The sequence below is a fragment of the Nilaparvata lugens genome, chromosome X, assembly GCF_014356525.2.
Source record: "Nilaparvata lugens isolate BPH chromosome X, ASM1435652v1, whole genome shotgun sequence".
NCBI classification, from domain to species: Eukaryota; Metazoa; Arthropoda; class Insecta; order Hemiptera; family Delphacidae; genus Nilaparvata; species Nilaparvata lugens.
This window is the reverse complement of record NC_052518.1, coordinates 102339865-102583657: the sequence shown is the minus strand read 5'-3', so window position 1 is coordinate 102583657 and position 243793 is coordinate 102339865. Positions and strand designations below refer to the sequence as shown.

Below are 243793 nucleotides of genomic sequence, written 5' to 3'. Positions count from 1 at the left end.
TCCTAAGTCCTACTTGCCGGGCACCAGCTGTCCACCTGGGGTCCGGATCGGCTGCGGAGTTGTGGGAAAGGCTTTTCCACACCTTCCCAGATGTCCTTTCTCGCCTCGATGTCCCACTGGTGGCCTACCAATGGGGAGTCAGGTTTCGACCAAACCTGACGTGTTGTCGTTGGTCAAAACTGGCAACCCGTCGTCTAAACAGGTTAAATGTCGTTCAACACTCGCCCAAACGAGTGTAGAGCAGCGGAGTTCACTGTGTGAGAGGCTAATCGACTTTAGCCTCGACACAACTCCCGGTCGCTGAAGAAATCGGAGTTCACTTAGTACAAGGCGTACTGTGACGTTGCTAGCTGCTCGCTGCTTCCTTCTCACCTCTCTCGACCGCTCGACTTGGCTCTCCGAACTCGACTGCCTCCTGCTGGCCTTTCTCGAGCCTCCCTCAGTGACCGAGAGGGAGGGGAGAGAGGATGCGCAGCATCGCTGAGCGGTAGGCCAGTGGCTGGCTTGAACGTTGACCCCTCAGATTCTATGAAAGATAGCCGAGCGTCGAATAAATGAGCCCTAAATTCAATTCCTTTCTCTAGTTACGATATACATCGTGACACACTATAGTAGGCCCTACTCCCACTCCCTCTACACTAAATTTCAAAATTTGTATTTTTAGAGGAATCTTGTTCAGAAATAATTGTACTTCCACATCAAAGGCGTATGTGATTTTTAATCATTACGGTACTCTACACGGTAATACTCCAAGCTGTATAGATTGGAAGAAGTGAGTTTCCAGAATTTTTTAAAAAACTTTCTAAAATACACATTTTTTAAACCTGAAATCGTACAACCTTGTGCAACCACTTAATTTATTGTACACTCTATTTTCATTAATTTTGTGAGGAATGCTTTTCTCGAAAAACTCGAGGTTTTCGAAATTGAAAAAAGTCCCAAAATTTGGGAGTTTTTGTGGGGTTTTAGGGGTGAAGTCGCCCTATGGTGATTCAGCAAATTTTAGATTTGAATTCAGTGCCCCAAAATAAAATCGACGATAAAAATTATTTTGAGGCTGTTTCCTGGAAAATGACCATTTGACTGGACTGGACTAATAAATTGATGTTCCAAAGGTATTCTATAGTATAACTTGTTCGCTGCCAGCTCCAGTCGCAGTGCTCGGTAACTGTCATCACACAAGGAACGGAACGGGAAAAAACCGTTACTTACGCATGCGCATTACGGTGGCTTGTGTTGTGTTTTTACTCAAGTGGTGTAGTGGAGAAAAGTGCAGTGGAGAAGTGGGATCAATAATTGCAGAAAATTTGAGCTTGCAGATTGGAGTCAATTGCGTAATCAGAATTTGTAAGTACATCAACAACGGTTTAATTTTGTTTTTTTTTTTAATATAATTCAGTCAATAGATTATCAGCTTTTCCGGCTGCACTTTAGGCTCTACTCATACTACCATTTGCTCAATAAAGTTCTATATAATAAAGTACGAGGAAGTCAAAACATTTTAGGTTAGTAGAGTGGCGGAGACTGTCAGATTTTAACTAAATATCGGCTACATTTTTTCAGTGCATGTGATGCTGATGAGTTCAAGAATTTGTATAACGTGGTTTCATATTTACTCTCTATCCCTGCCACTTCAGCATTTGTGGAAATGGTTTTTTCGGTGATGAATAATAAGTGAAGAGATGAGACGAGCAAAGCATCTTTCAATCTCATAAGAAATTATGAACTAATGATTTATTTCAATATTTGAGTTATTTAGTTATTTACATTAGTTCATTATTTCAAATTATTTGAATGTTGATTGCAAAGACGCTTTGCAACTCTTCACCAGTAACAATTATTTATTGATGATGGCCAAAAGCAATAAGAAATAAGTTATATTTTCAAGAATAACTAATTTTATTAAATCTAAAATTCATTATTGAACTCATTTTGTATTCCATTATATTAATATATTGTATTTTAAATATCCATTCAAAATTACTTTTTTTGCATGGGCTACTTATAAAAGTTATTAAAAACATGAATCACCATTTATTTATTTTTCCAGGAGCACATTCAAGCTCTAAAATCAAAATATAATACTCAATAATCAGCCTTGTGGAGCACTTGATAGAAGAAAACCATAAATATATTAATATGAATGCTAATATGAAGATTTTAAACGTTGGAAGCAAAAGCAGTAAATTAAAATTAATGTAAAAGAAGATTTCATATCTACACTACAGCAAAATTAAATAGTAATAAACTAATAAATATCATTCAATTCGATTTAGATAATCCCATTTTTGATAAAATTATGCAAACCAAGAAATAGAACATAATATGGAGGATAGTCTTATATGTACATAAATTAGGTAAAAATGACATGTAGCCTACTTTATTTAAACCTAATGTACTATATTTTATGTACTATAAACCTAATGTACTATAACACTTTCTTGCTTTCTTTTTAAAATATCTCAATGTTATAAATAAATATCTTTATTTGCAATCGGGGCCACGCTCCATACAAAGTCACAATCATCATGATACAAACAGACAAAATACACAAACAATATGAAAACACAGATTATAATTACAAACAGGATAACAAAATTCATTCAATTGAGTGAAACGTCATGATTAAATTGCTGCGATTGTTAAAAGACTCACTGCCGGCTCAACCTGTTATGCTTAGTATCTCTGATCTTATTTTGAGCGCCTCTACTGTAAAATTATACACGGAATTTATTTTTTCTACACTCAAGTTGGATAGCAGTACCATTACTTTATCTGCGTCATTTACAATATTCTGAGTAAATTTGGCAGTGAATCGCCTCCTGATGTGGCAATACATGGGACATACTAATAAAAAATGTTCTACCGTCTCATCAGTTCTAAAGTTTCAGATTGGACAGTGCTCTTTGCAATTTATCCAAATACCCTTCCCTTCAACATACAGGTAAATACTCAGGTTGGAATAAACAACGAATCTTCGAAAAGGCCAATCAAAATTTGAACTGCTCACCTAAAATGAAATTTGGATTCAACTGTGTGTATCTGGGAGAGGATTGGGAATCGATGGCTCTACCTACATCTAAGTTGTACAGATTACCACAATATGCTTCTATAAGCTCCTCATAGCGTTGTTTCAAAACATTCACATCAATACTATGATTCGTCCACAAATTTTCTGCTGAGGCATTGAAAACCTGGTCTTTTAGTGAATTTACCCAATTGAATCTGAGCTTTGAATTATCAATTCCTCCCTGCGCTAATTCTGATACCATAATATCGTAGCACTTCCTAGGGTATCTACTATTTGGCATTTCCAGTATTCGAATCAACCATTTGACGGCTTTACAGAACACAATGAAAGCCAATTTGAACCTTCCTGACTCAATACGGATTGTCCAGACAGGAGTGCCGCCATTCAAGAAAAGTAAACATTTGAAAAATTGACATTGAATTTTTTCTATGGATTCTATGCTGAACATACCCCATATTTCAGTTATGTAATACTCCCGGTAATAAGACAGTCTCAAATAACTTTATTTTACTCTCCCATGTATTGCATTTCGCCTTAGCCAGAGCATATCTAATAGCTGCACCAATGCTCTTTGCCTTTGTACACATGGATGAGCAAAAATAATAGAATGTACCTGAACTGGAGAACTCAACCCCCAAGTATTCATACGTTTTTGCGATTTCTATTTTGTCATTGAGGTAGTAAAAAGGTAAAAACTTCCCTAATCTTCCTTTGTGGAAAGGTATCACCTTTGTCTTATCCGTATTTATTTTTAATTGTATGCTTTAACAGTAGGTCTCCAAGCACCGAAGTTTTCTACGCATGTCTGAAGGACTGTCAGCCAAAATTACAATGTCGTCCGCTTACTGGAGCATGAATACATCAAACTGGCCATTCATATTTACACCGTGTAAACCCTGATTCCTGAAATAATCCTCTATATCGCTTACATAGAGAGAGAAGAGCAGCGGACTGATGGAATCGCCCTGCAAAACACCCCTCTCCACAGGAATGATATTATCACCTACTTTTAATATTGCATGGCTATACAAATGATCGAGCAATCTGATAATTTTACTGCTAACTCCCATGCTTCCAAGCTTGTTGAAATAAGTAAACTCCTCATTTGTAGAGCTTTAATCAAATAAAATTGAACATGACTTTCTACTAGTAACGGATCAACAACATTTGATATTTATGAATGAATCCATGACAACGAAAACATATGGTTTATCATATCATTCTACCCGGCTAGATTTTCGTGTTATCTTAGGGGCAAGATGACGGAGCGACACAGTGGACTCTTGTCCATCAGGGCGACGAATGTGAGCATACTCTGGGTTTGCCTCAATCAGATTTCCTTTTGTCTTCATATACTGTGGTTTTATTTCAGAGCAAATTGCACAATTGGAGCAAATTTTCCTTACATCATCTACAGTGTAGGGGAGATTTTTCATTCTGAGCCAGTGGTAGAAACGAGTTACACCAGGGTGACAAAGTTCATCATGGTATTTTGCCAAAGCTGAGTTCAATGTTGAACAACCAGCTGTAATACATATACGAGAGAGTGCATCAGCTGGTGCATTTTCTTTTCCAGGTCTGTAGACTATGTTGAATTTGTATTCAGATAATTCTAGGCGCCACCTTTGTATCTTTTCATTTTTTATTTTTCTATTGTGTTGAGTGCCAAACATGAATGTGACTGATTTTTGGTCAGTGATCAAAGTGAATTGTTTTCGTAGTAAATAGTGTCTCCATTTTCTTATAGACTCCACAATGGCATAGGCTTCTTTCTCAACAGCTGAATGCCTGGTTTCACTTTGGGACAAAGTTCGTGAGAAAAAGGCTACTGGTCGAGAATTTTGTGTTAATGTTGCACCAATTGCAAAATCTGATGCATCTGTCTCAATTATGAATGGTACATTTTCATCAACAAAGAGCAGTACCGCGGAAGCAATTTCATTTTTCAACAATTCCAAAGTTTCCATCTGATCTTGAGATAGAGGGAATTTCTGTATGTGGACAAGGGGGTGAATCTTTTGAGAAAAGTTTTTAATCCATCGGGAGTAATGAGCCAGTAATCCCATGAGTCGTTTCATTTCTTTAGCATTTCTTGGGGGTGGAAAGTTCATGAGTGGTGCAAGGCGTTCTGGGTCAGGTTTAATTTCTCCATGTTTTATCTCATACCCAAGGAACTTCAATGATTTTTTTGAAAAGTTACATTTTTCTTCATTTATAGTCAAGCCATACAATTCAATTACTTGTTGAAATTTCTTAAGATTTCTGTCATGTTCTTCTTGATCTGAACCGCAAATGACAACATCATCCAAATAGGCAAAGCAGTCGTTCAAATTTTCTCTTTCTATAAGTCCGTTTATTGTACGTTGGAAGGCAGCTACTCCATTGGTTACTCCGAATGGTATTCGTTTGAACTGATAAAGTTTTCGGCCTACTTCAAAGGCAGTGTAATGTCGTTCATTCTCAAGAATCGGTATTTGATGGTAAGCTGACTTGAAATCTACAGTACTAAAAATGTTGTACTTGGCAATTGTGTTTACAAGATCTTCGATCAATGGGAGAGGGTATGCGTCTAAATTTGTGAATTTATTAATAGTCTGTGAATAGTCTATGACCATTCGTTTCTTCTGTCCATTGGTTACAATGAAAGGCTGGGCACGCCAACTGGACTGGCTTTCCTCAATTATTCCTTCTGTAAGGAGGCGATTGACCTCATTCTTCATGAATTCATAGTCATCTTGTTATTGGGTGGCAATCGGGAGTCAAGTCATTGAAAAGGGAACATGGTTTTATCATGGCCTCCACCAAGAGGCAATCTTTCAAGGGTGGTGTGGTTGTAGAATTATTATCTATTACAAGAGGCTGTTTATTACCATTGAATGCTAAACTTATTGTAGAGTGATTCATAAAAAAATCGTGACCAAGTATCACATTGCAACAGCATTCTTTTAATACCAAGAGTTTAATATTGTTGTATTCATTTCCTTTGTACACAATATTGCTATAAACACATGCTTTTGTAGCGGTGTTATGTTGAACAGATGCAAATCTTATAAAACAAGAATCTGATGCAGTTTTAAATTTATTTGTTTTTGCAAATTTTTCATCAATAAAACTGGCAACACTTCCGGCAATCATATTAATTCTGACAGGTTTTCTATGGAAGTATGCTACTGCCTTCCAAAATTCTTTTACATTTCTACAGTTGGAAAATCTATCTCTAATATTATTAATATTATATAATTTTCTTATTGTAAATGAATGTTTTGTAATCCTTTCTTTTGGTCAAATACGGTAGGAGGACATCATTAGAAAAGTTTCCTTTTTTAGCAGCTCGAAAAGCTTTACGGACACTCTTTTTAAATGTAATACATTCATAGTCAAACCATGGTTTATTTTTATTTATTCTGTAATGGGTATTCTTAACAAGGGTAAGTTGTTCAGCAGCTTTTTTTATAACGGACAACAGATAAGAATAGCCACAGTCAATTTCGGCTTCATCAATGTTTAACTCGGTATTAAAAGACAACATCAAGCTACTAAAAGCTGACTCCTTGTCTGATGACCAGATTAATTTTTTGAAGCCTACCCTGTCTGTATAAATTAGTTGTTTATTTTCAATAAAAAAGCTAGTTTCAATTTAATTGGCAAGTGATCAGATGAGAGAATAATCTCTTCAACCTTGATATCAGTTACAGTTTCAGTGAAAATACTTTTGACCCATATCATATCAATTGTACTCTTTCCTTGCATACTAACAAATGTGAATTCACCACATGAATCACTCCTGCTTCTACCATTAATAGTATTAAATAAATTACTTTCCATCATTTTCACTAACAATTTCCCTTGTCGATTTGTAACTTTATCCTTAGCCTGTCTAGTTGATAAGATATTATGTGTTTCAAATACGGTATTATCTATTGAATTATTTAGTTCTTCAATTCTACAGTTGAAGTTGTTGTTTTGGACTCTCCAATTGCATCGAAGCTCTCTCATCTCTGATAGATGTGGGGTATCTTACTTTACTCAAATCAAAATTCGTGGGCTGAACTGTTTTATTAACGACGTCATTTGTACCAGCTAAAATTACTACCATGTCATTCAGGTTAAAGTCCTTTGCAAGAACGTCAATGTCGCGTGTCACTTTGTTAAAATTGCATCCTGGCTTGGAGATTGCGGTTGCTTCAAACCCACTTCCCTTCACCTGCTCATTCAAGTCCCATCCAATGTCTCTCCCATGACTATCAGACACAATCAGTACTTGTTTTACATTCTTTTCCAAATTTTTTACCATTGATTTCTTCTTATAATCGTTTACCAACTTTTTATCTCATTTTTCTTCAACTTTATTGGCTGTGTGTTGTGATTTACTTTTAAGGCCCGACAAAATATCAAAATAGTTATCAATTGAAACGGTATTACTATCTAATGGTGTCCTATTGTGTTGAGTGTCGCCTGGAGAGTAAACGTTTCTGAAATGGGCAATATCAGCCTCTAACGTGCCATTTTTACCCCTTCTGCGTCAAGAGCCTCTATTGATGTTTGAAGCTGTCAATAGTGGAAATCAGCTCTATTGTTTCATGCTGCCAGTGCTCTCGTCCCTCCTGTAGTTCCCTCTCAAGTTCATCAACTCTACATTTAAGCACAATTATCTCTGTGTCCCTGTCCCTTGAGTCCTCAAAGCCCAACAAATCACTGCCAAGAGAAGATCGGGTGGTAGACAGAAACATATTATTATCCTTATCGACATCAGAATCCGCACTCATTATATTATCATTCGTGATGATGATCAATCAGTTGCAAATATGGATGTTGTAAAGTGATAAGACAGGAAAACAAAAGTCACAGGAGAGCTGTTGAACGATAACAGTCGTGAACGAAGTACAGAGTTTAATCAGATATCACCTCAAAAGATAAGAAAGACGCTGTCGCCGCTGCAACAGATGTATCGATAGTACACAGTCTATTGCCGCACTTTGTTCAAATTTTAGCGTCGGTAGTTGTCATAGAAACGCAACACGTGACCAGTCTATATATAAACAGTTGTAGGTGCCTGCTTTTGGACTGCCACCCACCCCACTCACTGTTATCTCACTATCTACTGTCTTAGATAAACAGATACATTATAGTCTTAAAGTACGGTAGGTCTCTTAACGAAAACAATACAACAAGCGGAAACTGGCAAAAAGAAAGATGGCTCGCATCTACGAAAGAACAGCGTCTATGTTTCACCTTCAGCAAGTCAAACCACTCACCAGCTCACGCAGTTCGAATACAAACAAAAGGTACCTCACAACTCAACTAAACCATACACCAATAACTCGTACGAATTTGCAATTAACCACTAGAAATTACTAAAAACACGGAGCAATTCACTCATGCAACCAGCAGAGGGCAGCTCAGTACTACCAACCCCATCTCAATGTTATAGTATCATAGTATCTTCAATCTTGTTTCTTCGGATTCCCTGTAAAATTATGCATAAGATTTGGTCAATTTAGTACCCACTGAAAATGATAAAAAATAGTCAAGAATGAAAATTGATAAGTAAGTTATGGAGTGTGCATTTTTATTTTTAGTTTAGGCCATCAAGTGACTGAACATAAATACATTATTTAGAATTTATTATTCTACAAAATATAAAAGTTCAAAGTACCTATTAATCTCCAAATAAACAAGTTAACCACTTTTTAAGCAAAAATTACACTTTTTTAAAAAATATTGTAGATACGAACTTGAAACTGGCTTTATTGGATTTCTCGTCAAAATTTACATATGACTCGACTATTATAAAACCTATTGAAGCCACAAAAAATAATAAAAATAAAAACTGAGAAAAAATTTCAACTTTCCTCCATATTTGTTCAGCTAATCCTTGGAAATCGACAACAATGTAATGGTTAAACTCGTCTTGACTTCCTCTATTGATATAATATGTAGGCCTAGGTCTCAATGCTGGATTCCGTGCCTATATTCTAATGTGTCCTCGTTTTTTCTCCTCTTTCATTAAAACATTTTGCATTTGTTCCAGTTACATAATGGACAACAAAGAAGTCTCAGATACAGACCAAATAATACCAAAACCTTCACAGCTAAGGTATTTAGAATATGTAGACAAATTTCCGCCAAACATTGAGGAATTTAAGCCTTTGATGTTGTTACAAGATGGGGAATTAGAAGACATCATTAATGAAGTTGATGACCGTAACAATATTGAAGAAATACTGAAAAGGGCCTATGTACTTGTGGCTTCAAAAATGAAAACTTTGGCTACAAAAAGTGACAGTGAAGTCCTCAAAAATCTATTATCGAACCGCCCTGAACTGAGGCGTATGAGAAATGAAGGTTTAATTAAGGACCTGCCACAATGGCTTCAGGAAAAAATAGATATATATTTGAAATTGTCTTCCGATGAAGACTCTCCCGATGAAAATTCTTCCGATGAGAAATCTCCCGATGAAAATTCTTCCGATGAGGACTCTCCCGATGAAAATTCTTCCGATGAGGACTCTCCCGATGAAAATTCTTCCAATGAGGACTCTCCCGATGAAAATTCTTCCGATGAGGATTCTCCCGATGAAAATCCTTCCGATGAAAATTCTTCCGATGAGGACTCTCCCGATGAAAATTCTTCCAATGAGGACTCTCCCGATGAAAATTCTTCCGATGAGAAATCTCCCGATGAAAATTCTCCCAATGAAAATTCTTCCGATGAGAAATCTCCTGATGAAAATTCTTCCGATGAGGACTCTCCCGATGATGATTCTTCCAATGAGGATTCTTCAGAAAGCGAAGATGAGATTTCTACCTTGTATAACAATTTACCGGGAGAAAAATATGTTATTGGCTTCAAAGATGATTGTTTTCGATTGCTGTCAGAATTCAGTAAATCGAAAAATCAAAATTTCGTAGATTTTGCTAAAGTATGGAGGAAAATGGGATTCTCCGCGATATCCATGTAAGTTTTTTACCTTTTATTCATTTTATATTATATAACTATGACTGACCTTGTTATGATGCCATACCTATAGTGACGTCCACGTTACAATGACTTGCAACATGTAGCTTTACAAGATTTTTTTGCATTCCTCCACAAAGCCTAAACGTCTGCGTGTGGAGGAGAGTGTTAGCCATAGACAACACAAGCAGTCACTACATAAAATAATTATAAATGAAAAGATAAGATTCAGAATATAATAATGGATTAAATACAAATTCAAATAATAGTAAAATAAGAAATAATACTTAATTAAGAAATAAAAGATAAAAAGAAAAATATTAGCCAAACTTTGGATTGATTTTATTTCTTGTGCAGTCCAATAAATCGCAGGGAATGAAGGAGGCTGTGAGTTCGCGTCATGTATACATTTTATAATGTAATGAATTGATAGAGGGAAAAAAATCAATATGACAAATCCTTTGATAGTTCTTGCTTTCTGATAGTTATCGAATATAATGTGAGTGGAGCAGAGCTTCGGCTGCCTCCCAGCCAATGTGATACAGCCACCTGTCCACACCCCTTCGGTAAACGGCTAGACTATACACCTCCGCCTCTCTTATTTCATTCGGCAAGTTTCTATATAAAATGTGACTTTAAAATATAGTATATAAAATACGGACTTCCTATGTGCTTAAAACTACCGTTTTAATACCAGTTAACAATTTCATGACAGAGTGACGTGTTTATTACAGCTGGTAAGTTCATAATATAATATATTATGCTAAATCATATTACCCCAACATGATCTTGAATCATGATGATCTTCCCGTTCTACGTTAGCCGCTCGGCCGACAATTTCGAAAACATAGGTCTGTAAAATGGATTAATATATAATTATTATTAGCCCCCCTATTAAAATTTCTGGTCAGAAACCATCCCCAATATTCACACAACATATTAAGTTTCATGCCGTTCTGTCAAGTAGTTTTCGAGTCTATAGGGAACAAACAAACACAAAAACAGACATTCATTTTTATTTAAAGAGATAATATTGATCCTTTGGGCGTTCAGGGAGAACAGATTTTATATATTTTTTATTTTATGATTTTATTTTCATAATGATTTTTTATAATCAATAATTTATGTGGGCTGGGAGCATTGGGGAGGATCACTGTTGAAAGATTTCTGGAAGCCTTATGGGGGGTGGGGAGGAGAGACATCTCTTCTCCATAGTGACTCACTGAGATGGGAGGATGCAGTTTAACAGTATACCATGAGTAGGCTGAAGCAAGTTTCTCTCTGTGAGGATGCCAGTCTAATGCCCGGTTTCTCAGTCGTTCCTTAAACTGTTAATCCATTCAATAACTCTATTGAATCGATAAACATGAGAAATGCGTTTCTAGAACGCTCCATAAACTTATTGAATCCATAAATCTCTCGATAAACTATTGTGCCAAAATTCAGCCTATAAATATTTATGGAATGGATCAATTTGTCAAATTTTTGGTTGCAATAAAAAAATTAAGTTACAAAAATTAAATTACAAATTAAAATTAGTGTAAATCACCAGTATTTTAAAAACAAAACAGAATCAAAGTTGCACTATATTTAGCATTGATAACCCTTATTTGGTGTCAGCCATGTTTGTTTTCAGCTTGGTTTGGAGACATCAGCCAAAAGATGTCAGTACCGTAGGAAATAACCTCACAACATGCAGCATGGAATAAACATCCAAGATTTGGTTGGTTACCATGGTTACCATAGTAACCATGTATAAAGTTTGTTTACGAAAGTGGCTGGTTTGGGATCATGCCATGTTGCCACATTCATTGAACAGATAAATCGTTACATAGCTATGGATTCTATAAAAATGTTTAAGAAACCAATAAAAATTTATTGAATACATAAAGTTATTGAATCAATAGCTATAGCGTTGTTTATTGAACGAAATAGTGCCAAAATGGCCTTCATCTTCAATCCATCGTAGGGGGACTTCAAAGTTTTCACCTCCCTCAAACCGATGATTTGAATAGAATTATTATATTCTTCTCTCACTGCATCCCATGCCATGCTCTCATCTTTTATCGAATTTTATCTGTCTTTTTATTCTCTATTACAGTTTTGTACTTTAGGCAAATTTATACTAATTGGTCTTTTTCGACCTCAGCAAAATTCTTGCCACGGTCTCGTTTCTCTGCTATAATAAATAATAACTTATGAAAAATGTCAATACTGTAGGAAATAACCTTCAACTTAAACTTCACAACAAACAGCAAGGAATAAAACAACCAAGATTTAGTTGGTTACGATGGCTACCATATAAAATTTGTTTACGAAAGTGGCCGGTTTGGAATCATGCCATGTTGCCAGATTCATTGAACAGATAAATCGTTCCATAGCTATGGATTCTATAAATATGTTTAAGGAACCAATGAAAATTTATTGAATCGATAAAGTTATTGAATCAATAGCTATAGCGTTGTTTATTGAACGACTGAGAAACCGGGCATTACTTGGGCAGTTTATTGATGTGCATTTACGCACATCTGTAGGAATTAAACTCCTACATGGCTGGGCTCTCAACCCAGCGATTGAGAGTCCCACATAATGTGAACTTAGCTTGATAGGTACATATCCTTGTGTAAATGTATTCCGCCGTTCTTTATGGATATACGAATGTTATTTATAGCAAATCCACCAAGTCATTTTATTTAATAACTAAGAATTAATAAGAGATGATTCATATACATGGATTGTATCATAAGTAAAAATTTAAATCTCAGTACCCTTTTAAATGATTTTGTCACATCATGTTTGGGACATTAATGCCATTTTCAAGTGACTTGAAAAAATAACACACACACTGGCAAAATAATTTAAAAGGGTACTGAGATTTATATTTTTATTTATATCAAAAGAAGACCTAAAGAAAAAAGACATTGGATTATCATCCATGTAAATATACATATTATTTCAAATGCCAAATATACAGCCCATACAATGCTATTTCATATTTATTTATTTATTAGAACAATACAATAGTCGGAAAAGAAAAACCATGCTATTGCCCAAAACTTCTTCAATTTCCTGATTTTGTCACAAATCGTCCAAATATTATGTAGGTTATGTTCACTTCAATTTCAACACCAAATCTTCAATCTGAAACTATGAATCAGAATAAAACACGAATTTCAAATTTAGATAGATTGATAATGAAACTTCCGTTAAAACAAAAACCAAACTTCAAATATTCACAAAATATAAAATAAAATCACTTAAATTTTGAGCTCGAAAATATCACTTTCACCATAGCTACAACAGCTGATACTTATTACCAATTAATATTTCCAATACCTCCATATAATAATCTAATTGTAATTGATTGGGTAATCATTAGAAATTGAAATTTGAATAGATATACTGTGTGATTTTTCAATTTTCCATAATGTTTTCTATCTTCTGTACTAGTTATCAATTCCTGTCTAATTATCCAAAATTTCATCATAATAGAATAGAATTTTATTTGTCATTCAATATTTACAAAAAATTCATCGACTTCGTCAAAATACATCTTTTTTAAATCATTATTATTCATTAATCAGTCTTAAAAATATAAAAATAAAATTAACAAATCATGTAAATCATAGATCACAAGTTACTCATTATATCATAAGAGAAATGGTACCCAGTTTATAAAAAAGAAATCATTTACTGTGTACAAACATTCATTAACTAATACATATGTAATTTTATTTTTAAAGTGAGTGAATGCTAGTAACTTTAAATTGTCTGGTGTGGAGTTATATAATTTTATTGACATGAAGTGCCAGTTTCTCTGAGATTTGGAATGGCTATATTGCGGAATTTTAAGTCTATGTCTCAAATCTTCGGGAAATAGTGGGTAACTAGTTCTGTATAAGCTATGATGAAATGTTTAACTTGATTTGTCAACTTTTGGTTTTCAGATTATATGATTTGCATGAAGAAGCAGGCTTAGAAGATCATGGGGAATTCTTGAATCACGCTGTACCGGAAATGTTTCTTATTGCAAAAACGTTCATGCTTCCTGAATATCCGAAGTCTTATAGGAAAGGTGCACTTTACCTGTTATATGCTCTGTATTACAAACAGCCAATAAATACGGACGACGCATTAGTTGAGTAAGTTACTCTCCTTTTATAATATTTTATTATAGTTGGAATCTCTAAACGGGTTGTGAAAATGTATATAGACTACAGATATCCCACTTCTTTCCCAACGGGTAGTCATTCAAAACTACATTCACTATATTTATTGTAACATTTCAAATTGATAGAATATTATTTTCATTTTCGAACAAATGAAATTTCCTGCGATGCTATTAGAGTAAATCAAGTTGTCCCTTAGATTTAATAAATGTCCTAGAAACCGGGCATTGGAAATTTATAAAATAGAGCTGAAATTAAAATACAGGTTGGGCAGAGCCGATTGACGTGTTTGGAAGGATTATAAGTAATGAACCGTTCAAATTGGAAAAAATCTTTAATGGGTTCAATTCAGTTTGAATATAGTTATTTTTTTGGAAATTTCATCAGTTAAATGGCGGCCATAAAGCAGCAATTCACTGATGTAGCGTATTTTTGAAGTTTAACGTATTTTGGCACATTGGTAAAGCTCTTCTCTGATTCGCTCCTTTAGTTCTTCCAAGGTGTGTGGGCGATCTTTGGAAACTTTTTTTTAGTTAATCTCATAGAAATTCAATTCTAGATGGCGGATGATTACTAAAAAACCATGTTTTTCACGGTTATCTCGAAAATGGCTCTAATGATTTTCTTCACATTTATACCATGGATAGCTATTTATAAGTCCTATCAGCTGATATGAGTTTTATTTCTGGGAAAATTGCAGCCCCGTAATATTCTTGAGCAAAATGGCGGATAATTACTAAGAAACCATGTTTTTTACGATTTTCTTAAAAATGACTTGACCATTTTTTTCAAATTCATACTCTGTGTAGTTATTTATCAGCTCTATCAACTGGCATGAGTCTTTTCCCTGGGAAACTAATGGGGGGTCCAACCCATCCTTGAGAAATTGACTTTGTAACCTCATTTTTGTGCATGAGGTAGGTAGGTAGAGCAGTTTTTAAAAAGAACACATAGTCGAGATATTTAATCTGTAGAACAGCTGTTTTGACGACTTTTAAAAAATCATCGAATTTCACAATTTACACAAAGGAAAAAGTACTCTGAAAACAGTTATAATATATACACATACAGTAGTCTAATCGTAGTTTCAAACATGTTGCCGCCAGTCGTCATAATGTTATTCCCCTAACCCAAATTATTCTCGTCCAAGAATGAAGCTTACAGTACAGTTCAATGAGCAAGGAAAGTTGTGTGAGTGTACCACATTTTTATGTTATAATTTTCATAACAATTATCTAATAATATTGAATATTTTTAGAACATATATATACGCATAAAACATTGTAATGGGCGTTTTTAGTTGCAGTGGACGGTTTTCCGTAAAATTCCAATTTGCATGTAACTCAATATTCCATTTATCAAAATCTTGTTTCAGTGGGCCTTTTGCGGTAACATTCGATTTGACTGAGTTCTGTCTCTTTCATCAAATACTTGATGGTGAAACAGAGGCAGGAAAAAAAGAACTACAACAAGTTTATGATCGAATGATGAACGATGGTGCCATCTCACCTATAATACCATTGCATGAAGTAAGTTTATATTTGATCTATTCTTAGTGTAGACACTAAGGGCCCGTTTCCGAGCTCGGGATTTGGCTAAGTCTTAGACTTTAAACAGCCGGAGTCAGAAAATTGGCTTTCCGAAACGGGGCGTAGTCGCAGTCATTGTCATAGTCACGTTTGAATTAAATTTCAAAAAACTAGAAAATTAAACACAAAATAAAATAAAGAGAGAATAGTGTAAAGTTTCAGCTATTTTGAATTATTTAGAAATGTTCAATTTCGTCAAGGAAAAACGTTTCAAATTATAGAAATGAGAAAATAAAAACTGCGACTACTGTAATAAAAACTGCGACTACGCCCCGTTTTGGAAAGCCAATTTTCTGACTCCGGCTGTTTAAAGTCTAGGACTTAGCCAAATCCCGAGCTCGGAAACCGGCCTTACAAGTACATAGAATGTAAAGTTGATTGCAAAATGGAATAAAATGAATGATTGACCCCACTTCTTCCCAAAGCTGAGATGCAAATGACCTTCGCTTAAATTCAAACTTCCCATTTTATATATAAAATTAGCAACATTTTTCTTCGTCAGAAAAACTTACTCAACTACAAAATAATATCCAACCATATAGACATATCCAGGGATATATTTTATGATAGGTAGTCAAAAGATAATTTATTTAACAATTGAATACATCAAGAGATTTTGAGAAGGGAAGAATAATAATTTTTCTTCTTTCTAATCGGCAGAAAAACGTTTGTCTCAAAAGATTTTCAACTTATTTATTTTCTATGTTTAGAAGTGCTTCGAACTCCTGTTGTAATACTATAGATACTAGTACTAGTCCATTTGAATTCCATTCAATTATTTTTAGTGAATGAATCTTTGAATTCAGTAATTTACTTTGTTCTAACTACTGAAATCTAGGCTGTAGGCACATGATTATTTGCTCTGGTCAATTGGTCAAACCAGTAACAAAAAACAGAAAACTGTTTTCTCAAAATGAACTGAACATTTTATTGGTACCTTCTACTTTCCTTCATGGCTCTTCCAATTTCGGTATGTTTTCCTACGACGAAAGTTAATTCTGCACTTTCTTCTTCTTCTTCTTCTTCTTCTTCTTCTTCTTCTTCTTCTTCTTTTTCTTTTCCCCTTCTGCCGCTACAGCGTAGGGGTCCCAGCCTCGGTCCACCTCTTTCACACCTCCCGGTCCTCAGCCATTCTCCTCATTTCCCTCATGGAACTCCCTCTCTCACGACCCAGACTTTCAAGATAACTCTCCCAATTCATTCTCGGTCTACCTTTGCTTCTTTTTCCCTCTCTCCTGGCCTCCACCGCTTGCTTTACTCCTCTATATTCCTCCATCCTGGTGACGTGTCCAAACCATTTGAGCTGCTTTTCCTTTACGTCCTCACTTAGCGCCTTCCTCCCTACCTCTTGTCTTACCCTTTCATTTCTCCATCTATCTCTTCTCGTTTTGCCCACCAATTTTCTCAAGAATCTCATTTTCTGCACTTCCAATGTTTGAATTGGGAGTCTGTGTATATTTTCTGTAATTTTTGATGAAATCTTGCATTCTTCCGTAATATATTTTATTTTAATCGATTTCCTGATTTTTAGAAATTCAATTGCGACGGTCTGACATTGCAGCTTCGATAGCTGGCTGGGTGTGTTTCTCATACATTACAATTTACATTTTTTAATACATTTTTCGATATAGCATCACTGAGTTTTGAACAGTTCTTTGTTTGGTGTTTACCTGCTAGTAGCGTGGCACTTCCCACAGTTACGTTTCCTACGAAACCAAAAATCAATCATGGCGTTTCCTACAAAGAACTATCTGTACTCAGCTTGTATCTGTTACTGTTATCTTTCCAGTAATGTAACTTACCGTTATTTGTATGGATTGTATTAGATGTGGTACAGTAACCGATAGGCTACTTCAAGACACAAGTAACCGTAACAGATACAAGTTGAGTACAGGTAGCAGTTCTTCGTGGAAACGCCGCGATTGAATTTTCGTACGTAGGAAACGCCACGCTTGAAATGGGATCGTAGAAAACGCCACCGTAGAAAGTGCCACGTAACCTACCTGCTCACTTAACAAATCTAGACTCTTTTTTAAAATATCTCTGTGTTTGCTTGGCATATTACTAAAACATTATGCACGGTATGTCCGACAGTCGTTTGAGACTAGCGTTTAAACGTTCAAAAACTGTAGTTGCAATAATGTAAAATCGGAAAGAAGCAGGATGTGAACATGACTTATGTGCTCATTCCTTTCCGATGGCACACTGGTCACATGACTTATGTGCTCATTCCTTTCCGATGGCACACTGGTCACATGACTTATGTGCTCATTCCTTTGCGATGGCACACTGGTCACATGACATGAGTCCGATCGTCAACAATTGAATATTCAAAAACGTAATACAACGCATGCGCATGTTGTAGATCACACTGTCAAATAATGCTATATTATTTCAGGTATAAATTTTCAAGTTAATTCAAATTACATACAATCGATAGTCAGCATAGTCAATTACAAATTAAGGTTATAATAATTTCACATACTGTGTGATAAAATTTCATTTTGCAAAGATTCTTCAGTAGAATAGAAATCTTTCACCTTTAGCCCGTCACCTAGGACTCTACTCACCTTTTTCGCTGGTAACTTTTTTACACTACTTGATAATTTATTGTACAACATAATTTGCTGATACCTATGGCTTCTAATAGATTTGTGTTGCCTAATCCTAGGTCTTACAAAGTGGTTTTTCCGCCTCGTGATTGGGTTGCAGGGTTTTCATCATACAAATCATGTTGTTCTTGACAAAAAGTAAACTACAAAAAAATTAACAAACATGGCATAGTCATTATTTTGTTCTCAGAGATTACATTTCTACAAGCTTCATTATAGCAACCAAATATTGTTCTCATTGCCATTTGCATGCTGCAGATCTCAAAGAAAAATAAGGATGTTTCAGGATAAAAGATATTTTCTCACAATTCGATGTAGGATAGTTCATGCTGAATAATGAATGACTAAAACTTTTTCAACTATATGTTCTTAAGCAATTTTTCAAGTATGTATTAGTATCTGATGTGTCATGTCTCCATTTTTTGTGTTTGTTTTGATTTTTGAATCATCAGGGTGCAACAGTGTAATTAATACAATCTACTCTTTTTTATATTTTCCAGCCAGCAGATTATGTTAATGAAAATGATTTGAGAGCGTGGTATTTCACAAGGTTGCTACAAGAACACGGTCAATCCGGTGACTTGAATAAGTCGATTGCTGACTATTTCTTTGACATTTGTCTGTTCATTAAGGATTTTGTGGGGCTCTCTTCTGGTATGTTTATATATTTCAAATTATTCTAGAGTGTTCAGATTAGGTCCTTTGTTTTTAATGTGTAAAAATGTTTAATTTGTGACTATGTCAGTGTAGGTGTCACCCACATAATAGAAAACAATCACACCTACATTATCGTAGACAAAACAATATTGCAGACCTGTTGTAACCTGTACACATTAATTGACTTCACGTATTATGTGGTCATTGTACATCGTGTGTACTTCACAATGTTTTTTTACTTTCCTTGCCCTATTACCATAGGTAAGGAAAGTATTGCTTTCCAAAAAAAATTTAAGGTACCCTAATTTCATGTTTTCTATACGTTTCAAGGTCCCCTGAGTCCAAAAACATGATTTTTGGGTGTTGGTCTGTGTGTGGGTGTGTGTGTGTGTCTGTGAACACGATACCTCCATTCCTAATTAACCGATTAACTTATAATTTTAAACTTAAGGTCCTTATACCATGAGGATCCGACAATAAGAAATTCAATAAAATGCAATTCAAAATGGCGGATAATGGCTAAAAAAACCATGTTTTTCACGGTTTTCTCGAAAACGGCTCTAACGATTTTCTTCAAATTTATACCCTAGATAGCTATTTATAAGCCCTATCAACTGACATTAGTCTCATTTCTGGGAAAATTGCAGGAGCTCCGTAATATTCTTGAGAAAAATGGCGGATAATTGCTAATAAACCATGTTTTTCACGATTTTCTCAAAAATGACTTGACCTATTTTTTTCAAATTCATACCCTGTATAGTTATTTATCAGCTCTATTAACTGGGATGAGTCTTTTCCCTGGGAAACTAACAGGGGGTCCACCCCATCCTTGAAAAAATTGACTTTGTAACCTCCTTCTTGTGCTTGAGGTAGGTAGGTAGAGCAGTTTATTCAAAAGAACACATGTCGATATTTTATTTGTAGAACAGCTGTTTTGACAACTTTTAAAAAATCCTCAAATTTCATAATTCAAACAAAGGAAAATGTACTCTGAACACAATCACAATAGTATAATCGTAGTTTTAATTATTTAGCCGCCTATCGGCATAATGTTATTCCCTAAATTATCCTCGTTAATGAGGCTTATAGATCAATGAGCAAGGAAATATTTTTTATATTAGGAAGCCACACAACGAATATAAAACCCAACTTCATACAGACATTTTGTATTTGGATTGTTGTATTAAGCTCGGGATACACCTTTCATGTAGCGTTCCGATCCGACTCTGATCATTCAGGCAGATGATAGTATGACTGCGAATGCGGTATGACCTGTCCGTCACTACCACCCACCCTGCTCTCCGTCCCACTGAAAAATCGGACATGAGTCGGATCGGAACACTGCATGAGAAGTGTGTATCCGACTTACAGTACTGACGATAAAATTCCAAATGATTTTCACATGTGAAAAATTGAAACGAGCAAAAAGAACTCACTTCTATAAAGATCAATGAAAATCATTTAATAATTGAGTGGATACTAGTAGTTCTGTGAACAGTAGACCTTACGCAGTTTTCTCATCCACAAGTCACCTGTTATAGTTCCAGCTGTACCAGTCCTTCTCCAAAATATCAGTCATATGTTTTACAGTCTATTATCATCAACCCTTTAATTTTAGAGATAGTAAAGATGATGAAAGTTTTATTTATAATACCATGACTGCAAAACAAAATATTGAAACCATAGACCTTACAGAAATAGACATTGCTTCTCCAGACATATGTGTAATGCATGCAATGAATAATCCACTTTTCAGCTGATTGATTATTGATAATTTTATAGTCTGATTAATCCTATTTTCAAAGTAGATATACAGTATGTAGTGATATCGAAGTATGGAGGAAATTCCTTTTCCTTTCATATTATCCTTGAAATGCAAACTTTCAAAAAAACTTGTGTATACATCGACGCGCAGTTAAAACAGGAATATTCCTGCCAAATCTCATAGAATTCTATCAACGCGTTTGGTCGTAAATGCGTTACATACATACAAAAGAAAATCCGAGTTAAAACAATTCTATCAATACATTTCTATAATACATTTCTATCAATATTTTTGTTTCGTACAATACACCAATTATCTATATAATATCTATATTCAACTGTATAGTAAACCTTCTATAATTCGTATTTCTCCTCCATCACCTTCCATGATTAATTTCAACTATACTAACACCGACATAGCCTCGATAATTCGTCACCCTTAAGGTGCGTACAGATATACGCGCCGCGAACATGAGCAATTCACTTTTAATCAGCTGACTATATCTGTATTTTTACAGAAACGGTAAGATACAGATATAAAAACTTTGGCATCAGCTGATTAAAAGTGAATTGCTCATGTTTGCGGCGCGTATATCTGTACGCACCTTTATAATCCATAGTAAACGTTCCCGTGAACTGCGAATTATAGGAGTTTTACTGTTTGTAAGCATAAGAAACAATCGTATTTCTTTCTCTGCATCAATCGAAACACTCTTGTCTGGTCATAACTATAGTGAGGTCCACGTTATAATGGCAGTGATTGATTAGCAATTATATTGTTATCCTTGTCTATCATTCAACAAAAAGGATAGCGCTATCTCTTTCTCGCTTTGCGCTGTTGCCAGATAGTCTTTTAACAATGTAGAATTAATTATTAATTAACAAAATATTTCATCTTAACTATGAAAATTCATTATAAAATTATTGGAAAATATAAAATTTCTTGCTTGATAAAATATAATTTATTATTTTAAAGGAGGATGAACAGTTGATATTACATCAATAAACCTGTATCAGCTACCGTATATAGAAGGCATTGACAAGACAGAGGATCGGCAACGTTGTTCTCTTATCTTTCTCCACTGCCATTATAACGTGGACCTCACTATACTATACTATAGCATTTGATCTCCAAGCGTCTGAAATCTTTGATCCTGTATTATTTAGTTGGTAACATTGCTTTTCTGGATCCATGTTTGTCAGGATTTTAGCTATATTATAAGATAGGAGAACAGCATTGCTGATTCTCTGCCTTGTCACTGCCTTCAATAGAGGATAGCTGATACCAGTATATCTGATGTGATATTAATTGTTCATTCTTGTTTAAAATAATCTTATGTTTTATTCACCAAGAAAAAAATATTCTTCAATGATTGAAGAATAAATTTTTATTATAGAGATTAAATATTTTGTTAATTAATTATATTCCTACATTGTTGAAAAAAAACAATATGGCAACGTTAGTGAGCCAGAAAATGCTTTGTCGAATGATAGACAAGGGTAGCAATACCAATGCCAATCAAATACTGCCCTATAGGTCAACTCTTCTTCTGCGACCAAGGTTCAATCAATGATCTTGTGAAATAGAACATTTCAGTTTGTTCCTTTCTGTATTAATGATATGAATATCAGCTGAATACCTCTTTCAATCCAATCTTAATGTAAAACTGTCTATTAACCAAGGCTAGAAACACCAATGTTAATAAAAATCGTCCATTATGTATTTTTATTTCATTCATTAATTGTACAATATACTGTCATAATAATATTATGATCAGGGAGAAAAACTAGGCTGAGCCTGTACTATCTCTCTCCTCTCTTACCCGGTCGTGTGTTAATGGGAAGGATATTTTATATCCTTCTAAAAGAATCGACAATTATTTGTTGAAACACCGCCGATTTATGAAGTTACATCACATTATTATATTATCGTTATTCTAATTGCATTCTATATTTATTCTCATTGATTAATTATTTATACTTTGTGAAATTCGTTGAATAACTAGCATTATCGTCATTTAATGTAAATTAGTGTATAAGCCAGTAAATATTGTAACATACATAAATAAAGAAATCTAATCTCCCAAATTTTGATCAAAAGTTCATATCGTCCAAATGAGGTTATGAGTCACATCACTGTTTTGGACACATGATTTTCGATACAGGAAAAGTAATTTGAATATTTTGAATTTGTAAGGTCGATGAATAAAATAAAATTAATTTGTACGCCAAAGAAAAAATGTTGAAAACTTGAAAACTAATTCACTACTTCGAGAAATTTAAAGCCATGAAATTACCAATTTTTTCATAATCAAGTGAATTTTTACTTGTTCTAGTATTGGGAATATAGAAGATTTTTGACGTGAACCTCACTCTAGTTCACAATCACTTTGTTTTCAGTTTTCATTTTTGTAATTCAGTTTACAACTTGTAATCTGTTACAGGAAACCAACATTCCAACATGCCAGAAGGCGAAACCAAGGTCAAAACTGTAAGGGATTACTTGAATGAGATTCCTGATCCACTTCGAACCCCAGACCAACTTCCATCTACTTCTTCTCAAGATTGCATTATGGAAGTAGAAAAAGACGGAGTGGAGGGGCTGGAATGTAATGCACTTGAAGAGCTCGAAAGTGCACTTGGAGATCTGAAATGTGAAGAGGTGGAGACTGATGAGAAATAAGGAACCAGGTCACACAGTCAGCCTACCAGGCAATAAATAATCATCATTAGTATTATAAGGTTACTCAGGTATTATAATAAGGTCGCTCACTTCATCACCTGGCATTGTTTTAGCCACGTTTCGGCTACCAGTGTGGTTGTAACTAAATAATAAAGCTGTTTTGATACTTTTGTAATACTTGTTCTTCTCCTTTCCCTAACCCTTCGTGCCTCACTTCGTCGGGTGTAGCTCGGACCATCTCCTTCTCTCCTGTCGCCATCCAATCTTCTCATTTCACTCATATGTTTGCCTCTCTATAAACCTGCTGTCAAGATAGGTTTTCCTTGGACGATCTCTACCTCTTCTTCCTTCAGGATTGGCCTCCATTAATTGCTTAGCTTGTAATACTTTTTTATGTACTTAAATATTTCTTTTCTACTTTTGTAAGAGTTAATTTTCATTTACTTTGTGAGTATTATCAATATATAGATTAGGTGGGCCGTTCACTAGAACCGTTTTCGTCCGAGCTAGCATCGGCCGAAAACTACCGAACGCGACCGAACGATCCCCCAACAAAGAAAGTAATAGATGCTCGTCCATTGCAAAAGGTTCATACGTCCATGGACGGCCGTCTCCGGCCGATCAAGTTTTCGATCCGAATTGAATGGGATTTTCCGGCTCTATTCGGCCATAGAGAAACAATAGCATAAGCTTATGCTACTGTTTCTCTATGTAAATAAATCAGCACAAGCTTATGCTACTGTTTCTCTATGATTCGGCCGAAGTCGAGCTGAGACAACATCATCCTAACCTCAAAATTGTTTCACAGTGTTGTCTGTTTTTGTTTTTTGAACTTGTTCTGTTAAAAAGTTTTAACTATGGACAATGAAAAGTTGATAAGTTTGGTTCAAAAGCATGTTCCATTGTGGGATATGCGAGACTAAAGATATCATAGTTGTGATGTTCAAAGGAATTTGTGAACAAACATTGCTTAATAATAAATAACTTATTTAGTGGATGGATATTTGTTCATTCAATTTTCAAAATCTCAATACTGTATAATCATTGTTTGTGTAAAATTTTGATGGCTATGATACCGTAGTAGTTAATTCAATAAATGGCAACTAGACTGACGTAAACGGTTCCAATGGACGACCATATTCGGCCGGCAGATTCGTCCGATCCAAAAGCCGAACGGATCAGTTGAATACGGTTCCAGTGGACGGTTACCCTTATTCAAACATGATCAAATTAAGGCTATTATTATAAAATATACAAGAAAACTTTGGATCTATTTTCTCAAAACTGCAGTTTTGAACTTAAGTGCTTATGACATATGACCAAGGATGGATGAAGGTGGTAAGCGAACCACTTCCCCTATCCATAAAATAGTGTTACTAAGACTACACTTCATCTACATAAATACATGAAATCTCAGCTATTATTCACATTGGAGAATATAAACCTGTGGAATGTGTAGACCGGTACTTGGTGATACACAAGAAGGTGACATAATAATAGGAACATGCATAGGCCCATGTCATGACATAACCTTACACCGTGTAGTCTACTGTATATTATTTCTTAAACCTTTGAAAAACGTATTTCATTGCAATTGACTTTCATTAAATTTCAAATCAAATCAAGTTTTATTCAATGATATCACTTACAAGACAAATTCCGTTACAAAAATGATATTACAGATCATTGAATACCTACAATACTGTTTGCTTAAGAAAAATCTTGTCTGCAAACAGGAGTGAAATACATTCAGAACTCCACTAATATTGCTTATTTATAAACTCATCTTAATTAAATTTAATTATCTTAATTCATCCCATACACACACCTTGGAGAAATCATAATAATTATTGATAAAATACTGAAAGAATTGAAATAATAAGTGACTGTCAAGGTGATTCATCTAAGAATAATAAAAAGCTCATTAATCTCAACCGGAGAATGATCCATCAACCATAGGTGTAATTTGGATTTGTGAGATTTAAGATTATCTGTATTCTTAATCTCGACGGCCAGACTATTAAAAAAATTAGGACCCAAGAAAATGATTTGAAGCTCTTTTGAAAGACACTGCAATATATGATCTGGGTGGAATATTATTAACTCTACTGTAGTATTACCGCTTGTATTATAAGCAACATCCGCACCTCAATTGCCACTTAGCCTAAAGAGCATGGATAGAACTTTGAATGCATTTAAATAACGCAGAGGCAATATAGCCTATAGATGATTCTCTGAAAAGGGGGTAAGAGTGAGCACGTCTACTTTCACCACAGATAACCCGAATAAAAGCCTTCTGCAATATTAAAATTGGCATAAAATGTGATAAATATGTAGAGGCCCAACAAGAAATACCATAACTCAACCTTGGACTGTACAAATGCAAAATACATGTTCCGAATAATTTGTAACTAAATAATTGCTTTTGGTTTCACTTTATTTCATCGTTATTGTTTCTTGTTAATATCTTGCCTCTATTGGTTTTTTCTTAGAGGATATCAAAACCTAGATAGAGCACATTGAGTGCTCACACTGTGACTGTACACGTTTATTTCAACACATCCAATGTGAGTAGTCACTAACGCTATGCTATGGAGATAGTGCCATGCATTAGAATTACAACACTGCAATAAACATATTTCAATCATGAATCTAGTTCAACTCTATCCATACATGGAGAGAATCATAGATATCTTGAAGCTGTGTGCGAATTTATGCGCCCCATTAACACACGCGTTACGCTTTTAATCAGCTTATTATTATACCGTATCTGTACATATATATACTTAGTTATAAGTAGCATTAGCTGACTTTAAGCATGAGGCATGTGCTCATGGCGCATAAGTCTGTATGCAGCTTAATATGGGTTTCAGTGACGGCGATAAGGACCCGCTTGATCATCAAGCCCCCTACAATATCTTTAGAAATTATTATAGATATTTCGAGTGGATCCTAGAACCTTTCTGCGATCTTCCATTTCTGACCCACAACTTAGTTCTAAGTGGTGTCGACATCACTAAGGCTGTGCAAAGGCTAAAAATAAACTTTCTACTGGTGATATTTTTCAGAGTTTTTTGATTTGTATATCTCAAGCTATCTAAATGAAAAAGTTTTCTCAGGAAAACATTTTTTTCCGATCATTACTTTATGAGATAATCAGCGCCCAAAGTTTGAATGTTTGGGACATTTCAAATTCGGTAAGAGATATAAATCCATGAGATTTAGAGGATTGATTGTTCATGCTATTATTGATCTAGTAAAACAAACATTTTCTGAAAATATAAATCTTTGAGAAAGTTATTCAATTTATCAAAAATAACTCAACAAAACGTTGTTTTTGGTAATTTTTATTAGATAACTTTCTCAAAAATTGATATTCTCAGAAAATTTTTGTTCTACTAGATCAACAATACCATAAAGAATAAATCCCCTAAATCTCATGGATTTATCTCTTACCGAATTTGAAATGTTCTGTCCAAAAAATTGAAACTTTAGGCGCTCATATCTCGAAAAGTAATGCTTTCCTGAGAAAACTTTTTCATTTTGATAGCTTGATGATATACAAATCGAAAATATTTAAAAATATCACTAGTAGAAAGTTAATTTTTAGCCTTTGCACAGCCTTAATAGTATTTTGTATTTTTCATCTCTGTTCTAGTGCCTCCACTCAGGCTGCAAGGGCAGTTGATTGCAGTCAACCTCATGACTGCAGACAATATTTTTGACCTAGTTAGTAGAGATTTCTATCGATCCCTAAACTGCCAGTTTTGCTGTTGTAAACAACTATCTGGTCTAAATCAATATTATTGGTTTCAACTAATTTTCGTTAAATATAGAGGTATAGTAACAAGATTCTTCTTAAATGTACCAGTAGTGGTATTAATCAAATTAGATTGTTAGAAAAAATCCCAAAAGATTGTCTGTTTTGTGTTTTTGCTGATGGACCGGATGCTAATCCCCCGCCGGCCGGCGAAATACCACAGCACGACGCAGAGATAGCTGCATTACTTTTCTGCCAACGGTAAAAAATATAGTAAACATGATGACATGAGCATCTGGACACACAGAGCGATTTTAGGAATCAATATCCTCATAAGACCGCTCTCTATGAATCCAGGCCCTGAAGAAGCGCTCCCACAAGTTCAGAGTCAAACTCAGAATATTTGTACACAATGAACCGTTTAAATAAAAACTAGAATCTAGTGACTAGCACCTAGTAATATAGTTCCAGCTAATAATTGTCTCATTCTGGCCATCAAGTTTAATCTTCCTCAAAGTTAGTCGACAGTCTAATTCACCAATGTCAATCAGTCATAAAATATTTCTTTCTCAATTGCAATTTGTTATTTTATCAAATCGTGATTTTAAAAATCACTAAGTGAAAACAACACTCACATTATTTGATGTGGCGACGTCCACAAGTGTTTTTTCACTTAAAAAGTTTTATTAAATAAGATAGTAATAATAATAATAGTGAAAACAAGATGGATAACCAACAACGAATTATATTTTTATATTCCTATAAATTATTGTTCTTACCTAACTATTGTTCTATTGATTATAAAACTTACAGGTGAATGCGTTTGAGAAAGAAATGTTGGATTGCCCATTTGACACTTGTGCATTATAATATCAATAGCCCAAACATCAACACGACAAGAGTAATAAGTAGTGTAGAACCAGTGCCAAAAATGTCTTACCTAATAATAGCGATTTTCTAACCTAGATTGAACATATACATTGAATTCTGTAGCATGGCAAGAGATCATGAGAGATGTAGCATGGCTACACAATAAAATAAAAATACAATAATAATTATGTTGTTTAGTTTTATTTACAAAGTTGATTTGCATTTACATTTTTAGAACAATCGTACATTTTGACGAGTTCAAATTCCATCTACAATAATTAGATATACATTTATTGTCAGAAATTGAGTTTTAAATTTCAATCAAAAACTAATGTGCATTATACATTAAACTTTTATTAAATTATTATTATACATAAACATTACACATTATAATGTGCATTAAACTTAAATGAACACTCAAATAATGAGTACTCTACCAGTGTACAGTTTGTTCAAAAAGGTCCACTCACTCTAAAAATTTGAATATCTACATGCGCACTCAAACCAAAGAGAAGCCTTACCAGTGTACAGTCTGTACAAAAAGTTTCTCTCAATTTCAAAATTTGGATAGACATGTGCGTACTAATACCAATAGCCTTGGTGCCGGTTAAATTTTAATCGTGATTAATTTCACGAGAACCAATCATAACATTCTTTTTGGAAAACCATCTCTGATTGGTTCTCGTGAAATTAATCACGATTAAAATTTAAACGGCTTTTGTGCAACCGGGCCTTAGACGGAAAAAGGTCTTTCAGTCTCTATTGAACATATTAGGTGAAACGGCAACTGATAAGGTCCAAGATTGGTTGGTATGTGTACGCACATCGTATCCAAACTACACAATCAAGTGAAACTTCGTGTACAGACTGTATACTGGTAAAGCTTCTCATTGACTTTAGCGTGTACATGGATATTAAAATTTTTAGAGTGAGTGGACCATTTTGAACAAACTTGTCAGTAAATGCCATTCTGAAGGAATGACACACTGATTGTACGACCCATCAATGTCAGCGAGCCTAAAACTATCCAACATAATATCACCGCACCAACAAAACTTCAAATTGCACTTGAGAGCTTTCTTCATTGTCTTCTTCGTCATCTACTTAAATCCTATTTCCTTTCTCTCTTCAGAAATCTATCGATATTCTTCCTTCATTCAGCGTCCATTCGCTCTTGGATGGCCGTACGCAGTAAACTGTGGAAAGAAAAGAACATAATATTATTCCAAGCAAAAGTTATTATCAACAAAAGTAGCAATTCAAAAGGTTCAATAAAATTCAAGTCAATAAATTAACTACATAGCTTCAAAGAATTTTTCGAATTTTCATAATTTTATTGCAAACAGGATTCTTGAGGTGAATTATATATGTTTCATTAGTGTACGTGTCCGTTGCAGTGAAGATATGATGTCATGCATTCTTATGAAACTTTTCCCAGCTCCGGCCAAGCGAGTATGAATTCAGGCAATAGAATTAACATTGTGCACCTAATAATACTCCACATTATTCATAAAATTCCTAGAGAAACTTGAGTATCTTAAACACACGATTTTAGCAGTCCTCGAGGACTTGAGCATGCCCCAAATTGTGCAAATACCATGACAATGATGGTTTCGGTCATTAGAAAAATGCGATATGTACATTTCACAATACTGGTATTATAAGGCTCAACTCACAATAACGCGACTCAGGCCGAGAAGAGACTCGACTCTAGTGGAGAGCATGTGTTTCCAAATCGTGACTCTCAGATCAGTCAACTCTAGTCTCCGCGACTGTCACCATTTGAAAACATATGCTCTCGACTAGAGTCGCGTAAGTGTGAGTTGAGCCTAACTGGTCTTAATTAATAACGGTATCTGCAAGTATTGTTAATCAATACTTGTTTGATGAACTATTCAACTAGTTCCCTCTTACTTATATTTTTATAGAAGCAATAAAGTATAAGTAAAAGGGTACCAGTAGGATATAATAAGTATTAATAAATTTTCAAATAAAATAAATACTAGCAATAATTGATGAATATACAAGTTAGGCAAGCCGCCTCAAATGATAGATTGTTTCTCTATCTCCGATCTTATGTTAATGAATCTAATTAACATTCTTTTAAACAGAGATACGGTAGCGAAATTGCTAAAAATTTTAATTCTGCATGAATGAATAACAGACTAAAATGCAAATGTATTTAGGGAAATCAATATTTCAAGAGGTAGGTACCTAACAATGCATAGTGTGACTTAGGGTTAAGGTTGGAATATTCTTATATTTTTAACGATAATATTATTATGGTAACTGAATATACTTTAAAACATTTCAAAAGATTGATAGTTTCAGTAATGCTGACTGGAATACAGTAATGTAACTGTATTCTTGTGGTAATTTGTCACAGCTGTTTGGCCAAATTTATTCAACCATGATACCGGAAATTTATTGAGTCTTAGTAATTAGAAATTGGAGTTTTGTTAATTATCAAGATACAACAGGATTGTATTATAGTAAGCAAGTAACTCAGAAAGTGTATGGAGTTGACTTAGGATTTTTATCAATTATCAATGTATTATCGAAATACAACAGGTTGAGTGGAAAATCTATCAATAACCCATCCATATAAAATGTAAAACCCTACTAACCTTTATTTCTTTTACTTTCGGCTTTTATTTAGAAAGAAGATTTCTCAGCCTAGGCTATTCCTCAGCCAAAAAGGTCCTGAAAAATAAGATAAATATAAGCATTTAAAGCAAATATTAATATAAGAAGTAATGTCATATTGATTGGTTAATGAAAGTGAATGGGAGAAAACACGTGGATTATCCAAGATATAAAATACAAAATAGACATTCAATTCCTAGAACGTTGGCAAACATTAATATACTTATAAAATTAACATACATCTATCTACAATCAATGAAAGGCAGTGGGAAAGGAAATGTGGCAACAATGATTTATTATTTCTACAGACGTTATAACGTAATCACACTATAGAATTATCAAGTATTATAACAGGTTAACATGCAAAGAAAATTAGCTGGAATTGAGTACAGTATCATGAGCAATATAAAAATGTGGTCATTCATGAACACGTTCAAGAATTTTCTAGAAGTCAACATCATATAAATGTTATCACAAATGAATAATAAGGAGTATTATATATGAATTGAAATTGCAAAAACAACATATGGGTATTTTGGATTCGACTAGCACTGCCTAGACTAAAAACTCAAGTGCTGGCCATGTGCTCATGCAGAGATGTGCCAGAACCATGATTGTCTGAATGCAGTAATTTTTATTCAAAGAAATGAAACTAATGAAGGAAAAATATGATACGAAATTTTGATAGAAATGAAGAAGAGAAGATGACAATAGGAGAAAATTATTACAATGAAACCATGAGGTAAAGCGAAGGCTGTAAAGGTTAGTATGGTCTTTGTAAGTTTACAATGTCGGATTGAATAATAGAAATCATTATGACCTGTAATAATAATAATAAAGCAATTACAAAATAATTTTTAAACAATTACCTCTTGTTTCCACAAATAATTAAGTTGACCACAATGATAATGGAAATGGTACAAGCACAATTAAAATGATCAAAGCATCTAAGAAAACAACGGACGGAAAGTTCGGAATTTCGGAAACCTCAAACCGGAAAGGAGGTGTCGAGGTGTGTATATCAAGTAGGCCTACCAACTTTCGAACTTCCAAAAAGGTAAAAGTATTTATACGAGAATCGTACTTCAAATCATACTTAAAATCTATAATTATTATCCTAGTCTAATATATACGAATTAAGAATCAAGAACTCAATAGAACGAAATGTGATAAAATAAGATTAAAGTATTTTTCAAGATTTCTCAAAGTGGCATTTCAATTTCCTGAAAAATATCGACTCAAATATAAAAGTACTTGAAAACGTACCGGCGTACAGAGCTCCAGGTGAGGAATTTGGCAATTGAGTAAACTACTGTAAATGTTGGAATAGTTAACTGTAAAAGTGATCACATTTGAAGAGTCTACTTGAAACTATCGATTCAAACGGGAAATTTTGAAAACTTGAATTAAGAGGTCGAGTTAACATGAATACAAGTTTTTATAACCTCAAAAGTATATAATAATGGAGATGTTACAAAAATCACAGAGTTTCTCTTCTACTTTTCAAGTTTTCATACTTTTCTTGCATCATACTTCTCTATTAGTTACATTCTACATTTATTGACAAGTGACAACTTTTTTTATCTCATGTAATCGAGGATAATCATTCATCAAAGATAATCAAGTCAGCTCATACTCATAACAAATGTAAGGCAGCCAGGGACATTATCAACAGTTATCTTCCCAAGAAACCACAAATGGAATCACCACCAGCCATGATGATGTCAACAATCATTTCGTCTGTGCAGTTGATGACATACTCAGAGAGCTGCCTGAATGTGGCTCTGATATAGTGGACAATTGTAGAAAATGCAGCAGCATATGGAGGCTTGAAAACCAGTCAATGTAAAACGGTTTACCAATATCATTTAAAACCTGGAAAGTTCCAGGTCGCAGGATATTCATGGACTCTCCACATTTGTGCTGAAGCCGACAGCAGAACTAACAACTGAATCAATAATAGCTGTTTTGAGGCTGGAACATTTCCAGACTGTCTAAAGACAGCTAGGACATTGCCAATTAACAAGAAGAGGGAGACTGATAATCCTGGTTCAGGCCGATTTCCATTGTTCCCACAAGGTAATTGAAACAGAGATGAAGACACAGATGACTGAATTCTTTGAGAGAAACAGCCTGCTATCATCACCATTGCAGCATAGTTGATGCAGATGATTTACAATAAGAGTGCTCTACTAGCATTGGCTGGCAGCATCCAGAGTGCTTTTGCAGATGGCAAATCTCTTGCCCCAACATTATGTGACCTCAGCAAATCCTTTTATTGTATCCCCCATATTGATTGATAAACTCAATCTATGGCTTGGATGACATAGTTCCAAGGACAGTGGCATTGTACTTGGAGAATCGGTGGCAGGTGGTTCAACTGAGAGGTGCAATTTCTGAATTGGAAGGTGTGGTGCACAAAGTATCCCAAGGATCGGTTCTTGGCCCCCTTTCGACCACATTGCCCATGAACGATTCCACAAGCAATCAGGGAGCAGTACTCTTTGTACCAGCAAGTGCTGGTCATGGATGGAGAAAACTGAATCACTGAATTTGTGGTTGACACCACCTTGATTTCTAGAGGAGACACCAGGGAACAAGCAAGAAAGGAGTCTGCCAGACTCGTTGAGGCTGCTAAGTTATGGTTCTTGGCGAACAAACAGAAGCTGAATGAGGATAAAAACAAGTATCCTGGTTCACTTATTGAAGAATCATCTGAACCAGTCAAGCTGCTATAGTGAGGTTCACGTTATAATGACAGTATTTGATCAACTTTGGTTTTGCTATCCTTGTCCATCATTCGATAAAGCCAGTGGTACTATCCTTTTCTAGGTCAACAACTATGCCAATTATGTTTTTGTCAGTGTAGAAATATAATTAATCAATACCTTTAATACCTTCTGCTTCATCCATTACCCACATTTGTGGGAACAATGGCGTCATAGAGTTTGATTTCAACATACACAATAACACAAAAACTATTCAGATGGCAGGTAAAACAGTGATCACTTTTTAAAAAAAGTTCAGATCATCACTCATAAATTCATTTACACTATAATATGATTTATCACAAAGCAGCTTCCTGACGGCTCTCTTGAAGGTGGCCTCATCCAACTGCTTCACACCAGGAGGAAGCTTGTTGAAGAATTTCAGTGCAGAAACTCTATAGCTGGCCTGTGAATGGTGGAGATGTCTCCTAGGGACATCCAGCAGCTCGCAGCGCCTGGTGTTGTGATTGTGAACGTCACTTCGGGCAGCCAGAGTATGCTGTATCCTCTTGAGATACATCAAGCACAGGAGGATGTAATGGCTGAAGACCGTCAGCACACCAAGGCGAGCAAAGATGGGCTTTCAGTGGGCAAGATGATCACTGCCTGTTATAATTCTTATAGCCCTCTTTTGCAGTCTCAGCACATCAGCAGCCCCTGCTGAATGACCCCACAGAAGCAAGTCATAGGTAATGTGGCAATGGAAGAGCGTGTGATACATCATTATCAGGTACTTCTCAGTCACCAGGCCCCTCATCATGAGCAGCAGAAAGCAAATGCGGGAGAGTCGACTGGTTACTTGCTGTATATGACTGTTCCAGCTGAGTTTGCTGTCCAAGACAAAACCCAGCAGCTTCACTGGATTCTGAGGGTCACGCGGCTCACGTGACAAGCTGCAGATGATCCTTTGGGTCTTGTCCTCATTCAGCTGGAATCGATTGGCCAGGAACCATGAAGTGGCAGATCGAAGATGCTCCGCAGATGCCTCCAAAACCCGCTCAAGCTCAGCACCCAATGACAGTAGAGATGCATCATCCACGAACATCAGAGAGGAACCGTGGTCGAGGTCATTTATCATGACAAGGAACAGTGTAGGCCCCAGCACTGATCCCTGAGGAACACCAAAAGTTACCGGAAGTGTCCGGGAGTCTGCACCACTGAGGGAGACAAGCTGAGTCCTTCCAGAAAGGTAAGAGCCCAAGATGGAAAGGGCAGAGTCTCTAAGACCATAAAAGCTCAGCTTTCTAAGAAAAATGCCATGGTCCACGCAGTCAAAGGCTCGGCTCAGATCACAAAGAGCAAGAGCAAGAGACTCACCATCCTCAAAGGCCGCGTCAATCCGCTCAGCTACATGGTCAACTGCACCCACTGTTGATCTCCCAACTCGAAAGCCAAATTGAATGTCAGAGAACAGGCATCGCTATTCTCTTATCTTTATCCACTGCCATTATAACATGGACCTCACTATAGGATTCTGGATGGACGAGAGGTTAAGCTGAAGTCATCATGTGCAGCAAGCCGCCAAGAATCCCTCAGAAGTGGTATACCTTCTTCTTCTTAGAAAATTAAGAAACTTGGATTGCAACAGCCTCATTATGGCCTACCACTTGCTTTTCCAGTAACTTCTCGCAGCCAGTATCAGCTCCAGTCACAGTGCTTTTTGATGATGACAGTTACCGTCATCACAAAGAACTGACTAAAGCGGGGGAAAACCGTTACTTGCGCATGTGCATCACGGTGCTGTGTCAGACAGGAAAAGGCTTATGGGATGTAGATGTGGCTGGTCGGCGGACGGTGATAGCTGAGAAGCTGAGTCATTGGGTGACTCATTGAGTGTATATCAACTGTTACTGTATTGCGTAGTGGCTGTTGATGTAAAGAATAAGTTATTTCAGATTTCCAAATTGTGAAAATTGTATCTTATTCAATTTCTTTAGTTCGCTTATATTGTGAGCTAACGGATGGTTTCAAATTGAACTAACGCCCCAAATCGACTTCAGGGTGGACCTTTATTAGAAACATCCATCTTGTAACTTTGGTTGCTGAAAATACTTTGGTTGCTTCAACTTGAATTTTATCGTTTAATTTTATGTGTGCGGAAAATACAGAGCTCGAATTGACTCTATTTTTCCGTTTGCAAATGCAATATAGCTTCGCTTTATCTGAATTGCATCGGCATTAGTAATTTTTGTTTGTCATCCAACATCCAAAAGAATGGAATCAGCTATGGTTAACTTAGAACGTTCGGTATGATTTATTTTAAAATTTGGCTGTGATTATTGATTGTAGTATAATTTTTTCCAAAGCATGCCTCATAATCTTTAATTTTATAGTTATAAGTTCAACTTGCACATTATTATCAAGTAACCTGCTAGGTTAGATTTTTATTGGTACGTTACGCTTATTTTGTCTTGTATCTGTTCTGATTTGGGCTTAGGTCTATAAGCTTTATAGCATTATGTATCTTATTACATTTGGTCACCAGTAAAACAAGTTACCAAACTAGTCTCGGGACTTAAATTTTCATGATACTTATTGCACTATAATAGCACTGTGATAATAGTGAGGTCCATGTTATAATGGCAGTGCAGAAAGATAGGAGAACAGCGTTGCAAATTCTCTGCCTTGCCACTGCCTATTATAGAATATAGCTGATACCGGTATATCTGAATAATATTGACTGTTCATTCTTTTGTTTAAAATAATCAATTGTACTCTAATCTGTGAAAAAATATACTGTTCAATGATGAAATGACAAATTTTCATAATTGAGATGAAATACTTTGAACTTTGTTGATCAATTATATTTCTACATTGTTAAAAATCAATCTGGCAACGTTGCGGATGTAGAAAAGGATAGCGCTATCTGCATTATGGAATGATAGACAAGGATAGCAACAACAATGTTGATCAAATACTGTCATTATAACGTCGACCTCACCATAGTGTAATATACGAGTCTGAAGTTTGTTCGAGCAATGACGGGCCAATATAAAATTCTCAATTACATATGAAGCACATAAAGATAATTAATAGTAAAGTACATTGTTGGTATTTTTCAAATCATATGTCGACTTTTTCTGCTACTTATAAATTCTATGACATTAACAGTCTTGTGTTAAACTGTATAATTTTAAAATTCTTAGTTACTTCAATTGCAAATTCATGTTTCTCTCTTATAAATATGGTTTTCTGATAATTTTATAGGTGAAAAAGACTGATGGAATTTTGGATAATATTGCTTGGAAACTTGATGAGTTTGAAAAGGAAGTTACTGATGAATCCGTTAAAGTCCAAACTGAGGTAAGATATCTGATGATTTAAATATAAAAGGTGCTTTTGTGCACCTCGAAATCGAAAATCTCTGTATCTATAAGTTTAGTCCAAGTAACAGATTTGTTTTTATATATTTTATGCTTGTATATGTGTAAACAGCATATTTACTTATTTACTTTCTTGGTATCGTATTTATGTAAAAATAAGTCCCTTTTTAACTTCATTGAATTTCTCACAACATGTTCCGACTTGTCATTTTCAAGTGAGTGAGTGAAATAAAATCATCATTTTCAGTTGAAAATGAAATTTTAAGTGGATACATGTAAGAAATAATGATGTATCACGCGCTCTTCCATTGCCACATGGCAATGGATTGCTCCTGTGGGCTCATTTGGTGGGGGCTGCTGATGTCCTGACACTGCAAAAGAGGGCTGTAAGAATTATGATAGGCAGCGACCATCTTGCCCACTGCAAGCCCATCTTTGCTCGCCATTGTGTGCTGACGGTCTTCAGCCATTACATCCTCCTGTGCTTGGTGAATGTCAAGAGGATACAGCATACTCTGGCTGCCCTTTTAGTGACATTCACCACCACAACACCAGGCACCGCGAGCTGCTGAATGTCCCCAGGAGACGTCTCCACCATTCACAGTCCAGCTTTAAAGTTGGACTTTTTTTAGGGTCATTGTTTTATCTACCATTTGAATAGTTGTGTTATTATGTGTATTGAAATTTAATTCTATGACGCCATCGATCCCACAAGTGTGGGTAATGGATGAAGCAGAATGTATTAAAGGAACACTCACACTGAACGCGTGCACTTGCTGGTTACGTTCAGTGTGAGCAGCTACATGCAAGTCACAACGTTTTCAATGGCTCTTTCCAGATTTTGTTTTTCGGCTCATGCATAATCTGTGTCGTCCACTTGCACATATACACATTCAATGTGATCACACCCTTTGTGCATGAAGACATTGCTTTTTTTGAGAGCTATAATATTTTATTTTATTCTTCACAGGACACTGTAATGAATCTACTAGAAAGTGTCACTCAAGTTCGAGAAGATTATGAAAATTTGAGGCAGGAACTATTGCAAGTTCAGGAGCTACAGAGAACGGTGCGTGATAAATTGAGGTGTAAAACATACCAGGTTGAGAAAAATATGAAGGAACTACGCTTAAAATTGTCACAAACGGTAATGAATAGTCATTAAGTCAATATGTCTGTTAAGTATAGTTTTTGAGCATTCATTATATTATTGGAGGAATGCTTTTTTATACCTGTCTTGGTATTTCAACACTCCGGAATATTATCTACACAATGAGAATTATCTGTTAGAATTTGTACCACTTCTAACGATTATAGTTATGGTATTGACCCATGTAATTTTCCCACTGTTTAATATTGTACACTATTTGAGAAAACTTTGAAGCTGAATGTGTTTACTGTCTGCTACGAGTGACGATCATTTCGCTATGTTGTACTGGCATTCTGACTTAATGTACTACCTTAACTTCTATGAGTATGAGTTAAGGTATGTAGGCAGTTTACTGTATTAGTTTAAGGTATGAACTGGGCGTTGAAGTAGGGAAGTATTATCCAAAACTACCCAACATTCTCTACAAAAAAAACTCACCACAACCTTGCCTCACTGATTAAGAATAAATTTGACAAGACAGCATACATTTCCCTTACCTCATTGTATCAAAACAAGCCCATCTTACTAATTTTTTCAAATTTCAAACTTGGTTCAAGAACCTTGTCAGTATTTATATAGACTAAGTTACAGAAATTATTATTTGGAGCTTACGTTTGGCAACAAGCAATTGTCAGCAACTGTGAACAATGATGTGTCATCTTGCTGATAGCCGAAAACTAGCTCCAAATAATTATTACTGAAAGTAGCTTAGCTCATTCAAATACCGTGCTAAATGTCATGGTTTTTAATTGAACAGACTGATTGATGCTGAATCGTCCCACTTTTGAATATGCTAGTTACAGCAAATTCAGGACTTTTAATCTTTCAGAGTCAACAACTTGGCAATCACTGCATTATAATTTGCTACATTTACTACCTTTTACATATTGAATTTCATAATCATATTCAGACAAATATAGTGCCCATCTCTGTAGACGGTTTGCACCCATCATTGGAATACCTTTATTTTCACCAAACAATGCTAATAAAGGTCTGTGGTCGGTTGCAAGAGTAAATTTTCTACCCGACAAGTATTGAGAGAATTTCTTAATAGACCAATAAATAGCAAACGCTTCTTTGTGAATTACAGAATAATTTTTCTCAGCAGATGTTAACACTTGATACAAAGCATATTGGTTTTTCTATGTCGTTTTCAAATACATGTACTAACACCCCTGCGATTCCTTGAGAGCTAGCATCATAAATCAGTTTCACAGGAAATTCAGGATTATAGTGGACTAGTACTAAATCAGATGACTTTATTTTCTTAACTTCAATGAAAAATTTTTACACTTTATTCTATTCAAATTGAACATCCTTTTTCAATAAATTATACAAAGGATTTAAAACTGTTGACAGTTTTGGAACAAACTTACCGTAATGGTTACACATACCAAAGAAAGAACGCACTTCAGATACGTCATTAGGCCGTGGAGCCTCCTCTATTGCACAAACCTTGCTAGGATCTTTTCTTATTCCTACAGAATCAACGATATGTCCGAGATATTAAATTTTTTCTCAAAAATTTACATTTGTCAAAATTCAAGCGAAATCTCTAAGTTTTGTAAAAACACATCTTAAATTATTCAAATGCTCTTTATCATCCTTACCAGTAATAATTACATCATCAAGAAAAATTTTTACACCTTTCAAACCTAGCAAAACTCTTTCTAACTCTTTTTGAAAAAATTGCACAAGCTGGTTTCACTCCAAAAGGCAATCTATTAGGTACAAACAAACCTTTATGTGTACTCCATGCAAGTAATTGTTTCGTTTCATGTCCCAATTTCAATTGGTTATATGCATTAGAAAAATCAAGTTTAGATAACTTCTCACCTCCTTGTAGTGCTTGAAAAAATTCCTCAATTTTAAACATTACATGATTTACATCGTCAAGATACTTATTAACAGGACAAGATACTTGTTAACGTTTTCGTTAACGTTTGTTAACGAAAACCCAACGTTTGTTAACGAAATGCCCAATTCTAGGCATTACATGATTTACATCGTCAAGATACTTATTAACAGTGACTTTATAATCAGCACACAAACGAACGTTAAAATTGGGTTAACAATTTTGTTAACGTTTTCGTTAACAAACGAACGTCAAAATTGGAACTAATGGTGTACCCCATTCAGTATTATCCACCTTGGTAATACAACCTTCAGCCTCTAATCGGTCAAGTTCTTTTTAGACTTTATGTTTAAATGAAATAGCTACTTGTCTTGGTTTATAGAATATTGGTTTCACATTATCCTTTAACGTTAAATTTACCTGCCTCAACTTGTACTGACCTAATTCCTTCTTGAACAAATCACTAAATTCACTAATCAACTTGTTTTTCTCTTCAACAATATTCATATTACAAATTTCAAAAACATTAACCTTGAACAAACTAATCAAATCTCTTCCAAATAATGGCCTAACTCCGTGTTTGACAACAGTGAAAGTAGCCTCTTTTTCAACATCATTATTCTTAATTAAACTCTTGAACTTTCCAACAGGAATAATATTAGTACCTACATAGGTTTTAAATTTCACATTGGTTGGAAGCAGTTCAATTTTTGAAAAATAATACATTATAAATGTTTTCAGGGATAATTGAAATACCAGCTCCAGTATCTTTTTCTACATCAATTTTAACTCCACTAATTTCAATATTGATCATAAGCGGTTTGACATCTGAATCATTCACTGAAAATAATTCAATTGAATCATCCACCTGTCCACCCTCCACTTGTCTACTGCTCTACAAACTTTGGCTAGATGACCAACCTTACTACACTTTTTCCATTTGTACGTTTTGTATTTGCACTTGACAAAATCATGGTTAGTTTCACCACAAGCAAAACATTTTTTCACTGAAATGGATCTTTTAAAATTGTTACTTGTACTCTTGGATTTATTTCCATCCTTTACAAAAGATGACCGGTGAGTGAGATCTTTACCTGGGATGTGGGCTTACCTTTCATTATTTTATTTACAAATTGCTCAGACCTTTCAGACTTTACTTCCTTTAAGGTTCCTTCCCTTTTCACTGCAATGCCGAGAATTTCTTGTAGCGTTTTGGACTCATCCTCTTCACAAATTCTATCCAAAATAGCGCTTTTCCAAATTTACAGTTCATCGCCAGTTGTTTTAAACGAACAAACCAGTTTCCAATGGACTCAGAAGAATGCTGTTTCAAATTATAGAATTCAATTCGTTTTCGATACACAGAAATAAATGGAGAGAACTGTTTTTTAAGAATGGAACAAAGTTCAGCGTATGTTTTAGTAGAAGGAGATTCCGGATCACACAAGTTACGGATTGTTCGAAAAGCTGCATCACCAATTACTGTTAGCAAAACTGCAACCTTCCTGTTTTCGTTAATTCCGTTTGCTAAAAAGTACATTTCAAGTCTTTCAGCATAAATAGTCCAATCAGTAGAAGTATCAAACTCGGCCATTGTTCCGATATTTGAGAAGATTTTAACTTCTCTCCCCATGATGAAAATATTTTAAATAAACTTGCAAACTGAAGAAAAATTGTTCAAAAATGTCCAGCTTCTAGGCTATACCTGCAACCATCGTGGAGCTCGAAATAAAATGCATTTTGCACTAAACTTGTTTATTACACAAATAAACATCAAATTAAAAGAAATACATAATTGAATTGAAGAGCCACCTTGACTCGTAACACAACATCAACATCGGTCGCCATCTTGCAGACAAACCATTATCGATCATTAGCCTATACATCAAATCATTACAATATCGATTAGGTGAGTATCATAATGTTAATTACTCTCTCTATCCTAGAAGTTATGATGAAGATTACACACCTTAAATACTCAATCTTGATATTTATTTTATTTTAATATTGTGCCGGGGGCGATACAAAATAGGGTGGGGTACCATGGGGCAACATCAAAATCGGCGAAGGCGTGTCCATCACGTTGTTCAACTCTCGGCTTGCTGTTCCATTGTCTAACTAACTCTTCGTCTACTCTGTCGTTAACATCAGGTAGCAATAGATCTATTTTGCAGCGACCGAACATCATAAAAGCGGGTGTTTTTCCTGTTGCCCTCTTTGGGGACGTTCTATGAGCGAATAGGAACTTATTTAGTTTTTCTTGTAAGGTGGCAGTACTGCAGCGCTGGCTGCTCGGGAATGGCGGCCACCATGACGGGAGGGGCACCGTAGGTGGGGTACTGGCCGGGGGGGGGGGAATTGGGGCATGTAGTAGACGCGTGCAGCCGGGGGCGGCACAAAGTAGGGCGCGGTGCCGTGGGGTGACATGGATATCGGCGATTGTGTTTCCGTGCCGTTGTTTAACGAAGGCATTTGCTGTGTAAACATCATCGGATTGGGCAAAGGATATCGATTTGAGATGGCCGGAGGGGGACTTGGGGCATGTAGTAGTCGCCGGCAGCCGGGGGCGGCACAAAGTAGGGCGCGGTGCCGTGGGGTGACATGGATATCAGCGATTGTGTTTCCGTGCTGTTGTTTAAAGAAGCCATTTGTTGTGTAAACATCATCGGATTGGGCAAAGGATATCGATTTGAGATGGCCGGAGGGGGGGTGGACTTGGGGCATGTAGTAGTCGCCGGCAGCCGGGGGCTAAACAACTTTCACAAAGATAGTAGAATCATCAAAATTGCTAGAAACCATTAACCTTCAACAGCAGGACAGGCTGCAGGTTTGGATACATCAACGGTTCGTATGCCTGAGGTGCTTGAGCAGGCATGTATGCATCAACTGGATACATTTCTGCTGCGACGCGCATAGGAGCAGTCTGAAGTTGGGGAGGCTGAAAGAAGACAGTCCCATTTTTAAAATTTTAAGGTAGTCCATTATTGGACATGTAAAACTGCGTAGGCATGGGAGGCGGCATAACATGTAGAATATTAGAATAAAATAAATATCAAGATTGAGTATTTAACGTGTGTAGAAGGGAGACTGAATGTCTTTTACAATTATAGCATTCCCTAATTTTTTTTCATGCTCTAGAAAAATGGTTCTTACCTCCAAAAGTTTTACAAAATTTGTCCTTTGCAGTGCACATAACACCATCAGAATGTCGCCGGTTTCCACATCAGAGATAATGTGTATTTTTGTTAAATTTCAGAGTATATTTATTTCATATTGTTCATTGTACTTTTGAGGGTTAGATTCCATTGCCAGATGTTTATCAGAAATTTTGACTCTGAACTTGTTGAAATTTGTAGAACTGTTCTTAATTTCCTGCTGTTGAAGGTTAATGGTTTCTAGCAATTTTGATGATTCTACTATCTTTGTGAAAGTTGTTTAGCCCCCGGCTGCCGGCGACTACTACATGCCCCAAGTCCCCCCCCCCCCCGGCATCTCAAATCGATATCCTTTGCCCAATCCGATGATGTTTACACAACAAATGGCTTCTTTAAACAACAGCACGGAAACACAATCGCCGATATCCATGTCACCCCACGGCACCGAGCCCTACTTTGTGCCGCCCCCGGCTGCCGGCGACTACTACATGCCCCAAGTCCCCCTCCGGCCATCTCAATCGATATCCTTTGCCCATCCGATGATGTTTACACAACCAATGGCTTCTTTAAACAACAGCACGGAAACACAATCGCCGATATCCATGTCACCCCACGGCACCGCGCCCTACTTTGTGCCGCCCCCGGCTGCCGGCGACTACTACATGCCCCAAGTCCCCCTCCGGCCATCTCAAATCGATATCCTTTGCCCAATCCGATGATGTTTACACAGCAAATGCCTTCGTTAAACAACGGCACGGAAACACAATCGCAGATATCCATGTCACCCCACAGCACCGCACCCTACTTTGTGCCGCCCCCGGCTGCCGGCGACTACTACATGCCCCAAGTCCCCCTCCGGCCATCTCAAATCGATATCCTTTGCCCAATCCGATGATGTTTACACAGCAAATGGCTTCTTTAAACAACAGCACGGAAACACAATCGCCGATATCCATGTCACCCCACGGCACCGCGCCCTACTTTGTGCCGCCCCCGGCTGCCGGCGACTACTACATGCCCCAAGTCCCCCTCCGGCCATCTCAAATCGATATCCTTTGCCCAATCCGATGATGTTTACACAACAAATGGCTTCTTTAAACAACAGCACGGAAACACAATCGCCGATATCCATGTCACCAGACGGCACCGCGCCCTACTTTGTGCCGCCCCCGGCTGCCGGCGACTACTACATGCCCCAAGTCCCCCTCCGGCCATCTCAAATCGATATCCTTTGCCCAATCCGATGATGTTTACACAACAAATGGCTTCTTTAAACAACAGCACGGAAACACAATCGCCGATATCCATGTCACCCCACGGCACCGCGCCCTACTTTGTGCCGCCCCCGGCTGCCGGCGACTACTACATGCCCCAAGTCCCCCCCCCCCCCCCCCCCGGCCAGTACCCCACCTACGGTGCCCCTCCCGTCATGGTGGCCGCCATTCCCGAGCAGCCAGCGCTGCAGTACTGCCACCTTACAAGAAAAACTAATTAAGTTCCTATTCGCTCATAGAACGTCCCCAAAGAGGGCAACAGGAAAAACACCCGCTTTTATGATGTTCGGTCGCTGCAAAATAGATCTATTGCTACCTGATGTTAACGACAGAGTAGACGAAGAGTTAGACAAGGGAACAGCAAACCGAGAGTCAACGTAAAGGTGTTTGGAGAGGGATGAATTTCCGAGACTGTGTTGCTGGAATATTACTTGTGGTGCTACTGTGGTGAAATCAAGAGATTCAACTGTCTTCACCCACTCATCTTGTCTAGCTTTGTTGAGGTTATGAATCAACTGGTCAGCAGTCTCGGGGTTACCAGTATTGTTGAACTCTTTGTGAAGATTGTCCCACTCTTCATTCCAACCTGGAACATACTCTCTTCTAAACCCTCTTGGGATTGCCTTTTTTTCTGAAGAGAGAATCAACCCCACAAATCGATCATAATTTTTTACTTGGAGAGGAATGAAACGGGCAGTTTCAAGTCTGTCAGAGTAGGATTTTCACTCAGCTCTATTAAAATTCCACCTAGGCCGAGGATGAGATCTAATCACAGGAATCAATATTCCCATTACCACCAGAACATACCTGTGCTGCCAATGAGGAAAATTCCCTAAAACCTTCCTGCCTGCGTGTATTAGCTTGCCACTCTCTGATCAATCCATTGTACAAGGAATACGATTGGCAACATCTAACATTGTCAGGCAAATTATTGAAGAATTTGGGTCCCAAAAACAAGAAAGATTTTTGAAACATGGTGGATCTTGGTCTTGGTAATTGAGCTCTATTACTATGTCGTGATGATGACCGAATAGTATCCACAACTGTGCCAGCATTGCCACTCCTATTAGAGAACATCTCCAAACACTCTTAAAAACAAATATATATTTATAAGTGGCAGAATATTCAAAATTAAAAAGAGGGGAAAGGATTATAAACTACTTTCATATGCTGATCGCTCATCCACGCCCTCATTACAAAACCCTATCTCATACCTTATTTTAGAGTTTACCCAAGTCCACCTCTAATACAAGGCCCCGGCCTACGTACGATATTGCAACGTCGCAGCGTAGGCCTAGAATCTATTACATGATTGGTGAAAAAGATCAGCTGGTATTTTTAAATCTTCTTCACCAATCATGTATTAGATTCTAGGCCTACACTGCGACGTTGCAATATCGTAGGCCGGGGCCTTGTATTAGAGGTGGCTATGGTTTACCTTATGCAGGATCCTGGTACAACATGGCGAAATGATCTTCACTCCTGTAGTGAGTCCACGTTATTATGGCAGTGTTTGATTAACATTGGTGTTGCTATCCTTGTCTATCATTCGATCTCACTATAGCAAACAGCGAGTAAACATATTCTACTTCAAATTTTTCACAAATATAGTAGTTTTTTCACAAACATTCCAGTTAGTTTTTAATCCCGTAATTTCTCATATTTTTGTTGTTGATAGGTGCACTCCTCGACCGGTTTTAGTAGTATTTGAAATCGATGTTGATCAGCTAACATTGTGCGAGTGTGTTATCCAATTATTCTGGATAACGTTGTATATAATGTTGGAATTTTGAATTTTATAAAATTAAGCTCTAAAATAGAACATTGATTTTTCACACATAGTAAAGTACTAAATACTTACTGGCTCAACTTATTCTAAATTTTTCGGAGTAATTAAAATGTTAGGATATAATCTTTACATATGGGCTGTTATTCAAGGATATGATAATTTAGAAACACCAAATTCAAAGCAATGTTTTATGATGTCAGCAATTTAATCCTTATAAGCTTCATTTTTACAGTTCTTGTAATTTGAAAAATCTCCAATTAATTAATAATGAATAAATTGATCCAACATCCCAAATGTCGAAAATAATTATTATTCTAAATGACTGACATATTGAGTATTTAATACTAATTTTATTTAATTTGAATGTATTTATTATTACAAATTATTACTTTCACCGTAAAAAATAATTTCCATTGTTTTATATAACTTGTTTTAGTAGAGATTTAGTGTTACTTTTTTAGTGTTAAATTTTTAGATGTTACTTTAGTATTAAATGCTAAGTTTCAAATTGATGAAATCAATTATCGTCTATTAGTTTTAAAGCATACTAGCTGATACTATTTAATTATAAGTAGTACGTTCAAATTTACATTATGTTATGAATGCGTAGCCTATTAGGGAATTCTATTCATTGATACTTTTGTAGCTTTCCATTTTAGATTGTACAAACAGAATGGAAGAATAAAATAAAATGAAAGCGCTTGTAATTTAACTGTCCACTTGGAAAGGAATGTGATATTTTTTAGAGAATCATTTATTAACCCTTTTAAAAGCCAGTAAACTAATTGCAAAGGTTCATTATTGTCAGAATTTTTCAGATAGGTACCTGATGACAATTACTACCTACGCACAAGTTTTAAGTTTAAATAGAGTAGGATTTATCCCTTGAAATGTCTAAAAAATTGCATTTATATGGATAACTGTTTCTTAATTTTAATAAGCAAGACTTTATTAGAGAGCAGACTTAGCACATGATTAAACTTCACAGTTCAAGTCTCAATCGGCAGCTTAGACTTGATTTTTTATTACTTTCTTGTATTGATTTTCTTAGTAATTATCAATCTGACTACTTAGGCGTATTCTTTCGACTAGAATATTCATATATTCATGTGCTAGACCTGCTAGAGTATCAGAAGCTGAAATGAAATGCTCTCTCACAAAAACTTATTTTACACCATCGAATTTTTGATGCTATAAAATGCAGTAGTTGTTTATAGTAGTTGTAGTTGTTTTTAAACTATATGCTCCTACTTTATTTGTAATAAAATTTCATTGGATCGTGGAGTTGAATAGATTGTTATCAGTAAAGAAAATTATATACATGAATTTGATTCATTGATACATTAAATGATGATGCACTTTATATACATATATCTTCGTTAGGTAGTTATACTCGATATAAACTAAATAAACTTGACGTATGAATTATTCATTATTGTATTGATTAGCCTACTGACCAACGTTTACAAACGATCCATTTATAGTGTAAGTTCTACATTCTAAATTATAAATTTGAATAGGTTCGGAAGAGTGTAGCTGTATAATCGATCTAGCTATTGCAATAAATCAACGTGAATTAAGCACAATATTATGTTAATTGTTGGAACCTACACAGTGACTGTTAACCCTAGTTATATATAAATAAAATGTTGTACATTCCTCCTCCCCGTTTATCATGGTATTGTAATTGTCAATTATTCTTAGGAACGTTGTGACCTTAATGTTTATTAAATGTTCTACAATGTGTAACATGCGCTGTTATTTAAATTACCTTTTTAAATTATTGCACTTTTTCTCTAGTCTTGGAACTTTCTTGAAAAACAGTGACTAGTTTCACAAGTGAATTCAGAGTCTCCTATATCGTTGAAATTTACAGGTGCATATGTAACTTGTAAATTTTGAGAAACGGGCCACTGAGCTCGAATTGTATATTATACTTAGCATTAATTTATGATATGGTACTACATACAGGGGCCCGCTTCTCGGATGTCATGAGTTATATATTCACTGGTAAATTTACACTTTTGTAAAATTTTTTACCTCCTAATGTGAGGCTTACCCATACACTTCAATATACAAAAATCACAGTGAACTTAAGTGCTCTAAAACAATAAGTTATTATCATTAACATTAAAGGTTGCATACCTTCATCATTATTTACTCTATTATTCAACTTTCCATGACGAACTTCTTGTTAATAATTATTCTTTAATAATTTGATTTTATGTTGTGATATTCATCCATAATTGAAAGAAAAAGACGTTCATGTTGTCAACATCAACATCTTTTTCTTTTAATAATTCTTTGTCGAACTATTTTTGACGACGCTAGTCTAGTTTTTTTAATAATAGTTATTAAAATATTTTCATATTTTGGAAACATTGCAAAAATCAATTAATTCAAGTCTATGGATACTTTTTTCTGATTTATTTATGCATAAAATGAAATTACAAGATTAAACATCAATATTTTGTGCAAATTTATGAGTGTAGATGCTAGTTGCAATCACCCTCCTTGATCTTGTATGATGCACCGAATTGTTGACTGTCACGTGCTCTTGATCCCTTGGGAGTTGTGAATTCGCCAAACTCTTCCAGGTTGAAATCACCACACAGCCCACATAGACGATTCTGCATCTGGGAGCTTGCCTGCAAATCAACGAACAATGATATTAAATGTAAAATATTAAGAATTCTTCAAATATTCTTTATACGAAAAAGATGAGATCAATAAAAATGTTCTATGAAACTTTTATCCAAAATGGCGGCTAAACTTAATCAATCATTTCTTTAAAAACTAAAACTTCAATCAGCCGCCATTTTGGATACAAGTATCATAGAACATTTTTATCGATGCCATCTTTCTTGTTCTAAAAAGGCTTTTAAAACACAATGGATGTTTACATTTAAAATATTCGAGTTACAATCCTCAAGTTACCCCCTTTTGAGGGGTTGAAATTCAGTTGTACGTCAAAAGGTATTTGACCAATAACTTATCCTGAAAGTTACAGTATCATATCTACAACAGTCTCCAATTTATTAAAGGGAACCCATACATATGACTCACTCTGTATATAGAATAAAATATTCATATTTATTATGAAAACACTGTGATTTCGTCAAAAAATATCACTTATGTATTGCAAAATAACAAACATGTATCGACACCAATGGTGTCATAATCATATTTATTTAATTTTGACGACACTACAGTCTAAATTAAATTGTAATGGGGTCAAAAACAGTTCAAAAGAGAATTATCAACTAGCAGTTCGTCATGGAAAGTGAAATAGATAAGTATTTATATTTATTGAGGAGTATCATAAACTTAATTATCAAATATAATTTATGATTAAAAAAATAATTTCTTGTTTTAGAAAGGCCTTGAAAGTGATGTACCACACAATGGGTGTTAACATTTAAAATATTTGAGTTAAAACCCCTCATTTTCTAAAAAACTAAAACTTCAATCAGCCGCCATTTTTACTACAAGTATCATAGAACATTTTTATCGATGCCATCTTTCTTGTTTTAAAAAGGCCTTTAAAATGATGTACCACACAATGGGTATTTATATTTAAAATATTTGAATTAAAACCCCTAAGTCACCCCCTTATGAGGGCATGAAATTCAGTTGTACGTCGAAAGGTAAGTATTTGACCAATAACTTATCCTGAAAGTTACAGTATAATATCTATAACAGTCTCCTACTTATTGAAGGGTTCTCATACATATGACTCACTCTGTATATTTTAGGCGGTACCTATATTTTAGAAGGGAAACTTAGGTTTTCTGTAGCTGGATCATATCGAATATGTGTTTTTGGGGGGCGTGTTTTACTTATGGTCAATCGGAGTTAAAAAAATGACCATTGCAAATTTGCAAAGTCTACTTACATGGATAACTGCAGATGTGTTTGTGTAGATGACATGGAATCCATGGGCTGGCAAATTGATAAATAGTCCGTAGTCCAGGCTTCTTTCAATTCTGATGAGTTGAGTACCGGCTTCATCTGAGATAGCGGCTGCGCTCTTGCTTCTACTGATCGTTACATTTTTGTCATTGATTCTGATTGATCCATCAATAATATTTATCACCTTATAGTTGTCCAAATTGATTTCCAAATCCTACAAAAGATTAAAATAATTTAATAATGACATGTTGATCATAATATATTGATGTAGGCTATCCCTACATGGGTACTTATGATGTGAACACAGTGGACAAGGTGATTGTTCTGGAGACAAACTGTTTATGAAAAGATAACAAGTTGGAGTTTTATGAGAGATGTTCAAAGATGATGAAGTATTCTATTTTTATCTTGTTCATAAATGTAAACCTTAAATGAAAGTGTTAATTACAAAAACACATTTATAAAATTGGTGTCAGAAGTGAGATTTAATCATTAAAAAATAATTGTGCTAAAAGTTTGTTACACAAAAAAAGTTTTACATGAAAACAAGAGCAAGATCAAAAAGGGAGATGGAAGCATTCAACGAGATGGTAAATTCGATAAAAGAAGTTATGCTAGAATTTGTATCTAATATGGGACAAAATTTGCAACTGGAAATCGAGAAAAGATTTAAACCCGTTGAGATTATTTATTTTAGTGTTAATGGCGAAAAAGAAAAGGTGATGTTTTATTTTATTTTTATCTTGTTCAATATTTTAAACTTTTAATGAATAAAGTGTTAATTACAAAAGCACATTCACAACAATATGTTGTTAATCTTCAGGTGTGTATACGCAAATAACAAAAATAGTAAATAACATGGTATATGTTGGTGATAGTACATGAAACAAATACAATACAATACAAATAAATTTTATTTCCATTAATATACAAATAAACAATCTATAGAGGATAGCTGATGCTTATGCTGATGCCAGTCCACTCAATCATTATGACCGTTTGTCTTGGTGTCACATCACCCTAAGGGTGAGACCATATTAGGCGTTCTTTCAGACGTGTCGACAGGGCAGGAAGCTCTCCGTTCGACTCATTACTAGCTGAATCGCGAACGTCAACCCAATCGGATAGCTTCCTGTCCTGTCGACTCGTCTGGAAACGCCAGAAAAACTCCCAATATGGTCTCGCCCTGAGTATTGATTTCTGATGCAGAAGCCCATTTCTTAAATAATCAATTGAAGCAAGTTCAAGTCAATCTTATGATATTTCTTATTCCTTTTTGCGAACTTTACAAGTTCGAATGGATTATAAACTAAAGTCGAACCTCTATAACGAACCTTCAGTTAACGAAATCCTCTACACAACGAATTTTTACCTGGTTTCATGACATTTTGGAGTTTTGGCTGCCTATTTACCTCTATTTAACGAATTTCGGACCTCTCAACAACAAAGTTTTCTATAGACTTCAACATACAAAATGTAGTGTGTATAGGAAGCAGACGGTCATTTTCAAGGAATTGTTTAGCTTCCGCAGGAAGGTGAATAGACTAAAAATAATTGCAATTCAGGTAGGAAGAAGATAGGGTGGTAGACAGTCAATAGAGGTTGAAACACATGTCGGAAATTGAATGCAAGTTACTGGAAATAGAATTTCAAGGACTTGTCATTCGTAGACCAGGCAGATGAACGACTGGACTTTCCCATTTTTGCTTTTGTCACACATTTCAATTCTTAGAACTGACTATGATGATGATGATTGTGACGAACCTGAGGAGAAGAATCCGTCAGATCAAGAAGTTTTAGAAGCTTTTAAAAATATCAGGCAAGGATTTAAACTGTAAAATAGTGTACCTACCTGACAACAATAAATAAATGTGAGTCGTTTATTGAACATGATGTTTTATTCAAATGCAAAATTAAACTGAAAATTACTCACTTTTTCAAATGAAACATTAAAAATAGGAAACTTGAGTTATTATAGTATTTATAGTGAAGTTATTGACAAAATTACAGTATGTTATGTTCATTCTCATAGTAGTGTAGAAAGTAGTGAAATATATTTTATGAATGAAGTTGAAAAATATTACTACTGTACTGAGTATGTACATTGATTAAACTCTACAAATAGTACAAATCAAGCTTTCTGCGAATAAATTGATGAGTTTACTTACTTATTACATTCTATAAATATTAAAAAAAATTTAAAACAGCATGATTTTTCTTATTTCAGTATTATTATTGAGGTACCCTACCTACATTCCCGATTATATGTTTTATGTACTATATTCATTTATTTACCGCCGTGATACGATATTACAAAGTTCATAAGATCGTGGCAGTTTTCTTGACAGAACAACCTCTCAATAACGAATACCTCTCTGCAGCGAATTTTTTCTCGGGATAATCGACTTCGTTAAACAGAGGTTCGACTATATTAAAATTTACAATGTCTTCAGAAATGTTGTGGAACTTCTCCATGATATGAAGTTTCCATTGAAGATGATGCCAAGTATGGCCTTGAAACTCGAGTCTGGTTTTAAATAAACTTATTTTTGTGGATTTGACAATATTTGTGTAATCACTTTTCCACCTCATTATAAACTTTCATTTTTCTAAGTGCAGTATGATAGCCTTGAAAATTACTAGTCGGAACATCTTGTGAAAAATAAAAAATACTTTGATTTTTAATTTTTCATGTAAGTACGGTAGCATTTATCATAAAAGCCTAAACATTCCATGATGCGTATTAAAATTCAGTATATTATTTGACGTAGGCCTACTTACCAAATCCATGTCGTTTAGAGATCGTCTAGCAAGAACAGCTATCCTGCTTTTGCCACTGCAGTCTTTAGTAACCAGATGCCAACATTTTGTCAGATTATAATCAACCTTCACTCTATCGAATGTTGAGATACCAGAGTATGAAATTCCACAGTAGTCTGAAACATGTGAGTAAGGTCAAATAGCCATACATATAGTATATTATTTATGGTACACTTCAAGTATGATAATAAAAAAATGAGGGAATGATAACATTACAAAATATTTGATCTTGAAATGTACCGTAATCATGTTTACCATCATTTGGGTATGATCTCATTGGATGCACGTGTAACCGCCCCCAGATGGGGGTAGAATTAGAAGATATCTAAATTCTGAAGGGCGAGTCATGGGACTTTATAAACTACAAAATTTGCATTCTATTTCACTTTTTTAATTTATTAATTAAATTTTATTGACGGAACTAACTACTACAAATTTCAACAACAGATAATCGAAAAAATTCTATTGCATATTCTATAAGCCGAGAAAACTATCTTTAAGATTTTGCTAACTGTTTACGATGGTAGCGTGAACTTTACTAATTTTACTACTACATACAATGAAAAATTGGGGACTCGGTCATTCAACGGTTTGTAGCATGAGCTAGAAAATATAATGACACTCACAACCGTTCAAATTATATATCTATCACTACTCACTATACACTAGGATATTAATAAACCACATTCCCTTAAATATTCTTGAAAAAACAAACATAAACCAAAGGCTTAGATCAGACATAGATAAATGGATAATAGCAAATAAAATCGAGGAAAAATTGTTTTAAATAAACTAATTTTCGTCTACTCCATGGTTGCAGTTGACTTACCTACCTCTTATCGTTCCCTTCTTCTTCATTCTCCTTCTTCTTCGTCTTCTTCTTTCTTCTTGGCCTTTTCCGTGTTTTCTCCTTCCGTTCCTTTATTTTTAGTATCCTCTTTATTATTAAGTACTAGTTTTAATTCTGTATTTTTTTCAAGAAATTTGTTTTGGATCATTTTTGTTAAATATTTTTGAAAAACATTTATATTGCAACTCACACCTGCGCACAGGGTTTCCTTGCAGGTGTAGATTCTTATATATATATTTTTTGTCTTGAAAGTGTTGTATATATTTTTTTTTTTTGAGAATCAATAAATTTGAATTTGAATTTGAATGTTCTCACTAATATTTTCAATAAAAATTACACATTCACTACAAACAATTAAAATACTTCAATTTATCCCGCGATGAAAACTAATGCATTTTAACAAATTTTGACAACAAACACGTTAATTCAGGGCCCTCGAGGCCCGAGGCTATCTCTGGCTTTCAATCTGTTTCGATTCGCGGCTTGATTGAGACAGATATTTTCCACGCAAATTATGTACCCCTTCCACCAACGAGTCGACGGTCCACGTGGAGACAGAGCACAATTCCGTGGGAGAGGAAAATGCAAGTTTGAAATATTCTCAAATACTCATGTATTTTCCATCGCTAATGGAAATACAGTTCCGTGAGAATACTTCAACCCTGCATAAAATTTGACTTCCCGGACGCAAGTTAGCAAAATCTTAATGTGAGAAAATTATTTTTCAACAGTAAAATACATTTCTCACGATTAAAATTCACAAAGAAAATTCAACTACAAGATTACTAAAGTCTCATCATTGAATACCTAATTCTATACTTTTCGAATGGACCCATACTAAATTTATCTCTATGAAAACACAAACCCATAATTAATTTATTTCAATATCATCACCATTACACACGTATGTGCAAGTGCACGCTTGGTTATGCATTATCAAGCGCGCAGATGAGAAACAAAATAATATGGAAAGAGTCAGAGGAACACTCACACTGAACGCGAGCACTTGCTGGTTGCAGCTACAAAGTGTTTCTATAAATGGCTCTTTCCGGATTTTGTTTCACATCAGCGCGCTTGGTCATGCATGATCTGACGTGCACTTGCACATACATGCATCCAATGTAATCATACCCTAATGATGGTGAACCTGATAAAATTATAAGATCCATAAAAACTAAATTATCAAAAACACTTAAATGGGCTACTTTTGTACAAATTAATAAAAACTTGTAACCCCCTTTATTATAAAAAAATCAAAATATTTTAACGACTAGTTTCAACCATAGGTCATTTCCAAGTTAAAATATAGAAAATAAATAATTATTTGTAAATATTAATAGTGTAGAAAATGAATTATTTATTTTCTACATTATAACTTGAAAATGATCTATGGTCGAAACTACAAGTTTATATATTGTTTTTATTAATTTATAAGATCCATACACAAGTATTTTATATACCTACTATTTACTATGGAGGGGAAATGTAAAGTTTCATTGTAATATTCTTATAAAATTTGCATAAAACAATCAAAATAGTGTGTTAATACATCGCAGTTAGGAATAGACCAAGTAACCATCTTGAATTTTTTGCATAAAAAATTCAAGGAGACATCAGCGGACTTTGATAACTTACTTGGATAAGACAAAATTCACTACATTATAATTTATCAAACTGTTTCTACAAGCGCATGGTTTTTGGATAATGATGCAATCATCTTTAAAGGTGCGTACAGACTTGCGTAGCACGAACACGCGAATTTCACTTTTCATCAGCTGATGCTATGCTTATTATATCTGTATTTTTGACTTAGATTTCAAAATTAGTAGAGAGAGCGTCAATGAGTGGATTAAGAGGTATTTCGATCTTCACCTTAAATATAGCAATTTAATTTTAATTCTTTCATTTTAATTATGTAGTATTTTCTCTGCACAATATTTGTTTGATTTTTTATGATTCTGCTGTTCTAAAGTTTCTATTGTAATCATTAGTTAAATTTAACCTAAATTTTCGGCATTATTTCGAAATATTATGTTTTTCTTTTACTGTTTTGCAACTCGCCAGCGGGCAAAAATTTACTTTTTGCTGGTAATGCCTAGATTTTAATTTTATTCAAGTATATGTATGAGTAATTATGTTTATTTAATTATATTTTTAATGATATGTCATATATTATAAAGAGTTTGTAATATGTCTTGAATATTCTAATTGGCAATTAATGAAATTGAAAATTTGTAGATTTGAGGTTTTAGTTTTCTTGCTAAGACTTCTGAGTTTCTTAGAAGCAATACAATTGTCAAAATAATACAAATAGTAAATTAGAACATAATGATACAATATGGTTATTAAACAACAATGTACAGAAACAGTAAGATTTTTTCCTTAGCTCTACAGCCGAGGGTGGGCTTTGTCTTCCTCCACAACATTCCTCCAAGCCTCTCTGTCATCAATCAATCTTCTCCATCCTCTAAAAACCATCTTTATTAAATCATCTCTAATCTCATCTTTTTTAATTTGTTTTCAGTCTAAAATGTATTCTCCTAAATTAAATGAAATTGTTGTTTTTTTCAATTCGTAAGAGATTATTTCATGTTGTTGTGATGTAAATGCATTAGAATTGTATAGGAGGGTTATGTGAGAGAGGGCCGGCTGCGCCCTAACTTCGTCCTCCAGGTTAAAATAAAGGCAGCCTATCTGTCTATCTATCAGGCTATCTACCTATCCTCCCATCGTAAGGTGAGTACAGAAACAGTAAGATAAAAATATAATAAGAATAGCAACAGCTGATTAAAAGTGAAATGCGCGTGTTCGTGGCGCATGAGTATGTACTCACCTTTTAATATACAGAGTGTTCTGAAAAAAGGTGCCCATAAGTCAGGGCATGATTCCTCTCATCAAAACAAAAAGAAAAGTTCTAATTAACATAGGTCCGAAATTGCTTGGTTACCAAGTTCAACAGGGTGAAAGATTTCATCTGAATTTCAGCTCCCCTGCCGAAACAAAGCCCTACGGGAATTTATTGGCTATTAATTAAGATGTACAATTCAGCGTACTTCATGTAAAATGAACTGAGAAATTGAATAAAACCGTTTCCAGACCTTTAGCTACAGTAATTTTCAAGATATGTGACGAAATACGCGAAACTTGGTCCCGAAAAACAGGTTCCTTTAAGGTTTGAAGCAGATTTACTCTGTTAAATGTACAATAAACACAAAATATTTTTTTACAGAACTAGTAGAAAATTTAATTTTGAAGAGAAAGATGTAGAATAGGTCTAATATAGACAAATGCAAAATAATCCTTAATTGTAAAATTATGTAATTACATTCAAAACTCATGAAAAATAGACAAAATCTGTTGAGCTCTCTATTTTTCATGCGTTTTGTATCTAATTGAGAATTATTTTTTTCAAGGTTGCTTTTGTCTGTTATAGACTTATTCTACATCTTTCTCTTCAAAATATAGAAAAATATTTTGTGTTTATTGTACATTTAACATAGTAAATCTGCTTCAAACCTTAAAGGAACCTGTTTTTCGGGACCAAGTTTCGCGTATTTCGTCACATATTTTAAAAATTACTGTAGCTAAAGGTTTGGAAACGGTTTTATTCAATTTCTCAGTTAATTTTACAGAAATTACGCTAAATTGTACATTTTAATTAATAGCCAACAAATCCCCGTAGGGCTTCGTTTCAGCAGGGGCACAGAAATTCAGACGAAATCTTCCACCCTATATAACTTGGTAACCAATCATTTTCGAACCTATGCTAATTGGATTTTTTTTTCTTCTTTTTATGTGAGGAATCGCGCCCTGACTTATGGGCACCTATTTTCAGAACCCTCTGTATAAATCTAACCTCACCATCCACGCAAATGTGATGCTTATCATCCAGCACAAGAATGAAATTATATTTTTTCAACCCTGTTTAAAAAAAATAAGAAACATTGAGATCATGAATACCTGAGTTAAATTGCTGCTCGACTTCAGTGTAGAGTGTCATAGAAAGCGAGGGCTCATTGATGTATGGGAAGGGAATTTTCTTCAGTAAGACCTCAGCTGATTCCATTTTAATTCGAGAATTGAGAGTCTTTTTCTCCTTGTCTACGATCACATCTAGTTGCAGATTGTTGGAGTTTGGCTGACTTCTGTCATCAACTAATTCGTACTGCTCATTTCCAGTAAGAATTGCTGCTCCGGCGGTGATCGTCTTATGCAGAAGCCACTGAATAAGTCCCGACTGAAAATTTATAAGTAGAAATTAGATTTCAAATTAATCCTAATTAAACTTATTGTGAGGTTCACGTTATAATGACAGATAATGATAGGAGAACAGTGTTGCCGATTCTCTGTCTTGCCACTGCCTTCTATATAGGAGTATTGTGCTGACTATAACCTTAGTGTCCGGTTTCCCATTAGGGAACTTTGGACTATATACGGCGAGGTGGAACTACCCTTGGGTCTCCACACCATTCAAAGTCATATGCTAATAATAATAATAAAATAGGATAGTGTCACCTGATCATATGGGACATATATATAATAATATATTTATCTCATATTGATCAGGATTTTAGAGTTATAAATTTAAATTCATTGAACAAGTCATCTGTCATTGACAGAAAGATTGTTTGTTGTTACGTGATATTGAATGTAGCTTCTCTCTATTTTTAATAGCAAACGTGTGCTTGTGTGATAGAAAAATATACAGTCAACTTGAAAATGTGACCGGTGTGGTCACGAAACCATGGTCGTGTACCGAATAAAACTGTGTAGAATTTGACAACATATGTGTGTTTTTATTCAATTATTAGAAAAATATTTCTATTGTACTCGAGGTGACTTTCATGTTTGGCATTAACTGATACTTTATTTATACCCCAAAATTATCTTTTTGGGACAGAGCTCGTTTTGATAGGACTGTCAGTAAGTTCGGCTGATCTGGTGAAGAGGATAGACTTTGTTTTGTTTTGTAGTACAGTTTTTCTGTCACAGATCAGGCAGTCTAAAAAGAATTGTATTATTAAATGAGACAGGTTCTGAACCCGATTCACTAGCTCAGTTAATTTAATTTTTAAATAATTTAACGTCGCGAAATATCAGTGATTGCCAAACGGGAAACCATCTTCGAAAAGGTGGGTGATTTCTTTTGTTGAGATTTCTTTTAATTTCATTACCACAAAAATTGATTCATTGCAGCAAAGCGAGTAGCCCTTGTTATTGTTTTCTTCTAATCAGTAATTTTGATTGTTTGCATTATAATAAAAATCTTAATATTAATATAATATAATATAGTTATACATATAATATAAATTATATTATATAATATTTTATTATATTATAATAAAAATCTTAAATGTAAATATAACAATAACGTTTCAATAAATTATGTAGTTAACTGCTCACCTTTGATTTTATCATTACAACCACCAAGACCTATATTAAATATAGTTTTTTCCTCGTTACATATTTGGTAGAGGTTCCTCTCCTCTAGCTTACATAATTGGTGGAGGCGTCCTACTAAGCTTACAATAACTGATACCGGTACATCTGATTGTAATATTATCAACTGTTCATTCTTGTATTTTTTCTCAACTGCTTGTGTTTCCCTTAAGACATCCATATGTATTTCGTGTTATAAGGGCTTTCTATTTGTACAGAGGCATACAAAAAATCATTTGATTATTTAGCTCCAAAAATGTGGAATAAAATTAAACCAACTGAGGAAAGTTTGAGGTCAAAACGTTTATTAGAAAATTATATCAAGCAATTTCTCATGAGCATAGTTGATATTGAGAATTGGATCAGATCATTGGGCTAATGGCACTTTATATTTATTTTTTCAAGATTTATTTTTCTGTTATTTTTTTCAAAAGGACATTTTTTGTGATTAAGTGACTATCGGGCTTGACTCACTCTTATATTTTTTAAAATCAAGTTTGGTAACCCCAACACAATTTTCTTACAGGGGTACCTTATTATTGTTTCTTGTAACATACAGTACAAGAAATTATTGTACTGCTAATTATTAAAATACTGCTAATTATTTAGCAGTATAGTTGTGTAACAAAGAAATGTTAGGTATATTATATTGTATTGTTTCGTTTTTTTTAAGAAATATGAATTTATTTATTTATTTTTTATGAGCATAAGTAGTTGGGAAATGTGGCTAATGACTTCTGGTTATATTATTATTATGACTGCATATGGCGATGTTTAAATGAGAAATATTTCTTTGTATTCTTACATTGTTATATTTTTGAACCATATCATTTTATAAATATGGATAATAACTTAATATTTTTGTTTTGTTTTTTCTTGTAATATTGTACTGTTGTTTATGAGAAGCAATAAATTCTATTCTATTCTATTCTTGTTTAAAGTCATCAATTACATTTTATTCTTAGGAGAATAAATTTTTCAATGATTAAATAATACATTTTCATTATTGAGATTGAATATCTTGTTAGTTAAACAAATTTCTATATTGTTAAGAAACGATCAGTTAACGCTGCAGAGCGAGTAGAAAATAATAGCGCTATCTGCTTTATCAAATGATAGACAAGGATAGCAGCACCGATATCGATCAAATACTGCCATTATAACGTGGACCTCACTATATACTCGATCAAGTACATTTATTTTTTAATCGTTCATGAATGATTTATAAAATATCATCCAAGCAGCCGTGCTTGGTACAGATAATATTATGTATAAGAATGTTTCTGACATAAAGAAGAGTGTAAATTAATCGAAGTTGCTTTCCATGACGAAACACTATATAATAACTTTGTAGTAGTTCAGAGACTGTGTTACTTGTAAATATCAGGCTGATGAAGCTCCTCTTCAGGAGTGAAATGCATTCCTCAATACTCCAACAAAAGAAAGTGTTTTTACAAATATTTACAGGTAACACAGTGTCTGAACTATAACAAAGTTAATTAATCGGTTATACTATGTTGAAAATATGCTGTTTAGATATTATGTATAATGCCGCATCCACACTTTCACCAAGTGCGTACAAATGACGGCAAGTGCGAAAGTGTGGATGACTGGTTTGCCAGCGCTCGCCTTCATTGGCCTTCGCTTGCCATCGCTCCGATATTTGTCGAGCGTAGGCGAGTGGCCAGCCGAGCATCCACAAATGGTCACAATGCAGTGTAGATGGCAAGACCAACATGGTGAAGCTTACCAGCTTGGATTTGGTGAGAGTGTGGACTAGGCATAAAATAAAAAGTCATCCCCGGCTGCTTGGTAAACAAAACTTAGCATAAATAGTGAAAATAATAAACACTAGTTTAAATTGAATGAAATTCATGTTGAAAAATGATTAAAAACGGCAATACCTTATCATCTGCAGACATGTTCAAACGTCATCCCCGGCTGCTTGGTAAACAAAACTTTACATAAAAAGTTCCAAAATGAAAAGTGAAAATAATAATGCTAATTGAATGAAATTCATGTTCAGAAATAATTGAAAACGGCAATACCTTATCATCTGCAGACATGTTCAATGAGTACTTTTCAATGGATGTTCCTTCCTCATAGCGTTTCCTGCAATTATGATAGGCAATGGACTTGGGCTTCTGACATTCGTCAATCATGTCTGAGTTTACCATGTTGAATGCTCTGTAAGCCATGTCACCCTGTAATATAATTTAAAATTTAAAATAAATAAACATTATCATGCAATTTCTTCATATCTTACAGTTCAGTCATTTGGTTTATGATAAGCAATAAATTCTATTCTATTCTATTCTTGTTTAAAGTCATCAATTACATTTTATTCTTAGGAGAATAAATTTTTCAATGATTAAATAATACATTTTCATTATTGAGATTGAATATCTTGTTAGTTAAACATATTTCTATATTGTTAAGAAACGATCAGTTAACGCTGCAGAGCAAGTAGAAAATAATAGCGCTATCTGCTTTATCAAATAATAGACAGAGATAGCAACACCAATATCGATCAAATACTGCCATTATATTATAACCTGGACCTCACTATATACTCAATCAAGTACATTTATTTTTTAATCGTTCATGAATGATTTATAAAATATCATCCAAGCAGCCGTGCTTGGTACAGCTAATATTATGTATAAGAATGTTTCTGATATAAAGAAGAGTGTAAATTAGTGTAAAAAAGAGTGATTAGTATAAAAGAGTGTAATTAAGAGTGTAAATTCTGGTATAAAGAAGAGTGTTGCTTTCCATGACGAAACACTATATAATAACTTTGTAGTAGTTCAGAGACTGTGTTACTTGTAAATATCAGGCTGATGAAGCTCCTCTTCAGGAGTGAAATGCATTCCTCAATACTCCAAGAAAATTAAGTGTTTTTACAAATATTTACAATACTCCAATATTTCCTCAATACTCCAAGAAAAGTAAGTGTTTTTACAAATATTTACAAGTAACACAGTGTCTGAACTACAAAAAGTTAATTAATCGGTTATACTATGTTGAAACTATGCTGTTTAGATATTATGTATAATACCGCATCCACACTTTCACCAAGTGCGTACAAATGACGGCAAGTGCAAAAGTGTGGATGACTGGTTTGCCAGCGCTCGCCTTCATTGGCCTTCGCTTGCCATCGCTCCGATATTTGTCGAGCGAAGGCGAGTGGCCAGCCGAGCATCCACAAATGGTCACAATGCAGTGTAGATGGCAAGACCAACATGGTGAAGCTTACCAGCTTGGATTTGGTGAGAGTGTGGACTAGGCATAAAATAAAAAGTCATCCCCGGCTGCTTGGTAAACAAAACTTAGCATAAATAGTGAAAATAATAAACACTAGTTTAAATTGAATGAAATTCATGTTGAAAAATGATTAAAAACGGCAATACCTTATCATCTGCAGACATGTTCAAACGTCATCCCCGCTGCTTGGTAAACAAAACTTTACATAAAAAGTTCCAAAATGAAAAGTGAAAATAATAATGCTAATTGAATGAAATTCATGTTCAGAAATATTGAAAACGGCAATACCTTATCATCTGCAGACATGTTCAATGAGTACTTTTCAATGGATGTTCCTTCCTCATAGCGTTTCCTGCAATTATGATAGGCAATGGACTTGGGCTTCTGACATTCGTCAATCATGTCTGAGTTTACCATGTTGAATGCTCTGTAAGCCATGTCACCCTGTAATATAATTTAAAATTTAAAATAAATAAACATTATCATGCAATTTCTTCATATCTTACAGTTCAGTCATTTGGTTTATGATACGAGGAACGTATATTATTTCTATCGATCAAATTCAATATTATTTTCCATATGAAAGACTCGACTTTTTTGAGTTTTGAGTTTGACTCAAGTTTTGAGATTCATGGCTTACAATGGCAATTGCAATTAGTGGAACCGTTATTACTATTTCACTGCGATTACTATTTTTATAATTACAACAAATACAACTACCTACTCTCAACTCACCTGGTTGGACAACAATTACATAAATTGAATGAAAATTTTCAATTTCAATTTATTAAAAACACACAAAACAAAATAACAAAGAATTACAGAACAAATAAAATAGAATAAAATATTACAAATATAAAAAACCATGGGCTTTGTGGTTGGGTGTGTTGGAGAAGAGAAAAAAAGAGAGGAAGATACCTAGCAAACTATGGTTTCCAAAGAAGAGAAGGAAGAAGTGATGAGGAAAAAAGGGAAGGGAAAAATGGGGGGAAGGAAGAAAACAGAGGAATAGGTACGCAAAATAAAGGTAAGCGAGTCCACTGAAAAATGAAAAAAAACTAATAAAAAAACAATGCTGGAGCAGAAATCTCGAGTCATATATCTAAATGGAAGAAGAAATGACTGTATGTCCAGTTTAATTTTTCCGCTGATCTTATTGTCCATGAGAAAGTGATTTGGAATGAGGTTTATTATTTTAGTACCTTATACATTCAATATTAGTGTTATAGGTTACATATTTGTTAGCAGTGGCCCTTAGATTATAATAATTAAGTGTAGAGTTTAATGTGAGAGAAAAATCGGATCTATATTTTATTAAGTACTCAATTACGGTTTTTATGTATAATTGACGTATAGTCATGACCTCAAATCACTAAAAACCATATCCGTTGGATAAAACCTGGGTTTGCTTAATATAGTTTTAATTGGGTATCAGTTTTTGTGCTACAAATAATTCAGCAATATGACAGTTGAAACATCCTCCCCAAACAACTATGCCATACTGCAGAATTGACTTGACTAGAGCATGATACATCATTTTCAGGTAAGATATTTATAACGTCAATATTTACATAAATCCCCAGCCTCTCCAGACAAATTGGAAATGATGTATTGAATTTTATGTTGATCCGGGAGCGAAGGTTATGGATTAATGTTTTGAATAAAGTACATAAATTACACTCCAGTCAGACTGTTCTCCACTGAAATTAGGAAATTCAATTTCCGGAGGAATCGGTTCATTTACAATTTAATAAACAGGGTTTGATGCATGTTGATGTGGTCTCTAGCAGTAGCAGACTTATTGAAGTACTCAAACAAAAATATTTTACTCTCACCTGGATGGATAGCTGCCTGATTTTATTTGATTCATAGTGATTGATGAAGTCTACATAGAATTTCGGGCGTTTCTTTTCATGGACGATCGCTTCCAAATCGTAAGCTGGTAGAAGTGGCAATTCAAGAGTGGATGTAAGGCCTCCCTGAAATAGAAATGACAATGGATGAATTAAAAAGTCTCATCACAAAATACAATTACAGAATGAGATTTTTTGAAATTCAATTGTAGAAGCAACTGAACTGGTAACGATAGTAAACAATATGATATATCGTGAGGTCCACGTTATAATGGCAGTATTTAATAGACATTGGTGTTGCTATCCTTATCTATCATTCTACAAAGCTGATGGCGCTATCCTTTTCTATCTCCGCAACGTTGTCAGATCGTACAACAATGTAGAAATATTATTAATCAACAAAATATTTAATCTCTATCATGAAAATTCATTATTTATTCATTGAAAATAGTTATTTGTGCAACTATTGCGCAAAGTGACAGTTTGCTGCACCGAAAGAAACGTTTACTTTGGAATTGAAGGAATGGTTTCTTGAGTGCAGCATAGAAACTTTGCGCACATATTTCACATTAAATTTTTCCTGCAGTTACCATTGAATATGAAAAGTGGGTAATTATGAGTAAAATTCCCTGAAATCCATCAAATGTTCTTCTGTGTAATTTTATTATTAATAAAAACCTTAATTTATTTTAAAATTGAATAATAATGTAGTAAATGAATGAAGGCGGCTGTCACTCATGTGTTGGCTGTCCTCGTTGTCCTTTATATTATTATAACGTGCACCACAACACTATACCACAGTCACTGTTACCAACTTCATTTTGATTTTGCTGCACTGGTGCTCCATATAACCTACTAACTATTTTGCGTTGCCATGTTGCAAATCTGGAGTGCAGAATCAATTTTTTCCGCACTAGAGCGGAAAAGTGATTCTTTGCGTTCTGTAATCAGTGCAGGAATGGCCACTTTTCAAGGTAACTGTAGGAAAATATATTTTCTAAACGAATAAAATATAATTGATTACTTTTAACAAGAATGAACACTTGATATTATACATCAGATGAACAGGTATCAGAATGTAGTGGCAAGGCAGAGAATCTGCAACACTGTTCTTCTATCATTCTTCAATGCCATTAAAACGTGGAACTCACTATAGTATCGATCTCTATAAATTGTGTGAGATTTTTCACCCACTAGACAATAATGGGTTGATTGTAATTTAACACGATTTTATTCTTCTCACACGCTCTAAGCCTTCATACTTTGATAATTTAAGAAATAACTCTTCTTACCCAATCAAAATTATATCGAACCGGCTGGAATATAAACATTTTTTTAGAATCGTACTTTGAATGTTTGAATTGTAGTTGAAGCCAATAGGTAAATCTTAGAAGTTGAGTACGACTAAGGGTGTGATCACATAGAATGTCTTATGAGAATGCGCAGATCATACATGAGCCGAAATAAAAAATCTGGAAAAAGCCATAGAAGCACGTTGTGACTTGCGTATAGCTGCTCACACTGAACGCCACCAGCAAGTGCACGTGTTCAGTGTCAGTGTTCTTATGGCTCTATCCAGATTTTGTTTCTCATATGCTCGCTTGGTCTTGCATGACCACACCTGCAATCGCACATATACACATTCAATGTGATCATAACCTAAGGTTGAGATTCATAACCTCAACAATAGCGTCAATAATTGGTGTATTTATTGTTTTGTAGTCCCATACTGCAGTTGTTGCAAACCCGTTGTGTGTAATTCGAGTGTAAAACTTGTAAACTATGTCTTTCATAATCATAAGCATGTAATCTGAATGTTCCTTTTGTCAGGCTAAAAAAACTTCAAGGACATTATAGAATATTATCAATCAAGGCATTCAATAAGCTGCCTGTTAGTGTGAGAAAATAATATGATATCAAGCCCGTTTTAAAACACAAGTTAAAAAGTTGCTAACAGAGAACCCATTATATAATGTAGAGGAATTTTTCAATTTGCCCGTCGATGTAGTAAATACTTATTTTGTGTGATGTGATAATATAATATGTGTAAGAATTGGCTCAGTAGTTTTATAGGATTTTATTCTTGACGACACCTAATGTACATTAATTAAATTGTATTTATTGGTGGATTAACTTATTCTATTCTTTCGCAAAATTATTGCGCTCCATTACGTGTCGCGGGATAACTGTCTTGCTCAAGCGATAAATTCCCGTTTCACGCTCTTAATACAGAAATAAGATTTGTAGTTGAAGCCAATTAGTAAATCCTATAAGTTGCGCATGACTAAGGCCAATATGCATCATCTTGGTTTAAACGGAGATATATCAACGGTTGGTTCAAATTTGGAATAAAACGTTCATGTAATCGTGGATTACCGTTAAACGAGGATGGTGTATATGGTTCTAAATGTCGTGCATCTGAAATACCTTCATTGATGAAGCATCTCCTCTGAAAAAGATTCCAAATCTCTTAATTCTCCTCATAGATCCGGCGCCGATCGTTAGGTAAGTTGAGTATTTTTCAGTAACTCCAGATCTAGTAAATGCAACTTCCATGTTCACAACAGAAGCACTGCCACCTGTAATTTAATTGAAACTTCATTTTATTTCTACAGAAAAAATAATTCAAAATTAGTAATCAATGGATGAATTTAATCAACTGTTTTTAAGAACAGAATTCAATGATGTAAGTGATCGTATTATATTGATAAACTTTCGCAAAACTCAACTGAACTAGATTTCAGAAGGTTTATAATCTGAAAAACTAGTAGTTCTGTGAACAGTAGACCTCACGCAGTACTCATCCACAAGTACCTGATTGAAACAATAGACCTTATGGAAATACAGCAATAGACTGGCTTCTCCACACATCTGTGTAATCACTTGTCAGCTGATTTATGATGATTAATTCTATAGTCTGATTTCTACTCTAATATTGGCGTATGAAGAAGGCTCCTTTTTCCTTTTATATTATCCTTGAATTGCAAAATTTCAAAAAACTTTGTATATACGTCGACGCGCAATTAAAAAAGGAACATACTTACCTGTCAAATTTCATGAAAATCTATTACCGCGTTTCGCCGTAAATGCGCAACATAAAAACATTAAAACATTCAAACATTTAAACATTAAGAGAAATGCCAAACCATCGACTTGAATCTTAGACCTCACTTCGCTCGGTCAATTATATCATAATGTAAAGTGTGTTTATTGTATGATGTCAAAATAAAAGTGATTTGATTGATGAATAGTGAGTATTTATTATTGATACTATTTTAAAATATAACTCACTTGATAATCCTTCCAACACTTTGACAAGCAGTACATCTGATGGATTCTCATTGGTGTTGAAGATATTCAACGATGATGCATTGAATGAGTTGCCATCTACTGAATCAGTTAGGGAATGAATTTCCAAATCTGACCCGCACAATATCATATTTGGTCCAGTGCTGTAATATACTCTGCGTGTAGGAAGTTCAGGTTGCTTGGAAGAACCGAATATGCCCTTGAAGAAGTCTATGACAGACTGAAAATATATAAATTGGCTAGTATTAATCATCCAAGATTTTACAACTATGAAGAGAAAATGATAATTTTTATGAACAATTTTGAAAAAGATATATTTTATATAACAACTGTAATGCAGTGTAGTACAGGGGTCCAAAAAATACAGTATACACTTTTTGTGTAGTTGAGAAGTTGATATTGTGGTAATTATTCATATTAAATAAAAATTCTAAGAAATTGTTTCAATAATAAACTTAGTTTATCAGAGATTGACAATGGTGTAACAACCGAAACCGGTCTTTCTAACTATCAATAAATCTGTGGTTTTTGACAATTTCTTAGTATTTTTATTTAACAGTATACACTCTTGAATATATTGGTAACGCTCTGACAGATGTGGCAGTTTGGAGTATGTCTAGTCCACAAGTGTTATAAGTTCTACATTTTCTACATTTAACTTTTTATACACATATTTATCAATATTGTGGTTCCTCAATAGACAGCATCTGTGCTATCCGTTCACCTTAATATTAGTGATGCTCTACCGATATATTGATGAATTTAGTGAAATAAAGTGTAATAACATGATTCCTCGGTTAAAATTACATTTATGCAGAGATCGATTTCCAACACAAAATTCAAAAACACACATCAATTGAAAACTCCTGTATCAGGAGTTGAAAATATGGTTCCTAAGTAAATAAATGGAATTATATTGCAGAGAAGTAACTTTTGTTGTTATCAAAGTCAAAATATGAAATTATATTGCAGAGAAGCAAATCTTGTTATCAAAATCAAAATACAACAGTTAAATCAAATCTTGAAATTATTGTCTGTTTTAATTTCAACTATCTTGAAATTTCTAACTGTAGTTTACTTTCGGTGATTGGGTCACTGATTACTTTATCTAATTCAAGAGAAATATGTTGAATTTGTACCAGCCTGATTTTTCTGTCTCGGTTTTGTTCATTGTCTAACTGCATTGCTCTCTCCCTTGCATGATTGATTATTTCCACATATTTGATAGCTCTATAGTGTAGGTGTAGATAGGAGATTTATCTGAACTACTGGACTGATTAACTCTAAATTTTGCAGGGGGTCAGAATACAAGGGGTCCAAGTGACATTTTTCATATTTTTGAGTTAGCTACAGCAATCGACAGCTGAAAGTGGTAAAAATCTAGTATACAAGAGGTATAAGCGTAAATCTAATCAGTGTTGACATCTGGTGTAAAATTTGTAAACTACATTTTCAAACAGCTGTTTATTTGATTAAACATGGAGTCCAAGTGCCTTGGATCCCTTGTTTACAGGACAACGGTTGCTCATATCCATCAAATTAAATGCAACCTTGATTAAGCCATGTCACCAAGCAAAAGATACCTCAAGAAACAATTAGCGAATCAGATAAAATTGCAATGAGGTCATTAATCATTGTTCTGGATCCCTTGTTTACAGGACAACGGTTGCTCATATCCATCAAATTAAATGCAACCTTGATTAAGCCATGTCACCAAGCAAAAGATACCTCAAGAAACAATTAGCGAATCAGATAAAATTGCAATGAGGTCATTAATCATTGTTCTGGATCCCTTGTTTACAGGACAACGGTTGCTCATATCCATCAAATTAAATGCAACCTTGATTAAGCCATGTCACCAAGCAAAAGATACCTCAAGAAACAATTAGCGAATCAGATAAAATTGCAATGAGGTCATTAATCATTGTTCAATCGCTGGTAAATTTGATAGATTTAAGTGTAGCTAGACAATAGAGTTTTGTTTGGTAAACAAGGGGTACAAGTGATACTTCTTATCACTATTTAGCTGATAATTGAGAAAGGAGAGCAATTTGAGACATGAATCTGTACGTTTGATTTGGTAAAAGTATACTGAATAGTTAGAGGAATAGGTGAATATCATTTCTATATTCATGTCATGAATGAAGAATTAATTAATGTAAGTAAACTTTAGGCTCAATTTTCTCAAAACTAACAATATGTCACTTGGACCCCTTGTATTATAGATTCTTAATTTACCGAGGATGGTTATAGCCCTATTTTAAATTATTCAATATTTCAGTACATCAAGTTTTTAATTAGAGCAGGTAGTCAGTAATAAATGATAAATTTCAACACTCACTCGGAAGAAACCTTTGTCTGGTTTTGGAATAACAGTTCTTGATGTAGTGGAAGTGGGGGGCATTTGTGTTGTAGTAAGATTAGCTTCAGCGGCTGAGTCATCAGAATCTGATTCTGAAGGATCGGGAGAAGCGGTTACTGATTCCATGATTGTACCAGCGGTGGTCGTATTAACTTCGGAAATCTCTAGTGTTACCGGTTTTGCGGTTGAAGAAACTGGAGGAGCTACGGTTGAAGTATTCTGAGGAACCTGGTTTGCGTTTCCAACATTCGAGTAATGAATTTCAACCTCGTTGTTTCTCTTCAAAGCATGACCTGAAATAAATATTGTTTCAAATTATTTTCTACATAATATAGCTTTGATTAAAAACGAATTGCATTACGGGTACGGCAATTAATTAAGTAAATAATATCATAGAGAAACAATAGCGTAAATATCCCATGGTATAGGGCGTTTATGTCGCAACTTTTACTGTTATCTGAAGCCGATTACTGTCGATTATTGTCGATTTTTACTGTTTTGACCGGGTAAGAGTGTATGAACAGCACAATATGAGAGACTACCAGCGTCATAAAGCTTCACGGGAAAGAACTACGAGGACTGTCAGCTTGAGAAAACAGTAAAAGTTGCGACATAAATGCCCTGTACCATGGGATATCTACTTATGCTATTGTTTCTCTATGATAATATTGAAATTGATAATAGAGTGTATAACAAATGAAAATTATTGAGAGACTGAAAATTGCAAACTATAAAGCTAAGGGTCGCGTTTTCCAAAGTTGGTTCAACTACTAAACCATTTTAACCAATGTATTGTCAAATATATTATAATGTGATTCAATTGAGTCACCTGATAGTTTAAACTAGAATTTAAGTTTAACGTTTTTGGAGAACTCTCACTGATGCGACTCAGGTCGAGAAGAGACTCGACTCTAGTCGAGAGCATGTTTTCAAATGGTGACAGTCGCGGAGACTAGAATCGACTGGTCTGAGTGTCACCATTTGGAAACACATGCTTTCGACTAGAGTCGAGTCTCTTCTCGCCCTGAGTCGCGTCAGTGTGAGTTGAGCCATATCATAATTAGGCTATAAACAACATAAAAACTATGTGCTTGTATAAACAACATACACATTTTAGGTTGAGTGGTTGAGAGGTCTTCAAAGTTTTAATTCTGCCTAACAACAAATACTTTCATTCCATTTAATTTCACATGATAAAAAACAAGGATTATAAAAAAATGTGTTTGTATTGAGTTGAGGTCTAACCTAAGAAGATTGATGAATGAACTTGTCTATCTACAAGCTTTCTAGATTTAGTAGTAGAGAAATTTTAGCATCTCAACTCCGCCTAAAGGCTCTGCTCCGTAATCGAACGTCACTTGAGCAGATCGATTGATGGAACAAGAGTGGGGAGCAAGAGTGGAATGCGAGAAGAGCTAACATATCCCTTCACGTTCATGATCGGAGCGATTGCGTGGAACGATTGCAGAGCGAGTGCGGAGCGTGTTGGAGGCACGTATATCTGTATGCACCTTAATAAAGAGTACATTTCATTTTTAATTTAATTTCTTTCTTGATCAACTAGAGAACACAAATAATACTACGTAATACTGGAGACAAAAGAAATCCTATGCTGGTTACATAATACTCACAATCCAATTACCAGTAGTTGCAAAATAGTTGGGGATAGTGTCTATTATAGTTAATTACAAAGGAAGATGAAGCCTTCAATTTCAGTGTTGCATGGCATAGGCCCATTAACAAAAAAAGGAATGAAGATGGGATCTTGCAATTCAAAATACTTTACAGAAGCAAAAGTTATCCACTTTATTATACAATTCTTTATTCATTTATTCATTCATACAATAAATAAGTACATTATCAAAATGATAGGGAGAGGAAACATAAGGTAACCTTGTGCTATTCCTCTCCCAAATTTAGATAAGACATAGTCCGAAATAGGTTAAGTCTTGTAGTTCATGAACATTATTGTATGATTTTATCTCTGTAAAGATATTATCTGTTGAAAAAGCATGGCAAGTTTACTGATAAGATTCTTAATAAAAATATTTAGAAAAATAATGTACAAAAATCATTGGATACTTTTGTTATAGACAAATTAATTTTTAAATCATAAATTATATTGATAATTAAGTTTATGATACTCCTCAATAAATATAAATACTCATCTATTTCACTATCCATGACGAAGTGCTGGTTGATAATTCTCTTTTGAACTATTTTTGACACCACTATAATCTACTTTAGACTTAAGTGTCGTCAAAAATGAATATATATATAAGATGATGACACCATTGGTGTCGATACATGTTTGTTATTCTCCAATTAATAAGGGATATCCTTTGACAAAATCCCAGTGTTTTTCATAATAAATATGAATATTTTATTCGATATACAGAGAGAGTCATATGTATTGGAACCCTTCAATAAATTGGAGACTGTTGTCAATATGATACTGTAGCTTTCAGGATAAGTTATTGGCCGAATACTCCACCTTTTGACGTACAACTGAATTTCAACTCCTCATAAGGGGGTGACTTAGGGATTGTAACTCGAATATTTTAAATGTAAACACCTATTGTGTGGTACAACATTTAAAAAGCCTTTTTAAAACAAGAAAGATGGCATCGATAAAAATGTTCTATGATAATTGTATCCAAAATGGCGGCTGATTTAAGTTTTGGTTTTTAAAGAAATGAGGGGTTGTAACTCAAGTATTTTTAATGTAAACACTAATTGTGTTATACATAATTTTATATGCCTTTTCAAAACGAGAAAGATGACGTCAATAAAAATGTTCTTTGATGCTTTCATCCAAAATGGCGGCTGATTAAACTTTATCAATTATTTCTTTAAAAACTAGAACTTCAATCAGCCGCCATTTTGGATGAAAGTATCAAAGAACATTTTTATTTATATCATCTTTCTTGTTTTAGAAAGGGCTTGAGAATGATGTACCACACAATGGGTGTTAACATTTAAAATATTTGAGTTTCAACCCTCATTTTCTTAAAAATTAAAACTTCAATCAGCCGCCATTTTTACTACAAGTATCATAGAACATTTTAATTGATGTTATCTTTCTTGTTTTTAAAATGATGTACCACACAATGGATGTTTACATTTAAAATATTCGAGTTATGCCGAACTCTTTGCTCTTTTAAATTTTAGAACAGAACTTACTTCACAAAATCGAATCTTGAATTATTTGGATTTTGCGTTAAAACTTTGAATTTGCTTACAGATGTCTGAAGGATTTGAAACAACAACTCCTAAGTCACCCTCTTATGAGGGGTTGAAATTCAGTTGTAAGTCAAACGGTAGTGTTTGACCAATAACTGATCCTGAATGTTACAGTATTATATATCTACAACAGTCTCCAATTTATTGAAGGGTTCCCATACATATGATTCACTCTGTATATTTTGTGCTACTCACCAAATGACACATTAAATGAAATAGAAGGTAGCTCATCAATAGTGACATCAAGTTGGTTTAGTTTCATGCTATGGTGTCTCAAAAATGGATGACCCATAACCTGGATGCTCTTCAAGGCCCTGGCCACCGACATCATCTCATTCTCAGTTCTGTATCGGACATTAATCTCAGGTGTCAGGTCAAAGGTTTTCTAAAATAAAAACACATAAAACAATAATTAATTTCACAAGAACAATGTAATAATTTTAAAAATTCCCATTGATCAATTTGGTAGTTGAGTGTGGAATGTGAATTGATATGAATTGTACTGAGTTTTAAATCCATTCTTTTCTACTATAGCTTATACCGGTATATCTGATGTAATATTAATTGTTGATTCATCTTTTAATTTTTAACAACAATTATATCAACAGCTGTAGTAGCTATGGTGAAAGTGATATTTTCGAGCTCAAAATTTAAGTGATTTTATTCTATATTTTGTGAATATTTGAAGTTTGGTTTTTGTTTTAACGGAAGTTTCATTATCAATCTATCTAAATTTGAAATTCTTTGTTTTATTCTGATTCATAGTTTCAGATTGAAGATTTGGTGTTGAAATTGAAGTGAACATAACCTACATAATATTTGGACGATTTGTGACAAAATCAGGAAATTGACGAAGTTTTGGGCAATAGCCTGTTTTTTCTTTTCCGACTATTGTATTGTTCGCTCTATCTAATAAATAAATAAATCTTTAAAATAATCAATTGTTGATTCCTCTTCGAAATAAACAATTATATTGTAAGCACCCTTGATGGGGGTTGATCTTATTATTACTTCAAGGGAGTCATGGGAACTGGATAGACAACAAAAATTGTATTACCTAAAGAATTTCTCATTTATTATGCCAATTACTTGAAATTTAAAGAACGAAATATGCAGTACATTTCATCAAAATATTATTCCTACAAAAACTACCTGCCAATAAAATTCTGCTAACTATAAATTTTATTACAACAAGATCATCTCTAATTAGGGTCTCGGTCGGGTGAAAATGTTTTATAATGAGCTAGAAATTTTGGCACTCACCCACAGCTATCACTCCCACTGATAATCCCAAAACACAGGACACTCACGTATCTCATGATGCCGGAAAACTAAATTAGCTTTTTGCAATATGGTTTTTGATCTGCTCGGTATCTCGGTTGTTCAACGACTGGAAGTTTTCCGTCCGGAAGTTTTCCCCCTCTCCACGTGAGTGTGCCAGAAGGCCTAACTGCTGCTTGTGGAAGAGTCTGTTCTCATTTGATTGGGCAGGCGGGTACTTGCCAGGTGTGCAGTATTCCTCTGTGAAAATATCTACAGGCTACCAAACACCCGCCGTGTCCTTGCCTCGTGGAGCCGCCTCATCCGTGACAACTAGCAAATATCCCTGAATTTACTGGTTCCCAGAGTCGTTTAGACATAAGTTAGCAGAATCTTATTATCTCTGCAACAATACTACTTACTCACTAAATTATATTTTCTCACTTAAGTCCAACTACGGAAATTGTTATTCTAATATCAGAGTCTTTTTCCTGAAAAACCTTAAATCTAAAACATGTAAAAATCAATCAATAAATAATTAATCAAATCCTACCCCATGTCACAATATTTTATTTGTCAAGAAATAGTTATTTGTGCAACTAGTGCGCAAAGTGACAGTTTGCTGCACCGAAAGAAACGTTTACTTGACAATGTTTCTTGAGTGCAGCAGAGGAACTTTGCGCACGTATTTCACATTAAGTTTTTCCTAAAGTTACCATTGAATATGAAAAGTGGGTAATTATGGGTAAAATTGCCTGAAATGCATCAAATGTTTTTCTGTGTAATTTTATTATTAATAAAAACCTTAATTTATTGTCAAATTGAATAATGTAGTAGTAAATGAATGAAGGGGCGGCATGTCGCTGTCCTCGTTGTCATCGTTATTATTATAACGTGCACCACAGCACTATACCACAGTCACTGTTACCAACTTAATTTTGATTTTGCTGCACTTGTGCTCCATATAACCTATTATCTATTTTGCGTTGCCATGTTGCAAATCTGGAGTGCAGAAAAAAATTTTCCCGCACTAGAGCGGAAAAGTGATTCTCTGCGTTCTGTAATCAGTGCAGGAATGGCCACTTTTCCAAGGTAACTGTAGGAAAAAACATTTATTCAATGATTGAAAGATTAATTTTCATTCTTCTTCTTCTCATGCTTCTCCCACTAAGGTGGGGTCGGCGATTCGGGTGAGTCGCTTCCAGGAGTCTCGGTCATGGGCTTCGTTTGGTGTTACTAGACTAATATTTCAGTCCCTTCTCTACAAGATCTTGGGCGATACAATTTTCCCATTTCTTCTTAGGTCTTTCTCTCTCCCTAGTGCCTTCGACATCTAAGTGGTCGATCTTTTTACGTCCTCCCTTCTCTCTACATGTCCGTACCACTGCAGTCTTTTTTCTTGTATTTTCTTTGATGAGTTATTTCTGTACCTTCATTTTGTTTCTTATCATTTCATTTCGGATTCTATCCCTTCTAGTTACGTCGCAACTCCACCTCAGAACCAGTCTGTGTTCATGGGCTTTTTTAACTGTCCAGATCTCCGCTCCATATATCAACGCGGGCCGCACGACTGTTTTATAGATTTTCCCTCTAATTTCTCATTCATTTTTCTATCACAAAGTATTCCAGTAATTTTCCTCCAATTTATCCAGGCTGTACTTACTCGATGTGCTATTTCGTTGTCCATTTCTCCGTCTTTATTAATGGTTGAGCCCAAGTACTTGAATTTTTCTTCTAGATTTAAAGTTGTTCCCTCGAGCTGTATAACACGCCCATACCCATCTCCAGGTCATAAGTTCAACTGGACTGTCTTGGTTCTATGCCCTTTTCCTCCAATGCTTTTCTCCATTTGAGTTTTTCATTAAGGCTACATAAATTTCAAGTATTTTTCCTTACCTCCTTCTTGACGCCACTGTGAACCAAACGAGTCTCGGTGTTTCTGCGATAGGCTTTGGTGATTTGTTCTGGCTTCCTCAAGCTTGTAAACGGCAGGGTCGAGTGATGGAAGATTTTCGACTTTTCGAAAGCATTTGACGACACTTGGAGCTCACTTTGGGCTCCAAAGCGCCTGTGCAGAATCGCGACGGTTGGAATTTGGACGAAACAGGATCCAATCACTCCTGATGTGAATGTGTTGCGGTCCCATGGAGTGAAGAAACTCAAATCGGTGTTCATGCCGGAGGAATGTCTGTAAAATTTAAAACGGATTCAAATCTTCAAGATTCTTTATTTGCCAGACATTTTACAAAATGTATAAGCTCGTTATATAACATAAAAGTACAGTGTAGCCTACATGATACATAATCCTACTGTAAGCCTACAGTAATTGAAATATGAAAAAATTGATTATTGACTTCATCAACATCTGAAACTTTATTTGTAATCTTTTTTGCAGTGATATGAAATAGTTTTTTCTTGTCAACAACTTGATTTTGTATTGTGTTATTTTTAGTATTTATTTTTAATCGGACTTTTTGCGACTCCCACCAGCTTCAGATCAAAGACTTTTCATTCTATTTTCTTGTGATAAGTGTTTGATTTATTAACCTCTGATTTGTTACGTATTTAAATTTTGGCAATAAAGAATTGAATTGAAAAAAATCGAATTATTCATCTTATAACTGAGACTACTGATTCCTGTTGTAGCTAATGTACTCAGTATTGTGTTCTGTGTGTTGAATTCCATCTGTTGTTTTAGACTAGCCACTAACATGCATGATAAACACAGATTCCCCGGTTAAATAGCTCCATCCAACTAGGAAACTGTTTCCATCTAGCTCATTGGCTTTACCGTAATAATATACCAGTTGAGATCTCTGACATTGAGGGGTGTAGCGTTGCCGTATAATACAAGCGTAGAGTGAACAGGTGGCTGCTCTACATTGGGGCAGAGGCTTCGGAGACTCTCCTAAATTCGCCTTATAGATGAATATTTCTTTTGATATTATTTCTTATTTTTATTTATTTTTTTTCGCCACACAATATTAAAATAAATAGAGTTATGACTGCCGAATGAAACCCGTTGAGCTGAAATTTATTATTATCATTTGAATACACAATATTAAGATAACGTTATGACTGCCGAGTAAAACCCGTTGAGCTGAAATTTATTATTATCATTTGAATATTTATACTGCAATCATATACATATTTTTTTCATATTTTACTTTCAATTCCAAGCTTTGTTTAAGTATAATAATTTCCTCAATTCAAACCAGTATTTAACTGTCTGATTTAATTCGACTCGTCCCTGCACACGGACAAGTCATCCACGCAGGGAGTACATTCTTTATATTATTGTTACTCTATTATTTTGTAAATATGTTTTTTTATGAATAAATTTTAATTTGAATAACCTAACCTTTTCTTCGGACATGTAATTATTTATAAAAATTTGTGAACAGAATAGTTTCGGGTTATGCCTGTTGTTCATTCCCGATCATATTCATATGATTTGTGATTTTATCAACAAATAAATAAATAAAATTAAATGAAACAATCTTTATTAGGCGGAGTTAGGACTTTTAAGTCCTCTCTTTCACTCAAACTCGATGTTTATTCTTTTGTTTGGAAAAGAATGATAAATTTTATTAAACACAATACAAAATAAAATCTTATAGCACCCTTTCTTAAAAATAAAGGGTGCTATAAGATTTTATTTTGTTTTATTAATTTAAAAGCAGCCCATGTCAATAAGTGTTTTATGATAAATTTTGTATGTTATCGCAAGAGGCTACTCACAGGAATTCCACAGTTGAGTTCAAAGCATACTCTTGGAGCAGCCTAGCACTGACATTGAACTGCGTGATGGAGGGCACTCTCATTTGCAGACGGACTGGAAGTCCCAATTCGGTAGTTGTTGACACCATTGTTGAGGACATGTCAAGTTTCAGATGATCGTATTGCAGCTTTCCAAGGAGAAGTTCTGTCATCATTTTCCTTCCCCCTAAAAATTGAACTCAAATCAATTTTTCACAATGCTATTCATCATAAATTAACTATACAAAATCAAAATAAAAGTACTAGATGTCTGATAAGTCACTCCCTAATTTATACAGCTATAATTTATGAACCAATTTTCTTAAAACTACATTTGTTAGTTAGAGCACTCTTTGAGGTTATGTTTAACACCAATTTTCATTTGTTCAAGTTTAAAAATGCCCCTTCTCTTGACTGTGGAAGAACGAGCCAAAATAGCAAATCATTATGAGGTCTGGGGATCTGTGGTGCGAGTACAAAGGTGGTGGAGGGCTGAACGAGGGATCCATGCAACACTGGATGCAAAAACTGTTGAAAATTTCCGCTCCAAATCACTAACAAAAGGGAGTGTTGCAGATGCAAAACGATCAGGAAGACCATCAACGTCAAGGACAGCAGGGAATTTTGACAGAGTTCATGAAATGTTCATGAGGAGCCAATTCAAATCAATGCGTCAAGGATCTCGTGAAAGTGGTCTTTTACATTACTCTGTTGCAACGATTCTTAAGAAAGATCTGCGTTTTTGCATCCAGTGTTGCATTGATCCCTCGTTCAGCCCTCCACCATCTTAGTACTCGCATCACAGACCCCATACCCCATAACGAGCTGCTATTTTGGCTCTTTATTCCACAGTCAAGAGAGGGGGCATTTTTATACTGAAACAAATGAAAATTAGTGTTAAACACAACCTCAAGGAGTGCTCTATCTAACAAATGAAGCTCCAACAAAATTGGTTTATAGATAAAGAAATTGTAGCTGTAAAAAATAGGGAGTGACTTATCAGACACTCTGTAGATGAGTATGAATTTGATACAAAAATAAACACTGTAGATGAGTATGAACTTGATACAAAAATATTTTGGAACTATTATTCCAAATGTTGGAATCATTTGAAATTGGCAATACAAATTAAAAATAATTTAATGACTTTGATTCGACAGTATTTTTGAGTTGTTATACAAAATCTTGAAATCAAAATTCCTATTCTAATAACCATCTGACTACTAATATTATTTGAATAATCTTTCCAATGGAATTTTTCCATCATTGAAAAAATACAGTTTTATTTTTTACATCCACATTTATCAGATTTGTACACAGGACTGCAGTTTCGTGTTGAAACCAACACCTCTTCAGCTGTAGTAATATTATTAGTATGTATTCTCTCATGCAATAGGCCTCAGGTTGTGTTTTATCTTTTGTACAGGCACTGAGGTGGTTAAGGGTCTTCGACTTATCAATGGCAATGTTTCAAGATCTCTTAGGTGTCACGAGAGACAGTATAATACCATTTATAATACCATGGTTTAAAATGACTTTTTAAATTTAAGACTTCTAAACTCAACTGTGATATCTTTTGCAGATGATACTGCAGCTATTTTTCACGGTAATTCATGGAACGAAGTTCATACCATAGCTGAAAATAATATGCTTTTAAATAAGAAGTGGTTAGATAAGAATACCTTAAGTTTAAATATTGAAAAAACTAATTACATAACTTTCTCTGCAAATAGAGTAGGGCAGCCTAACGAGAATCAAGATTTGAGACTCCATTCTCAGTGCAATTTAAACTTGGGTAATTGTGATTGTCCCACCATTAAAAAAGTCAATAATACTAAGTATTTGGGAATTATAATTGATGGAAACCTTAAATGGGATGTTCATATTAAATATATATGTAGAAAAATTAGATATTTATCTTTTAAATTTTACCAAGTTAACAGATTTCTTAATAAGAACCACCTGAAAATGATGTATCATGCTCTAGTCGAGTCAATTCTGCAGTATGGCATAGTTGTTTGGGGAGGCTGTTTCAACTGTCATATTGCTGAATTATTTGTAGCACAAAAACTGATAATTAAAACTATATTAAGCAAACCCAGGCTCTATCCAACGGATATGGTTTTTAGTGATTTTGAGGTCATGACTATACGTCAATTATACATAAAAACCGTAATTGAGTACTTAATAAAATATAGATCCGATTTTCCTCTCACAATAAACTCTACTCTTAATTATTATAATCTAAGGGCCACTGCTAACAAATATGTAACCTATAACACTAATATTGAATGTATAAGGAGGCAATTAATTTACATAGGTACTAAAATAATAAACCTCATTCCAAATCACTTTCTCATGGACAATAAGATCAGCGGAAAAATTAAACTGGATATAAAAAACTGGACATACAGTAATTTCTTCTTCCATTTAGATATATGACTCGAGATTTCTGCTCCAGCATTGTTTTTTCATTAGTTTTTCCATTTTTCAGTGGATTCGCTTACCTTTATTTTGAGTACCTATTCCTCTGTTTTCTTCCTTCCCCCCATTTCTCCCTTCCTTTTTTTCCTCATTACTTCTCTTCTCTTCTTTGCCTGCCTATTACATGGGAAACCATAGTTGGCTAGGTACCTTCCTCTCTTTTTTTTCTCTTCTCCAACACACCCAAACACTAAGCCCATTGTTTTTTTATATTTGTAACATTTTATTGTGTTTTATTTGTTTCGTAAATCTTTGTAATTTTGTTTTGTCTTGTTTTGTGTGTTTTTAATAAATTGAAATTGAAATTGAAAAATTTATATAACGATCAGCGTATGATATTGGGATGTATTATATTATAACTAGCTGGCCCGGCGAACTTCTTGCCGCCAAAAAGTCATTGTATCTCATGTCATACTTGAATTCTTCGATGTTGTTTTCCATCACGAACTGCTTATTATTAAACCACTTTTTGCTATTATAAAAAACGACTAGCAGTCAGATATTTTACAATAAATGAATTAATCACTCACTGTAACAACGAGATCTTGGTTTACAACCAAGAAGATGGCGGACCAGCCGAAAGATCTCGTTGTCACAGTGAGTAATTAATTCATTTATTGTAAAATATCTGACTGCTAGTCGTTTAGTCATACTTGACTTTATTTGGTGAATCATGAAATTTATCTGACGATCAATATTTTCATTTACATCTCAATAAGGAATTCCTATGTGCTTAGTCATGCAGCATTTATTATTCCGAAAACATATTCTTCTCAATCAATTGGTAGTAATATCTATCAGTAAAGTGTTGAATTAAAAAAAAAATAGATCAGTGTTTCAAAGATGAATTTAATGCGTTCATAGTTGTTGATTGTCAATAGATGGTCCAGGAAATATGCAATATACGATAAATCACACACAATTCCATATTTTTACCATCTTCCATTTTAGGATTAATATCAGCTAAGCTAAATTAAAAAAAGTAAATCATTCTTCAGTAATTAATGAATGAAATATGAACAACTCTCTTTCATGAGGTGAATAATTTTTTTCCAATATTTTCCAGTTTCTCAATGATAGGGGACTGATAATTATTTGTATAGGTCTTCTAAGGAACCATTATCTACAGCTGGTACCAATCAACTACACTTCAACTCCAAACTACCGCATTAAGCACGGGTGACCTGTTTATTACTGCTGGAAACTTTAGATGCTAAAACATTTTATCACAATATGATATTGAATCATGATCATCTTTCCGTTCCTTCAGTAGCCGCTTGGCCGGCAAGTACGAAAACATAGGTTTGTAAAATGAATTAATAAAATAACTAGTAGTTCTGTGAACAGTAGACTTCGCGCAGTTATAAACCACAGTCTCCTCTAATACTGTCCATCAGAGTAAATTCTGTCCTGTCCTGTCGGCGAGATATCAGTGTAATAACGACTAATAGCTGTTTGGGTTGTTATATCGACAATGCTAATAATTTGATGTAAACAGCTATGCTACTATCAAAAGCTTACCGAGTTGAACAGAGAAAAGTCGTGAGAAAATACTAAGCTACTTCAAGTTATCAATTGCATGCCTCACTGCATGCAATTAATAGTCCACACAACAGCTGTTTTTTTTCACTAAGTTACATTGAGATATTGAATTGCATGCGTCATTGCATACAATTTATAATCCACTCGACAACTGATTTATGATGAATAATTCTATAGTCTGATTTTCAGACTATATTGACGTTCGAAGGAGACTCCTTTTACTTTCGTATTATCCTTAAAATGCAACATTTCAAACAACTTTGTATACGTCGACGCGAAATTCAAAAAGGAACATACCTGTCAAATTTCATGGAAATCTTTAGCCGCGTTTCGCCGTAAATGCGGAACATATAAACATTTAAACATAAAGAGAAATGTCAAACCGTCGACTTGAATCTTAGACCTCACCTCGCTCGGTCAATTATTATTAGCCCCCCTATTAAAATTTCTGGTCAGAAACCATCCCCAATATTCACACAACATATTCCCAAAGTTTCATGCCGTTCTGTCAAGTAGTTTTTAAGCCTATAGGGAACAAACAAACACACATCATACAGACATTTATTTTTTTATATACATAGATTAATTTCTATACTTTTAATTACTATCATAGAGTAAAGATACCGCTAAATGTATAATTTGTCCCTGTTACTACCAATTTAAACTAACTACAGTACACGTCCCGTATTAGTATTAGTATTATTTCATCCACTGACCACCTGTAAAAGGGGTATAAGGATATGTCAATTTGTCATTAATCAAACAGTAACATGTTTTCTATCTTCTCAAACCTCCATCTTGAGGTTTGTAAAAATCTTTGTATTCCTCCACTGAGTAGGCACATATGGATAGCAGCTCTTTTTTCAATAAAAATCTGAAAGCTTTACCAGACTTTTCTTTTATGTGAGATGGCAATAAGTTGTACATCCGGATACCTGAACTCCTTACCCCTCGCTCATACATAGTACTACGGTGTGCATCATCTCTCAAATTATTCCTGTATCTGGTCGAATATTGGTGAAATGTTTCTCCTGTATTCAATTCATTTATGTGTTTTTTTTAAAAAGCAGATTGTTTCCAGAATATAGGCTAGGAAGTGGGAGAATTCCAAGTTTTTTGAAATAGGGCCTACAACTAGTTCGGATTGACTCCCCTATCATCACCCTCAATGCCCACTTCTGAAGTCTAAACACCTCCACTACACTGCTAGAATTACCCCAAAAAATAATTCCATAGTTCAGGAGGGAGTGAAACAGGGCGAAATACACACTTTTAAGAGCCATCGAATCCAGAGAAGCCTTCAGGTTTCTGAGAATAAAAATTGCTGAATTTAGTTTGGCCTTCAGGCATTCCAGATGTGGTTTCCATGAAAGATCAGAGTCAATCACCACTCAAAGAACTCTTATACTACTTACAGAATCTATATTATTGCCTTCAATTTCCAAGCTACCCCCCTTAGTAGTTCGAAAAGGTATTTCTTTTGTTTTTTCTTTGTTCAGAATTAACATATTAGCAGCTAACCATTTCTGTAATATTTAATAAGTGCTGCTTTGCTCTCCAGTTCGGCATTGGGCTGACTATCGCTTTTTAGTAAAATACTAACATCGTCTGCATATAAAACACCACCACCCGTAGTTTTGCCCCCGTGACTTTGAAACGGCATATTATAGGCAAGGTATGGTTCGCGGGGTGATATTCACGGTTTTGCGGCTTTAGAGCCCCTAGATGGAGGAAGCTCCCTACACACAGAGATTCTTCATGAATGAGAGAGCAGAGTAGTAACTTATCAACGAAAAGGGCATGTTGATAAAATGTCAGCTGATAGGCTGTGTTGTGCTAAATGAACGTAACTCCAAAAAGCTCCTTGTGTATCTTTACGTATGCAACACGTTGCTTTTGAGAAGATACGAAAGAGCTTCTGTTGCTTATGGAAAGATACATTTTCAAAAATGGTCTATGTTTTTGAACGGGTAGTCTAGTGGCCCTCCACCGATAGGCAAAGCTACAGGACCCGCACTGTAATTAATTTATAATTTCAATGTAATGGAGTTCAACGACTATTTTTTTAATTTCATTTTTTTAAATTCCAAAATAATGGAAACCTACCAGGGTGTTGATCATATGAAAATTTGTCAAAATCTTTTTCGAGATCTATTTAAATAATGAGGATTCCTATTTCATTTATTCGACTTGATTCTTCTTTTCATATTTCCACAATCAATATTTCAATATCTATTTAATGAAGGTGAATTTAATAATTCTATTAAGAAAACGTATATGAGTGGAGGGTTGGAAAAATAACTATTCTTGATAATATTGAATTAGTTATTTGTGCAACTAGTGCGCAAAGTGCCAGTTTGCTGCACCGAAAGAAACGTTTACGCCCGAGCCGTAGGCGAGGGCGGAATGGTTTCTTGAGTGCAGCAGAGGAACTTTGCGCACATACTTCACATAAAATTTTTCCTACAGTGACCATTGAATATAAAAAGTGGGTGATTATGGGTAAAATTGCCTAAATACATCAAATGTTTTTCTGTGTAATTTTATTATTAATAAAAACCTTAATTTATTGTCAAATTGAATAATGTAGTAGTAAAAGAATGAAGGGGCGGCATGTCGCTGTCCTCGTTGTCCATCGTTATTATTATAACGTCCTATACCACAGTCACTGTTACCAACTTAATTTTGATTCTGCTGCACTGGTGCTCCATATAACCTACTAACTATTTTGCGTTGCCATGTTGCAAATCTGGAGTGCAGAAAAAAATTTTTCCTACAGATACCTTGAAAGTGCCCATTTGTGCACTGATTGCAGGCCGCAAAGGATCACTTTTCCGCTTTAGTGCGCAAAGTATTACTTTGCGTACTCCAGATTTGCAGCATGACAACGCAAAATAGTTAGTAGGTTATATGGAGCACCAGTGCAGGAAAATCAAAATTAAGTAGGTAACAGTGACTGTGGTGCACGTTATTATATGGCAATAGTGGACAACGATGACAGCGACAGCCACCACATGAGCGCCGCCGCCTTCATTCATTTACTACATTATTATTTAATTTTAAATAAATTAAGGTTTTTATTAATAATAAAATTACACAGAAAAACATTTGATAGATTTCAGGGAATTTTACTCATAATTACCCACTTTTCATATTCAATGGTAACTGCAGGAAAAATTTAATGTGAAATACGTGCGCGAAGTTCCTCTGCTGCACTCAAGAAGCCATTCCGCCCTCGCCTACGGCTCGGGCGTAAACGTTTCTTTCGGTGCAGCAAACTGTCACTTTGCGCACTAGTTGCACAAATAACTATTCCCGCACTAGAGCGGAAAAGTGATTCTTTGCGTTCTGTAATCAGTGCAGCAATGGCCACTTTTCAAGGTAACTGTAGGAAAAAAGAATTCCAAGCTTCACTTACATTTGACCATTGATATCTGAGTTCTGCGATCAAAAGAATGGACGTGTTCAACCAGTTTATTGATCCTGATGTGGATATCTCCTTCAAGCTGAGGAGGCTTTCTAGCCACCAGTCCTAGCAGATTGTGAATCCAACGAGTCGATCTTTTAAGATCGGCTATGGGTGGCCTGACTTGTGAAACGTCGTTGGAAAGCATGAGCAGATCTTTGATTGCTGTTAGGAGTCCATCTGGGTTGGCAGAAGTCAACTCGGCCTGAAATTTGAATTTATCCAATCATTCAAAATTACACAACTTTCAGAAAATTACTACAAGCTCAATCCCGAAACGGTTCCGATTCTTATGAATACATCAGTCCAAATGTAGATACAGTTATAATGGCAGTAGAATCGAATAAAATAGAAAGAATGCTTTAATCAAGTTAACACAATACAATAAATATACAAACAAATATTTACGGCTTGATTAGACGATCGCCAGCGGAAAAAGGCAATATTTTATTAAGATTGGTATTGATATCCTTGATCATTCAACAAAGCAGATAGCGCTATCCTATACTAGCTCTGCAACGTTGCCAGATCGTTTTTTGACAATGTATAAATATAATTAATTAACTAACAAAACATTCAATCTCAATTATAAAAAATATTATTTAATCGTTGAAAAATAAATCTTCTTGACAAATTAAATACAATTGATTGTTTAAACAAGAATGAACAGTTGATATCACATCAGATATACCTGTATCAGCTATCTTCTATAAAAGACAGAGAATCGGCAACGCTGTTCTCTACCTTTCTCCACTGCCATCATAACGTGGACCTCACTATAGAAGCATGCACTTTCTTTCAAATGTTTTTTTTTTATAGCAAACAGACAGACACTGATATTTTTTCTGTGACTGGACGTGTTTTGAAGGCCACATCTTTTTGAAATTTTTGTTGCAATAAGTTACTGCCGCAGAGAATAAAGGATTAATTGATAACACAATTAAGAATGAATTAGATTGATATCACATTCTTTTTAGAGCTCATAATGCATTATTTTCAAAGTGTCTCTTAAAATATTATGAATCTAAACATTTGTTGTATCTTACTAGATCTGCTATTAATAAATAGAATGTTCAAAGATTATAAATTTTATATGTGTAAAGATTTTCAAGTTCTGAGTGATTATTAAATCTTATAAGACACATTTATTTAAATTCAATCTCTCTTATAAAAGGTTGCCATATTATTTTTCTTATGAAACTACTACCAAAAAGTTCAATAATTCCATGTAAATGTTTGAATTAATTTTGGGTTTGTAGAAGAAAATTGGGTTTGTTATGAAATAATAATATGATACCGTTTCCTGGCAGGCAACCTTCTTCGTTATGTCATAAATTTTATCTTTGTGTTATTATATTTCTCATATTACTATGAGAAATACTATACTATATATTATATTTCTCATATTACTATGAGAAATACTGTATAATAACACAAAGATAAAATTTATGACATAACAAAAAAGGTTGCCTGCCAGGAAACGGTATCATATTATTATTTCATACTCATATTTATTTCATGACATAAATTTATAATTTTATTTTGAAAAACACAAATTGGTATTGTCAACCACACAACACAAATGTAATATTTTATTTTGTTCACGTTGCCTGCCAGGAAACGGTATCATATTATTATTTCATACTCATACTTATTTCATGACATAAATTTATAATTTTATTTTGAAAAACACAAATTGATAAATTTATAATTTTATAATTTTATAATTTTATTTTGAAAAACACAAATTGGTATTGTCAACCACACAACACAATTCATTCGTTCAACACAATATTAGTCTCTAGACATGATTGTAGTGTATGATTTTATTAATTAATATAAACTATTTTATAATTAATAATTCTATTCCAAAAAACTCTAATACTGATCAATTCAAATACGTTTTCTATGAATAGCTTGACTGATCTCATCTTTTAATAATAACAATACTGATGTTGATGCCCACATAAGCTCTTAGGCTTGTTCGTGGGTAATGTCTGAGAGATGATGACTCATTTTTAAGTAGACGGGACCGATGGTTTATCGTCTCCTCCGGAAGACGGGCTGGCCGTATTTATGTGATTATGCTGTGGTCAAAAACTTTTGCCTCGGTCGAGATTCGAACTCGGGTTCTCTTGATAAGTAGACCGGCGCGTTATCACTTACTCCAACGAGCCACCCACTTATTGCTAATATTTTGTGATACCATTAATTACCTCGAACAAAGATGAAAAGGCATTGGTACTGGTGGTATGCCTGTTGTAGAGACTCATGACATCGGCCAATCCAATCCAAGAGTTCTGATGGAAAACAGCTGTTTCGATTTCTCTGATGGTTGAAGCCATCATGGAGTTGAATGCTTTCATTTGCATCATATTAGCAATTGGTTTCATCAGTGGAAGAACAATCGAAGCGGCCTTTGAGCTGTCAAATTAAATTATATCATGTAGTATTCAAATAAATTTATGATATTTAAAATGAATGGTCTATCGTATATGAAGGGCACAGGGGAAGTACGTTCAAAGTCACAAAATCTTCTTCTTCTCCTTTCTCCATTTGCATCATATTAGCAATTGGTTTCATCAGTGGAAGTACAATCGAAGCGGCCTTCGAGCTGTGAAGTAAAATTATATATCAAGTTTTCAAATAAATTTATGATATTTAAAATGAATGGTCTATCGTATATGAAGGGCACAGGGGAAAAACTTTCAAAGTCACAAAATCTTCTTCTTCTCCTTTCTCTCCTTCTTCTCCTTCTCCTTCTTCACCTTCTAAGCTGAGAATGTTGTTCGTTTCTCCCCCTGTGCCCTTCATATTAAATTGATAATTCAATACTAATTAAATATGAAACCTAACTTTCATCATATTCATAAAGCGGAATGAAATATAGAAAGTGTACACGAGGAAAAGCTTTGAAAGTACCTATATTACAAACAACTCGTCCAGCTCTCATTTCTTCCTCATTAAGAAAGCTTGGGAAACTCATTGTTAACGCAAGAAATCTTGCTTTTACAAATCTACATTTTCCAAGTCACTGGAAACCTCCAATTTTGGTCTTCATCTCGTCTAAACTGGTCTTCAAATAATAATTAAGTATGTAATATTAATGTTGCACACTCTTGAAGTGCTAAGCAACAAAGCGGAATATAAATATAGGGATTTAAAAAGAGGATGTGATACATTTGATTTTTGTTATTGCTCATACAGAGAAAATAAATATTCACTTTTCATAGAGCAACTACAATTATTTATTTATTTGTTAATACAATTACAAACCATATAATTATGATCAGGAAAGAACAACTCAGTTGAAGATATTTTACATATGGAAATTACTGAGATATTGCAATTATTCAAATGCTAAGAATTAATTATTATTATTAAACGAAAATGAGAGTAAGGCTATTCGAAGCCATGGAGGAATTTCAATTCCCAAGGAAGCTTATCAACCTTACAAAAGCATCCTCGTCTAAAGTTGTATGCCGGGTGAAGATACAAAATCATCTGTCGGAGCCTTTTGAGATGGAGGCAGGGCTGAGACAAGGAGATGCTCTTTCATGTTTGTTATTTAATATAGCTTTAGAAAAAGTCATTCGTGAGTCAAAAGTCAACACTGAAGGGAATATTTTTTATAAATCAACCCAAATTCTCGCATACGAAGATGACATTGATATCATTGGAAGATCGGTGAATGATATGAAGGAAGCCTTTAAAAATATTAAAAATGCAGCATTGCAAATGGGCCTTCACATAAATGTAAACAAAACAAAGGTCATGATCACATCAACAAACCACAACATCGGGGAGAGGCTTCAGATGGATGATAACTGTTTTGAGGTTAAAGATGATTTTGTATACCTGGGCTCCCTCGTCGATGGTAAAAACGAAACAACAAAGGAGGTGGAAAGGAGAATTCTCCTGTCCAGCAGATGCTTCTATGGTCTCTTCAAGTATATAAAAAATAAAGTGCTGAGCAGAGCCCCATGTTTAAAATATATCCCTCGCTAATCCTGCCAGTACTCATGTATGGCAGTGAAACATGGACACTGTCCAAAAAAGACGAGAGCCAACTCAAAGTTTTTGAGAGGAGAGTACTGCGAAGCATCTGTGGTGGAATAAAAGTGGATGAGACCTGGCGGAGGAGGAAGAATGAGGAGCTCTACCAAGTATATCGTGAACCTGATGTGGTCAAAATGATCAAAATTGGTAGACTGCGATGGGCTGGCCACCTTATTCGGGCAGATGAGACATACCCACCAAGGAGACTCATGCTGTACAGAATGGAAGGGAGGCGAAGACCAGGAAGGCCGAGACTGCGCTGGATGGACGGTGTTGACAAGGACGCACAAGTGATTGGAGCCAGAGGTTGGAAAGCGAGGTCAGAAGACAGAGACGAATGGAGGCGAATACTGGAGGAGGCCAAGACCTGTAGTGGGTTGTAGCGCCACTGATGATGATTAAACGAAAATCCAAATTAAATGCTGTAATTCACCCCGAAGACTTCTGCTACTGCAAATATTGAAAACAGGGTAAACAGCTAGATGGAAATTCGATGAGCGCTACTATTAAAAAATTATTTGTCAGCTTCGTATAAAATGAACGCTGCTATCCAGAGATCGCTATAATTTAGCCCCTTTGGCTACTGTTCTGGATCGGAAATCAATTGTTACGTGGGTCACTACGTTCAGTCAAACTGCAAGTGCGACAAGACGAAGAACTGAAGTCCCTCGGCCCATTTGGTCACCTGAGAACGTTGAGGCATTGAGAGTTTCAATGTTGCGATCACCACAGCGTTCTGCGCTCAAACATGCATCTGCTCTTGGACTTTCCGATCGTTCTGTGAGACAAATTGTTTATGATGTTCCTCATTTCCATCCATACAAGATGGCAACTGTGCAGGAACTTTCTGAACGTGACTTAAATTGAGGGAACACTTCATCTCAATTAGGAGCGATTTGGAGTGGCCAGCCCGATCTCGCGATTTGAGATCAGAAATTATCCAGACTTTGTAAAATGAAAAACTTTCCCTCAATGGAGGGAAACCATATACTTGATATATTTGGCATGTCGTACACCGTTTGAGTTGTGCTCTTCAAATGCGGTTTTATACGATGAAATAACAATAATAATTTGAACCCTTGTCATGTTTTTCTATGGGAGTTTTTGTAATCCCTTGTTTATGTGAACCGTTCAAGGACCCTACAAGATTTGAAGACCAATATCAGGGAGGAAATTGCTAACATAACGCCTGCTGCAATGCTGGCAGGAGTCATGACAAACTCCAGTGTATGGTTTACTCAGTGTATGGAGAATTGGGGACGTCACCTACCTGATTTGATATTCAAAACTAATTGAAACAAAACTTTATATATGTGTCTACATTACAAAAAATAAATATAAAATTTCTTATTCATACAAAAAGTTCTATTCACTTTTAAAAGAGGAAGTTTCGCTGCCGCACTCTGTATAGCTTATTAACTTACTATGATGTATGTTTATCTCTACAATGTTTTTTTTTCATAATACTCACATGTCAGCATACGCCTGATATTCATTTCTGCTGAAAGACTGTATGGTGGTCTGTACAAAGTTGTTGACGACAATGTTCTTCTCAAACCAGGTGGAAACGGCAAATCTCTGCCATGCGGACACTGGTGGTTGGGTGTACACGAGAAGGGAGAAAGCAGCAATCCTGACCGGAGCTGGATTCGAGAAATTGGCGTAGAGTCTCATCAGCTGTGGAGCGACCAGCTTAGGATACTGGAAACTCTGGTATCTGAGCGCAAAAACGGACGACAGACGTTTGTACGACGAGAGACTCGAGTCTTGAGCCTTTTTCGTCAGCTTACTGATTGCGGATGGACTCCCAGTGTTGCCCATGGCGGTCACGATGATCTTGAATGACGACAAATCGTCCCTCAGCTTCTCATCTAACCAGTGGATGAATTCGTCGGTCTGGCTTTGCTGGCAGACTTGGTTGTAGAACTCCGGATTGAACCGTGACCTGGTGGATGTTTGGTCGAAGCAAGCGACGCGAACGAAGTTGGAGAATCCAATCACTGCTGCTGAAAACAGCGAAGAGTCTCCCTTTTCTGCGACTAGTTTCACAATTTTCTGCAAAATAATATAACAGTTTGATATAAAACTATTCATGATATTTACAATATTCATTCAGTTTCCATATTGAATTAATATGAAAATTTCAACTTTTTTTGAATTTTGTTGATGATGTCTGTAGTTTCTTTGCAACAGAGTAGCAAATTTTACTTAGTAGGCTAACACCAATAATTGAGAGACAGCACATAATTCCAAATCACCAATTTGGCTTCAGAGGAAACACTCAACAATAGACCAAGTGCATAGGATTGTGAATGTAATAGAGAAGAGCCTTGAAGAGAAAAAAGTTTGTTCAGCAGCTTTCCTTGATATAGGGCAAGCTTTTGATAAAGTGTGGCATGAAGGTCTTCTTTTCAAACTGAAAAAAGTGCTACCTAAGCAATTTACAGATATATTAAAATCCTATCTGACTGACAGATACTTTAGAGTCAGGCATGAAAATTCATATTCTGATTTGAAGGAAATAAAAACAGGAGTTCCTCAAGGAAGTGTTCTAGGACCATTTCTCTACCTACTCTATACCAGCGATATTCCCAGCCTTGATGAGAATACTACAGCAACATTTGCAGACGATACAGCCATATTATCAGTAGACAGGAATATTCATATTGCAACAGAAAAACTACAGAGATCCATCAACAAAATTCAAGATTGGACTAGAAAGTGGAGAATGAAATTAAATGATGCAAAGTCGATTCAATAAGAAGGGCCTGCTCAGTGGCGGCGTTTGACCTGAACAGTTGGGTGGGCCAGTGGTGGAAATTGTTAGGGGTGAGGGTGCTTTATGAAGCATATTCAACTTTACAAGTTGTTACACATGTAGTTTATGTCATTATAAACTGAATCAAAACAAGATAATAATGTAACTCACCAAAAGACTTGTCAAAGTATACACTACAATTGGAATATTGCTAAACTAATAATAATAATAATAATAATAAAAGCCTTTATTGGTTCCCAACACTATACAATAATACAAAATAATATGTAGAAAGAATGAACATCTTTGCTAAAATGAAAATATTAAATAACATTACTGAATTAGCTAGCTTTTTTTCAAATAGTCCAAACTCCATTATTAGTATACAAGATTAAATAAAAAGAAAATGCACAAATGTTCTTATCATTTTATTTGTGGAAACCAGGTCCTCTATTGGACATAGGCCTCTCCCAGGTTCCTCCATCTATCTCTATCTTTTGCATACACTGCCCACCTATCCCCAGTCACTTTCACAATGTCGTCTTCCCATCTGAATCGCTGTCGTCCAATTTTCCTTCTCCTCTAGCTGGGCTTCCACAAAGTTAGACTCTTCGTCCACCTGCCATCCTCCAATCTAGCGACGTCACCTGCCCACTTCCACTTCACAGTCTTGATAGTCTTCAGTACCTACATCGTCCAATTTTGTTATCGCTTTGATGGATGCATTCCTAACTCTATCTAGCCTCCTTACGTTCAGTATACTTCTTCAATAATAATTATTGCTAAACTAATAATTATTAATCTATGCAAATGTCAGCACAAAAATAGCTAAAAGTATTAACTTATTACTTTATAAAATGATAAAACAATTTTTTTGTCAATTCGGATACAATTCACATGATGGGATGTGAACAAAGCTATACTAGCGCTCAACAGTCTAAGCGAGATTAGTGTGAATCAATGTGCAATGGGCCAGCTCAAACGGGCCCACTTGCTCCGTATACCGATGCATTGCTCCCAGCCAGTCCAGCGCCGCCGGCTTGCGTTGTCTTGCCAATACGTTCTTATGAGAGCTAGAAGGGCTTGAATTGTGGGGCCCTTCAATGTGCTACGTAATGAATCGTGACCATCGTTGAACTCGTACGTATTCTACGATGGCCACGGATGATTTGCATGGTATTTCAACGAGAGTTTCTCCAGTTGACAGTTCAAAATTAATTCATATTGTATTTTATTGAATAATAACTATTAGCCTCATAACCTAAAGCATGTTGAAATGTACTTTACTGTTTGATTTGGGTGGGCCCGGCACACTTGGCCCTTATGGAAGCGCCGCCACTGCCCGTCTGCTCATACCAATAACTATCAACAACCAAGTTGTAGAATATGATAATGATGCCAAGTATCTAGGAATGACCCTGGACGCAAGCTTCGCTGGAAGGCCCATGTCAAGAAGAAGAGAAAAGAGCATGGAATCAAATATAAGAAGCTGTATTGGCTGATCGGAAGAAACTCCATCTTTTTAATCCAAAACAAAGTACTTCTGTACAAACATATATTAAAGCCAGTATGGACGTATGGTATACAACTTTGGGGGTGCACCAAAGACAGCAACATGTCATACGACGATTTCAAAACAAGGTGCTAAGGAACATTGTTGATGCTCCTTGGTTTGATAGGAACAGCGATCTTCATAGAGACCTGCACGTCGACCTGGTGTCTAGAGGCATGCGCGGAGAGGAACAAGGGGCGACTGCACCAACATGACAACGTCGAGGCGATCCAGCTGCTTGACATTGGAGGGTTGGTGCGGAGGCTCAAAAGGAGGAAACCGTTTGAACTAGTGTAGTGCTTTTTCAAGTAGTGTCCAGTGAAAGAGCAGAGCAGTGATTGAGTGAACTAGATTCAACATTAGCATTTGAATAATTGCAAAATCTCATTAATTTCCATCTATCTTGTGGTTCATGATATTTCATTTAGTAATCGATGTGAGGTACTAAACAGTTCAGGTTGTGGCATCATACGATTACAGGTACAGTATAATTAACCATAACTACCAAAATCTTCACTTACGAAATAGAATTCAACGGTTTCTTTGTCAGAGAACATCAGCTTTTCTGGAAGAAGTCTCAAAATTTGTGCGCTTTCCTCGTTGGAAATAATGTCGCGGTTAATCCACTCGTTGATGATTTTAAGAGACGGTTTTGAACCACTTGAAGACACCACATCACGGAATACAGCCCTGGAAATATGTGCACCAAATATTTAGTAACTAATTCAACATTAAAATAATATGTTTGACTTGATAATGGCATCATATAGCCGAAACATGTGACTAAACAATTTAAAAAAGGGTACTTAAATTTCTATTTTTATATTCAGAATTATATAAAATAATAACTATGTAGTAAGTTATTAAAGTTGCATTACTGATGCAACTCGAGAATAAAAGTGAATTGTCGTTAAAAATCCTCTAACCATTCACTAATGTATCAAGATCCGTTCAGTTCTTTCGGTATTCTTTGATAGTTCTACTACCATGTGAACAGAAATAAACACATATTTTGGAGATTAGAATCTATTATTTTAAGAACTTTACTCAAATAAACCATGTTTAACCGGAGTGATTGAATAGTTTAAGGTTCATGTAAAATGTTAGTAGCCTATATCAAGTATAAGAATAATATATTATAAAAAAGGGCTACTTATATCTTTTGACTTGATTACCTACTGCAATTTGTAATAATTATGAAGTGTAATTACTGAGGAGACGATTCATTAAAAATTAAGTTGGTTCTTAATGTATGATATCAAGTCTGTAGATGATACCGAAGTCTGAACACAGTTTTAAAGTATTATTGAGTATTTCCATGCATATGTTCGGACAACAAGTATCAAATTGTGTTGTCTGAATACAAAAAATCAATCGAATGAAAATTTTCTCAGGACTATGATCAGATTATCCTTTGGTACCGAAAACTAAAGTGAGTTCAATTGGGAGGGAACGCGACTAGGTGCCACACGGACTACTTGACACCCCGTCAACCAATCCCCTTTTAAAACCGGGTTTTAGGGGACAAATTGACGCGAGCCATCCCCGTCTAGTTGTCTCCTTTCTAAGGAGGTGACAACTAGTCGAGGGGACCCTGACGCGAGGGTGCGAGGTGTCAAGTTGTCGTTTACGGTCATGACTAGTTGGCACCTTTGGTCCAGTAGGTGACAAGTAGTCGGGGTGACAACTTGACGGCTATGGTATATTTTTACGAGGGTACAAGTAGTCGCCTACAGCCAAAATGACCAGGTGTCAGGTAGTCGGGGTGACACCTAGACGGCGACCGGTTCAATTAACAAAGAACAAATAGACAGAAGAAAGTATGAATAAAATATTCTGAATTGCGGTATATAATACATGACATCATTATTAATAGGACTCAAAACATAAATTATAGTTTCTACCAATTCAGTTACAATATATCACTGACTAGATACATTTTTGGTGGTGCCAATATGTTCTAAAATGGTCATTTCATATGTAAAATTGGAACCATATGAAAATTATGAGTCTAATGGAACCGAAGTCAAGTTCATTTATATCCAATGGTTATTGAGATATTTCAAAAAATTGTGAACGATTAAGAACATTTCATAGAATATCACAGAATTAAGGGACATACTAAGCGTTTTTTTCATGCGTTTTCAGAGTCGGGAGGACAGGAAGGTCTCCGATTGGCTGATTGGGTTGTCGCCTGAAAAACGCTTAATGTGGTCTGGCACTTGTTTGTCAAAATACTATCACACTATGAAATGAAAACACAAATTGAAATTGTCGAACACTTTTATGATTATTATAATAATTGAAGACAATTTCAATTTGTGTTTTCATTTCAAACAATTTGAAAACACAAATTGAAATTGTCAACCACTTTTATTATTTTTATACTTTTATTTTATTATTATAAGCACTTTTGTTAATAATAAAAGTGGTTGACAATTTCAATTTGTGTTTTCATTAAGGAAAAGTATCACAACATCTCACACAACACAACTGTAATATTATCACACGGGTCGATGTCAAACGAGGCAACCGACAGAAGAGGACTCTTCTAAAAGCACAGAAGCGACAGTGGAGGCCTCCGACAGTTGACGTCTGCGACCGTAGAGGACTCTTCAATTTTTGCACAGCCCCGACAGTTAAGGCTGTGCAAAGGCTAAAAATAAACTTTTTACTCATGATATTTTTCAAATTTTTCGATTTGTATATCATCAAGCTATTAAAATGAAAAAGATTTCTCAGGAAAACATTTTTTTTCTTATCATTACTTTTTGAGATATGAGCGCCTAAAGTTTAAATTTTTGGGACAGAACATTTCAAATTCGGTAAGAGATAAATCCTTGAGATTTAGAGGATAGATTCTTCATGGTATTGTTGATCTAGTAAAAAAAACTTCTGAAAATATATATTTTCAAGATAGTTATTCAATTTACTAAAAATAACTTTTAGTTGAGCTATTTTTGTAAATTGAATAACTTTTTCAAAAATTGATATTTTCAGAAGATTTATTTTACTAGATCAACAATACCAAGAAGAATCCATCTTCTAAATCTCATGGATTTATATCTTACCGAATTTGAAATGTTCTGTCCCAAAAATTCAAACTTCAAACTTACTTATCCCAAAAAGTAATGATAGGAAAAAATGTTTTCCCGAGAAAACTTTTTAATTTTGATAGCTTGATGATATACAAATCGAAAAACTTGGAAAAATATAACGGGTAGAAAGTTTATTTTTAGCCTTTGCATAGCCTTGACTGAAAATCAGTCCTCAAATGTCGCAGTCCTCGACTGTCGCGTCCCCCTATCACACTATTTTGATGATTTAAACAACGAAATACAGTGAATTATATGGATTTACTCACCTTTCAAATAGATTTTCAGAGTTCATGAAAAGGTGTGATAAAGATTTGATCTCTTCGAATGACAGCATGCGATTGATATCAATGGCGATAGCAATTTTCTCAGTCAAGGCGCCCTCTGATGACACAAAGCCAGCCATGATGTCCGTAGCAATAGCCTTAACTTGTTCTTCAAGCACAGCATCAACACATTCATCAGTTCTGAATGAAAGAGTGAATGGGTTCAAAGGTTGTGAGTAACCGTCATTCATTGAAGGCTCATGTAGATTCCAGGCGGTTGCGATATATTTAACCGATCTTCTCTCGTTGTCATCATCATCGTCGTCATCATTATAGTTTTTCTGTTTCCTCTTATTTTGTACATCATCCTGTTCGTTTTCTATGAATTCTCTATTGTGGTAGTTGATATTGAACGTATTTCTCTGTTCGTTATCTGTAAATTCTCTACTGTTGTCATTGTTTTTGAACCTTCTTCCCTGTTTGTTATCTGTGAATTCTCCACTGTTGTCATTGTTGTTTTTGAACCCTTTTCCCTGTTTGTTATCTGTAAATTCTCCACTGTTGTCATTGTTTTTGAACCATTTTCCTTGATTCTTGTCTGTGAATTCTCTACTGTTGTCATTGTTTTTGAACCCTTTTTCCTGTTTCTTATCTGTAAATTCTCCACTGTTGTCATTGCCTTTGAACCTTTTTCCCAGTTTGTTATCTGTAAATTCTCTACTGTTGTCATTGTTTTTGAACCTTCTTCCCTGTTTGTTATCTGTAAATTCTCCACTGTTGTCATTGTTTTTGAAAGGATTTCCCTCTTCATTCTCTGTAAATTCTCGACTGTTGTAATTGTTCTTGAACTTCTTTTGAGACTTTCTTTTGTTGTTAAAATCATCATCATCATCGTCATTGTCAACACCATAAGACCTACTATCATTTTCTTTGCTTCCACGATTTTCACCTCTGAAAGACTTTTTCGAAACGCTCTTCTTAATTCTGTTGTAAATGTCACCATTCTCATTAATTTCCATGAGAATGTTATCATGATTGTTGGAGTTTTTGTTCGATTGAGAACTAGATGAGGGATTCTTGACGGTTCCTGAATCTTCATCCGGATCTTGAGGATTTCCATTGCCATGCTTGTTGGTATCATCGTCGCTCTTTTTTGGCTTGTATTGTCTTTCATCAGAACGCCTGCTCTTGCAGTTACTTCCTGAACGGTTCTGAAAAACGGATGAAACAATACTTTGAGTTTTGGAGAATATATTTTTCAATTATTTTCTTGTTCCAGGAGTAAATTAATGTGATGAATAAGAAAAATAGACACAAACAAGCAAAGAAAAAACAAGGGAGGAGAAAGAAAGAAAGAAAAAGAAGAAGGGGAAGACGAAGAAGAAGAAGAAGGAGCGAGACAGTAGGATGTGGATAACGAAAATTGAGTTATGAGGAGAATGCAAAAATATGGAATAATTTTCCAAGGAGATAAATCAAAGTCTAAAATACTGAACATCATTTGACGTATTCCTGAATCGTTCACAGCAAATCGAACAATTCTAGTGCAAATTTTCATCAAAATAATGGATTTGGACTTTGAGATTAAAACGAAATGAGAAGTATGCTGAATCATCGAAATACAATTTAAAAAGTATTCAAAATTATTTAAAGAAATCAAAATGTTCTAATGAGTTGTAATGTATTAAAGGAAAATAAATACAGAGCTTCAAAGTGATAGAAGGTTCGGTTATTTTATCAAGTAGATGAGTTTTTTTATATAGATTCATTTTATTAGAATTCTAAAAGGAACCGATATTTCTTTCCAAAGCACACTAAAACATGTTTGTTGTTGGCCACATTTTTTTAAATTCCAAAATAAATGGAAACCTACCAGGGTGTTGATCATATGAAAATTTGTCAAAATCTGTTTCGAGATTTATTTAAATAATGAGGATTCCTATTTCATTTATTCGACTTGATTGTTCTTTTCATATTTCCACAATCAATATTTCAATATCTATTTAATGAAGGTGGAATTTAATAATTCTATTAAGAAAACGTATATGAGTGGAGGGTTGAAAAAATAGCTATTCTTGATAATATTGAATAATATTTTTGCATCACACTGATTATTTTAATGAGGTATACGTTATGACAGTATTTGATTTACATTTGTGTTGCTACCCTTGTCTATCATTCGACAAAGCAGATATAGCTATCCTTTTCTAAATTCTTTCTTAATTCAAGAATAATATTTTTGCATCACACTGATTATTATAGTGGGGTCCACGTTATAATGACAGTATTTGATTTACATTTGTGTTGCTACCCTTGTCTAACATTCGACAAAGCAGATATCTTTCTAGCTCTGCAACGTTGACAGACTGTTTCCTACAATTTATAAATTAATATAATCAATAAAAAAATATAGGATCACAATTATGAAAATTTATTATTTAATTATTGAAATATATATTTTCTTGGGGAATAAAACATAATTGATTATTTCAAACAAGAATGAACAGTTGATATAACTTCAGATACACCGGTATCAGCTATCCTCTATAGAAGGCAGTGGCAAAGCAGAGAATCGGCAAGGTTGTTCTCCTATATTTCTCCATTGCTATTATAACGTGGACCTCACTATAGTGTTTTATCAATTGAGCTCAATTTTTTTTCTTTCCTATTGAAATACACGTAGATAAGTAAATAAGGAAGTCTATAGATGAAAATAAATTGAAAGTTGCATTTGTTCCAATGCTAATTAATGAATAATTATATTAAACGAAAATCCCAATGTTGTAAATCACCCCGAAGACTTCTGCTACTGCAAATATTGACAACAGGGTAAACAACTAGATGGAAATTCGATGAGCGCTACTATACAAAAACTATTTGTCAGCCCGGGAATCAAACCCAGTACCTCCTAGGAGGTACTGGGTTCGATTCTCGGACCAGAAAATAATTTTTGTATAGTAGCGCTCATCGAATTTCCATCTAGCTGTTTACCCCGTTGTCAATATTTGCAGAAGTAGAAATCTTCGGGGTGATTCAAAGAATTTAATTGGGATTTTCGTTTAATAATAATTAAATAAGGAAGTAAATAAATGTATGATTAAAGGGGGTAAATGAACATAAATCGTACCTTGACAGAGTGTGAATATGTGTAGAAGAAGTCTCCAATATGCATTGGGTCTTTTGGTAATAAGCCAATTCTATTGGATGGATCACCGGGAGGGAGAGCTGTAGAATTGATTAGAGTTGCATTCAATTTTGAAGAAACGATCGCCTTACTTTCAGCATGGAGTTGAAGGTTAGCACTCACTGAAGAACTAGTGACAGAGTCCAGAATTAGGGACCCCCTAGAACTTGAACAGCCTCGGATGCGACTAACTGAAGCCCTCTGAAAAAAAACGTGATTGATTTTATTATTTGCAGTGTCATGTCTATATACAGACCTATTGCACAAAAACAGCATTACAAAATACCGGGTGTTTATAAAAGAATGACCCAATTTTAAACAGTTATATTTATTTTAAAAAAATGGTGCACACAAATCAATTCTACATCAAATTACTCAAAGAAGTATCAAGTTTATGATGATGTATATAAGTGTTCTATGTGCCCTTCTTTTGAGGGCTCGGACGACATCTTGACGGTAGCAAAATTCATCCTAGGCTGTTTGCAAGATGTCTGTCTTCTCGGACTGTAGCTACTGCATCAGTTATCCTGGTTTTTAGCTCCTCAATATCTAGTGCTAAGGGAGGAACAACGTTAAAGATCGTGTTTATGTTCCTCCCTTAGCACTTGATATTGAGGAGCTAAAATCCAGGATAACTGATGCAGTAGCTACAGACCGAAAAGACATTTTGCGAACAGTCTGGGATGAATTTGGCTACCGTCAAGATGTCGTCCGAGCCTCAAAAGGAGGGCACATAGAACACTTATAATACATTATCATAAACTTGATACTTCTCTGAGTAATTTGATGTGAAATTGGTAAGGAGGTGGGGTTGGTTCGAAGGTACCATTTTTTGGTTTTTCGAATATATCTCAAAAACAATGCGTCTCTTACGGACATTACTATCCTGTTTTTTCAACGATTTCAAGAGCGAATATCTCGAGAACTGTTGGAAATATCACAAAACTCCACTGATCAAAAATGGTACAAAATTTATCAAGCTTTATTTTTGATTGGTTAGTCATGTTGGTTTAGCGCATTGTTCTCAAGATATAAGCGTCTAAGCAAAGAGTTGAGAAATGCATCTTTTTAAAATGCTCATTTTTTTAAATGAATATAAATGCTTAAAATTGGGTCATTCTTCTTGAACACTATAAAGATAGTTGAAAAAATGCACAATAGCTTCATGTAAACAATAGTAATGTGAAAAATTAAATTGAAGGAGAAAAAAATTGTCTGGAGGTGAGACTCAAAACATTAAGTCCAGAGGTGAGAACAGTGAGATCTAGGAGGTCAGTTGAACAGTTCACCAGACTTCCGATAGCATTCGCCCGCCCCAACAACCCCATTCACGTTCCGACGTCGAATTGATGGACCTCAAGGTAAACCATCGGATAGTGAATGGCCCGCTGAAGTCTGTTTCACAAACAAACATAATACAGAATAAAAAAGAAAGATATAAAAAATGTGAAATAAAAGTGGACACCCCTAGGCATAAGCCCGATTGGGGTGTACTACTCCTAATAAACAACTAAAAATACTCAGAGGAGTAGGCTGCTCCGCTCTATAAATAAACTTGGCATAATAAATTATAACTTAAAAGAAAATACATTTTTTTCTGCTACGGTAGCCCATCACATGAAAACAAGGATGAAGTAATTACATTATGAAAAATAAAAGGCATACAGAGATAAAACCAAAAAATAAAAGATTTACAATGCAAAATGCATACTCTAAGAAAGGATATGTTAATTAGATTATTATTCAGGATTTAATAATAATAAATAATGGAATTTCTTATTTAAGAATATCATCTTATGCAATATCATCTTATTTCTTGAAAATGAAAGTTTTTACTTTCAATTTACAAATCATACGATAGGGAATGCGCCAACCAAGCTCCCCGACAGCTAAGCTCCTTTAAAAACCACTTTGGAGGGGATTGGTTGACGGCGTCCTGAGAGAGGAGCTTGGCTGACGGGGAGCTTAACCAGTAATCTGGTTAAACCACTTAATCCCCTCTTAACCAGTAGGGGATTGGCTGTCGGGGAGACTCGTTGACGTCAGCGTGCAAGGAGCTTAGTTGTCGAGTACGATCACGACAAGCAGCCCCTCATATCCAGCAGGGGATCAGCTGGCGGGGAGCTTGGTTGTAGTGAGCGTGTGAGGAGCTTGGTAGTCGCCGACAACTAAGCTCCTTCGTTCCAGTAGGGGATCAGCTGTCGGGGAGACTAGTTGACGGCAATGGTATATTTTGCCAGGGGATTGGCTGACGCCTGTGATCAAAATTGCTAGAAGCTTAGTTGTCGGGGAGACAGGTTGGCGGCGACCCATACAATGGGTTTGTTATGTTGTATCTTTAAAAATATAATGGGCCATATGAATAAAAACTGAGCATATGCTCATAAGCATGAGCATGGAGCATAAGGTTTTGCTCATGTACATTAGGTAGTGAAGCATACGCATTTGCTCATTTTTATACGAATAAGCTTTACCTTATACTCTAACCTTATGCTCCTGAACTCCAGAGCAAATGCTCACGTATTTTAAATATTGTTTATCAGCTGATTCGTCTTACTTGGTTTTAATAGTGAAAGGTTAGAATGTGCTACTCACGTAAGCGCTAAATATGCAAGTGTACACACCGCTTGTGCTTGGTTGTCTGCTCTGATCTCTATCTATGAATTGAGTTCTGAATTTTAAAATAATAGCGTAAAAAATGTCATATCTATTATAATCTTTAGCATATTCTTAAAATATCAATATCCTTCTTATATAGAAGACCATAAAAAAGAAATACTAAATCTAAAAATCAATGTAGTCTAATGTCGGAGGAAATAAAGAAACTAAAATCAAAATTTGATAATACTAAATGTATGTTAGAACCTCCGTCCAAATGCAAAAAAAATAGAATCTAACCTAAATGATGGGAAATGCTCTGAAAATGGTCGAAATAAAACGTACAGTGAGGTTTTGAAGACAGCAACCAAAAATATAGCTGAGGGAAATAAAGATAGGAAAGGGAGAGTTCTGCTACTGACGTCCAGTCATGGACGTGATTGCAGTGATCTCCTTGATAAAAGATTGAAAAATAAATTTGATGTCCAATGTTTTTTCAAGCCAAGTGCATCAATTAATGCAGTTGTAGAGTCAGCTAGGGAACAAACTAAAGACTTTGATGAAAATGACTATCTAATTGTACTGGGTGGCTCAAATAATATAAATGAACCTAACTTGAATCATCTTCCTCAAGTAACGGAAAAAATCAAGGAAATTGTGCCACTCAGCAAAAAAACAAACTTAATAATAAGTACTATTCCTAATAGGTTTGATAGGCCAGAATTAAATGAAGCAATCAACTCGACAAACAAATCAATCCATAATACAATCAACAGCCTAAAAAATAAGAATTCTAAACAACTGGGAATTTGTTTTCTAAATGAAAGGCTGAAAAGACATAACTTCACTAATCATGGGTTGCATCTAAATCGATCTGGCAAGTAATCTTTTGTAATAGATTGGCAGAGCTGATTGAAAGCCGTTTGCAATCCTCTGGTTTAAAAACAGTCAAAAAAACAAATAACGATTTTTTAGTAAATTGGCTCAAAACAGGAAAGGGAAATAGCTACAAATGCTAGAGATAGAGTAGCACAAGATGGTAAGGTTTTTAGTATTTATCATCAAAATATTCAGTATCTTCGCAACAAAATTGACAGATTAGAAGTATTTCTTAAACAGGAGGATCCTGACATTGTTATTTTCACAGAGCATGGCTTGAAAATAAAGGAAATAAATCAAGTTAGGATTCCAGGCTATTCACTGAGATCAGAATTTTGTAGAATAGCTCATAGAAGTGGTGGTGTATGTATATTCACTAGCAATGCTAAACATACCCAAACTTATGAACTGGATTTTGTTAAGAGATTTTCTGTTGAGATGGATTTAGAGGTGACGGGACTAAGGTTAAAAATTGATGATCGATTTGAGGTAGCAGTGTTAGGTATCTATAGGTCACCAAATGGAGACTGGCAAAAATTTTGTGAGCTGCTCCATACACTTTTGGAAATTACAACCGCTCGTTTCACAAATGTTATAGTAGTAGGAGATTTCAATACCGATTTTGCCAGGCAGGATAAAATGACAGAGGATATCAGAGATATTATTAATATGAATAATTTAGAAATTAAGGTCCACGAATATACAAGAGTAACTCGAACTTCACAGACAATTATTGATAATATCCTCACAAATATAGAAGGTTGTAATGTCAGGTTAGGTAGCTCAGATCTATCAGATCATAACTATCAAATTTTAGATGTTAAGTTGCAGGGCCAGAATCCAAGCAGAAAAAAAACTTTTGTGAAAGAAATTCAGCAATATGAGCTAGGAAATACAAATTGTTTGAAGCAGGAACTGCTTCAAGAAAATTGGAGTAGTGTTTATAACAGTTGTAACCTAAATTACAAATATAAGCAATTCATTGATACTCTAAGATTTCACATTAGTGTATGCTGTCCAATAAAAAAAGTCAAAGTAAAAAGTAAATTAAACAAAGTAGATGAATGGATAACTGAAGATATTCTTACTCAAAGAAATATTGTTAGGGAAGCTTATGAGGAATTTAAATTAGTGAGGGATGTTCCGAGTGAAGTCAAATACAAATGTCTAAAGAAAAACTATGCAAAAGAAGTGAGGAAAGCTAAGTGTAAGAAAACAGCTGAAATATTAACAACTAGTACCAATTTTAACTCTGCTGTTTGGGAGGTAATTAATAGAAATAGGAGAGCAGCTCAAAAAGATACAGTTACTAATGTCCCTAGGATAATCGATGAACATGGAAATTATTTGGATGATAGTATAGACATTTGTAACTTTTTCAATAAGTATTATCAACAGGTTGCATATAATCTCCAAAAGTCACTGAACATTAATACTTATAATACAACTACATTAAATGCTGAGCCAATTGAAAAGGTATTTAAATTTCATCCATTATCAAGAGATGAGTTGTCAAGAATAATAAAAAATTTGAATAACAAAAAAACATTAGGATTGGATGGGGTCTCAAGCAAAATTTTAAAAGAATGTGAAAATGAATTACTGGACCCTTTATTGCATCTCCTTAATACTTCACTAGAGCAGGGTATTTTCCCTGATGATCTGAAACAAGGAAAATTTTTGCCAATTTTCAAGAGCGGTGATTCTGAAAGAGTTGAAAATTATAGACCCATTAGTATTCTAAATGTAATAAGTAAAATTTTTGAAAGAGTAGTTTTAAATAGGCTATTGATGCACCTGGAAGAAATTAATTTCATATGTGATGAACAGCATGGGTTCCAGAAAGGGAAATCTACTAAGACTGCAATAGTATCCCTTGTTGAAAGACTAATAGATATAATAGATTCAGGTGAGAAGGCAGCCGCAATATTTCTTGATTTATCCAAAGCTTTTGATTGTGTGAACCATAGAATATTATTGGAAATACTAAAAACTGTAGGTGTGAATGGTATAGAACTAAAATGGTTTGAATCATATCTTATAGGTAGAAACCAGTGTGTTGAGCTTACCAAGGTGGATGGGAATGAAATAGTAAAAATTAAATCTCAAAAACTGGAGGTCCAGGCTGGAGTACCTCAAGGCTCAATTCTGGGTCCCTTACTGTTTCTGTTGTATGTGAACCAATTACCAAAAGAGTTAAAAGATCACAGAGCTCTGTTGTTTGCTGATGACACATCGCTTATCTTTAACAATTATTTATTAGATAGTCTAGAAATAAATGCTTTTACTGGAGTACAGTCAATTGTCCAATTCTTGAAGCAAAGGCAATTAACAATAAATAGTAAGAAATGTCAATTCCTACAATTCAAAAGTAAATATAATTCAGTAGAGGATAGAGAAATAAATGTGTTTGTAGAGGAAAATGAATTAGACCAAGAAGAGAAAGTAGCATTCTTGGGAATTTTATTGGACAGGAAATTAACATGGCATCCTTACATTGAGAGGATATGTAATAAGATATCATCTGGGGTATTTGTCCTGCGGCAGCTTGCTAGGCTGAATGATAAAAAACTACTGTTAACTGCTTACCATGGACTTATACTATCTCATATTAGGTATGCTATTTTAGTATGGGGTAATTCATCTCAACAAAATATGGACAGGGTGTTTAAGATTCAAAAGAAGGCACTCAGATGTATAGAGAAAGTGAATAGGTTAGACTCTTGTAGGCCTTTATTTAAAAAGCTTGGTCTATTAACTGTGCCATCTTTGTATGTATATGAAGTGGTAATGCATGTGAAAACGAGTGGTGTGATCCAGAATTCAGATGTTCATGAGTATAATACGCGAAACAGAGCAGATTATCATATAATGGGTCACAATAGTAGGTTATTTGAACAAAAACCAGATTATATTGGTAGGAAATTTTATAACAAGCTACCTCAAATCTTGAAAAGTAATGATGATTTGAAGATTTTCAAAAAACAAATTAAAAAATATTTAGTTTGATAGAGCTTTTTATAGTGTACAAGAATTCCTATCAAACCTAAACTAGGTTGAACTACTTAGTGTTAGAATTATTATGTAATAACATGACTTGTCTTATACTCCATGACTGGAGTCTTTAGGACGTAATCTTAAAAAAAAAAAAAAAATGATCATCTGCACTCTTAATTTCCTATTATGTGATGACAGGAAGAATATAAGTAACATGACAACTGGGGCTCTGCCCCATTGGAACTCCATCCGATAGGTATCTTTCGTATTTATTCTTTTGTAGGAATAATGGTCATATATATCATGGTTGAATCTAAAAATAGTTCTCAACTATTGGTTGTGATCGTATCTGGTATAGTTTCCTCTTCCTCACACGAATTAGTTGAGCCATTTAACTATGAGCAAAAGGTGAAAAGCTGCTCTAGACTAGACTCACCTTTTTTGAAGCATTTGCTTCAAAAGTTGAGCAATTGTTCTAGTTTATTCATACTATTTTGAGCATAGGCTTTACTTTTGAGCAAATGCTCAAACTATTTTTTTGATGAGCATGAGCAAAAGGTTTTGCTCACGTTTATTCATAAAAAATGAAGCATACTTTACTTTACTTTACTTTTCTTGTTCGTCACAATTATTGAACTGCATTAAGGGAGCAACGATCCCGCAGTATATGACACGTCAAAGTTTATCCTAATATCTACCATCCCTCATATTTCAACACAACAGATCCCACATAACATACATCAATCAAATATTATTCAGCAAGGAAGTCTGCTAACCCTTACGGACACAATACAATAAGGAAATCCCTGAGTGTTTTTTTGAACTCCTTCAAGCCATCAATATTTCTCTTATGTGAGATGGGATTGAATTGAATATTTTTATTCCCATATGAAATGGGCCACTCTCCAGCAGGCTAAGTCTGTAATGTGGGTAAACAAAACCTCTAAATCTTGTATTATTGGGATGACTCACCTGGTTATCCTCATACATACGTCTATTTTTGAAAACGAAGATTGCTAAATCTAATATATATATAAAAAAAAATTAAGTTTGATTTTTGGTCCTTCAAAATTATTTCATTAAAATGTGAATATTGTATCATTAAAATGTGGAATAATTTCCTATTTAATAGGAATATTTTCCTATGTTTGATTTTGAAACATCTAAATTTAAAAATCTACATTGTGAAAATAATTAAAGACTGAAAATTTTGTGAAGTGAACAACTACAAGACTTAACAACCTATTTTGGACTATGTGTAACCTTATATAAATTTGGGAGACAAATAGCACAAGGTTATCTTATTTTTTATCTCCCTATCATTTTGTTGATGTACTTTTTTATGAATTAATAAAGAATAATTTAATAAAGAGTAAAGAATAGAATAAGAATAAGAATATTTTTATTGCCGTTAAACAAACTTAATTGTAATAGGCTACGTCAAAATACAGTTTTTTTTAAAATACTATGTATACATGTAATTAAATATTCTTAATATCCAAGCAGGAGCCGTCAGCAATCTCTTTTCTTTAAAATAAGGTATGCAAGAACACATTGTATTAATCTTATAAATTATCCTAATGGCTTTCTTCTGCATTATGAATATTCCATTATTCTCTATACTTTTTCCCCCAAAAACATTACTCCATATCTCCATATGCTCCATATTTTAGAAGTATAAGCAAATGCTCAACTTTATTCAAATGGCCCATTATGTAATGCAACTTTATAATTAGAACATACGATTTTTGGGATTAAATTTGTCATACATGACATCAAAACCTATTCAATTTTTGAAATATTATTTTGTGAATTGGAAATCTGGTCGCGGATTTAATTATTAAATATAATTGATAAAGCGAGAAGATCTCCAATGTACAAAGATGAAACGTGTGTTTTATCACGTTTCGTGAAGGCAATATTATGGTTTTTAGCTCCAAGCTATACAAACAAGAGTGAGTTGACTTTTGGTCTGTGAATCAAGGCTGCATGTGTTTTTCACATAAATAGATTTTGAATTTTCTTTCGAGGCCCGTATTCCTTGAACCGTTTGTGAAGTGAATTGTTGAGTTAAGGCATTGGTTACCTGAAGGATTCTGTCTTGAGAATTCAATTATAGGCTGTCGCAGTCCGGGCAGTTGAAACCTACATAATTGTATTTTCAGGATTTGAATCTTGTAGGAAAGCTGGTGTTTTTGATTCAATCAACTGGCAGAGTTTTTTTTATATTTTTTTATTTTAAATTCAGGAGTGTTTTAACTGGACCTTGAAGAGCAGGCCAAGGGACCTTTTGTTAAGGTAAAGTAAGATCATAGTTAATTGTACATTTTTTTTTATTTTTCAGATCTATAATTCTAAATAGTAATTTTTTTTATTGTTTTATTATCATAAACTGAGCGACCACAGATGAGCAAAGCGAGTAGCCCCTGAAATATTCATCTGATTATTATTTCTTAATAAATTCTAATTCTAATTTCGTAATAAATAATTTATTGATTTGTTTTTAATATCAAAAAACCTGTACGATCTTTCTTGTTTTTCATTTTCCCACCCTTACATATTTGGTGAAGGCGCAACTTGCTTACATATTAAGACTTCTAAACTCAACTGTGATATCCTTTGCAGATGATACTGCAGCTATTTTTCACGGTAATTCATGGAATGAAGTTCATACCATAGCTGAAAATAATATGCTTTTAATCAAGAAGTGGTTAGATAAGAATACCTTGAGTTTAAATATTGAAAAAACGAATTACATAACTTTCTCTGCAAATAGAGTAGGACAGCCCAACGAGAATCAAGATTTGAGACTCCATTCTCAGTGCAATTTAAACTTGGGTAATTGTGATTGTCCCACCATTAAAAAAGTCAATAATACTAAGTACTTGGGAATCATAATTGATGAAAACCTTAAATGGGATGTTCATATTAAATACATATGTAGAAAAATTAGATATCTATCTTTTAAATTTTACCAAGTTAACAGAATTCTTAATAAGAACCACCTGAAAATGATGTATCATGCTCTAGTCAAGTCAATTCTGCAGTATGGCATAGTTGTTTGGGGAGCTGTTTCAACTGTCATATTGCTGAATTATTTGTAGCACAAAAACTGATAATTAAAACTATATTAAGCAAACCCAGGCTCTATCCAACGGATATGGTTTTTAGTGATTTTGAGGTCATGACTATACGTCAATTATACATAAAAACCGTAATTGAGTACTTAATAAAATATAGATCCGATTTTCCTCTCACAATAAACTCTACTCTTAATTATTATAATCTAAGGGCCACTGCTAACAAATATGTAACCTATAACACTAATATTGAATGTATAAGGAGGCAGTTAATTTACATAGGTACTAAAATAATAAACCTCATTCCAAATCACTTTCTCATGGACAATAAGATCAGCGGAAAAATTAAACTGGATATAAAAAACTGGACATACAGTAATTTCTTCTTCCATTTAGATATATGACTCAAGATTTCTGCTCCAGCATTGTTTTTTCATTTTTCAGTGGACTCGCTTACCTTTATTTTGAGTACCTATTCCTCTGTTTTCTTCCTTCCCCCCATTTCTCCCTTACCTTTTTCCCTCATTTCTTCTCTTCTGTTCTTTGCCTGCTTATTACATGGGAAACCATAGTTGGCTAGTTATCTTCCTCTCTTTTTTTTCTCTTCTCCAACACACCCAACCACAAAGCCCATGGTTTTTATATTTGTAACATTTTATTGTGTTTTATTTGTTTCAAATTCTTTGTAATTGTGTTTTGTCATGTTATGTGTGTTTTTAATAATAAATTGAAAATTGAAATAAAAATTGAAATAAATATTCTCCGCTATACTTACATTCAATACATCGTCGCATTTGCTATCTCCAGGGGGGCAATCAGCTGCCGTGTACCGAGGTAGAGCGAAGCGGGTCTCAGCGGTATATTCGCAATTACTGTAGTTGTGTGTGCGAACTATTTCAAAAAGATCGTCATTACTTCCACAAACCGTGCTCTTCATGTTGTCATTGGAAGACTGGGGCCATCCTTCTCCGTTACGGGGTGAGCGGAAAACTTCATACTGCACCTCACACTTTCCAACTACCGTTTCCTGAAAAAAGGAGTACAATCAGTGAGAAAAGTGTTCCAAATTCACTTCTATCAATATTAGACAGCCAGCTGACTTATCTTAGAATAGTTATTTGTGCAACTAGTGCGCAAAGTGACAGTTTGCTGCACCGAAAGAAACGTTTTCCTACAGATACCTTGAAAAGTGACCATTTGTGCACTGATTACACGCCGCAAAGAATCACTTTTCCGCACTAGTGCGCAAAGTGAGTACTTTGCGTACTCCAGATTTGCAGCATGACAACGCAAAATAGTTAGTAGGTTATATGGAGCACCAGTGCAGGAAAATCAAAATAAAGTTGGTAATACTCATAGTGAGGCCCACGTTATTATGGCAGTGGAGAACAGCGTTGCCTTGCCATTATGTGCCATGATTATTGTCATTTCAATGCTTACATAAGATAAACCCCCTTCAAGCAGTCAGATAAATTTTCAATTGAATTACTAATCATTATATTTCAATTATTATTATTCAATTTTGAATAAATTAAGGCTTTTATGAATAATAAAATTACACAGAAAAACATTTGATGGATTTCAGGGAATTTTACCCATAATTACCCACTTTTCATATTCAATGGTAACTGTAGGAAAAATTTTAATGTGAAATACGTGCGCAAAGTTCCTCTGCTGCACTCAAGAAACCATTCCGCCCTCGTCTAAACGTGTGTAATAGTTATTTGTGTAACTATTGCGCAAAGTGACAGTTTGCTGCACCGAAAGAAACGTTTACGCACGAGCCGTAGGCGAGTGCGGAATGATGGTTTCTTGAGTGCAGCAAATGAACTTTGCGCACATATTTCACATTAAATTTTTCCTACAGTTACCATTGAATATGAAAAGTGGGTAATTATGGGTAAAATCCCCTGAAATCCATCAAATGTTTTTCTGTGTAATTTTATTATTAATAAAAAACTTAATTTATTGTCAAATTGAATAATGTAGTAGTAAATGAATGAAGGGGCGGCTGTGTGCTGAATGTGGTACCTGTCGCTGTCCATCGTTATTATTATAACGTGCACCACAACACTATACCACAGTCACAGTTACCAACTTCATTTTGATTTTGCTGCACTGTTGCTCCATATAACCTACTAACTATTTTGCGTTGCCACGTTGCAAATCTGGAGTGCACAAAAATTTGTTCCCGCACTAGAGCGGAAAAGTGATTCTTTGCGTTCTGTAATCACTGCAGGGATGGCCACTTTTCAAGGTAACTGTAGAAAAAAAAATCCAGGGCTCTGTTGCATGAGAATGTAAATGCTAATATTATAGTAATTTTCTACTTCAAATCAAATTTATTTTCCATTTTTAAGACAAAAATACAATTGAATAATAACATACTATTATGCAATATTGTATACAAAATACTGCCCTCCTAAGCATAAAGACAGTAACTGACAAAAATATGGAATTTCAGGTTAGGATTGATTTTAATGTTTCAGACATGAGGAATTCAAAAATCGAAGTTAAAAAACCGTATCTGTGATACTTTCCTAGATATTAAGGACATATGTCACAATAACTACTGCTAAAACTTTGATCTTTGAAGTTTTTTCTCTTCAAATTCTGTATCATAGAGAACAGTAACTGCAAGTATTTAAATGAAATATGAGTTTTAGGTTTGAAAGAAGATAATATTTGAATTCTCTGCATCAAATATATGAGAAATAGAAAAAGAAATCATCATAAAATGTTCATTTAGTTGTTGGTTATGGACTAAACACTAAACCACTAATATCTCAGAATCGCCCTGAGTTCAGTTACTGTTTTTTTGCTTAGTAGGGCAGAATAATACACTTAATACAATACAGGAAAAAACCCTGCTAAGGCATAAGCCTGAGCGCAGGTAAGTTGCAAATAAACTTATCTAGTGCATCTTAATAATAGGAGTATTTTATAATTTGTAATGATGATAAAGGTCAATGAAGATAATGGAAAGGAATGCTCAAAAAATGGAAATAATGAGATGGAATGACCAAAAAATGAAGAGGAATGAAATGGAAAAAAACGACGACAATGCATTGATGAAATGATTATTGATTGACAATGGAGAATATGATAATATAATTTACTGAGGGTAACGTGCCATGCATAACGGAACACGTGAAGGAAGGGAATATGGATTCGGAGACTCATTTACGGTAGATTCGGAAATTCATTTTCGCCCCACTTGGATGTAATGAGCTGTTTTACGTGCGTCATATGGAGGCCGAAAGTGATTGTTTTCTGACCAGGCCGGTAAAAGTTTTACGGCCCTAGGGCTGTAAAATAACCTTGAAGTCAGCTGATTCTGATTTGATGTGAATGTGTTTACAAAATAGTTTATGAAACGGAATCAGTTTATGCTTCTAGAATTGAATAAAGTATTTTGCAATAAGATACTATCATTTTATTTGGATGAATGAAATACAAATGAGATATTATAAACTATTCAAATTCAATTTTCAGAGTATAATAGAATCTAACCTCAAACCTCCTAGTACTGCGTTTATCACGGAACATGGTGGATAAACGGAATCATTTTATGCTTCTAGAATTCAATAAAGTATTCTGCAATAATATACTATCATTTTATTTGGATGAATAAAATACAGATAAGATGTATATATATATTATTATAAACTATTCAAATAATTCGATTTTCAGAGTAGGATAGAACTTCTAACCTAAACTTCCATTGACATTCAGATTGGCCAAATTTCAAGTGTGCTAAAACAGCTGATCAAAAAATTTTCATTATTTGTGTTTATCATTCAATAATTAAAACATTTATAATAATATCATCTTATTGTCATTTGGAAGAATAAAAAGTTTAAACTCAACCTCTTACATAATTGAACATAATCTTTTAGGTTATTTAGACAAATCAGAATAAAAAATAAAAATACTTGGACAATTTCCTGATATTCAGATTACCTCAGATTTGCTAGAGCTATGACCTTCCACTTTTGCTTTCGGAAGTGCTTATAATAGACAATAAATTATTTTCATATATATATTGTTTATTTTTCTGTGTGGCGAAAAATAACGTTCTCACCATGGGCAAAAATGTTTTTCCGGCTCTCAATCTTTTCTTGAGAGCTTGAAAACTTGAAAACCGATTTCGAGCCAGAAAAGTCTCATTTTCGGCCCTAGGTGCGAAATATACTATTACGGTAGAAGTTAAAGACTGATGCACACCTAGAAAATATTTAATACTGACGAATTGGATATTATCCATTCATCAATTTCTTTGATCAACTTTTTTGTTATTCTACTTTGAATGGATTCAGTTGGAATGTAGTTAACCAATCTATTGGCTATGAAACTGAGTTGTCTATCGCAAACCAACAGTCTAGATCTAGCAGCTGAAAACGTTATGGATGTTTCTCTTAAACCGTAGTGTGTTCTTCGTAGTTGGAAGTTATCTTTATATCTATTCATATAAAGAATAATATTTTTAATGTACAACAGTTTTATTGTGAGTACACCAAACTCATAGAAAAGGGCATTGCTAGGATAACGCCTTGGTTTACCCAATATGGCTTTATTGAGATATTTTTGAACAACGTATAATTTATTCAAATGCGCGTTCAAAGCTCCACCCCAGGCTTTGATGCCATACTGCAGGACACTTCAATAACCAGCTGCCTACTCATATCATCAGTTTGTATTTTCTCATGCAATACGACCCAGGAAAGCTGTTTATTTTTTGTTTAATTTCATTTTCTTAAAAAGTATAATTACAACTGGGTTTAATAAAGACCGCACTTGTATATGAACCAAATTAGAAAAAACAGTATTTTGAAATACTCAGTATTTTTAGTTATTTCATTGAGGTTTATAATCAATTCATTATCAATATAAAATTTATGTTGAATGAAAATTGATATCTTGGAATTTTTCCATAATTGAAAAACACAGTTTTATTTTGTCACATCCATTTTTTTTTTGTGTAGTTGAGAAGTTGATATTGTGGTAATTATTCATATTGAATGAAAAAGACTAAGAAATTGTCAAAAAACCAATGATTTATTGATAATTAGAAAGACCGGTTTCGGTTATTACACCATTGTCAATCTCTGATAAATTAAAACTAAATACAAGAGCAGCAGAATTTATACTAGTAAGCGAGTACTGCTATTGGTCGAGGGCATGAACGCCTGCCATTGGCCTAGCTAGACAGTCTCCTCCCACTCAACGGTGTGACAAAATGGTGGCTTAATCAATAGAATCGCCATGATAATAAATTTATTAATTTAAATTTATTTTAATAAAATCTGTTGCTTAGTCTTTTTCATTCAACATCCAAATTTATTAGACATTAATAGTTTCGTGTTGAAACCAACACAGCTTTAGGGATGCGCAAATGCACATGCTCACTTCCTGGACACAACACGAAATTGCAGTTCTGTATTAATGTCTAGTGGATGTGACAAAATAAACTGTGTTATTTCAATTGATTTTCACTTAGTTGTTTATAGATTTTAGTTTGTTATAATCATTTTAATAAGGTTTATAATCATTTGATTTTACTCTACTTGACAATAGCTTTCACGTTATAATTTGTCAACTGATTTATGAGGGAAAAATGTTTTGTTAGTGCTTCAACTGAAGTTTTCTAGATCATAATCATTTTATCATAATCATCTTGATCACGAGCTTGGTCTTTACACGATAATCATTCTATATACACGCCACCTTGAAGTATTTGATGATTTCATGATTATGATCATGATGATAATTATCAAGATAATAATTATGGTCATGATGATTTTCTAATGATCTTGATTCTTATACTAAATTAGAAGTTTTCGGCTAGTGCCTGTTTTTTCATTCCACTATTGTGATACTGTACTTGAAAATATTATTTTTGCCACTATTCAAAATTTAGAATCATTTTTCAAAGAGCTTATTTTTACACTAATGCTTATACAATCAATTGACAAACAATAATTGATAGAATCGTAAAAATTTAGATCGTTTCAAAGAATTATAGAAAATGGAAGAGCTTTACTGTATGATGTTGTTATTCAATATTTGTTTCTTGTAATAAATATGCGTTATTACTTAATTTGAGAGAAAAGTTGATTAATAAGTGAACATCCTAGATAAATCTAACAAATATTCTAGTACCTGCATCACTGTGAAAGAGTCCTCCAAATCCGGGCGAGATTTCGACTTGGATGAATAGTTGCTCTTATCTTTTTTGTTGATTTTAAAGCTGTCGAAGTTTGGGAAGAATGATTTTAAGAAACCTTTTATGAAGTTCAATTCCCAGTCCTTCAGATCACGTGGTACTACGACTTTTTTAACCTGCAAGTAATAAAAATTATTATATAACGAATTAATGGTGATCATATTATTTATATAACAATTGTAATTACTCTGTTGCATATCCATACTTTTTCACTGTTAAAATTAAACTTGAATTTAAAAAAAATTGTGATGATGACGAACAACAGGTCGAAACGATCGTCACTACAAAATTAAGTGCATTTCACTCCAAAAGTGTTTTTTTTTTAATTCAAGTTTAATTGTAATTATTCCATAGACTAACGAGCAGGTTTAAACCGCCATTATAACGTGGACCTCACTAAAGTGGGGTAAAGATAGAGTGCTTCTGTAGCAGCCTAGAGATCCCGCTTGAGTTGAGAACACCTTTTTACCTAGCCCAAATGGTACACAGGAACTTACCTTTTGATATAAGGTATATGGAGGAATGCAGTGTTACTGTATACAAACGAAGGATTGAGAGGTGGCTGTACTGTATGGGCTGGCAAATGACAGAAAGTCTGCTTCGGTCAGTATACTTGCATTCAATTAATCTTTTTATTTCCCGGAATTCTTTTATTCCTTAATTTTGAATTGAATTGAAAATTTCTTTATTCATCAAAATGCACAAAATACATCTGAACAGTGTCAAATTACAAAAAGAATTATTAATATCGTCACAAAATCATCCTTTACACATACAGAAGTCAAAAATTCTGATAAAAAAAACAAGATTCTAAAATCTTACAGTCAAATTGACATACTCCTGCAAAGAGTATAGAGATAGTCCCACCAAATATTCTTTAATTTTTTTGTAGGTATTCAACCTCCTCTATTTTCTTTCAACTCTCTAGGAAGTATATTGAAAAATTTTCTCCCCATAAAAAGTGTTTTTTTCTTAAAGAAATCCAATCTATGCCTCTCCTCGATCCTTCCAAATCTGGTGTTGTAGCCATGTGTTTCGTTTCTTGATCCTGTTGACGAGCATTTTTTAAAAATATATTGCCCATAGATTGTTAAGATTCCAAACTGTGGAAAAACGAGTTTTACTGAGTCTAATCTTTTTAACTTCATTATTATTCTGAGAGCTCTTTTTTGTTGTAATAGTATCTTATCAAGGTTACACTTGGTTGTACTTCCATAGATAGCAAGTCCGTATGCCAGATGAGAATGTATTAAAGAGTGGTATAAAATACAGTATATTTTATTAGTGAGAATCTTAATACTCTTTCCCCCTTATTATGTAAAAAATCGGCACTATTTGAATGAATGAATGAATTTATTAGCCAAAAACAAAATACAAAAAAGCTTTACAAAAAATAAATATAAGTATATTGTACTGATATCATTTTTGAACTATCGGCTATCGGCTAACATAGAACTATGTGAACTATCGGCTTGGGATAACAGTAAAAGTTGCGACATAAACGCCCTATACCATGGGATATCTACTCATGCTATCGTTTCTCTATGATAAAACGCAATAGATGTAGATCCAGTAGGTAACCTGGAACTCACCCCTACACACAGACGTATAGTCTTGTAGGGGTATTCTTGTAATAGTAATACTATTGAATTCTATTGTATAGTGCATTTTAAAGAATAAATTGATATTGATTTGAATTTGAATATGGGTTCAAGCCCGCACATCACCAAAAGTTTTAGACCAGATCACTCCCGTGAAGTATGATAGTCGTAAGGTCCATTCACGACTTAAATTGCATATTCAGGCGAGGTAGGACCTTCCCGCAAGGTACTCCCCACCAACAAAAGCCATACGAGATTACTTACTTAATTTACTGAAACAAAAAGTCAAATTGATCTGTTAAACTGAAGAATATGCTTACAAAATGATTCTCCAGTTGAAGAACAAACGCTGACTTGGTCAGAGGAAGAGGCTTGGTCTCGTTATATGTAGACGCAGAGCTGTCAGACCACCAACCATTCGGCAAGTCTCCATTCATGATATCGTATTTCATGTCAATGAACTGGAAAAAAGATTTCAAGTGAAAACAAGAACCACACACAGGAATCAGTACAACAGACATCAAGCTGGAAATAGATAATCAATTTAATTCATTTTCAAAGTTACCATCCAAAACATGATCTTAACATGTGTTTAAAATATTATTAATTAAAGTAACAAACTCACCAAAAAATAAACATTCAATCATTGAAATGTGCTCAAATAATAATGATGTGCGAAAAAGTAAGTTGTAAAACGAAAATAAACAGAAGTTTATAAAGTAAGTTAGGAGAGTCTTGTTTTGAAATATAAGATATCCTACATCAATTAATAAAATTGCTGCATGAAATTTTAAAGTGATTTATTCACCCATTTTGTTGCTTCTGAGTAAAAATGGACTAAATTTCAAAAAAGTGCAAAAATTTCAAAAATTTCATGCCAAAAATTTCAAAATGACAAAAATTTCAAAATGGACTAAATTTCAAAAAAGTGGAATCACAACCCTATTTCGAACTTCTAAAATGTTATCTAAATTCAGGAGAGAAATAGCACAAGGAGTATCCTCAGTTTTCCTCTCCCGGTCAGGGAGAGCATTTTATTTTATTCAGAGAGAGGATTTTATTTTACAATAAATATCATTTATAGGTAAAATTCAGATACATAGCATGATACTCTTAAAATACATTAAGCATTCAAAACGCCTGATGAGGAATTTAGAAATATAGAGTCCAATATGGAACACAATAAAAGATATCAATACCCTTTTTTATTTCAACAAATCACAATTAGTTTCAACTCAGAACAATTTTCGAGCTGTAATTTGTTAAAATAAAAAAGGGCACTTGAAAACTTTTGTGTTTCAATAATTTTAGTAGCCCTATAAAGGAAAGTGAGTCCAATAAGAAAAATTGGAAAAACCAAGAAATATAGCCAACAGATCTAAGAAATAGAATAAAATGAAATATTTGAATCTCAAATACAAAGTGCGCCAGAGAAACTTACTTATTTGGAAAGTCAATAAAAAAGTGCTTTAGATATTGTCTTAATCTTTTTTTTATATGAGAATACACTATCCCAATTATTTTTCATGCATTCTTGAAAATGAAATCAGATCAATGGCGAACCCCATTGCGCATACACTGATGAAGTCAACTTTTGAAATTTGTATCCACTCGTTGCAGTATATCAATTGGTATGTTAACAATGGCGTCGCGAATGTTGTTCTTGAGGTGTGCTATGGTCCGTGGTCGATCGACATAAACCAGGGATTTCTAATAACCCCATCCAAAAAATCGCATGAGCTTTGTCACTGAAAAAAATGACCGCGTCTACAGGCAGGTTGTCAATCAGCATACCACATGTATTTTGACGGGCAACAAAATCGCGTTCAGTCAATTCTTGAACAACAGCCAATTTATAGGGATGAAGTTGAAGGTCTTCATGGAAAATTAGTCGAACAATGGAGTCAGAAATTGGCATAGCAGCTGCGTGTTCGCGAGCCGAACGCCGGGAAGAACGCACATCTGACTGCCTCACTCTTTCTATATTTTCTGGAGTTCTGATGGTTCGTTGAAGTCCATTTCTGGGATTAGTGACACTTTCACACTCCCGAAATGAGTTAATCCACGACAGAATCTAATTACGGCCAGTGAGGCGGAATTTCAAATCGAGCGCGGAAGACACTTTTCTTTGCAACAACAGTGATCGACCATTAGAAAAGAAGCTCTCTACTGCGAAGGCCCGCTGCTCTCTAGACCTGAGCATGATGGCTACTTACTTGGGGGAGGATAAATTTGAGAAATTCCTCCTCCAGATGCGACGACCCCTCCTGCCCCTCTACACGACCAATTCACCGCGTGGGATTTTTTTCAAATAAGTAAGTTTCTCTGGAGCACCTTTTACAATAACAAAGAAAAAACAAACCTGCAGTAAGAGTATATTTGAAGCGTGAGTTTCGATAAGAAGGGTTCCATTGTACTCGAAGCCGGAAAACTGATCTCTGATTTGAGGAAGTCCAGTTACTGTTTTTCCTTCGATACGGTAAAAGAGCACTTTATTTTCCTTCAATCCTGGTACTGTGAAAATTAAAAATTATTTGATCATTTAAAACATCTGAAAAATAAATTGAATTCATCAGATAATTCAATCATTAATCAAATCATCAGATAATTAATCATTCAATCAAATAACGATCCTTAATTAAGAGGATGGAATTTATGGCAAATGAATAAAATATTAACCGTATATTGTGAATTTATTTTGATTATTCATTGATTACCAAGAATGGTTATTATTGAGATTGCATACGAATAGAGTAAAATAAAGAGATAATAATGAATTGTCTTTTTTCAGTTCTAGTTTATAAAATCATATGAATGTACTAACATATGATCAAAAATGCGAAGCTTGCAATAGTATTTATTTAATGTCATTTCATTTATTTTTCATGTATTCTTGAAATGACATCAGATCAATGGCGGGCGACCCATTGCGCATACATGATGAAGTCGAATTTTTAAATTTGTATCAACTTGTTGCAGTATATCAATCGGTATGTTGGCAATGGCGTCGCAAATGCTGTTCTTGAGGTGTGCTATGGTCCGTGGTCGATCGACATAAACCAGGAATTTCAAATAACCCCACGAAAAAAAACGCATGAACTTTTTCACTGAAAAAAATGACCGCGTCTACAGGCAGGTTGTCAATCAGCATACCACATGTATTTTGACGGGCAACAAAATCGCGTCAGTCAATTCTTGAACAACAACCAATTTATAGGGATGAAGTGAAGGTGTTCATGGAAAATTAGTCGAACAATGGAGTCATAAATTGCCATAGCAGCTGCGTGTTCGCGAGCTGAACGCCGGGAAGAACGCACATCTGACTGCCTCACTCTTTCGATATTTTCTGGAGTTCTGATGGTTCGTTGAAGTCCATTTCTGGGTTTAGCGACACTTTCACACTCCCGAAATGAGTTAATCCACGACAGAATCTAATTACGGCCAGTGAGGCTGTGAGGAGGAATTTCAAATCAAGCGCGGAAGACACTTTTCTTTGCAACAACAGTGATCGACCATTAGAAAAGAAACTCTCTACTGCGAAGGCCCGCTGCTCTCTAGACCTGAGCATGATGGCTACTTACTTGGGGGAGGATAAATTTGAGAAATTCCTCCTCCAGATGCGACGACCCCTCCTGCCCCTCTACACGACCAATTCACCGCGTGGGATTTTTTTCAAATAAGTAAGTTTCTCTGGAGCACCTTTTACAATAACAAAGAAAAAAAAAACCTGCAGTAGGAGTATATTTGAAGCGTGAGTTTCGATAAGAAGGGTTCCATTGTACTCGAAGCCGGAAAACTGATCTCTGATTTGAGGAAGTCCAGTTACTGTTTTTCCTTCGATTCGGTAAAAGAGCACTTTATTTTCCTTCAATCCTGGTACTGTGAAAATTAAAAATTATTTGATCATTTAAAACATCTGAAAAATAAATTGAATTCATCAGAATCAAATAACGATCCTTAATTAGGAGGATGGAATTTATGGCAAATGAATAAAATATTAACCGTATTATAAGAAAACAAAGATATTGTCAAATTTCACTAAAAATTTATTAAAAACTTTAAAACAGAACCATGGTTTCACGTAGTTAACCAACGCATCATCAGCTGTACTGAGGAATGTACTATTTCCTCAGTACAGCTGATGATGCGTGGTTAACTACGTGAACCATGGTTCTGTTTTAAAGTTTAATAAATTTTTAGTGAAATTTGACAATATCTTTGTTTTCTTATTATGGAGAGATTTCACAACATCACCATCAATTCTACTAATTTTATTAACCGTATATTGTGAATTTATTTTGATTATTCATTGATTACCAAGAATGGTTATTATTGAGATTGCATACGAATAAAGTAAAATAAAGAGATAATGATGACTTTTTCAGTCCTAGTTTATAAAATCATATGAATGTACAAACATATGATCAAAAATAAGAAGCTTGCAATAGAATATTTATTTAATGTCATTTTATTTATGTTTCAATCACTTGATAATGGCATCATACAGCCGAAACATGTTGTCAGTAAACAATTTGTTTTTCAAATCAAATCAATGTATTTTCCATTTCTACAATAAATACAGAGCATGAAATTACCATAGTTACTGAAACAATATTACCATGTAACTAAAAAATCACAATCATACTAAAACATAAAAATACTTAATAAATTATAATTTTTGATCAGTACTTCAACCAGTAAGTTACAGTGTTAATCTTTGCTATTCTAAGCGCAATAGGAATTTTTAAAGTTCACCACATTTCTTGCCAAATAACAACAATATTATGAACTACTAGTGAACTTATATAAATAATAAATAAAATAAGTAATAATCAACACACATCAATTTCTAATCAGTAAGAAATAGATATTAATGATAAGAGATTCTTTTCTAATATATTTATTAGGATTAATTAAATTTGTATTTATCTTACTAGAGTTGAAATAAAATTAATAGTTTGTTCATTATCAATTAAAGTAGTCAGATTGGACAAGTTTTTAAAAAATATTTATTATTTAGGAATGTGGACAGTAAAATGTCACTAGGTTAATACAATACATTGATAAGTAATTTAATTTAATGGAAACATTTGATTTTAACCGACTTTCAGTTTATCTTGGTTCTGCTTTTGACCTTTCATTCATAATTATCAAATTAATCATTCGACATGTGCAAATAGGAAATAAGTAATCAATTTTTGTGAGGTTTATAATACTTAATTGGTTACATGAGTCTAAGTTCGATAACATATAAGCTTATGAGCTCATAAATAACCGAAGAAAACTTCAATATGGCATTATAATTATCATGTTTAGTAATTCACATTTTAATGATTGCAACTTGTAACTTCATCAATTGTTTGCAATTTGAAATCAGAGTTGTAAAAAAACGATATCATAAGAACTCAATCGGAAACTTAATGGTGAATTCAGTGTAATTCAATTTTTTTGGACCCTATTAGGACTATATGTAAAAAAATATATACTTATAATAAAAATGCTTGTAGAATAAGTAGATGAAATTCCAGTACAACAAAAAGTCATGCCAGCAAGTAATTTTGTTGAATTCATGAACATTATTTTATAGAAAATATGTTCTATTTTGTGTGAATAAATGATGAAATTTAAAGGTTGTAGGCTACAGAAAGTGACTAAGTAAGTTCAATCCATAAGATAACCAAAATGAGCTTAAATCTTCCAATTTCATACATTTTTTCTGGGGGAATTTGATACATTAAAATGAGATAAACGAACTGAGGAACAATAAAATCAATGTTTGATTCCATTACGAACTGCTTGTTAAATAATCACTTTGAACAATTAATTACGACATAGCAGTCAGGTATTTATATAAATAAAAGCTATTAGCTTCTACTTACATTAGTGTAGCGCTTTCGGACACTAGTTCCTTCATCAACACTCAGAGTGTTAAAAAACAGGTGCACTCAGAGTGTTGATGAAGGAACTAGTGTCCGAAAGCGCTACACTAATGTAAGTAGAAGCTAATAGCTTTTATTTATATAAATACCTGACTGCTATGTCGTAATTAATTGTTCAATAAAATCAAGTTATATTCTTCAATATTTTGTGAGCGATTTTTCAAAGCAAACTTTTAGTTACATCTCAGACTCATTAAGTTATCAATTTCATGACACAGGGAATCCAAAGACGATTAGGCCTATTTCCACTTCAAATTATTTTGTCAATAGTAAGCATAACGTCATAATGCCAGTTCCATACATAAATCCTGAAATATAGAATTTTAGCAAGACAAGATAAAGTAAAATCGCAATTTATAATTTGAATTTTCAATTTTAAGATTCACTATAGTCTAATCTGTTTTCATAAAATCTAAAAAAGAGAAAATTTTAACTGGATAATATTTGAACCTACATTGGAGGAATGAATACAATAACGTAATAATTAGTGTAGAAATGTAAAAAAATAATAGAATATGTGTACAGAACAATAGTTAAAGTGAAATAGTGGCGAATCATGTGATATTTGCCACCTGTGATTAACAACCTGTTTTCAACTTGCATTAGTTTGTTTATTAATTGTATCAGTTTATTTTAATATTTTCTCAGTTCAATTTTGTCATCCCAACATTAAAACATCTAATCATTCATCCAGTTTCATTTAATCAATTTTATCATAGAAAATCGACAAACCAAATTTCCTATAAAATAATGATATTTTTCATTCATAAAAGAATAAGAAAATTTATATTAGAATAACAAAACTGAACTATTCAAGTTGCCTAGAAAAGTAACATAATAGAAGTAGAATTCTATTTTACTTCGCAAGAGGTGAAACGATTATCTTTCCCAACGAATGAAATTCATTATAATATAGGTGCTCTTCCAGCGCATCATTGAGAAGTTTCAGGGCCCAATCTCTCAGATTTTATAATGCCCTTCCGTCATTGGTAAGAGACCTAGATGCCACCCAATATAAAGATAGAGTTGGAAAAGGCCTAATAAGAGGTGGACTTTACAAGGTATCTAATTTTATAACATTTCACAATCTATGTAAATCCGGTACTATTGTGTATGATCTAGGCTGTGTAAATTTAGTTTGTAATATTGTTTAAGAACTTAATTTTCGATGTTATTGTGTTTTAGCTGTGTAGACTTTTGTATTGTTGATTGTATACTTGTGACAATGACCAATGTTTATTGTAAATCAAATGGTAATAAATATATTTCTATTGCAAAGTACATTATAAGAAATAATTCAAAATTTCATGGTTTAGATTCAAGGTTGATCAGTCAATGGGTCTAGTCAAATACTTTAAAAGTTTTAGGGCAGATCAAAATAGATTTTACATGTGTTACCTACCAATAATACAACAAATAGACTCTATAATGGGCCTTTATAATTTATAGAGTTCATTATATATAAAATTTAGCTCGCCAACCAAACTTATATCAAACTGCACCGTACAATGATACAATAGATTTCAAGCTTGCCATTCCTGAAGTATGTATATGAGTTTTTGTGAAAAATTTACTAGAAAATAATGTTGGGCCAATATATTATTATGCGCATTTTCTTAATATTCACGGTATTTAAAATTATAATAATCGAGAAACACGGATTATGTTGTCAATTCCCCTTCATTGTTTTATTTATAGGACTGTAGTTCGTTTTTGCTGTTAAAAAGAAGGACTAGCAGTCAGATATTTTTCCAATAAATGAATTAATCACTCACTGTGACAACGAGATCTTCAGGAAGGTCCGCCATCTTCCTGGTTGTGCTACTTGTCTATGAGTACAACCAAGAATATGGCGGACTGAGTGATTAATTCATTTATTGGAAAAATCTGACTGCTACTCGTTCCTTTTAATAGCAAAAAGTGATTTAATAATAAGCAGTTCGTGATGGAAAACAACATTGAAGAACTGTAGTTCCATGTTGAAACCAAAACATCCTCTGTATCAGTACAGCTGAAAATGTGTTGGTTTCAACACATCAGTGTTTCTCAATTATTGTGGAAAAATCAATAATGTATATGAAAAATTCAAATATAATTATTATTCCTTGTCGGTTATCCATCTTGTTTTCACTATTATTATTACTATCGTATTTTTATATAACTTTTAAGTGATAAAAACACTCACATTCTTTGGTGTGGCGACGACCGTTTCGTGCTGGTGTTGCACATTCAAAGCCAGACAGAGTTTCTGTTTTTCACTTTAACAGAGTGTTTTTTCACTTTAAAGTTATATTTAAATACGATAGTACGATAGTAATAATTATTATAGGCACAGGTTGAATTCAAATCTAAAAATAAATAATAATAATGTAGATAAAGGGAATATATTATGTTAAATTAAACTTACAGATAGTAAAAGCATAGAGTAAAGATACTGTTTAATAAAACACTTATTGACATGGGCTACTTTTAAAACAAAATAAATCTTATAGCACCTTTTTTTATAACCTGAAGATGGTGTAATATATCACCGAAACTAGTTTTTCAACTATTTTAAAGTTTTTTTGAAAATAAAGGGTGCTATAAGATTTATTTTGTTTTATTTATACTGTTAAATGTTTATTAAACAAATTTTATTAATGAATTTTATTGTTGTGCTATTTATTTGTCTCTGAACTAGTTATCAAGTTGGAATATTATTCACAACGAGAAGCGTTTTATATTATTATACATAAAAAATGTTAGAAAAAAATATTTTTATTTGGTATTTACCAAGTAGGACCGCAGAGAGTACGGCCTTTATCCAATCCATGTTAGCTGCCGAGTGAAGTATGAGCAGAATTCAACTTGGAAAGCATCAAGCAGATAACCTTCAAAATAGTTGAATCAGCATTATGTTATCAGAGAATAATTTTCTTCCATTGTTCAGAAGAGCGTACTGAACTAGTGACGGAAATTATTCATCATAATAAATACTTTATAATCTTAATTGAATACATTCATTATGACTCACCTTTTCAATTATTTAAAATACATTGAAATCCCTGATAGATGAAACTTCAATTATTTATAATGTAAGTCATGAAATTAATAAGAGTTTGAAGATTAATTATATTTATTATGAATAATATTATTATTATCATCAATCGTATATTGGATTATTTCTCATACCACAACCTTTCTATTTTAAAAAGAACTATAACTAAAGAGAATTCTTTGAAAAGATATCAACATTATTTGATTCCCACTATGATCTTGAATAAAGTATTATTTATTGTACAAAGTGCGCCAGAGAAACTTACTTATTTGAAAGGTCAATAAAAACAAAAGTACTTTAGATATTGTTTCAATTTTTTTTCTATATGAGAAAACAATTTCTCAATAATTTTCATGCAGTCTTGAAAATGACATCAGATCAATGGCGACCCCCATTGCACATACACTGATAAAATCGATTTTTGAAATTTCGTTGCAGTATATCAATCGGTATGTTGGCAAGGGCGTCGCGAATGTTGTTCTTGAGGTGTACTATGGTCCGTGGTCGATTGACATAAACCAGGGATTTCAAATAAACCCATAAAAAATCGCATTGAGAAACCGCATGTGGAAATGTGCCTTGTCAAATGACCGCGTCTTCAGGCAGGTTGTCAATCAGCATATCACATGCATTTTGACGGGCAACAAAATCGCGTTCAGTCAATTCTTGAACAACAGCCAATTTATAGGGATGAAGTTGAAGGTCTTCATGGAAAATTCGTCGAACAGTGGAGTCATAAATTGCCATAGCAGCTGCGTGTTTGTGAGCCGAACGCCGGGGAGAACGCAAAACTACCTCACTCTTTCGATATTTTCTGCAGTTCTGATGGTTCGTTGAAGTCCATTTCTAGGTTTAGCGACACTTCCACACTCCTGAAATAAGTTAACCCCCTACAGAATCGAATTATGGCCAGGAACGAGTCTGTGGGGAGGAATTTCTAATCGAGCGCGGAAGGTGATCGTCATTAGAAAAGAAGCTCTTAACTGCGAAGGCCCGCTGCTCTCTAGATCGGAGCATGATGGCTATTTACTTGAGGGAGGATAAATTTTACAACTTCCTTTTCCAGATGCGCCCCCTCTAGCCCCTTTTCACGACCAATTCAAAGCACGGGATTTTTTTCAAATAAGTGAGTTTCTCTGACGCACTTTGTATTAATTTTTCAATTCGTTTTCTATTAATGAGCACTTCCTCTTTGATTCGATTAGTCCTATTCATAGTGAAAAAAATATATGTGGTACAGATATTCGAAAAACTTGATTGAAAATCAAGTATAACGGCCACCATAAGGCGTTTTTCAGACAGTCGGTAGTGCAGAAACCTCTCCGATTGGGTCAGCGTTCGCGAATCAGCTGATTCGGGAGACCGAGAATCAACCAATTGGAGAGCTTCTTGCCCTGCCGACTCGTCTAAAAAACGCTTCATGTGTCTTGGCCCTAAGCCTCAAAGATAGCAATTTCCAAATTTAAACCTTTATTGAAAAATAAAAGGGTGAAATGAATCACAATTCGATTCATGAATTGAAATTGACAAAATATATTTCAATATGATAATTTCCCACTCAACATGAAATAATCGTTAAAACATTTCATTGTGCATAATGGTAACACATGAACAGCAAAACTTAGTCTAATAAGCTATACAATAAATATAATATATTATTCAATTTGTACTAAAAATGGTAACATCTAGCATATTAAAATGCAGTGCATATAACTTTGGTTGTAATGGAAATTATAGTTTGATTTGTGAACTGATGGATAATAATATAAATAACATTGAACTCACAAACACTTCAAGTGACATACTCAATATATTAAGACTCTTAAAGGTGGTATTAAAAACTCCATTATTAAGATTCTGAAGGGTGGTATTAAAAACTCGAATATTAATAAACGTTAAAGTTACAGAGCATAACATTAAAACTGCAATTCAAGATAATAGATAAATATTGACGTAGCGCTACATAGTTGAGTTGAAACACACAAGAAATTTTAGAAATATTGATAGGCCTGTATTTTGTTTCAAAATATGGTTTTCAAAGAACAGATTGCATGGTTTATTCGAGTACCTTACTAATAGTTAGAGCTACATATCTAGATACTGTACTTAATAACAATCGATAGTAATATTTTACTTGAATATACTCCATTATATTATCTCATAAAGTTCTAAGGTAACCTAGATTCATAATACTATTAGGTACTATTGATCACAAATATTGGCAATTTCTGACTAGTATTATAACTAGAATACTTGAGGATCTTGAGAACAACCATTATAATTAATTATCATTATCTTATTTATTGCATAAATTTTTTAAACATAAATTGATTAATCTATAGTAATATGAAAGTAAATTGGTTTAGATTTTAATGCACATAAGTTTTTCGCTTGTACGTGGGTGATTAATAGGATGATCAAAAGTCCAAGCCTACCGGCAGGATTCGAATCCACGATCAGGCAGCACTAGCAGACTGAAGGCTGCAACGCCTTAAGGTCAAATCATATAGGAGCGGTGAAGGTGGAAGGTAGCTTAGAGTGTTGATAATAATGCATGTATCTAAATGTCCCCGGTTCCTTCTATCCTACCTTCACTTTGTTCTGACACATTTACTTTTTATTAATTACTTTTCAGCACTTTCAGCTACCTTCTACCTTCAGCGGGCCACTATGTTTTGACCCTTAGGGTAACCGTCCAGTGGAACCGTATTCAACCGATCCGTTCGGCCATTGGATCGGACGAATCTACCGGCCGTTAATTCGGCCGAATATGTTCGTCCATTGGAACCGTTTACGTCAGTCTAGTTGCCAATTATTGAATTAACTACTATCATATCCACCAAAATTTTTCATAAACAATGATTATATTGAGATTTTGAAAATAGAATAAACAAATATCCACTAAATAAGTTATTCATTATTAAGCAATCTTTGTTCACAGATTCCTTTGAACATCACAACGTTGATATCTTTTGTCTCGCATATCCCACAATGAAACATGCTCTTGAACCAAACTTATCAACTTTTCATTGTCCATAGTTACAACGTTATAAACAGAACAACTTCAAAAAACAAACAAGACTGTGAAACAATTTTAGGTTAGGAACACTTTGTTGTCTCAGCTCGACTAGTAAGTTCAGCCGGATAGAGTGGGAAAATCCCATTCAATTCGATATATAAATGTATATATCCTCAAATTCTTCTTAATTTATTTTCCTAGAATTGTATTATACTTTTTGGTTTCTATAAATAACTTCTGTAATGTTCACTCCTTTCAATTCGTTCTCTGTGAATAGACAAAGACTTTCTGTTGAAAATTTTTTTCGAGGCTTCTGTCTCTTGCAAAGGTCAAATAGTTTAATTTTCCGAGTAGGTAACTTCAACACAGCTAATAGCTTATGAAGTACTTTAATCATAACTCTGACGTTACATAATGTTTTTAATTATTTTCATTTATATGAATAGACTTAGAAGATAATATTTTATTATGTATTTTAGCTTTTTTCAAAATTATTGTACTGATTTGTTAAGTTGATTTATTTTTGTTTGTAAATTGTCAGTGTTATGAATAAATTTCAATTTCAATTATAAATATGAATTAAGTAGATCGGGTGGTTCTCAAGATTCTCCTCTGTATGGGATGTATTACAATTAAAATAGAATTTATGTTATTCAATTCACACGTATCACTAATAACTAATGCAATAAGCTGGTAATAAATATGAAATATAATATGGCTTTAGTTATGAGGAGTTTTCCGGGAGTCTATCCCTGAGAAATTGCATTACTGCAGCTGTTCCCTTGGCCAGAATAGCTTGTCTAGGACATCGGAATGGGTTTCCAAATAGCATCAATTCTCTGCAAAAACAATGGGAACCAACTGAAGTTCTACATAAAACGCTGGAAAAAACATGAGAATATCCACAAAAAATCACCAATCGTTCATTGTGATAATATTGGCAAATAACTGAAGGCTTGTATAGAGTAACTACAAGAATTACAGACGATGATTTGTAACCTCAAACTGTAACATTAACACTAGAAGAAAGAATATCAAGTAGATATTGAAAAACGAGAAATGACAGGTCATATTATTGATCATAAACGCCCGGTTGCACAGAAGCCGGTTAAATTTCAATCGTGATTAATTTCACGAGAACCTTCATCAGAGAAGCCTTCTTTTAAAAATCCCCTCTCTGATAGGTTCTTGTGTAATTAATCACGATTATAATTTAACCGGGTTTTGTGCAACCGGCACTGAGTCTTACAAACTGTAAGTTTCAAAATTGAAAGCGCAAGAATTTCTTGGTCATTTGAACTTTTTATTATCACCAATTTTATTATCACTTATTGATTTAGAGTTAATGTGAATTTTCAATTGTTGTCACAAGTTGATTGAAAACGCACGTAATTTTATTCCCTAGTTAATACTTATTGAGAAACAATTTTCATAGTCTTTACTGATAAGAGTCAAGTTGCTCAGATGATAAAGAATAGAAACTTGTTTTTTATTAATCTTGTGCTTACAGGCAGAAAATAGTCGATGCGATAAGAATAAAATTGTAATTAATTAATTATCATTGTAATTAATAAGAACAATATAAAAACATGTATTGCCCTTTTTATTTTCAAGCTTCAAAACATTTCAATAACTAATTTCGGCCTATTTTAGATTTTATACATTGTAATGTATACTGTAAATAGCAACAGCAAAAAACACAATGTAAGGTACGTTTTATTAACAACAACTAAAGTTTAGCTCAGTACAAATAATATTAAGGTAGCCGGCAGGCTCACTTTGCTCGCTTTAATCTTAATTTAACTTTGGTTTTGGTAAAAACCTTTGGTATTTTGGTTGGTAAAACAAGTTGATTCTTCAATTAATTTGAAAAAGGTTACAGTAATTCTTTTTCAATATAAATTAGTTCTAGACATTCCCATCAGATAGTATTAGCAGCACTTAAAATTATTTTTACTATTAAATTTTATAAAACTTTAAAGTGAAAAAGCACTCACATTATTTGATGTGGCGACGTCCGTTTCGTGCTGGTATCGCACATTTTCAAGCCAAACAGGAACTCCTAATTAATTAAAATGTGCGATACCAGCACGAAACGGACGTCGCCACATCAAAGAATGTAAGTGCTTTTTCACTTTAAAGTTTTATAAAATTTAATAGTAATAATAATAGTGGAAACAAGATGGATAACCAACAATAAAATTATTTCTCAATTTTCATTCAATTAGGCCTACTATGATGTTGTTCTATAAATTATAAAATTTTTATTCAATAAAATGTAATTTAGTCACTATTTTATAGTTGATTTTGTAATTGAAGTTATCTTGTTCTGTTACTGTAGTCTCTAAAATATTGTTGTAAATGTGCTTTTGTAATTAACACTTTATTCATTAAAAGTTTACATTTATGAGCAAGATAAAAATAAAATAGTACATCAATTTGGAACGGTCATCATAAAACTTCAACTAGTTATTTACTTGTAAACGTTCGTTGCTAAAACAGTAACCTTGGCAACCGGGTTCACATGATTAGTATCCATGTAGGGCTTGCCTACATCAATATTATATATTTTTTTGTATTGATTTGTTGTGAATTCTTTAAAGGAAAAAACCTACTGCTTTAGCAGGACTCTAAGTTTTAAATGAAATCTATTTTATCCGAATGAGCAGGAAATTTAAACTTACTTGATATGCTCCAGTTTTCCAAGTTCACAAGGTATCTTCTGTATATTATTACAGCTCACATTCAAGTAGTATAATCTCTTCAAATTTCCAAGTCGGTCCACATTAATTTCATTTATACTGTTTCCAGCAACATCTAATCGTTCTAAATGTGTCAAATCATGGATAACATCTGGTATTTCTGATAATCTGCGATGAGAATGCGAAATTTTACAAAATATATCCCGACAAAAAATAGAAAAATAAACTAATGACAATCATCACAAACCACGAAAACGGTCACAGAAAAATAGATATTACAGATATGGCAAACGTCAAATTATTATAAAAACAAATAAAATACATGAAAATGATCAATGTCACAAAGTACAAAACACAAAAGTACAATAAGTTATCACAGCTATTAATTATTGATAAGTACACAATATTATTGAAATGTATCCACTAATTATCCATGTATTCCTTTATGGAATAGAAGCCACCATTCAATAAATATTTCTTCAAGTGGGCTTTAAATACATTTTTATTTGTTTTAACAGATTTTATTTCATTTGGGAGCCTATTGTAAAAAAATATTCCTTGATAAAATGGATTTTTCTTTGCTATTGCTAAATTAACATTAGGTAAATGATAGTTATTAGCTGTTCTTGTTCTATGACTGTGGATATTGCTATTATGAACCCATGCTGGTCAACACTAAGAAGTTTGTACTTATTAAAGAAAGACACTATTCTATTCTCTAATACTTTTTCAAATATTTTTGAGAATGTGGATATAATTGACACAGGTCTATAGTTCTCTATGTTATCCCTCTCCTTACTTTTAAACAGTGGAATAACTTTCACAATCTTCAAGTTTCTTGGGAATACACCCACCTCGAAAGATTTGTTTATGATAAAGGCAAGAGGTGTACAAATAAAAGTGTCACATTTCTTTACCAACCAGTTAGAGAATCCATCATGACCTTCTGACTTTTTGTTTTTGAGTGTTCTTATAACCTGCAGAATCTCATCTGCGGATACTGATGTCAAGTATATTGAATTTAATGAATTAGTTGATGTGTTCCTACAATATTCAAACCTCTGCTTTCCCCTGCCTTTCCGTATTTTTTCAGCCACAGATACATAATGATCATTGAAGACGTTGGCTATTTTCACTGGGTCTTCAACTTCTGAATCCTCTGTTTTGATTTTGATTATAGATTTACTTCTTCTATTATTAGCTCTATTACCCACCTCATTATTTATAATATTCCATGTAGTCTTACTTAAGTTGTCTGAATGTGATATTTGCCTAGTGATGAATTGTGTTTTGCATGTGTTTAAAATGTTCTTGTATTGTTGTTTTTTTTTGTTTTAATAAGTTTTTGAGAGTATTAGTTTTGTATTGCCTATAGAAAAGAGCAGCATCTCTATATTCCTCCCTAGCTCTTTTTACATCATTATTCATCCATTTATTCTGTTTAAGCTGTGATACTTTCTTTCTTTTTAGCGGAAAAGCCTGATTTTTGTGAGAGGTTAATATTTTTAAGAATGATTCATACATTTCATCAACATTACAAGACCGATATACATCATCCCAAGATTCTTTTTTCAGTAGTTCATGAAAAGCATTTACATTATGTTCATTATAATCTCTGAAATACGTGAAGGGTGTTTGGGGTTTACCCTGAGACCTATCAACTTCCTCGCTAAATATTTCTATTATTTGGGAGTGATGATCAGATATATATGTTTTTACAACTTCAGCCCTATAAAAATCTTCATTCAAATCGGTTGCAATATTATCAATAATTGTTTCAGAGTGTATTGTTTCTCTAGTAAAGCTATGAATGCATAAACTTAAATTATGTGATAGTAGCATGTCTCTGAGAGAACTGCTCTCATTTGTCACCTCGGCTGTATTTATATTGAAATCCCCTAAAATTATTTTGTTCCTGTTAATGGGTAGTTTTGACAGTATCTTATCTAAGTTTTCTATGAATGGCTTAACCTCACAAGAAGGTGATCTATACAAAGACAATAAATAAATCTCTTCATTCTGTAACTTAATTGATAACAAACAAACTTCAAGAACCTTTTCTTCACAAAAATCCTCCAGAAAATGGGAGTTTATAACATTAGATACAATGTTTCTATTATTTTTGAAAAAGATTGATACCCCACCTCCTCTATATGACTCTCTACAAAAATATGTAATTAAGCTGTAACCACTTATATTGACAAGATTGATTTCAGAAGATTTCAGTCCATGTTCTGACAGACACAAGATATCTGGCTTCATTTCATCTAAAACTACATCTAATTCTAAAAGTTTATTTTTCAAGTGTTGTATGTTCAGGTGCATAATTCTAATATTTCCTTTCTTGCAAACTGAATCTTTACCATTACATATTGAAGTTGGATTCTCATTAGTCTTCCTATCAAGTGATTGCTCAAGAGGTGAACAATCTATCCTAAAAAAACATCAGTGTTATCATGATTGTGTTGACTCAATGGAATAGGTTGTTTAGAAGATTCTACGGTGTCACTAATCTTAGCTGCAGTATTTAATATTATATCAACAATGTATTTCTTTCCGAGGTGGTTTAAGTGTAGACCATGAGACGTGTGAAATCTTGCACCCAAACAACTCAAATCTGAAAAAGTCACATTAGAGAAATGCTTGCTAATATTTTTTAAGCGTTCGTTGGTTTTTTGGACCTCCTTATTAACACATGACCACTTAGGAAGATCATGTCGATGGGGTACGGAAAACACCAATACATGTGTATGCTGCAAATCCAACAGTCTCCTCCTGAATGATTGAATCAGATGGTTCGATTCGTTGCATGCCACATCATTAGTTCCTGCGATGAGAACTGCAAGGTCATCCTTCGTCATATCAGAACAAATACTTTTGCAATCATCAGTAACCGTTTCAAACTTGGCACCCGGCTTCATTATATTTAGAAAATTATGCTGACTCTTTGACAAGACTTCATTGACAACCCGCCTTCCCTGACTGTCAGAAAAACATCTTATTTTTACTGGCTTAAGATTGATCAAGCTTCTTTTTAACTGTTCTTTATGAAAGTCGTTTAAGTTGTATTGTTTGCGCCGGGTATGTGAATTAGACACCTCAGATGTGGTTGAGCGCGATGCCAGATACCTCTGGAAATGAGAAATGATGTTCATCTCTTTGGCGTCTGCCGCGATCTCCTCAAGAACAATTATCTTTCTTCTCGATTCCTCAAGCTTGTCACCCAATTCTAAAATTTGGTCCATGAGGTTAGTGTTTTCCTCCAGCAAGATACCCACTTGACCAACTTCCAAACTGTAAGGTAGTCGGATGCAGTCATTCACCAGTCCTGTGGTTTCATCGGTTTGAGGAGAGACTTCTCTGGACTGTTGCTCAGTTGTCAGCTCTGTAATCTGAACATCGTCGGTTTGAGAAGAGACTTCTCTGGACTGTCGCTCAATAGTCAGTTCTATAATCTGAACATCGTCGGTTTGAGAAGAGACTTCTCTGGTCTGACACTCAGTTGTCAGCTCAATAATTCGGACATCGTTATAGATGGATCTATCAATTGCAGCATCCCGTTCAGTCCTCAATCGTTCATTCTCCAGTAACAGGGTCTCCCTCTCCAGCGTTAGCTTCTTAATCACTGCGTTTACTTCATGAGGTTCGATTTGCTCCATGCTCTTGTCTCCTTCATTCAACGATAATTCGTTAATAAGAATATCCTTATCCTTACTCGTCATATTTGGAGTTGAAGAGCAAGCACTTGAAATTGAATAATTTTTGGAAGTTGGAACCGGGTGACTATGATTAGCACTTGATAAATCAACTATGACATCAACCGACTCATTAGTCACCAATTGCGCCTTACAAGACTTGTTAAGACAGCGCCATGTAATATCCCCTGTTGCTCTTGTAATACCCTTCCTATAATTATATTTCTCGTGTGTCAACTTAGGATTTCCTCGATTTGTTGTACCAATTACCAAAGAAACCATTCTGAATTCGCAAGATTGAATGTACATTAAAGTTGCATCAATTATTAATACTGGTTCAAATAATATTCATTATATCAGGAACGGATGCAGAAGGAAAAAAGGAATGCCCAGAGAGCTATCAAGGCGCTTGGGTGAGAGAAGGGTAAGCTCCTGAAAACAGAGGTTAATATTATAATAATGGTTTTGAGAGAGATAGGATTCAGTTCGAATATTATTAAATATGAAGCGAGAAAAAGAAAACAAATCAAAATTACCGCCGTTACACTCCACGTGACAATGTTATTGATAATGCCGGTCCTTCTTTGACACTATCACAACAGCTGACCCAGGCTGTACCGTAGTATCTCAAAATGAAACGACAATCTTATCAGAGAATTATTAGACTAGAAAGCACAACATTGGCTAGCCTGCATAGCCGGAAAAATGGAACTGTTTTAAACAACTGTAAGATTGTGAGATTATCTCAACTACTGAGATAATACTACCGTAATCTTGAATTCTTCAGTAGCTTGTGGCAAGTGGACGGTGTAAGTGTTTGTTGTTTCGTTATCAGCCGGCCGGTCTGTAATTGTTCGTCTGCACACGGCCTACGTCTCAAAATAAACTAACCTGCAAGCTGACCAAGGCACTTAGGCTCAAAGAAGAAAACGAATTTACACTATTAGGTGTCACAGAAATTCACGACTAAGTAAGTACAGGTGGAAAAACACTCGATTAACGATACTGTGTAACTGAATGGCTAGAAATACTTAAATTTCACTAAAATACCATGGAGCAATACTGAATACGATCTATATGCAACTGGCAGTCCTGCCAACCTCCTACCCTATAATATTCACATTCACAATAATCTACTAAAATTAAAAATATAATATTTCATTTTTTTGCGGATGATGCCCACAAGAGCTTTTTGCTTGTGCGTGGGTAATGGGAAGTGCGAGGGTGATTTGATGAGATGATCAAACGTCCATGCCTAATCCATGGGATTCGGCGGGATTCGAACCCGCGACCAGGTAGCAGACTGAAGGGTGCAACGCCGTAGTCAACTCTGCTATCTGGCCGGCAAATTCTACACTCAAAATAAGAACTAATCATAACTAATAAAACTAAGAACAATAACTAAGACTAAAACTAACTTAATCATAACTAAGAACAATCATAACTAATCCACTAATCACCTTATCAATCAGTAATAGTGTGAAATTGAATGGATTATTGTAGTTGTTTTTGAGTATCTTATATTATTTTTCCTACAGTTACCTTGAAAAGTGGCCATTCCTGCACTGATTACAGAACGCAAAGAATCACTTTTCTGCTCTAGTGCGGGAAAATTTTTTTCTGCACTCTAGATTTGCAACATGGCAACGCAAAATAGTTGGTGGGTTATATGGAGCACCAGTGCAGCAAAATGAAAATTAAGTTGGTAACTGTGACTGTGGTATAGTGAGGCCCACGTTATAATAATATCAAGGACATCGTGTACAACAGTGGTGCCACCCACACAGCACACAGCCGCCCCGCCATTCAAACACTACTACATTATTCAATTTTATTTATTAATAATAAAATTACACAGAAAAAACATTTGATGCATTTCAGGCAATTTTACCCATAATTACCCACTTTTCATATTCAATGGTAACTGTAGGAAAAATTTAATGTGAAATACTTGCGCAAAGTTCCTCTGCTGCACTCAAGAAACCATTCCGCCCTCGCCTACGGCTTGGGCGTAAACGTTTCTTTTGGTGCAGCAAACTGTCACTTTGCGCACTAGTTGCACAAATAACTATTTCAGGTTTTTGAACTGGAATGAACTTTGATTTTTACTGTATGTTGAACCCTGCGTTTTTAGTGTGAGAATTGACCATGTTTTTTTAGAATTTGCTAACTTGTTGCTCAGTTGTCGAAATTAAAGCAATTTTAGTGCATTTTTGAAATACAGTTTCAATTTCATACCGAAAAAGCTACTATATTTGGGAATTGTACGAGCATTGACCTTTTTGCAGCTTTGGCTTTTCCACTGAAAGTTATGCTCAACGCTCGTGGAGGGGCAAGAATTATCAGTGAAAAGGCCACAGTTCGTATTGAGACGTAATCGGAAAAACATCATGTAACGGTGTGCGAGCCTCGGTCCTCTGAATGGGCCCATTTCCCATTCAGAGGGACAAATTGAAAAGTTTTTAGTTATCAGTAATTTTTATGTAGTTGAATAGGAACCAAAATTTAATAGAGTTGGTAGGAGTAGAATCAGAAAATTATTTGTGCGTGAGAGTTCAAGTCTAGTGAGTTTTCTTAAAGTTTAAATTGTGAAAATGGTGAGTGCCAAACTGTTGTTTTTATTTAGCTCAAAATTTAGTAACGTAGAATGACCGAGGCCCGAATTTAGTTGTAGCAAGTTAGCAAGTTCCCAAGTGTAGAAATTAAAAATTGGATATGCCTTCTGTCCTAAATCAATTGCTGGATAAATTTGTTTAATAATTTGAATGTTACATAACTTTTATTAATTCGGTCGATTTAGAATTCAATAAAACTGACGTTAAATTTTAAAAGTATTTTCAATGAAGTTCCTGGCTCGTAGTTACTATAGTTGCTAGAATAGGTGACAATTGATGATAATCTGTCCATTTTAATGAACGAATCCACTACAAGCTCCCAACCAATCAAGGATTCAAATATAAGTTCAGTAGTATAATTTCAGCAAATATTATAGAAGAGTAGAAACACCCCCTCAGTTTACATTGGTGCGCAGCGGTGGTATAGACTGCAAGAATGTCTATGAAGCCACGTGTATTTTTATATATTTAATATTTTGGAAGATGATTCAAGTCATGAGACAAAGATTTATTTCACCGGTTACAAATCAATGAAAAGAATCAATACACTGGGGCTATAGTGAGGTCCACGTAGTAATGACAGTGGATAAGTTCAAAACCAAATTTCACTCTCGACTTTCAACATTATTGTGGTACCGGTATTCCATAGGTCACAGACTCTTTAATACTTTGAATACTAGTAGTTCTGTGAACAGCAGACCTCACGCAGTATTATCATCCACAAGTACCTGATGTCAACTGTTTTAAATGTTAACAAAATTAGTTCACGTTTGAATTTGTATTCCATAATTTATAAATATTTATATTAATTTAAACAATGAATAGAATATATTTGTATTCCAGAATTTATATAATATTCATCCAGTTCCGTGATAATCTTTCCATCTAATGAAAATTGATTTTTTTCAATCAAAAATATTATAATTTCTTCAGCATTATTTAGTTCATTTGATTATTTTTAATCACCTATTAAATTAGTTTTTTCGAATGTGAGAATATTGATACTGATGGACACGCATAAGAATAATACCATGACTGCAAAACAAAATATTGAAACCAAAGACCTTAAAGCTGCGATTGAACAAAATTTATCAACAAAATTTTAATCACTCAAATCCTTATAGATTATATTAGATTGAACATAACTTATCATACACATGATGAACATGTGTGTTTGTCAACTTGCGTTCAATCTAATAGAATCTACAAGGATTAAGTTATTAACATTTTGTTAATAACTTTGGTGTAAACCCAGCTTAAAGATGCATACCTCTTCAATGTCTTTGATTGAAACTATAGACCTTATACAAATACAGTAATAGACTGGCTTCTCCACACATCTGTGTAATCACTTGTCAGCTGATTTATGATGAATAATTCTATAGTCTGATTTTTACTCTAATATTGGCGTATGAAGGAGGCTCCTTTTTCCTTTTATATTATCCTTGAAATGCAAAATTTCCAAAAACCTTGTATACACGTCGACGCGCAATTTAAAAAGGAACATACCTGTCAAATTTCATGAAAATCTATTACCGCGTTTCGCCGAAAATGCGCAACATATAAACATATAAACATTTAAACATTAAGAGAAATGCCAAACCGTCGACTTGAATCTTAGACCTCACTTCGTTCGGTCAATAATCATGCAATATCCAAGAAAATAATTAAGCTCACCTGTTACTCTCCAGCAGAATTTCTCTCATTCTAAGGCACTGGTTCAACTCATTCGGTAGTGTTGTCAGTTTATTGTGACTTAAATTCAAGAACTGCAACTGACTCAACTGTCCAATACAGCTGGGTAGTTCTTCGAGAAAATTGAATTTCAGATCCAGCTCACTGAGAGTCGCCTGAAGCGCAGTTATGCTGAAAATAAAATTTATCGAATTAAAGTGAATCTCCATTATACAATAAATTGTACAATTTGAAGCAAAGTTTTTCTCACAAGAAACAATTTCTACTATAATGAGGACCACGTTATAGGCCTAATGGCAGTAGAGGAGGATAGGAGAACAGCGTTGCCGATTATCTGCCCTTCCACTGCCTTCTATAGAAGATAGCTGGTAAGGTATGTTGAAGTTTATGTTTTGAAGGGACGGATTCAAAGATCCAAAGGTTCAAAGAACCTCACACGTCAAACAAAGTTTATTGTGTGTCCCAAGTATGTTAGTTAGGCAAGCCAACTCCTGTGTCCTTTACAAGGTCGAGGAGTTTCTTCCATATACCAACATCCCATTCCTCACCTGGTTGCTTGCAGCCAAACAGAGCCCTTTTTCTAGCTCCAAGACTTTCGCAATCCAGTATGATATGTTTAGCAGTCTCTTCACACTGATTACAAAGCCTACACATCTGGCTTTCATTTCTGAGTCCAATTGTGTGGAGATGTTTCCTGAAGTGGCCATGTCCAGTTATCAGGGCAATCACCTGCTTGACCTGACCTCTTCCCAGACTTACCAGCCACCTGGTGAAGCGAGGGCTTGCGTCTGCCAGCAGCCTTTTGCCAAGTGCTTGACCAGGGTGACCCTGCCATTGCTGGCGATGTAAGTCCCTGGACCATTTACTTATTGTGTGGAAGGCAGTTGTTTTACTTATGCCACAGCCCAGCTCGGGGTCAAGGAATGGCATACTAGAACCCCGCTTAGCAAGCTCATCTGCACGCTCATTACCTCCTATGCCTACATGGCCAGGTACCCAACCAAGATGCACAGAGTTGTGCGTTGCAAGCCTGCTGAGTGTTTTGTGGCACTGCCACACAAATTTGGACTTGATTTCATTGGAGTCAAGAGCCTTGAGGGCTGCCTGGCAGTCTGACAGGATTACTATATGCCTATTGCAGTAGCGCCTGGGAATGCCTATGTTGGCACAAGCCATGATGCCCCAAATCTCTGCCAGAAAGATGGTACAATTGTCCCAGACTTGCATAAGCTTGTGTTCTAGGTGAATCACTGTATACCCCGTAGCCAGATTTCCCTTCAATGAGAGAATCGTCTGTGTACCTGACAAGGCTGCCTCTTTTGGGATAGGGCCCTTCCTCAGACTTCCACTCCTCTCTAGAGCAGAATTTAACAGAGAAAGGTTTAGTAAAAAGCCAACTCCGTGCTCATGACATCTGACGTCATCTCAAGCACAGGGCTGTGAGCAACAGCTTTGGCGATTGTGCAGTGGCCTGTTCCAGACAGGCCTTCTCTCCATTGGCCTGCAACTTTCAGTCGATAGGCTGATTTCCGTGCCTCTGCCATAATAAAAATGTTCCATGGCAGTAAGCCAAGAGCAGCTTCAAGAGTTGTTGACGGGCTGTTCCTGAAAGCTCCAGTGACTAGAAGTGTGCCCATCCAAGGTATATCTGATGCAATATTAACTGTTCATCTTGTTAAAAATGATCAATTATATTTAATTCGGTATATCTGATGAAATACTAACTGTATTAACTGTTCATTCTTGTTTAAAATTATCAATTATATTTAATTCGTCAATAAAATATATTTATCAATGATTCAATCTAGGTTTGTGCGCTGGTTGTGCCGCACTAATAGAGTTGATTATATGCCTTTGTTAGGGCGGAGTTAGGACTCCTGGTCCTCTCTGCCACACAACCCTTTACATAAGAAGAAAAATTTACATAAGAATACAGAAATAATTGATTACATATTATGTAATAAGATTAATATAAATAAATAAAACTCTTAATCAAAATACAATTACATATAATAAAAGATAGTTTTAAACTTAAAAGAGATTGATTGATTGATTGATTGATTGATTAGCTGCCTTTATTAAAAACCTAGGAGGGCGAAGTTAGGGCGCAGCCGGCCCTCTCTTACACTTAACCCTCCAATACAATTCTAAGTAAAACTAAAACACTGTACAACAAAGATTATAAGATAAAATAAAACAATTTACAAAATAATAAAATTTTCAAATAGCGAATGAAAGAAAGAAAAAAAAAACAAAATTTCTTTCTAATTTGAATGAGTAAAAATGATACAATAAGAAAAAAGAGAAAACTGAAAAGTGAAAACGGAAGAAACGTCAGTTCAAAATCCATAGATCATTTCGATAGAAGTAGAAAAGAAGAAAGAGAGGAATTAATTAAAGAAGGAAGAAAGGACACACACACACACACACACATACACACACACACACACACACACACACACACACACCACACACACACACACACACACTAACACACACGTTAAGATTTAGTGAACATTCCAGCCGAGTCCACCACCTCTGATCCACCGCAAGACAGCCGCGCCGAACCGACGATGTCCCTCAACAAGCCTTAGCTCAGCAGGCAGAGAATTCCACAAACTACAGGCTGTCACAAGGAACGACTTGTTGTACATAACAGTCCTATGTGTTGGGACAGCCAGCAGATGGGATCCATGCCGCGTTCCTCCACGACCAAAGTCACCCAAGTAACGGTACTCTACTGCCAGATACTTAGGGGTTTTAGTTTTCAATATCTTATAGAGGAAGCACAAAGCATGATGTGATCTACTCTCACGCAGCTTCATAAGTTCAAGTCTGTTAAAGTATTCTGTTACATGGTCGTCACGTCTCAGGTTAAAGATAAAGCGAACACAGTAATTATGTGCACGCTTCATCCTCTGCAGAAGTTGAACTGTCATGTCAAGAGTCACAATGTCACAGTAGTTGAAGATCGGGAAGATCAGAGTCTTGACCAACATAACCTTCGTTGAAAAGGGAATGAAGTCAGAGATCCTCTTCAATGTCATAATCCCCCCAATGACCCTGTTACAAGTCTGAGTCACGTGGCTGGTCCAGTCAAGAGTCCTTGTCATTGTAAGTCCTAGATTTTTCACGTCAGAACTGTATTGCAATTGTATGTTATTCATTTCAATAAATGGTCCATTAGTTATGTCAAGTGTGTTTAAAAGTCTTGAATAACCTATGACTATTGATTTTGATTTAGTTTCGTTAATTTTCAGTCCATTATTCTCAGTCCATCGTACCAAACGAGTCAAGTCAGCATTGACTTCATCAACTGTGACGTCGAAGTCATTTTTCTTGCAGTGCCGGTATACTTGCAAGTCGTCGGCATACAGGTGATGTCTGGTCGTGAGTAGAGTGCTTGTCACGTCATTTATGTAGATGCTGAACAGCAGGGGACCCAATACCGAACCCTGAGGAACTCCTCTGTTCACTTCACGCCACCGTGAAGAGGAATCCCCGACTCTCACACACTGACACCGACCCTGAAGATAGGACCTCACCCATGCCACAGTGGAGTTGGAAAAACCTAAGTTTCTGAGTTTATAGAGTAAAGTGGGATGGAAAATGCTATCGAATGCCTTACTAAAATCTATTAGGACTAGAACTGTCAGCTCTCTACCATCCATAGCCCTACGAATGTCGTCAGTGACTCTCAGGAGTGCAGAGGTGGTGCTATGACCACTACGGAACCCCGATTGAAAGTCACCAATCAATCCAGAACCATCGATAAATGAGCTTAATTGGGAGTGAACGATAATTTCCAGAACCTTGGACAAAACGGACAATAAGCTTATAGGCCTGTAATCGGATGGAGAGAGAGGGTTAGGGATCTTGTTCATGGGAATCACTATGGATAGCTTCCAGTCATTAGGAAAAACGGACGTTAAAAGTGAGGTATTGATCAAATGGGTGAGAAATGGGAGGATAAAAGGGAGGATAATTTTGATGAACTTAATCGGGATACCGTCTGCACCAACAGCGTTACTCTTCACTCGATGAACAGCCAAGAAGACCTCCTGCTCCGTGACATTGGAGAAGTAGAAGTCCTCATTGGGATGAAAATCAGGCAGAGAGTCAAAGTGAGCACGAGCTTGGTCCAAACCCACAGGGATGTCAGTGAAGAAGTCATTGAGATCATCCAGCGAGTGAGCTACAGTCGGTACCTGCCTCTCCTTGCCAGCCCCAATCTCCCTCAGAGCACGCCAAAGAGATGAAATTGATGATCGCTTTGAGGAGATCAAGTTACGATAGAATGAAGCTTTCGCATTTCTAATTGTTTGCTTGCAAGAGTTCCTCAAACGCTTATAATGATTGAAATCATTGGGGCTTTTTGAAGCTCTTGCAATTTTGCACCAATAATCTCGATCCCTCATTAGCTGGCGTATCTCATCTGTGAGCCATGGAGCAGGATCTCTGGTTACTCTGCGATTTTTTAAAGGAACATGTTTTTCAAAAAGAGAAACTATATTGTGGTTAAGAATGTCCAACATAACATTAACATTGTTAGTTTGGAATATCTGTAACCAGTCAAGGTTAATTGCATCATTGAACAAATTGTGGTAGTTTATATTCTTATAATCTCTATAAGTGATTAGTTTTGGTTTAGGTTTAGGCCTCTTAATATTATAAACTAGGAATATCATATCATGTGCAGAGAGGCCTGGAAAGGGGATCTGCCCATGGCACACAGCTGCTCTCACATCGGCAACTGCAATAAGATCAAGCAATGTGTCCGAAGTGGATGTATGGTGCGTAGCTTGGAGAGGCAGCAAGGTCATACCATTCGCAAAAAACATAGTGGTCAGTTGTATTTTGTCATGAGTATCAGGTCCAAGTAAGTCAGTATTGAAGTCACCCATGATAGCCACATGTTCATAGGGCACCATCAGCTCAAGTAGTGCTTCCTCAAATTCTGACATATACCCAATATGAGGCGGCCTGTAGCAAACTGCAATTAACATTTTAACTCCGTTACACTTAACCTCAATAAACATGTATTCAGGTCTAGCTGCGCGGGAGGTATCAGAGGAAAACTTATGAACAGGCAGCAGAGAACGCTTGGCAAACGCGGCAACCCCTCCCCCATTCTTGTTTAACCGTTCATTCCGAATGAGCACATAATCCTCGAGTGCAACAAGTCGATTAGGGATTGTCGGTTTCAGCCAGGTCTCGGATACAAGAATGATGTCACAATCTTTGCCCTCGAAAGTGTGCCTAAATTCATCTATATGACAGAGAAGGGATTGCGCATTAACATGAGCGATCTTAAGTCGATCCGGGAAAGGAGAGAATGCCCGCCTGAGGGAATCGCCGACACTCAGCGCGGCCGCGCCGTCATCCTGCTGTATAGACAAAGTGGCTGCGACGAAGCAGCAAGGCAGAAGAGGGGGGTGAATCGGCAAAACAATGAGAAGCTACAAAAAAGACACCACATTCATACTGACACACACACAAAGAAGGAAATGATAGAAGAAATATAAAAATCATAAGAGATAGAAGAATAAAATAATCAAGTGAAGAAGTCGAGTGCTATGAAACGATAAGATAACGCTATATTAGATGGCCTAGGCGGTTCGGCTCCATTGATAATTATAAACATACTAATACAGTGAATGCATATAAATCCACAAGAATAGCGAATATTGATAGAAGAGAAAAGAAGTAGAGAGCTGATAACTCAATCAAGATACTGTAGTTAGGTAGAGAATTAAAGAAAAAAAAATATATATATAAGACAATGAACTGCATGCTGATAAATATAGGTATGAGCGATAACTTATTTACATTGTGACACAGAAAAATGAGAAGACTACTTAGAAAAATATATATATATAAGTAATAATAATAATAATAATAATAGAAGAGTAAATAGTCGATAGTAATAATAGGAAAGAAAGTAATGTTATCATGTAACTTTATCTTGACAAAGTGATAAACCCTACCGATTAACAAGAATTAGAACAGAGAACGGAGGCAACATATAAGTGAGGCGTAGTCAAGATAACGGGATGAGAAAGACAACCAGATCACCATCACATGAACACGTGAGATTCTACTCGTCATTCACACACACATAAATACACATAATGCAGCAGCATCAAGACAATATATGGATTTGACTGAATGAAAGGTTTTGCTGATAAGAAATGTCATACCGACTCAGATTTCATCCAACCAGCTGACTGATAATAAAGAGAAATTAAAAGAGTTAAAAGAACTATAAAATAAAATAATTAATGACTCATTGAATGAAATTAAGTGGATGAATGAATCTCATCAGTTGAATTGAATTATAGAAGTGATCTGAATTAACTGTAATAATCAGCTGAAATAAGCAATAATTTACTGAATATTATTAACTGCAATAATAATTGAACTGTCAATTGGGTAAAATGATTAACTGTACTGTATAATAAATGGAATAAAATTATATAAAATATTGTTGTTTTAGGTCATTCTCAATTAAGAATTTTAGTCCAAGCTGAAATGCTAACAGAATAGATACAAACAATATTGTTGCTCACGACTCACTGGAATGGATTCTGTCACCCTCGCGCCACATCACTCTGCCGTCGACCGTCCACGCATTCCGGATACCCACTCTGGCGGCCACCTCGCGGAAGTGAGCATGTCTTCGTCTAGTAAGGTCCTCTCTTATGGTGACATCAGAACCCTTGAGCTGCCTCCTCGCCGATAACACCGAGCGCCGGGTCTGGTAGCTCACGAATTTCACGATAACAGCTCGTGGTCTCGCCTGAGTCGCTCCAGTACCAGGAAGACGTCCCACTCTGTGGCAGCGGTCGATCTGCGCTGCATCCACCGCGATTTTTAATCTGTCACTACACAGCTTGGTAACAATCTCGGTGACATTTTCTCCATTCACCTCCGGAATGCCAAATATTCTTACATTATTGCGACGTTGGTATTGTTCTTGAGAGTCCAACTTAAGCTCATACGATTCGGTGCGAGATGCTGCCTTTTTCGTAATTTCGCGTATTTCAGCCTCCAATGAATCGATTTTCTTCTCCATAGCCGATAAACGCGGTTCATACTCACTTTGGATGCGCGCTCTTATCAGCTCATCGAGATTATCATTCAGCTTTAACACAACACGGTCGACGATACTATCAAGGAACTTGTTATCTGACAAGAGTTCGGCTACAAACTCCTTGAGCATGCCTTTATCAGCCAGCCACCCCTCCCCCTTGGTCGATGACGAGGATGATGCGGACGACGGGCGATCGCTCGATGCCGAACCCTTATCGCCGCCGGTTGCGACCTTGGTTAGCTTGCTTCTTAGCACTAGACCAACCCGGCCGGTAAACACATCAAAAGATTGAGAAATAATAGTCTACTTACTTGTCAGGAAAAATTGTGAAATTATTTTTTGATAGATCCACAGACAGGATTTTGGCATCTTGGGCTTGAGAGATTATCTCTTCAGGTATTTTGGCCATATTTGAATTACAGAGTATCAAATTTCCACTCCTCATTTCCTGCCTACAATAAATCAATATTTCATTAATAGCAGAAACATTATAGCAAATTCAGTACTTCAGATTATAGCTTGATAATGTAAGCAATATATGCCTTCACCAAATATGTAAGGGTTGGAAAATGGAAAACAATAACCACAAGAAAAGTTCGTACAAGTTTTTGATATTTAAAACAAAACAATAAATTATTTATTACAAAATTAGAATTATAACTAGAAATTACGAAATAATAATAATCAGATGAATATTTCAAGGGCTACTCGCTTTGCTGCTAGTGAAGATTTCAATTGTTGTGGTTATGGAAAATTTAAGAACAATGACTCAGTAGTCACCTACCTTTATGAAAATGGCTTCCCACTTTGGCATCCACTGGTTGAAACGCGACGTTAATTATTAATTTAAAAATCAAAATAACTGATCTAATGAAGTGGGTTCAGATCCCTTCCTATTCAATAATACAATTCTCTTTAAACTGCCCGAACTGTGACAGGAAAACTGTATTATAAAACAAGAACAAAATCTATCCCTTTCACCAGAACAGCCGGACTTTACTCACAGTCCTAACGAACGAGCTCACACACACAAAAGTAAAATTTTGGGTATTAATATATAACTCAGTCAATGCCAAACATGAAGCCATTTCAAATACATATTTTTATCAGTCGCACAAACGGCACGTTTGTTATTAAAAACAAAAGAGAAGCTACAATAATTTTGATAACAAAATGAAATAAACAATCTTTCTGTCGATGACAAAAATTGTTCAAAGACAAAAACACTGTTCATTAAACTTTTCTAAATTAAAACTCTAAAATCCTGATAAATATATGATTCATATATATGTCCCATATGACCAGGTGACAATAAAACTTCAAACATACAGAACTATGGGGTCCCACTTAGAACGTTTAGTCAAATTTCCATCTGAAGTTGTACCATTGAGTCAAACAATTTTCTCAACGTCTTTAGGAAGAGGTCTACACATTTGAACAATTTGATTGTATGATATGAGATGTGGTATTCCTCCATAATTGAAAGAATAAGACGTTGATGTTGACGTTGATGATATAGTTGATACGTTGACAATATCAACGTCTTATTCTGTCAATTAAGGTCTTCACATATTGAGTTTTGTTTTTAGGGTTGCTTACTTGATGTTAAGCCTGAGCTGATTAACAGATAACGTATCATCGTCATAAAGAATATAATGCACTACAATAAAGGAGCTTAGTATAGCATATTTAATATAATAAAATATATTATAATATAATGTCCGATTTGAGACGCAATAAGGCCAAAATTAACATTGGTGTGATGACCTCTATCTAAAGTTAAACTGACACATTGGGCCATATGAAGAAAGTTGAGCATTTGCTTATACTTCTAAAATATGGAGCATATGCTCTTCATTTTCTATGAATAAACGTGAGCAAAACCTTTTTCTCATGCTCATCAAAAAAATAGTTTGAGCATTTGCTTAAAAGTAAAAGCTTATGCTCAAAATTGTATAAATAAACTAGCAAATGCTTCAAAAAAGGTGAGTCTAGTCTGGAGCAGCTTTTCACCTTTTGCTCATAGTAAAATGGCTCAACTAATTCGTGTAAGTAAGAGGAAACTATACCAGATACGATCACAACCAATAGTTGAGAACTATAAAACTCTTTTTAGATTCAACCACAATATATCTCACCATTATTCCTACAAAAGAGTAAATATAAAAGATAGGCTACCTATCCGATATAAAGATACATATTCTGCCATCACAGAATAGGAAATAGGCATTAAAGAAGATGAGAGTGTAGATGATTATAAGAAGGCTATAGAGATTATAAGATTATGCTGAAGATTATTATAGAGATGACATTTTTTCACGCTATTATTTCAAACTCCAGAACTCAATTCATGATAGAGAACAGAGCAGACGACGCAAACACAAGCGGTGTCTATACTTGCATATTTAACGCTTATGTGAGCTATAAAAACAAAGTAAGGCCACAAAGGCGAATCAGCTGATGAAAAATCTTTATAATACCTGAGCATTTGCTTCAGAGTTCAGGAGCATAAGGTAAAGCTTCTTCATATAAAAATGAGCAAATGCTTATGCTTCTACTTAATGCTCATTAGCAAAACCTTATGCTCCATGAGTTTTTATTCATATGGCCAATTGGGTCGATTGAATAAAAACTAGAATCTAGTGGCTAGCAACTAGTCATTAGTTCTAGCTAGTACAAAAAAATGTGCTAGTTCTAGGTAGATGCAACTATGTGTGTAGTAACTGGCTATAGTTGGGCTTCAATAAAGCCGTTTAGATAAAACGTTGAATTCCTTTCTATTCAGAAATTGATGATTTGAACGGCGTTCAAGTTTAAACGCGTTTATTCTGTTTAAACCGAGCATCTGCATACGTCCGTAAGTAAGATGCTTGGTAATATACTGAAAGTAAAATGTAATCCACTTACTTGTCGAGCATAACATCAGATTCCTCACTATAACATGCATCATAGAAATGCATCGCATTATTCGGATTGCCTTGACTTGCGATTTCATCTTTCAATTTTTTCGATAAATGGTCCAATAATCTCAGTGTTCCAGTTTTTAGTATGTCCTGTCGAATATTTTTTATAGGATTACCTTCCAATTTCAAGTGCGTCAATTTCCGCAATCTCGTCATAATTGGTGGGATACTGAAAAATCAAATCAAAACATTATTTTTCAATTAATCATCATTAACCCAATAAAATAAAAAATAAGTATAAACAAATACAGAGTGGTGCAGAGGAAGCGCATGTTTTTCGAGCCACTACTACTCGGCGACGGGAGGGGGTATTGACCTTGAACGAATGTTAGCAGACGGCCCATGCCATAGCCACCTCTAAACAAGGCCCCGGCCTACGATATTGCAACGTCGCAGTGTAGGCCTAGAATACATGATGGGTGGAAAAGATTTTAAAAAATACCAGCTGATCTTTTTCACCAATCATGTATTAGATTACATTGCGGCCTACACTGCGACATTGCAATATCGTAGGCCGGGGCCTTGTATTAGAGGTGGCCTTGCCCATGCTATGCCATTTCATTTGCTATGAGCGTTGGAACGTGGAACGTACAAAATCGTGTGTTCGCTGTCGAGCAGTTTTTTACTTTCCAAAAAAATTTAAGGTACCCTAATTTCATGTTTTCTATACGTTTCAAGGTCCCCTGAGTCCAAAAACATGATTTTTGGGTGTTGGTATGTGAGTGTGTGTGTGTGTGTGTGTGTGTGTGTGTGTGTGTGTGTGGTGTGTGTGTGTGTGTGTGTGTGTGTGTGTGTGTGTTTGTGAACACGATAACTCCATTCCTAATTAACCGATTGACTTGAAATTTTAAACTTAAGGTCCTTAGACCATGAGGATCCGACAATAAGAAATTCATTAAAATTCAATTCAAAATGTTGGATAATGGCTAAAAACCATATTTTTCACGGTTTTCTCGAAAACGGCTCTAACGATTTTCTTCAAATTCATACCCTAGATAGCTATTTATAAGCCCTATCAACTGACATGAGTCTCATTTTTGGGAAAATTGCAGGAGCTCCGTAATATTCCTGAGAAGAATGAATTTTGTTAAATATCTATCACGATTTTATCAAAAATGACTTGACCGATTTTTTTTCAAATTCATACCCTGTATAGTTATTTATCAGTTCTATTAACTGGCATGAGTCTCCTCCCTAGGAAACAAACAGGGGGACCACCCCATCCCTGAGAAATTTACTTTGTAACCTCCTTCTCGTGCGTGAGGTAGGTAGATAGAGCAGTTTATTCAAAAAACACATGTCGATATTTTATTTGTAGAACAGCTGTTTTGGCAACTTTTAAAAAATCCTCAAATTTCATAATTCAAACAAAGGAAAATGTACTCTGAAAACAATAACAATAGTATAATCATAGTTTTAATTATTTAGCCGCCAATCGGCATAATGTTATTCCCCTAAATTATCCTCGTTTAAGAATGAGGCTTATAGATCAATGAGCAAGGAAAGTTGTGTTAGTGTACCACACCAGATTTTTTTTAGAAACAATGAATTTTTAGTCACAGTGCAACGCTTTTCCGTCAATATTTCAGAGTTGGACGTCGAGGTGCAGTGCCCGATCGAAATACTGTGTTCCAATGGGTCGCAGTGTTTAGAAGTACTGGTTTTGTGATGAAAAACCCACCAGGTCTTCCCCGTTCAGTTCGTACTCCAGAAAATGCAGACCGAGACAATGTTGTCTAGTCCTGAGACCATGTCGTGTAGTCGATCGTCTAGGACTAGTAACAACTGCTGTTCTGACTCGGTCTACATTTTCCGGATTACAAACTGAACGGAGAAGACCAGGAGGTTTCATTTTTATCACAGAACAATAACTTCTAACCAACTCTAAAATATTGACGGAAAAGTGTTGCACTGTGACTACAGATTCATTGTTTCTAAAACAACTGCACGACAGCGAACACACGATGTTGTACGTTCCAACGCTCATAGCAACTGAAATGGCATAGTATGGGTCGTCTGGCAACATTCGTTCCAGGGCAATACCCCCTCCGGTCGCCGAGTAATAGCGGCTCGAAGAGAATGCGTTTCCTCTGCACCATTCTGTATATAATTGAAACTGTAGGTACGTATGAAACTTGATAAATAATTGAAATGTATGAACGGTCAAAACATGCTGCATGCGTAAAAATGTACTCATACATTTATGATTCAAAATAGTTATTTGTGCAACTAGTGCGCAAAGTAACAGTTTGCTGCACCGAAAGAAAGGCGAGGGCGGAATGGTTTGTTGAGTGCAGCAGAGGAACTTTGCGCACGTATTTCACATTAAATTTTTCCTACAGTTACCATTGAATATGAAAAGTGGGTAATTATGGGTAAAATTGCCTGAAATGCATCAAATGTTTTTCTGTGTAATTTTATTATTGATAAAAACCTTAATCCTAGAATCCTTAAGTCCTCGTTGTCCTTGGTTATAATATATAATACTAATAATTTGCGCGTTGTGCTTCGTTGCACCTCTGCTCACTATAGCAGCCCAGTCACTGTTACCAACTTCATTTTGATTTTGCTGCACTGTTGCTCCATATAACCTACTAAGTATTTTGCGTTGCCATGTTGCAAATCTGGAGTGCAGAAAAATTTTTCCCGCACTGGAGCGGAAAAGTGATTGTTTGCGTTCTGTAATCAGTGCAGCAATGGCCACTTTTCAACGTAACTGTAGGAAAAATATATTTATCAATGCTCAAGGTTCTAGAAATTGACTATTAGAGATAAACTGAGGAAATCATAATTGATAAACTTGAGTTTTTAGTCTATAAAAATCAATCAACATTGCCAAATTAAAAGTCAAGCATTTGGACTAAAGGTCAGATTCAGACAAAATTCCTTTCTACATTCATCCTGTTGTTTTCGTGAAAAATTGTACATCTATACTATAACTTTTAGTATCTAAATTATCATCATACATTATATTTATCATTTATATTAGGGGTAGGCTATTCATTATGTTGTTTTAGCCAGCTAAAGTGCTATTTGATAACTCTGAATTGTGAACGCCCCATCTAAAACCATCTGCTATTAGCTAACTGCAAAAGCGGTCCAAGCGGATAATTTGTGTAATAATTCAAAGTTTGTAACCTCACTTTTGCTACCAAATATGATCAAAACAAATATGGCCGCCGTTTTAACAGAGTTGGCGGACTCAAACCTGCGCTATCTGCTAACTCGTCTGTTAATTTTTTTCTAACGTACTACTATAGCATTGAGTTAACACAGTACACAGACTTAGCAAATAGCTGGAGATAGTAGGGGTATTCACAATGTTGTTTTAGCCAGCTAAAGTGCTATTTGATGACCCATCTAGAACCATCTGCTATATGCTAACTGCTGTAGCGATCCAAGCGGATAATTTGTGTAACTTGAAGTTAGTTTGAAACTTAGACCAGTTATAGAATAGACAAGCTGGGAAGTCTAGCCTCTGAAGCCAACATCTACTGCCTTATCACCCTATCGTGACGTCATCATCGCATAGAAAACTTTTAGATTGTGTCTATTTCAGATGAAATTATTATTTATAAAAATGGTAAACTCCCGCTGCGCTCCCATTGAAATAGACAAAATCTGCTATGGAAAACGACGTAAACAAACTCTACAGAAAAGTTTTCTATCCGATGCTGACGTCACGATGGAGCGATATGGCAGTAGATGTTGGCTTCAGTATGAATATATAATGGGTCGTGTCTATTCTATAACTGGTCTAAGGTTTGAAAAAGTAAGATTATAAAACTATGGCTGCCGTTTTAAAAGAGGTAGCTAGAGTTAGCGGACTCAAACCTGCGCTATCTGCTATCTCGTCTGTTAATTTTTTCTAACGTACCACTATAGCATTGAGTTAACACAGTCTTAGCAAATAGCTTGAGATAGCGAATAGCTCGACTTAGCCAGCTAACTCCAACATTGTGAATACCCCTAGTGAATAGCTCGACTTGGCCAGCTAACTCCAACATTGTGAATACCCCTAGTGAATAGCTCGACTTAGCCAGCTAACTCCAACATTGTGAATACCCCTAATATTATTTTCATCATTATTGTACTCTGATATTTAATAAATTCGATAAAACAAAATTATTGTTTTCTCCTTCAACTTACTTAGTTATAGAATTTTTACTCAGATCCAGGATAGTTAGGGTGGTGAGACGAGCTATGTCCTCAGGCACCTCTAAAATCTGATTACTAGATAGAATCAGGACTGAAACAGGCACTTCTTCAAAGTTGCCGACTTCAATTTTCTGAAAAAACGACAATTTTTGATAAATTACTATCATTATAATTCTGTTTTATTCATCAACAAACGTTCAACCATAGAGAAACAATAGCGTACGTAGATATCCCATGGTATAGGGCAGGGCTCTCCAACCTAAGGCCCGCGGGTCACATCCGGCATCCGGCCCGCGGATAGATTTTGACCGGCCCGCCGAGAGTTATTGCTGCAGATTTTTAAAAATATATATCTATACATTTTTGACAACAACTGTGAGTTTAGTACTCTTCTCTTACTAGCCACTCCATTTCTTAATAAGTGTAAAATAAGCTGTAAACAAGCAGCGATCAACCATTGCGAGATATTAGCTAATGGTCTGCACGGACTGTACATGTCTCTCCCAGTAAAAGACTCTAAAAAACATAAAAAACCATGCTCAAGCTATGTTTTCTCTTTTTGGATCTACCTACAAGTGTGAGCAGACATTTTCAAAACTGAAGTTTGTTAAATCCAAATACAGATCTTCCTTGTCAGATGAACATTTGAAAACAATTTTAATGATCGGAACCACAAAGTTTGATCGTAAATGGGCGGACATTCTAAGTGGAAAAGAAATGCAATCTTCTCACTAAAAATAAGTATTCTCTATAAGTATTCGTATATTGTCAAGTTGTCTTATTACTATGAAAGAAATTGTTTTGTTTAACTTGCTAAATTTATGCATTGTCAAGTTTTCTTATGACCTTTCTACACTCAATAAATTGGACTTCGCATTGAAATGAATTGGTTTGTTTCTTCCTGTGTTTTAATTAAACCTACTTAAAACTCCTCATATTATTTAAATGGAAATATAATAATTCTACACCCCACAAATTCCCGTCGTGTGTGTCCCCCAAGTCAAATTACCACGTACATCCTTTTTATTGGCCCTCTAAGCCTCCCAAGAATTAACAATGTGGCCCTAGGATAAAAAAGGTTGGAGACCTCTGGTATAGGGCGTTTATGTCGCAACTTTTACTGTTATCTCAAGCCGATTACTGTCGATTTTTACGGTTTTGGCCGGGTGAGAGTGTATGAACGGCACAATATTAGAGACTAGATACCAGCGTCATACAGCTTCACGGGAAAGAAATACGTGGACTATCGGCTTGAGATAACAGTAAAAGTTGCGACATAAACGCCCTATACCATGGCATATCTACTTAAGCTATTGTTTCTCTATGGTTCAACTAAGTAATATTAAAATCAAGTACTAAAATAAATTTGATTTCAGTAATCTCAATTTAATGTTCTCGAATGGAAAACAAGAGAGCTTAATTTAGTGATTATATACATTGAATGAACAGTTGAAACCATTATTTTTCAATGACTACAAAAATGTTTAATTCTCATTTTTATAAAAAAGTTGAATAAATTATCCCATAATATTTAAATTCAATTTATTTGCAAAACGTAAATGTGAGTATGGTCTATTCATTTGGCTCGACTAGCATAAGATAAAACATGTGCGCTAGCCAATAGTAGTTAATAAATAGTTATAAGTAGCAGAATATCTACATACAGTAGAGGAGAATAAAATAAATATTCCAAGCTTCAGGAAATTCTACATAAACTTGAAAGTTTTTCTCATATTGTTCAAAAATAAGAATGGAAAATAGGATACAATTTGATGGCCAGATATGATGCAGAGAAATATGTGTTATTATAATGTTATATTCCTAAATCGAAGTAATTTTTGGCTCTGTTCCCGGTAAGTTAGTTGTTGATTAAATCGGTAGGCGATTTGTTGATAAGGAAATTACTGTAATAAAACATTTGATGGCGGTTGATTGATAAATCTGTACTATTTATATTGATGTAGGCTATCCCTACATGGATACTTATCATGTGAGCACGGTTGTCAAGGTGACTGTTATGGCAACATACTGTTTATAAAAAGATAACAAGTTAGAGTTTCATGATGAACGTTCCAAATTGATGTAGTATCTTATTTTTATCTTGTTCATAAATGTAAACTTTTAAAGAATAAAGTGTTAATTACAAAAACACATTTACAACAATATTGTAGATGAGGCTGATTGACGAATATTATATAGTTTTGTACGGGTTGTGAATAGAATTTTATTTCTAAATATTCAAATAATCTTTGAAAGTTTCAAGCCCAATAGCAATCGAATTGAAAACATATTTCCAGGTTTGTAGAATGAGGTAAGAATACAAACCTCTATTTTATTCTGGCCGAATCTGACCTCACGAAGTTTCCTGCAATTGTTGAAGGCGGGAACCTCAGCAATTTGATTACATGAAGCTTCAATAATGGTCAAATGTGACATGTGAGTCATAGGAGGCAGTTCTGAGATATTATTGTGACTTATGTCAAGATCGGTCAGCCCTGTAAGAAGAAAATGGAGACATGTTAATTCCAAAACGATATAGATGAATTAGGACACACGAGGCCTTTTTTTAGACGAAACGGCACGGCATGACAAGACAAGAAGCTCTCCGATTGGCTGATTCTAGATAGGCTAACACAATCAGCGAATTAGACAGGTTCCTGTCCTGTCGTGCCGACTTGTCTGAAGAAACGCCTTGTGTGTCTCTGCCCTAAGATTACAGCACTCTATTTGTGTGAGTTTAAAGCTAAGAATGAACAATGAAAACACGAGTAAGTACTGGATAAGATGACTATAAGGCCTATTTGCGTACAAATTTGTCGGTGGATAATAAAAACACTATGATAAATTTATTTTTGACAAAAAATTATTCTGAATAAGTGTTGTCAAAGCCACATTGATTAGAATAACAAGAGACCGATTCCGGTTGTTACATTATTATAATCCCAGTTAAAATTGGAAGCAATTTTAATTGGAATAATTAATTTAATATAATTAATGGAAGTGATTTGAATATTCAGTATGGTTGAATATTCACTATTATTGAGGATGTTTTTGCAATAAATTTGTTTTTTATTGTACCAGTATTGTTAAAAAATATGGTTTGTAGGCTATGCAAGTTGAAACTTGAGTGTTAGCTGCAGATTATTATTATAATACGAGAATGAAATTTGTTTATGAGAATTTAAGTTATTAATTTTGCATTAGACCAAAGATAATAGAACTTTGAGATGTTTTCCAGACTCTATCGATTATCACAAAAATAAAATTATAGAAAGAATAAGTAGGTATCTGTAGAAATGATTAATTATTGTTCTTCAATACAATTAACTATAATTTATAAATAAATTTAAAACTATCTACGATTATTGTAAAATAATTCATAATTTCGTGCAATCAGATACATTTATTAATAGTGGCTTTATATTAGCAAATCAACTATTAGATAAACATAGCCTAAGCTTATATAAAAATGCACATTTTTATGAAGTATGAGAAACACATGCTACACTGTTGGAATCTCGCAAAATAATCAAAGTGAAACTTTAGCAGTATGCCATATTTCATAATTAGCAATTTCAGCAAAATTAAACTTAAAAAATGATTTCATAGATATTTTACATGCAGTAAATGCAAAACATACCATTTGGTTTTTACTTTACTGTGGAATTCAAGAAAATCAAACAAATAATGTCCAATCTCGGCTTAGGTGAGGTCTGCTACTAAGGTACAATAACTAATAATAATTTCTAATATGTAGATACAATTTAGGTGAAATATCACAATACAAGAACTAACATAAACAATCACAATCAACAAAAGGAAACTGATAAACAAAATTAAACTCAATTCATAGTGCTCCAAAGTATTTTGGAATCACAAAAGCATTATTTCAATTACAAATCAAGCTTCTAATGCAAAAACTGCATTTTATAATAATTAGTTCTAGTGATTACATTTCTTCCAACACACTATGGTTCTTTCTAGATTTTTCATCATTCTAGCTTTAAGTTTTGTTCAGAGAGATTAATAATTGATTCAGAAGCAGTGTTCACATGGAAATTACTGAGATATTGCAATTATCCAGATGCTAATGAATTAATAATTATTATTTAACGAAAATCCAAATTAAATGCTGTAATTCACCCCGAAGACTTCTGCTACTGCAAATATTGACAACAGGAAAAATTAAATTGATTTTAATTTGGATTTTCGTTTAATAATAATTATTGATTCAGAAGCATTGTTTATGGAAGCTTCAAGAGCCGGAGATTGTCATATTGAATATTAGATCTCGGTTTTACATAATTTAGTTCTCTCAAATATATTGATTGAATAAATAAACAAATGTATCTATGTTCAAATGCATTGAGCATAAGGCTTCAATAACTTGATAACATTGCTACAAGAGTTAATATATTGCACATTAGCGTTTTTATATTGCCAAAGGTCAGATGATTTCAACTAATATTGTGACCTAAGATTTCAAATGAGATGAAACAAGCAAGATATAAAATAAATTTATTCGCTTTGATAGTTTCTTGCCAGTGAGGCCGCTAAGCTATGGACAGATACAATATCATAGTGTGCAATATTAAGCCTTAAACCGCAAATGATGACATTTAAATTAAAAAAAAAACTCTCAATTGAGAATATAGTGCATTGAATTATTATGTTATCACATGACAAGCAATGAAGATATTTTTGGTGAGGAATCTTGATAAAACACAAGCCACAAGCGAAGTAATGCTATGTATTTTTAATTATTGTTGTGGAATTCTTGTGATTAGGAATAGGATGAGATAAAAATAAACTAAAACAAGATATAACAATTTTGTAAGACTTTAACTAATGACTACTTATGTGGAAGATGCAAGAGTGCAATAAAACCACTTTGGTGACGACAGGACGTGACACACATTATTTAGCACAAATAACTGACCACGCAAGTTTTGAATTTCTTCCGGAACGGAGGCAAGATGATTATGAGAAATATTCAGGGTTACTAGGCTGGTTAGATAGCCTAGTGATAGAGGAACAGCTGATAGTTTGTTCCTTGATAAATCCTGTAAATGCATTTCATAGAGAAACATTACGGTCTCTACAAGCCACTGAAACTCGACTGCAGTATAAATACATTCAATGATCACAAGCTATAAATTTGAAGTTGTGTTACACTATAATACACTCAAATCAGGACAGTGCGCTCAAGTTCAACAATTATTATTACTCAAGAATCGAACAACTTGTTTCAAGATATCCACACACCATTTATGAAAAGCATGATTTATAATTTTGCCTTTTCAAGTTTGTTACACAGTTTATTAAATAATATCATAGAGAAACAATAACATAAGTAGATATCCCATGGTTTAGGGCGTTTATGTCGCAACTTTTACTGTTTTGACCGGGTAAGAGTGTATGAACGGCACAATATGAGAGACTACCAGCGTCATGAAGCTTCACAGGAAAGAACTACGTGGACCATCAGCTTAACAGTAAAAGTTGCGACATAAACGCCCTATACCATGGGATACCTACTTATGCTATTGTTTCTCTATGATAATATTGAGTGCGAATTGGTTATTTAATTTGGTTTTTAATCTACATAGATTCAAAATTGGACAAGTGAAAGCAGAAAAAACTAATGATTTCTTTAAGTCATGAAGTATTCTAAAATAAAATACAGAGTGATTGACGATACATACAATATACAATGAATAGGCTAATATAAAATATGTAGGATGAACACACAATGATTGGAAGAATTTAAATAAAATGTGAATTTATACAATGATATAACGAGTATGATTGAGTCATCATAGCAATCGTCATTAGATAAAAATAGCAATTTCAAAATCGAATGTTGTATCTCAAGATTATTAATATGAAGTTGGTAAAACATTATTTATTTGATTACAGCATTTTATTTATGATGATACATTTAAGTAGAGAAGTATGCATCTTTTTAAGATTGTTAAGTTATGAGGAAGATTAATTAATCTGATCGGCTTGTAAGAGATAATCAAAAACGGATATAAAGTCTCAAATAAGTATATATTTGAATCTGATAAGTTTTCTTGAACATGACTATAAGAATATAATTACCAGTTTTTGCAAGGTGACCAGATCTCCCAGGCCTTCATGGATTTCGCAAATTAAGTTTTCGCTCAAATCCAAATGTACGATCTCCTTGAGCTTGAACAATTCCTCTGGGACTGACTTCAAACGATTCATTTTAACTTTCAATGTTTTTAGATGTTGAAGTTGTCCGATTTCTTTGGGGAGTTCTTCAATCTGATTGTTTTCAACCTGCCAGGAATATTGATGTTATCAATGTCAACAATGATGTAATCATGGTATAGAAGATTCAAGATTTATGAACAAATCAAAGTTGTGAATACATTCAGTGTGTTTTGGGGTGAACACTAACGACAGGACAGGTCGAATCATTGCAAATGTTCATCATGCATGTTTTGTCATCAGTGAGAGGCATTGAACGAAAAAAACAGATGTTTGACATCAGCTTATGACATGAAATAAACAACCAATATCAATAAATAAACCAATGGCAAATTACAAATGATAGAAATTATAATGACGAGCATGCGTGAACACATATGTTCAACACACTTGTCCTGTCGTTAGCCGTCACACAAAGGCTCTACTCACACTTACGCGACTCAGGTCGAGAAGAGACTCGACTCTAGTCGAGAACATGTGTTTTCAAATGGTGAGGTCGCGGAGACTAGAATCGACTGGTCTGAGTGTCACCATTTCAAAACACATGCTCTCAACTAGAGTGGAGTCTCTTCTCGACCTGAGTAGCGTAAGTGTGAGTTGAGTCTTTCTGTGTATACCACCACAATATTGAATTTTAATAAATTTAGACATAAAATCATGACACCTCTAAAATGCCCAAATCTTTAGGTAGGAACTTGATTCTGCCCTACTACAGTAGAAGATTAGATATAATAAAGGAGTGACTTATCAAGTAGAAAACGAAATATTTAATTTATTAAAAATAGGGGAAAAACAATTTAAATGATTTATGGTAAGGTCCACTTTATAATGGCAGAGGAAAAAGATAGGAGAACAGTGTTGCCGATTCTGTGCCTTGCCACTGGCTTCTATAGAGGACAGCTGATACCGGTATATTTAATGTTAACTGTTCATCCTTGTTCAATATAATCAACTCTATTTTATTCGTCAGGAAAATATATGTTTCACAGTTTAAAATATACATTTTCATAACTGAGATTCAATATTTTGTTGATTGATTATATTTATAAATTGTTAGAAAACGATCTGACAACGTTTCAGAACTAGAAACGTATAGCGCTATCTGCTTTGTCGAATGATAGACAAGGAAAGTTTATCAAATTCTTCCATTATAACGTGGACTCCACTAAAGAAAAATATAATCTACTTGATGGGGCAGTTGAACCGCATGATTAAAGAGATCTCGCACAGTGGAGGGGTTTTCTAGTGAAGTGAAGATTCACTCCATAATGTCAGCATAGGATTCTATAAGGAATATTTATTTTTTATTTATTTAATCATTCAGTATTAGACAACTTACAGAAAAGTACCACAGGCTAACTTACGCCCAAAACGGTTCCAATTCTAATTTTTACAAAAGTCAAAATGCAGCTAGAGGTTATGTGATTATATTATATTATTGTATTATATATAGAATACCCACAGTTAATCCAACAACTATAGTAGTGTCGATGTAGGAGGTTTCTATGTGTGTTTTTTATACTTGAAAAGCGTAGTTTGACTCTGTAATGTAATTACATTTTAGTGATATTTCAGATCGATTATGTGGGAAAATTTGGAAAGAATAACGATAATAAATATACTCACATTCAATTCTATCAACACCTCTAGAATGCCCAACTCTTTAGGTAGGACTTTGATGCTGTTGTGACTCAAATTGAGATTTTGCAGAGGCTTGAACTCCCACCATTTCAATTCATCATCAGAATTACTAAAATCTACGATCATCTTTTGCTTTTCTGTTTCATCCAACAAATCAACAGACCAAGTCTCCTGGGGAACTGTAAAATGAAAACAAACAATATATTTTATAGAAAAATAATAGTTTTTCGTGGATAAAACATCAGCAGGTTTACACGCGTTCTAGTGAGTTTTTATTTCTCACATACTATTTTTTCTCTTAATTCATTAATATTACCTTGTTATTTTTCTTGCTTGTAATTTTGGTTTTCATGCAGCACTCTTCGACCAACCTACTGTTGTACTAAATTTGAATTGTTTAATTTTTCATGTTTGAGATTTATTGTCGTTCATTATAAGTTACTATTTTAGGCTACATTTCATAATTTAAGAAATGAATTACATTTATTTTCAACAACTTTTAGTTTTCAAAGCCTATTAAGATAAGAATTCTTTCCCCACGCACTGATCAATAGTCTAAGTGAGGTAATATATTTCCTTGATTTGTTTCTTTCGTAACAATTGATAACTTTTTTGTGGCGAAAAAATTGAACTCAATATTATTTATTATTTTCCTCTGGGAATAATATTTAATGCCTTGTTGTTAAGGAGGTCACAATGTAGATTAGTTTAAGCTTTTAAACAATTACAAGTTACAATGTGAAAAAATTAATTTTAAATGTGCCGGGTATAACTTGATTATAACAGAATCATATTGAGACCTTCATTACTGACAATTTGTCAGTTACTTTACTGACATTTTGTCTTACTGACAAATTGTCTGTCAGGCAGTCTAACTGACTGAAAATGTTCATGAAGAATGGATGGGTCACCTTTTGACTCGGGGCATTCGATTATTAAAGATCAACTGATGCTTTGAAAGTCCGGTAACGTCTTACTTTGATTTATATACAGGATTTAATTAGTAGGCTACCTATATGAGTAGTGAAGTATATCAGTTTTAATTGGTTCAATGTTCCTCATTAGATGCTTGATAGATTGATTACCAGTAACATAAACAAGTTTATAGACAGGAAGTATATCTAGCTAAACGGGAGGCCAACAGTCTCCAATCAATCAAGACAGTAATAAATGTAAGGCAGCCTGGAAAATTAACACCAGGTCGGATTTTCTGAAGATGTCACTGCCAGTCCTGATGAGTTTAACCAGTTCCTCATCCAGCAGGTCAAAAGAATAGTCTAGTGTATCCCAGACTAAAGTGAAACAGATGAAGATTTCCAGGTGCCAGCAAATTAAACCAGTCTTCGAAAAATGGGACCCAGTCACAGCTGGTGATATTATACAGGTGATGAAGAGCTTCAAAGTACTAAGGATTATGGTTTCTACTGAGACGTCTGAGGCCATTGATTTCCAGGATGCATCTTGTGGAGGTGTATTTTGCTGTTTCATAGCTCAACTCACACTACATCGGCTCAAACCGTACGACTCCAGTCGACTCCAGGTCTCTCGACCTTACGACTTTTTTGCTCATTGTCACTACTTCAGTTCCATGCTACTCCATTTTCTAACTTAACTTTATTAAAAATATGAGATCTAATTCGTCACTACTTAGCATGTAAAAAATTGTATAATAATTATTATGAATAGCCTATATTGTATTATTTAATTCTTATTATTGTTTTATCTAAAATGATAAAGCATCACTTTCATAAAACATAACCTCACTTTCATTAAAAATGCACGGTACTACGCAACTCAAGTCGAGGCTCGACCAACATGTCGACTTAGTCTCACAGTCACGAGATCGCGGAGACTAGAATCGACTAGTCAGAGTGTCACCATTTGAAAACACATGCTGCGTCGAGAAGAGACTAGAGTCGCAGTCTCTTCTCGACTTGAGTCGCGTAAGTGTGAGTTGAGCCTAACTGTGGACTTAAGTTGTGGGGTCATGCACCAGGTTGTAAAGAAGTAATGCTCCAGCAGAAGAAAGCTCTGAGGATCCTGGATTCTGAGGGCTACTTGGTCCATGGTCCACTGTCGATCCATATTCAGGGAAAGAATCAAGAACTGGTTGATAGAGTCACCATTCTACTCTATGGAGGAATACTTTCAGGCCAACAGAAACAACATCTGAACCTCAAACGACAAATGTGATACTTTCACAGGCAAAGCCATATTAATGAAAGTTGTAAAATACTGTAATCTATTTTTAAATGTTTCGCTCAGTTGAAAACGTGAATAAGTGCTTATTTTGACGTAAATCATTCGTCAACCCCTACGACAAGGACCAAGTCAGGTCCACTACACACAAAGTCAACCCAGACCTCTGGTCATGATGAAGGATGGAAATATAAAGTATGATTCATTATGTTTCTGGATATTTAATGCTCGACAGATCTCTTACCATCTGTACTCCCTGAATGATGAATCTATACAGTGTTTCCTAGGGACATATAACTGATCATCTTGATCTTAAGAGGAATTATTAAGAGGAGTATATTAATAAGTATTGGCTAAATAATTTGTTGGTGACACCAATATGTTTTAAAATGGTTAAATCTTATGTACGGTGAGTACGTAAGATTTGAGCCTGATGAATAGATAAATTGAAGCTTAATGTTGAACTTAACGAATCTTTGAATTTACGAAATCTATCCAACAAGTGTTGGTCATGGATTGAAAACTCTGAATTATCACCTTCAGATTAAGATGCCAGCAGTATGAAAATAATAAAAATAAATTTCTGAGTGTTTAACCACTAGTCAAATGATGATGGAACGGTCCAACTTGGCTGGATATTGAAGTTGAAACTATAATTTAAGCCTAGTTATAACTTGCTTTAAATGGTTTATAGAAGTGCCTTACCTTCAGATAAATTTTGGTTGCTGAGATTCAATGTGCCATCTATACGAACACATTTCTTCAGATTGCGTCCCAGAAGGCTAGCTCGCTTTCTGTCATCGAAGATAGCGCGAGCTTTATCTCTACAAATATTTCTCATTTCCACATTTCGCTTCGTTGTATGAGTCTGTCCACTCATTTTCTTCTGAAGGCTAGATGTTGGTCGATCTGATACACCACATTTGTGTTCATTCAAGTAATTGATACCAGTTTCTGAATCCCTGTGTAATGCATCTTTCTTTGATAGTTTGGAAATTTCGGTAATAGTACAGTGCTCTTCCATTACATTTACTGCACTTTCAAAAGAATAGGCAATTTCAAATTGATATTGTTACAAGAATTGTATGATTGCATATTTAGATATCAAGACAACTGCTCAAAAGTATTCATGAAAGGTACGGTACGTACTGACTAGGTTATAATAGTGAATATAGTTAGAATATGTTAATAAAAATGAAACCTTCCTAGTTCACAGTCAGCACTGACAAGGAAACCTAAAATAAAAATACTTATTGAGAAACAACTGCATTATGTATAATGATTTGTGATTTAACAGCGCAAGACGAAGAAAAGAGTATTTATTATTTATTATCATCTGCTGATCTGTTTATAAAATGAACAGCTGATTGCAGTATAACAAACCTCCAGTCAGTAAACAAAACCACACAAAATTTTCATTAAATTCAGCTTGGCTTTTGATGATTATCCCATATTCCATGGAGAGTAGAAATAATTTTAATTTCTGAAATTATTTCATGTAGTTTCTTATTTTGAAAGTGTTGATGAAAAATCCTCTTTCTGTATTACGACTGAGCCTTGCCAACCTCTAATTTTGGAATATCAATATTTAGTGATTGATCGATTACACGTCAAGATTGTTGATTGAATATTGGAGTATCTGATAGCGTTTACACATGAAGAGAAATATTTTTTTGGAAAACTATTCCCTATAGTGAGGTCCACGTTATAATGACAGTATTTGATCAACTTTGGTTTTGCTATCCTTTTCTATCATTCGACAAAGCCGGTGGTACTCCTTTTCTGAGTCCACAACGATGCCAATTATTTTTTTGCCAGTGTAGAAATATAATTAATTAATGCAGAGAATTGGCGTCGCCATTCTCCTATTTTTATTCACTGCCATTATAACGTGGACCTCACCATAGTGTGAGATTGATGTATCACGTTATAAAGTCATTGGTAATGATAAGGCTACAAACTACAGTTACCAAATATCTATTATCAACGTCTCCTTTAGTGACTGTGATTAAAGTTATTACAGTATATTAACTATATTAACCTAGGCCTATGTAAAGTAATATTGATCATTGATTCTTATTGATAACAATAACTCCTATCATGTATATATTCTATTACTCTCATAATTTTCATAATTGAGATGAAATTATGTTGATGGTTCATTTTATGTCATTATAGAGAACAAACGATTTGACAACAGTGCAAAGGTAAAAGATGATCTAGCTATCTTCTTTTTTCCAATAATAATAATATCGAGTGACCTGGCTGGCTCAGGTCTGGTGTCAGAGTTATCAGGTCGCAACTGATCAATTTCAGGGCCTCTGACATGACCTAACGACTGCTTTTTAGGCAGCCGGGACCGACGGCTTAACGTGTCCATCCGAAACACAGGAGTGGCCCGAGATAAATATCTTGCCCGGGCCGGGATTTTTTTCCAATGAAAGACAAGGATAGCAAACCAATCAGGTGGTGACTAAATAATATGAATCCGACTTCAGAAAAGTCATTCATGGCACTGAAGACTATCGATTTCAAATTACAATTGAAAATTATTCTAACAGAAGTGGAATGTATACTGAGGAGGATTAATCAACTGTGAATCGCTGGCTTGAGGGGACTGTGGGAGAGCTTGGCATCTGAGCTCAGGTGAAAAAAGAAAAAAAAACCTGACGAGACATTTTTAAGTTTGAACATTATAATGTATGTTTTATTTATTAGTTTGTCTGTTGTTATTTTTTGTATTTTATTAGTAACTGAACTGGGCCTGGAAAAAGCAAAGGCTCCTGGGTTCACATTCATAGTTTAAAGGCTGTTCTTGAAAAGCCAGGGTTAGAGTTTCAGGTTAGGTTAGGATGATAATTATCATCATCAAATAAAATGACATTCCTTTCTTTAGCAGTTGCACATAAACGAATATAGTGTTTTAGGCTCAACTCACACTTACGCAACTCAGGTCGAAAAGAGACTCACTCTAGTCGAGAACATTGTGTTTCCAAATGGGCGACGTCGCGGAGACTAGAATCGACTGGTCTGAGTGTCACCATTTGGAAGCGTTAGGCTCAACTCACACTTATGCGACTCAGGTCGAGAAGAGACTCGACTCTAGTCGAGAGCATGTGTTTCCAAATGGTGAAACTCATACCAGTTGATTCTAGTCTCCGCGACGTCACCATTATTTTGAAAGCACTCATGCTCTCGACTAGAGTCGAGTCTCTTCACCTTGGCTGCCAGGATCAGCTCCAGTAGCAGTGATCGGTAACTGTTATCACAAGAACGGTACATCCAAAGAACTGTTTAAATGGAACGGGAAACCCCGTTACCTGCGCATTACGGTGCTGTGTGTGACGGAGAAACACGCCCGGCCAGGCTTGGCCACAGAATAGGTACAGAATGAAATCTGTCAATAAAACGCCTATCTAATCAATGCTTTTTATATGGCACAAATACTATAGTGAGGTCCACGTTATAATGGCAGTGGAGAAAGCTAGGAGAACAACGTTGACGATGCTCTGTCTTGTCAATGCCTCCTATAGACGGTAGCTGATACAGGTTTATTGATGTAATATTAACTGTTCATTCTCGTTTACAATAATCAATTATATTTTATCAAGCAACAAATTATATTTTCCAATTATTTCCTATTGAAATATCATCATCAAGATAAAATATTTTGTTAATTAATAATTAATTCTACATTGTTAAAAGCTGATCTGGCAACAGAGCAAAGCGAGGAAGAGATAGTGCTATCCGCTCTGTTGAATGATAGACAAGGATAGCAATACCATTACTAATCAAACACTGCCATTATAACGTGGACCTCACTATAGACACGTCACGTGACCTTAGGAAGTTTCAATCCTGGTCTTCTGATTGGCTCGCAGCAGTGAACGAGATCAATTGATCCGAATCAGTAAAGAGATCCGAACCTCTCATCAATGTGGAACTTCCTAACAAGATGGCTGATTTTTGCGTTAGGGTACTAGCCACGTTTCCATACTGTATGTATACTGTGGCTTGGCATGCGCCTTTCTGCCTGCACAAAGAATAAGAAAGCTGTCAACTGTCACTGCGCAATGCTTGCTGTTGAATGGGAATCAATAAAATTCTTTGTACTGGGCCCACTTGAGCTTTGCAGTTGAATTTCATTATACTAACTGCGTAATATTTTAAATTTTCAACCGAGGATAAGCCTTTTGGACTTTCAAAACGTCTTTATCGCCTTCCATCCTCTTCTTGGCGGTGTGTGGCCTGGAAATCCTGCACCCAGACCGGGCGGTGAGCAGTGAAGCCCATCCGCCATTCTGCCCGGGTCGGCTTGCTGTCATCTCTGCTCATGATAGGGGTGAGTCTTACAATGCAATTAAAATATTAAAGTAATTAAGAGTGGCCGTGTAGTCGACGAGTGGATTAAATGCTGGCTTTATAATATTCTTATTGTAAATAAATAGGAAGGACCGGGTTCGAATCCCAGCCCGGACAAGAAATTTGCTCGGGTCACTCCCGTGCTTGGATGGTCCCGGCTGCTTGAAAACAATCGTCAATTCATGTCAGAGGCCCTGGAGGTACCTAATTGTATAATGAGGTCCACGTTATAATGGTAGTGGAGAAAGATAGGAGAACAACGTAGCCGATTCTTTGTCTTGCGACTGCCTTCTATGGAGTATAGGTGATACTGGTATATCTGATGTAATATTAACGTTTCATTCTTGTTTAAATAATCAATTATAGGTAGTTCATTCATAAAAAATGTATTGAATCTATATAATTCAGATAAAATATTTTGTTCAATTATATTTCTACATTGTTAAAGAAAGATCTGGCGTTCTGTTTTGTCGAATGATGGACAAGAATAGCAACACAAATGTTAATCAAATTCTGCCATTATAATGTGGACCTCACCAGGCGCAGAACCATGACTCCGATATCTGTTGGGGGGGGGGGTGATTCGGGTTTCGTCCGGGGGACCCCCGGACGTGGAAAGGGGTCCCCAATCGCCCCTCCTCGGATCTGCCCCTGGACCTCACTATATAGGATGTATATCCTGCCAGATGCATAAATTGTATTAAATATATTGTATTTAATATTTTGTATTATTTGTATTAAATATATTTCTAAGCTGCTGTCAAACGTCTGTTTTTGATCGACGCCTTTCACCAATGACACACATCAGGGCAGAATTGTCTTTACTGGATTGCCACACAACAGTGATAGTGTAAATTCAATTCCCTCAAGTTTTAATTGGACTATTCCTATTCAGTTCAGCCGAACGAGTATGAATAATCCCATTAGAGCTCATGGGTTATTTTCACTGTCACTGTTGTGTTGTAATCCAGCTTTATGGGGTAAACTGTACGAGGCTCCCCTTAAGAGGCTATGCATTCTGAAAAAGTCTTTTCTAATATTGGTTGTCATGGCATTTTACTCATATTAAAAATTTAACAATCTTTTGTGGAACCGGGTCTTTGTGTTATAGTACAGTTGGCTACTTGGTGAATTAGAAGGACTTGAAAATATAGCTTAATAATATTAAATTCAAATTCAATTATCAATTACATATGTCCACGGCTCCTTGATAATACCCTAGATGTAGAGTTCTGAGACAAGGAGTTGATTGGTGGATGATTAATAAGATGATTTTTTTATAATATTCAATGGAATAATATTGCATTCTATGTGGGCCCGATCAATATCAATCAATCAATCATTTATTTCTTTCCAAAACATACATGAAAAAGTCAAAAACTAAAAACTAACTTAAAGCTAAAGAGAAATAGTGACTGTATAAAATTCATATTCAAATCAAAATAAAAATTCTGGCAAATCCAATCTCTTATGTTATTAGGACAGTTTTGATACATGGAAATTCAATGAGATCTGAAGGTAATTTATTAATTATTTTTGGTGCTATATAAATAAGCTGCTTACAGATGATTGTCAGATCTGAATCATAACATTTATATTTATTTATATTGTATCTGGTTCGTTGATGTTCATTATTTATTTAAAAAATATATTTTTGTTACTCTGAAAGTATTTGAAGACGTTCAATACATACAGCTGGCGGAGGATTGTTATCACTTTAATTTCATTGAAGGCTTGAATAGAAGGGTATATCATGGGTCTTTTTAGTATTGTTTTTATAATCATTTTTTGTATTACAAATAGAGCTAATAGATGAGAGTTGAATGCTCCCCCCCAAACACAATAGTAGGTTATTTGAACAAAAACCAGATTATATTGGTAGGAAATTTTATAACAAGCTACCTCAAATCTTGAAAAGTAATGATGATTTGAAGATTTTCAAAAAACAAATGAAAAAATATTTAGTTGATAAAGCTTTTTATAGTGTACAAGAATTCCTTTCAAACCTAAACTAGGTTGAACTACTTAGTGTTAGAATTATTATGTAATAACATTACTTGTCTTATACTCCATGACTGGAGTCTTTAGGACGTAATCTAAAAAAAAAAACAAAAAAAAAAAACACTAATCCATATTGCAGTAGGGACTGTACAATTGCAAAGTAAACCATTTTTAACATTGGAATCTGGAGTATGGACCGCAATTTATATAAGTTATAGGATACAAACTTTAATCGCTCACACAAATAATCAATGTGTCTTTTCCATTTAAATCCTTCATCAATAACTATACCTAGGTATTTGATGTGGCTGGTATTTTTCTATTTCAGGGCAGTTACATGCAGCTAAATTATTGTCAAAATTCTCACAATTAATGTGCAGTTTAAGTACACAGTTCGTTTCTTCTCTTCCAGCAATACTCCTTGAAAAAGCAATATACTTTGTTTTTTTAATATTTAAACTAAGGGAGTTGAAATCCAGCCATCTTTTTAGTGTAGAGGCGCCTTTAGAGGCCGTCTCATAGGTCTCTTCCATGTTTCACCCCCATACAACAACACTGTGTCATCTGCGAATGAATATACTTCCTCTCCATTCAACTCTAATCTTAGTACTTCATTCACATATAACAGGAAGAGGATAGGTGATAAGACAGTGCCTTGAAGGAGACCATAGCATGAGAGAGGTATTTCACTTACTGAGTCATCGAGTGATAAAATCTGTGCTCTATTTGACAAGTAGCTCTTGAACAATTTCAAAGGTAATCCTCTTATGCCAACCCACTCTAATTTGTCCAATAACTTATCATGAGACACAGTGTCATAAGCTTTTGCTAGGTCCAGGAAGATAGCTAGGGTTTTCTTTCCTTTGTTCAAACGATCCGAAACCGCGTTTGAGAATTTGATCAGGGCATCATCACTAATGAATGGGCACTTATATCACTAATGAAATTTAACATTAGTATTCTAATAAGTCTAGTATGGGCTGGTTGTATAAGCCTATTGTATTGTAGATATTTTTTAATTTTTATGTTTTAATTGCTTGAATGTATTTTTTAAAGGAAATAAATTTATTTATTATTATTATTATTATTATTATTATTATTATTATTATTATTGTATTTTAATATAAATTTAAAGTGAAAAAACACTCACATTCTTTGGTGTGCTTGACAAATTGGAAACTTGACCTACTGTAATCTTGAAGAATTTAAATCAGGCCTATAAGTATGCTGGGTATATTAAGAATCTATCTACGAAATTTCAACTTAATCAGTCCAGTAGTTCAGACGTGATTATGCGTCATTGGTGAATTAAAGTAATATTAAAATACAATAGTAATAATAATAGTGAAAACAAGATGGACAACCAACAACAGATACAACAGATAGTTTAATTCAATGTTCAAGAAATCATTGACAGTATCTTATCATAAAAATCGACCGTCAATTTTTCTATCCTATTATTAATTTATTTTCTATAGCTCTACAGCCCAGTGTGGGCTTTGGCTTCCTTCACAGAATTCCTCCAAACCTCTGTCTTCAATCAATCAAACTTATCCATTCTGTATAACCCAACCTTAATAAATAATCTCTGATCTTCTCTTCCCATTTCCTTCTGGAGTGAAGTTTTTCTTTGAGCACTACTTTTGACATTCTGTTTCTTTCATACTGTAAATATATCCGAACCATCATAGTCTCTGTGCCTTTATAAAGCATGCTATACTATGGCCTCTTAACTGAGTTTCAAGTTCAGAATTTGATCTCCTCCACTTTCCATCATCTTTAAAATAAATGTAAACTTTTATAAGCACCTTTCGTTCAAATACACTCAAATTATGACTGTCTTTCGTGGTCAATGCCCACGATTCAGAGCCATAGGTAACAACAGGTCTTATAAGGGTTTCATAAATCTGAGTTTTTTTTTACTTATGAACCTTTTCTTTCTCTATTTCTTGAATATATTCTATTCTTCATACTGATACTCATCATATTTTGATTATCAATACAATACCCAGATGACTAAAATGTGATGTTGCTTTCCATGACGAAACACTATATAATAACTCCGTTGTAGTTCTGACACTGTGTTACTTGTAAATATTTGAAAAAATCTGGTGTTGTATACTCACACAACTTTCCTTGCTCATTGATCTATAAGCCACATTAACGAGGATAATTTAGGGAATAACATTATGCCGATTGGCGGCTAAATAATTAAAACTGCGATTATACTATTGTTATTGTGTTCAGAGTACATTTTCCTTTGTTTGAATTATGAAATTTGAGGAGTAAATTTCTCAAGGATGAGGTGGACCCCCTGTTAATTTCTCAGGGAGGAGACTCATGTCAGTTAATAGAGCTGATATATAACTAACTATACAGAGTATGAATTTGAAAAAAATCGGTCAAGTCATTTTTGAGAAAATCGTGATAGAAATTTAACAAAATTCATTCTTCTCAAGAATATTACGGAGCTCCAACAATTTTCCCAGAAATGAGACCCATGTCAGTTAATAGGGCTTATGAATAGCTATCTAGGGTATAAATTTGAAGAAAATCGTTAGAGCCGTTTTCGAGATAACCGTGAAAAACATGGTTTTTTTAGCCATTATCCGCCATTTTGAATTTAATTTTATTGAATTTCTTATTGTCGGATCCTCATGGTATAAGGACCTTAAGTTAAAAATTTCAAGTCAATCGGTTAATTAGGAATGGAGTTATCGTGTTCACAGACACACACACACATACACACACACAGACCAACACCCAAAAATCATGTTTTTGGACTAAGGGGACCTTTAAACTTATAGAAAACATGAAATTAGGGTACCTTAAATTTTTTTGGAAAGCAATACTTTCCTTACCTAGGTAATAGGGCAAGGAAAGTAAAAAACACTTACTTTTGTTGGAGTATTGAGGAATGCATTTCACTTCTGAAGAGGCTGATGAAACTCCTCTTCAAGAGTGAAATGCATTCCTCAAGTCTCCAAGAAAAGTAAGTGTTTTTCAAATATTTACAAGTAACACAATGTCTGAACTATAACAAAGTTAACTAAAATGTATCACCCTGTCCGACAAACTATTATCAATCCTTAGACTCTGTGGAACTCTTCAATATTGACTTGATATCTCAGCATTTTCATGTATTTTCCTGCCTTTCTTTCAAGCAATTCATACGTGTCCTGGAGAAAATATTTTCTTCTGGCAATTACGGCTACATCATTGGCATAAGCAATGATACATTGATAAATGATACATTATAAATACATTATTCATAGTTGATACATTTTATGATAAATGTTGCCTGTTTTGTCAATAACGGCAATTACACTAATGCAACATTGAATAGTAGTGCCGACAATCCATCACCTTGTTTTACACCAGTATTGAATTCAAAGATTCTACATGCCTTTATTATAAGATACCGTCCTTATCAGTTGAATATGGTGTTGAAATATCAAGCGAAAAAATTACAGAAAATTGTGCTCACTGTGACATAAGCAACCATACAACATTTTTTAGTGAAGCTATTTTTATTCATCATCATGTCAGTGTATCTTTACAGCAAACAAATTATAAAAATGTATACGTTAATTTTTGAGGGTATTTTCAGCTGAAAATATGTACTTATGCTACATATTACACTTTACCGGTTGTTTCATGAGTCAGTTTATCGTGTGAGTGTATTTGTTGAAAGAAAATAATAAATTTGATGTACATATATTGTAATAATTCGATTGAAACTGAATTTACGCTATACATATAGTCATCTATTTTACTGTTCATGACGAACTGCTTGTTAATAATTCAATAATAGTCAAATTGACTGTAGTGTCGTTAGAAATACAGTTGAACCTCTGTATAACGAAGTCGGTATCCCGAGAAAAAAAATCGCTGCTGAGAGGTATTCGTTATTGAGAGGTTGTTCTGTCAAGAAAACTGGTATGATCTTATGGATCTTATAATATATCACGGGCGGTAATTAAATGAATATGGTACAAAGAACATAACATCGGGAACGTAGATAGTGACATTTTGTGAAATGTCACACATTTTACAAAATTGAAATTTGAGACAAAAGCAAATGGTGGGAGGATGGGGAAATCCAGCATTCCCGTCCCTTCATTCATAAATGGCGAGTTCTATAATATTATTGAAATGTGTGGCAAAAGCAAGGATAAGAAAGTCCAATCGTTCACCTGCCTGGTCTACGAATGGCAAGTTCTTGGAATTCTACATTTCCAGTAACTTGCATTCAATTTCCGACATGTGTTTCAACCTCTATTGACTGCCTACCACCCTATCTTCTGCCTACCTGAATTTCCATTATTTTGAGTCTATTGACCTTTCTGCTGAATCTAAACAATCCCTTGAAAATGATCGTCTGCTTCCTATACACACTACATTTTGTATTTTGAAGTGAAGAGAAAACTTTGTTGTTGAGAGGTCCGAAATTCGTTAAGTAGAGGTAAATAAGCAGCCAAAACTTTAAAATGTCAAGAGACGAGGTAAAAATTCGTTGTAGGATTTCGTTAAGTGGAGGTTCGCTATAGAGAGGTTCGACTTTAGTTCAAAATCGAACTATATATAGGTTGTAAAATTGAAAGGATTGTTCAAAATGCTTTCAACCAATACAGTGAGGTCCCCATTATACAGCAGTGGAGAAAGACAGGAAAACAGCGTTTTCGACTCTCTCCGTTTCGTTTTCGACTCTCTCCCTTTCGCCTGTCTAGATCAATAAATCACAGACGAGCAACTGAGAAGGGCGCAGGTATTGTTTACTGTAGCATGGTGCCACGTGTCACAGGATTAAAAACCATAGTAACGGACTGTTGCTAGGGACATTCATCTCGAAGAGATCAATAAATCACGGACATCCAACTGGGGATGAAACGCATGCGTTTGCGTTTTCAAAATAAGTTTCCGTGGTAACGGACCAGCTGACGTCAGAGCGGTTTCTGTAGCAACAGTCGCTTGGCAACGAATCATCATCCAACAACCAATCAATAATTCATTCTCATGTAGATAGATGGATGCGTATGTAGAGTACCTCTCGACGGGAAAATTGTATTACAAACTGCCGTTTTTACTGTTATGTTTTTCATAAAACTGTTGTGTGGTAACTGAACTGCGATCTAAACCAAATAATTTATTTAATTAAAGAATTTATTTATTTGTCGTAAACAAAATACGAAAAAGAAATAAAAATATGCTACTGATCTAAACTAAAGCACATACATAAAAATACAGGAACTGCTAATCTATTTCATTGGAAATAATGAAATAATATCCTTATATTTATAACATTAGAGATAATAATTAAAAAATGAAGATTAATTATCATAAGTATTCTATGATTGTTGTTATGCTCCTACGAGTATAGTAGATAAGGCAAAAACACCGGCAAAATGAAGATTCCTTGTGCGCCAGTGTGACTTGAATTTAATTCAATTCAATTTATTTCCACATGAAATTACAAGTTTGGACAAAATACTTCAGTTGCAATAAAATAATGAATGAAAAGGTGAATATTACATTAGGTACTATTTTTTTATTGTAGCAACATTGAAAAGTGGAATGGAATAGCTCCTAGAAGCAGAGATAGTAGTAAAATGAAAGGAAATGAAGATTAGAATAGTTATAAGCAAAATAATAGATATAGTAAGTTAACATAACTTATCCGTGCTGCTTTTGTCACTATTTGTTGGAGATCAAGATATTTGTTTAATCAAGATAAAAGTGACCAAATGAGAAGAAAGAGCTACGAGCTACGAATGAGGAGGTGGAGAAGGTTGTTAAAACTCTTCCATCCACATTTTGAAATTTTCCCATTTTTGTATACCTCATAACTGTGTAAACCTATTTGAGCTTCATTGACGGCAAATATCGTTAGTATACATTCATATTTATACATTATGTCAAGCAAAGGTTTCAAAGGATGCTGTATGGTCTATCTCACTAGTTCTACACAGTAAACCTGTAAGAGCTTCATTGCCGGCAAATACCATTAGTATAATATTAATATGTATACAGTATGTCAAGCAAAGGTTTCGAGGGATGCTGCCGAGGGATTCAAAAATACTTTATGGTCTATCTCAGTTGAGCCAAGTACTGGATACCAGATTAAGGCTGTGCAAAGGCTAAAAAAACTTTCTTCTGGTGATATTTTTCATAGTTTTTCGATTTGTGTATCATCAAGCTATCAAAATGAAAAAAGTTCTCTCAGGAAAGTTTTTTTTCCGATCATTACTTTTTGAGATATGAGCGCCTAAAGTTCAAATTTTTGGGACAGAACATTTCAAATACGGTAAGAGATGAATCCATGAAATTTAGTGGATAAATTCTTTATGGTAATGATGATTGAATGAAACAGAAATTTCCTGAAAATATCAATTTTTGATAAAGTTATTCAATTTACTAAAAATAACTTTTTTTGAGTAATTTTTAGTAAATTGAATAACTTTCTCAAAAATTAATATTTTCGAAACATTTTTGTTTTATCAAATCAACAATACCATGAAGAATTTATCCTCTGAATCTCATGGATTTATCTCTTACCGAACTTGAAATGTTCTGTCCCAAAAATTTAAAGTTAAGGCGCTCATATCTCAAAAAGCAATAGTCGGAAAAAAATGTTTTTCTGAGAAAACTTTTTTATTTTGAAAGTTTATTTTTATCCTTTGCACATCCTTAAGTAAAAGGGTATATCGTGCATATGCACAGTCAGTGTTAGCGGCGTTTTTCACATTAAACTGAGCACAGGGAATATGAGAACAACAGCTACTAGGGAAACCTGGGTTCCTTTTTAGGATTTTCTTAATAATGGTGCGCTGAGTAACAGCAAGAGGCTCATGGCTAGCAAGTGATACCCCTCCCCAGATAATGATACCATACTGTATCACTGACTGTGCATATGCACGATGTATTCTTTTACTTAATTTGGTATCCAGTACCTGGCTCAACTGAGATAGACCATAAAGCATCCCTTGAAACCTTTGCTTGACTGTGCGTTGGCATTAACCGTGGTTGACATTTTATGTCAACTTTCTTTTTTCACGGTTGACATAATGTATAAATATGAATGTATACTATCGATATTTGCCGTCAATGAGCTCAAATAGGTTTACCCAGTCATGAGGTTTACAAAAATGGGAAAATTTCAAAATGTAGATGGAAGAGTTTTAACGACCTTCTCCACCTCCTCATTCGTAGCTCGTAGCTCTTTTTCCTCATTTTATTTGGTTACTTTTATCTTGATTGAACAAATATCTTGATCTCCAACAAATAATGACAAAAGCAGCACGGAAGTGTAATAGTATGTAGGCTGCTCTCAGTATCATGGCATGATGGACCTTCCCCACCTCCTCGTCCTCCGCCTCCTCTAGAACTGCCTCCTCGTCCCCCTGGCATCCTCCTCTGCCCTGGGGACGGTGGCCGCCAGAGAAGGCCTGTCCACCTCTCCCTCGTGCATGAGCTCTTTTTATTGCCGACTTTACTCTGCCGGCTAAAGCATGTCTTTTCGCACCTGGTCGTTTAAACATCGGGGCATTATTCAGCATATCAGTTAGAATAAGAAATTTAATTTTTGTTCCTCTAATATATATGCTCGAATTGAGTAACTCTGACACAGCTATAAGTAACTGAATAAGATGACATTCCAGAGTTCATATTGTCTTCAGCTTCTATTATTTTACCTCGCCAGACGACTTCACAAGTCTCTATGTGACCCTCAGCTTCATATAAATGTTTTATTGGAATACCAATTTATTGGAATTCAAAAAAAATTCTTTAAATGAAGCAGAGGGTCACATTGTGACTTGTGAAGTCGTAACTGGCGAGGTGAAACAATAGAGGCAGAAGACAACATGAACTGTGAAATGTCGGCTTGTTCAGTTACTTATCGCTTTGTCAGAGTAACACAATACGAGCATATATATCAGGGGATCAAAAATTCAATTTCTGATTCTACCTGATATGCTGAAAAATGCCCCTATGTTCAAACGACCAGGTGCGAGGGAACATGCGTCACGTCAGCCGGCAGAGGAAAGTCGGCAATGAATGACTGACTGATCATTGCCAACTTCCTCTGCCGGTTGACGCATGCCTCTGAAGCTCATGCTCGTGGGAGAGGTTGCTCTGGCAACCATTGTCTCCAGGCCAATCTCCATCGCGCCATTGTCCGCAGGGAACGCCCATCAAGCCCTTAAAACTCTTCCATCTACATTTTGAAATTTTCCCATTTTTGAATGCCTCATGACCGTGTAAATCTGTACAAGCTTCATTATTCAAATTCATTTATTTACCATAAAATAATACAGATTAATAAAATGAATATTCTAAATTAAAAAAATGGCACTACAATTTAAAATTAACGAAAAATATTATTATTATTTTTGTCAAATATCTTTCAAATAAATTCAAGTTTATATATTACTATGATTAAGCTGATTTTACAACTCACGTTGGCGCACAAGGAATCTTCCTTCTGCCGGTGTTTTTTCCACACCTACTGTACTACATGCATGTGAGCATAAATTGAATCTTCATTTAATAACTATTATTTATAACATCATGAATAAGGATATCATTTCATTATTATTTCTAATAAAATAAATTAACATTTCCTCAATTTTTATATACAGGGTGGGTGAAAAGTCCGAGAACGGCTTAATATCTCATACACAAAGGTTGAGTAGGATCCCCAATCACACTCACCATCAAATTACCTTTGTGTATGAGATATTAAGCCGTTCTCGGACTTTTCACCCACCCTGTATGTATCTTAGTTAAAGTGCAGTAGCATATACTTATATTTATTTTTAAAGCTTTTTTGTATTTTGTTTTTTTTTTGGCAAAATAAATTCATTCATTAAAATTATTCATTTATCTATGCATATTTGGTTTTAGTTTTCGATTTAGAGCCGACAACGAGCTCTTAGAATGTGAATCATTTTCATTATCTATATTCATGATGTCTTAGCCCAGTCAATAAAGGTTTTTTCGATCCGAAAATTAAATAAAAGCTGAATCTCTCACCATCGATAGAACCCTCCCAGATGGTCATTCTCCCAAAAGTCCCAAGAAATCCCCTTGGAGCTTTCCCCCCTAGCACCCCTTGAAGTTGAAAAATACATGTAGCCACGAGAAATCAATTATCTCTGTAACCATTGATCGGAGACAGTTCTATTATACCTCATTTAATTCGTTACATTATGGACTACAATAATAGTTTTATTCATTTTTTCAATAAAATAAACAGTATTCTTAATAAAATAATATATATGTGAAAATTTAGGGGGTTTGTGAATTGATTTTTTTGTTTTCTTCAATTAACTTCGAAGCAAGTGATTTGAAAGAAAAATAATACGAATACTTAATGTAGCCACTTTCATTAAAAATCAGAGGGTCATTCTCCCAAAAGTCCCACCCTAAAACATGAAAAATGCAGGTAAACACAGGAAATATCTCTGTAACCATTGATCGGAAATAGTTCTATTATATGTCATTCGATTCGTTACATAATGGACTACAATATTAGTTATATTCATTTTTTCAATAAACCGAACAGTTTTCTAGATAAAATAATATATATGTAAAAATTTAGGTGGTTTGCGATTTGATTTTTTTGTTTTCTTCGATTTACTTCGAAGCAAGTAATTTTAAAGAAAAATGAGTCAAATAATTAATGTAGCCACTCTCATTGCAAACCCATTGATGTATATTGTTATGTATTTGCGATTCGATTTGACGCCGTGGAAGTGGAAACAGCTGACGCGGTATGGCACGGCTGACTCTCTTCGCCATAGTAAACAGTAAACAGGAAATCATTTATCTCTGTAACCATTGATCGAAATAAAATCTATCATATTTCATTCGATTAGTTACATTATAGACTACAATATTAGTCGTATTCATTTTCTCGATAAAACAAACAGTTTCCTTGATAAAATGATAATTATGTATATAAAAATTTAGGGGTTTTTCAATTTGATTTTTTGTTTTCTCCGATTAACTTTGAAGCAAGTAATTTTAAAGAAAAATGAGCCAAATAATTAATGAAGCCACTTTCATTGCAAATCCATTGATGTATATTGTTATGTAATTACGACTCGATTAGACGCTAAGGAAGGGGAAACAAGCAACGCGGTACGGCGCGGCTGACTCTCTTCACCAAAATAAACAGTAAAATAGTACTGCTTTCTAAGTTGCATCTCATTTACACTATGGCGTTCGAAACAATCAATGTTGTCTATTGTTTTGACATGCGCTGAATCTGAATGATTTTTCATTTTTCAATACTCTAAATTCTGAATATTAAAATTTTCGAGATTCAACCAAGTTGATTACAGCAATTTCTTCTCATAGTTTTTTGTGTTTTTTCTTGTTTGATTACTCTTTATAATTCAAACACTTGCTAATGGAATGAATATCGTCAGATCATGTGAACAAAGAAAATAAAAGGATAGGCCTACCTATGATTATGATAACACTGTACTCCTGATAAGTTGAAAATTTTCAAGCTGAAAGTAGATTGATTTGTTGCTCATTCGGTTTAAATAATTTAATTATTAACCAAATATTACCAATATTATCACATATAGTGAGAACAAATTATTCTGAAGCTATCTATTCTCACTGAACACGAACAGTCAATACCAAGCTTGAATTGCAGATCCGTTCACAATCATTATTATCAGAGCTTTCAAATTGATGCTATGTAAATTTAATTTTTCAACTATAGGGAAATTGTGAGATGGGGATAACCCTTCCCTATTTTTTATCGTGATTTAGAATAAAGTAGTTAATGTCTATAATCACAAAAAGGAATGTACAGTACCTATAATAAATATTACAAATAACAAAATTTCTAGTAATAATGCAACTTTTTCTAGGTACGAATTTCAAGACTCTCAAAATGACTTTTTCTCAATCACAGGCAGAAATTCCAATGATCATCATAATAGTAATTTAATGAAAATTGTTTGTATTGTACATAGTTCGACGTAAGATAAGTTACATTCTTAAGGTAATCAACTTATTTAGGATTATCATGTTTATAAATGAAAGCGAGACTGTGATAAGAGATTAGTCAAACTGAAATATAAACATTATATAATGCAAATTTCTGATCAACTCAAATTAAAATTTATAATATCAAGCCGAAAAATGAATTGAGCAACTGAATTCCAAAGTGACTATCCACTGTTCAAATTGCACTGTGATTTCCTTTCACTTCCAAATGGATTAAATTTCTTGACTCTTAAATGTAAAAAATATTGTAAAAAACCAATGGAATGTGAACGTCATCCAAATAGCATTTAAATTTGAATTTTCAGATCATGAAATTAATAACAAACTAACTCTTGAGAGAATAGTGATGAATTGTAAACAGTGCATGTAACATTGATACCAAGCGATACAATGAAATACAACATCAATTAATACTGGACTTAATTTTAATATGAATTAATTCATATTACTTTAACTTTAAAGCTTATAAAATGTAAACCCAACATTTTCAATTTTCTCCACTGGAGCAAAACTTCGATACAAAATAAAGAAGAGCCCATTATAACCACAAAATACTTGTACTAGAATTCACTTGAACTTACTCACTTCAACCCTTCAACGATCACAATGAACTAGAATGGAACTAGAAACTATAACATTGATAATCAGGTACATTTTTCAAATAATAAATCTGTGCCCAATTAAATCTGTAAATGCCAAGTCATAAATCTAGTTCAATAGATTTAATTTGAATGCTTCAACATATAAATAGAAATTGATCTATTCTTTTGGTGCCCGAATCAAAATCAATATCAATCAACATTAATTGACATCAAGAAAAGCTTCTGCCAACCTTGCAATTCCAGTATGATTCTGCTCATGCTTTACTTCCATTTATAAAGTTCCTATTAAGGCCCTTGTGTAATGAATGACAAGACGCGAGTGGAGTTGAAGAATCGATGTGTTAACAAATAATAGAAGATGATGGATCATCTTTCAATTATTCTTTTACGGTAGGCTACTTTGCTATTTTCCATCTCCAATGGACCGTACATCTGGTTTTCAATATTGAATGTTCAATATTTTCTATCCTACATGATCAACTTGTGATTACGAGGGTAGAATGTAAAACACTTTCATGACTTTCCTACTTTTTATGCATGCTTACTCTTCCTTAATTTGTATGTTTGCATGGCTTTCATCATTAGAATCTACTGAACTTTCATATTGGACTGTTTAGATATGTAGATTCAACTAGTAAGAATGGAAGATAAGCTACTTTACAGAGAGAATCATAGAAAGTTCCAACTCAACAAGCCCAATGTATAATTTTTTGATCATATACAATTTTTTGATCATATACAATTTTTTGATCATATTCATTTGCCTCAACTGTAGGTATATTATCAACCTGGCTTGGAGAATATTAACTGTGGAAAACAGCAAACACTGCACGCTATGATTTTTCAGGAAATTGCTATTGTTAACACTATTGTAATCTATTATTTATCTCAGTTTTTGGCCTTCATAACTTATGATAGAATATAGCATAGAATTATTCCTCTCCCGTTGCTGTCTGCGAATATTTTAATGATGCCAGGTGTGCTCTGATTGTGACCGCGGATGTTTGAGAAGATTGGTTTCTTTGCTTTTGTCAACTGCCGTACCAAAGACTCAAAGAGTGACGCAACTAAAAGCCTCAGCAACGGTCCTATTAATCAATAAGTGATTTTGCACATGCGCTCATAAATGTATTGCAAGTACGTGACGGTGTGGTGATTTATTGATCTTTCGAGATGAGTTTCCCTAGCGACTGTGCGCGTTTCTATGGTTACGCAACAGGTAGGGCGGGCGTTTTCTCAATTTCTCATCTCACCAGCTCACTAGCTGCTTGCTGCTGCTTGGAAACGGTCCACTTTCAGAGAGCACCTCCTAACTGAAGTCACAATTCCTGCAATTTTCCTGTGAGTTTCTTTCAAATTTGTCTGTTATACATCTTCCTTAGTAGTACTGTGATGATACATTATATTTGTTTTTCGATAGTACTTATCCTCATGGTTTAATGAGCTGTGATTCAAGTAGTGGCCTCCAGCTTGCAATGAGCCAAGGGCTAAAGGGAGGTTTGGCTGTTAATAAGGCTAGGGAAAGTTTTGAAGGTTATTGTTTAGTTTGTCAATATTCTTATGGATCAATTATCTTGGCATTATTCTAGTAATATTGACAATCATTTTAAAATTTTGTAACTGTACCATAGTTGACAAAACACTGTATCATATTTAATAAGGTTAAGATTACACTTTTTAAGGTTAGGGAGAAGTCAGTTGAGGGTTAGGTTGTGGAAAAGTTAGGGGTTAGGTTTTTGCTTTTAAATGACAATATGCTATTATTATTTAGAACAATTGATCAATAATTTTAGAATTTTGAATCAGGAATTTTGTCATTGTAATTGGCAAAACTCCCACTGGAGCGCTGAAGTCACCCTACCCCACTGGGTGACCGACCCTCCATCAAGTTTGGTTATGCGCATGTCTATTGAAATTATTTTGTGTTAACAACGCAACAGGAGACCCCTTAGGTCACCAAGGAAACGGGTTGTTAGCAACGCTGTATCATTTAATCGATTACTTGGGGATGAGTTCCCTAGCAACGCAACAAGTGACCTGTTGGGCGCACGCGCCTGTTGCGAGCGTTGTCATGGAAACGCGTCTGCTTCTGTCCATAGTGAGATTCACATTATATAGTCAGCACCTGATTAAGGCTGTGCAAAGGCTACAAATAAACTTTCTACTGATGATATTTTTCATAGTTTTTCGATTTGTATATCATCAAGCTATCAAAATGAAAAAGTTTTCTCAAGAAACCTTTTTTTTCCTATCATTACTTTTTGAGATATGAGAGCCTAAAGCTCAAATTTTTGGGACTGAACATTTAAAATTCGATAAGAGATAAATCCATGAGATTTAGTGGATAAATTTTTCATGACATTGATGATTGAATAAAACAAAAATTTCCTGAAAATATCAATTTTTTATAAAGTTATTCACTTTACCAAAAATAACTTTTTCTTAGTTATTTATGATCATTTTCAGTAAATTAAATAACTTTCTCAAAAATTAATATTTTTAAAACATTTCTCTTTTATTCAGTCATTAATACCACGAAGAATTTATCCTCTGAATCCCATGGATTTATCTCTTACTGAATTTGAATTGTTCTGTCCCAAACATTTGAAATTTAGGCGCTCATATCTCAAAAAGTAATGATCAAAAAACATGTTTTCCTGAGAAAACGTTTTCATTTTGATAGCTTGATGATATACAAATAGAAAAACTTTGAAAAATATTACCAGTAGAAAGTTTATTTTTAGCCTTTGCACAGCCTTGCTATCCTTGTCTGTCATTAGACAAAGCAGATAGCTCTATCGTTTCCTAACTTCACATCATTTCAATAAATTTTGCTTTTCTTCCAGGTTGAATGATTATTCCTCATTTTGAGCATCGAAACTCCTGTAATTAATTTGTATCATATTATTGGGTTGAATTTTGTTGTCCATTTCGATAATGAATTATATGTGTGATCTCCTCCAGCTCTGAATAGTGCTGTTATAATGAGGTCCACATTATAATGACAGTGTTTGATTTAACATTGGTGTTGCTATCCTTGTCTATCATTCGACAAAGCAGATAGCGCTATCCTTTTGTAGCTCCATAACGTTGCCAGATCGTCGTTTAACAATAATTGGACAGAAGTTCAGTTACCATAGCGCGGCTTTATGAAAAAATTGCAATAGAAACTGACTATAATAAGAATTATTGGGGCAATAAGAATTTCCCCATCGAGAGGTACTCTACATACGCATCCATCTATCTACATGAAAATGAAGTATTGATTGGTTGCTGGATGATTCGTTGCCAAGCGACTGTTTCTACAGAAACCGCTCTGACGTCAGTTGGTCCGTTACTAGGCAAACTCTTTTGAAAACGCATGCGCGCTTCATCAAACATTATACCTGCACACATCCATCCCCTTCCATCTCCATCCCCAATTGGATGTCTGTGATTTATTGATCTCACCGAGATGAATTTCCCTAGCAACAGTGCGTTACCATGGTTATTAATCCTGTGGCACGTGGCACCATGCTATAGTAAACAATACCTGCGCCCTTCTCAGTTGCTGCTCTGTCAGTTGCTGCTAGGTCGTCCTCAGGTCCTCACGTCATCTCAATCACTCTCTGATGAGATCTCCCATAGTTGCAAGGTTTTCAAGGTTTCACCTATTGTTAAATAACTTTGATTCACATCGGATTTATTTTTCCCAGGTTTGTTAACTAGTTTAGCCTTTCTATCAACATTGATTGTGAGCTTAGACATCTTCAATACTTGTAGATATACAATACTGTATATCTTTTCTACATTGGCGTTTGGTCATATAGAATAGAATATTCAATGGTCATACATATATAATATTCTGAGGTATTATTTGACTCTCTGCTACTTTTCTCAGATTTAATCACAATCATCAACTTCTATAACTAATTTTGGAGTTTGTTTCGCAGGTATTTTGCCGAATTGAAAATGGAAGAAGCTTCTCTCTAGTACAGAATACTTCAAACCCCAAATATCGGTGAGTGCAATTATTTACCAATCATTGATTTCTCTTCTATTGTATAAAATATCCTTATCGATTTTGAACTTTTCAATTAATTATTACATCCATCAGATTTACTGATGGAAATATTATACTATAATTCATTCTTTAATATTATGTTAGGTACATCAATGATGATAATAAATGGCTATCAATATTTCTTGAGACGAATTAGCTCGGTCCTTGACTTCATGAACCACTTAATAAATGTTAAATATTCCGTTGCTGATTATTAGTTTGTGTTAGATTATGTGTTATTATTGTGTTAGTTTGTGTTTGATTATTAGTTTATGTTTTTTCTCCCTGAGGGAAAAGTTTGAGGCAACAATTTTCCTGGGGGAGAAAAAGCATTTTCTACTCGTGATATACACAACATTTTTCCTCCACCTACATTTTTATAAAAACTGCAAATAAAAAATTTTAAAAACGTACCACACAATGTGTTACAACATAATCTAAAAAGTAAACAGAAACAGCTGGCTTGTAATCACAGTTCTCCGCCGACAGCTTATCTGTCAGCAAAAGTTGTAACAACAATGGCCGCCACAACTACAGCTATGACGAAGTTCCCATTTCAAATTTTATTACTTAATAAGGAATATTCGTTGGCTGGTATTTTGAATAGCATGGAATATAAAAAATATTTGTACATTTTTTTAGTATAGTGATATAAAGTTTGTAATAATTTTAGCATACAAACATATATTTCATATGTTGATAAAATCTGGTTGAGGTATTGAATTTAGTTGGCTCAATGACTGACTACTCTATATGCTTCCTCATCTGAGCTTATACCTTCTTACCTATTACAATGTAAGTTTTTAAAATAGAGATGCTTCCCATGTTATTTAAATGGAATCACTTTTTCTCCCTAGGGTGTTCTTCTGTTTGTTACAACTGAGAGCGAAAAAGTGACGCTTTAGTATTATGTTTCAGGGAGTAAAGTAAGAACTTTAAACAGTAGGTGGAGGAAAACATTTTTTAGTAAGATGCGTAAGATGAGTGTGAGCTTGAAAAAGCCCAAAAAATTATCTATAATAATCCAATTCTCCAGAATCAATGCTCTGTAAATCAATAAAAATACTTAATCTCATAAGAATCTCAATTTCCATTAATTATTATAATCTACTCATCGAAAATCATGAGAGTAGAGCAGTGAGACAAATGAATAATCCTTCATAACAATGTAATATCAACATCTATTCTTTCTAATGTTATCATTAGCCCAACGTTTTCTGTAACTGTTTTCTTGCAGGCTACTGCAGAGACCAAGGATGTGGCTGGAGTAAGTGGCTTCTTTTGATACATAAGTGCCACAACTTCATCAGTGTGGTGTGGATTCTGCCAATCTAGAACCAGCTGTAGTCAATAACTTGTGCCGAGTTCTAGAAAAGAATTTGGATCACCGTTGAAATCAGTGAGTGCATCTCAATTCAATCCATATTTATTTTCACGAAAAAAATACTATAACAGTATGCAATGCAAATACAACTTCTCATAGTTGAGACAACTACAGTTGAGAAACGAAACTTTGTCCAACAGTAGTGAATTACTTTGTTACATAATAAACAAAATTTAAAAATAATTTCTTGAACGAAAATAAACATATTAAGTTGATACATAGTTGCATTGTTATCGATCACACAAGAGATGATTCCGGGCAGTGCGCATCTACTCGCGCATGCGCAAATCTAAAACTATCTACTGCACATGCCTAAATCTAAATCCATCTACTATGCATGTGCAATCTTAAATGTTTGTACTACCCATGCGCAGATCCCAAAGTATTCACTGCGCATGCACAGATCTGCATTTTTTATATTAGAAATACAGACATACAAATCTGGTGTGGCGCACTCATTCAACTTTCCTTGCCGTTATGAAAATTGATCACCTGACGCTACGGTAGTGTTCCCGCGCATCTCAAGACTCAAGTCTACTATTCAAAGATTAGAGCCAGCTGGTGACAGGGTAATAACGCTGGAGACACACGAGGTCTGCTATCTCTTCATAGTGAATCATTCAATAGAATCAACAGTTGCCAATAATTTGCATTTGGATAATCACATTTTCTCGATTTTCGAGTTTATTTTTAATTTTAGGTGAAAATGTTACTGAACATTAATTGTAGAGATTCTCATGCTCAATCTATTCCACTCGAATTTTTTTGTTTAAATTGTATCTGAAGCTTGATAATCAAGAATCTCAAATCAAACTTAGCATACATGGGGCGGAACTCCTGGCATTTTTACAAATATGGGACCTGTGGCAGTTGATAGAGCTTATCGATGACTATTTCAGGTATAACTTAAATCAAAATCGTTGGAGCCGTTTTCGAGAAAATCGCGAAAAACGCTGTTTTTGAAAACATTTTTGCCATTTTAGCCGCCATCTTGAATCGCATTTGATCGAATTTGTTTGTGTCGGATCCCTATATTGTAAGGACCTTACGTTCCAAATTTCAAGGCATTCCGTAAATTGGGAGATGAGATATCGTGTACACAGACGCACATAAACTCATACACACACACACACACACACACACACACACACACACATACAGACCAATACCCAAAAACCACTTTTTTGGACTCTGGGGACCTTGAAACGTATAGAAATTTAGAAATTGGGTTACCTTAATTTTTTTCGGAAAGCAATACTTTCCTATGGTAATAGGGCAAGGAAAGTAATGAAACGTATAGAAAACATGAAATTAGGGTACCTTATTTTTTTTGGAAAGCAATATTTTCCTTACCTATGGTAATAGGGCAAGGAATGTAAAAATGTCTTGGTGCACTGTATATTATTTACAGTTTTTCTTGTACATTGGTTAGAAAGGAAGGATTCCTCTCTGTATGATTGCATTCTGTTCATGGTTTGTCATAAATATTATGTAGGAATGATATCTGCAAATCATTAAGAGACAATCAGTATTGTAGCAATATTAAAAAAATAAATTCAAATATCGTCTTCGATTGAAAGCTTTTGCATATGTGATTAGCTCATTTTATTGAACTCTACCTATGTGTCTACTCTTCTCTCCTATCCATTTATTTATTCCAATTCGTACATGTCATCTACAATTTATGTAATCGGCTATAGCTGTGCAGGTGCACTATTTATCAGAGTTGTATGATCTGGATGAAAAGAGCAGTGGACTTTGGTAATAAATTAATGAAAGAACTAAGAGTGTTATTTCTGAATCTAACCCAATCATACATAAAGTTTCAAATATTTGTTGTACATTCAAAATTGATCAGAAATTTAATGCAAAACGATCATTAAAGTTACTGGTAGCTAGATAGCTTAGGGAAAATTAATTAAAATATGAATACTAGGAAAGGTCAATGCCAAATGAGAACAATAGGTTTATAATCATACAAGATTATATTTTGATAAATCAAAGATTGGTGCAAGATTAAACTTGAACATACAAAAGTTCTAGAAGTGCAAGTAAACATATACTGAGTCAAGAATGAATGACAATAATAATGCAATTGATGAAATTCCAAAAAATTAATATCTACACTTTAAAATGTGATGTTTTTTACATGTAAGCAATCACCAATCAATGTGATGCTAAAGTTTCTTAATACTTCTGAGTTGTAGTTACAAGTAAGCAAAATTTCAAATAAAATAGATGAAAACTATAGTATTAGAAAATATTAAAAAGATTGAGTGTGAAAACCTTCTAATAAAATTTATATAAGTGATGTTACTGGAATGCAATTTCAACGAGAAATACAATACTGATAATACAATCTTGAAAATGACTTATAATGCAGTTATGACTTATAGTGCAGTTAATGAAAGTATAATTGAATCAAATCTAATTGTAAAACTTGAATTAATCTTCAAAGTTAGATGTAATATTTGAATGCTGAGATACTAAAGATAATAATTATGTAATGTTACAAAAATTCCTGTGAGTCCAGATTGGAGAATAGACTTAAGAACAAATTGATTTAGGCTGTTAAAATTGAATTGATTAACTAGAGTTTGTAAAAAAAAGGCTTGGAATTGCCAAACGTTAACATTTATGATAAAAATTCTTACGAATCCAAACAAGGGAATGGAACTAAGAATCACAATAATTGGAGCTGAAAATTGTAAAAAATATTCTTACAAATCCAAACAAGGGAATGGAACTAAGAATCACAATAATTGAAGCTGAAAATTGTAATCAAAAGTCAAATTGTAATAAATTTGACTAGAATGAAAGATAATTGAAAAGATCACAAAATTTGGTGTACAAAATACATGATAATTCAGGTTTAAGCCAGTGAATGGCAATGTGAAACAAGTTGCTAAATTTCAAAATGACAATGAAAATGGCCTAATGAATAAATGGTCAATAAAATCTGATTTTTAGGTTAACTATTTTGAAAATCAAAAACAGTAGATAGTACGTATATGTAAAAGAAAAGGTAAATTAATACAAAATACTTAGCTCAATGTAAGATTAGCAGCTTCAAAGTGCCAAGAGATAGGACATGTCCAGGCCCGGACATGTCGATGGGAAGCTGCAGCAGAGGCAGGACTACTGGAGGAGCAAATGTTCTCAAGAATCAAGAGAAACATGGAGTTGAGCGAGGATCCAAAATGATGAAGTCATTCCAAGGGAAGAAAAGCGGCAACAATGTGGCTATTAGTCGCTAACAGCTATGACGCAGTAAAGTCACAGTGCAACGTGATGCAACAGCGAGACAATCTTATGTGAAGAACTTGGAGCACAACTCAAATTTGTAAAAAGTGAGTTAGAATTGCAGAACGAATGTTTGAGAGATGCAATTTGATTGAAATCCATAAAAACCTGAGTCCAAAGTAACTTGGAAAAACACTTGAGTAGAAATGAAAACGTGTGGTTGCAATGCACTGAATTGAAAGTTATGAGAATTTGAGACTTCGAAGTTTAAAACTCAAGATTGATTGTTGACTTGAATGTAGACACTTTATAACATTTGAAAAGTGATCTGAAAATTGAGATTGAGTGCAAAAGAACGGTTTCAAAACTTGAAGAATGCAGAGCTACATAATCTCTGGACAAAAGCGAGTTGGAGCGAAGAAACGAACAATGTTTATGAGAGATGAAGCAGGGGGTAAAGCTGTGTTGTACGACGCAGAACCAAAAAAAACAAGCTTAAAAAGTTTAGACCTGAAAACAACATAATTAGGACAATCGATGAAAATCTTTAAAAAATATGCTATGTATTCTAAAGCTATAAATGAGGAAAGAATGACGAAAAACAAGAGCGACTGACAAGTCAGCTGATTAAAGTAAAGTTGGCAGCGGAAGCGCACCAAGATTCAAACACTGCCAGCGCGACTACTACAAAGAAGCTTAAGTGAAGAATGGACGGCAGACGAAATCTAACATAGACTGAGCCCTGTTGGGAAATTTGTGAATTTTCCAACAAATGAAAAATAAAAAATATGTTAGATTAGTGTGTTGTCCATTTCATCATCAAATGGAAGTGGAGCCACACTAGAAATAGCGCGTTCATAGACTCCTGACTCAGTGAACACAGAGATCACTCTGACCTTACCATCAGAGCCACTCACAACATTTGTTATACGGCCAAGCCTCCAAGCGGCTGGGGAAGTGCCAGGGTCTTTCAACAGAACCAAAGTGCCAATTTTAATATTATCTGAGGAAGATGTCCATTTGTGTTTCTTCTGAAGAGTCACAAGGTACTCATGTGACCATCGTTCCCACAATTGCTTATTCATGTCATTAATTCTGTTCCAACGATGAATATGATTAATGTGTTTTGAGTTGATTGTTTTGACTGGAAGGGCATTAAGTGGTCGACCAATGAGAAAATGTCCAGGTGATAGATAGGCCAGATCATGGGGGTCTTCAGAAAGTGGAACAACAGGCCTTGAATTTAGAATAGCTCCAATTTGAGTGCTGAGAGTGTACATTTCCTCAAAATTGAGAATTTGTTTCAATGTTACAACTTTGAAAATGTTTTTAAAGCTACGAATAGAGCGCTCCCACAGTCCACCAAAGTGCGGGGCATGGGGTGGAATGAAATTCCACTGAATGCGTAAGTTGGAAGCAGATCGCTGAATAGCTTCTTGATTTTGAGAATCGGCTAGAAAATTGTAGAGCTGTTGTAATTCACTGTTTGCTCCAACAAATGCAGTGCCATTATCAGAGTAAATCGAGTTAGGAATGCCTCTTATGGAAACAAACCTGGAAAGAGCAGCGAGAAATGATTTTGTAGACAGCTCAGTTACCACTTCCAAGTGAACGGCGCGAGTTGCCATACAAATAAACAAAGCTATATGAGCTTTGGAAAATGTGCGTGATTTGGGGCCACCTAGACGAAGACTAAATGGACCCATATAATCAACACCTACATTCAAAAATGGAGAACTGATATTCACACGAGCGGCAGGGAGTTGACCCATAATCTGCTCTGCTTTAATCTGTGAAAATCTGAAGCATTTGATACAAGTGTATCCTTGATGACACATCTTGTGGACAATATCCAGAAACGTTGACGAATGGATGCCGTGGTGGCTTGTACACCAGCATGAGACAATTTTTGATGAATAGAAAAAATCAAAGCTTTAGTAAATTTATGCTTTTTGGGTAACAGTATTTGGTGTTGAAAATCAAATGGTACATCTGAATGTAATAAACTGCCACCAACACGTAACAGACCATCACTATGTATAAATACTCCTAGCATCCAACTCCAAGTTTTGATGCAAACGCTGAAGCTCATAAATGAATGCCTCTTCTTGAATAGCTTTAAGAAGCTGGATTTCACCATCCTGAATCTTGGACACCAAAAGCTCACCAGAATGCTTATCACTGGGGTGGTTGCAATTATGAATGAAGCGCAAAATATATGCAACAACGCGAATCACTTTATTGGGGTTAGAAATGCGACCAGTCAGATTAGATAATATAGAATCAGATATACTATTTGCAAATACATTAAGGCTAGTGGAGACAATGAAGTTTGTGGAAAAGGAATCCCAGAGTGAATTTGGCTCAGACAACCAGGCTGGCCCATGCCACCATAGGTTACTTTTGCAGAGCTCTGAAGGAACTGAGCCCCGTGAAATGATATCTGCAGGATTATCCTTTGATCTCACATGATTCCAAGTGAACTGTGCAGTTGTCTCCTGAATTTCAGCAATACGAACAGCTACAAAAATATCTTTGCGCTCAGGCAACTCACAGATCCAACTACAGACTGTAGTGGAATCTGACCACAGAAAGACCTTATTGATAATGACATTGAATTGTTTAAAGGCTACTAGAACATGATTGATAAGACGTGCAAGTAGCAATGCAGCTTGGAGTTCCAATCTTGGAATAGTCAAAATTTTCAAGGGTGCTACACGAGATTTAGAACAGATTAGCCTAGTTTGAATTTCATTAGAGATCGATCGCACGTAGTCACAGGCTCCATAAGCCACAGAACTGGCGTCTGAAAATCCATGCAATTCAATAATTGTGGCTTCATTAGCAAATAATACACAACAGGGAATTGAAATTTTTGTGATGTCAGGGAGCTGACGAAAAGTACTTAACCATTGATTTAGGATATCAGAAGGCAACTTATCATCCCAATCCAACTTCAACAACCACAACTTTTGCAGCAGGATTTTGGGAAGAACAACAACTGGATTGACCAGCCCCAGTGGATCATAAATGCTTGCAATGACTGATAAGATTTCTCATTTAGTGAGAGGTTTTCTTCAATTCCTCAATGACGTTGGAGTCGATTGATAATTCATCTGTAGTGGAATTCCAAAACAGGCCTAGTGCCTTACTAATGCCACTGTTGGCATTTGAGACTGGTGAAATTTCAGAAGATTCTATTAAGTGTGATGGGATAGAATTGATTAGATCAGTTGAACAAGAACAAAATTTACGAAGTTCAAAACAACCCTTTTGAAGAAGTGCTATTAATTCATGAGCTAGAAATGTAGCATGTTCTACATTGACACTTCCTGATATACAGTCATCCACGTAAAAATCCCTGTGAAGAGATTGAAAGACATCTGAATTGGGATCAGCTTCTAATTCTGCAAGCTTGTTCAATGTATGTGTAGCCAAAAATGCGGCAGGAGCGGTGCCATAGATGACAGTATTTAGACAAAATTCTTGTAGAGGTAGGGATGGGTCATTACGCCAAAATATTCTGTGAAGATTTCTATCACTGGGATTGAGGAGCACTTGGCGATACATTTTTGCAATGTCTGCAGTGAAAGCAACTTTATGAATACGAAAACGTAATACAATGTCAAATAAGTCTGGCTGAACATTAGGACCCTTAAAGAGTAATTCATTTAATGACACACCTGTGTTGGTTTTTGCACTGGCATCAAATACTATGCGGAATTTAGTGGTGGTAGAATCGGGCTTGAATACTGCATGATGCGGAATGTAGTAAGTCTTCTCACTGGGAGCAGGAGGGTCAACAGAACTCATGTGTCCTAACTCTTGATATTCCTGCATGAATACAGTGTACTGAGATTTCAATTCAGGATTCTTAGAAAGCTTGGTTTCCAATGAATCGAAGCGTTTTTTTGGCTTGAAATTGGGATTGACCCAAATCAGAAAAATTGTCTTTTTGGGGCAATGATACAATAAATCGGCCATCATCACCACGAATAGTGGTTTCAACATAATGCTTTTCAACCCTGACCGTTTCAGGAGATGGAGGAGCGGAGCAGGTTGAGACAGTTCTTCAATCTGCCAGAATTGTTTCAATTGGTTGGAAATCTCACTACTAGAAATAAAGTTGTAATTGACATGATTAGAACGAGGGACAGGTAATGGAAGTTGAAATGCACCAAAAACAATTCAACCCAACCGGGTGTTTTGAAGAATGGTTAATGAGGGATCCAAAGTGAGTTGGCCACAAGTCATGATTTCGGCAAACACTGATGCTCCTAATTACAAATCTATCCCTTTAGACTGATGGAAGTGTGGATCAGCTAATGTAAGTTCAGTAGGGATGTTAAATTTACCAATATCCAAATCATATGGAGGTAGACTTAATGCTATTTTGCTGACTACAAGACAGTTGATAGCAGCAGCCCAATTTTGATTGACAGATTTGACTGTGACACAAAATATACAAAATACATGATAATTCAGGTTTGAGCCAGTGAATGGCAATGTGAAACAAGTTGCTAAATTTCAAAATGACAATGAAAATGGCCTAATGAATAAATGGTCAATAAAATCTGATTTTTAGGTTAACTATTTCGAAAATCAAAAACAGTAGATAGTACGTATATGTAAAAGAAAAGGTAAATTAATACAAAATACTTAGCTCAATGTAAGATTAGCAGCTTCAAAGTGCCGTAGACATGAAAACGTGTGGTTGCAATGCACTGAATTGAAAGTTATGAGAATTTGAGACTTCGAAGTTTAAAACTCAAGATTGATTGTTGACTTGATTGTAGACACTTTATAACATTTGAAAAGTGATCTGAAAATTGAGATTGAGTGCAAAAGAACGGTTTCAAAACTTGAAGAATGCAGAGCTACATAATCTCTGGACAAAAGCGAGTTGGAGTGAAGAAACGAACGACGTATACGAGACGAAGCAGGGGGTAAAGCTGTGTTGTATGACGCAGAACCAAAAAAAACAAGCTTAAAAAGTTTAGACCTGAAAACAACATAATTAGGACAATCGACGAAAATCTTTAAAAAATATGCATGTATTCTAAAGCTATAAATGAGGAAAGAATGACGAAAAACAAGAGCAACCGACAAGTCAGCAAATTAAAGTAAAGTTGGCAGCGGAAGCGCGCCAAGATTCAAACACTGCCAGCGCGACTACTACAAAGAAGCTTAAGTGAAGAATGGATGGCAGATGAAATCTAACAAGAGTTTTTATTCACTTCCACTTACAATTTTATATAGATGTAATATAATAGTTATTTGTATAGCTAGAGTGAAAAGTGCTGTTTTTTCTCCCTGAGGGAAAAGTTTGAGGCAACACATTTCCTGGGGGAGAAAAAGCATTTTCCACTCGTGATATACACAACATTTTTCCTCCACCCACATTTTTATAAAAACTGCAAATAAAATAATTTTTAAAAACGTACCAAACAATGTGTTACAACATAATCTAAAAAGTAAACAGAAACAGCTGGCTTGTAATCACAGCGCTATCTGTCGGCAAAAGTTGTAACAACAATGGCCGCCACAACTACAGCTATGATGAAGTTCCCGTTTCAAATTTAATTAGTTAATAAGGAATATTCGTTGACTGGTATTCTGAATAGCATGGAATATAAAAAATATTTGTACATTTTTTTAGTATAGTGATATAAAGTTTGTAATAATTTTAGCATACAAACATATATTTCATATGTTGATAAAATCTGGTTGAGGTATTGAATTTAGTTGGCTCAATGACTGACTACTCTATATGCTTCCTCATCTGAGCTTAGACCTTCTTACCTATTACAATGTAAGTTTTTAAAATAGAGATGCTTCCCATGTTATTTAAATGGAGTCACTTTTCCTCCCTGGGGTGTTCTTCTGTTTTTTACTACCAAGAGCAAAAAAGTGACTCTTTGGTATTATGTTTCAGGAAGTAAAGTAAGTACTTCAACCAGTAGGTGGAGGAAAACATTTTTTAGTAAGATGCGTGAAGATGAGTGTGAGCTTGAAAAAGCCCAAAAAATTATCTATAATAATCCAATTCTCCAGAATCAATGCTCTGTAAATCAATAAATATACTTAATCTCATCAGAATCTCAATTTCCGTTAATTATTACAATCTACTCATCGAAAATCATGAGAGTAGAGCAGTGAGACGAATAATCCTTCATAAAAATTTAATATTAACATCTATTCTTTCTAATGTTATCATTAGCCCAACGTTTTCTGTAACTGTTTTCTTGCAGGCTACTGCAGAGACCAAGGATGTGGCTGGAGTAAGTGGCTTCTTTTGATACATAAGTGCCACAACTTCATCAGTGTGGTGTGGATTCTGCCAATCTAGAACCAGCTGTAGTCAATAACTTGTGCCGAGTTCTAGAGAAGAATTTGGATCACCGTTGAAATCAGTAAGTCCATCTCAATTCAATCCATATTTATTTTCACGAAGAAAAAATACTATAACAATATGCAATGCAAATACATCTTCTTAAAATATTATACAAAGTAAATAAAATATTTATTGCTTAACCTTCATAACACTTGATACAGCACATGGTGGAAAAACTACTGGCAAAAATATTACTTGACATACCAGTAGGAGTAGCAATCACGAAAGGAAAAGCAAAATGTTATCAGGACTCAAGGATCTGTATACAAATTCTAAATTCATATTCCTTCACAGAGAATATTATCATAGGTGTTTACATTTTTATTTCTCCTGTTATTTGGCTGATCAAATAATACAAAAAAATTACGATAAGCACATTTCAAAGTTTCAGTTGTCACTTATAATTATTTTAATTATTATGCTCTTCTATATAAATTTAACAGTCACAGTTTTGTTAATCATGGTCATGTATTTTTAGAAATTTTATTTTATATACATTATAATATCAACATAGGCTACTAGGCTCATAGTCATGTTATAATTCTGTGTATATTTTGAGTTTTATTGCTGCTATAACATGTATTGTGTTTTTGTTTTTGAGGAATAAACAGTTTGATTTGATTTGATTTGATATATTGAATATACAGAATGGGTGAAAAGTCCGAGAACGGCTTAATATCTCATACACAAAGGTTATTTGACGGTGGGTGAGATTGGGGATCCTACTTTAAATTGAAAATACTACTTTACTTTGACTTCAAAAATCTGGACCGCCATCTTGGATCCGCCATATTGAATGCAACTTATTTTTTTAAATAGGAAGGTGGTCATGAAATACATGATTTCGATATGAAATTTCAAGAAAAAATGAATGGTGGAAACCGCACATCGATATCTCAAACCGTTCATAAGATATTCACATTATTAATCAATACTATTCAAAGCAGAAAGGAGAGAAAAAAGTATGAGAACTGCTTATTATCTCATAAAATATTAAGATTCCATGGTGGGTGTGAATGGTGATCCCTCTCAAATTGAAAATACTACTTTACTATGACTTTAAAAATCTGGTCCGCCATCTTGGATCCGCCATATTGAATGCAACTTTATTTTTTTAAATAGGAAGGTGGTCATGCGATACATGATTTCGATACGAAATTTCAAGAAAAAATGAATGGCGGAAACCGCATATCGATATCTCAAACTGTTCAGAAGATATTCACACTATTGATCAATATCATGCTTATCAGAAATGAAATACATTGTTTTGATTAATAATGTGAATATATTCTGAACGGGTTGAGATATCGATGTGCGGTCTTCACCATTCATTTTTTCTTGAAATTTCGTATCGAAATCATGTATTGCATGACAACCTTCCCATTTAAGAAAATAAAGTTGCATTCAATATGGCGGATCCAAGATGGCGGACCAGATTTTTGAAGTCATAGTGAAGTAGTATTTTCAATTTGAGAAGGATCCCCAATCACACCCACCATCAAATTACCTTTGTGTATGAGATATTAAGCCGTTCTCGGACTTTCCATCCACTCTGTATCTGTATGAACTAGATAATATAAAACGAGGTTGCCTGTGCAATGCAAAATAGCATCACTAGCTTTTCACGTTTCATGTTTGAAAACTGCGATGTTTGATGTTTGAAACAAACATTTCTCAAGCAGTTCTAAAACAAAGCCGCTATTAAGCCACAATTTCCTAATCGATTCAGAGTTTCTCTTCATCACACACAAAACCTGCATCTACAAGGTTTCTAACATGAATTTCGGTTCAAACTGAATGTGATTTAATCATTATAACGTCTACAGTGACTGTCATTAGTTTTGCAAAAAACTTTTTAATATTCTAATATAGGCCTTTAGCTTATTCTTTTGTGGATTATAAATGTATGGTTAATCTGAATAATGTTGTAACAGCTGCTGTTATAAGGAAGCCTATTGCATCAGCAGTGGATTACTTCATTACATAATACGAAACTTGTATTTAGAATTACCTGAAAGGAAAGTAGTAGTTCTGTGACCTATTGGCCTCGTGCAGTTATCTTGAACATTTTTTATGTACCGTATTGAGTTTCATGTCAGTCAGACCAAAGTTGAAAAAATAATCAAAATATTGTATTCTCCTTTTATCTTATATCAATATTGAGTATTGAACGGAGAGAGTATTCAAGAAAGTTTCACACTCTTCTAAGTAGAACATCTTTTTGTAAGTAATGCTGTGACTACTTTTTTCTTGCAGATTGAGACAGTGAAGAAGAACGTCACTGGATGAAATGGCTTACTACGACGAAAATGGGGAGAATAACCCATTCAGAAGTGGCGTGGAACATGACACCATGGTACGAACTTTACTCAATAACCCATTCCGAATCAGCGGGTCAACAGCCGAAGGTGACAACTTCTTACAAAAACGTACTTTCTTCAATTGTTTGGTAATTAGTAATGAGCCTCGAAAATTACCCGGCACAAAACAAATAGCGAAAATCATAAGAGAAACTTATTTCTTAGGGAATGTATTAGATTCTTATAACTATGACGTGGATGAGTCTGTAACTGACTCTGACTGGGATCATGATTATAATGAAGTGTATTTGTCTGAGGTACCTTTGGAGAGTAGATTTCCTGAACCATCCAGTACAAAATGTGGAACTCGTCCACATCCTAGATCCAGTAAACGACTTAAAACGGGAAAACATATAAGAAAACGTTCACAACGTGGAATTGATCCACATCCTGAAACCACCGCACAACCCAAAACCAGAGAACATCATAGAAAAAGTACTCAATATGAAACTAGTCCACAGCCTGGAACCAGTTCACAATTTGGAACAAGTGAACATCGTGGAACTAGTCCACACCTGGAACCAGTTCACAATTTAGAACAAGTGAACATCGTGGAACTAGTCCACAACCTGGAACCAGTTCTCAATTTGGAACAAGTGAACATCGTGGAACTAGTCCACAACCTGGAACCAGTTCACAATTTAGAACAAGTGAACATCGTGGAACTAGTCCACAACCTGGAACCAGTTCACATTCTGGAACAAGTGAACATCGTGGAACTAGTCCACAACCTGGAACCAGTTCACAATTTGGAACAAGTGAACATCGTGGAACTAGTCCACAACCTGGAACCAGTTCACAATTTAGAACAAGTGAACATCGTGGAACTAGTCCACAACCTGGAACCAGTTCACAATTTGGAACAAGTGAACATCGTGGAACTAGTCCACAACCTGGAACCAGTTCACAATTTAGAACAAGTGAACATCGTGGAACTAGTCCACAACCTGGAACCAGTTCACAATTTAGAACAAGTGAACATTGTGGAACTAGTCCACAACCTGGAACCAGTTCACAATTCGGAACAAGTGCACAACGTGGAACTAGTCCACAACCTGGAACCAGTTCACAATTTGGAACAAGTGTACATCGTGGAACTAGTCCACAACCTGGAACCAGTTCACAATTTATAATAAGTGCACAACGTGGAACTAGTCGACAACCTGGAACCAGTTCGCAATTCGGAACAAGTACACAACGTGGAACTAGTCCACAACCTGGAACCAGTTCACAATTTAGAACAAGTGCACATCGTGAAACTATTCCACAACCTGGAACCAGTTCACAATTTAGAACAAGACAACATCGTGAAAGTAGTCCACAACCTGGAACCAGTTCACAATTTAGAACAAGACAACATCGTGGAGCTAGTCCACAACCTGGAACCAGTTCTCAATCTAGAACAAGTTCGCATCGTGGAATCAGTGAACAAACTGATAACAGTGCACAACTCGGATTCGGTGAACCATTGGACTTGGAGGTTAGTTATCCCGACTGTGAGGTCATCGCCTATGAGCTTTTTCGTGCTGATAGAGATATAATAAATTTAGTAGACTCTGATAGCAATGAGGTTGAATTGATTGCAACTGAACAAGAAGTTGTGGAAATACATACAGAATCGCATCATGATAATGATGATAAGTGTCCGCCTGTGAGTACTTCTCCTGCACCTTCCAATCCACAACCTGAAACAAGTAAACCATATGATCATGAGAACATAGAGATTTCTTATGAAGAGAGTGAGGTGATAGCTGATGAGTTGTTTTGTGTTGATACAGATCAGTCATGCTCATTTAGTGATATCAGAGGCTCCGTTCACATGTATGATAATATTAGAAACTACATGATTAAATCTATAGAATCCCATAAAAAACGTTCTATATCGGTGGAAAGTTCAGCAGAACCTGATTCTGTCAGCTTTTTCACTGATGGCTTGAAATACTTTACCCAAGTACTTGGTCACTCTGAGGTTACGTCTCTCGATCTGAGTGTAAATAAACTTGATTCGAATTCGCTTATCAATATTGCTAAACGTGTGAAAAACTCAAATATTACTTCCCTTTCATTGAAAGGTAATAATATAGGGCCTAAGCTTAAATGTTCCCGTGTTTTCAAGAAGGATCCAGCTTCCTTAGATTGCAACCCTCTTCAAACGAGCTTCACGATTCTTGAATCAGGCTTGTTGAATACGAAATTGAATGATTTGGATTTGAGTGACAATAAATTGAATAATAGTCATATGGAGTATCTGGCTTCTCTTTTGAGAAGTAGTAAAATTAACAAAATCAACCTCAGTAAAAATGCTATAGGCGATAAGGGAATTGAAGCATTAGCACCTGTTTTGTTGGAGAAAAACATAAAATCGATAAATCTCAGTGATAATAAATTTCGCTCTGAGGGCTTTTCAATTTTGGCAAAGAACCTTAAAGACATTGAACTTATTCATCTTGACCTCAGCGTTAGCTGTATGAATACTGAAACCTTGGAAATTTTGAATTATTGGTTTATGAATTCAAAGATATGGAATATCAATCTCAGTTATAATACCTTGAACGATGATAATCTCAGTTATATAGCTCCAATCTTTCTCAGTATTTATCTCTATTCAATCGACCTAACCTGTACTGACTTGACATTCAAAAGCATTCAATTTTTAAGACCCTATTTGGTAAAAACTTTTGCAAGTGAATTGATTTTTAGCGATAACTTTATCGGGAATGAGGGTGCTGCATTTATAGCTAACATTATTTCAAAAAAGAGTCATGTTGTCAGTACCCTTGATCTCAGTTCTAATCATATAAATTGCTTGGAAAATTTCACACCGTTTTTAATAGATTCACACATAAATGTTTTAAATCTGAGCGGTAATGAATTGGGACTTGATAGTATTATTCTATTATCTACGGTTTTACAGGATACTCAAATCACATCTCTTGGCCTTGCTGAGACTGGTATTGATTGTGAATGCTTGAATGTTTTGGCATCATGTTTAGTAGATTCAAATGTTAGAATCTTGAACCTAGCTAGTAATAAGTTCCGTTATGATGGTATGGAGTATCTAGTCTCTTGCTTGAAACAGTCTGAAATTACTTCACTCGATATAAGCAAGAATAATTTGACAAGTCAAAGCTTGTATTTACTCGCGTCATGTCTCGTAGATACAAATTTAAATGTATTAGATCTCAATTGTAATAAGTTGGATAGTAGGAGTATTGCCCGTTTTTCTACTGCTTTGCAATATTGCAGGATCACTACGATCGATTTAAGCAATACTTTTCCAAACTATGAAACCCTCGAACTATTTTTGCCTTGTATACGGTATACAATGATTTCAAGCTTGAATCTCAGCAACAATTCGATTAGATGTAATAACTTGAAAAATCTTCTACGAATGTTGCTGAGATCCAAGGTTACATCACTCGATTTGAGTGGAAATCGTATCTGTTGTAACTTATTTTATCTAGGTTCAATTTTAAATCTAACTCGTCTAACCAGTATCAATTTGAGTAATAATACTTTTGTAGAGGGTAATCCGAATAATGTGTTTAGAAATTTCAATATCAATGACACGTCTATTGATCTGAGTAAAAAAAATTTATGCTCAATCAGTATTTATCAGCTTGTTCATGTGTTAAAACAATCAAAAATTCGTATTCTCAATCTCAGTTATAATAATATTGATTGTGAAGACATGCAAATACTTTCCCAGAGTTTCTTGGGTACAGAGTTGTCTTCTCTTGATGTCAGTAATTGTAGTTTAAAAAGTGAAGGTATTCAATACTTGAGTAAAGTGCTAAATCAGACTCAGATCTCTAAATTGAATCTAGCAAATAATGACATTTCTCTGGAAGGTCTCAAGTATTTGATCGAGGGGCTCAAGGGCTCAAAAGTATCCAAATTAAATATTTCTGGTAAATCCTTACAATGCGATGATATTGTTTATCTATCCGAGAATCTCAATAATACTGAGATACTTGAATTAGATGTACGTGGGGCTAGAATCAATCGCAAACAAGCATTGCAACTGTGTGAAAGCTCTAGACGCTGTAAAAATGCGATGACTGTTGTAACTGATTTCGAAGATGATGGATTTTCTCATCGTATAAATATGTTTGGATATCCTGAATGCTGCATTGAGATTAATGAACCTCCATTGAACGCCGATGTGGCCAATCTGATCAACAAAGCCTATTCACATGATGGACCAATGAGAATAATTTTCGACAATTTTCATTCTTCTATTAAAGTTTTAGACAACGCATTCAATGGTATAAGAATCAATGAAATTGAATTGGCTAGAACTAATCTGAGCAAGGACTTTGCCCCAATCTTTGCAAAAAGTGAAGTTGGTCAATGGAATGGACATTGCGATCTGGAAAATATCAGGTGGGAGTCTCCACCAAGGGATGATAATGAATATCGATTGACAGGGTTCCATAATTTTCCGTTGGTCTGCGTTCCAAAGCGATCAGTTATCTCCCTGCATCTTCAAAACTTCAAAACTAATCACTTACTAGACCTCAAATCAGCTCTTGCTGGCAGTCGTATAAGGTGTATTGATTTGAGCAAGTGCATGTACCCCTTGCAGTTTGAGTATGAGATGAGGGCTTTGGGTGATGCTTTAAACAACTCACCAGTCACTTCACTGGATATAAGCAATAACCTTATAGGTGAAAGCCTGTCCTCTTTAACTGAAATCCTTCCACGAACCCAAATCAATTCTATTAACCTGGAAGGGAATAACATCGGATGTGAAGAGTTAGAAGAGATCAAGCAAGTTGTTGACAGAACAAGACTGTGTTGGCTCTCTCTGGGTGGAAATGCTCTAAGCTTGGCAGAAAATGTCGCATCAACGCCTTACTACATCCTACCACGAGACAATACGCCACCTGAAATTGAAATGAGGTTCATGTTCAGTCAGCTGGTGTCATTTAATACTTGCAGCGATAAATTTGAATTCTCGCTTCCTCCCGAAGATTCTTTTTGTAGCCGTATGATTCATTATCCCCACCTAATGCAGATGTTGCGGATGGTTCCAAACTCCCAGTACCATGTATACGATAATATGTATATGAAATATAAGAGACATGATTTGAGTCTGCTGAACGAAATCTGCTTGTTTATCAGTGACATGACTTCGAGATTCATTTCTTTTATAGAAAAAGAATTGCCACAAATAATGCAGGTTTTCAGTCTGGTTACCATTTTGGAACTAGTTGAAGAATGTGACAGGTTAGAGTTTGCTGATATAGTTGAGAATTTATTGCTGCATCGAGTGCTATATTATGTTGATGAGAATACAGAGATCCTACATCCGTTTATTTATAAGATGTTGAATAAATATTCCTTGCCTCTTTATAGAGAAGATATGGAGCCAAACAAGAAACAGATAATAATTGATTATTATAAGCAGCATCCGGAAATTGAAGGTGTGGACGAGGCTATTGAAATGTTTGATTCTCTAGAACCACCCTGTAAAATGCAAAAGTTGGATTAATTTCCTATAGTTTTCCAATAGCAACTCCATAACATTTAATTATCCTTCAAAAAATCAGATCAAATCAGTTTTATTTTGCCAAAACAATAATAAATCAAATTAGATACAATAAATCCAGAACAAAAAAATATATATACCGTAATACAATTTCACTTATTAATAAGAATACTGAATTAATTAAAATCAAAACAATAGTACCACTTTCTGAATTAAAACTAATTCGTATGCAAGTGGGTGCATTTAAAAAAAAGGTTTTTGGGATGCTTCATTCTCACACACACATTCACAAAGTTTCGCTTGAATTTTTAAAAATCCATGAAAATGTAAACTATTCCGTGATAGTCAATAATCAATGTGTTTTGAAGTTTGTTTCTTCCATGGTTCCAAATTTTCTAAAATAACTCAACAACAGCTGTAGTTTTCTGTAAAGTGTGAAGTTTTTAGCTCAAAAATTTCTAGTTTCATCCAAAATTTAGAATTTTAAATAATTATTAAGTAACTGTTCTAGATTTTTTAATTTCAGACTTTAATATTATCTATTTGATTCAAAATTTGCTCGTTTATCTGAGTATTGGAGAGTGTAAATTGTATTTTGAAAAGTCAAAGTGACATAACCAACATTTTGATTTGGACAGTACTGTATAATATAAATTGGAAATGGGACAGTTTTGGGCATGAGCCTGTTGTGCCTTTCCTCATGTTAAGTATTTGTACACAATGTGAATAAATAAATAAATAAATATTTTATCGTTACAAGTGGTAATTGAGTGGAATCGATTTATCAACTTAAGCCATTTAAATGCAAAATTGTTTATAGTTGCTATGTTTATTTTGGACTAAAATTGTACATGTGAAATTATAAACTTATCTTGGACTTTGTCATTAACTATAAATTTGAAAGAAAAATTGCACAAGGACTACCTTATTATTTTATCTACCAATGTTATTACATCAGTGTTATAATCTGCTCTATTTCTATCATTATTGCATGCGTTATAATATAAGCATAGAACTCACAGATTGAATTCAAGAAATCTTGAATCAACCAATAATATCAAGCAAACTCAATTTTTGAAGGTGTCAATGTCAAAAGCCATCCAAAAACTTGTTTCTTGAAAATGTTTGCTTTTTTATTTCTCTTATTGGGATATTGTTACTATTTAAAAAATGTAGGACTTTTTCTCCACGATATTGTAGTATTTTAGGAAAGTAAAATAAAACTCTTCTTGCTGCTGCACATTATTTCTTTATTTAGCTGGTTACTTCTAGACATTTCAACAGCAAGTGACAAGGAACCGAGCATAGACGTATCGAGCAGAGAGCATAGAGTACCTGACTGTGTTTCAGGTTAGCCAACAAAACAAATACATAACAACGATTTTCTCCAAAAGCTTAGAAAATACTGATATCAATAAAATGGGTATGTAGTTATTCAATCATGATTAAAGCTATGTACACATGGTAGCGTCGCACCGCGCGGTGCGACGCGCGTCCAAAATTCTGCAGTTGTACACATGCGAGCGTTTTATACGCGGCGTCCACCTCCAGTTTAGCAATGGAAGTTGAAGAGGTAACATGTATGTGGCTTGTGCATCGTAGATATAAAGCGAGAAAACGAGGGCAAAGAAACTTTTGGGTTCACCCTATTTTGACCGATAGATTAACGCATGGTGATTTTGTGACACTTTACCCTAACTTGAGGAAATACGAACCCAAATTTTTTAACTATTTGCGAATGTCGATTTCATGTTTTGACGAGTTGTTGGAGATCGTAAAAGACGACTAGGCATCAAGTTCTTGTTCTGTTCTTGTAATCAGGACTCGCCATATCCCATATGACATGTCGACTTTTTACTTCTTCTATAAACAATTCTGTGTCAAAATTGTTCATTTCCATGGCTGCACACTGAACAGAGTTGCTGTAAAATCACTACACAAAACAAGTGAACTAGATCAAAACTGGCGTCCGACTGCTCTCATGTGTACAGTCCAACTGACTGTAGTGTACTGGGAACTGCGCTGTCGCCGCGCGGTTCAGGTTGAAAGTCTGGGCGGCGCAGTGCGCGGCGCGTCCACATTTGAGTGAGTGGTGCATGTGGACGCTGCCATTACCTCCATTGTATATCGCACCGCGCGGTCGGACGCGCGTCTCAAACCGCGCGGTGCGACGCTACCATGTGTACATAGCCTTAGTTTCACTTTGGGATAACCTTGGCCAGTTTCAATTTAGTAGAAAATTTCCACTTGAGATACTGCAGTTTAATATAATTTATTATCAACAAGAATAGGAATTACAGCAAAGGCAACGTATTTAAGAGTTTTGAGACGCCATCCTCTTCACGGGCTTTTCCTTCATTCAAACTACAAATTTTATAAAAAAAAACACAATTAAACTTGTTTACGGAGACCACAAAAACACGCCTATCTCTTTCTAGTCTGAACGATACTGAATAATCTTCAAATAACCTGTTATTTAATATATCACATTATTATTCATATAATCATGCTCTCTTAGATCTAGTACCATACGTTAAAAATCACACTTGTAAATTTCTAGTGGAAAGCTCATCTACCCTAGCTTATAAGATGCTCAGTTGGATAAGTAGTAGATAGATAGATAGATAATTTGATTAGTTGAATAATATCTAATAATATAGGTAACTGTAGTAATACCTAATAATTTACTCTAATATTGTTATTCTTGATATAATTGAGTCTATTAAATGCTTAACCATGTTTAATTAAAAATTGTTCACTTCTTAAATATTCAATTATTCACCATATGTAGAAACTTACTGTAAGGAAACATGCTTTGGAAGGTTAAGTAAAAAGCTAATGTACCCTAGCTAATAAGATGCTTAGTTTTATGTAATATTTTCAACGTAATATATTATATTGTATAATATTGGTAATGTAGGTACTGTAATTATGTATAATGTATTCTAATGTTTTTAATCTTGATCCTTTTACAACTTACTTTCTTAGCAGCTGAACCTTTTATAAAAACAATTTTGTATATATTTAGTATCTGCATAAGTAAGATTTCTCAATAATCACGTCATTATGTTATTAGATGTATGACCACACAGTAATAAAGTCAATGTGGGAAAGGTTTGGTAAAACAGAATGTGCCTTAGCTTATTAATATGTTTGAAAGTTATGTCTGTAATATAATATAACTATAAGAATAATCGAGAATCTCTGTGTTTTTGTTAGTTGAATAATTAATTTATTAACAGGCTTTTACAATAACTGATTTAATTTTTAGAAAATTTGAATGAATCAATCAATGTTTGTATCCTATTAGTCTGTGGCAACGAATCTACAGAACCATAATCGCTAATATAAATCATTGTATACAGTATAGAGTAATGGACTAATGTGAATTTATCAAGCAATATATCTTATAAAACATCTTATTTCTTAATAAATTCAACTGCTTGATTGAAAATTGTTGTTTATTTTGTGGATTTCCAATATATCTTTCCATTGTTGAGTTTAGATAGATTTGAGATATACATCGGTGGACAAAAAAAGTTTTTCAGAAATTTATTTCATTTTGATAACTTGTTACCATACAAATGAAAAAAATAGAAGTGCCACCAGTAAAATGTTCCCAAAATGGCTTTGCACAGCCTTAAAGCATACTATACTACTTAGTATTACTCCACGGCCTCCATTAATCTTCCAAGTGTCCATATTTTTTGAGGACGAATTTTCAAAGGAATAATGAATTATTAGTTGAGAAGTTTTAATTTGAAGTGTTAGTATAAATAATAAACAAAATTACTCTTTTGTTTAAAATCCATACTTTTGTTCTTATAAAAATACTTATTAAAAATCTGGTGTGGTACACTCACACAACTTTCCTTGCTCATTGAACTGGGAGCCTCATTCTTAAACGACAATAATTTAGAGAGATAACATAATGACGATTAGCGGCAACATAATTATTTGAAACTACGATCAGACTACTGTATATGTGTGTATATAAAATTGTTTTCAGAGTACTTTTTCCTTTGTGTAAATTGTGAAATCCGATGATTTTTTAAAAGTCGTCAAAACAGCTGTTCTACAGATGAAATATCTCGACTATGTGTTATTTTTATAGACTGCTCTACCTACCTACCTCATGCACAAGAAGGAGGTTACAAAGTCCATTTCTCAAGGATGGGGTGAACCCCCCATTAGTTTCCCAGAAAGGAGACTCATGCCAGTTGATGGAGCTGATAAATAACTATACAGAGTATGAATTTGAAATAAATCAGTCGAGTAATTTTTGAGAAAATCGTGAAAAACATGGTTTTTCAGTAATTATTCGCGATTTTTCTCGAGAATATTACGCAGCTCCTGCAATTTTCCTAGAAATGAGACTCATGTCAGTTGATAGGGCTTATAAATAGCTATCCATGGTATAAATTTGAAGAAAATCGTTAAAGCCGTTTTCCAGAAAACCGTGAAAAACATGGTTTTTTAGTAATTATCCGCCATTTTTCTCGAGAATATTACGCAGCTCCTGCAATTTTCCCAGAAATGAGACTCATGTCAGTTGATAGGGCTTATAAATAGCTATCCATGGTATAAATTTGAAGAAAATCGTTAGAGCCGTTTTCGAGAAAACCGTGAAAAACATGGTTTTTTAGTAATTATCCGCTATTTTTCTCGAGAATATTACGGAGCTCCTGAAATTTTCCCTGAAATGAGACTCATGTCAGTTGATAGGGCTTATAAATAGCTATCCATGGTATAAATTTGAAGAAAATCGTTGAAGCCGTTTTCGAGAAAACCGTGAAAAACATGGTTTTTTAGTAATTATCCGCTATTTTTCTCAAGAATATTACGCAGCTCCTTCAATTTTCCCAGAAGTGAGACTCATGTCAGTTGATAGGGCTTATAATAGCTATCCATGGTATAAATTTGAAGAAAATCGTTAGAGCCGTTTTCGAGAAAACCGTGAAAAACATGGTTTTTTAGTAATTATCCGCTATTTTTCTCGAGAATATTACGGAGCTCCTGAAATTTTCCCTGAAATGAGACTCATGTCAGTTGATAGGGCTTATAAATAGCTATCCATGGTATAAATTTGAAGAAAATCGTTGAAGCCGTTTTCGAGAAAACCGTGAAAAACATGGTTTTTTAGTAATTATCCGCTATTTTTCTCAAGAATATTACGCAGCTCCTTCAATTTTCCCAGAAGTGAGACTCATGTCAGTTGATAGGGCTTATAAATAGCTATCCATGGTATAAATTTGAAGAAAATCGTTGAAGCCGTTTTCGAGAAAACCGTGAAAAACATGGTTTTTTAGTAATTATCCGCTATTTTTCTCGAGAATATTACGGAGCTCCTGAAATTTTCCCTGAAATGAGACTCATGTCAGTTGATAGGGCTTATAAATAGCTATCCATGGTATAAATTTAAAGAAAATCGTTAGAGCCGTTTTTGAGAAAATCGTGAAAAACATGGTTTTTTAGTAATTATCCGCTATTTTTCTCAAGAATATTACGCAGCTCCTTCAATTTTCCCAGAAGTGAGACTCATGTCAGTTGATAGGGCTTATAAATAGCTATCCATGGTATAAATTTGAAGAAAATCGTTGAAGCCGTTTTCGAGAAAACCGTGAAAAACATGGTTTTTTAGTAATTATTCGCTATTTTTCTCAAGAATATTACGCAGCTCCTTCAATTTTCCTAGAAGTGAGACTCATGTCAGTTGATAGGGCTTATAAATAGCTATCCATGGTATAAATTTAAAGAAAATCGTTAGAGCCGTTTTTGAGAAAATCGTGAAAACATGGTTTTTTAGTAATTATTCGCTATTTTTCTCAAGAATATTACGCAGCTCCTTCAATTTTCCCAGAAGTGAGACTCATGTCAGTTGATAGGGCTTATAAATAGCTATCCATGGTATAAATTTAAAGAAAATCGTTAGAGCCGTTTTTGAGAAAATCGTGAAAAACATGGTTTTTTAGTAATTATCCGCCATCTTGAATTGAATTTTATTGAATTTCTTATTGTCGGATCCTCATGGTATAAGGACCTTAAGTTTAAAATTTCAACTCAATCGGTTAATTAGGAATGGAGTTATCGTGTTCACAGACATACACACACACACACACACACACACACACACACACACACACACACACACACATACACACACACAGACCAACACCCAAAAATCATGTTTTTGGACTCAGGGGATCTTGAAACGTATAGAAAACATGAAATTAGGGTACCTTAATTTTTTTGGAAAGCAATACTTTCCTTACCTATGGTAATAGGGCAAGGAAAGTAAAAACATACTGGTAAAAAATTGTGATCAATTCTACACTTCCATTTGTACTAAAATACAAAATGCTATAGGAGGAACAAAAATATAATTTGAAATCTTGGGAGTTTGTAGACTTTGAAGTTTATGGAAGATAATTATTGACAAATTATAAAAAATAATGTACATTTTAAATTTCATATTGGTCTTATTTTTTATAAAAATGGTTTCAGTCTTGAAAAATTTAATTTTTCTTATTCGAAACGTATTTTTGTATTGAGAAATACATGCTAGCTGAAGTAAGCAGGTAGGTAATGTAAGCATTCTTACAGCTTACAGTCAACATAAGTGGTGTTCTCCTGTTGGCTGTAAAAAATATAATTTGTTTGCAATAATTAATTGTTTTATATTTGTAACATTTTTCTTCTCTACAGTAATTATTTTAGTTCTATCAATTAAACGATGTGCTGTACGATTTATGTATTGTATTTTATTGTGAAATATTTATTTTTGCAATAAATTCAGAATTTCCTTACAAGTAACTTGAATGATCTACCCTAGTTTCTTATTTTATACTTTTAACCATACTTTAAGACTAGATTTTTTTCAAGATTCAACTGAGATTCATTATATTATTAATTGATACTTGAGCACTATTATTTATGGGAAGTGAATTTTCAGAAATTTTATTCATGGATTTCATGAAAAATGCTAATCTCCCAGATTTGGTTGATATTTGGGTTATGGATAGAGGTTGACCTAACAAGTGTCATGCTATTATATGAGACGTTTCGCTACAATACAGAGTGAGTTAATCACTGGGCCGGTTTCCAAGCTCGGGATTTAGCTAAGTTCTAGACTTTAACTGGCTTTAAACTCTGGAGTCAGAAAATTGGCTTTCCAAGTCAGAGCGTTAACGTAGTCAAGGACCTAAATAGACTCGGGAGTTTAGAGATCATGTTAGACCCTGGAGTTCATAATAATTATGAAATTATTTCTCTCTCTGAGTAAAGAAATTATAAGTCCAGGACTTGAATTAGATTCTCGCCTCTTTCCGAGTCAAAAATCGTCAAGTCCAGGACTTAAAACAGCGTGATTTTAAACCCTCGACTGGGGTAGGGTTTAAATTAAAGTTCTAGACTTAACTGAGCAAACACAATTCAGTTATTGTTTTGGAGTAGATAAAAAGCCAAATAGATGTCATGGAATACCTAGATTATTTGGGTTAGTCCATCTAAATTCATAATTTATAGTTTGCAAGTTCATTTTGGAATAAAATAGTATCAGAATTATGCGTAAAAACTAACCTTATTTTACGACTGATAACCTAAAAATGTTCAAGAAAAATAATACAAGGATTGCCTTGGAATTTATATTACAATCCGAATGTTATCAATCAATGTCATATTCAACATATTAATAATATAAGAAAAAATATATTATTATTCCAGTTTTTTCAAAACAAATATGTTTTCAAACTCAATAGCCTAATGAAATTTTTATTCCAAAATCACTGGTTAGAATCAATAATAGCATAACGTAAAATGAAATGTTTATTCATTCACCTTTCAAAGGTTTTGCTTTGAATAGGCCTACTTTTTTCACAAAATAGTTTGGAGAGCATGCTCATTTGAACTATCCCGCTGCAATCAGCTGTTTCTGTTTTGCTATAATGCCAACAATACAACAGCAAAATATTGTGAATTTCCCTCATGTTTGCTGCGTTAAAGTCCTGGACTCAAATAAGTCGAGAACTCAATAGACCCCGGAGTTCATAATAATTATGAAATTATTTCTCTCTCTGAGTAAAGAAATTATAAGTCCAGGACTTGAATTAGATTCTCGCCTCTTTCCGAGTCAAAAATCGTCAAGTCCAGGACTTAAAACAGCGTGATTTTAAACCCTCGACTGGGGTAGGGTTTAAATTAAAGTTCTAGACTTAACTGAGCAAACACAATTCAGTTATTGTTTTGGAGTAGATAAAAAGCCAAATAGATGTCATGGAATACCTAGATTATTTGGGTTAGTCCATCTAAATTCATAATTTATAGTTTGCAAGTTCATTTTGGAATAAAATAGTATCAGAATTATGCGTAAAAACTAACCTTATTTTACGACTGATAACCTAAAAATGTTCAAGAAAAATAATACAAGGATTGCCTTGGAATTTATATTACAATCCGAATGTTATCAATCAATGTCATATTCAACATATTAATAATATAAGAAAAAATATATTATTATTCCAGTTTTTTCAAAACAAATATGTTTTCAAACTCAATAGCCTAATGAAATTTTTATTCCAAAATCACTGGTTAGAATCAATAATAGCATAACGTAAAATGAAATGTTTATTCATTCACCTTTCAAAGGTTTTGCTTTGAATAGGCCTACTTTTTTCACAAAATAGTTTGGAGAGCATGCTCATTTGAACTATCCCGCTGCAATCAGCTGTTTCTGTTTTGCTATAATGCCAACAATACAACAGCAAAATATTGTGAATTTCCCTCATGTTTGCTGCGTTAAAGTCCTGGACTCAAATAAGTCGAGAACTCAATAGACCCCGGAGTTTAGAAGATAAAATCGTGACTCAGAAAGTCGATTTAGACCCGAGCGCTTATTTAAGTCCTAGACTCTGTAAGTCCAGAACTTATAGATCCCGAGCTCGGAAACCGGCCCTAAATCTCTCCTCCACTCTCAGATCAGAGAAATCAGTCATCTTCAAATGCTTATAACTGCAGAATAGGAGTGAATTTTGCCAATGTGATGACATCTTATTGTTCCTCTCATCAAGTACTATCATTCCTGAATTTGAGCAATTTTAATTTTAGACCATTTTTGCAAAAATCCATGATGTTTTTTTATTCATGGATTTCATGAAAAATGCTCATCTTCCAGATTTGGTTGATATTCGGGCTGTAGATAGAGGTTGCCTAACAAGTGTCATGCTATTATATGAGACGTTTCGCTACAATACAGGGTGAGTTCACCCGACTTGTCCAACTCGTTTGGCGAAATTCGACCCAACATCAGCAACCTCATTCATGGTACGACGTCGTATCTAAGTTGGACAAGCAGTCGGATAGTAAATGGTCCGCTCCAAGAATTTTCCGGAAACATGTGATTACTCCTAGTTGAATCTACCTAGAACATGATTATTCCACTGAATTTGTGCACTAGCTAGAACTAATAGATTCTATAGTAAAGGTCCACGTTATAATGGCAGTGTTTGATAAGCAATGGCATTGCTATATCCTTGTCTATCATTCAACAAAGCAGATAGCGCTATCTCTTTCTCGCTTTGTTCTGTTGCCAGATCGTCTATCAACAATGTAGAATTAATAATTAATTAACAAAATATTTCATCTTAATTATGTAAGTTCATTATGAAATTATTGAAAAATATAATTTTTTGTTTAATAAAATATAATTGATTATTTTAAACGAGAATGAACAGTTAATATTACATCAATAAACCTGTATCAGCTACCGTTACGTCTATAGAGGGCATTGACAAGACAGAGGATCGGTCTGAGGCAACTTTTTTCTCCTATCTTTCTCCACTGCCATTATAACGTGGACTTCACTATAGTTGTTTTTATTCAATCGTTGAAAAAATATATTTTATTGATGTATAATAGTTATTTGTGCAACTAGTGCGCAAAGTGACAGTTTGCTGCACCGAAAGAAACGTTTACGCCCGAGCCGTAGATGAGGGCGGAATGGTTTCTTGAGTGCAGCAGAGGAACTTTGCGCACGTATTTCACATTAAATTTTTCCTACAGTTACCATTGAATATGAAAAGTGGGTAATTATGGGTACTTTTTATAATAATTTACTTTTTATGGGTAAAATTCCCTGAAATCCATCAAATGTTTTCTGTGTAATTTTATTATTAATAAAAACCTTAATTTATTTAAAATTGAATAATGTAGTAGTAAATGAATGAAGGTGGCTGTCGCTGTCATCCACTGCCTTCATATTATTATAACGTGCACCACAGTCACTGTTACCAACTTCATTTTGATTTTCCTGCACTGGTGCTCCATATTATTATAACCTACTAACTATTTTGCATTGCCATGTTGCAAATCTGGAGTGCAGAAATTTTTTTTTTCGCTACACTGCACAGGAAGCAGCTGTTTTCCAGTCCCTACGTAGATCTGAAAGACCTTGTTTGCAGACGACTCTCGTCTGACGTGAGAAACAGGTTTCTTTTCCGGCCTAGGCCGGAAAGAGTACTTTTTCCAGCTACTAACATGGAAGTCCATGATTAATAAGTCATCCGCTAGATCGGGCGAGTGTCAACTTTCTTCATCTGAAGTCGCCATTATTTCAGTTCGAATTTCGGAATTCGCTTCGCAACAATTTTCATTCAATTATTTATTATTGATTAGCACATTTCGAATTTTCAAAAATGCTTGAAGATGACGACGCCCGTGATATTCCAAGTGAAATTTTAAAAGAATCTGAAAACCTGACTGCAAATCTTCTACCACTAACATCAAGAGATATGTATGATAACGAGTATTCTTTATTTATTTTGTCAGTAATACCTGTAGTGTGACGAAAAATATCGTTCACACCATGAGCAAATATGTTTTACCGGCTCTCAATCTTTGGCCTCGGACTTGAAACCCGATTTCGAGCCGGAAAAATCTCATTTTCTGCTCTAGGTGCGAAATATACTATTCCCGCACTAGAGCGGAAAAGTGAATCTTCGGGTATTGTAATCAGTACAGGAACAGCAACTTTCCGAGGTAGCTGTAGGAAAAATATATTTGATTATTAATGAACAATTAATACTATATCTACAGGGAATCTACTATAGGCCTAGAAGTTAGTGATAACGCAGAGAATCGGCAAAACTGTAGTCCTATTTTTCCACTAACTTTTTCACGTGGACTTTCTCACTATAGTTCATCAGGCTCAATGAAAAAACGTTTGAAAATTTAGTTCAGATAAAGTCTGTTTGATTAATTATTTTGACCAGATTGGGAAGAAGTCAATGAAATAAAGACGGTATCATTCATTATTAAAATATCCAATTTATAAAAGTAGTAATTTTTTACACATTCTTGTTCGAAAATAATATACATTTGTTATGAACTAGTACATGTTATATATTGAATGAAAAAGACCAAGAAATTGTCAAAAAACTTCAAAGACAATTTCTTAGTCTTTTTCAATCAATATGAATAATTACCACAATATCAACTTCTCAACTACACAAAAACATGTTATATAATTAAAAAGTATTGGAAGAACTTAATAACTAACATTATGAGACTTATGTTATTACATATATGTTGTGCATTAATGGCTAGATTTGGTTGACTCGCCCTTACCAGCCTTATTTTTGTATTTCTTCAGTTTTTAAATATAGCTGTGATATACATTTTTTATACGGTGTTTTACATCTTTATTTGAACATATTATACTATAACTATGAACATTACAAAACAACTGTCTTTCATAAGTGAATTGTTCAACAATTCTAAATAATTCAAAAGGAAATGTCTTTCTTAACCAAACATATAAAATGTTGCATTTTTAGTGTACCATGCCATTTAATATGATGTCATAACTGTATATTAAAGTTTCACAAATTATACCACAATAGTTGTCTTTTCCAAAAACATGTCATGTCATCGCATAAACTACTAATCAGAGAGTAGTTTTTACATCAAATAATATCAGACAAGTAATATCAATGTTATTATAAATATCAAGGGCTACTTTTAGTAATAACAGGTCATGATAACGAAAGCAGGAAACACTACTGTTATAATCAAGCAAGATGAGTATAATAAGAAAGTAGGAAAGTTCATAATTGATCACAAATTTATTAATCTTACATAAATCCAACTCAAATTTCTAGTAAATCTATCAACACAGTCATTTGAATGTGAAACAATTTCAAAACTAGATAATACATATTTAAAATGAAACACCAATATTCTATTCCAATATTCAGATGACAACCCAAAATTCATGAAATACCTAAAAGACTAGGGCCAATTTAATAAAACGTACAGAGCGTATATTACAGGTTTATTTGTTGAAAACAATTTCAAAACTAGATAATACATATTAAAAATGAAACCCCAATATTTTATTCCAATATTCAGATGACAACCCAAAATTCATAAAATACCTAAAAGACCTAGGGCCAATCAAAACGTACGGAGCCTATATTACAGGCTTATTTCTTGAAAACAATGTCAAAACTAGATAATAAATATTCAAAATGAAACACCAATATTCTATTACAATATTCAGATGACAACCCAAAATTCATAAAATACCTAAAAGACTTAGGGCCAATTTAATAAAACGTACGGAGCCTATATTACAGGCTTATTTCTTGAAAACAATGTCAAAACTAGATAATAAATATTCAAAATGAAACACCAATATTCTATTACAATATTCAGATGACAACCCAAAATTCATAAAATACCTAAAAGACTTAGGGCCAATTTAATAAAACGTACGGAGCCTATATTACAGGCTTATTTCTTGAAAACAATGTCAAAACTAGATAATAAATATTCAAAATGAAACCCCAATATTCTATTACAATATTCAGATGACAACCCAAAATTCATAAAATACCTAAAAGACTTAGGGCCAATTTAATAAAACGTACGGAGCCTATATTACAGGTTTATTAGTTGAAATTACTTGTGTTTCATGAAATTTTAAATTGTGAAACAATACACAGGATAATCCCTGTATTACAGGTAGATGTCAAAGGAGTTGAACAGTGATTTCATTCATAAAGAGTGGGGCCTGTATTACAGGTCCTGTAAAATAAATAAATTTTATTATTGATTGATTATATGGCACCATAATAGTTATTTGTGCAACTAGTGCGTAAAGTAACAGTTTGCTGCACCAAAAGAAACGTTTACGCATGAGCCGTAGGCGAGGGTGGAATGGTTTCTTGAGTGCAGCAGAGGAACTTTGCGCACGTATTTCACATTAAATGTTTCCTACAGTTACCATTGAATATAAGAAGTGGTTGATTATGGGTAAAATGATGGCTGAAATCCATCAAATGTTTGTCTGTATAATTTTGTTATTAATAACAACTTTAATTTATTTTAAACTTGATAATCTATATGAAAATTAATAATCGATAGTTTATTAAAATTAAAAATTAAATTAATCCAATTAATTTGAAATTTTCAATAATTTTGAGTAAATCTTAATTTCTAAATATTTCAACCATCAATTTATGAATGAAAAAAATATTATTTGAAATAATGAATAATTAATAATATTTAAAATGTATAATTTAATGAGTTCTCATTTTTATTTATTTGAAAATCAGAAAAAAATATAGATAGAACAAATTTACATTCAAAATACAAGCCAACAATGTCAACAGCTGATTGTGATGGCTGCAAGATAATACGCAAAGTATTAAGAGTGTACACAAAGTAATACTTTGCACACTAGAGCGGAGAAGTGATTCTTTGCGTTCTGTAATCAGAGCAGGAATGGTCACTTTTCAAGGTAACTGTAGGAAAAAGATTTACAAGTATAAATAAGTTATTTAGTTGAAATATTTGTTACTGCATATATTTGTACATATAACATTCAAAAAATGGACAAGAACAGCTACAGAGATGAATAAAATATTATTGTCAGATGAAATTCAATATTAATAACTCAATGAAACTTCAACTACAGCATTTCTCTTGACTTTCCAATGGCTATAGTGAGGTCCACGTTATAATGGCAGTGGAGAAAGATAGAAGAACAACGTTGCCGATCCTCTGTCTTGTCAATGCCTTATATAGACGGTAGCTGATACAGGTTTATTGATGTAGTATTAACTGTTCATTCTTGTTTAAAATAATCAATTATATTTTAACAAGCATAAGTAATTCTATTTTTCAATAATTTCACAAAGAAGTTTCATAATTAAAATGAAATATTTTGTCAATTAATTAATAATTCTACATTGTTGAAAGACGATCTGGCAACAGAGCAAAGCGAGAAAGAGATAGGGCTATCCGCTTTGTTGAATGATAGACAAGGTTAGCAATACCATTGCTAATCAAACACTGCCATTATAACGTGGACCTCATTATAGTCAACAGTTAACAAGAAATACCAAGATACATTCATAATACAGGATACATTTTGCAAGTAATTTTATGGTTGTGGAATATTTCTTATAAAACAGATATTACAGGAATCTCACTTTTTATTTTATAAGTCCTGTATTACAAAGCTTTGAGTTTTGACACACTACAAGATTATGACACGTGAATCGATTGTCTGAGGTGAGTATAGGGGCAAAAAAGGAACTATAAAAATTTTAAATCAATTAAACCATAATAGTTGAAAAAATTCCATAGTACCCTTTTTTAAAACTTTGTCTAGTTTTTCTTAAAATAAACTCTTCCATTGTATCATTTTGTACATTTCAAAACAAGTCTTCTGTCATGAATAATAATGTGTTTATGTAAATCACCAATTTATTGTTACTTTTGCAATTTTTCATATGTTTTGAAAAAAAGGTATTATGTAGGTACTTCATTGGATGGTTATTTTATAGTACGTCATTCTATCAATATTTTGCTTTACAGTATCTAAAGGAGAATCTCACTGGAAAGGGTAGGCCAAAGGGATACTCAATTGATATCACAAAAGCCCTAAAAACCAAAACAGCCCAGCAGGTGAGGCAGCATGCAAAAAGGTACAGTAATAATCCTCTCTACCCACTCAACAACCTCATCGAATCAGATGAGAGTGGAAATGAGAGTGATGAAGGATGTAATGATGAGGAGAGTGAGCCTGATGGTGTGAATCATGGGGCGGTTGATGGGGGAGTGGTGGTGAACCTCGATAATGGCGTGGAATATGGTAATGAAAGCTCAGAGGAGGGACCTTGCAATGGAGATGATGAGAGGGATGTGGATATGGGTGTTCATGTCGATGGAAATGATCAGGAGTTGGCCATCTGGAATGAAAGTATTGCCGTTGGATCCCTAGGTGATGATATATGTGGAATCAGTCAGGACATGAAGGCTAAGATTAATCAGGCTGGATTTGATGCTAATGCCTTTGAGGAGTTGATATGCGAGGTACACTTGATGCTGGCTGATAATAGGCCCTCCATAAGGAGTAGTAGGTCTGGCCAAGGCAGACGAGAAGGGAAGCTAAGTAATAATAATGGCAGAAGAATATTCGCTCAAACCCAGGAGCTCTTTAGAAAGAACCCAAGAAAGCTTGCAGACTGTGTAGTAGAGAACAACTTTATGATACTACAAGATAAAAGAACAATGGAGGCAAATCCACCCATGGCGGATCTTCACCGAGCATATACCGAGCTATGGGGCACCAGTGGGGACTTTGCTGGTGGGGATGAAATGTAGGCCATTCATCGGTTGCAGACCTGGCAAGTTCTAACACTGATTGAACCAGAAATTCTTGCGAGAGTGACTCACCTAAAAACTAATGGTGCGCCAGGGCCTGATGGTATTACCAAGAAAAGTCTATTACGTAACCATGGTATTGCTATCCTTCTGGCAAAGATTTTTGCTATTGTTACAATCGATGCCTATATCCCAGCAATGTGGAAGGAAAATAGGACTATCTTTATTCCCAAACCTAATAAAGACTTGAATAAGGCTGAGTCCTGGAGACCGTTGACAATAATTGGTTCTATTATTTATAGAGTTCATGCCAGGTTGCTGAGAGAGGCGGATTAGGAGATTTGCTGGATTAAATATTCGTCAGAGGGGGTTCCAGCCAGGCCAGGGTTGCCAGATCAACTGTGCTATCCTGGATCGCACACTGCAATCTGCAAGGAGCGGGAAGACACTGTATGGGGCGATTCTCGACCTCAGTCGAGCCTTTGACATGGTTCCCCATGCCACAATAATTGATGCCCTAAGGCGAAAGGGATTACCACTAATGGTGATAAACATTGATAATTCTATATATAATGGAGGACAGACAAAACTGGGAAATGATGATGTGGTGGTTGACCTGCGTAGAGGTGTCAAGCAGGGGGATCCACTTTCTGCACTGCCGTTTAATACGGTCATTGATGATGTATTTGTGGCTGCTGAGGGAGAGAGAGGTGACTCAGGTGCTCTTGGGTACGCCGATGACTTGGTACTGCTTTATGCCTCAAAGGATGAGCTACAAAGAAAGCTGCTCGTAGTTGAAGATTGCCTGATGAAAAAGGGTTTAAAATTCAATGTACCAATATGTCTCTCCTTTGGCATTAATCATTATAAAAAGAAATATTTTGTAGATGACAATAGGTCAAAATCAGTAACGGTGGGGAGCTGGAGCCTCTGAAGGCTGAACAGAGGTTACCTACCTGGGAGTGTGCTTCACGATTGCTGAGGGCAATACAGCAGAGTTATTACAGGCTGTACAAAGAATTGATAGGCTAAAGCTTAAGCCAAGGCAAAAACTCAAACTAGCCTTTACATATATGGCCCCACGATTCTATCATGCCCTTGCAATCGGGGATGCGTGTCGGGCCAAGTTAAGACTAATTGATGGCCAAATATGCCAAATGGTCAAAAGGATGCTACACCTGCATGACATGACGCCTACTGCGATGTTCTACACTCATAAACGCGATGGAGGACTTGGTCTGCCAAGGTTAGAGAAGCAGATCATGATCAGCGAGATATGCACTGCATGGCAGCTCCAACAACTACAGCATCCTATATATGTTTGGCTTGAACAAAACTCTCCAATAAGCTCATAGAACCTAGAACCTAGGATAGTAGAGCTTAGTAGATTATCGTGGGTGACTAGTCTAGTAATGGTAAAAGGCAACCCTTCCAACCCAGTAAACACAGACAGTCAGCAGAATACACCTCAATTCAATAAAAAATGATTTTTCAAATTGCTTATGATTTTATTGTAGCGAAATGAAATTTAATGTATTCCATTTGCAAGTTTCTATTTAGAAAGAAGCAAAAGGTGATATGCTTCTTCCCCTATATTTTATGGAAATTGCCACAGTGAAAAAAGTGAGTAGATGTAGGAAAAGAGAGAAACACACACATTCATCTCTGTTACCAGCATTGTGTCCATCTTATCAACTGTTGTGTTATCATTGTGTTCTGCCTTATCAACTGTTGATGGTGGGCTCTATGGAATATTATCTGGAGACTGGATTACATCTACATTACATACTTGAGTTCGGTATATTCAGATGAAAATAGTGAACATAAGTGTAAATGTGATTTCACAATTTCATAAAATCATTTTTTTATTCCGTTCCTAACAGGATTTTGAAACTGGTAAAAGAGTTGGGTTAGGTGAGGGAGGAGGTAATTAGGTTGGTTAGGTAGATGATTCCGGGAAGGAGCCACAAAAAAGGCTATCACAAACCAAGGAATTTGCAGTATCTCCTAGGACCTACATGACAAACTGGCATGCCAAAGTCGAAAAACGTAGAGAAAATACTCCTAAACTTACAAAGTTATCTTGTAAATAATCGAAACTGAAATGAACAGGAAAAGACTAAACGATGTCCTTGTCTTTGAGGAACCGTGGACAGGTAAGTGTAAGTTAGGTGCATCTCCACATGAAGCTATACAACCACATGAAGCTTCGAAAATGGGGCTACAAGCTTTTTGTATTGAGCTGTATTTCAGGCTTTGTTTATAATTTTAAAATCTATTCTGGACAGGAGAATTCACAAATGCTGCCTCATGAACCTGATCTTGGTGCTTCAGCAAATTTGGTTCTGCAACTATCGCGAATTGTACCTGAGGATCAACATTATCAAATATATTTTGATAATTATTATACTACACTTCCGTTGCTGCTTCATTTACAAACCAAGAATATCCATTCTTTGGGCACAATAAGAAGGAATCGGTTTCCTGGACTCAAGCTGACAGATGACAAAGTACTCAAGAAAAACCGCGTGGAACATCCTATGAGAATGTGGCTACAATAGATGGGACTGAAGTATCAGTTGTGACCTGGGTGGACAACAAAGTTGTGACTCTTTTCTCCACAATCACTTGGGAAAATCCAATTGGAGAATGTTCTTGCTACGACAGGAAGCTTAAAGAGAGGATTGAGGTGAGATGACCACGGGCAGTGGAAGACTACATACAATTCATGGGAGGAGCTGATTAGGTTGGTTAGGTAGAAGATTTCAGGAAGGAGCCACAAAAAAGGCTACCACAAACCAAGGGATTCGCAGTATCTTCCCAGGACCTACATGACAGACTGTCATGCCAAAGTCGAAAAATGTAGAGAAAATATCCCTTAACTTACTCCTGAACTTACAAAATAAACTTGTAAATAATTAAAACGTGTCAAAGATGGAAAAAACTAAACGATGTACTTGTTTCCAAGTACTGAATGATTAAACTTCAGTACATGTAATTTAGCAACATGTATCATTCAAAATGACAATAAATTGCGGTTGAACTCAAGTACTGTCATGTCCTGTCGTAATGTGATCCATGAGCCACTAGTGTCGTCGAGAGCTCCTTAATATAGTGAGAAGGAGAAATATAAAATAAGGACAAATATGCTTGTGTCTGTATTGATGAATGTTCCACCAACTGCTAGAAAAAATTTACTTTGTAAGGCTAGGGAAATGAGGAAGAACAATCAATTGAATAAAATTGTGATTTGTGAAAAATTGTGAATAAAATGAGCAACATTGAAAAAGAATGTACACATATTTTCAATATGGAAATATACCAATAGAATATGAGTATATTTCATATACCCATGAAAGTGTATGAGTATACTTGAAAATTCTCGATGGTTCTATCGATGGGAACGTTTTTCTTAAGAATTTCATATCTTCACGAAATTTCATCTTTGGAAATTCAAAATTGAGTTTTGAAGAATATAGGTACCTAATATTTCTAATGAGTATAATATGGAAGCATTAAATCGATTGGAAACCTTGTGTTACTTTGATTTCAATTGGCAACAACAATGAACAATAATGAGTAAAAATGATTGATTTTAAAATGAGTAATATGAAAAAATAATTTCAAATTTTCTCTTGTGCTTATTGAAAAAAGTAAAATTTTGACTCAAATTTCTTGTGTTTCAAGAATATGAGAAATATTTCATTTTTCAATATTTTGAAACGCTAATGATTTTTAAGAGCAAAATCAAATTTATTCTATTCACAAGTTTCCACCATGAAAATTTTGATCTCAGTGAGTAACATAAAATAAGAATTGAGTTTCCAATGAGTAGGATTATGTAGTTCCAATATAGAAGGATTATCAATGGGAAACCATGTGTTAATGTGATTTCAAGAGAGAAAATTGTTTAAATACCATGGTCGATTGTGATAAACAATGATTAATATAAAAGGGTAATTTTTAAATCAAATTTTCCTCTCATTGAACAAACAAAAAAATTTTGACTTTCATTTCTTGTAATTAAAAACAATTTTTTTCAATTTTTCATAATGCTTATGATTTTCAAGAAGCGAAAAATAATTATCCTATTTGCTGACTAAACAATTTTTTCGAACCTTGGACAGGTAGAACCTAGGATACTAGAGTTTAGTAGATTATCGTGGGTGACTAGTCTAGTAATGGTAAAAGGCAACCCTTCCAACCCAGTAAACACGGACAGTCAGCAGAATACAACTCAATTCAATAAAAAATGATTTTTCAAAATGCTTATGATTTTATAGTAGCAAAATGAAATTTAATGTATTCCATTTGTAAGTTTCTATTTAGAAAGAAGCAAAAGGTGATATGCTTCTTCCCCTATATTTTATGGAAATTGCCACAGTGAAAAAAGTGAGTAGATGTAGGAAAAGAGAGAAACACACACATTCATCTCTGTTACCAGCATTGTGTCCATCTTATAAACTGTTGTGTTATCATTGTGTTCTGCCTTATCAACTGTTGATGGTGGGCTCTATGGAATATTATCTGGAGACTGGATTACATCTACATTACATACTTGAGTTCGGTATATTCAGATGAAAATAGTGAACATAAGTGTAAATGTGATTTCACAATTTCATAAACTCATTTTTTTATTCCGTTCCTAACAGGATTTTGAAACTGGTAAAAGAGTTGGGTTAGGTGAGGGAGGAGGTAATTATGTTGGTTAGGTAGATGATTCCGGGAAGGAGCCACAAAAAAGGCTATCACAAACCAAGGAATTTGCAGTATCTCCTAGGACCTACATGACAAACTGGCATGCCAAAGTCGAAAAACGTAGAGAAAATACTCCTAAACTTACAAAGTTATCTTGTAAATAATCGAAACTGAAATGAACAGGAAAAGACTAAACGATGTCCTTGTCTTCGAGGAACCGTGGACAGGTAAGCGTAAGTTAGGTGCATGTCCACATGAATCAAAACAACCCCATGAAGCCTCATAAATGAGGCTACAAGCTTTATGTATTGCTTTGCTTATAATTTCGAAATCTATTGTGGACAGGAGAATTCACAAATGCTGCCACATAAACCTGATCTTGGTGCTTCAGCAAATGTGGTTCTGCGACTATCGCGAATTGTACCTGAGGATCAACATTATCAAATATATTTTGATAATTATTATACTACACTTCCGTTGCTGCTTCATTTACAAACCAAGAATATCTATTCTTTGGGCACAATAAGAAGGAATCGGTTTCCTGGACTCACGTTGCCAGATGACAAAGTGCTCAAGAAACAACCGCGTGGAACATCTTATGAGAATGTGGCTACAATAGATGGGACTGAAGTATCACTTGTGTCTCTTGTCACACAGTTGTGACTCTTGTCTCCACAATCACTTGGGAAAATCCAATTGGAAAATGTTCTTGCTACGACAGGAAGCTTAAAGAGAGGATTGAGGTAAGATGACCACAGGCAGTGGAAGACTACATACAATTCATGGGAGGAGCTGATTAGGTTGGTTAGGTAGATGATTCCGGGAAGGAGCCACAAAAAAGGCTACCACAAACCAAGGGATTTGCAGTATCTTCCCAGGACCTACATGGCAGACTGTCATGCCAAAGTCGAAAAATGTAGAGAAAATACCCCTTAACTTACAAAGTAAACTTAATTTGAACGTGAAAAGGGATGGAAAAGACTAAATGATGTACTTGTTTCCAAGTACTGAATGATTAAACTTCAGTACATGTAATTTAGCAACATGTATCATTCAAAATGACAATAAATTGCGGTTGAACTCAAGTACTGTCATGTCCTGTCGTAATGTGATCCATGAGCCACTAGTGTTGTCGAGAGCACCATTTAAAGAGAAAAATGAGTGAAGTGGGAATGTCTCCAGATGTGAGGCCACGAGCGAGCGATTTTGCAAAGGTCAAGGAAGCATACAAGAGAGTTCTCTTGTATAGCTGAAACGGATGCATGGAGCGAATTGGTTTCAACAGGTCACGGTTGGCCTGGTTGACTCCAGAGAAGCCAACTGTTGGCTGATAAATGAACGCATTTATGAGTTGCAGAAATTTCACAACCATTTATTTTAACTTATTATTGAAATAAGTGGTTGTGAAAATTTCTAGTCTTTCTATTTGATATGAATATCTAGCACAATATCACCTCCACTACTACACAGAAAATTACATCTGTCTCTGTCTTCTTGCTTTTTAGCTGCAAATAATTTGGCCTGGATTTGATTTCGGGTGGGGCAAATGAGATTTGATTGCCGTGGGGATTAAAAAAAAATCAAAGGTATGCCTAAAATCTGCATTTTTAAAAGCTTTTTGGACAATAGATTAACAGCAAATTTTCGAATTTGGTTGAGAAGTATCATTATATTCTTATCTGATATCAATGATATAACAATACCCGACCATGCTATTTTCTTACCATTTGATGTAATTAATATGTAGGTAATATTCCAGAAAAAGAACTATCAACATTTTAAATCAATTGAACAATAATAGTTGATAAAATAATTTTGTGGTACCTTTTTTTAAAAACTTCAAGTTTTCCTTGATGTAAACTATTTCTTTATAGATGGTGAACTATGCCCGGCCAGGTTAAACCCTGATAAAGATACTGACATGAAAAATCTCATCGATTCCGACAGGAAAATCAATTGTATGAACCATCTAGAACCATCAAGTAGCTGGCGCTCATGAAGCCTTGAGGCCTTCATCCTAAAACAACCTCAACCTATTCTCAAATCTTCAAGATTTCCAGCCTGCTCATAAGATGGGGCAGGAGAGCTAGAATTGTGTTCAAATGGATCTGAGAGCCAACTTTGGTAAGCAGAACTCAAGGATAGTACATAGCTATATATCTATATACTATTCTTGACCAGAACTGGCGCCAAGTCGACGCTCATGGAAAACCATGTAAGGCGTTGGTTGCCTTAGATAGCAAGACAGCGGACATTGAAATTGGAATCCGCTAAGAAGTGAGTAAAAACTCACCTGATAAAGCAACTATCCCTGCAAAAGGATGGCACTCTATAGTCCACACAAGAATACTTTTGACTAGGGGGGACATCTGCAGCAGAGGAAGTGGGGGATACAGAGGCGCGATGTAACCATTCAGAACCGGCCAGCGTTCTCCAAGCATTCCTCCAAGTCAAAAGAAATTTTGTACAGACTATAGCATAGTGCTTATACCGGGCCGTCAGACTATAGGGTCCTGCTTATACCGGGCCGTAAGACTATAGCATATCCCACTTATACCGGGCTGTCAACGGCACAGTGGGCTACTGAGATTTCTGTTAATTCAAGAAAATTTTGCAGACTAGCGTCATGCTTATACTGGGCCGTCATAGTACAGTATCGTGCTTATACCGGGCCATCAGACTATAGCATAGTGCTTATACCGGGCTGTCAACGGCACAGTGGGCTACTGAGATTTCTGTTAATTCAAGAAAATTTTGCAGACTAGCGTCATGCTTATTCCTGGCCGAAAGACTACAGCGTCGTGCTTATACCTGGCAGTAAGACTTGAGCGTCATGCTTATACTGGGCCGTCATACTACAGTATCGTGCTTATACCGGGCCATCAGACTATAGGGTCCTGCTTATACCGGGCCATCAGACTATAGCATCCTACTTATACCGGGCTGTCAACGGCACAGTGGGCAACTGAGATTTCTGTTAATTCAAGAAAATTTTGCCATTGAGTTTATTTTAAGAAAAATTTGTTAATGGATTCAATTTAATGGATGACAATTCTTTTTATGACAATAGTAATATAAACTACAGTTACTGTCCCACGAAGTGACTTTTCAATTTTTTGGAAAAAGCAGATAATTTTCATTTTTCTTCAGTTCATTCTACTGAAATTTGTAAAATAATTATATGATTGTATGCTATATACATTGTATGTTCTGTTAAGTAATTATTGTATGTAACTTTCCGGGTTCTATTTTCCAATAGAAGTTGTGTAAAATATACTTGGGTAAATATTTCAAGCTATGTATAAAAATTGTATGTACTTTAATTATTCTATATTGTCGTCTTTGCTTGCCTAGAGATTTCAAACATATTTTTGGCCGATTTAGAATGTTCTCTACAATAATAAAATTATTGTGAACTCAAATCCTGGTATTCAACGTTTTTGTTTTCATAAAATTATAAATCATAAACTTAACAAGTAATCATTTTCCAACCTAACCATTGAAAGGTAATCATAAATTTACCTTGTAATTCATGATTAATATTTCCGAAAAATAAGGTTTTTGTGAAGGAATAATTCTTATCAAAATTCCAATTTTTTTTTCTCTACTCAAGTTTGAGAAGGAAGTGTTGTAAAAAGGTTTTGTGAAGGAATAATTATAATAAAAATTCCATTTTTCTTCTCTACTCAAGTTTCAGAACAAAAATGTTGTAAAATAACTTAGGATGATCAAATCATGTGTTATAAAATGAGGAATGTCAAGCTTGAATTATCACAATTTATTCAAATTAATACTTTCATTTTTATTGTTGTAATTCCAGATAGGTACTGTACCTCTTAATTTTGTCAAATCGATTAAGATATAATATTTATTTTTTCTGTCTTATGACAATCTTCATAAGTGATTAAATAAAATATGACAAATATGAATGTTTTGGTTGGTCATTATTGATGTTACTGTACTCATTAATGAAATATATGTTTTTAATTGTTTCTTTGTTCCAAAGTAGTGTAATATGACAAAATCTGTAAAGTTTTTGGGCATATTTATTGACAGAAACCTGACTTGGGAGGCTCACATTAATTACATCTCAAGTATGCTGTCAAGAGTTATTTATTTGATAAACAACTTGAATCTCATGTCTCGGACAATCATCTGAGGTCATCTTACTTTGCCTTCATCCAAATATTATAGTATTGTTACATATGGCATACTAATGTGGGATAATAGTTGTCATGCTGAAAGAATCTTACTCTTACAAAAAAGGGTGGTCAGGGTATTTGCAGGCTCTGATAGATTAGCACATGCAAAGCCACTCTTTATTAATCTAAATATAATGACAGTAGTCAATTATTTCATAAATGCAGTCCTATTACACATAAAGGAAAATTCATCAAATTTGAAACTGAGACTTGATAGACATTCTTACAACACAAGGAATTGTGATAGAATTGACACTCCCTACCATCGACTATCCAAAACAGCAAACAGTTATGACACTATTGGTATCAAAATGTACAATAAACTACCTTTGGACTTAATATTGGACACAAAGAAAAAATTCAAATGTAGGTTAGCACATTGGCTGTTATTGAATCCTTCTTATTGCATAACTGAATTCCTTGAAAAACCAATAATAATTGCTTAGTGACCTGTTTTATGTATGTATGTGTATGTTTATGTATATACTTTGTAGTATCTATTTGTTGCTTTTTGTGTTCATGCAATTTTAGTTATTTTTATTTTGTGGTCAAGAGTCACAGCACATGCTGTAAACAGTGATATCTCACTTTTGTTAGTGTGTTATATTTTGTGTATTGACGTTGCCTTTTATTCTGTGAATGTTATGGTAATAAAATTATATTTATTTATTTAAGAAAAAATAGAATCATACGCTGAGAGAGTGATTGGCGAATATCAGGCTGGCTTTAGAGCAGGAAGATCAACCACAGATCAACTGTTTGTCAGCCGACAAATGGCAGAAAGTTTTAGCATTCCTCCAAGTCAAAAGAAATTTTGTACAGACTATAGCATTGTGCTTATACCGGGCCATCGGACTATAGGGTCCTGCTTATACCGGGCCGTAAGACTATAGCATATCCCACTTATACCGGGCTGTCAACGGCACAGTGGGCAACTGAGATTTCTGTTAATTCAAGAAAATTTTGCCATTGAGTTTATTTTAAGAAAAAAATTGTTAATGGATTCAACATCACGAAACTAGTTCTTATTGTATTTTATATACAAAACGATTTAAAAAAAAATACTATTCAATTATTTTTCAACTAACAAATCAAGTAGCCCTCATGAAATATGTTATTGGTAAATAGTAATATGAATACAAATGAAATAAGAGACTTGATCAACTTGACTGAAGAGTTCATCAATCAAAATCATTTTACATTTGGTGGAAAATAGTTGAAAAAAAAACAAAAATTTCAAGGCATGATTTCTGCTCTTTCAGGATATATATACTTGGCCGTCAGACTATAGCATAGTGCTTATACCGGGCCGTCAGACTATAGCATAGTGTTTATACCGAGCCGTCAGACTATAGGGTCCTGCTTATACCGGGCCGTAAGACTATAGCATATCCCACTTATACCGGGCTGTCAACGGCACAGTGGGCTACTGAGATTTCTGTTAATTCAAGAAAATTTTGCAGACTAGCGTCATGCTTATTCCTGGCTGAAAGACTACAGTGTCGTGCTTATACCTGGCAGTAAGACTTGAGCATCATGCTTATAGTGGGCCGTCATACTACAGTATCGTGCTTATACCGGGCCATCAGACTATAGCATAGTGCTTATACCGGGCTGTCAACGGCACAGTGGGCTACTGAGATTTCTGTTAATTCAAGAAAATTTTGCAGACTAGCGTCATGCTTATTCCTGGCCGAAAGACTATAGCATCGTGCTTATACCTGGCAGTAAGACTTGAGCGCCATGCTTATACTGGGCCGTCATACTACAGTATCGTGCTTATACCGGGCCATCAGACTATAGCATCCTACTTATACCGGGTTGTCAACGGCTTAGTGGGCAGCTGAGATTTCCATAGCTGCCGTTAATTCAAGAAAAGTTTATCATTGAGTTTACTTGAAGAGAAACTTTATAATGGATTCAACATTACAAAACTAGTTTTTATTGTATTTTATATACTAAACCATTTAAAAAGAAGGTACTATGGAATTATTTTTTATCATATCAAGTAGCCCTCATGAAATATGTTATTGGTAAATAGTAATATGAATACAAATGAAATAAGAGACTTGATCAACTTGACTGAAAAGTACATCAATCAAAAACATTTCTCATTTGGTGGGAAATAGTTGAAAAAACAAAAGTTTTAAGGAATTAGTTTTGCTCTCTCAGGATATAATAGCTATATTATAGCAAACTTACTTATGAAGAATTTAGAAACAATCAAGATGAACACAACCCAATGATACAAAACATTATTGATTGGTATAGGCTAGATATGCTGATGTTATAATATAATATATGTCTCTATGATGACAAAGATGAGAACCATATTATAAATTTATGTAAATATTTTAATACAATTTTACCATCAATGAAATTTCAAAAAGGTAAGATACATTTCTAGACCTTACAATAGACAAATTAAATAACAAAGAACACAAAAGTCCACATTTGCAGGAAATTCAATAAAGTATCACAGCTGCAGGTTTATAAAGGAAAATATGAAAATTATAAACTTAGGTAATAAGGGTGAGAAATTGAATGTTGAAGAAGAATTCCATATCTATGAAAACTCAAAATTTCAAAGTGAGAGCATGTTAAAAGTGATTTGAAGTGAGGCACATAATCTAATTTTCGACCACGGTTACTATAATCGTTTTAGTTTTAATATCAGTGATGATGAACTGGTGGCCTTATTTTAAGTGGCCCTGGAACGACTTTTCAAGTATTAGATATTTTAAACAAAAACCTATGTATTTTGCTATGTATTATCAATATTTCTTCTGAAAGAGACCAAGTTAACTTGTGTTTATATAATGATGCGTTCTTTCATACGTAATGAAAATATTATTGTCACTTGGTCATATGGGACATATATATGAATCATATATTTATCTCATATTGATCAGGATTTTAGAGTTTTAAATTAAAAAAGGTTCAATGAACAGTGTTTTTGTCTTTGGGCAATCTTTGTCATCGACATCGTCATATGAATACAAATGAAATAAGAGACTTGATCAACTTGACTGAAAAGTACATCAATCAAAAACATTTCTCATTTGGTGGGAAATAGTTGAAAAAACAAAAGTTTTAAGGAATTAGTTTTGCTCTCTCAGGATATAATAGCTATATTATAGCAAACTTACTTATGAAGAATTTAGAAACAATCAAGATGAACACAACCCAATGATACAAAACATTATTGATTGGTATAGGCTAGATATGCTGATGTTATAATATAATATATGTCTCTATGATGACAAAGATGAGAACCATATTATAAATTTATGTAAATATTTTAATACAATTTTACCATCAATGAAATTTCAAAAAGGTAAGATACATTTCTAGACCTTACAATAGACAAATTAAATAACAAAGAACACAAAAGTCCACATTTGCAGGAAATTCAATAAAGTATCACAGCTGCAGGTTTATAAAGGAAAATATGAAAATTATAAACTTAGGTAATAAGGGTGAGAAATTGAATGTTGAAGAAGAATTCCATATCTATGAAAACTCAAAATTTCAAAGTGAGAGCATGTTAAAAGTGATTTGAAGTGAGGCACATAATCTAATTTTCGACCACGGTTACTATAATCGTTTTAGTTTTAATATCAGTGATGATGAACTGGTGGCCTTATTTTAAGTGGCCCTGGAACGACTTTTCAAGTATTAGATATTTTAAACAAAAACCTATGTATTTTGCTATGTATTATCAATATTTCTTCTGAAAGAGACCAAGTTAACTTGTGTTTATATAATGATGCGTTCTTTCATACGTAATGAAAATATTATTGTCACTTGGTCATATGGGACATATATATGAATCATATATTTATCTCATATTGATCAGGATTTTAGAGTTTTAAATTAAAAAAGGTTCAATGAACAGTGTTTTTGTCTTTGGGCAATCTTTGTCATCGACATCGTCATTGAAATGGCTTTCAAGTTTGGCATTGACTGAGTTTATATAAATACCCAAAATTTAGCTTTTGGGGCAGAGCTCGTTCATTAGGACTGACAGTAAAGTCCAGCTGTTCTGGTGAAAAGGATAGATTTTGCTCTGGTTTTATAATACAGAAATGGATAGATTTTGCTCTTGTTTTATAATACAGTTTTCCTGTCGCAGTTCGGGCAGTTTAAAGAGAATTGTATTATTGAATAAGACGGGATCTGAACCCATTTCACTAGATCAGTTATTTTGATTTTTAACTGATCATTAACGTCGCGTTTCAACCAGTGAATGCCAAAGGGGGAAGCCATCTTCAAAAGGTAGGTGTTATCCTTTTTGAGTTTTTCTTTGCTAATTAATCATAACCACAAAGATTGTATCTTTAGCATCAGCGAGTAGCTTTCCCCATTAATTTCATATCAATATTGTGTTTTATAATAAAATTAATCTTGTTTTGTTTAAATGTAAAATATGTTAAAGACTCATTGAAGTTCTAGTTATTCTGTTCTCTTTTGTTATAATAGTTTTTCCCTCCTTACATAATTGAATGCTTTCATTTCAAAACGATCTAAGTGCCAAAAAATTTTTTTTTTCATTTCAAAATGATCTAAGTACCAATGCCAATGCCCTTCTACATGATCTATGTTCCAAAGAATTTTCTGTTAGTTTCTATAGCCTCTCATAAAGTGTGCTGTGTGTATGTCCAGTGGCAATGGTTTTCAAAGTGATTTAACTCCATCGCTCCAGCTGGCAGGCTGTCATCTGTTCTTGAGCACGTGCTCGTTTACAAGAGAACTAGTCTATGTAACAACGTTTCTCTCTTTATCAAATTTAATATATCAATATAATGGGTGATGCAGCATTTTCAACAGAAGAAGATAAACATTTTCAAAGGAAGAAAGGACGGAAAAGGAAAGTAACCCAAGAAAATCGACTGACAAAAAGTAAAAGACAGCCCAAACCACCGCCAGGAAATGAGGTAAGTAGAATTTTATTCTTGTTTATAAGCTAGTAGCACAGTGAAACCAGTGTAGTTCTACACTTTGATAAGCATTTGCCATGATAATGAATGAGTTCATTAATTAAATTCCACCTTCTCTTGTTTAATGTGGAAAGTAACTAGTAGTTTATGTTTAAATTGACCGCATCAATGTAGGTCCAGGTCTGGAACGCTGCAGCCTTCAATAGATTTATGTCAAGCTGAGAATAGCCAATTAATCCTCCTCTTTTCTTTTATAAGATCATCTACATAATTATAAATGGGAACGACTTTTCAAGTATTAGATATTTTAAACAAAAACCTATGTATTTTGCTATGTATTATCAATATTTCTTCTGAGAGAGACCAAGTTAACTTGTGTTTATATAATAATGCGTTCTTTCATACGTAATGAAAATATTATTGTCACCTGGTCATATGGGACATATATATGAATCATATATTTATCTCATATTGATCAGGATTTTAGAGTTTTAAAATTAAAAAAAGTTCAATGAACAGTGTTTTTGTCTTTGAACAATCTTTGTCATCGACAGAAAGATTGTTTATTTCAATTGTTGTCAATATTAACATAGCTTCTCTTTTGTTTCTAATAAAAATGTGCAGCTTGTGCGAGACATACGTCATTGAAATGGCTTTCAAGTTTGGCATTGACTGAGTTTATATTAATACCCAAAATTTAGCTTTTGGCATTTTATATAATAATGCGTACTTTCATACATAATGAAAATATTATTGTCACGTGATCATATGGGACATATATATATATGAATCATATATTTATCTCATATTGATCAGGATTTTAGAGTTTTAAAATTAAAAAAAGTTGAAGTTGAAGTTTTATTATTCTCAATAAGCTCAATACAAGAAAATGTAAAATACATGCATATAAAAAAAACAAATAAACAAGTTTATAATATACATAACTGCATAGTAACGAATCAAACCAAATTTAATATTACTTATTGAGAAAAATACATTACATTTACTCCAGTCGAGTTCTGGATTCTGAAGCGATAGGACGTTGTTTTTCAAGTGCTCTGTTATCTGTTGCTGCGCTACTCTACAGGTCGACAAGAGATAGCTTCTACACGTAAAGTTATTCAAGCTATTTTCTATTATTTACTCTCTATTTCGCAATAATTCACGTAATTTTTCTATTCTTTGCATCCACTTTCCTTCTTTCTTTTGTCTGTCGTATTCCTCTTCCAGTTTCAGGGGCTTCCCATTCAATATCCGTATAAAGACGTCACGATAGCCCTCTTGACGCAATTTTCCTTTCAACTACCTTCTATTGTCATATTTACCCTGATTTCCGTATATTTCATTTCAAATTTATTTTCCATAGTTATTCGCTTACTCGGCGCATATAATATTTTAATTTGTTATCTATTAAACCGTGTTCTTTCATAAAATTTATTGTTTGATATGGCTGATAAATCTGCATGCACAATATGCCAGGCTGCAATTCCGGCGACTAGAAGCAAACTTGCATGTAGTGATTGTAAAAAACTAAGTCATCCTCAATGTGTTAACATGACCAAGGCAGACGTGGAATGTATTGTCAACGAGGGTCAGATTTGGAGATGCCCACCTTGTTCCAAGTTGAGGAGGCAGAGTATGAGTGCTGTGTCTTCTGCTGAGGATGGCAATGCCAGCATATCACAAGTGATATTCATGCTAGAGGAGGCCAGAGAGGATAGGAAGCGAATGGAGAGGGAATTTAATGCTTCTTTTGAGTTTGCAAACAGTAAGATTGACGACCAGACTAATACAATTACTAATCAAACTTTGAAAATAAATGAGTGCCTTAGATTAATTGAGGACTTGAAAAAAGAGAATGCAAGCCTTAAGAGGAAAGTTTGTGACTTGGAGACACGGCTCGAAGATGCTGAACAGTACACACGCTCCAATGCACTTGAAATCTATGGAGTACCAGAGACGAAAAACGAGGATGTGTATGAAACTGTAAAGAGAGTGTGTAATGCTCTTGATGTTAATATAACAAGAGAAAAAATTGACGTCTGCCATCGACTGGGAAAACCTAAGGGAGACAATCGGCCTGCTGGTATTATTGTGAAATTTGTCAGGAGAGAGGACAAGTTCTCGGTGGTGGCGAGGAGAAAGGTTAAGCGTAATTTATCGACGCAGGACCTTGGATTCCAGCATGAGGCAGTAGTCTACATCAACGAGAGTCTAAGTCCGGCGCGGAGAAGAATTTTTGCAGCTGCCAGGGAGGCTAAGAAGAAATATGACTACGCTTATCTGTGGGTGCAGAACGGGAAGATACTAATGAGGAAGGAGCAGGGTAAACCGATTGTGAAAATATCGTCGTTGAGTGATCTCGATAGACTGTAAATTGTTTTTTCTTAATGTTTCAATACTAGAGGAAAATATCAATGACTTTCGTTTATTGCAAAAATTTCGCTTTCGCTATTCGGGTAGAAATAAGGAATGTTTAATTTTTCATTGTTTGTTTTCTCTCCTATATAAAATTGATTTCTCTAGTTGGTCAAATGTTTTATATTACTTATATTATTTGATAATAGTATATCGTAGAGGTTATGAATCCAATTGTGCACATTGGGTCAAGCGAAGTGCTCTAGTTGGTTTATCTCAATTTTTGTGTAATGATAACATTTTCAGCATTGGAAAGCATAGTACTGGTGACACAAATTTTATCACTCAGTTCAGAGCTTTATCAAGCTCCGTTATGATTGTGATGGCTATCCCAGTCGAATTGATAACAGATTTTTGTAGCGGTCTATCGTTGTTTATTATCAATCATGTTAGTTTAAACTGTTTTCTTCTATTCATATTATGTTCTGGTGGAGCTGCTTTTGCCAAATTGATTTTCATTTGTTCAAAAGATTCATTTATTTTTCCCCCATTTATATCAAATTTATGGAAAAGAGTGCAATTGTTGATTGATGCTAGTTAATTTAAACTTCAAAGTTAGCGAATGAATAATTCTGAAACGACTCTTTTAAGCTCAATTGATGAAGTGAATGAGTTTTTTGATTCGGATTCTGGTATTTTGTTCTTCCATCAAAACATCCGAAGCCTAAATACTAATTTTGATAACTTCCTTTCATACATTAATAATTTAATAACCAAGCCACATATAATAATTTTAAGTGAAGCCTGGTTGCAGGATATGAATGAATTAAATTTATATAATATTGTCGGATATGAAAGCTTTGCTGCTGCTGGTTCTGTGACGAGGGCGGGCGGTGTTGTGATCTTTGTTCATTCTTCTATTACTGCCACTAAAAAGGATTGTTGCATTGCTGACTGTGACTCACTGTTACTTTTTTGTAAATACAAGAATTATTTATTTAATGTGTTAGGTTTGTACAGATTTCACCTAGGTGATCGGCATACATTTATTGCCAGTTTTGATAGATTCTTGGCTACCACCAGGAGCTCAGATTTATATTTTCTAGGGGATGTTAACCTAAATGTTAGTGTTTCGGATGTTTATAGTGATTCGTATCTAAATTGTCTCAATGGAAATGGTATGCAGCAGTTAATAGATATAGGGACGAGGGTAGTGGAGTCATCTTCAACCTGTATTGACCACTTATCATATCGTTCAAATCTTTTTGTCATTGACAAAGTTGCTGTCATTGAAACCCTAATCACGGATCACCGGGCGGTGGCTTGTATTTTGCCTATAGTTATTGAAAAGAGAAGGATTCAGCAGTCTGAATTTAAAAAATTGGACCACAAGCGTTTGAGTACCTTATTAAAATATGAAAATTGGGAACCTGTCTTTGAAGAACCCGAAACTAACAAGCATTTGATATTTTTTATCAAATCTTAAATAACTGTATTGTAGAATCACAAAAAAATATTAAATACAAACAGAACATAAAAATGTTAAAGCCCTGGATGACTCCTGGTTTGTCCAATGCCATTTATGTAAGAGACAAATTGCATAAGATGCATAAAAATGATCCAAACAATTTGATCCTCAAAAGAAAATTCGTAAATATGAAAGATAAAATAAAAGTATGGGTGAAAGAGGCCAAACTTCTATTTTACTCTTCACAGTTATTCATTCAAAAACATAACCCCCGAGAAAAATGGAAAACAATAAAAACACTTTTGCCAGTAAAAGACCATAATAAAGATACGGATATTGTGTTGCAGGAGAATGGTATTTTAATTGATGACAACCGCCTAGTTTCTGACGTAATGAATAAATACTTTATTGAAATGCCTAAGAATCTTTCTGATTCTTTTCCTGCTTTACCCACCCATATTCAGACACAATCTTCAGAGTCCTTCAGAATTAAAACTAGCCATAAATCTATTTTTTTCAGCCCTGTTACACTTGTTGAACTCAAAACATTTGTTGACTCTCTTTCTACTCGTAAAAGTTCGGGTGACGATGTTGTGACTGCTAGAATCCTTAAAGATAACTTTTCTTCTATTTCTTCAGTTCTTTTATATTTGTTTAACTTGTCGTTGGTATCTGGTTGTTTTCCTGAAATACTGAAGTCGGCTACTGTTGTTCCCATCTTCAAAAAAGGAAATAAACTCAGTAAAGAAAACTACAGATCCATCTCATTATTACCAGTCATGTCAAAACTATTTGAAAAAATTATAAGAACTAGATTACTTTCATTCCTCAATAGCTGCAACTTTTTTTCGGCCTGCCAGTTCGGTTTCAGGGAAAATCTTTGTACAGAAATTGCCTTACAGCATCTTTTGGAATATGTCTATTCAGGATTAAACAGTGGCTGTAGTGGCAAAACAGCGGGAATCTTCCTGGATATTAGTAAAGCATTCGATACAGTTAATCATAGTCTGCTGTTCCGCAAGCTGGTGAGTGCTGGTGTTCAATGAACAGTGTTTTTGTCTTTGAACAATCTTTGTCATCGACAGAAAAATTGTTTATTTCAATTGTTGTCAAAATTAACATAGCTTCTCTTTTGTTTCTAATAAAAACGTGCCGCTTGTGCGAGACACACGTCATTGAAATGGCTTTCAAGTTTGGCATTGACTGAGTTTATATTAATACCCAAAATTTAGCTTTTGGGGCAGAGCTCGTTCGTTAGGACTGACGGTAAAGTCCAGCTGTTCTGGTGAAAAGGATAGATTTTGCTCTTGTTTTATAATACAGTTTTCCTGTCGCAGTTCGGAGGCGGGATCTGAACCCATTTCACTAGATCAGTTATTTTTATTTTTTTATCTTTTGATTTAGTTATTTTGTAATAATGTATTTTTTTCTCAGGTTAACGGGATCCATATAAGTTGGATCTAGGCATATTTTGCTGCAATGTTAATAATAGACCTATTTTATGTTAATAATAGACCTATTTTATGTTAATAATAGACCTATGTTAATATGTAGTTATATGTTAATAATAGACCTAATAATCTATTAATTCTGCATTATTTTAGCAATGTCAGGATTAAAATTTTTGAAGAGTTTATATTGTTGATAATTTGGCTATTTTTGGTTAGAAACTTTACAATCTTCTAAAACTTTCAAAATTTCTCAAGTGTTTGTTTGGACTGAAAATTTGTAACTGTGAAAGATAAGCAACAAACTCCAGATTTCGATTATTCCAAGTTAAAAAAGGAACAGTTTTTGGCTCAAGCCTGTTGAACCTTACCATTCCATTATTTTTGTAAATTACTGAATAAATAAATACATTTTTTTTTTGTTTCAGACCATCTGCAAGTGTTCTTAACAGTGTAAAGAGATCAATGATTTGAAAGGAAGTCTTCACAAAGAGTATAGTAGCATCAAATCAAAATCAAAAACTTAGGTTTTGCTGGCAACGCCAATTAAATTTTAAGTTAAAATTTTATTTTTATTCTGTATAAGTATGAAGTATTTGTTTTATTCATTATTGTTATCTTTATAATTGGCAAATAAATGATTTTGATTTGATTTGATCAATGAAAACGCCAAGAGGCCTGATCGACATGTTACCTGTTGCAAGACGTCGACATGGGACTTATGATGAACCTGCTACTAGTAGAAGGCAAGCAACGATTTCATATACTGTTCCAGATGGTTCTGGGTCTATGAAGAGGGTATGTAAGAAAACGTTCTTGAACATTTATGGAATATCACCACAAAAAATCACTTTGCTTGTGAAAATGAAGAAAGAAGGAAAAATTACTTACAAGGAAAAGAGAGGTGGAGCAAAGAATATTGAGTATTCCATGAATGACAGGATGCTAATTAGGGAGCATGTAAATTATTTTCCTAAAGATGAGATCCACTATGGAAGAAATCAGAATGAAAGACAGTACCTCAGCTCTGATCTTAATGTTTGTAGGCTGTACCAAGCTTTTAAAATTAAGTACTCTGAGAGTAAAATTGAACAAAAGTTTTTATGAAGGATTTCACAATGCTTAATTTCAAAAAAAACAAAGAGTTGATACTTGTAAAACCTGCGATCTTTTGAATATGAAGTCTAAAAGTGGCATAAATGCAGATTCTCGTGAAGCTAAAATGAAACTTCAACTACACCGAAGAAAAGCAGGTGAGGCTTTTGAAACTATGAAAAATGATGCAATTAGTAGCACAATGCCAACCAGTACTTCTGTCAATATAGTAATGGATCTATAGAAAGTCTTTCCTATTCCAAAGCTCACTCATAGTGACATGTATTATATTATGGCCGACAACTTTCTTGCTTCAATTTTGGAATCCATGCTAGTAATACAGCAGACGGTATAATGTGTGTGTGGCACGAAGGACTGTTGCCAGATTTTTCTTAGAATATGTAGAAATATAATGAACTCTTGGAATTAAAAAAAAAGAGACCCTCCCAAACAGCTGATTCGTGATCAACTGAAATCCGTTATGATGTGACTGTCACCCAACAGTTTGAGCAAATTATTGGTGTACTTACTTTGGCAAAATAATCGTCAGTTACTTTCTTGAGATGGTGCCAGGTGCGGAAAACATCGTCTTTTTTGAAAATATCCCAAGACGCCATTTCGGTTAGAATAATTGACTTGTAATCCTCATATTCTAATGCCTTGGTTCACTCGGATATAGGATTGTAATCAGGATTAATATCTCATTTCAGTTTTATTAAATCCATTAATGCCGGAAAATTTCTTTGTTCTACAGCTTACTTCTACAGCTTACAATCAGGACGTGGCGGTAATCAAATGGCATCTTGCCTCTTTCAAGCTATAAATTCGAATCTTTTGTCTACTGAGAAAAAACATTTAATTGTGTGGTCTGATAACTGTGCTGGCCAGCTAAAAACAGAATGCTAAACTAAAATGGGTCTCTCAAGGCCACTGCAATGTTGCCACTTTTGTCCACCCCTCACTCGACCAGTCTATATACATTGACTATATTTCTACATCCTGGCGATCGCTCTTTCCTTCTCATTCCTTCCCTCTTCCTCTTTTCTGTCACTACATGTCACAAATTCTTGAGCACGTCAGGTTCAAAAGTTCTACTGTGTAATTCTTTGAAGTTAGAACAATAACATCCCCCGTTACCTCCCCCCTTCCTCCGCTATCTTCTTCAACATCATGAAATAGAGGAAATAATATTGTTATGTATAATATATAACTCTTTCTTGAGTCATGACATCAAGAAATCCTATTTTATAATCATGATTAGATTTTCTTTATAAATGCAACTATAAACTGAGCTACTTTATTACTTCATGAGGGTTACTTGAAGACTTTTATAATAATCAATTGGAAGTCGAGTGATATAATTTTATTTATTTTATTCAATATTCTTGTAGTGTCCACTTCACTCTGCATTTTTCAATTTGCATGAATTCTCATTTGATTCCCATCACACTTCATTCAGGCTTTGGACTAGCTGTGGTGAAAGGTTGAAGGTGTATTTTATAACACTATGTTTCATAGTGTTTTCCAGAATAATTGTTCATTTATGTGTGAGAAGGTGATTATATTTCTCAGGAAAACTCATTGATATCCTTATGACCCGGCCTATTCACATTTCAACTCATCCAACTCCTTTTTCATGCTTCTATTCTTTTTCAAACACCAGCACAGCTACTGAAAGCTATATGTATTATATATAATAATATATAAGCATTATTTACAATACATTAGTAAAACTGTGATCTATATTGTTCTCGTCATAGTCAACAATCCAGAGAAGACAAACAATACTTCACTCTCACACCCTCTCTCTCACACACATTCACTTTTCTCTTACTAGCCCACCCTTAGTACAAAGTGACAACAGTGTTGGTATAGACGGGTAGTGATGTCAAGAGGAAACTTTGACCTTGAGAGACCCATTTTCGCTTGGGGAACTATAGTGTTTTTGTACAAATACTTGGTGGCAATAGGAATGTTCTACTCCATTGAGCACAAATTTTTGGTGACAGCCCATAGCTTTACATGTGCCGACAAAGATTTTGCCATAATTGAAAAGAGAGCAAAAAAGTGTACTCGGATGGAAACGTTAAGAATGTGA

At 34.5% G+C, this 243793-nt stretch overlaps 5 protein-coding genes and 2 long non-coding RNA genes across 9 annotated transcripts; 4 read left to right on the top strand and 3 right to left on the bottom strand.

Annotated features, from left to right (window-relative positions):
* The first annotated feature begins 1221 nt into the window (after window positions 1-1221).
* On the top strand, window positions 1222-23633 carry LOC111043776. The gene is made up of 6 exons (XM_039442876.1): window positions 1222-1347; window positions 9063-9989; window positions 13937-14131; window positions 15534-15687; window positions 18860-19013; window positions 23225-23633. Exons 2-6 carry the CDS (start codon window positions 9070-9072, stop codon window positions 23461-23463), a joined length of 1662 nt encoding a protein of 553 aa, XP_039298810.1. The 5' UTR covers window positions 1222-1347; window positions 9063-9069; the 3' UTR covers window positions 23464-23633.
* Window positions 23634-28275: 4642 nt separating this feature from the next.
* LOC111043766 lies at window positions 28276-31766 on the bottom strand. The gene is made up of 3 exons (XR_002605604.2): window positions 31609-31766; window positions 30721-30796; window positions 28276-29289 (listed from the first exon to the last, which is right to left on the bottom strand). It is a non-coding gene; the product is annotated as an uncharacterized LOC111043766 (long non-coding RNA).
* A 3516-nt stretch (window positions 31767-35282) lies between these two features.
* LOC111043777 lies at window positions 35283-47802 on the top strand. The gene is made up of 4 exons (XM_039442874.1): window positions 35283-35754; window positions 36715-36810; window positions 37801-37977; window positions 45943-47802. The coding sequence occupies exons 1-4, from the start codon at window positions 35722-35724 to the stop codon at window positions 45973-45975; spliced, it is 339 nt and encodes a 112-aa protein (XP_039298808.1). The 5' UTR covers window positions 35283-35721; the 3' UTR covers window positions 45976-47802.
* A 655-nt stretch (window positions 47803-48457) lies between these two features.
* Window positions 48458-120433, bottom strand: LOC111043778. Its single transcript, XM_039442873.1, has 22 exons — window positions 120277-120433; window positions 118235-118375; window positions 116250-116429; window positions 110863-111114; window positions 100477-100734; window positions 97353-98560; window positions 94510-94678; window positions 91150-91733; window positions 87836-88043; window positions 85572-85824; window positions 78110-78314; window positions 76265-76556; window positions 73304-73493; window positions 69845-70158; window positions 67486-67723; window positions 66622-66773; window positions 64177-64320; window positions 62630-62785; window positions 57596-57872; window positions 52747-52901; window positions 49949-50179; window positions 48458-48701 (listed from the first exon to the last, which is right to left on the bottom strand). The coding sequence occupies exons 2-22, from the start codon at window positions 118364-118366 to the stop codon at window positions 48549-48551; spliced, it is 5751 nt and encodes a 1916-aa protein (XP_039298807.1). The 5' UTR covers window positions 118367-118375; window positions 120277-120433; the 3' UTR covers window positions 48458-48548.
* Window positions 120434-130068: 9635 nt separating this feature from the next.
* On the bottom strand, window positions 130069-166220 carry LOC111043779 (leucine-rich repeat-containing protein 40). Its single transcript, XM_022328824.2, has 11 exons — window positions 165616-166220; window positions 162697-162890; window positions 160936-161139; window positions 159770-159893; window positions 157156-157325; window positions 154822-154961; window positions 150617-150841; window positions 148021-148161; window positions 140599-140787; window positions 132594-132779; window positions 130069-130748 (listed from the first exon to the last, which is right to left on the bottom strand). Exons 1-11 carry the CDS (start codon window positions 165932-165934, stop codon window positions 130634-130636), a joined length of 2007 nt encoding a protein of 668 aa, XP_022184516.2. The 5' UTR covers window positions 165935-166220; the 3' UTR covers window positions 130069-130633.
* A 2771-nt stretch (window positions 166221-168991) lies between these two features.
* On the top strand, window positions 168992-200833 carry LOC120354881. 3 transcript variants are annotated; one of them, XR_005573274.1, is made up of 5 exons: window positions 168992-169252; window positions 186836-186903; window positions 188183-188344; window positions 197824-197985; window positions 200223-200833. It is a non-coding gene; the product is annotated as an uncharacterized LOC120354881 (long non-coding RNA). The 3 variants fall into 3 exon arrangements; XR_005573273.1 differs by lacking the exon at window positions 168992-169252 and adding an exon at window positions 183966-184244; XR_005573275.1 differs by lacking the exon at window positions 168992-169252 and adding an exon at window positions 186580-186598.
* Window positions 200834-236880: 36047 nt separating this feature from the next.
* Window positions 236881-237702, top strand: LOC111058495. Its single transcript, XM_022346031.2, has one exon. It carries the CDS (start codon window positions 236881-236883, stop codon window positions 237700-237702), a length of 822 nt encoding a protein of 273 aa, XP_022201723.2.
* The last annotated feature ends 6091 nt before the right edge of the window (window positions 237703-243793 follow it).

Bases quoted from the DNA above. Each gene is read 5' to 3' on its own strand.
- LOC111043776 (XM_039442876.1), top strand. From the start codon at position 9,070: ATGGACAACAAAGAAGTCTCAGATACAGACCAAATAATACCAAAACCT. The intron at 9,990-13,936 runs GTAAGTTTTTTA...TTTGGTTTTCAG, and splicing joins GGATTCTCCGCGATATCCAT to ATTATATGATTTGCATGAAG. The intron at 15,688-18,859 runs GTAAGTTTATAT...TATATTTTCCAG, and splicing joins CTATAATACCATTGCATGAA to CCAGCAGATTATGTTAATGA.
- LOC111043777 (XM_039442874.1), top strand. From the start codon at position 35,722: ATGGAATCAGCTATGGTTAACTTAGAACGTTCG. The intron at 35,755-36,714 runs GTATGATTTATT...ATAATTTTATAG, and splicing joins TGGTTAACTTAGAACGTTCG to GTGAAAAAGACTGATGGAAT. The intron at 37,978-45,942 runs GTAATGAATAGT...TGTTGTTGATAG, and splicing joins GCTTAAAATTGTCACAAACG to GTGCACTCCTCGACCGGTTT.
- LOC111043779 (XM_022328824.2), bottom strand. From the start codon at position 165,934: ATGGAAGAGCACTGTACTATTACCGAAATTTCCAAACTATCAAAGAAA. The intron at 154,962-157,155 runs GTTTGTATTCTT...TCGTTTTTTCAG, and splicing joins TCGGCCAGAATAAAATAGAG to AAAATTGAAGTCGGCAACTT. The intron at 148,162-150,616 runs GTAAGTGGATTA...GATTTATTGTAG, and splicing joins TCTGATGTTATGCTCGACAA to GCAGGAAATGAGGAGTGGAA.
- LOC111058495 (XM_022346031.2), top strand. From the start codon at position 236,881: ATGACCAAGGCAGACGTGGAATGTATTGTCAACGAGGGTCAGATTTGG.
- LOC111043778 (XM_039442873.1), bottom strand. From the start codon at position 118,366: ATGAAATACGATATCATGAATGGAGACTTGCCGAATGGTTGGTGGTCT. The intron at 88,044-91,149 runs GTGAGTATTATG...TTAATTTGACAG, and splicing joins TATCAGGCGTATGCTGACAT to CTCAAAGGCCGCTTCGATTG. The intron at 73,494-76,264 runs GTAAGGAAAAAT...TTTTTATTTTAG, and splicing joins ACAGTGGCGTCAAGAAGGAG to AAAACCTTTGACCTGACACC.